This window comes from Dromaius novaehollandiae, chromosome 3 (genome assembly GCF_036370855.1).
Source record: "Dromaius novaehollandiae isolate bDroNov1 chromosome 3, bDroNov1.hap1, whole genome shotgun sequence".
Classification (NCBI taxonomy): Eukaryota; Metazoa; Chordata; class Aves; order Casuariiformes; family Dromaiidae; genus Dromaius; species Dromaius novaehollandiae.
Genome location: NC_088100.1, coordinates 41,758,645 through 42,047,002, shown reverse-complemented (window position 1 = coordinate 42,047,002; position 288,358 = coordinate 41,758,645). Strand labels below are relative to the sequence as shown.

At 39.7% G+C, this 288,358-nt stretch overlaps 1 protein-coding gene and 2 long non-coding RNA genes across 9 annotated transcripts; 1 reads left to right on the top strand and 2 right to left on the bottom strand.

The window, feature by feature from the left end:
• Nucleotides 1-30,609: 30,609 nt before the first annotated feature.
• LOC112979331 (uncharacterized) lies at nt 30,610-108,011 on the bottom strand. Its single transcript, XR_003258147.2, has 7 exons — nt 107,863-108,011; nt 54,337-54,440; nt 37,509-37,563; nt 35,474-35,615; nt 34,996-35,132; nt 34,744-34,887; nt 30,610-32,751 (listed from the first exon to the last, which is right to left on the bottom strand). It is a non-coding gene; the product is annotated as an uncharacterized LOC112979331 (long non-coding RNA).
• A 22,785-nt stretch (nt 108,012-130,796) lies between these two features.
• LOC112979339 (uncharacterized) lies at nt 130,797-206,482 on the bottom strand. The gene is made up of 3 exons (XR_003258149.2): nt 206,054-206,482; nt 138,199-138,430; nt 130,797-131,466 (listed from the first exon to the last, which is right to left on the bottom strand). It is a non-coding gene; the product is annotated as an uncharacterized LOC112979339 (long non-coding RNA).
• On the top strand, nt 205,389-255,608 carry MAP3K7 (mitogen-activated protein kinase kinase kinase 7). 7 transcript variants are annotated; one of them, XM_064508788.1, is made up of 17 exons: nt 205,389-205,961; nt 215,826-215,936; nt 217,891-217,956; nt 218,784-218,829; nt 219,395-219,533; nt 220,646-220,770; nt 224,616-224,744; nt 225,867-225,997; nt 227,053-227,134; nt 228,342-228,493; nt 229,847-230,006; nt 232,567-232,647; nt 240,020-240,084; nt 246,832-246,940; nt 249,728-249,789; nt 250,343-250,458; nt 252,570-255,608. In XM_064508788.1, the coding sequence occupies exons 1-17, from the start codon at nt 205,872-205,874 to the stop codon at nt 252,748-252,750; spliced, it is 1,845 nt and encodes a 614-aa protein (XP_064364858.1). In that variant the 5' UTR covers nt 205,389-205,871; the 3' UTR covers nt 252,751-255,608. The 7 variants fall into 7 exon arrangements, with proteins under 7 accessions (XP_064364858.1, XP_064364857.1, XP_064364860.1 ...); XM_064508787.1 differs by having other exon boundaries at nt 205,390-205,961; nt 240,017-240,084; XM_026093419.2 differs by lacking the exon at nt 205,389-205,961 and adding an exon at nt 213,651-213,673 and having other exon boundaries at nt 240,017-240,084.
• The last annotated feature ends 32,750 nt before the right edge of the window (nt 255,609-288,358 follow it).

Below are 288,358 nucleotides of genomic sequence, written 5' to 3'. Positions count from 1 at the left end.
GGTTGTCATCATCATTCCAGGAAGCCAAGATGAGAATTGAATCTTGCTTGTACTCGGCACTGCAAAGAAAAGGGGAGACCAGAAGGCGCAGCTGGTAGCTTTGCTGAATAGAGCAGATAAGAATCTCAAATGGTTCCAAATCTAAGATGGAAAGTTCATCTTTTTCAGTTGCATAATGGATTTGAATTAATTTCTAATACATTTCATATATACTGCAGCTGGGAGGGGAGCTATTTTTCCACCCAATGTAGGTATGGCCAGAAAAAAAAAAAGGAGGATGTAGCCCATCTCTCTAGGGAACTGGAAGGGTATGCTGTTACCTACTATTAGCAGGATGCTTTCTCTTTCAGGAAGAAAACATTAGAAGAATATTTTTGCAGACTAGCCTTACAAAGTATGAGAGATACAAAGGTTAGATTAGAAAATAGATGCAAGTATTTCTTCTGTGAAGTGATAAATAAAATGCAAGCAAGCGTACCCGGCTGGCGTTCCAAGCCTGGAATAAGAAGTGAAACTGGACTGTCACTTGCTACATACGCAACTCTGTACCCGCACAGAGGCCACCTTAAATAAAAATGCATTGCAGGATATGTAAAGTGACAAAATGGAGCATGGTCTATTTTTCTTTTGTTTTTCCTTGACTGTTAGTATTTAGATAATATATGTACATTTACAAAACCATTATATACAAACATAAAACTTTTTATTTCTCCAATTATGTTAAGCATTACTTATATCATGGATAGAAAAGGATGAAGTTTTTATAAAGACTACAGGAGAATGCAATCCATGCGTTTAGGATTGTTCGTATGTATTTATTTATAATATGCATTATGCTTTACATATAAACTACTGATCTGATTATTCCACAGGGATTTTTGTGTGACACTTTGTTGCTGTTTTTTTACCCATTCCTATATAATCTTGATCACTTTTAGTTTTCAGTTGCTTGAAAAACACAAAGCCAGTCCCTATCTCACAGAGAATATGTATGCTTTGTGACTTCTATTTTGAAAGAATAGTACAATTTCAATGCTTCGCAGGATCAGGGATCAAAGCCAAAATGTCTCTGATTCCATAGCCCCTGTATACATGGACTCATCCATCAAAAAGCAGCATTCACATCCTATGGAAATCTCTTTTTTTTAGTTTTGTTTTTTCCTGAAATAAAATCAAGAGTGAAAATTTATTCATGCCCCAGGGATATACTAGGAGGCAATGAGAGGTCTAAACCACTCAGCTGTAGAAAAAGCCAGTGGCTAGTATACCTGAGTTATAACTTCTCATGAGACACCATGGCAGCTCAGATAAGTAGAGGCTATTATACCCAACTCAAAAATTGACCATTTCATTTCTTTTGAGAAAGATCATGATGCAACAAGTTTTGGAAATGTTATATTTTTCTAGGAATTTTTTTTCAGAAACTTTCACTTTCAAATACTACTGACTTTTTAAGAATGGAATATTCAAGAATTTCTCCAGGAGAGCTATAAACCCCACTGTGTAGAGGATAGAGTAATGAAATTGGAAATAGAAAAGTACATGGAGGAAATAATCACTTCAGAGTTTTCAATACAAAACTCGATCCTATTAAAAGTTTGTCAAGGTAAACAAGCTTTGGTTCACACTATATTGATGCTCATTGCATCACAGCAATTACTTTTGTTTCCTATTCATTTAGAAGATATCGTATCACTTTAATCCTTCACATACAGCAGCTTTTGGGGCCTTCCTTAACCCTAAAGTCTGTCTTGAAGTATGAGATTGGATGGTAATAAGGCAAAGAAGGAGCATTTCTTCCAGGTATAAGCAGAAATCTAAGTTCTACTGGAGTTTTCATCAAGCCTAACACTAGCCCTGCTAACCTTTACACTATTAAAATACATATAAATAAAAGTGGTGCTAAAAATGTAAGTGCCAGAGATTTAGTTATGTTTTTTCAAATCCCCAAAGTAAGACAGACTACAGAAACACTTATCTAAGTGAATTATGGGTCTTTGCTGTAAGTAAAATAGAAATCTGCCACCAGAGAAGGACAACAATGACTGATTCCAGGCAAGTTTTTCTCTAAGATAAAACAAGAGCTATTTAATGCAAATCACTCTCCTTCCCTATTGTGTTCCTCTCTCTAGCTGAGCTACATCACCATTTGAAGGAAAAACAAATAAAGAGAAAGTTTACTTTTTCTCCTGTGGCACTGGTATGATAGACTCACTCTTGGATGGGCACATAGGACCTGCGTGTAACGCTGAACTGGATTCTGAATCTAACCCATGGCCCACCTGCTCCTGTACTCGCTTTTCAGGAGTAGCCATTGCTTCATCCCTGAGCTGGTACCAGTGAATAGCTGCACACAGGGAGCAGCACAGTCTGTTGCATTATACCACTGCATCCAACAGTGCATCCCCTGCCTAGGTTCACGGATTGCAAGTAGCAGCAAAATGATCCTGCTGCAATTTTGATCATGCTAGAGCTCCAGGAAGGGAACGGCTACAGGATGGGGTCAGCAGCAGCAGCCATCCCTGCCCTCTGAGCATTGCTTTTGAGATACCACCATGGAAAGCTAGATTTGCTGCTGCTTTCTGACAGGCAAAGAGTTAATGTGAATAATCCTAGATTGCCACCCTAGCTAAGTCCATTCTTCTCTTCCTCTGCTTCCCACAGTGGGAAAAGTCTTAATCTGACAAGTCCTGGCCTGTCAACCTTTAGTGCCAATATTTGGATTTTATTTACACTATGAAGCTTTGAGCTAACTCTGCTGAAACATGTGGTTTGATCTTCCTTCTTTTTTGTGAGCATTAACCATTGCCTGGAAGCATCCAGTCCCTCTAGAAGCCCTGCTAAATTCCTGGCTCATGGGATCTCTCAGGGCTGTGAGGTTCTCAGTCATATAACAGTGTCAGAAGCATTTTATAAGTATTAAAAATGCTTCATCACTAAATTTGACTCTGATCATTTAGTTGGTCTCAGTCAAGCATTTTGAGCATCAGGAGGTGATAGCAAATATTTTAACCTTACCTGTCTATTTCATATATCACAGCAAACTAACATTAATTGTAACAGGAAGCTTACTCCTGCCTAGCCATAACTCCCATTGAAATCAGTTGGGAATTTTCACTGTTTAAGAAGAAAGGAAGGAAGCATGTTTGAAAGGAAATATATATCCAATGTGTCTAATTGGGCCTACTCTTTGAAATAATACTCCCCAGTGCCTATTACTTTCATTCAAGGGTGTCTTGCTAACTGGCACTGTAACTTATTTCAGTGTTTCTTTCAGCAGAATTTTAAAACATTTATCATGCTGAAATGGTTAGAGCAGCAAAGCCTGTTTGGTATCATTAGATCTCATTAGCAATCAGCATTCAAGATGTATTTTCTCAGGGTTTTTTCCTTAATATAAGTACATACAGTTTTACCATAATTAAGCAGATCTATTAGTTTCGCATGGTGGGTGGGATGAAATTTTAAATAACATTCATCCCTTTCAGAAACAAATAACAGACTGAAATGAAAAAGTGCTCAGTTAACTTGCTGTTGTTACGAAGATGTGGAAAAGGACAGGGTGACAACAATGTGATCTAAATATACAGTGTTATGGGACTGAGAAAGGGGTGGGAGGTTTTCAATCAGTTCAAGTCTCAAGTGAGAATAATCACTTTTATGACAGGGCTGTAAAGTCCTGGCTCCATCTAACAGTGATCTAACCTTTCAAGGAAGTTTTATAGAATTGAGATTTCAGCCAAACCCTGAACTCAGAGCTGCAAGTGTGCTGCTGAAGCTTGAACATCAAGATGACTGAGAAGTTTGGGAATCCTAGGCTGTGCCAGGGCAGGAAATGGAAGGCACCCATATTTCACTTAGCCTGGTTTGTGACACTTCTCAGCACACAGCATGTTCAGCGCCAAGGGAAATGTTCAGGTTTTAGGGTTAAAACACCATCGTTCTATTGATTCATGTAGTTGATTTTGGAGACTGGGGTGGGTTGTGACTTTCCAGATTCGTTCCCATGTGGTTGAGAAATCAGTTGCACAGATCAGCCCTGCACCTATATTTGGGTTTTTTTATTTGCAAAGAGAGGACAGAAATCCAAGTAAGCAGGACTCAGTAAAGCCATTAACAGCAGGCATTTTCCTTCTTCAGAAATTCCCAGTTGCACAAGCCCAGCAACCTCTGTGTTCAGGAAGTCCTGCTCTCTCTCACTCTCTAAGTCACATTTCATCTCTTTCTGTAACTTTTCAGCACAGAGTTCACAGCTTGAAACCAATAAATAAGACCCATCTTTTGTAACCAGGGAAACCCATCAGTTGACATCATCTATGTCTGAAGTCCTTAGACACAATAAATAAACACAAAGTAATAATACTTGCAATAACAGCTATTGTAATGGTAAGAAGAAAAGTCCCCTTATGATTATCTAATGGCACAATTAAGCTTGGGGGACTGTAGATAGCGGAATTTTTAACACACAAGAAAATTAAAACATAAACCCATATTTGGGCTCAGTGCAGAAAACCCTCAAAATCTGTAAGTCATTAAGCTCTTTGATTCGGTACAAACTGATTTATACCAGATTTAAGCTTTATTCACTATTGAGGGATGTCCTATGAAGACAGAGGGAGGGGTTAGCCTTCTGTCGCTTTGGCAGCCCATTTTTGATAAGCCCCCTTATCTACCATCAACATCACAGCTGCATTCATCACTGTCCATACGCTGAACTGTGCAAGTGAACATCTGACTGCAGCTGAACCAAAGCAGTTACTTATTTCTGTAGTATAAAGAGGCCGAGTGAAAAAACAGCAGAGTTTCTAGAACTACAGGATTGGGATGTGCCTGGCTGGAAGTAACGTGGAGATCTGCTGCTCACACTAGAAAATAAAAACCCTGATTCAAATACTATCTAAAATGTTTTATTGCTTTTCAAGGTAGAGCTGCTGTATTTACTTCCTTCCTTAGCACATCCATGTTCCCACCCAGTACCTGCCATTGATTGGCTGGACAGTAGTATTATTTCCTCATTTTTAACTGTTGCCCTCAACTAGCCAGCTTTCATTTCTCTCCCATATTTCATCCTCTTTTCTTGGTATTGTTCCTCGTTTTCTCTCCCTCACTGGCAGCTTGGACCCTGGGACTATTGCAGTTCTCCCCATCAACACCACAGCTGCTGAAATGCCTGCCTCTGTGCCGGACTGGGGAAAGGAAACACCTTTTCAGGTGAAAGAATGACCACATATCTTCCAGACTGGAAAGGATGAAAGTGTAAGGTTTCACTCAGATGAAATCACCGGTGCCTCCTCTCTTGGTCTTCCTCATGTTAAGGAGAGCTCTGGCCTATCTCCAGCCAGCAGAGCAAATCCATGACAGCGGAATCCAGATGGGAGGCAGGCATTTTCATTTCTAGGCAGCCTACCGTGAGAATCCTGGCTTTGCTCTTCTGAAAAGTCTTGTCATCTCCTTAAATGCAGCTGGAATGTCTCACTTCGGAAACAAGTCTGGGCTGCTGATAGCTGAAAACTGCAAAGTGGTGGGATGATTCTGTGTACGGTAAGCCTACACATTTGCTGTGCCAGCTACCCTCCTGCCGCATTAGCTCCAGGTTCGATAAGGTTTGCAGAGGAGTGGTCTGCATCAGTCAACCTGCATCAGGCTCACTATGTGTTAAAGGAGGGGCTGCGACAGGAACTCTGACAACTTTAATCAATCTACTGCTTCTCCAGACTTTCTCCTACACATGCCTCCAGCCCTCCTGCTTCCTCTGTGGCTGTGCCAAGCCTCAGATTTCACAGCACCAGTCTGCAGAGACCATGCTGTTCATCATCTATCATGAACAAGAACTCTTGAGCTTAGTGCCCCTAACTTCTTTACTGTACAGCTTTGAAATGGATTCTGTAGCGAATGACAACTCTCCGTCTATTTCTGATCTGATCTAAAACATATTTTCTCTTTTGCTGTACTTCTACTTTCTATCCCTGCTTTCCTCCTTATTTCTAAACTTTACCATGGAGCTCCATAGGGTGTATTAGATTAAAGCCATTATACAAAGAAAGTGATACATATTGTTGCACTGTTCTCCATCCCACTCCACTGGCCTGCTCTGAGAAGGGGGAGAGTAATCTAGAGAAGGAAAAACTAAGCAAAATCTTCTGCAAACCACAACTCCCTCTCCCTGCAAAGCTGGAAGAAGGGAAGTCTTAGTCATCAGCCATACTGGTTAGAAAGCTCTGTATGGCAGAAACTCCCCAAACCAATTTAGATTGCATACAGAGCACCAAAACATTCCCTACCACAAATAACTTATTTCAATTGGGAAAAATTTGATCCAATATTATCTAAACTCAAGGATATTTCTACAAGGATAAGCTGCAACTTGGCGACACATTTATTACGGAACACTAGGGATAAACTGAGAACAAAGACTCTCAACTTTTGAAATATAGATCATGGAAGTAATTGTATCACCAGCAATATGGGTAGGAGGAAGAAGCTTATAAAATTAAATAAATAGGAAATCTTTCAACTTAATGCTAAAGTCTTAGAAGAGTGATTTCCAGAACAGCTGGCAAGAACTGGAATAGTGTGAAGGTAATCACAATCAATTTTTACAGTACAATAAAAATAGGTATAAGAGAAATATCACACAAACCTGAAATGCAAAAGGACAAAAGGTCATAAATTTCAGCAGAAGCCCCTAGGGAATCTGAGAATGCATAATGGTTGGGGGTTTTAAAAAAAAAAAGTCTAGCTATTGAAGAAAAATATTTTATTAACAAATGGACAAATGAGAACAGAGCTGTCCCTCAGAGTCGCTTCATCAACCACAACCATATGAAGAATCCAATGTACCTTTTTGAAGAGTAGTTGAAATACTGAATCTACTAAAGCACAGAACAAGCCTTTGTTAGCTACTTTTGAAGGTCATCAGTAGCTTTTAGTGTATAGGACATTTTCCAACAATTAGATCAAAACTCAGATTGAAAATATTGGTGGATTTCCTAAATTAGAATGACATCAATAGTTGACTCCTCCAGAGCACTGCCTGGGAATAGGGATTTTATTCTAAAGAATATCTCTTCCACTTAGAACACCACTGGAGCCACACGTTAATTTTATACGGTAACAAATGATTGTTTGTTCATTTTAATTTACAAAGATAGTTCAAGTCTGCAGTAGAGCCACTACACAACTCTCTTATTCTGGTAGCCTTAGGTGTTGAAATTCTGAAACCCCCATTGTTTATGTAATTCTTGAACAATCATGCAGATCCCAATAATCAAAAGAGATGCACATACGGTGTCTCTACATATACACTGTCTCTACTTATGCCATTTGTCAGGCTAAACTTGCACACTTAGGAGATATAAGGCCACTCATAACTGCAAAACTGAGATGAACTTTGACAGGCAGGCCTTCAAAGCAATGCTAGTGCTAAGTCTAATGTCTGAAAAATCTTTCGGTTCATAGGTTCACAAGCTATATGAAATGGCACGACAGATATGAATGTTGTGGACATCAGAAACCTCAGTTGCTTTTTGAGACCATAGCAGTATGCAGCACAAAAAATAAGAGCTTTTAGCAACAAGAAAAATTCCGATTGCCAACAGGCCTGCCAAAATTTATTCCTCTTAATATCATGTGAGCAGGGAGGAATGTAATTATTATTTTTCCCCTTGACATTAATTCTTTTTCTAACTGACATGCTAAACAAAGGGTGCACATGGTTCATGTAGCCAAAAGGCTACTTTTTGTTTAAGAATATAATGGATGATTCATTAATTAAAAAAAAAATCCAGCATCAAAACAAAGAAAAACTTTAAATCAGTGACAGGCTAATGGAAGTATTGTATTGTATATGAACACTACCTCAAACGTTGTTTCCTGTTTGGTTAGGGGGCAAGATTTGTTAATGAGACTGTTCAAGGAAAGCAAATGCCCTACATTTATTTGACATCATATGCCCCTACTGAAAATATTCATGTTACCATCTTGAAATTTCTTGGGTCCCCTCCCACAACATACTTAAATTTTAATCAGCCAGTTAAAAAGCAGAATACACATTACAGATATTGGATAACAAGTTAGATAGAACAGGTTGTTCACAGCCAGCAGAAGAGCTTTGTTGAACATCAGGTATATCAAAACAAATTTCAAATAGAGAAATTATAAAAATCGGAAGCTGTGTGTGGCTCTAAAGAAAATTTAAAAGGGCAGAATTCACATGCAGATATCACTAAGCACCCATGAGTCTGTGAGGCCCTCCTCTGTTTGAAAACCATGCCTAGAAAAACGGATTCAGTTTTCAGCATTATCATCACATTACAATAAAAATAAGAGAGACACTTGGATAAGGAATTAGATGATGGAAGATGTGAATTAAGAGGGAAAAAATGAAAGCTGTGATAAAAGAGAAAGCATAATGATAACCTATAGGCAGCAGTAAAAACCTTAAGTAGTGAAACAAATTACTTAGAGTTGTTTAAGAGATTAAAGCTAGGGGAGATGGTACAAGATTAAGAAAATAAATATACACAATGGTCTTCCAAATGGGGTGACAATAAAAGACATATTCAGCTGCAAAATAATTTCCCCAAATGAAGTGATAAAAGCTCCATTACTTACAACATATAACTATCATGTAGGAAAAGAACTAGTAAATGCACAAAGGAGAATTGTCTGCATTGATAAAGAGAAGGGTGTGGTTCCCAACTATTCTGTTGGGGAACACTTCATATATTTCTAGTTTTAAAAATTCAGTTGAGGATGAGTTCAGCCTTCTTAACCTTGCTGAAAAATATTTATATTTTATATTGCTCAATCCTAGCATATATCTTATTATCCATGCCTATATCTTCACCCAGAGGAACATGCATGCAGTGATACTGCAAATAGTATGACACACTGTAATACAAGGTACAGAAATTATTTTCTTCATGCTTTGGTCCTTTCCTATTACATAACGTTGCCCAGGAGACAGAGCAGTGTATAAAGAACCAGGCTCTCCACTTCTTATTGAGTCTCACTAATAGCAAAAAGAAATACAACTGACCATATTTGAGTAAACTCCCATATACCTATCAAGCTAATTTGCTGAGTTTCTTTTCTCACTGTTATTGATGACAAAGATAGTTATTCTGTTCTTACTTTTGCCCTGAATACTCAAACTCTATTTCTGCCTGAGGACTTACCAACAGATATTGTCTTCTCTGGGTCATAGTGTCTTTTACTTGATGAATGCAATTACTCATGGTGGTAAGTAACATAGGCTACATTCTAATTTTACCATCTGCTCTGCATATGGAATAGTGTAAATCAGGAGAAGAAAATAGAACATGCCAGTCAAAAAGTAGCTATTCTTCTCTTCAGGCTGGGAAGAGGACTTCCGATTCAGATCCTGCCTTGGCTGTCGAAAATATCTTCCTCCAATGGCACAACTATTTTTGCACACATTTTTAAAGGTTCAGTTATTTCTTCCAAGTTTGTAAGAACTGAAGTTAGGCAGGGTCACCAACGCGATCATCTCATTGAAATCCAAAGGTCTGGCAGGACACCTCAAAGCAATCCGACTGAAGATGTGGATATTGTATGATGACATATCTACCCAAAATTTCGCCTCCAACTCTCACCATTTGGCTTCTGGGAATGGCAGCTTGCTCTGGTATTACTCTAAACCATAAGACAAGGTTGAGATTAAGCAACAAGTGCTTTCCCCTCTCTGGTGCCCCTGACTGGAAATATCTGGAAGGGTTTACCTTCCCCAGTAGGGCTGGTAGATCCACCCTGTGGTAGGAGATGCTTACCACAGCTCTCAGCCTCTGGCAGGTGCCAGGGATATGTTGCCAAGAAGCAAAAGCTGGGTTCCTAATAATACCTGCAATCAGTTCTTTTGCCCCTCCTTTACCATGCTCTGTGGATAGGCATGTCACTCCCTCTTCTGGTAGAGCCCAATTTCCTGGAACTCACTACAGGCCGGGATGAGCATCCCTCCTTCTCCTTTTCCCTCCACTCTTTCCCTTGTGGATAATGGACAGGACTTAGTATGTATGTATAATCCTCAGTGATATAAATGTGAGATCACAGAGGAGAAAGCTGTGATTCTGCCAACCAGGTAGCAGTTGCTTGCAGCATTCCCTAGCAGGGAAATATAACCAAAGGCTGGACTATACATCAATGAAAGAAACTTGGCAGAAACAGTAAAACAGTGTTGATTCACTTGCACTGGTACACTTTCAGTGTCACAAAATTACGAGATTTATGAACAAATGTGAAAATCCTTGAGTTTTATCGTAATCTCAGTATCTTTCAGCATTTTGCAGTTCTGTTTTATTATGCTTTCCTCTACCTAACAAGCCTTTTTCCATCTCACTTTTATTGCCTCTTTTCTTCCCATGTTCTTACTAAGACTGTCATTGAGACCGACAAGCTCAGAAGACACTTACAGAGATGCTTACATCCATCCACTAGAGAATGCATGAGCATGTGTTTGTGCTTTAATGTGCCCAGACTTGTATTACCCACCTGATTAAGGCACCCTCTTTACTGACTCGAGGGCCCTATTCCTATCCGTGTTCTAGCTGGCAATGTTCTTTCAACTTTACTCTGCATAAAGGTCCTTGCAAATTTTTCAGGGAAAAAGAGATTCTTACAGCTTATCAGCAAAGCTCGCCCAGATCTTCCTGAGATAATCCCTCAGAAATGACCCTTTCTCAATATCATTTTTAAAAGGTTTAAATTTTCACTAAATAATCTTTCAACATTTTCATATTATGAAGCTCTCATTTTTTTGATTCAAAGTGTCTTTCAGAAGTTAACTAAATCTATTGTCAGATAAATATGTTTCCAATGACAAAAATCACACAAAAGATCTTGAATTTATCTAAAGGAAGTATTTTGACTGACCCAATCTGATATTTTTCCCCTCTGGATTTTAAGTTCACTTTTACAAGATAGCAGTTTTTTAGCTCTAAGTGGAATAGAGGCATTATTCAAAATCTTGGCAATTCTACATCCTCCTCTAACTCAACCTGTCAAGCTAGTATTTTTAAATAAATCAGTTGTTCTCCAATTTCTCTGAATTTATTTCAGGATTATTCTTTGAAATATTCTTTTAGGAACTGCAAAGTACCATGCATTGACAAGTTAAAAACAGTTCAAGAACTTGATACTTCATGCACATCATCTCCTAGAGTAAGCACCAAAGGTCGGGAAACAGTGTGACCACATTAGCACTGCGTCACATCTGAGAAGGCAACCCCTGTCTGGGGGGGGTTATTAGCTGAAGCTCAGTGCCATGTATATGCTGCTTCTAATTTTCAGGTAGACATGGTCAGAGGAAATATGAGACTGTCTTCGTGTCTTCCTTCTGTGTCGTGGCTACCCTTTGGTTGCACTGTGTGGTATTAGCCAAGCGTGGTATTAGCCAAACGTGATGGCTCCTGCTCACTGATGTCCCCTGCAAGCCTGCTCTAATCAAACCTCCTGCCTCAAGCGTTGTTCTGAAAAAAGTCCATTTTCCCTACAAGGCCACTTTGTAGCCCACTTACCCAGCTGGGGCCTTTTGAGATACTAACACCCCTCCCCATCATGAGGAATTAGAAAACAATACAAATTTACAGTACAGTGAGTTGCAGAATACTATTGGTTTTAATTATTTCTTTTAATGATTTTCACAGCAAAATATAGTCACATTAATTCCTATTCAGGGTATTTTAAAGTGGAAATAAGAAGATCTTTAGAAATCCCAATCCCTTTCTTTTTTCTCCCCCTGAAATGGGCACTTGCAGCTCCAGCCTCATCAGGTCACATCATGTCTATTACCTAAGAAGGCTTTCAAATACCTGTGGCTTAGGCTGAAACTTCTTTTGATGGGAAAAATCAATGGGTTGCTTTATTTTTTTTAAGTGTTCTAATTCTGCTGTTCATAGCGTAAAGCATGGCTGTAGGTAAAGAAAAAACCCTGCCTCTCCTCCTTACCTCCCCCAACCCTTCAGTTTCTCCCTTCTGAATGCCATCAGCCTGAGCTGTAGGTACTTCAAAGGCTTCAAAGGCAGCAGATACTGCTACTGGGGCTGACACGGAAAATGCTCATTTCAGCAGAGAGCATAAAGTTTATGGATTGTGGAGTATCTGGTGGCTTCATCTGTTTTAAATGAATTAAAATGAATGTCCAAAACAAACATACAGAAAGAAAAACAGAGAGGGGAAAAAAATCACATAATGAAGGAGGAATTAGTGTGCAGCAACTAAGTCAAATTTTCTACTCTAACCAGCATGTGCTGAGGAGGTAGGACATTACTTATGGCTCTCTCTTTGTCCATCTCAAGCCAGGACGGCAGAGCAGCATCAGCTGGCAGCTATTTCTCAGGTAGCTCTGCCAGAGTGCATTGTATTCCAGCCGGTTCCTAACTCTTGGCCATGTTGCTGCCACGGGCTATGGAGCGATAGCAGAGAAGCCAGCACAGTTTTCCAGCGGGACCGGAGGGACCTACGTTGGAGAAATCTGTGACAAAGCTATCACACATGCAGGAAGCCTTGCTGTGTCATCGGCAGGAGGCCAGAGGGACTTGGGAGGTGGTTGCAAAGTCATAGGCACACGCAGGGATTCACTGGGGAGGCAACCCATTTTACCTCTGGGCTGGATTCATGCCAGACCTTTTGGTAAAATCCCAGAGCTCTCTGCTCCGTTTGTGTCAGCTGAACTGTTCCTTTCTTATTGGTTTCTTGCTGTCTGTGTTGATCTGAGAATGAAGACCACTGCTATCTGACCTTACATCAGCGGCAGAGGTCAGAAACTCGGTTAACCAAACAACCCAGTTTCTACTATGGATTAGGATTTAATGATGGCATTACCAAAATAATGCTAAAACACTACTGTTTTATTTATACAGATACCTGAACATCTAGCAGAACCTCTCAAAAATTTATCAGGTTTGGATACCGTGTGAATTTTATTTCAGGTATTATGCTTTTATGCATAGTATCATAGTTTTTTAACTAGTGCGTATTAGCTGTAATGGGCAGGCAATGTAATTAGTGCATAGGGGCTCCACATCTTTTATTACAGAGGATTCTGGGTTTTCAATTTTGGGATTAAACAATTAAAAAAAACACCTTGAAAGGGTTTGAGTAAGAGCCTTTTGAAATGAAAAATAATTTTCTTAGCTAGTTCTGGATGAACTGCTCTTGTAAAAAGAATATTGTTTAATTTTCATTTTGAATTAAAGACCTGGAAAGCTGAGTAATACAGAGGCTAATGCTGAGCTGAGCTGTGCTGCTGCTCCTCTGAGGGCCATAAAAATGTATTAAAACAGGAATTATTTTGTACACTGTGCTGTACTTCAACATTTAATTCTCAGCAGGCTATAAAATCACTTCCAGGATAATAAAATTACAAAAGAATTTTAATTTCATTTTCAAACCCTTATCGTTACAAATTATTAAGAGAAGATGCTTAGAAGAGATGACTAGTAATATTTCTACTCTGGATCTTCTGACTGGCAATGGCTTTTTGACTGAATTACCCACAAAAGCTTTTGTAGATGAGACATAGTGTAGAAGATCCTAATATATGCAGCTGGCTAGGTCTGTTCATGCATTGTAAAGACAATGCTGTCAGAAAGGGTTCCAATGGGAAACAGCATTAGCAGTCAAAAAAATAATAACAAATATCAGTACAGTGGTAGTTTACCTTAAATGACATATGTAACAAAAGGACAAAACAAAATCATATACTTTTGAGCATCAGATCAATAAAAAAAGGTAAGTCTATGACAACTATGTCTTGGTGCTATTTAAAGGGGAAGCCAGAAAAACATCTCCAACAACAAAGTTTTTTCCTGTGATCTGCAGGGTTGATTTCTTTTTCCCTTGGGCCAAAATTCCAGCCAAATTCTCATTAAGACTAGTGGAGATGTTTTAAGTTCAGGTCCCCTTCTGAAAGTTATATGCTGGCAGAAGCAGGCCTTATAGGGTTGAAGCAAAAATTACTGGCCTGTTACACAGCTGATCATAATGAAATGATCTCCCTCTTGCTTAAATTCCATGACTCTATGCTCTTCTTTCATGAACAAGGAGTGCAGGACTGGACCTGTAAAACATTTTGAATTCCTGCACTTTAAAAATGCTGGCTTGAGCTAAAGTTAAAGGCTAGGCTATCTGACTCTCAGTAAAGCCCCAGCATATGAAGGGAAGCTCCTCAAGGATCGGAGAATGGGAATTCCAAGAAATAGTCTCTCCAGGAGTGGATTTCTGTAGGGGGAGCAATAACAGTACCTAAATTGTGTTAAAGTGCCTATTTCTAGACAAAGTAAAACCCAAAATGCTCTCAAAATTCCCTGGACATCTACCTAATCAAAGCTTCCCATACATGTTTCAGAACACCCTGTCAGAGCACACATAACTCACATAGCCTCAAGTCCAATGCAAAGCACAACACAGCAGGTCAGTTTTGTTCGCAGGGAGCAAAGAAGCGAAGAGTGGAAACCACGAGACTATGTGTAAGGGTCAAAGCCACCCTCTCACTGGGGAGACAGGAGCCCTGAATTTTAGACCAGTTCAGCCTATGTGGTCTAATGCTTCGGTTTGCCAGGAAAGGCCTCTAATTGCCAAGTTCAAGGCAAGGAAGAGACAGGACCACTCTTTACCCTTAGGAAGGCGGGCTCTTTTGCAGATAGGAATGCAGGAGCGTTGAGGTAAGAGGGAGAGCAGGCAGGTGGGAGTGACAGGCTTGTCCTGCCTCTCTCAGCAGCTCTCAGCCTGGCCCAGTGATGGCTGGGCACCTGTGGGGGAGCTTCTGAACCCACCACAAGCTGAAGAACTTCATAGGGAGGTATGATTTGCATTTCCTTTAAGACACTGGATAAATTGTGTCTGTGATTTATGAGCTGCTTCATAAGCAGTTTAGCTACCCCTGCAGCTGTGTTGTAACATGAGAAGGAAAATAACCAGAGGTCTTAACCTCATCTCTTCACTGGATCATCTCAGTACAAAGCAGCCTTACTCATGCTTCACAGTTTTGCAGTCATCCAGTAGTAACGAAGTGAGATTCCTAAGTTTTGATCCCACTGCAGTTTGTGCATCTTATCCAATGACTCATAGGAAGAAATTGTTGAAGGACAGGGACCACGTGAGAACAAAGGCAAAGTGAAAAGTCTGTAGAGCTGGACACTGTCTGAGCTTGCAGCTGAACTTTCCCACAACCCTGGTCAATGCTTCAGGCCCTGCCTCCTTTGGAGAACTAAGAATCTAAAACAGAGGTGCAGAAAGAAGGGAGGCAACAGAAGATATAATGTAAATGTGTTTGGGTTGTTCGCTTCAGAAATACAGCTACACTACTCAGTTTTGCAGTGATTTATACCTGTTTAGCAGATGCCTGTTCTAAGTTCTCATGAGTCATGTGTGCCAACCTCTTCCCAAATAAACCGTGCCGATAAGCCGCAAGAGTGTTCTTCCAGCTGGGGACATAAGCCATATTTCATTTCTAGTGTAATACTACAGTATTCTGTGTTTAATAAATTTCCTTCCTTATTTTATTTAGTTTAGTACAACTTGCTAGCCTAACATAGTTAAATTTATGTGTCACATTTATTTATACCTTTCAAACGGCTCCACTGCATATCTGCAATGAACACTAAAAGAGAAGTGGTTCCAGAAGCTGTTCAGGCGTCTCTTTATTTGTGCCAAGTTCCACATTATATTTATCTCTCAGCTATCACCCAAACACAGGCTCAGTTCATACTAAACACCTTTTCTGCTTCCACAATATTTTGTTATTTCATCAATAAAAATGAACTACAAATTTCCTTTACCTTTCTGTCATCTGTTTTTACCAGCACCTCTTCACTTCCTTTTTCTTTCTTTGCTTTATTCATCCTGATGTTACCAATCTTCACAGGCATAACTCCCTTCTGCCCACCTTTCACTGGGGTTATGTAAGCCAAGTAAGCACAGCACTAATTAAATTAAATGCTAAGCGATGCCACACTCTCTTATGGGAGGGGACCCCATTATTGGTCGTAGCAAGCAATAAGAAGATAAATAAGAAATGGAAGTGATTTTACAAAAAATAGGCCAACAATGAAAAAAATATGATTAACGTCCACAATTAACTTCTGCATTTTGACTCCTCCACTTCCATTCAAAACTGTGACCACTAAGAATATCACTGATATACTCTCGAAGCTGTACTAGCCGTGTTGTTCTCTTACCTAAAAAAGTGAGGTCTTTCATAGGTGAGATTCACCAGCCTATTTGGGTTCATTTGAAAGCAATCAGGCTTCTGAAGGTTCCTTGAAGTATATATGGATGGTGGTTCCACTTGGAAGAGAAAATACACTGGGAGACATAAAAACTGCCAAAGAAAAATGAAGGTGGCTCACAGCTGCATAGTTCACAGCTGATTTCTATTAGCCCAGGAAATGTTGGGGAGCAGGTAGCTTTCTAAAGCTATTATGCATAGGATGGGTTTGCTGATTAAACGGGAAAAGCTTTTTGTCAGTTATTCTCTGGCAATGTCAACTGTTGAAAGACACTTCTGTCAAAGGGTTCTTCATCCCCACATCAGCTCAGTGTAAGCAGGCATCTGGCCTGGCTGTCAAAGATACAGGGACCCAACAGGAAATATGTTACATCCTAGAGTCCAGGTGTCTGGAAAAGCCAGTGTGATTTAGGTATTAGAATAAGGATTTCAGAAAGAGTTTTCTGTAGCAGCCATGCCAAATGCTCAATGCCAAGTGCTGTGCTGTGTCACAAGGTTCTTTATCCCCATTTGCCTAGGGTGGCACATATAACCTTGCCATGTCACTTCTGCCAGTGACAGCTTTTTCTGCCAGTCATTCAAAGTTCTCCAAAAGAAAAAAAAAAGAAAACGGTAAGAAAAAGCCAGAGGCTGAAAAAAGAAGGTGATGATAAACCTGCAAACTGCTGCTCACAAAATTATCACCCTCCTCCCCCAGTCACACCCCTGCAACACTGGAATAAGAAGGAACTGTTTTCTGCCCTCATGGTCAGTGTGGGACCTCACTGCCTGGTGAGCTCTGCTGGGCTTCACAGCCATGCAGCTGCAGCTGCCCCTCACAAGCAGGAGCCCACAGAAAACTGGACCATCATGAGCCTGAGGGAAGGAGGAGAGGAGGCCTCCACCTCCTCAATAAATCTGTGCCCGATCACCCTATAGACACACGTGTTCTATGGGGATCTACTTGAGTCCTGAAGCATGTCTCTCCCTCACTGAGTTTTCGGTGTTTCGTGCACCTGGGCTCTCTCATGGCTGGGTCTTCTAGGCAGAGGCAACACTCATGTTGTTCCCAAGCCTACACTTACATGGAGCTTGAACGATCTGCCACTCAGGCCAGATTTTAAAGATTTATGTGAAAGTTCTCATTTATTATGACTTTGAGAGAGTGAAGGAGTTGACATTTACACAACTATGAAAATCTGAATCAGCACTCTTTAAAATGTGTTGCTTGCATCTCAGACCTGATGTTTCTGGTTTTCTGTGGTCTCAGATAGATCTTTAGAATGCCGAATATTCAGTTTGCATTTTTACATTCTCAGTAAAATCCATAAATTTTAAGTTGGAAAGTAACCATTAAGATTATCTTGTTTCACTTTCAGCAAAACACAGCCACAGAGACCTCTCAGTAATTTCTGGGGAAAAACCCATAATTTCTGTTTGAACTGTGGCATATGTTTCAGAGAGACATTCAATCCCGATACAAAGAGTTCACATAGTGAAGAATCAACCACATTCCTAGGTAAGTTGTTCCAATGTTTAACTACCTTCCATTTAAAAATGTGTTCCATATTTCAAATTAAATTTGTCTTGCTTCAGCTTCCAACTGCTGAATCTCATTATGTTTTTCTTCTGCTAGATTAAAGAGCTAGCTGTGAGAAATCTGTTCCTCAGGTAGGTACTCACAGACTATGATCAGCCATCCCTTAACTTTCTCTTCAACAAACTAAGTAGATGAAGCTTCTTAAGTTTCTCAGTATGAAATATGTTTTCCAAACCTCAAGCCTTTCATTTTTCTTTACTGAACCCCTTACTTATTCAGAATGCTTTTTGAAGAGAGGCATCAGAAATGGTCATGCTTTTTCAGTTATGATCTCTTTAGTAGTATACAAAGAGATAATAGTGCCTCTCTATTCTTAACTGATATTCCCATGCTTGTACAGCCAAGACTCATTTAACCTAACATACTGAAAGCAAAGATTCAGCTGCTTATATTTCATGGCCTGCAGATCTCTTCCACCATCACTGCATTCTTGAATAGTCTCTTGTTCTGGAATACTAATCTACACTCTTGGTTTTCAAATATATGACCACAAATGATTACATTTATAGTTGATTAGGAATTTTTGTTTCAGATGACTAGTAGAAAAAACATCATCTCCCATATAATCTATTTTTTTCCTGAAAAAGTTATTTTTTTATAAGTGTGTTATTTGGTAGGAAATTCTAATCAAACATTTAGAACTAAAATGATATGAACATTCAGTATAATTTACATGGCTCTCCTTACAATGAATTCCCTTCCAGGAATTACTGTTCATGCCCCAATTCTGTCAGCCAAGTTCATGATAGCTTGCACCTTACCATTATGCAGTATCAACCCAAATTGTCTGATAGCACTCAAATGCTGCATTGCTGGGGGAATTCCTTGTTTTCTGCTGTTTTTTGTGACCTCTCAGTTAAAGCCTTTTCAGCCCTTGTATTAATTTTAGGTCTAGTCAGTCCTATTCATGAGAATGCTATGTTAAAGTTAGTCCCTTATGGAAGTCAAATCTGTTACATTACAGGTTTGTTCGACAGGATCTGTTTTCTACAAAACCCACACTAGTTGGCATTAATTATATAACCATTCTTTAACTCCTGACAGATCATGTTCCTTATTATCTTTTCCAAGATTTTGTCAGGAGTGATTTCAGGGGAACAAGATACAGTTTATCAGATCATCCTTTCAAAAGCTCAACACACCTTCTGAGACTTTCATAGTATTACAGGATTTGTTAAAAATCAAGATCAATGGTTATGAGAGTTCCTTGACCAATTTTTTTCTGAATGAGAAAGCCCCACTGATTTAAATTAGCCTTTTTCAAAATAGTTATGTAACACATTGTCATAGGGTCTTTACAATCTTTTAGGAATGCCTCTCGTTTAGTGAGATCTGACATACAGTAGAACAAGACAGGTGCTTAGAGAGGCTAGGATGCTGTTGGATGAGCATAAACACAGAAGATTGATCTCCTCAGTAAGATCATATCCTTCAGGATCTTATTTCAAATCAGTCAATAGTTTTATGGTATTTCCACATTTCCCACTGAATACAAATGGGAGACAAATGTATCTGGAGGAGGTGAATAATTGTGCTGCTAGATATTCTTCCTATTGCTGAACTGCTTCTGCAGATCTACTTTTAGGCATAGACAACATTTTTGAACACGTAAGAGAATCACAGGTAGGAGAACACCTGCTTTGCTTATAAAGTCCAAGGGCAAGCTGTTGGAACAGTGTGTCATCCAAAAAAATAATATTTGTATTTTATCCACACAGCCATCCCCTCTCATTGCTACTGTTCCTGCTAAGGAAGGTGTCAGCTACCAGATCACAAGGAGTGTTTAGACCCTCTCTTCACCCACCTAAGAGACCACTCCCATCTCTGCCTTTTAATTAAGTTATTTCACCCTCACTTAATTTTGCCTACACTTCTGAGAAGCTTGGAAATAGATCTGACCAAAAAAACCAATTTTTGATTAATCTGGGCAGTATCTTTTACCTTTTCACTCTTTTTTTTTACATTGTTAAAAATAGCTCACAAAGAAAAATAAAAAAAAACACCCATTCTTCACATTAAAATAAAACATAGGGTTTTGGGCAATTTTTTCCTTGCCTCCTTTAACCTTTCTGACAGAAATTCTGTTCTCTTTACCATGGAAAAATGTAGGTCATAGTAACTAGGTCCTTATATAAAAGGAAAGGAAAAAGGCACTTTGTGAGCCAAAGATGAAGAAAAAAGGCACTTTTGGCAAAAAGTACCATCTCCCAAAGCAAAAATCCATCTGCTGGGATGTCAAGACTATACACTAGCTTGACTACTGGCATGTATTGATTTTTCAAAAGTATGTGGCTTTTGCCAGCTATTCCCTTCCCTGCTAAACTCAGCTTTACCCTCTTGAATTCACTCCGTGCCACCTTTATTTGCATTTGTCAGTAAGGGGAACAACAATAGACAAAAAGGAAATGTTTGTGTCATCCACACAAGAATTCTGCTCAGGCTCATTTGTGTTACCTCTTGGATATATTGCAGGTACTTGAATTTGAGATGTACCCGTGGAAAAGTCGGTGAGACTCCTCAGCTGAGAGCCTTTCATGAAAAGGGTAGATGCTCTCCTGATCTGTTGTAGTACCCTAGGGTCCAAATCCAACTGCCCCTCTGTTTCTTGCAGGTGAATCTGAAGCAGCATCGAAACAAAAGGCTCAAGGACTATTGCTGGAGTCATGCAGTACCAGCAGAGATATTGCACTTCTGTCAGTGGACACAACAACAAATGCCCATCAATATAAGCATCATTTTTACTGATCCATATCCAGCTCTGATACCCAGATTAGTACATTAATTTCAGAAAGGCTAGAAAACATCTTAAAGGGAAAACAAAGGGGAAGATACTAAGCGGTAAATGTTCAGCACAGTGCGTGGTAATTGACTTAGCCATGCAGTTCCCATTACTGTTAATAGGAATCAGATGGCTAACTCCCAGTGCTAAAAATGTTCTTTTAAATAGATATCTGCATGAGCGCCAAGCTCAAAGCATCAAGGTAGCATAAACTACCAATGAGGAAGAAACAAACACTGAAGGCATTTGCTGAAGGCATCAGGAGAGGTTATGGAAGGACTTACAAAACTGGGGCAAAATTATACTATGAGATCATTTACTGGAAGTAGTTTTCAAATAAATCGGATAAGGTTTTAGAGAACAAAGTGTGCACTGGCTGAGAGGATGTCCCGATCCAATATCGGGAGCGTTTCGTTACGATCCCAAGGACGACATTAAGACGCTATAACCGGTCAAATATCGTACAACCCCTTGACTTTATTTTCCACAAAGCGGGGAGAAAAGGTGGGGGAAAGGTGAAGGGGAGAGGAGAACAAGGGCAAGGGGAAAAGAGAGAAAGCTGGAAAAGGAGAAAAGGAACTAGCTACCGCCACTCCGAGTCCGATGATATTCCGCTGACTCCGTTCGAGATCTTCAGTCGTTGCAAGTCCGCCCCGGCGGCGATGGTGGTGGCGGCCATGGCCCGGCCGCAACAATCACGGAGTTTGGCACAGAGGCAGCCGCTCCGCGGGGCTCCTTCCCCCCTTTATTCACACAGTTTGCAGTTTTTGTAGGTTCTTGCCCCGCCTCTGGGGGGGGAGGTGCTTCCTCACTTCCCATGCAGATTAGCTGTCGTGTGCAGTCCGCCCTCCCGGAACCTTCCAGAAAGGGGCTGGGGGCTTCTGGGATTCTTCTGCTCAGGCGCAGATTGCAAATGTGTACGTGCGGTTCGTGCCAGACGTGCTGTTCCCCTAGAAGCCTTCTTCTGCCCTTTTTGCACCTTTTTTTTCCCCTGCGCAGGCACATGAGGTTGTTTACCTCTAAACTGTGGAGAAGATGGTTTCTTTTGTTCGAGGCAGGATGTTCAATGCCAGGAAATGGCGGTGCAGTGGCAATGTTGAGACAAAACTGCATTTAGTACCGGTTCTCTACAGAGTACAAGTCTTCAAAGGCAGGGGAGTAGCTGCGCTTCTCCAGAAGGTACTAGGAGAATAGTGGTAGGCTACGAGAAGGCCACGCAGGAGCACAAGGCCTTGCTTGATTTGCTGGCAAGGAGACTCCACAAAGACATTTAGAGGCAGGACTGAAAAAGGCACGGCTGTAGTCAGTGATTTGCTAGCCTGGCTCACTAGCCAGAACCTCCCTAGAAGAGCTCCTCCCTATAGAATTTTAGCACAAATATATATTGCAACATATATATTTTTTCAATGAAATTTCAGAATGCAGAAGTGACAGTCAAAGCAAAGAGCAGAAGTTAAAGTTTTTGAAGCTCAAACCAATATTTTGTTACTATTATTTTTTATAAACGTATAAATATATATATATTACACTTACGATTTGGGAATCAGCTTTGCTGAAACCAGGGACAGCAGACCTACAGTCTGGAACTGTATCAATGTTGTACATTAGTTATTACATATATTTGTTAATAAAACTATTTCAATTTTTATAGAATAATTATGCCCAGGCTGTCAAATGTGTTTACATCAGTCATCAGCATCAAACAGCTAAACAAGGTTCAGGGTTTGAAGAATAGGGACCTCAGCTTACTCAGTTGCCATGACACACAAAGTGGGAAATTGATGCCAAAGTCTGGACATATGACTGATCTACACAAAAGAAAAAGAATCATAACAAAATATAGAGTATTCTGAAGCTGAAATAGAGTTTTTACTTGAAGGCAAAAGAATAATCAGTCAGTATCAAAGTCCTTTCAGAGACAGGATTTTGGATACACTTTCTGATTCTGTCAAGTAATCTTTCTTAGTTGGGCTGAAAGAGTTCGTTCTGTTGTTCAGGTATGAGCTGTGAATGATAGTTACTTTCCCTGCTGTTTACAAAACAGACAGACACAGTTATAAAAGGAAAAAAAGATATAAAGGCGGGGGGAATACCGCTTGTATTGATGTTCTCAGGCTCCATGGCAGCTGTCTAGTTACAAATGGGCTTTTCTGGGCTGACAAAGATGATTGTAAAGCTCTTACCCCAAACTTCGTCTTGCTCATACCGTTCAAATAGGCTGACTTGGTTGCTCTCCTTGCTCAGCCTTGTTCAGCCAGGCCCTTTGATCTTGTCCTGGATATGCCATGAAATTACCTGGGGGAAGGGCTATTGACCTACTCAGGCATCTGAATTCTCAGCCTTAGCATGGAAGAGACTGTTCTGGCACTGTCACACACTCACCCTCTCACCACCCTCTCAGCACCCACTCCACAGTCACCCCAGTGTGCCCAGTCAGGAGAGGCCTCAGGTCCAATTACAAGGCTGAGCATGTACCCTGCATGAGCACAAATGCTGCATTCATACTAGTAGATAAAATGGGCTGAAGACAAATAGCACAGCACGGCTCCTGTCCATATTCCTTTTCCCTGCAAAATGAGGTGAGCACATAGCACCTATTAGGACTGTCCCAGGCCTGTGTTATCCCTGCAGCCATGTCCAGAAATTGTCTGGGAGAATGTTAGCTGGCCCTGGCCAAAAACATCCTAACAGCATGATTGCTGCTGATGTGCTAACAACGCTCAAGGCTGTCTCTGGCCTGGTTTAATTTACTTGCATAGACATAACCAAAGAGATTGATCCAGGGATCTAATCTGGAGAACTGCAAATGAAATGCCACATGTTGGCTGCAAAAGAGTGACTAAGAGCTGAGAGCCTGAGGTACGACCTTTTCTGTAAGCATTTGGTCACCATGGCCAGAGATTTTAAACAGAGAATAATTTTGAAACTACACTGGATTCAAAACTGAACTAAGTTGTCTATATAGCTTAGCTGTACCTCTGAGGTCAGATATCTGAATATCTATATGACCAAGATCCACAAAGGACTTCAGGGTAGTAAAACCAAGTCATTTTTCTTGGTGCGGATGTTTCTCTCATTCTTCTCAAGAGCACAGGACTGTGCCCTCCCAGCAGCATGCTCTCAGCACTGGGTCACAGAGTATTTCTTTGTTTACGCCCTTTCTGGTTCCACTATCCTTACATTAGTTTCAGCATTGTGGTTTGGACTCCAGTGCTTCCCACCCTAGCCTGGTCTCTGCTTTGTAGGCTAGGACACTCTCAGGAATGTAAGCAGTACAGTTTTAAGCCCCCAAAACCCCTGTACTCAGAAGTTACACTTCCTAGGCAGGCACTATAACCACTGAACATTATATAAAAGGTGGACAGCCCTTCCTCTGGCTAGGTATCCACAGAGAGAAAACGAGTTAGCAAACTATCTCCACAGGGATGAGTTACTCCCACAGCCCAGGAGCTTGGTTTTGTCTGCAAACCCTAGTTTCACAGAGGTGCCTAATTTTAGGCTGCGGGTAAATCTCTGAGAAAAGAACATTTCTGAACATTTGCTACTGGCTAGTTTTGGCTTTCCCCCAGTCAGTGTCCCACTTTCTCCTTCCATTTCACGGGGCCATGGGTGCCCACTTTGACTCCACAATCTCCACTTCTGAAATAGCATGACTTAGAAGCACTGCAAGGCCCACGTTTCTCTGTGTATTTGGGTCTGCGTGTCCTTGCTTCCAGTTCCCTCTCTACTGAATATCAAAAGCCATTTAACAGGCCAGTGAGCTTGGTCCTTTCAAGTCAGCCGGAAATGAGTTGCCCTCAGAAACCATTTTTCCCTTTTGTCCTCTCATCAGGATTTTGCAGTTATCCTTTTTCATTCCTAACTGTGGCTATTTAGAACTTGAGTCTTTTATACTGATATGTCACTGCCACAGAAGTGGGCAGATTTGATTATCTTTCTGATCCTTGTAAGTAATCTCATTTCAAACTCTAACCTCCCACCGGCACCTGCTCCTTTTGACATCAAAGCCAGCTCTTTATCACGGAAGTAGCTTAGCCTTATGGCAAAATTATCGATTGCAGATGACTTATATGCTCTTCCTGCTGTGTTCTATCAAAAGCTGATCCACTCTTTTGTTGCTTCTTTTGAAAATGAGGTTGAATTTGTTACTGTTCTCAAGCAGCTGGCTCTGTGCTGGCTCGTAACTTCTCAGGAATTGTCTCCATCTCTCTTCTTTTGGTTTTCCCACTTCCCTTCTTTACCCCCTGCACCATTAATGTATGCTGCCTCAAAGGCACGCTGATGCAACACCCAGAGTTCTGTTTTTTTCGTGAGATTTCTGCCCGTTTTAAATCTCTGTCCAAACTGTGTAAGGTCGCTGGGCTCAGTAGATCAGCTTTCAGTGCTATGTTCTAGAAAATAGCCCTCCTGTTGGAGAACAAGCAAGCTCTCCCTCTAAATCTCAGCATACCGCCAGCTTTACTTCCTACCTCAGTCTCTCAGGCATAGGCATTTCAGGGGAGGGAGTATCTCTTACAGTCTGTCTGAGCAGTGACTTGTGGCACAGAGATCCAGTTCTGGTCAATACTCATGGCTAGTGTCCTTATGCTAGGATTGCCATATATGCTATCTCCTAACAGTCTCACCAAGATCTTAAATGACAATTTATCACAATTGACAAGTTCTCAGTTTTTAGACAATAGGTCTAATTCATCTAGCTGTGATCAGTTCCCTTTCCTAGTAGAATTTCTTCTATTTTGGCCAGAATCCAATCATTCTTTTCTGGGACTAATGATGCATTGAATGAATGTATCTGTTTACCAACGCCAACCTCTTCTATCAAATAAAATTACTTTTGCTACTTTTATGTACTCGACAATTTTCTTAGACTTTTCCTAAAAGGGTAATGACAAGTTTGATACTGTAAGCCAAAAAATTAAATAACTACCTTATGTTCTAGCTTCAAGATCTTATTTTAAGTAGTCTATCCTTCTAGCTTTTAGCAATTGCTCCTGACAGCCTTTCCCCTTCGGTGCTTTATTCCATTCAATTTCATTTACAATGTTCTGCCTGCTCCCAATGTATTAGGGAGTAAGTGACCATTGAACATAAGACCCTTCAAATCAAGGTTGAGCTGCAGAGCAAAACAGAGAGAAAAGAAGCTTGGGAACGTTTTCTGATCCCTTATATAAAAGGCCTCAAAAGTGGGGTTTCCCCACAATTAACTCCAACCCATGTCTAAATTAGAATTTGTCTCTAGTTGCAAGATTGGCATAGCTTTGTAGTGTCTGGCTGATGATATTGCACAGGATGAAATGTGAGCTATGGGAATGTTAAGTTTTAGTCTGTACATCTGGCAAATCAGAACTACATTTGGGGGATAAGAGACTTCTGTGTTCTATAGGAAGAACTGCCTGCCTAGTAGGTTTCCCCTGCTGAGAATGATACTGCAAACTACAGCCCTAGACCCCTATGTTCAGGAACGACTACTTAACTTAATGTCTCCATTATCATCTGCCTTTGTTCTCAGAATGTGGAATTATCTCTGTTACTGCTTTGGCTCATTTTTTTGTAAAAATGCTGATGATGCAACATCACGACAATTGGGAATGCTGAAGTTTTAGGACTAAATAAGAATAAAGTCTATCAGAGAATAGGTCTCAAAGGGTTTTATTGTAGTAAAACAACAAATGCTATGCTCAGAAGCATATACCCAAAACAAAATACCTTGCTAACAGTAAATGGAAACCTTCTTACAAATCCTGCATATAGAGGCCCCTGTATAAAATTACTGTGAATCTTAATCTCTAGAGAATTAACAGATATATTGAAGGATCTTTTGGCTAAGAGTGATATCTTTGAAAAATGAAGACACATAAAATAAGTTAACATTTATGTGTATTTATAGAAAGAAAAACAGAATAAGCACATATATGTGCCTATTATACTGAATCTTTTCTCCCTTGCTTTTAACGTGTCAGTTGCCTCCATTGAACAAAAGTTTTTTCAGAGAAGAAACTCCATCTACATATAAATGTGTGTAACACAGAACAGTGTGTCCTCTATTTCATTACTGGGTCTTTAGGTTTCTGGTATACCACAAATGTAGAAAGCGTGATACCACTAACAGGAAACAGTGCTTTCTTATTAGTTACACAGATTCGAAAACCTGGAAAATTTGGAATACTTACGATTTCAGGCTGAATATTGAGCATAGACCTTGCATGTAGATTAAACAGTTTGTGATGCTGTTCCAAACTTAGTTTTTCAGCTCATAGTGTATGATTTTTCTTTTCTTTTATATTATTACTAGCATAAATAATCCAAGCATTAGACACAACCATCCCATTTGTACCAGTTTGCAAGGGTTATACTATAATCAAGTTCAGACATTTAACATGACACACATAATTTGAGACCATTAAAATTCTGGGTTAAATCCAAAACTGATTTGTAGGAGGCAAAAGTTAGGCTCTTTAGATATAATTGCACCCTCAGGAATGAAATAAAGTATAATGAGGTGAAAAGGTATAAGTTAGACTAAAATATATGCTCACCTTTCAAGTTCTTTACAGCTTAAATGCAAAGCCCATTGAAACGAAATTAAATTTTCCTGAATTCAGTGGCATTTGGATTCAACATCAACATAAAATGCTTTATATGTTACTTTAGAGGAATTAAATACATCTAGGGAAAATAAGGGATCCTAAGAACTGGCCTAATGTTGTCACACTGTTAAACCTGACAAAAAGGTGGTATGTCAGATCTTGTCACTTTCTTGCTTGGCTAAGTAGGGGCTGAGTGTGACAATCATCATCAGAATGCTAAGGCTGCTCTCTTGTATAGAGGATCGATCAAGCACTTGATGCTATTTTGCATTTGGGTGCAGATATATCCATTGGTATGCTTCCCCTTCCCCTCTGGAAGATTTTCTCGTGGCTAACTACACCTCAAAAATATCAGCTCACATTTCAGTTTCATTCATGACAAAAAAACAGGCACAAACTGCCAAAGCCTAAATTTCCCACCTTTGGTTGTATCTAATAAAAGATTCCTAGCATTCTTAGCACTGGTATGCATCATTACTCGTCATTAGCAGTACCACCGTTCAAACTGGTGCAGACACAGAAAGCTACTCCATCATACCCAGATCAGACCAGTGGCCTGTTCAGTATATGCTGAGATCAGATCTGTATCCATATATTTCTTGCTGGCCCTGCTGTGTTTCACTAAACCTAGCAGGCACTGCCAGTTTTAGCTGAAAACTGTATATTTCCAGGCTAAGAGCAGCTTTTAATGGTAACTCCATCATGAAGTGCTGGTCTTCCTTGTCCAAAACCACTATTTGGAGACTGGAAAAGTGAGTTTGGCAAAGTAGGTGAAATGAAGGAAACTGTCCTGGCTTGAGCATCCCATTTACCTTGCAGGTTTAACATAAGGCAAAAGTTTGCGATCCCAAATTCTATCCGTGTTTTCAGTGATTAGCCTGCCAAGAACACCAGTGGCAGCAGCAGCAGGAAACAACATAGCTATTCCTTGGGTGCAAATGGAGGGTGAAAGGCAATGCAGAGTATGGGCCTTGATATTGAATGCGCCCTTGCAGTACGCAGTACACAGGAGGTAGGTCAAGGTGTTTGCTAGAGGCACATGGGAATCAGAGAGCTGCTGTGCAACTGCACATTACTACCATTACAGCTCCTAACACTTGATCCAGGAACTATAATGTGCTCTGCGGTACAAATGGAAGAGAAACAGTATGTTAGAAAGAGATTTCTCTGTCTGCCTGAGTGTGAAACACAGCAGGAACCAAGACCTGCATAACATTCACAGATGCCTCTCTCAAGACAAAGCAGTTTTCAGTTCCCAGTCTTGTGGAGTGCCATTTGACATCTGCTCACATCACACTTTTGGATCCTATGCAAGAGATTGCTGATCCTTACCTCTAGGTATTTCTTCACTGCACAGTGAAGATGAAGAAGACAATGAACATGAAGAAGAGCTTGTTACATGCTGCAGAGACACTGAAGCTGAGAGTGATCAGAAAGCCAGAGGCAGGACAGTCCAAGTCGCACAGATCTCAGAAAGTTAATCTACCTGTGCATTCAAGCTACTAGTTCTGCTCTGCGCTGTGTGGTCAATGCTAACTCTACTGCACAAACAGGGACATGTCCTGGACATCTGCTCAGTTGCAGCAATTCGTGAACACAGCTGTCAACAAAATGAAAAAATGTGGGTTTATATTTGATATAGTTCCAGTCAGATAGCAACCATCCCCATCATCCAGCTCAGTGTAAAACAAATTCAGTAAAATGTTCCAGAAGAATCTGAGTATTTAATACGGATGTATGTGTATGTATTATCTATGTTTGTGGGGGTTAAATATATAGATATAATTGAATTGCCATGAGAACCATGTCTAGCCCTTTTATCCTATTCCTTCCGGCTTGATTTTTCTTATGAACGAATTTTGGAGATGGAACAATGGCTGACCCTAGGAAATCCACTCTTTTTTGAACATAACTTCAAAAACTGTAGTTTAAACACTCCCAAAGCTCACAAAGCCAAGTAGCTGATTGGTGGCATTTCCAACACATCTTTGAAAAGTCTAATGAACGTTTGAATAAAAATGGGAGTTATTTTAGTATTTATTTAATCTAAAGTGCCCTGGGAGTGGGAATCAGTGACTCCCATTTTATTGCTCAACCTTTCCCTTAATTCTATTCACATGTTTGTCAGCAGCATTGAGCCTCCTGATATTTGCATGAGATGTTGGCTTTTTACAAAATTATTCCATATTAGAATAGAGTTTCCAAGCTTTTTGTGCCTCTTTAAAATTAATTCTGACCTTTCCCCACTCCTCACACTGAAAACATACTGTTATCCCAAACTAGACATTTTGTGCGAACACTGATGGAAAAGTTATATTAACCACTGTTTGTCTGAAGGCTAGCAGAGCCCTTTGAGATGCAATGTCACCCAGATATTTTTCTTCCCTTCTTTCCAAGTTATTTCATCACAGACTGCCTCCTCTGTTGTGAAATTTACACTGTTACCAGAGAATGACCTGGATGATTCTCTTGGACCACTTGACTTTAATTTCTACTTCTATAACAGTGGATATATTTTGGACCATTGTCCATGTGTGTGTGCATACAAGCATGTTTTCCATTTGGCTGTTTATTTCGGAAGAAGGAAAATGATGCTTAACTAGTTCATTAGATCCCATACCTGGTTCTCAGACTGAACTCTACAAATGAAACCAAATCAGATATGTTTCATGGACAACAAATGAGTACCCAGTTGATTAAGAAGCATTTAAGGATGCTTTTAGGATTCCTTAACCACTTAGGAGTCCATAAACCCATCTCGTGCCACTGACAGGGGCTTACATTTATGTGCATTGGTGGAAATAGCTCAGTATTTCTATACTCTAATATCCTCATCCTCCAGGGCTTCCAGGATCACAGGAATCCCAGGGTCCATTTTTCCTTTATTGTGACCATAAGTTTTTAAGGAAGCTTAATTTTCCAAACACAACCAGTAAACAGATTAGATCATTTTTTTAGATATTGGTTGGGAAATGCATGTGTGTTCAACATACACACACAAACACATCTGCTGGAGCACTGGACCTGTGGGGTTTTTCTTCATTTTAACACTTAATTCTTAGTCTGCAGTGCTTAAGTCCTTAGGAAATGAATTGAAGGGAAGCATTTTTCTGTTATATGTGGCAATCTGCATCCACATTCCTGTAACAAAATCTGTGTCTTTAAGAAATAGGTTATGTAGTTTCCTTTCCCAGAAATATTCTTGCTTACTGTTACTATTATCAGGATTTCCTAAAAGAGCATAAAAGATTTAGGTGCCCAGACCTTAATGAAATTAAGTAAAATGTATGCTCCAAACGCTTGTGGACTGTGTCCTGATCCAATATCGGGAGGGTTTTGTTACGATCCCAAGGACGACATTAAGACGCTATAACCGGTCAAGTATCGTACAACTTTTTAACTTTATTTTCCACAAAGTCGGGAGAAAAGGTGGGGGAAAGGCGAAGAAGAGGCGAAGGGGAGAGAAGAACAAGGGCAAGGGGAAAAGATAGCAAAAGTTGGAAGAGAAGAAAACAAACTAGCTACCGCCACTCCGAGTCCGATGATATTCCGCTGACTCCGAGATCTTCAGTCGTTGCAAGCCCCCCCCCAGCGGCGGTGGCCACGGCCCGGCCGCGACGAGCGTGGAGTTTGGCACAGAGGCAGCCGCTCCGCGGGGCTCCTTCCCCCCTTTATTCACACAGTTTGCAGTTTTTGTAGGTTCCTGCCCCGCCTCTGAGGGGGGAGGTGCTTCCTCACTTCCCATGCAGATTAGCTGTCGTGTGCAGTCCGCCCTCCCGGAACCTTCCAGAAACGGGCTGGGGGCATCTGGGGTTCTTCTGCTCATGCGCAGATTGCAAATGTGTACGTGCGGTTCGTGCCAGACGTGCTGTTCCCCTAGAAGCCTTCTTCTGCCCTTTTTGCACCTTTTTTTTCCCCTGCGCAGGCACATGAGGTTGTTTACCTCTAAACTGTGGAGAAGATGGTTTCTTTTGTTCGAGGCAGGATGTTCAATGCCAGGAAATGGCGGTGCAGTGGCAATGTCGAGACAAAACTGCATTTAGTACCGGTTTTCTACAGACTGTCTTGAAAATTTCAGTTTTCATATATAATAAATGAGGCACTGTTAACTATTGCTGACTAACATCATTAATGTTTGCTTTTCCAGAGGAGCGTGATGACAGAACTGAGTCTAATCTTAGGGTGGCTTTGAGAAAGAAGAGATGGAGTTAGTGACCTTACCTGAGTCTGTGACCTTTGGTACTTAAAAGGCAAAGTAGATAAAAAAAACGTTAAATGAGGAATGGATGGCCTTTTCCTCACAGACTAAAATGCTTTCCCCTTGATGCAAAAGGAAATTGTGATGGAAATCTGGGACATCCTGAAATCTTAATGCAGGAATAGGGCTTCTGAGGCACAGTTCGTAACAACCACCAGAGCTGGCCCGCAGCTTGCTTCTTATTAAAGCATTAATGAAGTGTTGAATTCCAGGGACAGAACTGCCTTACATTTTAGGCATTATTTTTTTCTTTTTGGGCAACCACTGACCCTGAATTCACACTTGTGTACATTTTGGATTTGTTTACTATATGGGACAGCATTGGAGTCTTCCATCTGCTTAATTAGTACATTTTGGTTCAGTGATTTGAATTGTGTGTTACATTGCTTATTTCCTTTGGATGTCTTCAAAGAGCGATTCCCTTTGGGGTCTCTGCGCTCCTTTCAACTGAGCAAGTTGTAACTCTGGTCTCTCTGCGCTCCTTTCAACTGAGCAAGTTGTAACTCTGGTCTCTTATTATAAACCAGCTACAGGTAGAGTGGCACCTCCCAAAGTAAACACACCTACAAATGCCACATTGGCTTTTTCCAAATACCCATTCCTTCCCTTGGCCAACTCTGTTACAAGAGAATGACACTGCAGTATGCTAAGATTTAGATTTGATTTGCATTTCAGAAACTTGGTTCTCACAGAGTGATGCCATTTGGTTTCAGAGGTTTTGTTTTTTGATGTTTTATCCTTTCTGCTCAGCATTGGTTCAGCTACCTAGAAATGGGAAACTAGGGGATGAGATGCTTTTCTTCGATGACTTTGCTGTACAGCATCACCTCCCTATCTTCTCTGCTTCAGTAACTTACTCTTATTGGTATATGACCTTTTGTAGGTTTTCTCTACATAGAGTGGAAAGGCTTGTTAGTTCACTGAGTCCAGCTTCCTAGTTTGAGGCCTAAACTATTACGAGCCATGAAAAAGGGAAAGGGAAAGGGAAAGGGAAAGGGAAAGGGAAAGGGAAAGGGAAGGGAAAGGGAAGGGAAGGGAAGGGAAGGGAAGGGAAGGGAAGGGAAGGGAGGGGAAGGTGGCTTTCGATATCGAAGAAAGCACTTATTGATAGGAAACAGATTAAAAGGGATATTCAAATGATTTAGGCCCTACTCTGGGGGGAAAAAAAGATATAAACCAAGGTTTTAATTTAGAAAACACAAATCTAGAGATTTGTTGAGTAAATAAGTGGAAAATAGAATCCAGCTTCCATAGTCTACCCATCTGTTGCCCTATCTCCAGCTGCAGCCACTTCTGATGTTCCTAAATGTGATGAAAAAGAAAATAAAAAAAATTAAGACATGAGTCCTGAGAATACATCTTCCCAATATAAAATGAAAATAAAGAAATCCTTCCTCTCCACATATCCCCAGAAGCCATGGTAAGCTTTGGTTACAGTGGTTGTCTTAACACAGAGCTGCAGGTGCTATTGGCACTCTGAACGCAATGCATAGCTTATTATCCTTTCCCTGGTCCATGAAAGGATGAAATGAATAAAGGATTCACAGATTTACAAGCATTAATGTTGGAAGGGATCACCACAACTATTCCACCTGAGTCTCTGGAACAACGGGCCACAGAATTTCTCCGGGGGGGGTGGGGGTGGGGATTTAATCATATCTCCTAGAATGATTTTTAATTTTATTTTACAGATTCAAAGCCACATCGAGTTGTGTCCCCCACTCATTTAGGATACTGTTACATAGTTCAATTACCCTCGCTGCTAGAAAGCTATGTCTTATCTCAAGGCTGAATTTGTCTAACTTTCAGCCTCTGATCTAGTTATGTCTTTGTCAACACGCTTGGAAAACCTCCTGCTATCGCTTCTCTTTTCCATGTGTAAGTAGCTAGACACAATGATCAAGCCACCTCTCAGTCTTCTCTCAGATAAACTGAAGAGATTGAACTCAGTAAGCCTCACACAGTATAACTTATTTTCCAGCTGCTGGATCAAACCTCTCAAACCTTTCATCTCTGGCACTGTTATTAAGCTGTGCTGCTGCCCTGGAATGTGGGAGGGTTCTTCAAAGGATTTTGGAGTGACCACCTGATATTCTCACTGAAGTACTGTCTGAGGGGATGTTGGTATTTCTTTTGATTCAAACGTTGGCTTTAAGAACCTAGTGGCTACGGCTGTTTTAGGACTCAGTAATGGCTTTGCCACAAGCCACAAGCAAACAGGAGAGCAGCTCATTGCTATGGAAGGCAGATGTGCCTCCAGGTTTCTTTCTGCTACACAGCACATATTCCTGGTATGATTTTTTTCTCCCTCTGCTCTAGCAAATGAAGCTGTGGACACATGCATGTGATGGACAACATCAAAGCTCTGCTTACACCTCATACAATCCACCCTCTGCACACAGAAGGGAATGCAGCGGCCCCAGGGAGGTTGTTCTCTTCCACAGGTTACAAACTCTAATCTAAAAAACTACCCCAACATATAAAAGCACAAACAGATAAATGTGTGTACACAATTCTTTGCTGGTCCTTTAACATTTCTGATTAATACAAACATTTGTGATTTAAATCAACAATTTTCAAAACACTTTTATATTAATTGTGGGTCTAATGCATTTTTAATGACATTTCAAATCATTTCATTTTGGGGGGAATGCCTTCAAAGTCCACAGATAATCAAATATCTTTCCCTTGACTTCAGTGAGTTCTGATCAGTTCCTTATACTAGAAGGGTTTAATCTTTTAAAGTTATAATTAACATGACATGTTATTTTGTGCTATCCTCTAACATCATTTCTAAAATAGCTCAGTTGCTTATTAACATAATTTTACAGGACCTTCAAGTCCTGTAAGCATTTCCTGTAAGGAAATAACACTGTAATTGAGGAAATAGTTGACCACTTTTCATCACAAGGTTTTATGCACTTTTCAAGGAATGAGTAAACTTGAGGCACAACAAAAATGACTGAGAACAATAAAATGCATTATGCATAGCTTTCTGTATGTTTATAGGTTTGCTGATTGATAAAAATACAAATATAAAAATAATAAAAGACTATAGATAAAATCTTGGATCCCATCTGTGACTTGTTCTCATCCTCATTGTAGAACTCAAACATTGTCACATGGATTGGAGTTTCTTAACAAGGAGATAGAGTAACAGACATTTTAGGCAAGGAAACAAAAAGGAGCATCTTTACACAGATTTGACCAGGCCACATGCTTTGCAGGATTTTACTGCAGCTGTCACACACGCAGACTCACAGTAGCAGCTCAGTACCATGTTTATTTCCTCACCTCATATGTGGAATATGCTCTGCTCAACTTTTCATAGGGTGAAGCACATCCCAAGAGACATTTAAATCCCTTTTCCCTGGGTCCCATGTTTACTTATCTGCACCAGGCTCCATTGCTGTCTAAAGTCACCCCTGCAAAGGTGGACTGAAAATCAATTGATAATAAGCAGCAAGAATTTGTTAATGTCAAGGTGTCACAGTGCAAAATTAGTAGCTGGTTTTCCCAGACATCCCTGAAACCTCAATAACTTACCCAAATATCCTCAGCCACAAAGGAAGAACAGTATGTCACCAGCTCTACAGTCTGCATTTGGTATCTCTCTCTCTTCAGCTTTCTCAATACAGTCCTTTGAAGGTGCTTATTCTGCTTTGTGAAGCAGACTGCTGAATCTGCAGTATCCAAAAAGCATAATGAGAGTGTCAAAACTTAGTACTGATAAGGTAAACACTTTTCTAAATGAACTTGTGCTGCTGACACCAAACCTCATTCTGACACAAAAGAATACGAAACAGAGTAAAGGGAATCATCTGCCCCTTAAAAGTCCAGCAGCAACTCATGAACTCAAAGTCCTGTCTATTGCTATCTTGTGAAAGAGAGGTAAATTTGCCTTCCCCGCTTTGTAGCAGTATGGGAATGGGATGGGATGGGCAGGGCAGAACTGAGGGCTTGCTCAGGGCTAAGCACAAGACACATCTATGCCACCAAAGCAACCAAGAGCAGAGGAACTCACGTGGGTAGCAACATGCAGGATCCTGCAGTCTTTTGGCCATGAATCTTCTTGGACTCCACCCATCACTAGCCATAGCTTTCAGAAGTGGAGTAGCCACGCAGTCCAGTAAACAGCTGGAGGTCTGACATCCCACTCTCTCCTTCTGAGAAACAAAGAGAATTTGGATACCAAATCCATTGCTGATCTCTGCAAGATCTAGTGTAGTTCAGATTCTTCAGCTTCCTAAGTCACACACAGTCCTATCTGCTGCTCCAAGTACCTTATCTTAATTCATATTCAATCAATTCTTACTACTATAAATAGAATAATAATAAACACAGGGTACATTGGTGGGCTCAATAAAGATTGTGCAGTTACCTGGCAAACATAAAGTTTGCTTATTACAACAGCAGCTAGTAACAGCCGCATAACAATTTGTATTCTAGATCCCTGTCCTCATTTCTTATAACCTTCAGGTGTTCAAAAGAGGTGCCTCACACTGAGCTGTTAATTCCATATTTAGGCACCTTGACTTTAAATGTACTGAGTGCCTCTTGGCTCTGATGAATGTCAAACAGCTTTCAGCTTCAGAAAATTGCATGAATTTCTAATTTTTTTTCAAGTCTGTGGATCTGTCCTTGAAGATAAGGCAACTTCCATATATGTTTTTATTCTATTAAATAAGAAGAATATTTCCCATATAAGAATACCAATAATAATTTTAAAAAGAGTAGGGGATGTCATATAAAAAACAGGCAAATGGTCCGGCTAGCTATTCAAAAGTTACTAGAGTTAAGGTTTCACATGAAATGCAAATTTTCCTATAGAAGGAAAGCCAGGATCCTTAACAACTGATTTGTAAGGCAAACATGGAGAAAGATAGGTGTGTTTATGTACTCTTAACACATTTCAAGATTCGTCAGAGATTAATCTCATTAATGTTTACAAATTTAACACTTATTTGGTACTTAACGCTTTTAAACTCTAGTTTGAAATTGCAGACCACAATTATTATGTTCTACAATGCTCTTATTCCTTTGTTATACACAAGAAAACTGGGTCTTCTCAATAAGCTACAGAGTAATGGAGTTCTGGCTTTACAATAATTGTTGAAACAAGAAAAGTTCCATTTTCACATATCAGATGCAGAGGGGGAACCGTGGCGTGTGGCTGATGAGTAGCTTGATATGAGGATGTGGACAAAGATTCTAAAACATTTGGGGGCTTAATGAAACTAATATGTAGCTATTAAGGGAAAATCTTCAAGGGCTTAAACAGAGGGAAAGAAAACAAATTGCTTGCAGTCACCCAGAGAGATGTTACTAAGAACAGTAGATGAAAAAACGGTAGAGCAGGAAACTGGGACAAGTCATAAGAAAAGGGTCTTTTTTCATTGGAAATGTCCTTCACTTGCCCTCTTGCTTGAATCTCTCTGACAAATTAGAGAATTAAGTTATTCAAAGAGAAAGAGAGGAAGAAAGAAAGAGGGGAAGGAAGAGGGGAGGAAGAGAGGAAGAAGGGAGGAATAAAAAAAAGGGAGAGAGGGAGAAAGGAAGAAGGGAAGAAGGGAAGAATGGAATGAAGGCAGGAGGAAGGGAGGGAGGGAAAGAATATAAGAGAAGACCATGTGTCTGAGAAGGACTGATAAGATGACTGGGTAGGTCTTTTCCAACCTCTGTTTCGGTATCATAAGTCTCTCAGAATTCAGAGTGGTCTAGGTGGAAGATGCACCAAAGAATTTCTAGTGCTGGGCTCTAAGTGTTATTTTTCCCTTTGATTTTTCAGAAAAAAATAATGTATTGTTTATTTTTGCTTTATTAATATTTTTCCTATGCCTCAGATCTGTTCTAAAATGCATGCCTCTTGAAATAATAGACTCCATTTCATTGTAGGTTCTACTAGTTCAAAGCCACACTTGTGTGAGTGAGGAGCAAAAACCAACAAGCGCAATTAATATCAGGCTCAAATTCTGATTAAGTGACCTGCAATTCACCCCTCTGCCCTCATATTCATTTTCCATGGATAATTATTAAATAAGCATCCCAATTCAGCTTACCGTCTTTTGTCCCAAATATGATGCAGGGCTTCAGTAACTTTATACTTAAAAGCAACTGAAAAAGAAAACAAAATAAAGAATGATATTTTAATAACATACATTATACCAGCAATGTTTTATAGAATTAAAAATTGTAATTTTTGGAAAAGGGTTAGTTTGAAATATATTGCTTAAGGAACTGGGAGGCCCCAGTCTTTCAGAAGTAGTCCCCTTGGAAGACAGCGCAAGAGTGGACGTCCACCTGCTGAACTTAAGTATATAGCCAAATCCCAGATACTTAGGATTAGCTCAAAGTACTTCAACTGTGTCACAGTAAGTTCAAAACCTTCACAGAGTATCAAGACCCACTCTGAGCAATGATAAATTTGATCAAATGGGAAACTGAGACAAAAAAGACATTGCTCACATGGGAAACTCGTTTCTTGCATCTTGTACTCCTTTTTTTTTTTTTTTTTTTTATCAACAAGAAATGCCGAAGGCTTTCTGAACAACAGAAAATGTGCAATTTCTTTCACAAACATACATCTATGCTTTGTTTTGTTATTGTTGTTGACAGAACCCTTCATTATGCCCTTAAAGAATCATTTTATGTTTATTTGTACTGTCTATACAGATTTGGGGACTTGTTTTATGAATTGCCAGAGGGCAATGTCTTTTTTTAATAAAAGTTTATTACACTTTGATTGATTTCCCTGATATTCATTGTGTGTGTCTGTGTTACAGTTACTCATTTTTGCTCTAAAGCCCAAATTACTCTACCTAATGTACCAGAGGAGCATCGTAACTGTTTGCAGTTGACAATGCAAAATGTTTCTCAGCTTTATTTCTCAGTGCAGATGTTCCCATGGAAAATTCATTGAGGGCTAGTTTTCCAGGGCCCTTATTTATTAATTCATGGTAGTTTGCAAGAGTAAGTCATGAGTGAGAAGCACAAATGTGAGATAGAGCTCAGCCACCTGATCACATTACCACAAATTAACAAATCACTATGTGTTATCTGAAATGTGGTAGGGATGCTAAATGCATCCATATGCACGCATTTACCAACAGCAAATACATATGAAAAAAGAAGAAAAAACAAAAAAGTTGGCTTATCTTAGCATGTAGTGAAAGGCACTTGCACTAAACCAAATAACTTCGTGCTTTCCACAAGCTAAAAACACATAGATATAGTTCCTGTGGCTCAGCTGATATTTGGTAACTTGCTAAACACCAGTAATTGGAACATGATTCTGAAGAACATGCCTGAGTGTCTTTTCTGCTCTTTCTTACTATGAATATCACTATATTATTTGCCATTATTTGCAGTTGTTCTGGATAAGATTAAAATTGCCTGAGTTTCATCACTTGGTGAGTCAATTTTTATCTCCCAACAGAGTTCCTGTCTTTAACTCAAGTAATGTTCTTTAAAAGTGGCAATGGCTTTTTAGTGGGGCAGAATGAAATGAAATGTTTCAATGAAACATGAGGCGCGTGTTATTCCCTCAGTGCTTTTCTGCTTCTCATATCACCTATGGGGATGGTTAGATTAAATAGACATAGTGAGCATACTCTGTAGAGACATTTAGGGGAGAATCATTAAAGCAGCCTGCGCTTGCCTTCCATCACTTCACCTACTCTATTTGCAACCTAATGCATCTCAATCAAGACTACAATGACTGATGCTTTACAGCTAGATATTCATGCTCGTTGAAGGACATAACTGGGCTGGCAGGCTTTGACTTGAAGAGAATGACATTGGCAACACTCATTCAGCAACCTTTGGTGAGCAGTGGTAAGGCAGTATGACTTCAGTTGCTGAATGGACAAAGCTGCCTGCCCCTGCTAGCAAGAGATAGGAATTAAGCCATGAAACTAATGAACAGTAGAGGAGACGGAAGGCAAGGTTATGCTGTCCTTCGCCCATGGTCCTGGATTTTAATTCTCCATCCTGCTTCCCGCACAGCCAATAATGGCCATCACACAAGGTTAAAACAAATTTCTGCAGTTACTCTGAATTTTCTGCCTCTGAATAGATCGAAATCTCTCTTCTCGTGGTCTCCAGCTTTTTTTATACTTATACGCTGTCACCGTCCTGTGCTCTGGGTGGGTCACCCCAGAGTGTCCACTGAGCCTGGGCTGCAACAGTATGAGAAATGGCACCCACTGCAGTAGGTGGCTTCAGAAGAAAATGAACTTTTCAATCCAAACGCAGGTACACAGTGAGCTGCAACATTTATATAAGTGATCTGTTGATTTTGCTATGACCTATATGTAAATATGGGAGGTGTGTATTTTAACAGCACAACTTAGAGAGGCTCAGCAGAAAGGGGGGCTAAGATATGCTGTCCTGGGAGAGCTCCTTCCACCTTAAAATATTGTATGATTCAGTGAATCTGTCCCGGTCATCCCTCTCCAACGTTTGGCACCATGGGATGGAAGTGCTACTGCTGTGCCCTGTGCTGGCTGTTTTGCCATAAAAACTCCCTGACACCAGGAGCGTGGATGGAGAACGGGCTCCCTGTAAATAGAGCTGGCCTCCCGAAACAAGAAGAAACCAGGAAGAACTCCACTGATAGTGGTGAGGCTACAATACTGGAGAAAACACATGAGATCAGACAGCTCAAAATGTTTCCACATAGCTTTGTTTCTATCTTTTTCCTTTTAAAGGGCTTTGTTTCCCTTGCTCTTATACATTATTCCCCTGTCATAAGGGAGATAATATTCAATTATATAGCATGCTGTAGGCAGAAAATACTCTCGCTATCATGTACAGGCAATCCTCTGCTTTCTGAAGCTTCCCAAGCATTCCAGACCCTGTTTTTATCTACCGGCCTGTGTTTGACACAAAATCTGGAAATTACTTTGCTGCCAAAAGTATACAAGGGAGGTGAGAGACAATCTGTGGGCTTCTGCTAGAGCAAACACAAAGAACCATTCTCTCATCTGGTAAAACAATAAGATTAGTCCTTTTATCATTAATTTTTTTGCTCTCCTTCACTGCTTCGTAAACACCGCTTGTATGACTTTGCCTCTTATCGTCTGCAAACTGAATCTGCTTTTGTTGAAGCAGTGTCAATCACAAGGGGTTTTCTGCTCATATACTTAGTGATATGACTGATTGAAAAAGAAGACAGGCTTTCATTTGGGTCTGCAGTATGTGACATACTCACTGTTGGAAACGTAAGGGGGGAATAAAACAAAGGGAACAATTTGGTAAAACATAACCCAAAGTTCACTTGCCTCTGTCAAGCAGATTAAGATAAAACTGAAGGAGGTCAAAGCTATTAACATTTAGACCAGTATATAACAAGTTAGCATCTAGTTAGATATTGCCTTTCTAATTGGAGAGAAGCTTGTTTCTAACTTTTTATGTAAATACTAACAGTAGCAAAAGCCTGGGTGGTCTCAACATTGTAACGCAGTGACATATTTGACCCACAGCTCCCTGCAAAAATGTCCTGTATGACCAACCTCACATTTAAATTGTAAATAAGCCTCTTGATTCCTTTCTACTGACTATGAAAACTTCGCAGTGATACTTCTGGGCTTGCTTTAAATTTGTTTTCCCAAAAGCCAAGTTCTCCTTCACACCATACACTTTGTGACAATCTTATTAATGTTCAGCTCTTTGGATCAAGCAAGAAGATTACTGCAGCCACCAGTAAGGACCACAGACATGACTTTTTTGTTAATTAACTCCCATAGCAAAAGCATTAGCAAGACTGACTTTTATACAAGTCAGATGCTTATTTATGGAATAGTCTTCACATTTCCAAGTCACATTATTCTCTGATTTTACGGTGCTCTCTCCACAGCTCCTTATTCTAAATCCAATGGTGAGTGAAGCAGGATGGGTTACCAAGGGAAAATAAATTAAAGAGCAGACAGAGAGCACTGTTAGCCTTTGGAAGGAGGTTTGGTTAAGCTTTAGTAGCACTGGCTCAAATAAATAGCACAATGGCTATATTTTAGCATATTGCAGGCACACCTAGTTAATCAGTCCCTAAATTGGATTACCTTGTTTGCTGAAGATTAATAAGTTTGGGCTTGGTATATGGCTAGAAAAACCACTCATCTTTTAGTGGGGGCTGAGCGCAGGCAGAGTGGGTTTATGGCTTCATCCCAGTATACTCTGTTGTTATTCCCAGTATGATCCATCTCCAATCCAGAGCTTCGTTTCTGTAACTGCCTACTTTCAACAGAATACACTGGTACATGTGGATACAGAAGCATTCACGGGAATAGGATGCAAAATTTAAATTGGAAATGATTCTTAGAAATTCATTTTGGTTTTTCTCCAAAAATTGGAACCGTAAGTTTCTCTACTGTAAGACTTTGAAAGTTGCAGAGTGTCATGTCCAGTGAGCTGTCCCACAAAAAGACTGATGCAATGAACCATCTTGATCCACTTGCAGTCTCTGTCATTTTTAGCTAACGTGCCCTTCCGCATCATCAGAGGAAGCTCTACCTCTAAAACCTGGCCTTAAAACTAGTACCTTAGAACAGTATATTGTCATGAACAAGTAAAGTTCCTTATTCAAGCAGTTACAGCCCAGGACTTCCTTTAAACCACTTTAAGCCCAGAGGGGATCCTCACAGAGTTAAGCACTTAACAGTGATATCACCTTAGCTTTTAAATCCTATTGCAATCCCTTGATATCAGGAAGGCACTGTGTGTTAAATTCACATGGTCCCTTTGGAGCACAGTGTCACCAAGCACAGCAAGGGTCATCAAAGCTTTTCAGGCCCAATTTTCTAGAAGGTATATGTGGCTGTCTCACGTGAAATCAAAATCTAACCCTCTCTGCCTAATGTGTCCATCTATCACCTGTCCGTCATTCCATTCATACTGACGCAGCAGTAACATTGCCACCATAAGATGCATAGCCAATCTGCCTTTTTTTTTTTTTTTTTTTCTGGATATATTTGGAAGGAGATGAGTGTCACATTAGTCCTCTTTCTGTTAATCTGGTCAGCATTGTTAAAGAGACTGCCGTTAGCTTCTGATAGAAGGGATACAAAATTCCAACTCTCTGATCTTTTTCCTTCAAACAATGAAAAAAAATTTGCAGTAAGAAAAGTTTACTTCAGGCAGATAAATAGCAACCTGTCATTTTGGAAGAATCAGAACAGTTTATATTCAGCTTTTTGAAAGTAACACAAATAAAATGTGGCAAAGACTGACACATATCCATGAAACATTTGGCACTAGTGATTTTGCATTTTTCATCAAAAAGTAATTTCACAAATCTCTATTTTCCAAGTAATGAATTTGCTTGAGCATTTAGGGTCCATAGAAAAAGAATAACATTAGTTAGTATTAATTATAGTGATAGTCCTAAAGCAGAAAGGTCATTTTATGAAAAGCAGAGGGTTTTGATGAGAAAAGCAATATATTTTTGACGATGCAAATTAACTAATTCTGTTGAACATTGATCTAATTCGAAAGATGGAATCATAACTGCAGGAAAAATAATAGGATTTCAATTTAAAAATACAGAAGTGTATCATAAGTGACTAACATCAACACACCAAAGATGAACAGAATCATAAATGAGGTTGCTGCAAAGTGCTCCAAAAAATCTCTAATAGGAAACAAACATAAAGAGGGACATACTCAAAATGAGATCATCTTCTCTAACTCAAGACTGGAAGTTAGCTATCATTTCTAACTTCATCCATTCACAATTACCATACAGAGCCAGATCTAAGATCCACTGAAATTAGCAGTAACTCCCACTCAAGAGCCAATTTTCTGGTTTCTAGGGTACATGTTGTACTGCAGCCTGACTCTCTGATCCACTTTGCCATCTGGCAATCTATCAAGCAAGGCATCAGCAAAGTATAAAAAGCTGAGACATGGCAAAGCACTATGTCCTCCCTAAAATGTCAGCTGTGATAGAACTGTTGAATATATTCCACCTCTAATCCAGCTCTCTTATTTGGGAATTATTCAATGGGAAGTCATTTCTGTCCTTTTAAATTCTGTTATGCCACCAAAATGTTGTAAAAGAACTATAACATAACTGGAAAATAGGTACAAAGACATAAGTAATCCTTAATCTGTAGATAAGTGTATTAATAAAGAGGTACAGAAAGGAATACTATGTTATTTTTATTACTGTTTTCTGCAGGTAATTACCAAAAAACAGGAAAACTGTCTCCTTAAGCAAACATCCATGAAATAAGAAGAAAAATAAGTAATGCAATGTCAGCACTTCAGTCTGAATAGTGTAATTTGGAGTTCTCGTGACACCAAATAAATATATGCCTGGAACTTCTACATGCTATAAATAACAAATTCCTTAACTCATGTGCTGAATCCAACACTTTTGGAATGCTGTATTGCATTATTTTATCTTTATAGATAAAAAGAAAATTATCAAAGAAATAGACTAAAAAAACAGCAGTAGCTTAGATAAAAGTGATCATGCTTTGCCTGTTTGTTATATATAATCACAATTAAGTCCAGGCCAGTAACATGTATGGATGGATTAGAAGAGCCAATTTTGCAAAGCTGAAAACAATTATGAGCTAAATCAGTCGGGAGAAAGAAATTAGACAGGAAATGTGGATAATAATTGGGAAGTGTTTAAAAACATTTTACCAAAGATTTAAAAAAAGAAAGGAAGCTGGGCTAGCCTAAATGTTGACTTGGACAGAAGTGAAAACAGCTATATAAATCAAAATGATTATGCAAAAAAGGCAATTACTAGAATGCATGAGTTTTAAGCAGAAGATAAGAACTATAAAAACAACTGAAAGAGATGGAAGCAAGAAGCAAGTTTTATCCATCAGTTAAGGATAACAAGATTTTTATTTTTTAATTCTAAGAGCAAAAAGCTACCCTAAGAAGTGTTCTGGCCCATTACTACACAAGAGTGTGGTCATGTCAATAATATATGCAAAAAGCAGTATGTTCTGTAAATATCTGATCTCTGTTTGAGAAAAATCAGATAAAATCAGTTCTGTCATAAGATGATAATGCAATGTTGTCTATTCCGGCAATAATTCAGGAGAATGATGAATAACAAATGAAATCAGCCAGTTTGGATAATTTGCAATCAAGAGCTTTAAAGAGCTGGCTGAAGAAATTTCAAAACTACTAATATTACTTTTTAGTAAGTCTGAGAACACTGGAGAAATTCCAAGGGACGGGAAAAAAAGCCAACATTACATCAGTATTCTTTTTTTTTTTTTTAAGATATAAAAGTAGCTCAGGCTGTTACAACCCTTTCAGCCTGGCATAGATCTGCATAAAATAATGTAAAAGCTTATGGAGGATTCATTTAGCAAAGAACTAAAGGCATGTGATACAATTAATGCTAAGCAAAAATGGTTGAAATGAAACTAGAACTTCTCGTGAGCATTCCTAAAAAACTCAGAGTTCTGTCCATAGGTGGCAAAGAAAGGCAAATGTGGCCACGCATGTATGACAAGATGAGACAGACAATCATGCTCCTCCTGTGTCTCTAAAGAGCCTAAAGACAAAAGTAACAAAACCACACTGGCACAAAAATGTTCTGCACTTAGAATAGTCCATACAAATGTGAACACAGCATGCAGAACAGAGCACATTTGAAAAGTGAATCCTACGTCTTTTGCAGCAACACTTGTTCAATCCCATGAAATGGGCAGGGTGTCTTTTTGTGACCCAGTTCTTAATTTCAAATGTCCTTTTTCCATCCTGATATTCAAGCAAGGTTTACGTGATATAGAAGGAGGAGATAAAAGCTTTAGTACTCCTGGTACTCAGGTCACTGAGGAATTTTCAACGCAGAGAGGCTTTCTATACTAACAGAATTTTGAAAGGGTAAACCAACTCCTAACTGGGTAACCCAGCTAATAATTGGGACTACTTGCTAACTGGTTAGGGTTAACTATGTGTAACATTGCCATTGATTTATGACTGTCAGGTTCACAGGTTATTTAGATTGTTCAATTTAGCACTTTTCCCCAGCTTTCAATTGAACATTTTGAACCAGGTGTTCAATGGATTGATCAATACTAGGTACAATAGGTCTCTGTACCTTTACATAAACAAAGTTGATTTTTATAGCCTTGGCGTGTTTTAAAGCTTTAACACTTTAAACCATTCAGCAGCACTCTTGCCATGTAACCATACGCTTTTCTTCACTTTCCTTAATTCGTATCAGATTGTGACTCAGTAACACACAGGGCAGCAAAATCTACTGTTCGCCTGGAGGACTGGACCCTGCAGATCTGTATGCACGACACTGCATGCAGGCAAATACTTCCTTTGATCCCAGTGAGACTATTCACATGCATAGCCTTGTTTAAGTGAATTGGTTGTAAGGGAAGGACAGACATTTTGAATATTGAGTTTTGTGGTCAGTGAGGGTTTCCCTAGGGCTCAGAGGCCATAGGGAGAGTGAGGTCTCATTTGCTCAGTGACTTGCACAATTTTCCCCCTATGAAATTCCCTCCCCCTATAAAAAGCCTAAGCCTACCACCTTGTGTGCATACATCTCAGATGCAGTGGGGTAGAGGACTAGTGAGACCCACCGCTGGCTGAGTCTGCTCGGTTTGGGGAAGGGAAGATGGCCCTCTGGAGAGGAGTAGGATGTGGGTGCAGCCCTTAAGGCTCATCTCACACTATAGAGCCCTATAGATGGCAAACTCTTCCCCTGCACCGTAGTCTTTGAATTAACCCACTAGACATATCATTCTCCATCACGTGATCTGGCCCAGTGTTTTCTTATGAAGACGATGCCTTAAAAGATCTGGAGAATGAAAGCCTTAAATCCATTTTCACGGCTGTACAGAGTACAGATGGCAGAGCAAGCAAAGCCCAGCTTTTCTGTTCTGAAACTCATGCTACCCTAATGCAGGAGCAGAAAAGGAAAGGGGCACCCTCATTTTTCTTCCTCAGCACCATGTTCCTGCGCTCTTGTTCAGACGTGCACACCCATCATGCTGTTCTTGAGCAAGTGGTCCTGGTTGGGCTGACCGTCACTTGGGATTTCTCTAAAATGGGGAGAATCTGTCTGAATAAATACCCCTCAGTCATGTGAAAAGCTGGTAGGAATAACTGATGCAGTCAACACATGGAAGAATTTACTGTCTTGCCCTGAGGTAAGAGGCAGATCTTCCTTAAGCACTTAAATAACTACAAATGTTTTCAACTCAGTGTTGGTATAAAACAATAATAAAAATAACCAGTCCATCTTCCTTCAAAACTAGTGGGAAGGGAAGGGGTAGCTCTTTGAGCTATCACCACAGTCCTGTTTTCATCTCACATATAGAAAGGCATAGAAAATGTGAGGCAGTCACAAATGTCTTAAAGAGCAAGTTAAATGATTACCACAGGCTGGGATCTTTTAATATTTTTTAAGCCGAATGTCACAGACTACACACATTTATGCATTTAACACAGCTTTAAATAGTATACATAAATGCATGTCACTGAATGGTGACAGCAGAATCTGGAAGATATTTTTTCTTTTTAAAAATATCCCACTTCTGTGTTGCTGTTCCATCTTGAAAAAGTGCCATATTCAGCACCCTAGACTCTAGGCCTTGAGCACCCTGCTTTTGTGGCCCTGTGGATCAGTCTCCCTCAGCAAAAGAGAAATTTTTAAAAATAACTCAAGTTGTCTCTGGTCTCAGAGGCTATATTTTGAAGAAGCAGCTTTCTTATGTTCTTATGCAGTCAAAACCTGTAAAAAGGAAATGAATCATGTTTTGATTCCTGCAAGAAATTGGGGATTATGTAGATTATTTCCTGATACATTATAAGGAAAAATGCTTACTTTCATAACGTAGTTATGTAGAACTGTAGCCAAATAAAAGGCTTCCACCTTTTAGCCATCAGATCCAGAAACTGGTATAATTTAACCCACTGAAAACAAACAAGAAATTTCTCCTTATGAAGCTATCCTCTTAAAATAATATCTTTTTATGAGAAGTTTCCCTGAGCCATTAATAGCAGAACTGTGTGTGTCTGTAAGAAGATTTTACCTGAAATGTTATTCAGTAAATGAAAAGAACCATAAAAATATATTACAAGCTATTACTAGAACAATCCTTCCAAGTTATTTTTGTATTACCATTTTCTTCTTTTAGAAACCCACAGCAATTTTTGAGGGAAAGAAGCCAGACAATCAAGAAACAGGTTAGTATCATAAGGGAAGAAAATATTTTTGTGAATGATTTGGAGGCCCAAATAATGGAGACCAAAGACCTGGGTGAGGTCCAGTTTAGGTCTTCACATACTGTAAAACTACATAGCCAGCTCACACCTCTTCAGAACTGCAGATCATGATCAATCTTTGAACGATGACTGTGACGTTAACATTACTCTGTCAGAAAAAGAGAGATTAGTTGATACCACCATAGCCATTTACCCTTCACAGTGTCCCTATCTTAACATTCACTTGCTTGAAGCGCTAGGGTTAGGATACTGCTTCTAGTGCTAAACTTACAGGTGTGCTGTATATGTACAGGGTTTGGCACCATTAGAGATCAAAGAAACTATGATTCTGCTGTTACTGATGATGATGATGATCATGATGTATATGCTAGTTTTTGGTCTGAAATAAAGGTTGCTAGATTGTCACTAAAAAAAGAAGTAATGGAAAAAAGAAACTTCCCTATTCACTGATTTGAATACTCCTCACAGAAAGTTGTCTGTAAGTTCACCATGCTTCTACTAACAAGTTCATAGACAAAGATGTTGTATAATTAAAGCCACTGGCATTTTAGATATTTTTCAACACAGGATTTAGCTGAAAAAAAATCATATCTATGTTTCACTGCAGTGCTTGAACTGAACTTTTAAATCAAAACCTCTGTAAGACAATATTATAAGTGAGACTTTCTTTCAAATTGTTTTACAGACAGCTGCAAATGGAAATTGTTGATAGTCAGTTTGCACAATTTGAAAATCCTGCTCTTGATCAAAATTAGAATAAATTATGATGTGTATGGTTTAAAAAATCCAAAGAATGGGTCCTTTAAAAGTATTTGAACAGAACAACTTCCGACTTTATGTGGTTGCTCATGAAGTTCACAAAGTTAATTTTTCACTGTTAGGTGATCTCTGTTGAAAAAAAACAAAAATATTAACCAAATGCCAGGCCAGCTTGTGTCCAGGTGGTGATTCTGAACTTCTGCGACAGTGCTCTTTTAAAGACTCTTCATTATTAATGTGCCATTGATAAACAATTGCTGTCCTGCAATATCTCAAATCTACTGATGCCTGTTATAAATTTCCCCATTCTGCACTGGAATGAAAGACTCAGAGCTACACTTAAAGGAACTGAATTCCATAGCCAGGCAGCTTAACTTGACAATTCACTTGATCCATAAAACATAGTCTACACACATGGACCATATTATAGGCATTTCAAAGGTGAATGAAGCAGAGTGGTCTTGTGAATAAGAAACGTAGGATGAAGCCATATCCTGCAAAGTTTTTTCTAAACAAGTACTAAGTCTTAAATTTAACCCACCACTGTTCCAAATGCTCTCAGGTAAATACAAAATGACCCCTATTCAGACATAAGAAAGGACAATTCTGATGAAACTTAGTGAAACAGAAAGATATCTGCTCTAACAGAAATGATAGTTTATGAAATGAAATGAAACATTAGCTCTTACACATAGAGGCTTTCATCCTGGGCTGTTTTGTCTATTTTGTTCATAGCAGCTTCATCCAGAAAGCACCAGTCTGAAGCGTCTCAGTTTTAATTAATAACCAGAAAGCTGAAAGATCACAGAAATTTACTTTATAATGGCATTTTCTGGAAAATAAAGAACATTCCCAATGAAAAAATAGCTGAGGAAAAAATTCAAGAAAGTTTTGGTGAGAAAAATCAATAGCAACTCAGGTTCGCCTTAAGATTAAGAAATTTGAAGATACATATTATTGCTTTATGAACAGCATTAAAATGGTTCAAGAAAAGAAGGTATTGCCACAAAGACCACACCTGCTGGTAAACTATTCTGGATCCTCTGCAGAGCACTGAAGATATACCAGAGCCACAAACTTGCTGAACCCAGGTCATCCCTTTATTAAGAGAGTGACTGTCTTGAGAAGTGCATAGCAAATGAACTGACTCAGTATCTGGTAAGAATATCTTGACCGTTATTTCACACGTCTTGCCTTCCACAATGGAAATGTTACCTTTTTGTGTTTGCATTGCAGAGAGCTCAAGAATGTTAATGAATATTATGACCACATTTCACTCAGTGGCAAGATTTCCAAATCTGGACAGGCAACCACATGCACACACGCTAATCAAGTCTCTCTCTTTCCACAGGAGGCTGCTTAGAGAAATGCATGATAGTAGCATTCATACTACATTGCTTAAGGAATAGGGAACAGATGGAGAAAATTGAATTCCCAGGGCCTATGGCTGCTAGGGGATTCCCCCATGCCACTTAAGTCTTTGAAATAAGGCAAGAACGTTTCCTAAAGCACGGAAAGCAAAATTTACTCCCTAGCAACTTTTCCATTTATTTAAAAGACTCTTCCAGCAGAGAAAGTATTTCTTCACAGCAGTTATAATAACTGCCCCAGATCTGTGGAGTAATCTCATGGTGTACTCCATGGTTGTCCTGCCAATTTCCTTTTTAGCTAAACCACAAAATGATGGGATGCCAGCCATGAGAGAGCATAATATTCTGATGTTCAGCACTTACGTGTGGAGAATAACAACTGGTCCCTTAATTGATTAATTGCTCCTTTTTATGCTTGTAGGGAAAGGGTTGGGTTATAGATTCCTCCTGAACGGGGACAGGTAAGCGGAGCCCAGAACTTATAAATCACCCAAACCGCAGAGGTGTTCAGCAGCTGTTTGACTGTATGAATCCGTAGCACAGTAGAAGTTAATTGCATTGTTGTTAGCCACGTAATCAGAACAACACAGAAAGAGCTTCTTTATAGAAAACAAACTTATTTTGACAATGATAAATGCAGTTATTATTCATGACAGTCAATGACTGGATTCAAGTGATTGCCTTGATGCACCCTTGGACACTGGTGGGACATGGTGAGATAGCCTAAGGGTCAGTAGCACCAAGACCTCACTGAAGTGTGGCTATCCTGCGGCTGATGGTTTAAGGTCTACGGATGCAGCAGTCAACTCCGACTAGCCTACTGCCAGGCAGGGGTGCTGCATTTTTCACCGTGAGCAGCTGGAAATGCAAAAGATGAGGATGCAACCAGGAAGGGAGCTGAAGACAAGTTAACAGGTATGAAAATCTTCTCTTTAAAGCCTATCTACTGCCATGGGTCCTGCTTCCCTTCTCTCCTTTGCTCTCTACTTTCCAGTGGATCACTAAGAGAACAAATGAAAATAATGTTTAAACTGTGATTTGAGCCATGGCAGAAAAAAAAGTGACCAAAGTAGTGCTGGGAGCCCCTTGTCTAACAGAGCACTTAGCTGTTCTTTTGTTCACTTAGCTTAAAAGAGTAAAAAATATTTTTATTTATTTTAGAAAAACATCAAAGCAGTGTCCTCCCAATCCTGACTGTGGCCTCTAGGTGCTACAGTGATTACTACAATAACAGCTGCTTTTTGATCTGTCTGAGCCAATAATGCTGAATTTACTCCCTGATACAGGAGTCTAGCTTCTCTGGTCTTTCCTACTCTATCCTACCCAGCCATAGACTTGTGGCAGACAGATGAGTGAACTTTTGCCTTAAACATTTTTTGGTATATAAGGTGCAAGCAAACCGTAACCCCGAACAAGCTATCTGTTCCCGGCGGGAACAGGACTGAACTGCTGCGACCCCCGAAATGGTCTTCCTGCGACCATTCAGGACACACCAAGCCTGCGCTGAACCAGACCACGATCGGGCAGAGACTTTGGGACCTGGACTGTAAATTACTGCTGCTTAGCACAACTTCTATAAAACTTGCTTAGCATGAGTAGCTAAATTTGCTGAAGCCTTAGGTTGCACTCCCTAGTTCAGTGAGAAAGGGCCCCAGAGCTGGTGCAGGCAGGAAAGACAAGGGGGTTACCAGCAGTTTGCATTCCCGTGCTTAACGCTCCGGGAGGAAGGATGTCAAGGCATTGAAGTGAGGCCTGCTTGGGCGCCGGGACCCGGGGGAGCAGGACCTCCTCTCGCTGCTGAAACAATGCTGATTGGGGGGTCTGGGCTATCTCGGGGTCCAGATCATATTCCCTTTGTCTGGACCTTGGGAAATAACACCTACTATTGCTGCTGGGGAAGTAATAATTTGTCAGGGCTTTGAGAGATAAGGGCAGGACCCGAAGAATGAAAACGCATCTGTCAGCAGAAACCACAACAGTAAACAACCTACCTAGGGACCCAGTAAGGAGCAGGAGACCCCAGACCTAGATATTACTATTGGTCCAAACTACTGCATGAAGGGTGGAGAGCTTAGATTGGAAAGTATAATTGCCCAGGGATTTCTTTGTTCAGGGTCCCTCTTTGGAGGCACCCAGCCTGAGCTGTAATTCGAACGGAGTCAGCAGAACATCATCGGACTCGGAGTGGTGGTAGCTAGCTTATTCTCTCCTTTTCCAACTTTATCTTTTCCCCTTACCCTTTTTCCCCTCTTCCCTTCATCTCCCCTTCGCCTTTCCCCACCTTTTCTCCCCACTTCGTGGAAAATAAAGTTAAACGGTTGTACGATATTTGACCAGTTTTAGCATCTTAATGTCGTCCTTGGAATCGTAACGAAACCCCCCCGATATTGGATCGGGACAGACTAAAAGGCAGTCTCATCCCTGAACCTGTAGCTTGCAGTTTAAAGTCACGCAAAGATTCATTTCATTGCAAGTTCCAGGTCTCAGCAGGGAGCTGGAAGGGGGTGGCAGTTGCACTCAGGATTATTTAGTTGTTCCTTCATTTTATGGTATTGCAAATATTGTGCAGGAGGAGGAGAGTGAGGAGAATAAGCCAGCACTGAAATATAAACTCTCCTCTCTCTTCTTACCAGCACCAGTCCATCTGTTTCTGCCCCTAAGAAAGAGGTCAGCCCTGGACCACCTCTGAAGGTGGGCAGAGCAAGCCACGTTGGACCCAGGCCGTGAACTGGAGTTGTGATCCTTCCAAAGCACCTCAGGGACTTCCCTCCATTTTCAGCCAGAAAAATCTCACCCTAAGCCCCGAGCTGGTCTTCACTCCAGCTGGGACACTCAAGCAGGCACCTCCCCTTGCACATACCTAGTTTAGCGATTAAACCAGTGGTAGGTTTTTTACCAAAGCCAGTGCAAGTCTCAGCTTGAGGGTATAATGTCCTCCTGCTGGAGATGGTGAAGGAGCTGATGCACATACTGCGGACGTGAGCAGTACCTGCATGTAGGTCGTTCACGCACCCGCCGTTTTCTGCATCAACACAGTATGCAACAGAGCTGCGCAGCCCCTGGGGCAAACAAACACCCCCCAGGACAAAGCGGGGGGGGGGGGGTGTCAAAGACTGAGAGCCAACGCTCTCCCAGAGAATTTAGGCAAACACAGACAAGCAAACATTTCATGAAAGGAGACATGCAGTTTTTAACCTTATGGCTGTCTCTGCACACAGGGAATATTTATCAGCCCGGCCCTTATCGGGCGCACCCTGGCACAGGTTTCTCCTGGCACTCTGCACCAGCAGGACAACATGGTCCAGGCTCAGGAGAGAGGAGCTGCAGAGGCAGAGGGAGAAGTGACAGATGGCGAGAGGAGTTTGGCTCCATCTCTCACGCACTAACCCAGCACATAGGAAAATTAAAGTGCACTGCAAAAAGGCACATGAAAAAGGAGGAGTTTAAATTACCTCTTGCTTCCGCAAACAAGGAGAGAGAGGAGAGACAAACTGTGCCTCTCTCAAGTCTAATTCCTCCCTTGTATGCTTCCTGGGGCAATGCATTTACGTGCTTGCCTAATAGCTCAGTCTAGCTCCAGGTGAGCAGCCATTAGTTCTTAGGAAACTCTCTAGCAGTGATATGGAAAATGGGTAAAATTATTCAGTCATTAGGATTTTATGTATATATAAATATATTACACACACACACACACACACACACACACACACACACACACATCTATGTATGGAGGGATGCACACTCACATATAGGTGCAGCTTCATAAAAATTCATAGATCTAATGCCACTTTCTGTAGGGGGTGGAATAGAAAGAAAGAAGGGGGGAGTGTACAAATTTAATAAGCTCAGATATAATTGCCATGAGTAAATGCTAATGCATAGGGATGAACTTTTTTTTTTCACTTTATACATATTAATAGGCTCTCTCTTTGAGAAAGAATGACATCAGACATTGATAAATTTGACAGAAGTGAAAGGAAAAAATGGTAGCGCTATTAGGAACACTCCTGAGGTGGTATAGAGCAGTGTCTTTGATACATCAGCCTTCAGTCTCTGAGCTCATTCGTATGAACTCACGTGTATACCCAGAATTCAAATGAGCTTCTTTAGATGCTGACTTTTAGCAGCAGTCCCACCAGACGTGCTGGAATCAAACTCTCAGTTTCAGAGTGTGGTACAGTATAATTTCCTCAGTACAGTTTGTGCCTACTGACTCTCTCAGCAGATTAGAGAAAGAGGCAGTGTATAGCAGATCATTACAGAGCCACACAAGGCTGAAGGGTAAAAAAAAATCTTCAGCTGAACACACTGCTCCAAGTACAGACATCCTCCTATGCGGAGACATCCGTGCAGGGCTGTGTATTTAACAGTGCTAGAAAGAGAGGGAGGACAAATTGCTTGAAATGGATTCACTTAAAGGCAAACGAGGGCTAACCATTGATGTCTGAATACCTCAGTGATGTATGGCTGTTGATGCACTGCCACAACATGGATGTTCTTTATAAACCCCTCAAGAAACCACTGTGCAAACATTTCTACATACCAGCGAGGTGGGTGTTGTGCTGGGGACATCACACCAGTATTGAAACTGCCTGTGAATCTTCCAGTCTCTACCCTGTAGCACAGGACCTAGGATTTGCAGCGAGCCTAGGAATAAATAAAAGGCTGAAGTCATGCATCTTTTCCTCATTAGCCCATTGCTTTTAAGACCTAGACATAGGGGAGGCTGGATTTTTAATATGCAAGTTAATACTACTGACACACATTTCTGAGTAGCTTCAAACCAAAAGAAATAAATAAATAAATAGCAAGAGAAAAAAATTAATGAAAAAGGAATGCATGAAGAGAAGAGAGACGAGTAAATCTGTATGAGATGAAAAGGATATGAAAAGGAAGGAAAGCAAATAGGGAATGGAAAAAAGCAAAGATAATAAATTCTTAAGTAAGTGGTGGCCACAAAGGAATATAGCCTGGATAGATTGGTCTATTCAAAAGAATTCATTTGAAATCTTGTTTTACAAAAATTTGAGTTATTCACTGAGATTTCTTTAATTAAATAATGTCTTTTTTCAACAGAAAACAGAAAAAGCAAAATTCTTTAACAAAAAGTCAAATTTTTCAATAACCTGCTTCCTTCCTTTTTCCCACCAGCATGCAAGCACTCTCTTTACAGCGACAGAGACATAGAAATAGGATATAAATATAAAGCCTGCCAGGCTTCACAGAAGAAAATATATTTGGTTTCTTATTCAATTTTTTGACTGATTTCATAACAAAACCTTTAAAAATGTTTGGGTTTTTTTCTTTTAAAAAAACTGTCAAAATCCTCTTTTAGTAAGCAAATGTAGGGCATCATCTATATTTTTATGTAAATTTTTTTTCAGATGCCAGTCATAAGACTGCTGGCAAATTAATTTGCATGTATAGCCAAGATGATGACTGCTAGGAACAAACATTAGCTCTTATGCGCAAAAAACAAGCATTTCAGCCTGCTAAAGACAAACAGTTTTACCAGATTTACCTTATGTAAATCTCTCAATGACTACTATCACAGCATGCTTTGCAGTTAAAGATAATTAAAGTGATCATACTCCTGTTAACTATGGAGATATTGCACGTACTGTCAGAGTACCTGAAATAACAAAATAAAACTGGCAGAAGGGTTGAACAGAAATCTAAATCTGCAGTCTACTTGTTCCTAGCATTATGAGAAGCCTCATAATGTTATCCTATCATAAATGAAAAAAAAGGCAAGAGTTCTCCCATTTTCCAGAGCAGAGGCCTCAGATTAATAGAGCAACCATTTTCCTAATCTCTCGCTTCTTCTTCATAATTACATGGACCAGTTCCCCTCCTTTTCACCACAGCCTGAAGCAGCCCCCCTCCCAATAACATTTGTCTTTATGGAAACTATTCCAGCTGCTTACTTGTCCTCTAAACTGCTGTTAACTTAACACATTGTTTAGCTCCTCTGACAGCAGCTCACTGTCTGCAAGTGTATCCAAGATGGGATCTGGGTTTTTTCCTCATCCCATGTTTTCAGCCTCATCAGTTTCAACGTTTTCAACAAGCAGCCCTGTCTATAAAGCACAGTCCTTCTGAATGATGGCAGAAGTGCTCAGATACATATAAAAATGCACAGCTCAACAGAGAGGAAATAATGCTTTAAAAGCCCCTATTTCTACAAAACAAGGTGCTTCCCGTAACGGACAGAGGTGTTATATTTTACTGACAGTTACCACTTTTATTCTGAGCAAGCAATAATCTGAAAAAACAAATTATGCCCAAACATTTTACTCCTTCAGTGATCATCATTTTTCTCTTCCTGTGGATATATGTTTTCTGGATGTTTTCAATGGCTAAAAGCCAAGAAACTCATTTTATGCTTGACAATTTGATGCCAATCAGTGCTAATCTGTTTGGGAAAACATCTATAGCCCAAGCACAAAGAAAGTCAGATCAGTTCAGATTCATTGATAGTGACTTTCCATCTCCAAGTGCAACTAAGATATCTGTTACTTAGAATGAGCTCATTAACGAGACCCATGTGGAAGTTAGCTAGCTGGTTGTCAGTGGCTTTGCACCAAGAACTGACACAGCGTTGGTGCTTTTTGAGCCCTGGAAATTTAAAATCATTGCAAGTGGGACACCGTGGAGTTGGCAGACAAATTCTGGTTTTCACTATTTATATCTGTGTGGCGGACTGATAAATGAATTTTTTGCCTTAAACATTTCTTGGTGCATGGGGTGCAGGCAGGCCATAACCCCGAACAAGCCATCTGTCCCTGGCGGAAACAGGACTGGGCTGCTGCGACCCCTGAGATGGTCTCCCTGTGACCACCCAGGACACACCGAGCCTGCACTGAACGAGACCACAATCGGGCAGAGACTTTGGGATCTGGACTGTAAATTATTGTCCGTTTTTAGCACAACTTCTATAAAACCTGCTTGGCATGAGTGGCTAAATTTGCTGAAGCCTTAGGCCGCACTCCCTAGTACAGTGAGAAAGGGCCCAGAGCTGCTGCAGGCGGGAATGATAAGGGAGTTACCAGCAATTTGCATTCCTGTGCACTGCTGAAACAGTGCTAATTGCTGGAGTTATCACCTTCTTTGTCAGGACCTTGAGAGCTAATGGCTGGACCCAAGAATGGAGACACACCTGTCAGCAGAAAGGGTAACAGTAAACGGCCTACCTAGGGACAGTGATGAGACCCAATAAGGAGCAGGAGACCCCAGACCCAAATATTACTATTGGTCTGAACTACCACGTGAGGGGTGGGAAAACTTAATTCAAAAAAAGCTATAATTGCCGAGGGATTTCTTTGTTTGGCCCTCCCCCCCCCCCCCCCGGCCCTCGCTCCTCGCTCCTCGTCCCTCGTCGGAGGCACCCAGCTTGAGCTGTGATTCGAGCGGAGTCAGCGGAACATCATCGGCCTCGGAGTGGTGGTAGCTAGCTTCCTCTCTCCTTTTCCAACTTTTCTCTATCTTTTCCCCTTACCCTTGTTCCCTTTTTCCCTTCGCCTCCCCTTCGCCTCCCCCCCCCCCCACACACACACACGCCTTTTCTCCCCACTTCGTGGAAAATAAAGGTAAAAGGTTGTACGATATTTGACCGGTTTTAGCGTCTTAATCTCGTCCTTGGGATCGTAACGAAACCCTCCCGATATTGGATCGGGACAATCTGTCAGAATAATAGTCACTTATTAGCACAGATTTCCCACTTAGAAGATTGTAGGAGGCCTGCTCTGGGCCTACTAATATTTATTAAAAGTAAATTTTAAAAGCTTTATAAGGGAGGTACACATAGAGTCAGGCTTGCTTTGATTTTATGGCACTTGACTTTCCATTGGGAGGTCACTCCTCACCCCAAAGTTTTATACAGGCAATGATTAGGAGCAAAACCCACGTTCTACCATCCACAGATGTGAGAACCCTGAAAAACATATCTTTCCTTTAAACAGCAGTTGCATCTAGTCGGGGGAGGAACCAAAGCAAATACCCCAAACTCAGGGAAATCAAACTGCACAAGGCTTCCAAATCCTGCAGAGGCACTCTGAGAATGAATATTGATTTTACTTCATGCAAAATAAGGTTTATGCTATTGTTGCAAAATTCCTCCTTCGATATTTTCCTGTAGGCTTCGAGCCATATGTTTCTGTGTAATACAGCAAAGGCGCAATTAAATTCCCCTGTAACACTGTTCTGTTCACTTCAGTTCTCTCCAAGCAGACTCATTTCAGCGAAAAGATCCAAGGCATGGGCAGAGTGCAGGCACTTCTTTATCCAGCTCTTTATCCCAGGGCTTGATTTTGAGTCTGCTAGAGTTTGCTGAGGCATGTCTCAGCTCAGCTTGATAGATCTGTAGGGTGGTTATTCAAATGAGCTGTTGTTCCAGTCTTGTCTGGCTGACAGTATTTTTCTCCACTTTTTTTTTTATTCATTAAAAATAAGACCGCATGAGCCTCAGTGAAACCTGCCTGCAAAATAAAGGTCTGCATTAAAATTAAAGCCAGGTAAGAAAAACTATCTTCCTGACAAGCAGTCATTATTTGGAGGTGCATCTATCTCTCAGGGAACCAGTTACGTGCCAGAAACCAAGAAACAAACAGCAACATTAAGAGACCTTTATGGATGAAATTTAAGCACTAAAAAGACAGAATGCACCTCAGGAAAAGCTAGATTAGCTACCTTATCTCTGCCTGCTAGCACACATGCAATATTACAGCCCTTAATTATACAGACGTGTTTTCTCTCAAACAGAACATATCAGATGGTCTTCTAGATTTTTTGTTTAGCATATATTAACAATTTGTCACTTTAGTGTACGTCCATCATCTTAGTGACATAAAAGCCCTCTAGCCCTCTGTTCACCTGGTCTTTATAGTACGTTCTTTTACCTCAGTTACTTATTTTAATAATTTCATCAGTACGGATGTACAAAACATTCAACAAGACATTTTTCCAATAAAAGACAGATGCCCTTCTTTACCATAATTCATTATTTATTAACTCACAAGCTGTTTTTCATACAAATAAACTCACAATTCTATTAACAGTATTTTTAATGATGTTTCAGTTTCAGATTGCTTTATCATTATAGTTAATCCAAATTTCACTGAACTTTCCCATTAATTTCAAGAATCTGAAGGCTTGGTTCTTCATTTTCCAAGCAGCTGCCCACAAAGAACAATTCAGGAAAATCTGTATATTATTTATGCAATAAGATGTTTTAAAATAAAAAAAGAAAATATTTCTTTAACATCAAAATGCCTCTCTAACAAGCAAAATATCCTGTAGAGGTTTTCACTAATTAGAACACAATAAGTCAAAGAAACCTGCATGGTGAACGATGAATGGGGGCAGGGCATTTTCAGAAATTATTTTGTCGCACAGTACAAATGTGTTTCTTATGCAGATTTCAGCATTCCAAAATCGTAATACCGGGCAATCTGAAATCCCATTTGAAATGATAAGGCTAAGACTTAGAAGCGAGAGTGCTAGAAGAAAATGTTAGAAGAGTAAGCTTGTCTGTGGACTCTCTGGGCTGTGCAACACCTATCCCACACTTCTGAATGCGACGGGATCTTCAAGGAATTCTTGCTTAGGGAAGCTGTCTTTAAAGAAGAGACATAGCCAAGAAAAGCAAAGGCCGTGTAGAGTGACACTTCCTTCATTTCCTTTGGAACCCAGAGTATTTCTGGGTGCGGGAACCTTGGACTTCCATGCAGCAAAGGACTTAAGTCCATGAGGAGCTTCTGAAAATCCTACCCTATTTTAGTAAACCCATGATTCTGTCATAAATTTTTCAACCACAAGTCTCTCCTTTTGCTCCAACCTTATCATTTCTGTTTTGTTTGCATGTTGGGTAAGGATGTTATTTGATTTTAATGGTTTTGGAAAGAGTAAATGGGAGATAAAAAACAAGCATTTTAAGCACTGATTTTAGTTAGTATGTTGTATTAAGTTGGGACTACTGAGTACTAAGCTCATTGTACTGAACTCCATACTGAGAGACAGGCACAGTTACCCTGAGGGCATCACAGGAGGAGGGGTATGTATGCCTATTGAAATATTAAAAATAGTAAAATATTAATTATCTATAATTAATTATCTATTTTTTCTACAGGAGTGACTAACAGTTGACCCTATGGAAATTAGAAATTGAGAAGACTTATTACACAACTGATTTTATTTCCTTGACAGTACAAAGTTGCTCCCTATAGCTTGCTCTCAAACAATTTGTCCAGTAGTTTATCTTAAAAATATAACTTGGCATTCTTTCCTATCCTTTCAAATAAGAATCAAGTGAAAAGCTTCAAGCAAGAGAAAAATGTGAGATACCATATTTGTCTTATCAATATCAGAAACTCATCCTAATAAGCATTGCTCCCACTCCGACTCCACAGCTCTTCCTGCTTCCATAAAACAATTCTCAAGTTGCATATATTTCCATATTTGATCTGCATTTATATTAAAATCCTCCTGATTTTTATGGAAAGATTTACATGTTTTATCATCAGATAAATCCGTTATTATCTTGTACTGAAAGTTCATTCTTTAAAATGCAATAAATATTTAATCTGAACAAAAAAAGCAAAAGCTAACTTGGAAACTGAATTCTCAACTGTATTTGTGGTTTTTACTAAATAAAAATTTCCAATACCAAACAGCAAAAAATAACAAATACCAAATCTCTTTTGTAGCAACCAGAAAAGATACGGGGTTATTATCCTCAAGTATTACATTACTCATGCAGTGCTATATTGGATAGATGAGTAGTAGAAGAGACTGGCTGCTTGAGACAGAGTGCAAGAGTCAGGTGGATGGCAAGATGGGACCAAACAGACAGCAAACTTGCCTGTAACATTGGCAATAAGAAGTGATAAGCGAAATTCAGAATGTTTCCCAGGAGCTGTAAGGTGTTGAGAGGTTTTATTTATTTATGGTAAATCCTTTGGAATTGTAAATCTCGTAAGATATTGCGCAGCTGATCAGAGATTCTTCAAGAACAACATATCTCATATTCCATCAGCATGTCTCATCACATCTGCTTCCCAAGAAGTGGAGTGGTCTGAATGGACAGAGGTGTTAATAAGAGAATAGGGTGAAGAGAGGCGGAAAAAGAAGCTCTTCTCTCAGATATTGTGCAAACATGCAACAATAAAAAAGTGGAAAAGGAGTTTTGATAGATTTAAAGGGTGATAACTTTAGGAGTGGTTGGGTTTGTGTCTGAGGTAAATTTTACTGTGTTCAAGCGTAGCCCAGATCTACACTATTGTATATCCTCTGAAATATATGCTGCTAATGCTTCTAGTCTCACTCCTCCTGATCTTCCCAAGCAGTTTAGTCACACTGTAAAAAAGAAATGTCATCTTTATCTTATTTGGCTATCTCTCTTTTCATCTCTGCTGCATCTTGCAGTCCCCATCTCTGTGCTATCCGTCAGTGAGACAGGTTAGGGAAATACAGGACCACTAGTACTTACAACATTTGAAACTCCTGGATAAATCATTAGAGAACATGCTATAGGGAACAACTTTGCAGTGATAAGGAAATAAAAATCAATTTCATAATAGGTCTTCTCAATTTCTAATTTCCATAGGGTCAATCCTCAGCCATTCCTGTTGAAAACTGTACCCAAGAGGGAGGGAAGGAGAAAAATTGGCTGAGGTTCCCCTCTGAGAACATTTGACTTCTTCCTCCGCAGAAAGGGAATTAGCTCCCTATGCTCCATGGAGAATTGGTGGGGGGGATTAGTCTCCAACTCCATTAAATTTTCCCACAGCCACAGGGAACTATGTAACCTCTAGCTCTTCTCTAAATGATAGTTTCTTTGAAAAGCCTCCTGCTACACTTAAAATATAGGACAGGTGTTGCACAATATCAGCTACAGACCCACTCAGAGAAGCTGGAGACAGAGGTGAGGAGTAGTGCCACAGAGAATGAGAATTCCCTCATAACCAATACAAAGAACGGGTTTATCTCAGACTAAGATTATATGACAAAAATCATTCTTCTAACTGTTAGCATTAACATTTCAGAGAAGAGCTCAGACTGTCCTGTTTATCAACATTAAAAACTTGCACTCTGAATAAATCCATCCATCACACAGTAAAACGCTGAAGTTTAATATGGACATTTTTGTCATATAACACCACATCAAACAATCACCCTTTTATGTCTGCTATCTGTAGAACAAACAAACTTTATCCTGTCACAAGTTATGCCTGCTTCAGGAGTTTGCATTATGTGATACTCTCTTCTTGCTATTCCCATTTCAGAGTAAGCCGCTTTACCTCCTCCCACTCCATTGAAGTGGGGGAGGGGGGCGTAGCTAAAAGTAAGGGGTAGTAGGTGATGTTGTCAAAGTCGATGGACATGTTTGTGCATCACTCCTCATGAGAGTGGCTGCTAGAAATTCTTCCTTTCACAAGCGTCTTTGGCTGAAGTCACTGAACTCTGTGCTGAAGCGCCCAGGAGGAATTTGTTCCTTCATACTTACAAAGAAGGAAATGTTCCTTATTGATATCATTCATCAATTCAGTGATTTCACATAAGTAAAATGGTGGGCCTGAATCTCATTATCAGAGTAGCTTCTTTAAGCCTCTGTGTCAGAATAAAAGGGCATCAAACTATGTATGAATAATCACCATGGTTTCTGAAGTCCCTCTGTTCTCCTAATATAAATGGAGCATCAGTAGAAATGATTATCAGCTCATATAGCTCTAAGGTTCAAAACCTCAGCAGACGTGAATTGGTATCACTCTAGTAAAAATCTCCATTTATGCCAGTTTGAGATCTGTCTTTAAGCTTTAGGAAACATTTATCTTATCATGTTCACCTGAAATCATGAGGAACTTACACTTAAGAATAAAAATTAATTTCAATGTCAAGCACAGGGCTCAGTTTTGTGTGAGCAATTAGATATGACAAAGCGCTTTTTTTTAATGCAGGATTACCTTTGACTTCTTCACAAAATGATACCGAACAAAACTCAGGGCTGACAAAGTCCCAACTAGTTTGTCTTAAAGAATATGCAAATATTTTTATCATTGGAAAAGGATAGTGTCTTGAGATAATATCAAAACTAACACAGTACCACTGCTATCACCATGCAAAGGACTCTATTTACAGTTGGAAAGATGAACTAGGCACATAAGAAAGGTAATCCGCAATCTAAAATTAAATAGGTTGTAGTCTGCAGTTAAATTAAAATCACACTTCAAATGCTAACATCTCTCCAGTTTTCAACTGTTCAGGAGTTATAGCTCTGAAACTCCTCCATGGTACAAAAATATAGCACAGCTTCTTGCAATTTCCTGGGATGCTGCACCTGCAATATATTCATACTAATTGCTCCAAACTCACACATACAGATGACAAAGGAAGCTGAATGGCAATTTGCCTTTTCATGCAAGGGAAGCATAATTGTTTTATAATATACTGTAAGTTTTTAACCTGCAAGTTAAGTATTCATGTAATTATTTAGGGAGAGATTGCACTTCTACTCTTTCCTCTGTACAAGGCGCAACCTGTCACTGTGCCATGCCAGGAGAAGCGTAGAAGAAACTCTCAAACTCAGGAATTCTCCTTCCCCTCATCACATCTCTCCCTTTCCCCTTTCCCAAATGCAATATGGCTTATAATGCACCCCCTCACCTACTTAGTACTATTATTTTCAGAAATGGATTATCTGAGCCAAATATTTTGTTGGGCAAATAAAGGAAGAGAAGGGGAAATACTGAATCCCATGCTTCCTACACAGGCAATTGAATTTCATGCAACTAAATCTCCTAAATCAGACCTTTCTGTAGGTAAGAGATTTTATTTCAGATCCTATCAGCAGAATGGCAGGCAAAGGAATAATTCTACAACAATATCAAAGGTATTTTGAGTTTTTAATGAGAGAACAACTTATCTCTCCAATGGTGGGCCCAGTAGGATCTATCAGTACTAACTTCTGAAAATCTCCTTTGGCTTGAAACACTGAAGCCTCTGTTTTTCAAAATCAAAGAACCAATTAAAAGTCTTACCTCTGGAGGTGTGTGCATGATTGATCCAAGAGTTGTAATTTGTTGTCTGCAGCAGACAGATTCATTAAATTTGTCTAAGGGAATTACATTAAAAATCATCAAATGTTATGAACCATGGCTAAAATTTTCAAAAGACATTAAGTAATTCAGGGGCCTAATTTCCATTTACACTTCTTAGATGGTAATTATGCTTTACCGAATTAAGTAATGCAACCCCTCACTCATACCCCTCATCCTACTTGGTACAATACTCAGATTTTCCATGAATAGGCACCTAAGTAAAGGCCCACAGAAAACTGCTGTGCAGGGTATGGACCAAGTGGCATAAAATAAATTTCAGCAGAAAATGACTGTGTTTACGCATGCCCGGAAAGGCAAAGTGTCTCTGCCTCAGAGCCATTAAATCTTTCTTGGAATTAGGCACCTAAAAAAGCTAGCCACTTGGATGATACGAAAGATTGGTTTTCCGTTTTTAAAGAATAATAGTGGTAAGTCAGAAGACCTGACAGTCTTGGAGTTAAGGCACTCCCTGAGACTTTGGGAGACAAGGTCAGACCATTCCTTCTGCCTGATTCATAGCCAGAGCTTGAGTTCAAACCAGCATCTGAGTTAGCATCCCGACACTTGGCTATTGTGTGCGGCAGGAAAAATCTCTCAGCAACACGACAGCTGCTCCTCTTTGTAGAAATAACCTAATATTTAGAGGGACTGGAGCCAGAGAGACTGACTTTCATCCCAGTGACTAGGAAAACTATCTGAGACATGAGTTCAAGTCCCCTTCTGATAGATATTGCTGCTCCACAGCAAAGGATTTGAACCTGGGTCTTCTACCTCTCTTCCAGCAGCTACTATTTATTTTAAATATGTTCTGACTATGCCAAGAGCATCAGGCTGCATAGGGAAGAGTCTTATTTTGGAGTTTTCAAGGCTTTAGAAAAAGGCAGTCCTTGAGGTAGGTCTCAATATTTAGGCAAGTTTGGACAGCAAAATCTTGAGCATATGCAGAGCTTAACATGCTAAACTAATAGTCAGGAGGTAAGTGACAGCTAAGGAGTAATTATGTCAATGGTACCTGAATGCTGGGACAAGGTGATATCTACATTGTGCAGTGGATTATGGTGAAAAAAGCTCCAAGCTGACTTTCAGAGTACATCCACAGAGTTCAGCACAGCACCATGCAGAGACACTAGCGTGGGGCTCAAAAGCAGGCTAGCCTTTTGGTATGGCAGAACATGCATTATTAAATTCAATCCCTGTTTCTCAGCAGAGCTAATTAGTTCAGGTGCAGCTCAACACTGCTATAATTATATTCCATCTGCTTCTAGAGCTAGCTAGTTTGGGTGCTGAAAGCTGGGAAATTTCTCTACAGTACCCCCTCATGGGAGGGCATGACACCAGTATGTCCCTGGGTGTGAAAGAGATGGATTGACACTTTGGTCCCTTTCATGATCTGAGCCTTAGCAGCCTAAATCCTGCTGACTTAAATCCTCTCAAGGGACAGATTTTTAAAGATATTTAAATGGCTAAAGTCCCAGGAAAGGCCCCAGTGTGATTTTTGAAAAATGCCTCATAAACACTGCGTGCTCATTAGGTGGTAAATGACTCCGTGCAGCAGCACACAAGTTAGAGCCCTGTGTCAGAAACCTGAGCTGATCTATCAGCGATACCAGCCTTCAGGCCTCAGCTGTTACTGGAATGTCGATTTGCTCAGGTTGGTTTTCCTGGCCAGTAATCTAGCATCTAAGTGCTAAGACTCATTTGGCTACGCAGAAAATATCAGCCCCAGTCCATTTCTCAAGAAACTGATAGTGAAGACTCAGATGAATGCTAATTTAGCATGCTGTATTTACTCCTCCTGAAAAGAAGCCTTGATCCAAAGACTATTGCAATGAATGGAGTCTCTCTCCCCGGTGTCAGTTCACATTGGATCAGGCCCTGAATTTCTGGCATGAAGCAATTAGTATGAAATAGATTAGGCAACAACTTCCTTTATTCAATTGTACAAGTTATTTCAAGATGAACTGATTGCACACATTTGTTTTGTACAGGCAGCTGAACCATCAATACTAACAACACTGGCATTAATCAGTGCACAATGATTTCCTCCCTCTTGCAGGTATTTTGCTTCATATCACTGTACAAAGGCTGTCAGGGACTGTCTGCAGCTCAGGAATCACTCCCGGTATAACACAGCAGTTTCACAGCACGTTTTTCCAGACACTGGCATCATCTGTATGCATTTGCCCTCCGAGCTTTCCAGCAGCACGGTAAAACAAGAACATTTTCAGCGACCACACGTTCCTATCCTATCTGCTGTGTTTAATCACATATCACTTTGCTAAATCCCCTTCAGCAGCACATATATATGCGTACGTGTGTGTGTGCACGTGCATGTACAGAGAGCAAGAACAAGAGTGGGAGCCCATACGTTCATCCCTTTGCTTTCCCGCCGGGCTCCGACACACTGTCCAGCCACAAAATGTTTCTGTGTGAAGCATGTGACAAAATGGCTGCAGCTTTTAATATATACGGCATATTTCAGCTCCACAGTCTGCAAATACCAGGACCCCCAGTGTCTTAGAGCCAGTACGCTTCACTTTCATGGGTTTTGTGCAAGTGCGAACGACACCCGAATCTAACGGCACGGTGCCTGCGTGAGCGGGTGTGCCATTGCCATTAATATTTTGACTCGCTGATCTTGCTGTTAGCCCTCGCTCTCTCAGCACTGAAAACAAGCCTCTGCTTGTTTCTGCTTTTCAGAAACACCAGTTAAGACCACTTAAACTGTTAGAGAGATTTCGACTGAAACCCAATCAGCTGTTGTTTAAGCAATATGTGGACACCATTTTATGTAAAGATTTTGGAAAGCAAGGAAGGGAGTTTGCTGCTGCAAGAATGGATGCAGACTGCCATCAAGAAAATGAGGCTTTCTGAAGGGCAGTAATTAACTATGTAGAGGTGGTGTGGACCAGGCAGAAGCGAGCATTTTGCCCATTTCAGTGCTGGGTTAGCAAAGCATCTCCTGCAGTGGCGTAGGCTGTTGTGCTTGCTTGTCCTTGTACTGGAGGGAGCAGGGAGGACTCGCAGCAGAGAGGCGTTTTGAGCCGCTATCACCACTCAGCTCCGTTATCTAAGGCGAGGAAGTTTGCACGAGTGACTCTACCCTTTCCAGTGCACACTCAAGTAAGTAAGTTAAAACCGCTGGCAATGAAAAATAACCTCCCTGGTTTCACAGAGGGATGATAGAAGAGACGTCACACAAGTCCTGAGGCTCAGCTAAGAGGCAGCAGCTAGCAGCTGAAAGACAGGACACGACTATGCATTAATTTGGACACAGACCTGTACATTAACACGGACACAGAACCAGTGGGTCAGGGAGCTCTCATGGCTAAAGCCCAGAGCTCAGGTGTGGGCTAAAAGACCCTCCTAGACCAAGTCATAGCCCATTCAGGAAGTCTCTGGTGAGTCTCACCGACCACAGTGGCCATGAATCACTGAAGCACCACAGGTAAATGAAGCTGATGCAAAAGAAATTTTCCAGAATTTGTCATTCTATTTTTCCTTGCCTTTTTCTCCTGGTTCGTTTTTCCTTTCTTTATCATTTTGTAACTTCTTATCTGTGCAAACAGAAAGTTTGCAATACCAACATATGCTATAAGTCCTAATTTCCAATTTTAACTGAACTTTTGTTTTCCATTCTCGTTAATAAGTTACAGATGACAATTTTTAATATTAATTGTCATCTTTTCTACTTCATAATTTATTTTTCTTGGAAATAATTTTTTTGACCTGCTCCAATCTTCTTTAATGCTTAGCCAAATATCTTAAGGCAGTGAGGGAAAAAACAAACAGCTGAACATCTGCTGAATAGGTTGCAAGGGTGAATAAGCTCTAATAGCTTCTAATGAGCTTCTAGAAATATATTGCATAAGGAGCAATGAATAAATCCCAATCCTTAAGCCCTTACTTATAAGACTATCTTGGTCAGTTATTTAATTCAGTTACAGATGGGAGTAAATTCAGATGCAGGATATGTTATGAGCTACATTTAAAATGTTCTACACTGACATGCCTCTCTTTACCTCAAGCAACCATTAATTGAGCTCAACACACATCTTGCTTTTATGCACTATTGGTGTAACTCACACCTGTAGCAGATAAGGGTGGAACAAGTCCTTCCCTGTGGCCATCAGTTTGGTGCACCACATGGCTATCAGCTAACACCGCATGGGTGAACTGAGCAGGCACACGTGGGAGCTCACCTGCAACCTGCACCCAAAGGCTGGGGGAATGCAGCTTAGCCCTGCCTCTGGATGTGGCCATTATAAGGGCAGGCTCCACAGTGAAGAAAACGTTGAGAAGCTGCATGGGTGCAGAAAGAAGTGTCACTACCATTCCTCAACCTACAGGCTGAAGTAGCAGCAAAGAAATTGAGGCAGTTTTGACCATGGACTTCAATTTCGCCTCTTCGGGTTGCTCTTGCTTTAGCCAAATATATCTATCTGCCATGCTCAGGCCTGCTATAAGTAAATGCAATGCCAGGTAAGTCAATAGAGTTTCATTCACTTACAGTAGAAGTGAATTTAGCCATAAATCAATAATGAAAAGCTAAATGTTCCCTGTATGCCCATTCTTGTAGCCATCCTTCATCTGAAGAGTTCAACCCCACTTAGAGAATCAATGTATTGATAGAAAGTAAACTGTGTTTTCAATAAAACTGAAGATGTGAGCAAATTCAGCATTGTATGATTATTAATTTCCAAAGTTAGCCACAAGCTTTTAGCAATTTCCATTAAATCTCCAAAGGAAATTGAAGAACTTGGGTAATTATCAAAAATGTTGTATTAAAATACTCCCCTCCATCCCTCTGCATGTGCAGAAGCAACATGGCATGTTAGCAGGACAAGCAAGGATATGCTGTTGACTGAAAATGATGATGCTTCACTGCCTCTTATTTCTGGGATAGCCCTAAGCTCATTCTGCCACCTTGTGTGATCAACATATATTACAGCACAATCTCATTTTCAGGTGCTTATTGCTCATTCCATTCCAGTACATCTCACCTATTATGCAGTGCTACTAGAAACCTGCAGTCTGTTAAATAATGTGGAGACAACAACTCATCTCCGATATTCTAATATGGATTGTCAGGATAAACCAAATTCAGTATTTCATTCACACTCCCCCCAAGAAAAGCCACTTAGCTTTAATAATTAAAGCAGTGAATTATTCTTGCCAGTTATATGAAAGAATGCACATTTCTATTACCTTATTGTTAGACTGTGATTCACCTGAATGTATAACTTACTTGAAATGATTTGCTAAATAATTCCTGGGAATACTTTTACCACACACCATCCATTCAGAGCAATTTGTTGGAGGAAAAAAAAAATCAGTTTTTCAAAACTTGAGCTGTGTGACTAGCCATTTGTGATCTTATGGCCTATTTCCCCTTTATAGAAATCATTTCTTCATGCTTTAGTCATGCTTATCCTGACTGGAAAACTGTGACTGTTATAAGAACATTTGGGCTTCAATGTAAAACGCCTATAGAAAGCAATTTCAAAGTTAAGTCTTTGAGAAAATTTCTCTACTGTTTTCTTAACATTCCCTATTCCTACAAGGCTTCCTGCTGCTATGTTCAGTCATGATAATGTGAAAAAAATCAAGAGAAGTGAAAACAGAATAAAAACCTTCAACAAAAACCCTGGTTAAAGCACTTTAGATAAAAACGTCTGATGTTTTCATTAACTGAATAAATTCAACTACATTGTTCTGGAGGATAGTATCCCTGAAGTTCCCCTACAAAAGCCTCGTGAATCTTTAGGCCAGCATATCGTGAGAGGCTCAGCAAGGGGTTCACACACCCGGGAAAGAATCCTGGTGCAATGCAGGAATCAATAACGCTACATGAAGTTGTCACCTACGGATGCCACATCCATTCACAATACCAGCCCCTGCCCACAATACCCTACAGGTATGCAAAACACACAACTGAGACACCAGCTGTGTACAGACAGGTTCCCCAAACAGTGGGGCATTTCACCCTGTTTACACAGAGGAGCTCAGCAGGTCCAGGTTTTATATGCTTCCGAGCCTGTGTGCACTGCTTTGCTGGTTAAGTTAAGGTGACAGAATGTAGGAAGCAAAGAAAACAATTATCAAAAGCTCCTTCTAAATCTTACAGACTCAGATCCTGACATCTATTATTCTCTTATGTTCTACAGATATGGAACTACATCTCTTATCTAAGACTTGAACTGCAGCCCAAACTTAATTAACCAGAACTGCAGTGCCCATAAGATCTATGCTAAAAATGTAGCATACGCAATCAAAGCAAAATTCATTCCTGTGTTGTAGTTTAAATGTCTTTCACACAGGGAAATAACTATACCCTAAAAGCTGATATTTTCACTTTATACTTATGGGATACAATTAATCTCAAAATATCTCATCATCACCTTAAATTGTGGTTGTGGTCAGAAAACTGTTTATGTTAACAGAGCACCTTTTTACTCAACATACATTCTGCAAGTAATCAAAACACAGGGCTGATCCCCAGTCCTTCCATGAGAAGAAGTAATTGAGGCAGAAAGATTAACACTGATTTTTATAAGCACCAGGTAAAATAGAACCAGCATGTATAAACGCACAAAAATACACAGTTTGGGAGTCAGAGAAGGCATTAATAAACTTGGAAGTTGGCAAATAATTTCAGTCCTCCCTCCTCCCCCCCCAAATTAACAACATTAATCTCAGAAAAATCTATTTCATTTCCCAACTTAGTTAAATATTTTGAGCTTTGTTTTAGAGGTTGGTCTGTTTACAAAGAATAAAAATAATTAAATAATTAAAAACTAAACAATATTTTTCCTCCAACTATATGTTTCAGCTTTACCCAAGGATGAAAATTATTCTAAAGTACTTTTTCCAATCACCTACTGATTAAAAAATACAACCATCAAAACATTATCAAAACACAGTTCTTATTTCAAAGGACTTTGGTTCAAGTTCCAAAAGCACAAAGCAGCCCTAAAAATGTGCATAATTAGCCTGGTATAACGGAGCATATGGTAAAGGGACCTGGAAAGTTTGAATCCCTCTACAGGCTCTTGCAGAGCCTTTGGCAAGTCACTTCATTTCCTTATATCTCTATTTCCCTATCTATTAAGTCAGGGCAATAATACCTACCTTCCCTGAAGAGGTGACAGTAATTAAGTCAATGTTTTGCATAGCACTTTCAAGATGCAAATCTCTACATTAAAGTTTTAAGTACTATTATTATTATCATCATTATCACTGATTATCATTAAGCTAAAGCTATTCTTTAACACGTATGTTCTCTTCTTGTTCTGAGAAATATATTCAACTGCCATTGTAAGCTAATTATACCATCTATTCTTAAGTATAGGAGTACAAAAGCATACCTTCTGCTGCCTTTGCAGTCTGCTCTCTCTTTCAAACACTCTTTGTGTAAAGGAAAGTATATTCTTAACTAATGCCTTAAGGAAGTTTGCACAATATTGCCAAATTAGCTAGGTGCAATTAGTATCTCAAGTTTCTCTGTAATCCCAGGGAAAATAGCAGTAGCCATGAAAGCAGTTAATAACGATGACTTTGTAAAATAAAACTGGAGGCTAATACTGAAAGGGCTGTCAAAGAGCAAAAGGCTGCTTTTCAAATAACCTTTAAATCCTCTGCGACTCCTGTGGAGGATGAGAGGGAACATGAGTGACAAAAAGGCTTTTCCAGTTCACCACATTTTGCCAGGTCAAAGAAACATTTGTAATGAATAAATAAATAGATAATTCATCCCACAGCTGTTTTGGCATCTTTTTCTGAAATGAACACAGGTATGAAGCAGGTCTGTGAAACTGGACGGATTTCAGGGACATGTAAAACGGTAGGAGAACTGAGCCTGGAGAGCCTGAGCTGCTCAGTAGGCAGGGCAGAAAGGAGCAGAAACCTGCCCTCTGAGCTTCAAATGCAACGTGCACCCATGGACCATATGGCTTTAAAATGATGATGTCAAAACTAGTGTTTCCTAAAATCAGCCTGACTCCGTTTCTTCTGGTATTGCTCACAAGAATGTTTGTCCGCGGGATGCTCTTCTGCCACCCTGTCTGCCCACCGATGCAGTCAGCTGGGAAGCTTGACGTGTACGCGGTTCCAGCTGTCTGCACACAAAAATGACCAACACTCAGTGCATTTCAAAGTGTACCTGTGACAGAAATAGACACACACACACACACACACACACACACACACACACAGAGAGAGAATAAAGAGATGGTATGCCACATTTGGGCATGCAGCCATGGAGAAAACTAATCCTTTGCCTGTGTGTGTTTGTGTGTTATGGCAATGCATTAGCTTAAATAAAAATAGTAATTTTTTAATAGGCATTGAAATTTGACAGCTGTCAGCCTCCAAATAACCTCTTCAAGATTAAATGTTTTGTAACAACACAGTATATTGCATTTACGTAATCTTTCTGTCTAAGGATCTCAACACAGAAATGTTTCTAGAATGTAAATATTATTTTGTTTTGAAGGAAACTGAAACTAGGAGGCTCAATCTGCAACTAGTCTTACTTGGTGGGATGGGTCACACAACAGCCAAGGGTTTCGGTCCTGGCATTTTACAGATACAATTGTTGGAAGAGCTCTGCAGCTCCATCCTCCTCCACATGCCAGGTAGTTTTGTGCTATAGGCAAGGCTATCTGCTGTGGCCCAGGGCTCATCTGTACCAGATGTGAGACAGATGTGGCTGCAAGGCTCACATCAACCCAGGAAGGCACTTCCAAGTTGGTAATCTAGACACAGCCGAAGTGGCTTGCTGTTGGTAACACAAGGAGGACAGTAAGGAAGGACTAGTCCTGAAAACACCTTTCTCTTAATTAATGTAACCCCCTGCTTTCCCCGTGGGGGAGGACATTCAATTGATGTTTACTTAACTTTACTGGAAAAAAAGGTTAATGACATTTATCTGAAGGAAGAGCAGGGGCAAAACACTTGCCTAATTTAAGAAGGGGTTGAAAAATGAATGGATTAAATGACATTACTACCTGAGATAATGGGGGGAAAGTCATAAAATACACACATATACATACGCAGTTGTTCATCCTCTCTTTGCCTTTCTTTAGATTCTGCAGGAAAGGGACAGCTATCCTGAGGTGCGGTGGAAGAGACTGTTGATATGTATAACTTTTTATAATAACAACAACAGCCAGAAAAAGAAACAGCGGACTGCAAGAAGGGAATACTCTATAAATGGCACCTGCACAGCCATTCAGTGCCAGTGGGTTTACTAGTAAGTCAGTATGGCTGCTTTTTTGACTTCTACACGAGGCTTTTTTTCCTCTCGTTATAACATAGCTTTCCGGAAGCAGCCTAATTCTTCCTACATAAGAAGTCCAAAGAAATGCTTAGAAACACTATTTCTATGTTTCAGAAGGCTTTAAACTACCTTTTCTTCTTTGTCTAGTATATTTAATGTGTATTTAAGCATAACTACACAATTTAAAAGGATAACAAAAGGGTTAGACTACTTAATAACCTCTTAGATGGTATCCTTTCTTTAAAACTGAGACCACCAAATTTTGCTAGCTAGAAAGTTGTATACTTGTGGCTATCAATTCAATCAATCTACTGGCAAGCTGTAAAATATAATTTATTTTATAATATCAATGAATGCCTTATCATATAACATTAAAATATCTATCACAGCACTTAAATACCATGTATTTCCAGTTCCAGTTTTCAGACAAAACATGATTTTAATTTCTTATTTTATTTCTTCATTGTTTTTCTTTTAAGTATTGTTTTAATAAGCTAAGAAATGGCTGAAATTTCAAGTCTAACCTCTGCCAAATCTGCAAAACCCCTGGACATTCCTATCTCACTCATTTTGCTCCTCAAAGCTTCAGACTGATAGTTCTGGAAATTAAATTGACCCATTTATTCATCACTGTAGTAGGACTTAAACCTCAGCAGTGTGATTGCCATCATGTCAGTACTGCCAATGACCTAAGTCTTGAGTTTCAGAGATTGCCCCAGCAACACTCGATAATAAGTGGCAAAACATTATTACTTCCTTTGGTACTCATTATAAAAACATTAATTGGGGTGAAAGGTAATCCACTTCATATGCTAAGTCATGGATCTTCTCTAAGGGTGGACAAGGGGGACTGCAAGAATAAGTATGTCATGGTGATTTGTTGCCACAAAATTTCCTCAAAGTTTGAGTGAATGGACTATTAAGGGTGGCACAACAAAGAAAATGTTCTTCTGATTTAAAGCATCTAGATTTGGTCTAAAAGTTCACCATCAAAATGAGAACACAGCATAGAAAAGAAATGAAATCAGAAAGAATGTCAGTATAATGTATGTGAACCATTTTTTCCCCACTGTCCCGTTTTGAATAGTTTTATTTTATTTATTTTGGGGGGGTCACTCCATGAATTGTACGCAGAGGCCATTTAAAATTCAGTTCTTTTACCACCACGTTCTTATTGTCTCTCCTTTTCGAACACTGTTTTCATACAAAAAAAAAAGGAAAAAAAAGCTTCAGTTTGATTCTTCTGGCGGAAAACCATAAAACTCATAGCCAGACAGCTGCTTCTCCCCCTCAAGAGTTGTCACCCTGTCTCTTTAAGCTCTTGTTTTATCAGTTACATAAAAGTTTTTTTCTCCATTTCAAGGAGCACATTAAACTCTCATTAACAGTAAAGGGAATTTGCATGCACAGTGAGGAAAAAAGAAATCCTGCACTAAGTAAAGAAACAGGATTCCCCTGACAAATGTGCACTCACAAAGAAATATCACTGCAGGTAACAAATAGGCTCCCTTGGCTAAGTCAGATATGATTTCCAAAGTTTTCTCAAAGCAGGCGCTGTCTTGGAGACATTTCAGTAGGAAAATGGATTCTGCTCAACCTGAGTTTATCTTGAAATTCTGGACTTTCATCTTTATGGAACAATAGTGTTTGAAAAACCAAAATTTAAATTAAATCCCCAGCCTCATAAGGAGGCATCTCGGGGCCCAGCTACTGGCAGAGCTGGAGAGAGTTCTGCCGCCAAATGGAAAATGTGAGCTGGCAAGTGGACCTGAAATCTTATATTTTGAACTTGGCAGATCTGGAAAGTCTTGGCGTTTGGTTACAGATCCTGGAACGCAAAGCTTGCAAACAAGTTTTTTTCCCACAAGAGTATAAAAAGCACCTTTCATATGTATAAAGCAGACTTCCCTCTGCCTTGCTTATAAGCAGCACTGGTGTGGTGTACACAGTATGAAGTAGCCTTTAGAAATGTGTTGATTTTGCCTCTAAATCCTGTCTTCATCTGTCTTGCTTTACGTCTCATGTGGGCCCCTGTGACTTTTTGACCCTCCAATAAATTTTAGCATCATTCAAAAAGGTCAAACAGTCAGGGAAGCCAAAAATGGATTAAAAAATGAAGTGCTCTGGTGGAGGGAGAATTATCATCTAAAGGTTTATTAGCCATTTCAAATGTTGCAGATTTTGATAGCAGTACACTTGTAAAACTCCAGCCTCTGCCTTTACTGGTATAAGGGCATTTTTTCAGTTTTCCCTCTGATCTTTAATATCACTAGCCAAAACAGCTACAGGAGTCTTTCTGCAAAGTTACATGAACTATTGAAACATATTTTAAATTATTTATTTTTAAAATATTATAAAAACAGCTTCTTAGTGTTTCCAGTTCCCCTGATGGCAGGGAAAATGCGCAATGTTACTGCATTTCCCTGGTCACTTGGCCAGAATCCAATTCTCCTTTTTGAGGAGAAACAGTACAGGCAAATCACAGTTTTGAAAGTAAATCAAGGGGTGGTTGCAGTCTCTTAAATAGTAACATATTTTCCTTATTAATATTGTGGCCATCATATTTACTGGCATTTTCTCTGTAGTTTACTTAAACTACAGAAGAGAGATGATTGCTTTTATAAGACACCTCTCTCCTGTAATTTGCATATGCACGGTGAGCAGTATATTCCATTAATATCTTATACACTTATTGAGAAGTCAGAGTTTGAAACCACTGCAAAAAACCCTGAGGCATAAGGTGCAGAGAAATACTGAAAATTGTTCTGTAGCCAAGCCAACCCCCTTGCACCCTGCATGCGAGCTGCAGGCTGACTGCCTTGCGCAGAAAGTCTCTAGCCCATGAGTCATGTATGTACTATGTTGTGGTCCACTGCGCAAGCTGCAGGGGAACGCATGCCAAACATTGAACTCCAAAGCCTCAGACAGCTTAGTTGGTATAAATTATCTCTCAGGATGAATTAATCTGTCTTGATTTGAGAATTTGACGCACTCTCCATTTTAACTTGTTTCCTTCATCCTTTGCATGCATTAGCACAGTACTGGGATATATTTAAAATCACAAGAGATCCATTCCCATTAGTTTGGAAGGTTATTTCTTGTAAGTATTTCCTTGTTTCTTAATGTTCCTTTACACAGATTTTTTTTTCTCATATATTCTGAAAAGGAAAAGAAAATGGCATAAAAGCCGTATAGTCTTTCCGTCTTTCTTTCTCTGTCTTATCTTTGTAAGATAATAATATTAACATCCATTCTTCTTCTGATTTATTTTAAGCTACATTATTTAAAACTTCTGTCTCTATTTCCTAGATAAAACATGTGTGCATTCCAAACAAAATTGCTTACTGTGGGTGCATTTTTGAAGTGAAAACCCGAGGTATTTATTTTTTTAACAAGACAAAAACTAAAGTAAACTAGATGTCAGATCCTCAGTTCAGCCCTGTTCTGGCTCATGGCCTACGTGTGCTGCCGAAAGCAGACTGAGAGCTTTAGCTCTGCTGACTCCTGCAAGGTTGCTTCACTGGTGCACAGAGGGCACAGCAAGCCTTCTCACCTGGGGTATCCCAAGGATTCAAAGGTGATTTAGGATTCAAACCCATCTCTTCATCTCTCTCCTGAGGATTTCCCTTTCATGAGAGAAATCCCCTGTTGGTGCAGAACTACTGTAGTGGAACTCGCACCGTTCCCCTCCTGGCAAGGGGGTTGAGGGGGTACTCTCCGAAATGATAAGCTGATGGCTCCAAGGAGACGCTTTCACTCGCTGGTTCACAGGCACTAATTTAAAGAAGTGCTTAGCTACAGTATGATTTATCAGTAAAGACTACTGAGAAAATAATGGGCTTTTAAAAGATGACATATTCCAGAAATTATCTGTATAGCATCAGCTTCAATATCCCATTGGATTTAACAGTCAGGCTGCAGATAATTGCAAACCAGAACAGAACCATTAGTCTTTTTGTTCTGTTAAAGTTCTGAGTGCATTTCCATGAGAAAAATTTTGTTCTGTTTTCATGTATTTATCAAGCAATGCTTTGCCACCACAAAACCAAAAGGAAGCACAATTTCCACAGCCGGTGAATGTCAGAAATAAATGGCCTCCCTGTTTAAACACTAGTCTCCGATGTTCTTTAGCTAACCTTGGCCCCTAAAAAAAGCTATACTCTCCTGAACTTCACTGAAAGCCAGCATTGTGACAAAGGGGACAGCAAAGTGAGAATATAAATAGCTGGAAAGGTCCATGTTAACTTACCCATTAAAGTAAGACAGGTTGAAGACAACATGACTTTTTAGACAAAAGGTAGAAATGTCACAAGACAACTTCTGATACAAAAAAATAGCTAAAGCTATTGCAAGATGGTAACCAGGCATTATCCCATTTCATTCTTTAAAATATCTATTGTTAAATTTACCCTGAAGTCAACATTTGGAAACAAAAGAGCTTGACAAAAAATTTAGGTGCTCTCTGCTTCAGAATATAGAGGGTTTTGTACATGGCCAACATGAAAGTCAACTGAAGCAGCAGACCTTTGATGCTCTATGTGCCCTCAAGTGCACACACACCTGTACAAAAAGGCAATTGCACTTGACAGACAGTCATTCTGGACTTGCATGCATAAGTTCAGTTGCAGAAGCCATAAAACATTGTAAACCACACTTTACAAGTTCAAACAACATAAGATTCTCAGCACATTTGGCCATTGTTTAAGGCTCTCTGAAAACAGATGGAAACATGATGTCTTCTCACAAGTTTCATTCTCACATAACTGCAGCAGATAATGCTCTCACCTCTTTCAAGAGCAGACTGTTTTTATTACAGAAGCAATAACAAGATACAAAATATTTCTCATTATTGGTGACATAACTCATCTCAAGTAATTACTGATCATCTCCATTGCCATCTTCTACCAATTTTTGTTCTCTTCCACCCCCCACAAAATATATTTTATTTCTCCATTTAAACCTCCTCCATTTAAACCAAGAACAGCAGCAGACAGGGTCCAAAACACGGAAAATTAAGTTTTGTGCCCTAAGTAACCAGAACACATTGAAAAATCACATCAGTGCCTTAATTATATTTTCTTCTCAAAAAGTCCATATGCTCATACTGCAGTGACATTTGTAGAGTCACTCAGTAATTTGGTTCATTTAAAATGAAGGAAGAAACATTATTTCAGATGGTTTGGTAAGACACTGTACTGTTTCTTGTGGGAGTACTTCATCTTGGGTTTCTCTCCGCTAAGAATAAGTAACTGGATAATCATATTTCAGTCTCCTGAGGGCTCATTTCCCAAATGGATGTAAACAATAAATCAAGCACCAGAAGTAGACAACTTGCTTCTCGTAACAGGCTTCTGCATTTCAGCATCTAGAATGTTATACAATGTTTGTGCTGCTGTTATTGTACTTTTTCACCTCCTTAACAGTGGCTTCAGTGTTATTTTCAGCTCATAAATATTGTAAGAGAAATCAGCTCCTGTTTACACAAAAAAAGAATCTGAGAAGAATCAAAAGGAAAAAATCTGCTTTCTACTCACCATTTACACCCACCATCTATTAATTTGCTAAGGAAATATGTGCTTATGGAAGCTCCAAAAATTGAACTGCCTTATTAGTACAATAAACAAATAAATTAATTAGAATTCATGCAATCACTCAGTTGCAGCTGTTGATCACCATCTGGAAAACTTGAAGTCCAGTCCAGCGAAAGACCTTTGGCCCCCAGGTAAAGTGCCGGCTATTAGTTATCATCCATGCTTTCCACACCCAATTGCTTCTGCAACATGCTGGCTGGATTTGTACTGCAGAGTGCTTTGCCTTGGTCTCCTCTCAGCCCTCCCGTGAGCTCCAGGTGGTGCTCCTGTGGCACTCATATGTCTTTGTTTTGGCATTTAGTTTTACACGTCCAAATATCTGAAATGGTGAGTTGAAATGATGGTTTGCCAGAACAGAGTTTTTCCAGTTTGATATACATGCTGTGTGCCCCAACATGTGTCAGGAGGGAGATCAGAGACATCTGAGCATGAAAGACCTGTTGGGGTGGTGCAGGAGGTCTTCACAGAGTGCAGAAAGCCAAAGCTTTTTCAGTTGTTTTCATGCTGCTTGCAAAGCAAACTATTCTCAAATGCACACCTGAGTGTCATCGCAAATGGAAGCTTTGGATTCACTGCAGAAAGTAACATTCGTGCAAGCACTTGATCAGGAAAGCTCAGCCCCAGAGCTGGGGAATTAAGTTATTTTTTAGACCCCTGGGGAACTTGGGAATTAAATGGGGTGGTGTCCCGATCCAATATCGGGAGGGTTTCGTTACGATCCCAAGGACGAGATTAAGACGCTAAAACCGGTCAAATATCGTACAACCTTTTACCTTTATTTTCCACGAAGTGGGGAGAAAAGGCGTGTGTGTGGGGGGGAAGGCGAAGGGGAGGCGAAGGGAAAAAGGGAACAAGGGTAAGGGGAAAAGATAAAGAAAAATTGGAAAAGGAGAGAGGAAGCTAGCTACCACCACTCCGAGGCCGATGATGTTCCGCTGACTCCGCTCGAATCACAGCTCAAGCTGGGTGCCTCCGACGAGGGACGAGGAGCGAGGGCCGAGAGAGGGAGTGAGAAGGAGATGGGGGGGGGGGGGGGAACAAAGAAATCCCTCGGCAATTATAGCTTTTTCAAATTAAGTTTTCCCACCCCTCACGTGGTAGTTCAGACCAATAGTAATATTTGGGTCTGGGGTCTCCTGCTCCTTATTGGGTCTCATCACTGTCCCTAGGTAGGCCGTTTACTGTTACCCTTTCTGCTGACAGGTGTGTCTCCATTCTTGGGTCCAGCCATTAGCTCTCAAGGTCCTGACAAAGAAGGTGATAACTTCAGCAATTAGCACTGTTTCAGCAGTGCACAGGAATGCAAATTGCTGGTAACGCCCTTATCATTCCCGCCTGCAGCAGCTCTGGGCCCTTTCTCACTGTACTAGGGAGTGCGGCCTAAGGCTTCAGCAAATTTAGCCACTCATGCCAAGCAGGTTTTATAGAAGTTGTTCTAAAAACGGACAATAATTTACAGTCCAGATCCCAAAGTCTCTGCCCGATTGCGGTCTCGTTCAGTGCAGGCTCGGTGTGTCCCGGGTGGTCGCAGGGAGACCTTTTCAGGGGTCGCAGCAGCTCAGTCGTTGTGGCCTGCCTGCACCCCATGCACCAAGAAATGTTTAAGGCAAAAAATTCATTCATCAGTCCGCCACACCACCCCGTGACTTAAACATTGATTGGTATGTCTCCTTCCTGAAGTCTTCATAGCCTTTGTTCACAGTGGTGATATGAGATAGAGATCAGAAGGAAGTATAGAAAGTGTAGAACACGTCGCGGGAAGAGTAAAAGGAAGGATATAGGTTCGGGTAAAAGGTGCTTAACAGTGATTAAACAGAGGTGTTGCCCAATGCAAGTTCATGCTTTAACAATTTTAGCAACATTTAACTTCACAGAATAGACATCAAAATTGAGTTAACGAAGGTAAGTGATTGTTACAACAGGTATAACAGCTGACAAATGCGGTATGGATGTCAATATGCAATTTCCTCCTTCAGGGTGTGGTAGGAACAAATTGCATATTTGACACAACATGTCGGATTAATTGAACAAAGCAAGGAATTATACAAGGTAAAAAACATTAAAGCGGCAATTGCACCTAACAAATACAATATGAACTGTTTCACCCATGGTGCCTCTGGTAACCAGGACCACAAATTGCCACTCCAGCCGTTCCAGGTTTGGATGGGGACATGGGCTATTTTTCTAATATCTTTGGTTAACTGGAGAACTACCTTGCCTACATCATCTATTTCTAAACAACAGTTGGAAATATTTAATTTCCCACACACCCCTCCCTCTTCAGCTAACAGATAGTCTAAAACCATGCGGTGCTGAAGGATTGCCGTGCGCATCTGTTGGGACTGGAGAGTTAAAAGATCTATTGCATCAGCGGTTTTGTTAGTAATAATTTCTAGCGCCACTTTTAGGTTGTAAATTGGTTCTCTCACCCCCGATATTAGTTCATTAGGATTCCAGGTTGCAGGCCCATAATGTTGAATTATTTGTTCAGGAGGCCACTCATTTCCCCATTTTTACATCCCACCCAAATCTACCTTAATGGATCGCGTCTTACGGGCAACCCTTCTGTCCCCGAGGTTATCATATACCTTTATGCCTAACCGAGGTCCGCCTGTTTCTGGTAAAAGGAAAAACAATGGTCTGATAATCCCTATGTAACAAATTCCCGACCACCCCGCGGGTAAAAATTTATATGCTGTGTGTCCACAGATCCAATAATGCCCCTTCTTAGCTCCGATGCCCTGAGCAAATGGCCCGTTTATCCCTGGTGGGAATTGAAAGTAAGTTGTGTCTCTGTCACCCAGAGGGCTGAAAAATGTGGTTGCCCCATCACCTATTCGGCCGGTACAATACCAAGCCCCAGAAGTGTCTTTCCATTCGCAGGTTCGCTTGTAAGGGGGATAATTGGGTCGTTGGTGAGTTACAGTTTCATTTTTGTTTGACCAGTATCCCTCAAGTCCCCAATTGTGCCCCGTTTCATCGAGCCACATCCATAGCTGGAGATTCCTGTCTTTATCGAGTAGCTTACAAGTGAGTGTCCATTGACTTTCCCCCACTTCAATCCCTCCCTCCTGGGTACAATTTAAACAATATTGTCCCATGGCTGGGAACTGAATTGGCCAGGTCCCACCGTCGTTCCACGTGTCATCCGCGGTTTCGCTGTAATTGCTTACGATCTGGTCTGGGGTGAGGGATGTGGACATCCACGGCCAGCTTGATAACCCTATCGGTCCTCTGCAAACCCAGCAGTGGCTTAAATTGAAAGTTTGGCTTACTGCTTTTGCCAGCAACACGAACTCGTTGTTCTCGAAGGGATTAAATGGGTGGGGGGAAGGTAGGGGGAGTGGTCGTTCGTCACTCTCGTGGATGCATCCTTGAATCAGGATGGTCCAGGGCAGTAGGTGCATCTTGGTCAGACCGCCGCCCTTGAAAACAGGAATAAGAACAAACTCGCTCCTCGGGTCAGGAGGAGGGAATAATCCATTTTGTGTGAATCTTGTAGGTTTTCCCACTAGCATCTTTTGCTCTCCGAATATATTTATTATTCTATTAACCTCCCAGGCATTTTGCTCCCAAAAAGGAAGCCATTTCAGGCAGCCTTTGAACACCATATGTGAGTCCGTGTAGATGTGTACAGGGGAAGTAGCCTGGCTTTTGCATTGGGATACGCTCCACACTGCAGCCAGCTCTCCCACCTGCGCACTGCCCTTTCCCTCTGTAATGATCTGCTCCTTAGTCCCCACTTGGAGCGCCACAGCCCGGTATCTCCAGGTTTTCCCTTCCCACTTTGAGGAAGCATCTGTGAACCATGCATTTAGGATCTGATCGGAAAATGTGGGAGCTACTTGAATTACAGAGGGAAGTTGGGGGGTTTCTTTATTCAAGTCTGCCTCATCTTGTATATTTAATACTTTAGTGGCTCCCTCTGTTACAGAGAAGATTTTACAATAATGCTTTATTTGTGCATACCATTTTCGTACAGAGGCTCTCTGAGCCACCCTGTCAGGGGGCGAGGTCCCTGCCAGGACTGCTTTGGTCACCTTAAATGGCCCTCGGAGAACTAGGGGTTGTTTTCGAATAGTTCGTTCAGCCTCCCTTAGAGCAAGGCTGACTACAAACAGCCCCTTCTCCCATGTAGTATACCGCTTTTCAGCGTCTTTGAAGCTACGTGAATAAAACCCGATGGGCCGTGTAGGCCCCTCTGGTCCCTTCTGCCACAGGTGGATAGAGAGTCCGGTCCGGGCAAACCCCCATTCAATCTGGATAGGGTCGGTGGGGTGGATTGGCCCCAAGGCCTGGTAAGCATTTGCCTCAAAGACCAGCAGCTGCAATGCCTCATCGTGGACCGAGGTCCACTCCCAGTGAGCCCTTTTCCATAGTAAGTCATATAATGGCCTAGCAATAATTGAAAAATCGGGAATGTGCTTCCTCCAAAACACAAGCAGCCCTAAAGCATGTTGCAAGTCCTTCTTGGACTCCGGCATTTTAATTGAGTCCAATGAGGATAGGGTATCCGGGGGAATGCAGGTCATCCCTCCCCTCCACCAAATTCCCAGAAATTTTACCTCGCTGGAGGGAGTTTGAATCTTTTCGGGCGGAATTGTCAGCCCTATCCGCTCTAGGTGGGCAATAATGTCGCACTGCGTTTTCTCAACGTCCTCTACCCGGCTCCCTCCCACGAGCACATCATCTATGTATTGATAAATTTTGACTCCTGCCTGTATGGGGACAGTTTCAAGCTCTTGTGCTAGCGCATGATGGGCTAGCGTAGGGGAGTGCTTGTACCCCTGAGGTAGTCGGGTGAACGTGTATTGCTGTCCCTCCCACGTGAAGGCAAAACGCTCTTGGTCCTCAGGCTGCAAAGGGACCATAAAAAACATGTCTTTGACATCAGTTGTTGCCATCACAGGGTGGGACTGCTCCTGGATAGTCACTATTAATTCAGCAATGTTTGGCACAGCTGCCATCAATGGGCCTGTATTGTTATTTAATTGCCAATAGTCTACAGTTAGTCTCCACTTATTTGGTTTTCGAACTGGCCATACAGGGGAATTGAAGGGGGACTGTGCTGGGATCACAACTCCCTGTTTTTTCAGGTCCTCCAATGCTGGGCTAATTCCCTCTCTCGTTCCCAAAGGTAACGGATAGGGTTTTACATTAGTCAGCCGGGAAGGGGGGAGGGGAGGCGTCGCTTGCAGCGAGCGCACTGCCACACCGAAATCTCCGGTCAGTCTTCTGACCTGAGGAACGCCGAAAGACCACGAATTCCCCTGGGAATCCCGCCACTGTTTCCCCTTCAGGACGTCTATGCCTAAGAGGTTCATTTGAAAAGGCCCCACAGCCACCATAGTGTCCACAGGACTCTCTTCCCCTGGGAACCACAATGTTACCGGGGTCATGGGCACAGTCTGGGTCTTCCCCAGAGCACTTAAAACTATTAGGTGTTTGGAGGGGACCGAGATGCCACACCGTTCCGCCTCACTCCGTGTTAACGCTGTAATTTGGGCCCCTGTGTCAATTAAAAAAGTTACAGGCCTTCTCTTCGGCCCCACCGCTAGGGTGATTAACAAGTCTCCTTTGTTATTACAGGTGAGCTGTCTTATAAACATCCACCCTCCGCCTCCCCCCACACCCTGAGGGGGCGGAGGAGCCAGTTTTCCCGCCACCCTTTTGTCCTCCTCGAACTCCTCCCCCACGTTTAACGCCGGTGCGGGGGGTTGTTTCGGTCTGGGCGGGGGTCCCTGTCCGGACCACCTTCGCACCAGAAGCTCTAGTTTTTTGATCGGGAGCCCGTCCATCAAGTCTCGGGGCACGCCTTTTTGCAGCCCCAATTGCCATAGTCCCTGCCGGGTCAGGGATCTTTCTCTTCTGGCTAAGTCTGGGCTCCTCCCAGAAAATGCCAGCGGCTTGTTTGCTGGCTCTGCCGCCTGCACGGCCCTAGTTTCTACCCTTTGGTAAATCCAGCTGACTGGCCCGTATTTTCTCTCATAATTAATCAATTCCTGGGCTATCTCCCCCCAGGTCCACACCTTTTTCCCTAGCCGACCATGCTCGGGGGTTACCATCCCCTCCAGGGCAGCCGCGATTCTCTCCTCGCGGGGCACATTTTGGATTCTCCCCTGCAATTGAATCCCAATAGGTTTCAGGGAATCAGGAAGTCCCCATATTAGGGGAGTCATCCGCTCGGGATCTACTGGCAATAACATCGGAGAGCTCAAGTTCGGCTTGAGTTCCCGATCGTACATCATTTGCAGACAAGCTGCCTTTTGTACACTTTCCAGCAACTGATCGACGGAACCTGTTATAGCTAGGGGATCCCCCCTTTCCAAAGGGTTCAGCCCCCCTGCCCAATATGCGGCCCTCTGAGTCAGGGACCACGGGGCTTGGCGATCGCCAGTTGTGAGGAACACGCCCGGGCCCCAATATCCCTCTGCCTCCTTTTCAGATAGCAGGATCCCGTCCCCCCCCGACAGGGATACCCTCCACACGTATTCGGTTTCGGATTCCCTAGCCGTTTTGGCAAAATCCTTTCGCAGCTTGGCCAGTTCGGTAGCTGTGAAAGGGATTTCTTTGGTAACAACCTGGGGGCGGTTGTCGCTGTCATCCTCGTATACATATTCCGTTTTGACTAGTGGGCACATATGGGGTGGGCCGTCTACGGCCTCCTTTAATCTTTTTAGGTCCCTTTGGGGGTAAAATTGGTGTACCCCTTTTCCCTCGAGCAGCACCTCAGTTTTGGTGAGGGTGTCTGCCTCCCTCAGGAGCTGGTTTCTTAGCTCCTCTTTCAGTATCAGATTTTGGTGCTTCTCTTCCTCCAGTGCCCGCTTGGTTTCCCGTAATTGTTCTTGCAGCGGCGTTAGCGCCGCTTGCAGCGCGGCAACCACGGCCTCTGCCTGACAAGGTGCCCGCTGCCTGTCCTCCACCGCAGCTGCCAGGCACGCTCCTAGCACAGCGCAAACAATAGCTTTCCCTTTTCCTCTCTTAACTTTAGCTTCTTTTTGCAAGACCGCTATTCGGTCCACTACACTTTGCAATTGGAACCAATGGTCCCGTGCCCAGTCTCGTCCCGGGGGCGAGGGACGAGAACGGTGTACTTCCAAAAGGTCATATAATTTCTCGATTTCCTCACAAAAATCGCCTGCCTTCTGGGCAGCCATATCCTACAAAGGGGATTTCGTCCCGGGAGGGCCAGACCTTAAAGGAGTCCAAGTTTCCCCTATACGCTCCCGGGAGGCCAAACCGTAAGCTACTACAAAAAATGTCCTACAAAGGGGATATCATCCTGAGGGGGTCACACCTTAAAATCCAAGTTTCCCCTATACACCCTCAGGAGGCCAAACCGTATACTAGTACAAAAAATGTCCTACAAAGGGGATATCGTCCTGAGGGGGTCACACCTTAAAATCCAGTTTTCCCCTATACGCCCTCAGGAAGCCAAACCACAAACCAGTATACTAAAAATCTCACCATTCACTCCTTCCTTACGCTTCGTTCGTCTCCGGCCGCTTCCCTCGCGGGAGAGCGGAACCGCGGATCGGAACTCCGCACTCGCTTCGTACTTGTTCGTACGTCTCGTTCACACACACTCGCTCAGCACACCATAAGGTTGTACGACACTCTCGTCTCAAGGGATCCTGTCCGTGACGCCAATTAGATGTCCCGATCCAATATCGGGAGGGTTTCGTTACGATCCCAAGGACGAGATTAAGACGCTAAAACCGGTCAAATATCGTACAACCTTTTACCTTTATTTTCCACGAAGTGGGGAGAAAAGGCGTGTGTGTGGGGGGGAAGGCGAAGGGGAGGCGAAGGGAAAAAGGGAACAAGGGTAAGGGGAAAAGATAAAGAAAAATTGGAAAAGGAGAGAGGAAGCTAGCTACCACCACTCCGAGGCCGATGATGTTCCGCTGACTCCGCTCGAATCACAGCTCAAGCTGGGTGCCTCCGACGAGGGACGAGGAGCGAGGGCCGAGAGAGGGAGTGAGAAGGAGATTGGGGGGGGGGGGGGGGGACAAAGAAATCCCTCGGCAATTATAGCTTTTTCAAATTAAGTTTTCCCACCCCTCACGTGGTAGTTCAGACCAATAGTAATATTTGGGTCTGGGGTCTCCTGCTCCTTATTGGGTCTCATCACTGTCCCTAGGTAGGCCGTTTACTGTTGCCGTTTCTGCTGACAGGTGTGTCTCCATTCTTAGGTCCAGCCATTAGCTCTCAAGGTCCTGACAAAGAAGGTGATAACTTCAGCAATTAGCACTGTTTCAGCAGTGCACAGGAATGCAAATTGCTGGTAACGCCCTTATCATTCCCGCCTGCAGCAGCTCTGGGCCCTTTCTCACTGTACTAGGGAGTGCGGCCTAAGGCTTCAGCAAATTTAGCCACTCATGCCAAGCAGGTTTTATAGAAGTTGTTCTAAAAACGGACAATAATTTACAGTCCAGATCCCAAAGTCTCTGCCCGATTGCGGTCTCGTTCAGTGCAGGCTCGGTGTGTCCCGGGTGGTCGCAGGGAGACCTTTTCAGGGGTCGCAGCAGCTCAGTCGTTGTGGCCTGCCTGCACCCCATGCACCAAGAAATGTTTAAGGCAAAAAATTCATTCATCAGTCCGCCACAGGTGGGAGGAGGAATATCAAAAGGTTCGACTTGTTCTAAGCTCGTAACACATGGAAGTTTCATTACTGGCAAAATTTATGTTAGCATCCTCAAGAAAGATGTTATTCACTTGGAATTATATGGGTGTATCGCCTTTGCTAAATTATACTCTAGAGAGAATGAAGTAAAGAATTAAAATAATCTGGAACTGTACAAACTTCTATTGCCTGACCAGTTGGATGTTTAATTATATAATTTCATTTAGTTTCTTGAAAGTCTTTCTACCATGCCTCTTCCAATTCTTAAAGAGGAATATTTTGCTTAGATTTCTCCATAGAAATATTCTTTTGTTGTATTTTGTAGCTGATGCTAACTTTCTTTAGGGCCTGATCAAACTACTGTTGAAGTTAAATTAAAGCATCTCAGTACATTAAAATAGATGAATTGAGAGCATGTAAGAGTTAAGGATAAAATTTAACTCCCAGATAAAACAGTAACTCCTCTCAAAGTCATATACTTCACAAGCATATACTTGTGAAGACAGAATTTTCTCCAAACTTCTAAAAACCAAAGACTTACACCCAATAGTCTAATAATATAATTAAAATGATACACTAAAATTGACTCTATTGTTGTTAGATTTGTAGTTAATTCAATAGAAATATTGAATTGCTGTATTGATGAATTGCTTTGTACTTCAGACCAAAGATCAATGGAAAAGTCTGATTGTATTGTACTCAAAATTAAAAGAAGCATATCTGCTTCAACAGGTTCCCTCCTCACCCTCACACAGAAATCTTAAAGGGTTTTGTGCAGAAAGTTTGGCCGGAAAGTCTGGAAACTTCTGCCATTCCCACCTGTGCTAGCATGCAGGTCTGAGGCGACAGAAGCTACAGACAAATCTCTTGGGGACAGAGAGCCCTCAGGCAGCTGAGGACTTTCTTAAACTAAAGGGCAGTCTTGAGCTTCATTCAGAAATATGTCCTTTGCGCTGACAGAGAGACTAGAGATATATTCAGGAAGCTAGAAAAGAAAGGATTTCTGACCGAATTAAACATGCTACTTGCTGTTTTAACAGTTTGATCATAAAGAAATCGGAGGAGGGCAGAATTAGGATTTGTCTAGATCTTAGAAATTTTAACGGAGGGAATCAGAGAAAGCATTCTTCAATCCTAGAGCTTCAGACATTCATCATTAACTAGTTGTTAAAAGCATATTTACCCTTCTGGATAAAAGAGCCAGGTTTTGGAGAGTCAGGTTACGTGGCCAACCGTACACTTTCACTTTGTTTTGGATCTCATTCTGGCCATAGTATCTGTCTAGTATCATGCACTACTGTAACCAAAACCAAATAGCATCAGTCTTCATTTGGAAAAGCTAGTTAAGTGTGTGCTTAACATTTGATTTGGAGAAAGAGACAGTGAGAGAGAGAGAGAGAAAGAAAACTGGAAACCTTTCTCAACCAGATGAACTCACCAGTCTTCTAGACACTTCTGGTAGGAGACAATTGCTGTATTAAATAGGTTACAATCCATTTATCACATCTTACTGTATGTCATCTTCATAGCATAAAGTAAAAAGTTCTGTTATCCTTGTTTATAAATGAAAAACAGAAGCACAGAGGGACTAAGTGGCCTCAATTTACACCAAAAATCTGTGCAATGTCTAGAAATTGAATGTATCTAGTCCCAGTCTGATGTTTAACCGTGAGATGCTCTTTCTGCTGCTGGTAGCATGATTATCAAATGCAGTTAATACCCATTGACTATGTCTACATCAGCAAATGAAATGAGAGATAGACTGCTCTTTGGCCCTGAGGCCAGCCGAAACAGCACGGTTCCAATCTGCCTAGCCAAATTCTCTTACCCAAAATAGGGATTTCGCATTCAAGCTGTTTGCCAAGAGCATTAACTCCCAATCTACATACACTGCAACACTGCTTAGGAGAGTGCTGCTTAACACCGGCCAAAATTCCGACAAAACTGTGCTAACAATGTAACAGCATGTATGACTGCAAACCAGAGTCTGAGCCTACCCCCAACCCTCTCAAGTCTACTAGTACAGATGTAGCCTCATTTTCCAAATATCAATTGTTTGAAAGCTTTGTCTTCTGAGAACACATACCATCTGAGAAGGCCCTGCCAAAAACGCTGGGACTGCAAGCATTTCTCATGCTCTCCGAATCTTTGTATAACTGTGGCTCGTCAGTATTACTTTGGTCTGTATGAAACCTTGATCCAGCAGCAATGCTGGGAAAATGAGAGGCATTTTGAAGTTTCATGCCCAAGCACAACTTCAGGAGTATAAGATATTATACTACAACTCAATTCGGATCTTTTCTGCCTGCAGCTGGAAAGTTCGGAGCCACAAAAATCAATGTCCTATTGTTCAGTGATTTCTTTTTGCGTGTTTCTTTGTGCGCTGGAGGGAGAATATTCATTTGTTCTCTTGTTTGAAATGCATTATTTAGTTATTATTCACTTACTAGCCCAAGACAAAGATATTGTATGACATTAGTGTTCTGAAGTGCTATCGATTTCCAGTACAAAATGAAAATATATAATTGATGAAAACATCAGGATTCTATGGGGACTTACAGTTCCAAAGGTTAAAAAGGAAATGCTGATTTCTTGAAACAAATTGATCTACATGCAGCCAAGCTGAGCTGAGTCTCTAAGCAAGCTGGGAGAGACAAGACAGAGCAGCTTGTTTGTTTTTCATCTGTAGTAAAAATACAACTGCTGTAATTTGAAAAGAGCAAGTGTCACATTTGTGTAAAGTCTACTGTTTGTTCCTCAGTTCATTGCTACTGATACAGCTCTCTGTTTTGCAAATAAACTGTTTCATCTCAGTGCCTCACTCCCAGGACTGTAGGAGCTATGGCAAGTCTGGAAGCTGTACTCTGGTCCTGCTGGGAGGAAAGTGCTATGTTTTGCTGCTGGGTATGCCCTTTTACCTCATGGTAAGTAGTGTTAATAAACAGAGAGCTGCATGTCTTTCTGTTCACCTAGAATAATGGCTTGCTACAGATGAGGCTTCTCTCAGGAAAATTCTTGGGGAAAATCAGAAAATAGCTTCCTCACTTTTAAGGAGATAGACAACTGGTAGCTAGTTGGTGGTTCTGCTCATCGCCAGGGGAAATCCACACTCAAATTGTGGCCCACCTTTTCCCGAAAGCCCAGAGTCTGGCTCAAGAGCAAAGGATACTTCAAAGGGCTTGCCTCTAGACTCTCTTCCATCCTTTTGCTACTGAGTGTCACCAAGAAAAGTAACTTCCCCTTTTACTCCTATGTTTGGGGTCAGCTGAGACTGCGATACTAGCTGCATCAGGGAGGAAAAACAGGGATGCTTTGCTGATCTCTCACAGTTTTACCCACAACGGAGAGCCACAGATGTACTGTCCCTGCTTTCTTTTGTTAACCAGAAATTCCTGGGCAAGAGTGGCAGAAGAATGGAAGAAGTCACATGAAAGGACCAATCCGCTCCCCATCTAGAGCAAAGATGGCATGAGGCAGAAGGCTGTCACTGCTGGTTCTCTGACTCCCAAGATGATGTCACTGTGTTCAACCTTCACTAATACCAGACTGTGGAAGTAAAATCTAGACTAGACTGCAGGCAGGCTTTCAGCCAATACTGGAAAATGTGTTCTTCAGAGGGAATCCCATTGTCTCTCTCTTTCCAAGAAAGACGAAATGTGAATGAAAAAATATCTTTTTATCATTTTCCCTCAGCTTTTTTAGCAAAGGCCACACGACCTACCATCTGTTATTGAATTGATGAAACGCTCACCATGCAGTCTGAGCCTATGGGATTTCTTGAACTCAAGGTCATTTATTTGTGTTCTATAATTTAGAGTGGATTCTTCATCCAGAAATTTTTCTAATATGTTTTTTTTTTAAATCTAAATTTTGGCATCCACAATACCCTTGGCAAAGAATCCCACAGTTTAATTGTATGTTGGGTAAAAAAAGTAATTCCTCTGTCTGATTTAAGTCCACTTCCAATAATTTGAGATGATGGTTTCCAGTGCTTGCATGCTGAGGAACCTTCAGTAACTGTTCCCTATTCACAGCTGCATAGTTTGCTATCATATCCATGTTCAGTCATCTCTCATTCAAGCTGAAGAGTGCTGTCTATTTAGCTCTCCAGGCACAGAAGCCATTACATATCTGTGGTCATTCTTTTGCCTTTCTCTGGTTTTGCTATAGGCTTTTCGAGATGGGTTGATCAGAGCCAAATACACTATTAGAAAAGCGCTCACCGTGGATTCACAGAGAGGCATACTCATACAAAGTATTCTGATGCTTCCTAAAAGGAAACTATCAGCCCCCCAAGAGCTCAGGAGGTTTATTTATGTTCCCAACACAACCCTAAGCTAATGGAGCAACATCATCCCCATTTTGCAGAGCAGAAGTGGAAACCTAGGGAACAAATGAATTACTTTCTATTCATTTAATTGTCAATGTATTTACTTAAATAGAGGCAGTTATGTACCTAAACACATTTGTAAATTTAAGCCTGAGAGACAAACTTGCTCCAGGTCAGAGAGGCGGCCTGTGGCAGATGAGGGAATTGAAAGCAGGTCTCCCAAATCCCACATTAGCACCACAATCACTTGCTTCCTCCCATTCTGTGCACTCACTACTGATGTTTAACATGCTTCATCCATGATATTTATCTGTCAGCTCTGGAGTCTCAATGCATTTCTAGGTGGCATATAACAAAATCTTCACTTTTTTGAAGAAGGGAAGGTTATGTAATAGAGAATATTTAAATGTTCCTAAACTGAGATTTGTTTGGGGGTAATATACAAAGTATGAATTGGCTGTATTTTCATTTCAGTGCATTTCTTACTCCCATGGAAAAGGGAAATAAAATACATTATGTTTACTAGCTTTAACACTAGCTACTCTTGCCACCTGAAAGCATTTAAAATCTTCTTACAGCTGCCTCTGCTGCAAAATTTTGAGACAAAGAAATCTGAAATAAGATGAAAGAACAAATAGCACAAAGGCTACTAAGTTGCCATTTTTAAGTTTAGCTCTGTATTTAAAAGTTGTAAGGTTTGAAAATGTGCCATTAACTTATACCACAGGCATCTACTCAAGCAGAGTTCAGCTTGCACAAAGACTCCTTTCCATTGACATCAACGATCCAGAGTCAGGTTTCTTCAATCAGGTTAGGAATTCACTGTTCAATTTATCAGGTTTGTTTTTGGCCTGAAAGAAGGCATATAATTAAAAGCATACCCCAATAAGACACAACCTTTGATGTCTAATAGGGGTTCTGTGAATTCATTATTTTAATATTTTAGATTTATAATCAGAAGGCTAGCCACTTGTCTCCAGTCTACGTAATACATTTTTCACGGTCCCTTTCCCAGCTCCCTCTGACAAATGTTTTCCTCAGATTACATTCATTAATAAAGGGGATGCTTTGCAAGCCCTAGGGCGCTGGAATCAGGAATGATTTGAAACATCAGCTTTTCTAGATATTAAAAATATAGTTCAAAAGAAGTTGAGGAGACCTTAGCATATTTATCTTTAATAATGCGTCAGCATAAGTCTGCTGAAAAATGACTTTGAAGGGTGGAGAAACATCTACCAATGCACAAGAAAAAAAAAATGCTAACAAAAGGGAAGGAACTAGTTTAAGAGAGACTTTCTACAGGACATTCAAGAGTGGACTTTTCTGAAAGAAGCTGCTGTCACTCTTCACAAATGGTTCGCCCTCTGCTATCTCCTGGCGCACCAGAGCAGTGAAACTCCACACCACTCCCTCCTGGGCAAAGCAATGAAAAAACCCACAGAAATTCTGTAATCCTAAAGTGTTTATCCTCTTTCTGATTAGCCAGCCTATTAGTACATAGGTAGTGCCTACAAATCAACATGGCCTGGCTGCTTTCCCATTCCCATGACACGAAGCAGTCAGAAATCTAGTTTAGCTGGGCAGTCAGGCTAAGTTTACAATTGCTTTGCATTGCTAGAGCAATACAAATCAGTGGGACAGCACCTACAATTCAAAACCCACCTATCAGATATGCCAGTCTTAAACCATAGCTAGTACAAGTCAGGAAATTTCACATTAGCTCTTTGATATCAAATCCGTCACACTCTCAGTTGTACCTAGGCCAGCAGTTACAGGACAGTCATCTTTTCAATGGCACTGCAGCACCTAGGGAGGATGCTCTGCCTTAGAATCAGAGTTGCACAATCAGTCTTCAGTTCTCTCTTTACTGGACTGTTTGTTTCATGACTACTTTTTTACTCCCCCCTCCCCCCCCCCCCCCCCTTTAGAGAAAACCCAGCATGCAGAAAATTTGCTTCTGGTATTTGCACTCAATGGTAGTTGTTTAATGAATGAAAGCCTATGGCATTATACAGTGTCCTAATTCTTCTTCACTTATATTACTGCGTACAGAAGTAATCCTCTTCTCTCCAAAACACAAGCATATTTAGATTTGCAATGTACCATTTAGAGTCATCCTTTTAGATAGGCAGAATTTTCAGACCAGATGTTATTTATTATTTCTTATGCTTGTTATCCCTTCTGTCATCCATAATTTAGGGGAAAAAGAAATGGTAAAACAGGTCTAACTGAGACAATTCATTGGCGTATTTAGAAAGTTAAACTCTTCCACAAAGACCATTCGCTGAAGAACCCATCTTACAATAGAATCATTTTCCAGTGGATCCAGTGCCTTCATGATATTCTGACCAGGACAGCCCAACTCATTACATGTAATTGATGTCTGGACTATATGTGTCTCAGTTTTCTCAGGTCCTGCCATATGTACTCATATTTGGTCATTTTATGTATTCTGCATTTTCACTTGAACAGTGCTCATCAAGTGAAAAAAAATTAAAACTAAAGTAATTTTTATGAAATTAACTGGCTTTTTCAAGACTGCAATCCTATGCCTTTCTTGTTGGTGTTATTAAAAGTAATAATAGTAATCATATCACAATGACTGAAAGCCCTAGCTGTAGCATAGGACCCTACTGTGGCATAGCAATATACAACCAGATACATAAAATATGGTCTCTACTCCAAGAGGTGGTAGTACAACTATCTGGTTAACCACTGACAATTTTTTTTTTATTTTTTAGGAACAAAGTTATTTAAGGAGAAAGTATTTAGAATTGTAGGTACTTAGGGGGAGCTATGCAATTAAAGACACCCTTATCCTCTGCTGCTCATTTGTAACTCTTGAAAATGAATCCCTGAAGACTGGCAGCATGGGCCAGTTAGAAGGGAATGGATAAGGATATATATATAGGGATATAAAAGGATATATAAATATCTTTAAAAAAATCAAAAATAGACTAGACAGTCAGGCAAAATGATGCTCAGCATTTAAGAGGCATATTCAAGGAAGGTAATGCCACTATAGAAAATTTACTTTCATTAACATCTTCAGAAGCTGAAATCTGGGAGGAGTTTAGGAGCCAGGAGGACTAAATTAAGGAGCAAGGTTAAGTACCAATAAAAGTTTCAGAGCGTACTAAGAAAAAGGACAGATCCAGCAGCAAGAGCCAGGCAATACCCACCAAGAGTTCTAAAGAAACTCAGTTGCGAAAACTGAAAACCAACAACAATATATAACCTACTGCTTAATGCAAGTTCTACTATTTTCCAGCAGAGTGAAAAAGCACAAGTATCAGACCAAGTTTTGTAAGGGGCCACAGAGGCAATCTGGAAATTACAGACTAATGAGTCTGATTAACATACTAGAAAATTTATGTGCCAGCTGATTAGCATAAAATATAATAAAATCTAAAACTAGTTGGTAAATAAATAACTATAACATATTGGGGCAGATTCAACATGCTTTTTATAATTCCATGAAAGTATTTGACATGTAAAGGATGCAGGAGCAAACAGTGTTTCAGCGAGTGTACTGCAATGTGCTTTCCCAAAACACCTTTAAATAAGATCCTTCAGCAACAGTTCTTAAGAAGAATTAGGGTGGCACAAGATAAGAGGGAAGGTCCTGCCAGGGATTAATAATAGTTTAGAAGATAGGAAACAACAGAGTGGAACAAATGATCCACACATTACAAGGTGGGGAATTTACCAGCAGAAGTACCTCAAAATCAACCAGTGTTGTTCAATATACTTGTGAATGATCTGGAAAAGTAAATGAATAGTGAGGTCTGACCAAGTATGACATTTGTCTAGTTAGCTCTCCATAGTAAATTAGAGACAACTAAAATGAGGATAGAATGTATAGGACCTTGAAACAGATGGCAAGTACTTTATAAGTGATGGAAACAGAGAAACTAGGGAGAGAGGTAAAGAGAGAAATAACAGTGAACATTTGAAGGAGGCTGTCCAGTCCATCCCTGCCTCAGGCTGGGTGAGCTCTAAGATCTTTATATCATGCTTGGCATAAGTTTTTGTGAAAGACTCCAGTGATACAGCTTCTACGACTTTAGAAAGGTACCTTGTTCAAGCAATTTAGTCTCCCTATTGTTAGGAACTTTTCTTTAATACCAAACCTTAACCTTTCTTGCTGCATTTTATGCCCATTACCTACACTATGAATACAGAGAACAAATTATTCCCTTCTTCTTTTGCAGAGGGCTTTCACATCTTCAAAACCTGTTACTCTACTCTACGTCTGCCTTTTCATTCTTCTTATTTTTAGGCAAGGCACCTTCATCTCTTTCAGCATGTCAGCTTATTTCTTTGGTCATGTTTTGTAGATTGTTCTCATTACTCTGCTTCGGAAGAACCTCTCCCATGATCCACATCTATCTTGAAATGAGATACCTGAGACCAGTCATAGTACTCCAGAGCATCCTTACCAATGCTGAGTGGAGCAAAAAGATAATGTGTGTCATATGTCTTGCAAACTTTCTTTGTTTATACTTCTTACTATAAAGTTTGTCCTTGTGTAACATCAAGACATTGTTGACTCATGTTCAGGTTGTTATCACTATAGTCACAGACTCTTTCCTGAAGAACTGTTACTTAATCAGTTGTTTCCCATCCTATATTTGTGTAGTTGATTATCCCTGTCTAAGTGGATATCCCTATTGATTTCTCAATTTTTTATTAGAAACTGTTTCATTAGTTCACTGAGATCATTTTCAACTCTAACGCAAAATGACTTTTTGATGGCTTGGAAGAGATGACTTTTGATACATTTCCTATTATTCTTTGGCATTGCTGGTTTTTTATGCTAGTATCATTTTTACCGTCTGTTTGGATACACCTCTCTGCATTTAAGTTTACCTTTCAAAACTATGCCTTCTTGCTGTTCTCCCTACTTCCCTTCCTAAGCAGAAACTACTATTTTCATTGCGACTCTCACCCAAGCCACCTTCTACTTTCAAATTATCAAACAGTTATTCCATAGCAGTTTGTTACTCCTCTAGTTGCTTTTTCCATTCTCTGAATTAAAAGTTTGTCACGAGTGCAAAAAATTGTGGATGGGACACACATCATCTGCCTTTAGACATAATGGGTTGAAACTATAGTAAAGAGTGAAATCAGGTGGCACATGGGCAAATACAACAGGATGGTCTGTGTGATTTCTACAAAAGTCATGCCTCAGAAATGCATTGGCATTCACTGACAGAGTCAAAAAGCACAAGGAGAAGGGTAAGGCGCAGGATATTATATGTTAATTTCTTTTTTTTCTTTATAACGTTCACCTTCTGCCGCTCAAATTAAGCTGTCTTGGGATAAAACCTAAGGGCCTCTCAAGGATCTCAAGGATTAACTACTATTTAATGGTTACAAAATTAATAGCAGGAATAAATAGTCAGTTTTCACACTTCAAGGGGGTTACCAGCAAAGGTCTTCTGTACTGAAGCCTCTGCTGCTCAATACATTCATAAATTAGGTAACTAAGTTTTCTGATTATTTGAAATTACAACACTTCACTTGAAAGCTAACTGTGAAGAGCTGCAAGAGATATCGTGTTACTAAGTGAACAGGTAATAACATGCCAAATGAAATCCAGTGTTGATAAATACAAAGCAAAGAATGGAGAGAGAAATAACCACACGATATAGACACAACGATGCATTCTAAATTAGCTATTGTCCTGTACCAAGAGATCTTGCAGTCATCCTGAAAACATCATCTCCATGCTCAGCAACAGATAAAAAAAGCAAATGGGACACTGGGGACTAATAGGAAAGGAAAAATGAACAAAACAAAAAGCATCATTACATAATCCTGTTATTCATCATAGATCTCGAATACTGTGTACAGTTCACTTCACCTCATCTCAGAAAAGTGTGGTAGAAACAGAAGAGGTACAGGCAAAGAGCAAAAAAAGCAGAGTCTGGAATATCTGAGGAAAGATTAAATAGATTCTTCAGATTAAGTTAAAAAATGATTTAAGTATAGAAAAATTAAGGATAACAACAATTATTCACCATTTCTCAAACCCAGTAACTATATCTAATTGTCAGGAAGCAGATTTAAAGAAACTGAAAAGAAGGGTCTCTTTACCTAATCCATAATTAAATTATAGAACAAACTCCACAATTCATAAAAGAAGGCTTCAAAGATAATTAGATGCAGTGATGCACAGACAACCTACAGCTTAAGAAGTTTTTAAAACATCGAGTGCCGTGTGAAGAATCTTTGCACTTCACTATTCTAATATTCTTCCCCTTGGTATCCACCATTGGACACTCTCAGGGACAGAACAGTAGGCTAGATGGATGTTGGGCTAATGCAACTGGAAATATATGCCATTAACCCATTCCTAATTTCAGTAATGTAGATTGTACAGTACATTTTACTTCACAGACAAAATATGATATGCTCATGATTTTTTAATTACCAATGCACCACGTGATTGAGCTCTATATAAAAATGATGTTCTTGTTCCAGAAAAAGAAAAAAAAAGGAGAGGCAAAAAGGGGGTGATTATGAAATCAGTAATTTGGGCATGAAAGAACAGGTGGAAATGGAAAAGAGTGAGAAAGCCAAGACTTTGGTGAATGTCACAAAAGGGGAGAAGAAGAGAGAAAGTTAAGGCTGTCACATCCACATTTGTCCTAAACTGATGCAGTGAAAAAATTAAGCTAGTGGGGTAAGCGTGGCAGAACAGCAGACGGAACCTGCAAGATGAGGACAGAAGGCAGAAGAGGAAGAACTGTGGTGGATGCATGTAGCTCACTACATCAGAAGACAAGTCATAGCTGAGTAGCAGGGGAGCCATTACTGCTAGTACTGCACACACATAATAAGATAAATCTATTGCTAGCTTACCAGGTTTATACAAATTTTCTAGAAACATTAGGTTCCCACTGGATGGAAAAGTGTTACATTGCCATCTAGAGCAGGAAAAAGGAAAACATCAGAAACTCTTATGTGAACATGCTCCTCTATTTTTATTCTAAAGCAGTCATTTAGAAACTCTCCAACCAGGAAATCCTGAAGAGCAGTAAGGATGCTTTTTATCAAATACTCACATGAACGGAAACCCCAAGTCAGTTCAACGTAGGACCAGAATTTTGGCAGCATGTGGCCTGCAGATGAGCTTCAAACTATTAGAGAGATAAATAGCTACAGGAAGAAAACACTGGAGCTGACAAGACTAATCTGACTAGTAGTCTTGTCTGGTATCCTGTTTCTAAAAGGGCCAGATGCCTCAAAGGAAGGTCCAAGAAACTTGGCAATGAAAAAAAAACCCTCAATGGACAGTTTTTTTGTTTTGGTTTGTTTTTTTTACTAACCCTCATATATCAATGTTTGGTTCTCATACAAGAGCATAGAAGTTTATTCAATTTCTAAGTGTATTTTCCTGTGTCTGACATAACTGTGTGTCTTTTCTCTGTAGCAATATAAATACGAGTCAGTAAATGTTCATTATTTAAAAAAAAAAAAGACAAGTATACTTTCTCTCTAAAACAGTTATAAGACAAGATCTTAAAAAACTGGATAAAACTTTTCAAAGTATTCTTCACAAACTCAATATTTTTGAAATTAAAATGAGCTTCACAACTTGTAAATTTAAAAGGTTGTATAAAATTCAAGCTGGAACAGCATGCCGACTACTCAAACAGCCACATAGTCCCCTGAAAAGCACTACTACTGGCTAATACTTTATAATTGTGGTAGAAATGCAATTGTTAGAATGAAAAATTTTATTCAGCTTTACCCTCAGGACCAGAGTAGACCTCAAACTAGCAAAGCACATGCTTAACAACAAGCTCAGAAGCAATGCAGTGGCAAGGGAGAGAGCAAAGCCACCCCATGACCCAGGAGCTGCTCTGCTGCGGATGCTGTAGGGAAGTGGTGCTGTTCCTCTAGAGCCCTTTTCCTGGCACCCTCCCCATCACACACAGTGGGAGAAGGAGAAGAGCACCTCTGTCCTGTGCCAACTCCACCTCTGTCTCCCTGCCAGGACCAAAATTGCCCTTGCCACCATCATATATATTCACACCACCACCATGCCCAGCCTCGTGGACTGCGACTGCTTCCATCAACTGCAGCTGGCACCAGGGCTCCCTGGGTCCCAGCTGCACCCAGTTCTTCCCATTGAAGAACTGCTGCTCCGTTATACATGCAAGTCTGGTGGGGCAGGGACCTGTCTCCTTTGAGCTATGAAGCACAGAAATACCTACTGTTTTTTAAAGTGACAGTATTAGTGAGTTTCCATACAATAATCAGTTTAAAGTCTGACAGAGCAACCGGTAGCTTCTGACTGTACACTATCTTCACTGCACAACCTTCATAAATCTTGTAAGTCACAACAGCCAGAACTGTTTGCTTAGGACTGAGCAAGAACAAAATTGAATTACCTCTTGTTATTAGAGAAATTTGTCCCAAAGGTGTTGAAACCACTGAAGCAAAAAAAGCGCGAGAGCATTTTATGGCTCACTGCATTATGAATGGCCTATGAATACACAGACAAAGTAGTCTCCAAAGCTACCAGCTCCATGTTTGATTAAAAGATTATAAATGGTCGGACAGATACTCCTGTTTTGCTCTCCTTTCAGTTTATGACTCCTTTCCATTTTACGGTACTCAGTGGCAAAACTTGCCTAGTTCAGGCATGCATTGAGACTCTAATTGTTTACCTTGGTTGATTCAAACTGACACGTTTGAAAATGATTATATCTGTTTGTTCTGCTAGATATTTGGTCTCCCTTGCTTATACTTCTTAATTTCACTCTTCTCCTATTATTGGTCTTATGACTAAAGCCTTTAATTTATTCACCATACAGTGCTTTTACACACATTTTCTGTCATTCATTACACATTGTCTCCATTGTCTCCCAGTACCTCTAGAGTGAAGTAAGAATAATTGAGAATATAAAAAGTTACTCTATATATTACTTCATATGTCTGCCTTACACTTTAGCTATTGAACTTTTATACACTTTAATAGAGCAGGCTTTTCCCTACTGAAATTATTTAATTATGAAAGTTTAATAGTAGGTGTGAGCCCACATAGTATCAAAGTGCAAAAACAGGAATGTTGGCAGACTTGGTAAAATTGTAACCAACACACATTTTAGTATCTCAATAAATTTGGGGAGAAAATATCAGTGGTGTCAGAATAAGCAAGACAATCACTGCCTTCTTTTTATATCCTTCCTCTAAGTTTGATTTTTGTTTATACTTTCATACCTGGCTGTGGTTTGTGAATGCTATCCTCACAGAAATGTACCTCAGTTTTAGGAGAGAAATTATGTCCAAATCAAGACATCACTTAATAATTGACAGCTCACACTGACACTTCCTCACTTCCGGAGATACAGGAAAAACATCCATTTTGTGTACAAGAAAAGACAATGAAAAATTCTCTGACTGAAAATTCTCAGCTTTCTCATCAGGCATTTTTATGCCTTTTGTCTGTTCCAATTACTCTTAAATAACATTTCCTGCAGCTGCTTAAATCATTAAATATTCACATGCCTTCTTAAAAACTCTCTCTAGTGGATTTTGCTACCATGACTAGAGGAGTCAAAGCATGGCCTTTCCCACCAAAGCCTTGCATACCTGCCTTTGAAAAGAAAGCCCAGAGGGAGATCCTGCTATTCCAATTTCATATCACCAGAAGATTCCTCTACAGCAGCAGGGGAATAACTGGCAGGTATCCTCTGCAGACAGCTCCTAACAGAATGACTTAAAGGGGGCTTAGCTTGTTGAGATTCAATATTTAATGAACTGAGATAAAGGGAACACACAAAAATCTTACCAAACTTGAAAGAATTACTGTAGTACTATAGGAGCAACAGGTAAACGCAAACTCTGAAACTCTGAAAGGGAATCCTCTGATTGCTTTTTTTCTGTGACAAGTGCTGATAAAAATGCTTCTTTAGATCAGTCTTGCCCTAACAGACATCTCCTGGTCTGTGAAGGACACCTGCAGCTCTCAGCCACCTCTTAAAATTTAACAATAATATCAGAAAGCAAGTGTTTTGAGAAGGATTTTGAAAGCAATGGAAGGACAATTAAACCAGCTTACTCTCTGAAGCTATGATTAAAATACAAGCTTTTCGGTACTCTTAAGGACAAGTTAGTAACAAGGGCATCAAACAAAAACCTGCATAAATGCACTACAGTCATAAAAAATTGCAAGCAGTATAAAAAAAAATCAAATCAAAGGTCTGCTGATGATGAGAAATTACACACAATAGACTTAGTGCCTTGCTGACCTCTTCCCAAGTGGTGGTGTTATGAACTGCTAAGAGCTTTTGGAAACAGCCAAAAGTCTGACATCTGAGAGTAATTCCTCTTGATCCCCTTCCCAAGCTCTAGCACCAGAGAACAACTGCATTAGAAAAAGAGCTTACCTCTTTCAAAATGTAAATATGCTTTCCTGCCTAAAAGACTACCTAGTTGTTGCAGTCATTACTTCTGGATAACCTGCAAGTGTTAAGCTTTTGGAGACTAAATAGAAAGCATCAGTAACCACAACTGTCATGATGAGGCACACCCACCATCACTTTCTTATTATCTCGGCCAGCACTCAGCTTCAGAAGTCATCCTTTCAGATAAACATAACAAAAAACCCTCAGTCTATATTCATATTGCTAAATCTATATGAATGCACTCTAAAACCGTAGTGTTCATTACCACCATTTTATTCAGCCTGAGCATTTTCTACAGAGAGCTTTGAATTAATATCTTCTTTCCACGATAATTCTTTTGCACATTTTGTTACTGCCTTCTGTAGAATTTGTTTAGGCTTTTATTTTCCAAAAGTGGAAGGGACTATAGCTCATCAGAAACTAAAATTGCCAGGTTAAGCACCACCTTATATTTTTATGAGAATGAGATTTATGTCCCTAACCTTGAAATATTCTGAACCAATTATTTACTTAATATTTATGTTAAATTATCTGATTGCAGCATTGACTATGAAAGTGACCAGAAAAAAATCTGCAGGTGGCCTGTAAAGCTAATTTTGAAGTTAGCTCTACTAAGCTCATGCAGTGGTCTTAGAGAATATTAATATAGTGTTATAAAATACAGTACCCTCAGGGTGTTCACCTGCCATGGAATTTAATTTATTTCATATCTCATCTTATAGACTGAATCTCATCTATTAGGTAAATATAATGTGAATACGTTTCCTTGTTTCTCTAAGGAGTTTATTGGTAAAACCTGGAGAGGCATTCCTGCAGAATCTTCTACTGCTGTAATTAGCTTGAAATTGAGCTTATGTGCCCTTTTCCTTATTAAGAAATACAGAATATCCAGTCTAGGTACATAATAGCACCACACTCAGTGTCAGCACAGCAGCTGCATTGCTTGTGCAACTCATTTGTGTTTATTCTTTATATTGCAAGGAAGTAAAACTACAGCAACACCTGGGGATTTTAGCCAGAGGCCGTGACTCCACTGGGCTGAACGCTATGCTGACCTAGAGCAGCCCTTCCCAGAGGCAGTGCTATGTTCTTGCCTTGGTAGCATAAGCAGCACATTCCTCTGTCTAAGCAAGTAAACCTCAGTTTCGAAGCATTATGTGAATGTTTAAGTTGGCTGAAAACAAATGTAGTATTGCCTACAGCCAGAATCTTGGCACGACTTCAACACTAGGAGTGGGAAAAGGGCTTAATCTGTTTTGTCTCTGTGTGCATCTGCTCTCTTGCAATACCTACACCTCGCCGTGGCAGCGCAGTGCACGTGGCATTTGTTCCTGGTATATCCAAAGCATACTGAAATAGCAGCTTACTGCATGGGGTCATAGGCAGCACACAATAAAGGCATTTTCTAGTGAAACTGGGGAGGCAAGGAGAGAACATGCTTTCTGATTAGCTCTACTCATACGAAAAGGTGTCTTGGTAGGAAGAAGGCCATATCAGTTTTCTCTTCCTGGTTTGTTTTTATGTGGACAGTTCTGAGCATGACCTATTATTGCATGGTATTGTACGTATTTGGTTTATTCTTCACAGTCTGTGTTCGTGACAGTTATGGTTGTTTAACACGAAAGCTTCTCCTGTAAGCCAGCTCCTTTGTGCTGCTCTGTCCATTGGGATGGACAGATTCATACATCTACTTACCTTTTCAAAAACACTGGAGAACATAGCTTTACAGATAGCCCAGAACAAACCCAGATAACCACAGCTTGTGCTTTTGTAAATGAAGTGTAGTTGACATAACATCCAGGAATAGATCCTCCAGAAAAGCTAGCAGTGACATGAAATTTAGGCATCTGACACTATAAGTGTTTTCATTCTGAGTATACCATTTATGATTCAACTTAGTCGTTATGTCAAACAGAGGAAAAAGACATGCAGAATGGATAAAAACAGAAAAATGCATCACAAATACAGCATCAGAGAAAGAGAACGAGAAAAAGATAGAACCCATGGGCAACTTAAAAAATAAAAAGTAGATGTTATAGTTCACTGAATCAGATATGACATTATAGTGCAGAGGAAATTGAATTCATCTGTACTCGATAAGGGTGGCTTCATTATTCACTTGTGTCTTTGCTTAGTTGTGACACTCATGACTGATGAGACCATCCCCATCTCATGAAGATAAATTCAATATCCGTAGTATCATTCTAATATATTCTCTATATATAAAGAATGCATTTAATGGATAGTGGTGGGAAAGTATTTTTATCTTCACTGGTTCATGGAAGGAAGGAGCACAATTTACCAGAGGTGACACTTTGAGTGAGTTTATATAGACCCCTTTCACAACTGATATGTCAAGGTTGAAAATGTCAGTATAGGGACATGGGAGAGGGTAGCACAGAGGTTGATTTCACTGACTTATCACCAAAGATCTGAATCTAGGATTGGATCAAAAAGGAGAATGGATTTGGCCATTGTATCGTAACCCCAATTAAATATTTGTACAAGTACAACAACACCATGATATACTCAATAAGAACAAGTGCCAATGAAATGTGCTGCCATTCATCTCATGTCGTTCAGAGCTGTAACTTTCCTTTTCTTCTTCTGTTCGTGTTTAGTTTTCCCAGCCAGTGAACATCTTCACCTTGATGACGTCTCTGACTCACCTCTCTTTCCTCCTCCAGTAGGCGTAATATATGCATGCACACTTCTAGCAGACTGGTTTAAAAATGTGTGAAATTGTGGAAGCTATTCAACAGAAGTGATCCCAGCAGAGATGTAATTAATAAGTAAAACAGATAGGAAGAGGTCAAAGGTAACTATCATAATTTTAATTTACTGTGCACCTATAATTTATCACAACTCTGTACAGAGTATTCACATGCCTTTTCAAGAGAAGAAGATTTTTCCTGGTAATCCAGAGAGGGTCCACAGGAACACAAGCCAGCACAGCTTTTTAAAGTGCTCCCTCTGCACGTGCTACTGCTGCAGCAAACACACATCCACCCGTACACACCAGTTCAAAGGACTGATACAACTGGCCATAATAGAGATTTCCATCGGGATCACAGTCGATATCCTTTAATTCAATATTATGACTCTCACAAGAAGACAAGTGACACATATTACTGGCAGGTAAAAGAAACACTGAAGAGGAAAATTCTGGAATAAACTGCACATACGGAACTTTATTCTAAAGCCCATCACTTGGCAGCTGCTTTACACCCAGTGCATGAGGAGTCCTATAATTTCTTGTGTGTAACTTTTGCAGTGTCACTGGGCAACACTGATATTGCTTAGTTTGTCAGTGTCTTCATTACAGCCACTTTGAGAGTTTTATAATGCAACCATTAAAATCCGCTTCAGGCAGAAATTTGGCACACAAATGCATGAGGAAGCCAAAGCGAGAAATAGTTACTTTAATTTCTAGAAAATTATTACCTTCTGCCTCTGTTCTGGAGTGGTGAATATATGATAACTTGCTTTGATTATCATATGCATAAATTGTTAATGGAATTTTCTTCTTGTTTGGTCTAAAACTGTAATTATATAAAGCAGACACTTTCTGTCATCGTCTACATAATGGAGGATTATTATTTTAGGCATAAAGCATTATTCCTCGATTCAGACACTCAGTAGAAAATAGGTGCTATGCAAATAAATATCAGTTGCATAACCAATAGAAATGTAAATTTTACACTAGAGCTAAGATGTTCAAAAGACAACAAGGACACTGAATGGGGGGGAAGTCACAAAACAAAACTAACCCTTTGCATTTTTTTGTATTTCATACTTTTGACAAAAGTGCAATCACAGTCTCACCATTTGTTTTTATGTACAAAGAGCCTTACAGCAATAAAATGTGGTTAGGAGGATTGTGTACATCCTGATTCACAGAAATAAGTCTGTATATTGTTCACAGATTCTCGGAGGAATGTAGAAAAGCGTTTTTATAACTTACCATAGAATTATGTACAAGAAGTATACGTATGCATGAAGAGTTATGCATAGATTCACTGGAAGACTGAACTTAAGGAGCAGGGTCCTTTATGAGTTAGGTGGAGCCAGGCCAATTTACAGCAGTTAAATAACTGCCCCAGCAATTCACTGAAACATTTCTAGTTGGCTTTAACAACATTTTACATGGGTATTTTTTTCTTCCTATTTTCAATATAGAATTTAATTGATATAAGATCTGAAATATTATCAGGCAAACTCATTTAGAATGGAAGTATCACTTTCCAAGTGATCAAATTGCCCATCTAGTTTACTCTCAAAAAGCCTCTATTCAGACAGGTTTAATATTGATGTTATACTTTTTATTAAAGATTTTCAAGACACCGTGGAATTGTGAAACCTTATATACAAAATTTTTGACAGCCTATTGAAATAAATAGCAGGAAACAAAATGAAAGTTCTTTCTTTTTGCCCATTCAATGCATTAGAGATTTTCCCTACGGTACAGAATAGACTTGCTACTACTGCTGAGATAATACAAACGCCCAGTCTAAAACCTGAATAAATTCTGATCATAAAAGAAAAAGATATGGTTAATAAATATTAAACCTAACCAAAAATTTTCTCTCATTCGTGGCATTTTTATCAAAGTCTTTTCTATTTTCTCATCTGAAAAAGTGCCCACTCAATAGCATGGGAAATATTACCCTCACTTCCCCACAGAGTGCAATTCAAGCTCAGTAGCACTCCACACACGTTCATTCCCCGAATGCTCCACTGGTAACACAATTGCGGTAATTATGGCATGAGCATGTTCTATGAAATGGATACTAGTTCATTAATTAGAAGATGAACGTAATTGATTATTTCAACAACAAGGCTAAACACAAGGGTAATCCCACAGAAAGATCTGTAGGGGGAGATCTGTGCAAGATGTGCCCTTGACTTAGTTGTTTGTCCCAGAGGGTCTCTTTAAAGGAGCATGGCCTAACAAGATACTAATTACAGAGCTTTATTAGTAATAGATAAGTCATTCATGACCTGCTCCCCTCTCACAATTTGTTCCAGAACGGATGTGCATTTCAGGGACTATATTTGCTATCTATAACCATCAGACAAACACTTTAGATGGACAATTCACACGTGTAGGCTCTTGGACATCTCCTGGGATTATATTCTGTTCAGATAATGTTCAGATTCAATCTCATCTTTGTTGTTAATATCTCAGAGTGGCTCAATGAGTGCATGCTATCATTTCTGCCCCTGGTTTGGCAACAAAAATCCTTTGAACAAAGGAAGACTGAACAGTAGGAGTCAAATATCCTTGTTCATGCCACCTTCACTGTCTTTGTCGTTGAGCATAGGGGTGATCAAGAAGACATTTTGTGGATGAAAATCCCCTCATACAACTTGTTCACTCAAATACAAAAATCAAACATGCCCCACGTTTGACTATTCAGACTCATTCCCAAACACCATTCTGTGTTAGCTGACCAACCCTAATTATGATCACCAAAGGCCTAATCACAGCAATAACTTAAATCTATCTTTTTTTTTTTTTTTAATGCAATACTTATAGTGGAACCATTCAAGCCTCTACTGCCAAACCTGAGTAACCATGTCCTTCTTTCTCTTTCACCTTGTCACAGGCTGATTTAAGGGTTATTGCATCTGGCTTGATTCAAACATTGTACGCAGTCCAGCTCGTGGTTGACCACATATGGGTGTACTAGAGGAGGGGGGAAACCAAGAAGCTTTTCCTTACCTCACTGCATTCCTAGTAATCATTTACCCTTGGCAGTCATCAGCTCTTGGCAGCCCTCCTTGTTCCCTGAGCACAGAAACAGGTCCAGTCTTGTGCTGGCAGCAGAGGTACCAACACCAGAAGAAGAGGAGGGGAAGGGCAATGACAGTCTCTTGCCACCTCTCAGCTGGCAGAAAAAGCACCCTACGCTGGTAGGGTATGGGAAAGAGCATATACCACACCTTTTCAAATGACGGTGCTCCCTTTCATGATTCTTGAATATTGAATCAGCCGGAGTTCATCCAGGAACACTTGGAGAGGGATGGGGTCTAAAGTTACCAAGTAAAACCCTGGACTGATGTAAATCAGTATGAGGGCACTGATCTCCCTAAAGATATGCTGATGGACATGTACTGAGGATACTCTCTGTAACCTTGCCTGGAATGATTAAATCAATCCAGATTCTCTGATATGGACACTGCAGACAATAACAATATTAGTCTCAATAAAATGATACTGAGAGTAGAAGTCCTTTTCAGTTTCTTTATTTGATTAAAGCTATTCTGGCTCAGTGTCCCCTGCATATTATCCCATGATGTAATTGAATAAGGAGATTGAAACAGAAAGCTGCTTCTAAGTAAGGGAATACTTCACTGGGGCTTTTGTTCTTATTTAGTACAGTTTAACAATTCATTCCATTCATTGATCATGGATGCCTGAGAAACTCGAATATACATGCCTTGCCTTGATATGGCTGTATTCCATGGCCCATCATGTTTAGAAGCACTCACATTCGTAATGGATAAGAATCCAAATTCGGAAAAGTAACCATTTAGGCCCAATTTTTCTCTCCTCAAATACAAAAATTAATTCCAGGATATTTGTTAGTGCCAGTGAAAAAAAATTTAGTTTTTAATTGTGTCCAAAAGTCAAAGAAAAATGCCCGACAGCTTCAGTGCTGCTCACTGCCAAACTCTTTAAATTCATTGTTGTTGTTTTTCTTTTTCCAAATCAATTTCTGGTTTTTTAGGACCATTTATGATAGCAGTAGGAAAAACAGAACTTTCCAAGTTTTAAACTTCATCCTGCTGAATTAGATTTATATTAAATGTTTATTAAACAAACTGACAGCTTAGAGAAGCATTAAGAATTGAAAATTAAACAGTATGAATTAAATCCCTGCTGCAGTTGAAGCCAGTAAGAATAGGGTCAGGTCAAATATACCTAAGGGAAGCAGCGATTTGATCTTCTGATCAAATGGATGCAGATGTTTAAGGTTATGGTCTTCATTAAGCTTCTCCTTTAGTCCACAATGAAATATAACTTAGAAAGCAGATGAGGCTAGAGAGATAGGTCTCCTCCTTTTAAGAAAGCTTTAAGTTGTAGCACAAAGAAAAAGAGCAACTTAGAATTACTGCCTTTTTTTCTTTAACTAGTACTTATGCATTTCCAGTTTTCCAGTCTTGCAAATCCACCAAACAAAGCTGGCTACAACATTTGTAATATGCTTTGGGTAATAGATATAATCCTATAATTTCAAATACAATAATAAGAGGTTTGATTTTCCATTTCTTCCCACTGTGATGGTGCCTGCCTTTGAATTCTCATTTATGTCTGCGTGAGTACACAAACCTAATCTGCATCGCTGTGAAGTCAATACCTGCTCCTGCTTCTTTTTCATTGTTAAAAGGCAAAGAAAAGCCTGACCTGTAATTTAAAGACAAAAAAAAGTTTATCCCATTAGACATCTCTCTATTCTCTACTTTAAATATGGTCTGGTATGAGGACCTGTAGAAGGAGCTGTTAAGAGTCCTACCAGTTCTGAAAAGGCAGCCTTCCTTTCTCCTTCAGGACTTCCCATGAAAGGTTAACAACCATTTTAAATTCTGTAAGCAAATACATTCCAATAACATGCTTTTTTTTTTCCTGAGAAACAGAGAATTCCTATAAAAATCTGAGGTTTGAAAACCTATGACTAATTCTCAAGTGACTTAACACGGAGAGAAGTTAGAGCAGTTTTTCCCCACAACGAGTGGCTGCCAAGACATGAGACCTGGGTGATTTTCACCATCAAGGGGAAAAGGGGGAGAAGAAGGCAAAGTGCTGGAAAAACAGTCTTTATTCTTCTTACCCAGAAAAGATAGTATGAAGGGTTACTATTCTCTTGTCTCAGTGTGGAGCCTTTTCATCTCCCAGCTACCCAGAGAGAAAGCTTTTCTTTTTCCCTCACCTCTTTCTTAGTTAAAAAGGGGACGAAGGTTTGGGAAGAGCTGAGAACAGACAGCAACAGCATATTGTTCAAGTGTTTCCTGTCCAGAATGAGCTGAAAACCTCACAAGTTAAATGCAAAACACATTTACCCATCTCTCTTTTTATGGTGCTGAGAAATGGTTATTAGTGTTTTATAACACAGAGTAAAATGCAACAGCTTATCTTTAATGCTTGCAACCTCTGAGTGCTTCAGCCAAGTGCGGCTGTTTATATCTGTATATGTGTGTGCATGGATACAGCTGCAAAACAGTGTGTTAGACTGGCAGAAAGAATAGAATAATTTTTTAATGGAAAGTTGTTGCATGTATGGGAAGGAGGGCTCTCAACATATTTCTTTCCAATAGTAACATCTTATTTCTACAAAGAATTTTGATGTCTTTGGGGTAAAAAAAAAAAAAACTTAAAAACCTGAAATCAAATTAAAAAAGAAATCTAGTATAGCCAAAAAACTGAAACTTTTTGCAGGGAAATATGAACATACGCCATTCAACTGAAGCAAAACATCTCAGCAGTCCTAAAAACAAATGCTTCATTTCTGTTCAGTTCAACATTCAATCTAATCCTTGCAAGCTGTCACAAGGCTTCGGAAGAACTGTATTTTAGGAGCCAAACACCCCCATTCTGCCAAAGCAACCTGCTTCCTCCGTATTGCATTCTAGTAACAGTTCCCATTTTGCACACTACAGGCAGGGCAGTCTGACCCATTGAGATATGGGTTATTTGAGCTTCAACGGATGAGAAAAATACCCTGGTGAACTAGTAAACTGCTGTAAAAAGAAAAAAAATAAAAGCGTTAAACTACACTTTTTTAGTGCTCCCATTGGAGCAACTCTAAATAAATATTTTGCTTTCTGTTTTCAGTCAAACATTTTTATGTGTTTAAAGAAAAAAAACAGAACTTTCCAAGAAAAGTAGAAACATATTTTGACAAGCTCTAATACTTATGTTGTGGGTCTGAATCCCTCCCCTGCCATTTACTCCGGTTCAGATCAGGATTAACCCCAGCACATAACTGTGAAATCAAATTTGGGGACCATTCAAATGACACCTTATACTAATACCATGTAAAGGCCACCCCTGGGTTCGGTCATGTGGCCCAACCTGCTGCTGAGGGATGCTGGAGGAGCTCCAGGGCCCCAAGGCTCATGTTTTCTCCTCGCTGCCCCAGTCGTCCTCCCACGCGGTGCGACGCACAGGCTGGCATTTCACATGAGGGCACTGGGGTGCTCTGGGCCTCCTCCACCTCCTGCTGCCACCCCAGACAACACCGAAAAGACCTCTCACTTCAAAATCTTCCATGTGCCCTTGCTCATATTAACTTGCCAACATTTTCAGGGAGCAGTTTATCTGGGGAAGGGTTTTTTGGAAGTCTAGAAAATTTTGACCTGTAGTTGAGAAAAAACAAATGCCCCTTTTTACATACACATGCATGTCAACTGCAATAATAAAAAACAAAGACTGCTGTTCCACTTCTCGGTTTCCCAGATCTATATAAGCATTTTCCGAGTAAGTTTTACTGCCCATTACTCCAAGGTAGAAGAGTAAATACATTTACAGCAGTTCAGAGATGAGATTTCTTCTGATTTGTTAAAGCCACGGAAGCCACAAAGCGAATTTTTGAATTCTTGTGTTCCTTTCAATTAAAGTTCGAATGGCTCTTCAAATCCTATAGCTCTTCCTGAGGTACTTGTGGTATGCTTGGGTAAAACTAAGCACGACTAAAGTAAAGCACAGTTTTTCTGAGCAGTAATAGATACTTATTTATTCTGGAACAGCCTCACACATTATTAAAACCATACTACTATCATAATTAGGTTTTAAAAAAGGCACAAGCCCACGATTGTAACTATGTTTATCTTTAAGTAATATTTTCTTATCAGTACAACCTGCTGCCCTAACACAAAGTAGCAACTGTGCCTGGCCCCTGAAAATTTAACCACAGGCACTAGTGCGGAGAGGTATGCATGGACAAAGTTACTTCAAGTCATACTCCACCTCCTACCCCACTCTGAGCCTTTCATCATTTCTGTAGCACTTTGTTTGCTATTAGGATCACCAGATTTATTTGTTCAGATTGGGAAGTCTCTTCTTGACGGGTCGCTGTGTTCTGTAAACAGCCTCCAACAACAAACAAGGATTTAAATAATCACTGTGTAATCAGTAGGCACCAGCACATTGGATCGCAGCTCTTTAAATCCGGGCAGCTGTCTGTCAAATCTTCATGTTTATCAGCCTAAAAGTTAGATGTTTTAGCCACATCAGAATCACCCAGCCCACTTTGTAAGGAGTTTTGGTGAATTTAGCAGAAAAGGGAACAGACTTGCTGGTTTTGCATGGGTTTTATTGCAAGACGTCAGGTTACCATCAGCTTCGGCTTGAACTTGGTGTGAAACCGAGGTAAATCTGGAACAGAGCTAGCAGCAACCAGGGCAGAATACAGACCAGCATTGACTTGTGCCTTGGAGGAAATATTACACTAATCAAGTAACAACCCAGTGACTGTTCAGCCCCAGTTAAACACCTTTCCTACAGCTGCAGCTAGTACCATTTGGGTCTGGCAGGCACGTGCGCACTTGATATAAATGTCTGTGTATAAAATAGCTTGTCCTAATTAAGCTTTTAAAGGAGGTATACTAACAGCTTCAAAACTAGGCAAAATAGTCGTATTAGGAAGATAATTCAGACATTTAAAATAATCCACTTTTAATTCTATTAAATCAGCTTTCAATTTTATTTTTAGAGGCTCACTTATTTTCCGCTGCCTAACACATTCTCTTAAAAACTTAAATTTTTCAACACTTAACACACAACCAGCAACCTACATTTGAGTCTAGGCAAATACTGATTAACATTATTAAAAGACAGGAAAGTTTACGTGGGTCTGAACGTTGTGTTACAGCTTCGTTGCCACTGTGTCCTCTGGCTCTACAGGCACAGAAACTCTCAAGGAGCTCAAATGATAATGAAATTAAGCTCGGAGAGAATCTATGAGTGAAACACTGATCTACAAGGTGTTGTATGAGTGTGTCAGTGAGCAAATCCAAACAGTAGCACACACACAGACTCCTTGTGTACGAGGCCAATACATGCTACTTGCCAAGTTCTTTAATATGAAAAGATTCTTGGTGTTAAATCAATAAAGGGGAGGTGAAGAACAGGTAGAAGGAAAACATGTTAGATGAGATAAAGAAAAGCTTGATTACTGATAAAGAAAAAATGGGCACTTAGAGTGATCACTCCAGAGTATAGAAAGCGATTTTTAAATTACTTATCTGATTAGTGCGAGCTAATGTGTCAAGCAGAAACAAATACACATAAATATTCTGTAAATTAAATATTCTCTTGTCAGTGAAGCTGCTTTCAGTTATTGTTGGTTGCTGTTTTTGAGGGGGGGGGGGGTTTGTTTGTTTATTTCTTTCCCCTGGGAAGGAGACAGCTTATTACATCGATTTTGGTCTCCAAAATGCATTCAGTAATTATGCAGTTCCAATTGTCTGGCATTTTTCTTTTTATCCATTTCAAAGCCAACTATTGACATGAGTTAGAGAGAAAATCTGATCTCAAATCCAAAAAGAATCAAATATCAAATATGATTCAGTTCAGCAATGTACTAAAATACAAGTTGAAGCATGTGCTTAAGTCCATCCATACTCAGTAAAGCATGTATCCTATGTTTAATCTTACCTCTGATGGGACTTAAACAAGTGTGCTGTGGCATGAGGACCTACATCTTTGCTATTGCAGCATTTGTAGGTGTATATTGTGCTTTGCAGATACATGCAAGAAGAAAGAGTCAGGGATCTCAGCTTATTAACGTTTCAAGAATTTATTGCTCAGCTGCTGTTTGTTTTCTCTGACAACCAAATGTTATGCAGGGCACTTTTGCCAGCTGCAATCTGATTAGGTATCACCTTTTCCATAACACTGCAGGCCAGTCAAACTGTGGCATACAGAGAGTTTAACCTTTTGTAGATCTCATAATAAACAAATCCAAGTTTCAGGAGAAAATCCGCGATAGAGAGAGCCTGACTACAGCTTGTAAATCAAAGCACTCAGATAAGATGTGAGAGCCAGACTTCTCAGAGTTGATCACGCTGACAGTTGAGCTTTAAATTCTTGCTTTATAAATCACTTCCTTATGAACCAGCTGCAAAATCAGGATTTGTGAGCCAAAGAAAAAAAAAGACAAGATTTTATTCAGGATTTATTGGTATGATTTGTAAATCTGTTGTAGGACTTACAGATCTGATTTAAGATTTGTTGATCCCTTTTAGGATATGGAAATTTTTTCTCTGACTTACCATATACTGAAATGCTTCAGTCAAAAACAAACTAAAAATCACTGTTTAAAATGATGGTGCATAAATCAAAGGTTTGCAGTTAAGATTTGCTGGCAGGTTCTATAAATTGCACAGTACGTTTATAACTCAACCTCTTACAAGGGCAGATTTATAAATCCAACTTGCAAATTGTCAGACAACTATTATGGGCTCAATTCTAATCTGAGAAACAACAGATGTGCTTCACTGTGCACTTGAAAGCGCTGCCCTTTTTTTCTTTATTGTCCTAGCAGAGATGGCACTTGTATAAAGTGGGAGTGAAGCACCATCACCAGTGGGAAAGGAGTGGAGAGCCCTGGCTTACTGGGGTATCACGCTCACCCTGCAAACAGATAGCCAAAGAGGGGAGGAAAAGATGTTGGGAAGGAAAAAGAGGAGGTGAAGTGTCAGTTACAGCAGCAGGAGCTAAAGGCTCCCTCCTGGCAATGTTAGCTGGTGCCTGGGGTGGGGTGAAGAAAGCAGGGAGCCTTGACTAATTCCCAGGTTGCCAGGCCTCGGGCACAGCAAAAAATTAAACTCCACCCTCAAGGCAGTGGAAAACGGGGCTCAGCAGGAACAAACTAGTGCGAGTGGAGGAATTTTTTTTTTTTTTTTTTTTTTTTTTTTTTTTTTTACATACCCAGTGATGTCTGCTTGCCTATCTCAGATTACAATGAAGATCTTCTGGGAGAAATCCTGGCCCTGCCAGCGTCGGTGGTGACCATCCCGTTGATTTCACAGGGTAGGATTTCACCCTATAAAAAGGGTATTGGCCAGATTCACTGGAATGCTCCGGCTGCCCGGCGCTGCCCTGGCCACACAAAGCAGCTGTAAACGCGCCCCTCTCCCACCCGCTTCAGCAGCCGCCTTTCCCCCCGCGGAGGAGCGCAGGGGGCCAAAAAGCCAGGCTGTCACAGCCTCCTGCAGCTCTGGGTCGCAGCCAGCGGTGGGGGCCGCTCTCCTCCTCGCTCTTCCCATGAAGCAAGCACCGAAAGCAGCATCTCTCAGTAATTATAAGAAAACTTACACACGTGCTGGGAGTTAATATGCTTCCTTTCAGGCAGTTTTATACTAACCATCAAGGTTTATCCAGAAGCTGAGGGTCATAACGGTGAAATAATAGCACTATGTTCCTGCTAGAATTATTGGACCTTATCCAAAGTGAAAACTCTATATGATAAAAAATGGCTAGTCCTAGACCCTGTGCAGGAGATACTTAAAGCATTAATGCCTTCTGAATTTTTCTGACGTGTCAGGCTTCTTTGACTTTATGGCTTTTGGAGGAAAAGGAAAAGAGGATCTAAAATATTTTATCTCTTATCATATTTAAAACTTGGTTGAAAACTTTCATAAGTGACTCTCTGTTCTCTATTATTGCAATGCTCTTTTCCCTTGAACTATCTGCTGCCCTGGATTTCCTATGAGATAAAATAACTATAAGGATGTTAGCAAATAGAAATATATAATCCCTTCTTTCGTCCTTGCTGGCACTTTAGAGTCTAGGATCTGATTGTTGTAAAATCCAGAAAATATTCATATACTGTGCTATCTTTTCAAGGAATTTATGTTAAATATGCAGGATAAACTGCATGTTCAACTGAATCTAAATACTATTATAAGAGTAACTGAAGCAGGCAGTGCCATTAGAACCAAGACAATTTGCTTCCATAGCTTTGCATGCAACTGAATACTCGATTTTATGTGCAAAATTTATTCAGAATCGGAGGACAGGGGTGAGAGAAAATGGTTAATATTCTATAACATGGTAAATCATCCCTTTACAGACTACCCATTTAAAATGCATGAAAATCAATTATCCTGAAAACAAATGATTTTTTTCTTTTTCATTACATGTTCCAAAGGACATTGCATCACTGTCCTCCTGTGCATATGCGTCTGACAGAGACACATAGACCTACAAAAGTTTGGTCTTTTCCTTGTGTTTAGCCTAAATGGAAAGAAGAAAGAAGAGTACGTTTACAAGCAGAAAGAGCATGTGGAAGGCAGCTGAAAGTCAGTCTTCATATCTGCGGTGAGGAATTGTAGCTGCAGTTGGAGAAACACTATAAATAATTGCTTTAACAAAGAGACACTTTGATTTAGTAGAAATAGAGTCTTTTCACATTATTATCCAGCAGGTGATGAATGAAACAGACCTCTACTGCAGTAGCCCAACTGACCTGTTGCAATGCTGGAACTCATTGCTATTTCTCTCATTCCTTCTCTGCTCTACTTTGGGGAATACAGGAACAGCTGAACTGCCTCAATAATATCCAAATTTGGTCTTAACCCAAAGAGGTTGTTTCTAGATCAAAGGCAAAAGGCACTTCACAATTGTGCCCTACAGTCCTGATCTTCTGATTGTCCAGCTCAGGAGCCTTGATGGAGCACAAGCCATGCCTGGTTTCTTGGGTTTCTTTGAATGAAGAAACACAGAGTGATGGTGATATCCCCTGAAGCAGCATGAGTATTTGGGGCACATCTGGGCTTGGGAACTGTGAAACCCTCCTGGATTACAGACAATGCAATGACAGGGCCAGGGAGAACAACACAGACAAACCGCTGAAACTAGTGGTGTTCTTATGGGACGGAAAGGATCAAACACAAAGATCTCTGAAAAATCAAGATAATAAAAAGGGATTTCTACAGCTGCAGTACAAAGAGTATATTGCAAGATCATAAAATCCGTAGGATAAGGAGAGGAGTAAGAAGCACCTTATTGTGGCTGTAGTTGTACAGCTTTATGGAGCCATGAGTTTAAGCTCTACAGAGGACCAAAGACCTAAAGTGAACATCTTTTATTTAAAATATAAGTTAAATATTTCAATCTAAAGCTAAAATGGACATCTAAAATTCTAAGTGTCAAGGGGTGGAGGAGGGGCATAGAAGAGGAAACAGAAAGAAAACCTTTAGGTTGCCTGTGGAGAAAGGACATATATCTACTGGACAACAGCAGGGCAATAGACTACAAGCCTATTGTCTTCCTACTCCTGCCCTAAAAATACTATGCCTGGGAGGGAAAACAACTCTCTAATAAGTTGAACAACATGTACAAACTGTCTAAGCTTTCACATCTTATCAGTCCATTAATTTCTCGTTTCAGTATAACGAAACTAACACATTCACTACAAATTTTGTCAAAACCTCAGGTCATTCAGGAACACTAACTACACAAAACAATATTCTTTTGGTTTGGACCAGTCTCCACAAATACTGAGGAAAACACTGTAAAATTCACTTTTTTATATACCTTCATCAGCAGTGGCAGTAATAAACATCTTTTTATTTAAGGTTTCAAAGACAATTAAAAGAGGTATAAAGTTACAACAGTTTTAAGCAGAAATTTCTCTTTCACTGGGAAATTTCAGAGCCCACAGTTACAGTCTGTCATTTAACCTGTTGCATTTTTCCAAAGGTTAATTCAACAGACATGATCGGACCCTACAGCTTTTCAGAGGCAAGGGAAAGTAGAAGGATTAGCTTCAGCATTTGTCTCACTGATGAAATTCTGAATCTGCTGCTGGAACTGCAACAACTACATTTCATATGTGTTGTTTGCTGTCTTGAGAGCAAACTCTTCAGGTTAATCATTTGATCTACTTGTTTACAATCCTCTTCCCTTGTAACGGCCTGGATAAATAAAACAAGTCTCATGAAAGAGTTTAAACTTCAGATATAAACTGTAATTAAGGCCTTCTTTTGGCAAGGCTTATGGCAAAAGGCTCATTGCCAACCAGCCAGCTGATATTCACCTTTCTTTTCAAAGCAACACTTACGCTGCAGCAGAGGAACCCAACACAGGCAGACCACTATCTTGCAGACCCTGAAGTCACAGGGGAAAGGCTCTCCTCCTAGCCACACATGGGGCTGACCCTGGATATCACACCTAAAGGCAGCGTGCAGGAGCTGAGCTCTCTTCTGGAGTGCCTCAACTTTACCCACATTTCTTTTGAGTCAAGAAGGTGAGGATATGTGTACATACTACAAAAGGAAAAGCAGGGTTTGGGTTTAGAGGGAGGATCTGGTGCACTGAATCTAGCCAGGGAAATGTGAGCTGTACTTGTGGGTGTTTGCTCCCTTAATCAGGATTAAGGGAATTGCAGTATGCAGTGTCCTTGAGCAGGCCGCAGGCCCAGCTTTGCCTTGCATTGCCCCTCAGCCCCCCTCCAGGAGCCCTGCTTCGCCATCCTTTCTCAGTCACCTTCCTGAGACACAGTGATGAGATCAGGATCCAGGCATCAGACCATGTCAGGACTAGCATGAACCATGGCCAGGCCACCAGTTTGGAGACCAGGCTCCCATCTCTTCTGTGACTTACTGATTATATGAAGCATCTCTTGAATTACATTCTTCAGAAGGAAACTGAAGAGGAAAAATGGAGATGGAGATTAAAAATAGATCCAGTTGTGGCCTTGGTTTATGGGTGTTTTAGAATAAGAGCATGGAGTGTCTGCTGCACTGTGTACCCATACCTAGGGGATGAACAGCACCACTCAGACAAGTTAGGCACAGGACAAGGAAGGAAGCATCTTATGGCAATAAAGTGCTGGGACCAGCCTAGTTCCTCAAGGCACAGGTTTGGGGGGTTCATTGAATTGGATTTGTTTACTTATTTATTTTGCTTTGGATTTCCTGTTGGACTTCTCTCCAGGAAAATTTTACTAACCAAGGAGGACCACAGTCTTTTCTTCAGCTTAAGACACTTTGGTTGTTCTATCCTCTATCATCTCTTAAAAGAAATGTCCTGTCTCAAACAAAAGCAAGACTGTGTTATCTAATTCAACAGCTACTTGTATCCTCACAATGCTATTGCTATCCTATTGCTACTACCTAAAAGGACCTTCAAAGCAAGGTGGGGGAATGCATGTGTAGCTCCACATTTAAATCATATGGGCATGGGATATGCCAAGGAACTAAACGCAGCTTGCCCACTCCTCTTTCCATGACACCAGAGAAGAGTACTGAAACTGTAGCACTTAAAGAAACATGACCAAATTTCAATGGCTTCACAGGTCATCCTGTCAACTGAGTCAAGCTAGTCAATGATGTGCGTGCTTTCGGTGTAGTCCGGTCATGACTGTTAACTTACTACTGTGTGAAAAAGTCTGAATTTTAAGAAGTTTAATGTTTAACCTTAAACTTTTAACATTTTACCTTGCACTGAGGTGGGCAACAAGGGTAGTTGTGGCAGACTAACTTCTCAAGTCATCATAGTTCAATTGCAACTACTTGAATCCCAATCCATGACATGGCCTTTCCCTTAGACTTAAAACTTTGAAAAGATTTTAAAGGTTCTTCTTTGTTAAAAAAAAAGAGGGGGGGACTTTAACCATTACGAAGAATGAAATGATAAATGGATCAATCTTTACTAGCAAACAGTAGTAATTAGGTCATACCTCATTTCTTTATTAGAGAAAGGCTTTGGTGTTTAATCATCATCATACAATCATTTAGTCTTCTCCAATCTTTATCTTTATCGTCATTGCAGACTTGGGCCCTGAACCTTCAAATGGTTTTATGCAGGAGGAACCCCACGATCAGCTCTTTGGGTCAGCTACAGGATTCTGCCTTTGTACTACATTTACACTATACGGTCTGTGTTCATATGGTAACACAGATAAAGTAATGCAGATAAAATTTCCTAAAGTACGCTAAGGAGAAAGGAAGAAAATGAAACATCATTAAATGAAGATACTGCTACAAAAATGAGAGCATTTGAAATCTCTATTAAGATGTCAGACAAAGCATGGCATATAGCATATTACCATCTTGGAGAATGTCCAAATGCCCACCATTGTGTGAAGTCAGATGTACTAGCTACCAGACGTACCGTGTGTTTGCTTTAAGCATAAAATCAGTGTTCAACTGTACATCTTTTGAAATAAGCCTCTGAAATCCAAATGAATGGGAAAGATAATGAATGAATTCTAAAAGAAATAAGCAATATCAAGTCCTTTGAGCCAATGATTTCATTACATGACAGACTTATTTTCTTAAGCCCATTTTCACTTAAAGGAGCTAATAATCCTATTGGCTGATAAAAAGTCAATCAGAAACAAAATAGGATGTCAGCAGTGATAAGAACTCCTGCAATAAAACAATAAAATCAGTAAGGCTTACTCTAATGAGAAGTTTTCACTCCCAAAACCTCAACAATCATTTTGTGTCACAAGGGTCACTACATGGAGGAAAACAGAGACGTTGACTGTATCAAAATTTCCTTGGTGAGGCAAGATTAGTTTACATTTTCATAACGCAATGGCTAACAGCTATCTATCAACTAGAGGTTCATCTCTCTTCAGGGGTGCCGTATCCTGCTACTTTTCATAAGGAAAAAAGAAAAACAAGTAGGAAGTATTAAATGTTTCCAAACGTTGAAAGACATTTTGATGAGAATAAAAGCAGCTTCATGGGGAATGGGGGGAGGGGAACAACTCCTTAGACATCTTACTGCATGTAAAACAAGTTTCCTTCCTAAAAATGGAAATCAAGATCTAAGGCCAGCTCAAGGGTCTAGTGCCAGCACAAAACTATATTTACAAGTGGAAACGCTTTACCTACGCTCTTTTCTAACCTCTGAAGATATCCATTAATGAATCAGAAAAATAGGCAAAGCAAACTATGTGGCACTGATTTCGTGAGAATATAAATGTAACTTGCAAAACATCTGTCTCCTCCTTCTTCTCCACATTCACTTTTTGTGGTAAGCCTGAAGCAAAATGTTAGGTTCAACCTCTAAGTGACCTCCTCCTGCTCACACAGCTAAAGCCCTAAGGCCACCTGAACACCTCCACCTCAAGTCCTGTAAGCCTCCAGTTTCTCTTGTATCAGCAGAGAGGGACAAGCCGTACCTCAGAACTATATACAGTAAAACATACCTGCCTGGGCCAATTATGCTTCTAATAACTTCATCACCCCTAGCTCTTCGTAGGCCTTTTTTTGCATTTCTTCAGATTCCTGGCTATAGTCATCATATTTATCCTCAGGTAAAGCATCTGAGCAGCATGCTGCTGCCAAAGGGAGTGGTTCCCCCTCCTCGTTTCTGCAGACATGTCCCCTCAGCACATGCAGTCCTGCCTCCTCCATTTCAGCAGCCATGGTGCCCTATGACCTCTTTCCCTTTTCTTTCTTTTTTTTTTTAATCTTCTTCTTTTGCTAAGTTAGCTTTGCCCATTTAGTGGGCTGAATGAAGTGAAAACTGAGAGATGGGATGGCGCAGGGAAAGCAAGAGCAGAGCTGCCCCACAGTTGTCTTGTCAAATAGCATCCTTGGATGACACTGTCTTTCAATTTCACCAGTCCTCAGGTCCCATTTCACAAGGTGTCAGATGACTGGTAGTTAAAAAATAAAATGAAAAAATCCCACAAGCTCTTTAGAAAAGAAATACTAGAAAAGACTGACAATGCTAACTGGGAAGCTGTCAGCAGTCACTGAAAGAATAACGTAATATAATGGAATGAAATGCCAAAATTCCTCCTTCCACAGGATGATTTTTCACAAAATAACTGGTTTTCTGTTCCCATCACCATTGGCCCCATGAAAACAAACCTTTTGAATTCATTCTGTGAGCTGAGCAATCAAGAGAAGGGGAGGATGCAAATTGAGCCTTCATAACAGAGCACTGACAGCATTTATCACACACTGCTTTATCACTATCCATGGAAGGCTTGCTACATGCCAACACTATCCAGGTACAGAGGATATGCCTTATAATGCCATTTCTGACAGAATATGCCCATACCAGCAGAATCCCTTTCTCATGCACAGAATGAAAACAAAAACAAAACAAAACAAAACAAAAAAACACAGGACTCAATGGAGAGAATCAGGTATTCCTATGGCCCAAAATATGTCGTCTTAAAGCACATGTCGGAAACCGATCTTGTCTTAAAACAGCCTTCTGTCCATTAGGATAAAGTGATATTGAAGTGACTAGCTCAGGTGTAGCAGTTTAAACTACAAATATCTGAAGTAAAATAAATCTCACCCCATGATTCAGCTAAGGTGTAATGATAGTCCAGGTCTGTGAGGTTGCTCTACGGTAAACACGTCGAGACTGGATCTCTTTGAGACAACACCCAGACCTTCTCACTCCATTTCTCAGCCCTAGATTTTGCAGTTTTTCTTACTCACATCTCTCAAATATCTCCTTCATCACAGCTCCTTCTACCACATACACCCTTGTTTCCTATTCCTCTCCCAGTGGTGCCAGAGTCTCCTTCTCCATTAGCCTTTTACTATTGGCTTTCAATGTATTCAAGGAAGATTTCTGTGGTCCAGAGCACAAGAAAGTCTGTGAGACAACTCTGCTACACATCCTTTTGAACAGTAACCTGTGATTTCAGGGAACCAGACCCCGTGACCCAGGCAGTCTCTTCAGTATAAAATTCTCCATTTCTTACAAAGAATAGATTTTTTGCATGCTAGTTTTCAGCTTTCTTTAGTGCAGGGCTAATGTATCCTATTAAGGCACTGCAGCATTACCAAAATCAACAAAGATACACTCCTACCTTATGCCCTCTAATTTCCTTGTAAACTGCAAAAATAACAAATGTTATTTAACTTGACATAATGGCTGAATTTTGAACATTCAAGATTGAGATGCAAATACAGTTTTCTTCTGATAGCTTATTCATCTGTTGCTGTCCTTGCCTCAGCACTATTACCCCAACGATAATATTCTATTTCATAAAATAAGCAGTTATCATAACTTACTCAATATAGGCATTAGCCTGTACTCTTTAAATGCAGTCTATATAAAACCAGTGAAAGAAACAGGGAGGAAATTACATTTGTTTTTGTATTTAATAGAGTGATTTTCTTTATAACGGTTCTCTGGAGCCCATTCGCTTTATCGTTGCTTTAATTTATGTCAGGAGATAGTCAGAAACTATGCTGTTCCCAAAGGAGACCTATGCCAGCATCTTCTGCCATATTGCACTGGCATACAATCCATTTTAAAGTGCATCACGGGAGTGCAGACACCACTTCTCTGCTTTGTGAGAGCATGTTCTAATGACCAAGCTTAAAAAACATTTGACATACAACTCTGTGCCTAAGAGTATGTGAATATATTAAATGCTGTTTATAAAAAGCAAAGCTGTGCTAAAATGCCTATTTGCCCCCCGCTGCTTAGCAATATTAAAGATTAGAGCCAATTGTTTTGTATACTGAAGAGCCTATAATGGCTTCTAGGGAAGAACATGTCAGCAAACTAGATAAGGTTCCTATTAAATTTTTGTTGCCGTGGACCACTGACTTGGGTCATTATACACTTAAATTGAGTTATTGTCATTGTTATATAATGAAATAGAGAGCCTTTTGCCTCCAGTAATGTAGCATACCTTTTGAAGAATGGACTCTCCTGACTGATTTATAAAATAATTCTGATTGCATTATAGTACTGGGCTGTTGGGCGTTTCAAAGTGATGATTTAGATGAACTGTCCTAAGAGTTCTTGTGTATTTCAAAAGACAAATATCAGAGTCTTGTGTGAACCTGCTTTCAATAATCTTTGAAATTTATTGAGTGACAATGAAAGACATAGTAGAATTATGGGCCTCTTCTCTTCCATAATCTAGGACCGTTTCATTCCAAAGAAAGTGTGTTTAAGCACTTGTATTTTTCTGATTCCTGTTAAATATTTGTTCAGATAAAAAAACAGGACTTGTCCTGATTTCTTCATTCCAAGAATATTAGTCTTTTATAATCTTGGCTTTATATTATTTAAAAACCAACTAACACTTCTAAATCTGAACAGAGAATGTGAACAATGGAGAGATCAGATGACAGTAACAATGAACTACTTCTCTCCAAGCTACTTTTTTCAAACAAGTTAACCTGCTGGAGGGAAATTAGGACCGTTCAATTTCACCATTGTCTTCACTGGAGCCAGGAGTTCACTCCACACACATTCCACAGGTTTTCTCCCTTGAATGCATCTAATGGCTGTTCAAGAAAAGATGGAAGTGTCTAGGCATATGCTATTTTACTTAAATGCTTTTAATTCCCCATGCCTAGTCTCTGAATAATTGCTGCATTTTAGCATCATTTTAAGAGAAATTCCATGGTGAGTAGTAAAAAACCTGGTATCAGCATATGCAGGAATATCAGACTGGAAGAGTATCATTCCCAGCAGTCTCAGAAAACCACATGTTCAAGTGATGCAGGCCTATGCTAAATACTTTCTCAGTGTTCAATTTGCTGGGCTATAAAAAGACAAGCTCTTTTTGTTTGCTCTCCACTCCCCCCAGCCATCTTGCTAGCCTTTCTCTGCACCTTTTCTGGCTTTAGTTATCTTTCTCAAACACAGGTCACCAGTGTTGTATAACAATACTGAAGAAGTTCTCAACCAGTCACATCCACGCTTCCTTCTCTCTGTTAGTAGTGCTTCATCTGACACATCTTAGGATTTCAATGTCATATCATTTGGGTTACTTGTATCATTCTTTGATCAAGGAAAAAACCCTCTTCTTTTGTCTTTTCTAATGGTGAGATCCTAACTCATAGCAGAAAACCTTTATATTAGACCCTTTTGCTTTATATTTCAAAACCCATCCCATTTCTACGATCATAGTTCTCAAGGTCATCCAATTTTGCCAGTGTCATAGATCCTCTTCTGCATTAATGATGCCTCCCAGATATATACCATCATGAAAATTCATTGGTGTTCTAAACATTGAGTGCACAGATCATTAGCAAAAAGACTGTAAGAGATTTATTCCAATACTTTCTCCAGAAGAAGCCTAACAGTAACCGCCCTCTAGCCTATATCACACATATGACTATAGTCTTTTTAACCAGTTCCTCTCCTGACAGTTCTTTTACCAACTTCATTCTCCAGTTTAACAAGTTGGAAATTCATATAATATTTTATTGCAATTCTGATTGATTAGGTGTACTGTATTTCCTTTCTCTAGAAAATAATTTATTTTACTAAAGAAGGTGCCAGATTAGGCTTGAAAAATTCTATCTTTGATAATATTTTGTGACATTTTATCCAGTTTCCATTTGATTTGATGTCCCTAATTATTCTTTCTTTCAAAATGTGTCCTAAACTTTATATAGTATTCAACTAACAGGCGTAGGTTGCTCAGGTTACTTTTTTCCCCATAAACACACCCTATGTTCACTATTCTCCAAGCATATAGAACCACTTCAAGATAAAGGAAACCATTAAAAAAACTCGATACTGAATCTGTGATTCCAAAGCTTGATCCTTTCACAATTCTGCGATAATACTCATCTGTTGCCCTGAAATTACCAATTTCTTTCACTTTGGAAGTAGAAAAACATATCTTAGTCATCCAGCTCTGCAGTTGCCGTGATTCTATTTTTCTTGTATTTTTCTTTATACACGGTTAAATTAAAAGCTTCCAGGTATTTGTTCTAATATGCTTTGTAAGATTTACTGCAGCTTAACTTCTGGAAATTCATGCTTCATCCCTATGTTTTCCAGCCTCCGAGGTCTCTTTCTTTCTTGCCTATTTCTTTTTAGTCATCTGGAGCACTTGATGTATGAGAAGAGACAGAGAAAACGGGTTTTTTAGCCTTAAGAAGAGAAGGCTAAGGGGAGGGATCTTATTGCTGTCTTCGACTACTAAATGGGAGGGGGCAGAGTAGACAGAGCCAGTATCTTCTCAGAGCAGCACGGACAGAGTAACAGGCAGAGTAACATGACAAGAGGGGATGGACACAAGATGTAACATGGGAAATTCCAACCAAATATAAGGGGTTTTAACCATGCCAGTAGTCAGACACTGGAGCAGATTGCCCAGAGAGGTTGTGGGATCTCTGTCCCTAGAGTTATTCAAAACTTCACTGCACAAGGTCCCGAGGAACCGGTTCTAGTTGAACCTGTCTCGAGCAAAGGGTTGGGCTAGCTGACCTCTAGAAGTCTCTTCTAATCTGCACGGTGCTATGACTCTATGATTCCTTCCTGGCCATTTGACACTCCTAGGACACCCCTAACCTTGGTGATTAACACATTTGGGTTTCCAACATTTTTCCCTTTTTCATGGGATTGAAATTCTAAACTCATTTTGCATGTTGGACTTCAAAATTTTGAGTTTCTTCCACAGATAGATCTATGAATGCTGCTCTCCCCTTCACTGAAAAACCTTTTCTCCCATTGAAACTGAGAACTCTGCAGACTTTCCTTTGTTTATCCTTTCATTCAGACTGAAACACAGCATGGCTTTTCAATTCAAAGTTATTTTCTATTATATTCTTTTCTCTAACATCTTCACTTCTTAACAAAAGCAAGCTTAAAATAGCATCAGCATCTGTTCATTCAGTGCCTATTTGGTAAAAAATTATAGACCACTCTTTACAGAAGCGAGTGGGTGCTGGTCTTGTTCACAGCTTTTGTTCTCCAATTTATCTTGGACAACTAAAGATTTAATTAAATAAATACCTTTCTGAAGGTATTTATTTTTCTAAAAGCAATACTGAATCCACAGCTACCACCAAATCCAGCCCTGATGGTCTGTCACCTGTATCATATCTTTTATCCTCTTTCTCCAAAATAATTTTGACTTAGAGTTTTTTTATCCACTGTCTTTGGGTTTTTTTCTCTTTAGAGTTTATGGCATGGATAGATATTGAGTAATATGGGGGGGGGGGGGGGAATGGGGTGGAGTCCAACTTTTCTGACCATTTAGGCCTTTCATATCTTTCATTGTTCGAGTCATGGCCACTACTCTTCTCTCTGTGATGTCCAGTTTCATTCTGTACATTAGTAGTTCTAATGCCTTCAATTTCTTTGCCCACACTCATATAGTTATTTCAGATATTCCTTAGTGACCATCCTCCACTTCAATGCCTAAGTACCAACAGTTCCTTCTCTCCTTGCTTTATTTTCCCACTTCCTAATATCCATTTATCCATATAATGAACTTTGTGATAGAGATTATACAAGTTTCTCACAGTCATCTTCCGTCATTTTGCAGTTTCAAAAATTTTCTGTCACTTTTGCATATCAGAAGTTAAGTACCTTGGCTGCTCAGGTGAAATCCATCTACACAGAAAAGTCTTTTTCTGTGAAAGTCTCCTTGAGGCTGAGCTTAAAAAAACCTTCTTAAAAAACCATCTTTTATCCACAATTTGATCCTTGTTACCTTGTCATTCTTTGAGTCCTTTTCAGGGAAATGAAACATTTCATTGAAGGTCACTCAAGTCTCTGCTTCTTTATTGTTTTGATCCATTCCAGCCTGAATTTGGATATATCGTTTGTTCTAAGATGATAAACAGTTAGTCGATTCTGCCCTAGTTCTATGTGGAGCCTTTTCAGCATTTTATGTGGAGCTTAAGCCAGATTTTCTGAAGATCTTGAAATCTGAGCACTGAGTGTCTTTAAAAATTGTCTACAAGGGGCATTGAATGTAGTTTCTAAACTCTGGGTCTTCCTTGTGTGCCTAGATAGGATCTGGTTTATTTTGAAAATCTATTTTTTATGGTGATTGCTGAACATTGTAGAACTTGAAAATCCTGACATAATCACTAGCATTCCTCTAAAGTGACAAAAATAAACCTCTCCAACATGTTCTCTGTGGTTTTATATCTTTGCAGCAAGCATACTCTTCAGTAAGTCTTTATTCAGCATTGCAGATTCAGAGGCACTCCCATGCTGTTTTTGTGATTAGCAGATCTAGTAAGTGGATACATATGTAATTTTAATGAAAACTTCTGGAGTTCCATGAATATTTTTAAAGCGCAAATGGTATAATCTTTTGAAAAAATCAGCAAATTATAGTCATTTTTACATTTATAAAAATACATATAAGAACTAGAAGGATATGCACTAAGACTTATTAATCAACTCCAGTCTGTCAACATTCATTGCAAATGGCAGGTCCACCAAGAGACTCACTTTAATTAAACAAATCTTCAGTCATTTCCAAATCTTTCTTCTGGCAAATAATTCTGTGGAACCATCAGCCTTAGCAACCAGCATATTTATGTTTCATCAGACCAGAGGCAGAGCGAATATGACATGAGAGTTCTTCACCGAGGATGTGTTTTTCACAAGAGTGCTGAGCTGGTCTAATAGCTTCGTACCACCAAAAAAATATTGTTCAGCTTTCTCCTTTTTCCCCCTCCCAGCTGTGTATACTTACCACTGTCTTTGCACTAGTTCCAACAACTTGATGGGTCAATTCAGCTCACTCAGCAAGCAAAAAAGGGAGATAATAATCTGCCTGTTGAATAAGTCTAATTAATTGTCTCATCAAGGGGTCAGGTGAGCTTCAGAACCAGCAGAAGAAATGAGACAGGATCACACAGCCTGAGTGGAAATGGAAAGAAGACACAGGATCTATCTGTGCTGACAGAATAGCACAACCATTTTTTGAAACTCATATTTATTGTCATCCACATCGTGACACTAAAAATGGGACTAATAATGTGAGTATCTTCAAATATGTTCCAGGCACTTCACTCTCAAGACATTGCCCTGCTAAGCTCAGACAAACACCTCAAGGGTTTGATTATCTGAACTCAACTGAAGCTCTTTTGTTTAATAAGTAAAAGAGGTACTCATAATTCTTACATCTCCCTCTTTTTTAATAATTTTATTTTAGCTTAAAGCCACATTGTTGGCTGATGGTTTATGCAGAATTTGACCAATCTCATCACATGAGGTCTTCCCTCTCAGCTGCAAAAATCAGCATTAAAAGTACACAAAATGTGTGCCTGATATTGTCTTTCCCATGTAAGCACTGCCTTCAGCTGTCACAAAGAAGATACAGGATCACAGCTAGCAGTGGAGAAATTCATAAATTAGCATCTGCTTTGAAATGTGTTCCCCACATGAAAAAGTCACAGTCTTGCTTTAGCAAACAATTCGAAGAAACTGTATTACATACCCTTCAATCCTTATTGCAGCATCTGCTACACAGAATGTTTCCTGTTTTATCCCTTGCTCCCTATTTTATCCGTTTGACCACAGCTTACTGGCTATTGTATTTAAGGCTCTGTTTATTAAGAAGCTGGACAGAAGAGGGGAAGGCTGTCGGTGTGATTTGTCCACGATGGTACACATTGAGTCAAATAAAACCCTCTGGTGGGAGTGGGGGACTGCCCCGAGCACATTTAGTTGGGAAAACCTCCTGGATCCTGGGCCAGGGAAAACATAGATCCTGAGAACCAGGCCTAAAGGTGGCAGACCAATAAACAGACTTTTCATATCGTGTTTGTTATAACCTAGGAAGCCACTAAAACTGAGAGCTGGAGGAAAGGACCTGTCCTTCAAGGATCAGCAGTTAAGGGAAAAAGGTCTTTACTAGGCTTCTTATTTTTATTCTTATGTAGCAGAACTGTATTATCTCAGTTTCAAAAATTATTGTCTTCTAAGTTGTGTTCCAGTAACCTGAAACTTTTAAATATTCAAAATCATATTGTGCTCACTGGAGGAAGAAGGTGCAGGCAGCTCCACCTCAGAGCTCTGGCTCACTGTGCGTCCTGTCATACTCAGAACAAATCAGCAGACTATTCCCATTCCTAAACACTCGTGTTATTTTCATATTTAATCCTGACATCCAGTCCTTCCATTTGTATACAGTTCCTTCTGTGCCTTACCGTGACTGCATATGGTCAGCTTCCTCCAGTAAAGGACCTGCTCACCAAGAAGGACTTTGCAGGATTGGCACTCAGCCTCTGAAAGCAGCTCCAGCTTTGCCCTGCCTTCTGCAGGCAAAATGCCAGCCTCTCTGCATCAGATTACCTGGTATTTCACTGCAGTCTGGGAACTAGACACAGCATTCATCTCTGCATTAAATGTAACAGCTATTTTTTTTTAAATGAAGAAGACTAAAATATTGATTCACTTCAAACAAGACTGCAACGTGTACATTCTGAAACTAATTAGAAATATTATTAGAAGAGTAAAAACTTTTTCATGAATAAGCTTTATGTGCACTTGAGAGCAAAATATGACATACTAAAGGGGAAGTAATATTAATCTTTGAGGAATACAAATTTCCTAGTCAGCAAAAATCTTCTGGAGTTGTGTACTTTTTACAAAGAATTAATTCATTGAGCTACTGTAGAATCCTTTAGAGCTAATAATTAAAATTCTAAAATCTTTTTTTTTCAGTCTGTAATAAATATGGCTAACAATCAAGATAGATGAGACAAAACTAGAAAGGTTTGTTGGATGATTTAAGTTGGAGAAGTTGCTACATCAATATATTGTACTCTAAAAAGGGCATGCATCATTAAAAAAGAAGACTCTATAATTAATATGTTTTCATACAACCTACCTTATTTCCCCTGAGATCACTAACCAAACCCCTTTAAAAATCAATTAGTTCAAGCACTTAGCTTACCACCACGTTAGATAGGAGCAATACAGATATTAGCTGAAGTTAAAATTACAGCAACTTTATTTTTAATTGCTGCCCAAAATCCCAGATTTACATATTATTAAATACATTTCAGTGGCAGAACTGACCACTAAGAGCCAGAAAAATTAATTATACTCTTTATAAAAAAATCACTTAGCATTCAGAACATCTGCATTGTTGTCAGCAATAATAAATGTGATTAAGCTTGTATAAATTTCACTTTATTAACCAGTACAATAACTCAATAGTTTTGCAGAACTGAGCTGATACTATACTTCACAACACTGAAATACCAAAGTACAATGTAGGAGGGTTCTAGAAAAATATGTCAAGTCTGGAAGGAAGAACTTTGTCCTTTCAAGGACAATTTCACCTTCTTAAAGTGTCAGAACAAGGGAAATTTCTGGAACTGAGGATTTTAACAGAAAAGGTTCAATCGCATCTGTTAAGCATTAGCAATACAGTTGTCCTACTAAAGTTAATGTGTAGTTTTGAGGGTTTGGCTGTGTTCTTTAAGGATAAAGAACAAAATTACTTTAGGGGAATATGCTTTATGTCTTGAGGCATCACAGTTGGCTGAACCTGGAACAATTGTGTATTATCCCTGTGCCATCCTACAGAAGGCTGACGAAGCAGGAATGTTGTTTGGCCCATACAATGAAGACGTATTGCTGATATTTGGCACCTGCATCCTGAAACAAAAAATAAAATATAAGCAGTAATATTTCCAAGTAAAAGATACTTTCCTCTTAATGAGGTGAAGCTCCAAGCTCCCAGAGCACTGCCTAACTCAGACAGTGTAGACCACTGTTACTGCCCCATAACACAGGTTTAGGTGACAATAAAATATCCTAAACATCTCTGAGGAACCTGGTACAAGCTTCTGCCACCCATGACACAGGAGGAACCGGTCCTGTCAGAGATCCCCATCTTTTTGCTCCACTACAGTCAGTGGAGATTTGCTCAGTGTAGGCAAAGGAGATGGCATAAGCCTGAATAGGACATGTCTTATAAGTTAGGCTGCGTAATTTAGGCATCACAGTTCCCCTAGATGCAGCAGAAGGACTATAGGCACCTATAGAGGTCAATTTGTACTAATTTTCTTAGACTTGTCATTTATGATAGAATGAGTCACCCTCTGCGGTGCCTGTTTTTCTTCCTACTGATTAGAGACAAAGCTTAGAAGACAAGAACCAATGAACTGACCCTATTTTAGATAACATTAAAGGAATTTCACCCTGGTGTCAGTTTTGCATTATTCCGTCAGACTACAAAAAAAAACAGCATGAGTCCTATAGAACCACACCCAAACTCTACACCTTAAAAATAAAGCCCTCAGTAATTACAGGAAGCTGCTTGAGAAGCCTTCCTACAAGGAGATCGTACTGCCCAAGTCCAACACAGACCATGTGCAAACAGTTGGTAAGAATGCAGATATGCAGTCTGGACAGTTGGCCCAGCCAACATGGATGGACAATATACATATTTATGATCCGCACACATTCAGTAGTGAGAAAAGGAGTCAAAACTGAGTAGAGATCAAGAAGCAGGCATACTTAATAAAATGAGAAGATGTCTTGTCAAGCTCAGCATCTCCCACTAATCACAAATAGATAACATTGTCTCTTGGAAAGTCTCCAATGTCATGAAGGGGTGAAAGTGTCCAGGGACCTTGAGTCAGCTGATGCAAAGAAGAATAAATTCTTGAAGGAGGGTTGCACATAGAAGAGCATAAGCAATGATGTCACAGAATTCAGAGGATGAGACAAAGGAAATGAGGAAATATTTACAGAGATAAAAGAATATTTTGAAAGCTTCTTATCTTTTTTGGTTTTTAAATATCCATCTCAATTTGTACAATACCCCTTTGAAGTGCCACAACAAAGAATATTTTGTGGTGAGGCAGCTCCCTTCTGCTGGGGTGGTGTGGAGAAGTGTTGGATGGTTTCTTGACTTAAATTATGGCCATGAGGAGGAAAGATCAAAAATGTTTTCATCCACAGGCAGCAGCTCCTATGTGAAGTTGTAATGCAGACGTACTTAATAAAAAATAAAATAAATTTCAGAGGCAAAACTTTCAAACTGCCTTGCAAGACATGACAGTGTTGTATGGCAATTCAGGGTATGACATGCACTATGTACTAATTGAAATTGCAGGGATAACTTAAGCTAAGCTATAGTGAATGAGTAAGAAAAGGAGAGCTGTACTCGTCTATCAGTCTGCCAAACTGAGGATGCTCCATTATGTTTTGTCTGAAAGATGATGACATAAGTTGTGCCCACCAGTGTAATAGCCAAGTGCTTTTTGTACATCTAGTGCTTGAATACAATGTTGAGAGAAGCAAAACACTGAATAGTAAGTACTGTTTCCTGCAGCATTTGGGCTCTGTTGATCACTAGATCTTTACTTTGTCCTGTAGCCAGGGCAAGGAAGGTCCAGGATTGATCTCTAGATAAATCCAGAGACTGTGGCCCCAATTCAGAACTTGTTGCATTTGCTGGAAGCTGGTTTGACTGATATTATAGCATCTGGAAGAAATGCACGCTGACAGCAGAAAGGAGGCTCAGGAAAACAAACTCTGGGACTTTTGAGGGGCGAGCCTTAGAGACAAGCAGCAGTTTCAGCACACAGAAGGACTTTCTGTACGATCCTGAACATCGAGGCTGGAGATAATATATGACCCAAGCTTTTTGTCCCAAATGAAAGCATTTCTTATGCTCCATTTATCACCAGTGCTATCTCTGTGGGTACTGACAATCTCATAAAGAAATCCCAGCTCTTTTGCATGCCATCTCCTCCTGAGACCAAAAAACCCTCTTTGTTCATCTTGTACTTTCCTGGCTCTGGGGGAAAAGAAAGCTAGGGAGATAAAATCTGCATCTGAGTGGCAAAGAGAGGAAGAGGCAGAAAGAGAATGGAGGCTCAGGATACTGCCCCATCCCTTCCACTCACGTGAACAATGGGATATCACCCTCTGGTGCCTTCCAGGCCTGGGAAGAATTCAAGACACTGTAAGTTGACCCCTTCTCAAGGAGTGAATACCATGAGGATCAGAGAAGTAACAATTATTGCAGGGGTCTGAAGGTAAGGGAAGAGATAGGAATGAGAATAGGGACCAGTATTGGTTTATCCTAAACACATGCAGAACTGATAGTACTAATTACAGTATGCATACACACACACACACACACACACACACACACACACACACACACACACACACACGTGCACTGTGGCAAGGGGCAGAGGAAGTCCAAAAATTAAAAATAAGACCAAAACATGATACATTGTTCCTGAAACCAAGTATTTAAATTTGGGGGCTAGTCTCAAATTATGGGGGCCTGACTCGTGATTTTTGAACCTTTGGTACTGGCAGCACAGCTTTCTGCTGTAAAGTAATTATAGCACTCTTAATTAGGTTGGGAGATTGCTCCAAGATTCCTGAGACACCCTCTGTAACAAATATAGACACCCTCAGGGCAGTCATATACATTTATGGAAACAGCAATCTAAATAACAGCTATAAACAGATCAAGGGGGTCTGGTGACATCACTATTATAAAAATGATTTTTGACAGCACCTGATAAAAAAATTATTTTAAAGAAGAGTCTCTTTTCTCTTTATTACGTCAAAATACACTGATGTCATTTAAAATTGCAATTGAGAAAAACAAATACTCCTCCTTATCAACTATGGCATGCATTCTGAATAAAAGGTGATTAAGAAGTTGTACTACACCAGGAATAGTTCTACACACCCTTGCTGCATCAGAAGGAAGCTATTTCATGCAAATCTGACATTGTAGTTTTTGCTTCACTTGATGTATGCATCAAGTTAGCAGTGCTCATGGTGGGATTGTGAGCACATTGGTATTTGCACTTGATGGTTTCCACTTCCTTCCTAGTACTTTCTTCACTAACCAAAATTTGGTTTGGTTTTTAAAGATATGAGACAAAGATTGTGTTGCTGTGCCAAATTCCATTCTACCAAATTGCTGAATTAGAGAAGGCACTCCCTATTTCAGTAGACCTTGGTTGTTTTGCTTGACCTCCAGCAGATGTCCAATTAAGTCTGAACAATTTATATGATATTACCTTTCCATTGATAGTTCTGGAATTAAACTGATGAGATCTCTAGAGAAAGATCATCAGTGTTACACCTTTCCTCTTTAATTACAGTGGTTGAAGATGAATGAATGTAGCAGAAGGATCCCAGCTGGGAAGTAGCAAACTTATTAGATAGCTGATAATCCAATATCCACTCTGAATTCTGATTATTTCCTTCAAACATCTGAAGATCTTTCAACATATCTTATGACAAAATCTCAGTAAATATTCAGCTGGGCATTGACTGTATTCTTTTCTTTTCTTTAATTCTACACAGATACAGCCAAAGAACTGTGATTGGCATTAAGGAACAAAGACTTTCAGACAAGGTGAGTGAAAATGTCCTGGGTAATGTATTCAATCTGTTGTTTCTGACAAATGCATAAAGATCATCTAAGACAGTATGTGCAGGAGCAGAGCAGAAGACTCATAGACAACTCTCCCAGACTCTCACCATGGAGGATTCTCACTCAGTCTGCTCTAGCACTGTAGCTCCAGCATCTCCTCATGTGTTTTACTTCTGAGAACGTATCAGTGGAAATGAAACTCTAAATGAGTTCAAATTCAGAGTGAGTCATAATCAAAGGGACTTGTTAGGTATAGCCCATAATGTAGACACCTAACATTAGGTTTCCATAATTAGAGGTCTGCATGCAAGCTACTTGTCTAGGCTCTTTGTAGTCTACTGAGAGAAACAGGCATGGACATAACTCATTTTATCTTCAGGAAGATGTCTAAAAGACATCAGATGATACTGTGTAAGTAACATCTTCAGGGGTCAGCATGGAGGTTGCTGAATTATTTTAGTGTTGCACATTTTAAAAACATTCAGGCCTTGCCCAAAGCCAACTGTAATTAAGTAACAATACTGGATTAACTTCAGAGATGTCAAGCTAAAATAGGAATACACTGACCTGTTTTATTCAAGTAAATTCATTGACATATGAAGGGTGCCTTTTTTCAGTCCTTTGGGACTTTACCCTATGTCATGACTTAGTGCCTCAGTTCCTTCCTTGTAGGCTCCAGTGCAGCCAGACTGAGCCCCTGGAGAAAGCATATCCTGTGCACCAAAAACTAAAACTCAGATCTTCTATTTACACATTTATTTCATAGGTAGACACAGCTCAAAATAGAGATGCCTTGAGAGGATTGTGTGGTAAACTTGACTAATTTTTCCACTGTGCATATTTTTAGGCTCTATTGTTACGTTTTTATTGATTTACTGTTTCTCAGTTGTGCAGTAATGAGCTGAGTGATTCACAAAAACACACCAAATCTAGCCCTGCTCAAAGATTATGTACACTGAATTGGCATAGCACAGGAAAGGAACTCAAACATAGGCATTGAAAATTGAAAAGAAAGTCATAGGTAACAGCAGGAAGATCTCGCAAATTTTTTGATTGGTTGCATACTTCTGTAGACAGCAGATCCATGCACAATATTATTTTACTTCCATTGTCCAGGGCAGAGGTGATCTCCCTTTGCACCAAGCTGGAACATTGTATACTAGTTAAAAAAATGGACCAAGGAATAAGAAAATAAAAATTCTTCTTTCTGCCTCTGGAAATCATAGAGGAACATTTTAGAGGAATGTTGCTTGGAAATATGCTTACTTCATTTCAGTTGTGAGGAACTTGTAGAGCCTATGCTTCAGACCAGGTAGTCATTGTCCAGCGTCACATCCAGTAATCAGTGATAATACTCATAATTACTTTGAGGAGCATGAAATAAGATTCTGTACAGGCGCAGAGCAAGTTTTACAGAGACACGCACACACCATAGCTACAAGTGCCTTACACTCTTATTTGATTCAGTAAAGAATCCATTCTCTTATTCCAGCCTCACTCTATTATCAATTATAAATGCTTTACAGCTCAAGCACAGGATCAGTCAACCGAAGGCTTAGTAAATGTTTTATTTATACAGTTATTTGTTAAAATGAGTTTCATTGCATTACCGAATGTTAAGACAAATTGTTGTGGGCTTTAGATTCATTATAGATGACAAAATATTAAATTAATCTTAAATAAGTATTCACCTTTCATCACACAGAAACCTAAATGGTTAGATCTTATCAACAGGAGAGTCTTTTTAATCTTCTTCATTAACCACACAACAAAAATGATTGTTTTTTTTCTGCCTTTCTCTTTAAAAAATCTTATAATGCTTGTTCGAGGGGATAAAACCAGACCTCCCTTCAAATAAGCAACAAAAACCAGTCTTTAGTGAAGGAAAGCCTAACTAGCTTTACTGACTCTGGGCTGCCAGGTACTATCTCACAGTGAGACATTAGTTGAGTGTCAAAGGCAAGATGACTTTTTATTAGGGTACTTTATTGTACACAAGCAAGGAGTGCGTTATCTTATCATCTGGTCTTGTAACTTCCTGCTTCATTGTGCTGCTGCAGATAAAAAAAAGATTTGGGACATAAATGTCATCTTCTGTGTCATTAACCCAAAATCTATTAGAATTTTATTAGAAAATAAGTACTAAGACAGTACAGCTACATTTCCTCCCTTACGCTGTGCTAAATTGCTTGTGAAAGTGATATATTATGATTCTTTCACTGCAGCCATTGCAAAATATGGAAGACAAGCCCACATACTGTGTACATTAAATGATAATGTTAAATTGGCAATGAAGCAATGAACATCTCCCTAAATCTCCAAGCAGGTTGTACAAATTTCCCTTTTGTAGGGTACTGATAAATAAATTGTTTCCATCTAGGACTGAGAAAATGGTACTAGCAAATTTCCTTGTTGATATATCCAGATCACAAGCTATTACCCTTTTTTAGAGACCAGTTTTTAACTAATAACCACCAAAAAAGAAAGTGCTGCTGTATTTTCCTGCTTGGGGCAGGCAGTTCCTTCATTATTAAAAGTCAGAAAAGTCTTCTGAAAGAAAATACATTTCTGAGCCAAGAATTTAGAGGCTATGAACTGTTATTAAGGTTTCTGCAAAAGAGAAAAGGTCTCAGCTCATTAGGGTTTTTAAAAAACTCATATTGGAAAGCAGAAGGCAGGAAGGACTGAATTTCTTCCTGCATAACTGGTCAGTACACGGTTAAATAAAGAGATGTTATGCATGGACTAAGGGCTACCTCCTTAGGTCAGTTTTACCCAGAATGCAGCACATGAGGACTCTGTGAAGGGCACATCCAAAAAAGCCAAAAAAAGTGAGTTGGCAAGTACCAGGTTTAGGCCTCTTTGGGGAGATATTTGCACACAGATACACTTGGCAATGTTGAATTTTCTGAATTAGTGAAGTGAACACCTCTGTTCTTTGTAAGATGAAATCAAAACGAAGGCCTGACCTTCAGTACGAAGCCACAAGTCTCGGCTTCACCTCCGCAGTGACCCATAGAGGACACAAGTGGGGGCTAAGGCAAGGAGCAGTTCCCAGGCACAGCTAGTAGGCTTCTCTCCTCCACCTCGAAGTTGCTCTGGTCTCCCAGCAGGACACAGGTAGCCTCCGTAAAGAGCTTGTTTCTAATTCTCCTGCTCCCACAGCTGCTGATGGCGATGATAGTCCATGAAGCTTTCAATCTGCACAAAAGAGCACCAGGAGAAATTAAAGCTCTTCAGGCTGGAACTGCTGTTGCAGAATATAATCGAACCATCAAACACTGGCAGCTGTTTTCCAGCCTTTGGAGATTTGAACATGTATAGCAGGACCTGGATTCCAGAAATGAAAACAGCCTGCAGGGGGGGGAGCTGAACCAGCACATTTTCCACCCAGTCCTCGTTCAGTTTCAGCTGGGACTGAAGTCATTCTCATTTGGGTCCCAGTTTGGGCCAATAACCATTTACGACCAAGTCCAGCAACCCCTTGAAGCATTTAACATTGAAAAATACAGCTTGTAAAAATAGGAATGGTCAAGTGACCTTAGAGTGCGGTTTAGCTGGAGGGAAAATCCCTGCTCCCCCATGGGAGCAGTCATCTTTGTGTTCACAGCACCACAGGGTCCTTGTATCCCTCACAGCCAGCTTGAGAAGGTGGAGGGAAAGTGCAGCTCCTATACACACACCCCAGCCATACAGAAACTCATACACATCTATACAGCAATGTGCCCTACAGGACTGCAAAGTTTCAAAAACATAGAAATGACCTGCTGTAAAAACAGTGCATTTCTGTCTATTGTGGGAGAGTAGAGACCAAAGATACAGCAAGGTTTGCTATGGCTCAACACAAAGGTTACCTGCGTTGACCTGGACTCACTAGCATCTGCCAAGCAGCACACCATGGTGCAGGAATGAGGGCTTTCTTATCCCTCTAGGGTGAATCAAAGAAGAGGAGGAGCAGGAAAGGTGCTACGTGGCCTTGTATACCCTTTGAGGTACAAACTATCCCCATGCTGAATAGTTCCTCAGCAGAGATGTCACTTCACAGTCAACTCATTATTCTGAAGTAGTAACTGGAAATATTTGTTGGTTCAAACTCGGCACAATAATAATTTCAAAGTGATGATTTGGTATCAGTTCCCATCCCAGGAATAAATAAGTCATGGAATCAGTTACCTGCTCAGGATTAAGACTAGGTTTAGCTGGCCGATTTTGAGGAAATGGGGGGATAAAATACACCCATGTACGAAACACAAAATCCATTTTTGCTGCATACTTGCAATCAGTACCTGGCTCTCTTTGTCCAGAGACAAAAAAGTAAGTAGAGCTTTAAAGGTACTCCTGTTCCTGTCACTGTCAGAGAGGCTGTTTGTGAGCCTGCTTAATCAGAGTCGCTCTTCAAAGGACAATTCATCTTTGCATACACATTCTTTATATTCTGCTGCCAAAGCAATGTCAGGTTGGGTCAGGTGCCTTCAAGGCAACTTTAACTTAGGCACCTTTCTTCAAAAGACATTAAAAATGATTTACATTTTCCTCCCTAAATCAGCATTTTTCCTATCATTTATGTAAGTGCCAAGTTCGCCTCATTCTTCACCTCTATTTTGGCCTGCCCTTCCCCTCCCCTGTGCACTCCTGAATACCACTTGTGTGCCAAGAAACCTGTACTGATGAATGCAAAGTTTGTTCAGTTTAGAAGAGGAAACTATATTGCACAGCCTTCTATGTAACCCACACTAAAAATCTATCCAGCAGTGGCTTAAATCTTTCATGAACAGGAATCATTTTCCTGAATACAATACTTTCTCTACAAATGGCACATACCCCAGACTTGGAATTCAGCCATTTTTTTCTCATTACATTTCTTAGCTCATATTATGCAGTATATGCCAGGATGACACAAAGTGACACACTCTGACCTCTATACTGCCATGAGAAGGCATATTTTTGGATTTGGGACAAGTACTCAAATGTTGCGGTGATTAGTTCACATTAATTTTTGTTCTTTATTGCTGATACTTTTTTCCCTGATGGGTTAACATTTTCCCATCCATGTGCCCCTGCCATCAAGGAAAACTACAAAAACAATTTTGTTAGTTTATTTGGGGGTTGTTGGTTTGAGGCTTTTTTTTTTTTTTTTTTTTTTTTCCTTTTTCAGAAATATGTTTAATTTACCATGCATTAAAGTATGCAGCAGAAACCACAGTACAAATTTGGGAGAAATTATGCAGGGAACAGGCAAGAACTGCACATTATTCCTGTCTCAAAGAACTTGATAATGTTATTGTGTCTTACTCTCAGAGGGTCAAACTGAGCTATGAGAAGTGATTGCTTAGATATTCCCGTGCTTGTGCGGGCACAATGATGTGATTGTTTTCAATATGGCTCAGGATACTGTCTTCACTTACATTTAATGCCAATGTCAAGCACAGGACATGAGGGCACTAAAGTCCTTTCAGATGTTAATGACTCACACTCTTTAAATGTGCCACATGCCTGGACAAATCCACCTTCCCATAGAAGGCACCAAATGCCATTAGATGAGGCAGATGTTCCTAGCCAACCTGATTGTGAACTCAAGTGACCCTCATCTATTTTGGATTTATCAAACACTAAAGGCTCGTGCCCCTGCCAGCGAGACTTGGGCCAGGCAATTCAAACAGGTCATTATACAACGACCAGCTACCTAAGCCAACCAAAGAAAATCCTGTCTCCCCAAGGGAAGACAAGCCCACGGAAGCCGAGGTGACCATACCACAGGCAGCGCCCTCACTGACCAGGGTGCAGTCCCACTGCATCTGAGCACAGCAGCCTTGAACCATGACAGCCATCAGCCATCCACTGGCTGTCAGACAAGGTGAACAAGTCAGGTGCAGGGTCCATATAGGAAGACATTTTGGAAACAGCAGGAGACAGGACTGGGGACTGGACTGGGAGCATAGATCTGGGATCCATCCAGAAAGTCCATCAGCAAGCCAGAACGGAACTAGATAGAGCTACGACAGCTTATCTCAGATGGGCCTGAGGGCTTATTCTCAAATGAGGCCCCTGGCCCATGGGCAGAGGGTGCATGGACAACTGGGGCCCAGTGGTGCCCTCAGGGCCCTGACACTGTCCTGCCTCAAAGGGCAATAAATGTCAAAGTTAGCCAGCCTCCTTCCAGGATGCTTTCTCAGTGTACACATGCTGGATTTTGAACATGGGTAGTCACAAACATCTGGAGGGTAGGACCTTCCATTTCAAAAGATCCATTTCCAGTTCTCCGTTATGAACCACAACTTCACAAACAGAAAGATATTCCCCCGACAAAGCGCTGGAACCCCAAAACTTAGCAATACAGCATTTTAACAAATACTACCCATAACTCACTAAGAAAAGATGCCAGTGCTGCAGTCCTTAAGTACTAGTAATGTCAAAATGATAGCATGGAATATAAATGAGGTTGTGCTCCCAGATATTTACTTGGTAACCCACCAGGAGATTTACATATGAATTATGTTGTGAAACAAGAGATTAATAAAGAGTAAAACTAGCCAATAAAGAAGTATTGTATCAGTTCATTAGAAACATGGACTGTATCAAGCCCCTTACTGTAAACATGAATTGAATAATTTCTGCAGCTATGACAGAGCAATCTGAACAGATCATTGCACAGAAAAAAGCCCTCTTTATGGAGTACTGAAGCGCTAAGAACCATTCAGCCAACAGCACTTTTCTACTTGCGTGCCATCACCGAGTGCTTTACACTGCCAAAGACTTCCACATTCACAGCCTAAAGATAAGATGATGGTGTCTGTTTCACACCAGGTAAGGGCCTAAATGTAGCTTTCAATCCCTATATTCAGACATACTTTTTTTCAAATTGTATTCCTCATCTACTTTACCAAATATTCAACACAAACAGCTCCATGTTACCAATAGGGGGAAAAATGCTTTGGTGTCTCCCATATCCTGTTGTCTTGGCAGTTTTATAGCACCAGGGTACCTTACTAGCTGTGTTGTAAACAGGGACAGCTTCAGCCCAAAGTAAAATGGGCAATTGTCTTGGGCAACACACCTCCAAAAAGTGCAAATTCCCAATGGCTTCCCTGCCATTTTTGCTTACACCAAAGCTACAAAGAGCCCAGCCAAGGAGTGATGCTGTTGCCATAGGGGAAGGACTGGGCTGCCGGGGTAGGTGATTCCTGAGACAGGGCTCCTGCAGCAGCAATTGCTCCCACACCTGTGCCTCAGAGGTCAGTCTCTGCCTGCTCCCTTACTCTCCGTCCCCAGTTCCTTCAGCGAAACAGTCTTTCCTCTATGGGGGCAAATCCTGCTTTTGCCTGCACTGCCAAGGTGACCTGAGTGGGGTCTAGGAGGGGAAGACAAGACCTGCGGGACAGTACTCGGGGGACGTTTGCTCAGGCAAAAGCAGTCTTCAGTGATACCACCCTGCGTGCAGCCGTAGCCCCAGTAATGACTGACTGGGCACATTTCTTTTCCAGGCAATCTAGCTCAAAAATGGCAAACAGACTCTCTTTCTGTATTGTTTACCTGTTAGGGAGCAGGGAATAAATGAACCATACACATGTATGTGTACAACTTTTGTATATTGGGAAAATTACCTGTCCTTCACTTTCTCATTTATTAAACTCTCATTTTGACAGGTTCTTGCACACATGCTTGGACAATTTTTAGAAGTGTCATCAATCTAAAACTGTGGTTGAGTTGCTCTCTCACCCCCCTGTTCAGGCTGTGACTGAACAGTTTCTTTTAATAAATGAGTGATATGGCTGGGTGTTATCAACCTACTGTAACATTTAATAGATATTCATAACATATATTAATCATGAGCAAGTTTACACAGGATTCAGTCCTGCAAGGTGTGGAGAACACTCAACTCTCCTTGAAGTCAGTGAAGACAGAAAGGTTGTGATTTTTGTTCTCCCTAGTACAGTGCTGCAAATGCCAGCTCCTCTTCCTAGACACTAAAAAAATGAGCACAGCTTTCTGAAGAAGTGCATGCTGCATATGGTTGGTTTGTTTTACCAGTACCTGTTCACCCAAGATTTATTTTTGTTTTAAAAATTAAACTACAAATAGAAGCTTTCCACCAAATTTATCCCAGAAATAAGAAATCTGCCTTTAAAGAGAACTTTCTGCATTTTCTCTGGCTGCATTGAATCAGAGAGATTCTGCTTGGCATATAAATACCCATATAGAAAATAAAAATGTTGGCATTCCTTTCCAGATGCAGAAGTCAGAAAAACTTTGTGAATTAAAAATTAACCAAGTATACAAGAACAATAACACAGCTTCCTAAAATTTACTAACCTAATAAAGTGAAATATGGAATTGCAATTAAGATTAATGGGAACCAAATGGAATGAATTTCAATCAGTTTTATTTTGAAAGCATGTGGGCTTCTTTCATCGTTTATGTGAAATTATCAACTCTAATCTCATTATTGTTGTTTCTTCCCTATCGCGTCAAATATAAAGCATGCACACAGACAAAATCACGTTCCCACGAGCACAATGCAGCCTTTTTGACTCCTTCCCACAACACACAAATACTCAAATATTTGAATAGAAAGTACCACAAAACATAACAAGTAAATTAGTCTCAATTATGTTATTAAAATCATCAGACCTGTTCTTTAACATGAGCTTTTAGAAATAATGTGTAAATTCCTAACATATAACAAACAGGGAAATAAAGAATGTTTAATCCTAAGAAAATATTGCATTTATTTCTGTTTGCACACCAACAAGAAGGTGGCAAAATTGAGATACACATAACTGTGTTCACTAAATATACACCAATTTGTCAGGTCTGTTTGTACACGTATTCATGCTCTGCCTGGTTTTTGGTCATTTCTCAACAACAGGCAATACCATTAGATGCTTCTTGAAACATTAAAAAAAAGCTATCTAAATCCTATATATGACAAGAGATGATGTTTCTTCTACTCCATCAGTGTCTCAGTTCTGCAGTTCATTTTGATCTAAAGAAAGTAATTTTCAGAGCAGCTTGGAGCCTTGCAGTTTGGGTCAGGTAATCTCCAGGAAGTTGCTTCTTCACTTTTACACTAAAGAGATTACAGGCAAGGTCTCAGGTCTCCATAGGTTATATTGAACAACAAGCCTTTTATTTATTTATTTTTTTCTGTAGAGGGGAGTCTTGATGGGCTACTACTGAGAAGCTTTCTCAATAGCAATACTGCAGTTCGTGGGCCTGAATGTCAGAAAATCTAAGCATTTTTCCAGTCACTTCATACTCCTGAACATTTCTGCAAGAATTTAAACATCCTAAAAAGTACATATTTTCTCTTATATCACCAGAATTAGTGAGAAAACTTTGGAAACAACCGCAACTAATTTTCTTCTAGAAAGTCAATATTGAACTTGCAACCAAGTACAGGGCTATGAATAGGGTACTCAGGTGGCTGAAGGTTACGCAGTGGTACCTGACCAGTTTGAAGGGTAATAATCAAAACTTTCTTCCTGTTTGCTTCTTTTGCTATAATTGTTTTGCCTTTGTAGCCCATGACAAAATGTCATTTTAGATGATACTGTAAACTTACAGAATATTTAACAGCCATGAAGAAGTTAGTCTTCACCCTCTTCTGTCTTCTATATGCTAATGTACCCTCCTACATAATCTAGGTTATTTTAGGGGTTCTTTACCTCTGCACATGCTTTCAAATCTCATCATGCAAATCTAGGATATGACATACAGGCTAAAGGAATATAGTTAAATTATTAAATGAAAAATCTGAATTCTTTTCAAAGAGGAGTTAGATATGCAGTAATAAAAATTAGAACTGCTAGCTGATAATCAGTTTTCCAGCTGTCAGTTTAACAAACAATAATGAAAGTTTTTAATAAACTCTGTTGGCTATTTGAGGTTTCCTTCAGTGAGAGGCATTCTTTGTATGATGGGATCTTGGGAGAGGTGGTAAAGGCCCTACACAAGGAGAGAATGCATGTCATAGGAGACACCCTCCTCACAGCAGCTTTCTGTAAGATCCCAGCTCTGCTGCCCTGCCAGGGGAGTCAAGCAGCAAGTGGAAGAGGTGTCTGCTGCTCCTAAGTGAGAAGAGGAAATGGAAGCAGAATAGTTGCAGTGAAGAGAAAAAAAGCAGATGGTGCCAGTAGGCTGTACAATTGTTGATTTTGGTTTGTAATTACAACTGGCAATCATTTTGAGCTCCTTTTATTAATTATTCAGTTTTGATTGCAATTACAAGCCAAAATCAACAATCCTAATAACAGAGCTCAGACTCTTCTGATGAAACAGAAAAACTCCCAAGTGTTTGGAACCTGACCTTACAACCCTGAAATTTAACAGGAAAACTCATTAACAAAAAAACCTTTGGGATCATAGGTTGTGTGCCAATATATTTATAGACTACAGCTATAAGAGTAGGAAGGTTACAGGGAGGACGGTAGAAGTTTTCTTTTGGAAGCCGAACTACAGTGAGTAAAGCCAGAATTTTCCACAGTGGCCACCAATTTCATGCACCATTCTACTCTAGAGCCCAGCTTAAGATGATCAGATACCTCAAGATGAACCAAAGACTAAGCCGTTCTACAATGCTGAGCAGTTTGAACATCTAACTCGTTCAGAACTGTCTCATATATGCAGTAAAACTCTTCAGTCACGTTATGCATTTAGAAGTACGGCACAAGTATTTTGAAATTACCTGTTTTCTCTTGTTCTATCCATAGAGCATGAGGGGAACAATTACCCCCTCCTTTAAGCTGTGCAAAGCCCATTATGCTTCCCCCCTAGTATTCTCCTTTCTGAATTTAACAGTCCCAGTTCTTTAAGATTTTCCTCAGAAGTTGCTTTTCTAGCCCTACAAATATTCCTCATATCTCTCTTCAGCTATCTTTTCAACTGATCCAAACCTTTCATGAAAGGGAGTACCTAAAACTAGATGCAATATTCCAAACAAGGCTTTACCAAAACTTAATAAAGCCAAGGACTATTTCACATGCCCAACAGATAACACTCCTGTGTAAGTATCCTATTAACTCACAGCAAAATTACCTTCCCTAATCTTGTTCAGTTTGTGATCTACTGTGACCCCAGATGCAGCCTAACCTCTTATTGTTCAGTGTGTGTTAACATAAGAAGATTATTCCTGTCCAAGCTTAATATTTTCAAATTCTTGTTGAACAGCATTCTACTGCTTTAGACTTTAACTTGCCAAACTATCTGAAACCTAATCTTCTCCGCCAGCCTGCTTCTAAAATTTTGGCATCATCTGAAAATTCATTAAAATATTGAAAAGTATCACACATGACAGACTGATAGTGAGCTTTTGATAACTACTTTCTTATACAGTTTTCCAAATAATTTCATGCCAGTCTTATGATAATTAAATCTATACAGTGCTTCCTTAGCTAGTTTATAAAATAACATAAGAGATAGCATCAGAAATTATCAGAAGCAAGCAGCATATCATCACCTGTTTCCTACATATCCATAAGGGTGGGTATTATGTAGCTATAGAAGGAAATTAGATGATTTGACATAATCTGCTGTTGGCAAATCCATGATGGCTGTTAACTCATTTCCTTATTATCCTCTGGGTGTTTACAAACACTTTCATTATTTGTTCCAGTATCTTTTGAGAAATTGAAGCTAAACAGTCTATAATACTCAGTTCCTCATTTCACCCCTCTCCAAAGGTAAATACGAACCTTTCTCTTTTCCAGTCTTCTGGAAGCCTACCCATCCTCCAAGAATTATCAAAGATAATTACTGGATTGCTTCTTCCAGGCTTCACATCACAGAGACTCAGACTTTCTGTAAACATCCAACATCTAAATACTTTGTAATCAGCCTTTCTTACTCCTGCTCCTTTCTTGCTACCTGCTCCTGAGGTCAGCTTTATTACATTTATGACCACAGGTGACTGTTTTAGTGAGGGCTGACACAAAAAAAAGCCACTAAACACTTCGACCTTCTCAGCCTCATTTTTGGTAGTTTATTTTATTATTCCGTTGAAAAGTGAATCCAATTTTTTCCTTGGTCTTTCTCTTGCCTCTAGTACCCTCATGGAATGTTTTCTTTCTACCCTTTGTGCCCCTTGCTACTTAATGGTGACTGCTGAAAATGTGATTGCTAAAGCATTAATTCTAATAGCTAGCATGAAAAGTACATGGGTACGTTGTGGTACCTTCAAGTGCAATTGCAGTCAGCCAGAGTGATTTTCTAATCAGTCTGCCCTGCAAAAACCACTGGCATTCAGTGGTGCATTGTGGATGGCAGTAAGTCGATGGCTGTAAACGCTCACAAGTGGAATGAGAACGGACGTCATGTCATGGGCCAAGAGGAGGCATGGGTAGATAGATCAGAAGAGCACTCTAATGTACTCCATGGCTTCGTTTCTTCCTTCTCCACTTGTCAGATGTGCCAGAGGTCAAACATCAAACTGAAAAGCACAGTAGTTATTCATTCAGTGGGCTGAATGCACTTTGTGAAACTTCCCACCCGGTGTCCCCACCTGACCAAGCAAGCAATCTAGACCAAGCAGCAGTCCTGGTGCGCCCGGTTTTGAATGCAGCCACTGCCAGCCCGCTTCTGCCCTAAGCCGCAGGCAGACTGAGAGGTGGATTGACTGGCTCCATTTCTCTCAGTTTTCTTGTCAGCTCCTCTGTCTGTAAATAATGGAAAATCTCTCTCCACCATGCCTTCCCTTTCCTCTGAGCAACACAATCTGAGCTGCATTAGGGCAGCTAGTTCTTTCTTTGCTCTGATTGCACAATAACGGAAGGATGGGAAACAAAGATTAGCAACTTCTGAGATTAATCCCCCTTCTGTTCTCATCTGTCAGGGTTTTTTGTTTTGGGTTTTTTTTTTCCCCCTTTTTTAACTAAATCAGGTCATTGTGCTACAAATCTTTATTCTAAACGAAAGATTAAAACACAGGTATTTTATTTTCATCAGGGCAAAATATTCAGCACAGAATAATTGGTTATAGTTTCACCTGGATATTTGTATGGGGCCCCCTATCACATTCTACTAAATCCTTACTGACCCTTTCCATTTTGCTGAATTGCTTAGGATCTTCCTGCAGTAGAGTCCAGGCAAACAGAATTTTGCACTTAATTATAACTGTCATCTCCACATCTGAGATGTCATGTTTTCCTGAAGCCTCTTTAAAGAATCAAAAGAACTAAAAGGTCTTCAGGATTGCTTTGTAATAAAAATAGTAATAGAAAAGAAAAAATCCATAATCTAAGCATTTGTCCTTGACATAATCAGTATTTTTTTTTTACAATGAAGAAAGAAAAAGAGGAAGGAAAAAAAAAAGAAGCAGGAAATAAGAAAAGGCTTTCAGACTTCATTTAATTGCTTTAAAGCCAACAATAAAAGTACTGCAGTTAAACCAGAAGACCAAAAAGGCATAAGGTCATCAAACCCAAGGCTCATAGAGGCAGTGTATTTGGATAGATGTCATTTCCACTTTGTCTGTACAAAGAGTGCTATATTGTACACAGAGAGCAGAGCTCATGCTGCCATAAAATTAAAAACAAAAAATATCCATAATGCATTGTGGCACTGGTTTAAGACCAGGCTGGTTTCTTTAACATGAATAGCCTTTCTGGTACAATTCTCCCATTGAATACGTCTTGATGTTTTTTACTTTAATAGGATAGATCACAGCTTAAAAAATTTTTAAAAACACTATCGGAGGGGGAACATATTTTCTCAACCAAGAAAAACTGTCTCTATGTTGCTTCTGCTCTTCCCCTGCCAGAAATCGACCCTGCATAGCTTTGGGACTAAATTTAAGCAGAGAGAGACAAAGCATGACAAAAGCATGGAGCATAGCAACCCAATATGGACCTTTGCTAAAGCCTCAGGTCTTTGCTGTTGCAATAAATCAGAATATTCCCAGTCCCACTGTTGCTGTTCTTAGTTTGTTTTGTTTTCTCTTCAAAAATATTATCAATTTAGAAATAAAAAATTATTATAAAATTCTCTTTTAGAAGATAATAAAAGTTAAGGCTGATATTTGGAGAGCTTGAAAAGTTATGCCTCTTATATTAAAGACTAAAAATGTTTATGAAACATTTTGGATTATTATCAGAATTACAAGACTTCCACCACACACATGCCATGGAAAGGAGTTCATATCAGCCCAGGTCCTGCCTAGACTATTTTATTGAACCCTTTGCTCTCTCTGAGTAGCATTTCAGTCAATCTAATATATTTTAACATTTTTGATATACACAATGCAAGCATGGGCTCACTCCTTGTTGTTTTGATAATGTCCATGTGTGGTGTTAAACACAAGTTATTTACAATTTCCAGATAAGAAGAGTTTACACTGCAATCTCCTTTCTCTCCACTCCTTTCCAGCACAGGCAGGAATGAAGTAGCTGGCTCCATTTCCACCTCCTGAAGGGAATATTTAGGCCATCTGAAGACAAGCAGTCATCCAAAGGGGCTACCATATACCTTTCCCTTTCTGGAAAGAGAGTTCCTAGAGAAATCTTGCAGGCAGCCGAAAGTTCTGTAAATCATCACCTGTCAGGATGTTTTGTTGGGAATAACAAATGCTGCGGACAGAAGAATACAATATTCACCAGCCCAAGGAAGTAGGAGAATCTACTCATAGGTACCTTTCCTTGAGTTTCCCTATCAGAAACTATGACCATCTTGACCTCCTCCCACTACCTGCCAACAAAAGCTTGTTCTACACAACACCTTTAAGGACTACGTGCCTTCCTCTCAGCTACGATTTAACTATTTCATAGCCTAATAAATATTTCATTTTATTAATATTGATAGTCTGTAGCCCTCACACCCAGTTTACTTTTTTACTCTTAGTTTCAGATTTTTTTCTCCTTAGAATAACCCTGGGAATGCCATAAGATTAAGATTTGAAGATAGCTGTTGATCACGCTGGTGCATTTGATTCCCTCTCTCACACTTCCAGATCCCTTTTTCTCCCTGCTAGCCCTGAAGGTCTCAACACCCTTTTCTGGCAAACTGAACTCAGCAGCTCTGAGTTACCAACAACTCAGCACAATGAGTGTATGCTATATCCAGATATACGGTGATAGTTGCCAATTCTACAGTGTCACTGTAATAAGGAATGTGAGAGAAAAGACAAAATGCAAATGAAAATATACATAGTATTCAATATTTATTAAGTAACATATTTCAACAGATACGTATATGAAATAAAGGTGATTTTCAGGGACATGTCAATCTGGTTTGAAAATACAAATATTTTCATTACGTTTTACCAAAAGGAGGAAATTAGTTTGGGGGGTGGGGGAGGCAGAAATGAATTTTCTTATCTGCTTAGGAGTAATTTGTGCAAATGCATCCATGTAACGTCCTGAAAACAGCATCAAAATTTCCAGCGCAGGATTTTCAGACTGTGGTGACTGTCCCATTGTGTTTAATATTGTATAGGGAAAAAAAAATCACAGAAGATAATTATAATAATAGCAAATGTAGCAAGAGTATAAATAGACATTCTCTTTTCCATTGATCCCATGACCAAGTAGTTGTAACAGCGTGGACAGTGCTAAGTGCTGCATAATATAGACAGGTCATTGACTTTGGGCAGGTGAGCCCTAATGAGAAATGCCAGAAATACTGCTTGATCACCAGCTGCGCTAAGAAGTTGGAAAAGCACAAGGCAAGCAACATCCTCTGAATGTGGAAATCTACAGCTTGCTGCTTCTTCAGGTTACTCGTGTCTTCTTTGATTGATATCACTGAGATTTTTTTCAATTCCCTTCTTTGGTTGAGCTGTGAGTTTTGCTTCTTTGTGCTGCAGCTGGGAAACAAAACACTCCATCATGAGGAATACACAAAGAAAGAGGAAGCTGAAGAAGCACCACGTCCCAGTGACAGGAATGCCAAAGCGCTGGTCAAAGCACTCTGCCAGGCAGGGATGAGAGATCTGCCCATGGCACTGAAAGTCACTGTTCAGGTAGGACCAGGAAAGGCATTTCACATAGACCACCAGCATGTGCCATCCTGAAACACCAAACAACACTTTACGTGTAACGTAATAACTGGCTTTATCACCAGCAAGGGACTGAAGCACAGGAATAATCCCACCAATCACTACTACAGCCATCTTTGGAACTGTGACTTGGAAAGAGAGACGATTCTCAACACATTTTCCTAGATAAATTAGCATTTTCATTACTTTCCAAAGCTAAATTTTGTTTGTTTGGAAGTCTGCCAGAAAAATCCCTTGGTAAGGAAATCAGGTAAAAATACATGCAAATATGACTGAGAAATGACTTGGTCATCTAGAAAGTTTGAATTTCAGCCCTTTGTATCTACTTGCTAAAGAGATATGAGAGGCAGGTCTCTCCTCCTATATAGCACCAGGGATAATGAATACTCTGTTCTGAGCAGAGGAAGAGAAAAATGGTGGAGAGGTCTTGCTGACTGGAGGGCAATTCTGCTGGAGTATGGGGAGAAATAAAAGAGATTTGTTACCATCTTTCAGTGAACAGGTGGAAGGAAAAAATCCCTATCTAGGAAGATTTCCCTAGAGATTTATTTTTTCACCCCAGATCCTTACAAGGATATTTTAATATCACAGGCACAAAACAAGATTTACACCAGGTAAATGACTCTTCAGCATATCACCATAACCATGGTTTAACTCAGCTTCCTTGGCCACTCGCAGCAGCAGGACTAGTAAATTGAAGGCCTGTCTCACCTCACTCTGACCTGAAAGCATCTCTGCCACCTAGGACTTCTACTGCAGGCAATGGGAGGGTGCTGGACATATACTGGGTCTGTTGTGCGTGTTGGCTTATCAGGTGTTACTATGTGGCATAAAATGTATGCAAAATTGAGTGCAGATGATACCCAAGCAAACCTGTCTGTATCGTTTGGTCCAGCACCATGAAAATTAACTTGAGCCCCAGAGATCCTTATTCACTATGGAAAACTGCACTGAACTCCCTTATCACTCCCTGCCCTAAAGCCAAAAGATGCTCACAGAAAGCAATTGGTTCTCAGCTTTTTCACTAGCAAGTACAAGAAAGAGGTTTCAGACAAAAGAAAAAGGTAAAGTAAGAGGAAAAATGGATTTATAGTTAATGTTTATCCTTCTACTAAGCATGGTTCCCTCCCTTCCTTCCACTTAATCTTCCAACTTTAATCTGAAGGCAAGAAAGGGATAATAAATTTGATCTCAAATATCTAGCAAGGAGAACTTATTCCCTGGCATTGGCCAATAGGCTCCTGCAAGTGAAATTGGGTACATCTCAGCATAAGAGTTTCACTGGCATTCAGGGCCCCCAGTCCTATGGAACTCAAAACACTACTAAAATACCTTTAACAATTTTGCCACTAAGCCTCAGTTTATCACCTGTAAAATTAAGACTACAGCAGTTTCTTACCTCACGGGGACCTTGCAGTGAGTAATAGTTTAACATTTGGAGTTGCACATGTTAGACATTGAGGAGGACTTGTGTATTTATCCAGAAACACTGCATGTCTAAGTGGGTGAAGGTAGCTAGATGTAAATTTATGCTGCCTAATACTCTGAGCTGGCTGAACCTGAGCTAGTAATCTTTGTCTGGAGCAAAAGCAGGTCGGTCTGCTTTCATCCTGCATACATTCCTAGGGATAGTCCTGACAGTTTTCAACAGAAGCAAAGTTTCAAATGTACCCTGGAGAGCAGTGGATTGCGGTGAAGTGTTCCAAACACACCATCAGGCTTCCAAAACCCTTCAGGGGCTTGTGGGTTTTGTGAACCTAGTGGACTTGGGTGCCTCTGAACATCTCAGACAGGCAAACACTAAGCTACCATCAAAAATGCAGAATCAAATCACAACACCACTGCAAACTTCATGAAGCTCAGTGGGGAAATCCTTTTCCTTCTGCTTGTTGTTGATGTCTGAGAAATAACATTTATTTACAGTGCCCAGGGGACTTATTCAATAGGATATAGTGACACTGATGAGGAGGATTTTTTATTGTTTGTACAGTTGTTTAAGGATGTAAGACACTGCATAAATACTCTGGAAAGCATGATTTCATGAAAAGGCTCTCAATTATGCATCAAAATCCTTCCTGCATAAAGTCCTTCTGGACTTATTCTTTGTGTCACAAGCTCTCTTTGCAATGCTCAGAAGGCCTGACGGTATCCATTATTTCACAGTATCTGAGATGCAGTGAACATAAGAACATCACAGTTGCTACCTGTTATTCATACAGCACCAATAATCTGCAAGGCATATTGATAATGGTCTTCACATGCCTGATAAAAGGACTAAGGAAACTGTGTCTTTATTTAACAGAATTTCCTACACAAACTACATTAATGGACCATGGAGATTGCATTCAATAGTGACAAAATGGTATGGTAAGGACTGCATGAGCAACTATAACCTGGTCATTCTGTGTAAGCGTTAAAATATAGCATGTAATTACTAGGCTCTGTGTGAGCTCAGAAATTTCCTAATAGGAGACACATTTGTGTCCACAACCTCAGAAACACACATAAAAGAAACTTTATGTATCTTAAAGGCAGCTTAGCCACCATAGAACAGACCACCAAACATTTGGTGATAGTCTTCAGCTCTTCTGCTCTTCCATTACTGTCACTGTCACAACAGCCAAATGTAACCGTATTGACTGGGGGACAGTTTCTGCCACTTTCTGCTCTTGTGGAATAGCTCAGCAATATTGATTTAGTGACGAATTACACACATGAATTAGTCATATGTCCTATAACAGGACAATTCACACAAGTGACCATTCATACCAGAAGGAGCCCACAATCTGCCTCAGTAGTCCTTTCAGGTTGCGTTCTGTGCATTATGCTTCTATGAAAACACTGGCTTTTTCCATTATTTACGTCCACTGAATATATTTTATATATTTGAAGTCTGTTGTACCAAATGCGACCAAAATCATTTCCCATCATGCTACTTTGTTGTATAACTGTAGTTACCAACTCCATCTCTTAGGGTCTAATTTTTCCCAGGGTAAATGTGTAGTCTAAGGTAATCTACAATGAATCAATAACCTCTAATCAATAAAGCAGGAAAGATATCTCTAGAGGTTGATTTTAAACACCTACCACAGGGTGAAATAAATCTTTCTCAGGAGTCATCAATCCCTGTGTCAACTACAGAGCCAGCTGCTCAGACCAGGCACTTAACTCCTGGTGACTAACATCAGGCAAGCTGAGTGCCACCACCATTGGGCTTGAACTAAGCCACAGCAGAGTTGTACTTAGCCCATATCCTACTAAAATGACACTTTTTTCACAAACTAAAAGTTTGGGAAGCTGAGATGTTGCCTTCCAGAAGCCAATAAATCTGAAATTTTTAAAAAATTGGGGAAGAGGGGAGAGAAAGAAAGAATATCTTCATCTTGTGGGACACACACAAGCAGAACAAAGGGTCCTTTTTTACTGTATACTCATACAATACTCAGTGATTTAACTCCACAAAAAGATTTTCTGTACCCAAAAAGATTTTCTGTAAAACTCTTCTGGGCAATTTTATCTGGATTGTATTAAGACAAATCCAGTTATGCTGATCTATTACTTCTATCTGAGCACTTAGTTTTCTTCAATTTAATAACAACATAAGGGAGTAGGAAAATGTTTAAGAGTGACATACTATACCATGCTGTAGTGTTGATTAATGTGTATCCTGGGTGCATGGGGAGTAAGACAAGTGTCTACACCATACGCAGTGAGTGCATTAATCAATATTAACGTGTATTAACAGGTAATGAGAGAGGATACTGGAGAAGAGCTTTTTTTGGAGTCCAATCCTGCTCCGATGGCAACAGGGGACTGAATCTTGTTGACATCCTGACCTCTGAGGCTGTGACCTTAGCAAAGCTCACATATTTGATGAACTCCATGCCACAGGATGTTGCAGAAGCTAAAAGCTCACATAGATTCAAAGAGAGGCTGGAACAATTTCACAAACCAGAAATAATTTCAGACTAAAAATTCAAAGAAAACATCTGCCAGGCAGGAAGACTTTGAGCCACAAATGACTGGAAGCCAGGAGAGTATCCAGAGAAGTATTATGCACCCTGCTCTTATACTCTTTCCTATATATCTGCTTTTGGCCACCATCAGGGACAGGACAGGGAGCTAGAGAGCCATGTGGTATGACCAGTTCAGCACTCTTACAATCTGTGTTTTTACATCCTAACTTTACAACCTCTGAATAGTCCCTGTAAAGTCCATACAAGATGTTCACCTTTGATTCAGAACTCAGACTGGAACATTATGCAACTGTATACATACCTCCTTTAAAAAAAATGAAAAGCCCCATGACTTTTTCTCACTATGAACACCAGCAGGAATTTGAAAGATCTTCCACCACAGAGACAAGGTAGCACCAATCACCTGCTCCTGGGGACACAGTAGCTTTCATTTCAAAGTTTTGGTGAGGTTTGAGAGCTAATCACCTAAAGGCAAGAAACCAGTCAAGAGATGTAAATCAGTGCAATACAAGGCACTTCAGTAGTTCAGCAGTACCATTTCTCCAGACAGCTGAGGAGTGGTATTTTCCTTGGTATAAGGCAGCAGCTCCCACTCTCTGCTGAGTTCAGAAACATACCCCTGTTTTCTCCTCTGCAGGGCGGAGACCTTATAAAGCAACTGCCATGCTAGGGAAACCTAAGAAATAACAATAACACATTGCCTACTGGAGCATGTTAATTTACCCCGCAGCAGTCTCTCTGTGATTGTTAAACATTTACCCAAGCTACCGAAATAAGTGTCTTTTTTTATTCATGGCCTCCCCTCCAGCCTCTGTTACTTCCAGCCCCTCCTACTAGCACAGCAACCAGAGCAGTTCAATAGTCCAACAGCCAAATGGTGCTTTCAAATGCCTACTTTTGAATAAAATTAAGATTCCCTAATGCTTCTAGTTTAAAGTACTAACACAAACAATAAAAGCTAAGCTTTGAGATTGGCTTTTTTCTAATTCATTCCTTCCTATGCTTAAAAACCTTTTTTTCAAGGGTTGAAGTGGCTTTTAAAATTAGATTTTTCAAATGATAGATAAACAAATAAATAGATTTGAATACTAATCATTTTTCAGCTCCATGGGGTTTTTTCATTCCTAATTAAAGGAAAGGAATATTTAAAAGGTGACCAGGTAGAGGGGAAGAACTCTGAAAACCGGGCATGTCACTAAAGCATCTTGGATATGTCTCGTCCTTTATCTCCCACATGAGCGAGCATTTGTAACTAAAGTCATGGATATTAGGATCTGTCCCTGTGCAAATCACTATAGACCGCATGACTTTACTCCGCACTCCAGACCAGAGCTTTAACTACTCACAAGACAGCCTGTAATTTGAGCAAGGAATGAGAGTGCCTGCAGGTGTTGAATTAATGCACCATGAAAGTAGAACTGTGCTGCATTGTGATGGAACTAAAATCAGGCTTCTCTAGTAGTGTTGACAGTATTCAGCTCCCAGTGTATTTCTGACTTTGGGTACATAGACTACCTGGTAATTTTGTCGCATCTTGAAAATAGAGCAGGAGAAAAATCCATTTAGACTATTACAGACATAGGTTCATATTTACCATCCTCTAACAGACTGTCATATTGTGAATGGAACCTGATTCTTCAGTCCAACAACAGAGAAAGTTTCTCTTGCATCACTATCAGAAAGTAAATGAATAATAAATGAATAAAGTCACTGATTTCTAAAAAAAGTAATCTAAATTGTGGTGTGAACTAAAAAGTTAATCAATAAAAGTCAAACTTTGGGAAAAAATATTTTTAAAAGAAAAAGTACTTTTAAAATCAGAGATGAAATGATGCACTCAGTAATTTCAACTTTACCGATCCCATTGATTTTGGATGAGAAAGCTGATGCAGACAGCAAAGAGAAGCCATAACTCAGGCAGCTGTTTTTTAAGAAGACACCCACTCAGGTCTGCATCTGTGGGTATTATCTGTAAGTCAGCCCTAATTGCCATTCCATGTGTGCAACATTTCTGAGGCCATCTTGTAGCTTTATCTCCCAATATACTAGTAAAGCTGTGAAGATTTAGGTTTCTGACCAAGGCCATGAAGACAGCTGTCTCTGCTCCTAACCTACACCACTAGGTCACCCCACCGAGAGGTACAGGCAGGCCTTCAATAGGTGGAGGTGAAGGTGTCTGCTCAGTATTTTGAGTACAGCTGCTCTGTTCCCTGGAGCAAGTTTGTAAGACCTGGTCATAGTTATCAAGGTGAGGCAATGTAGGCAACTGCCTAGGGCAGAAGACTGCCAGGGCGGAAATCAGCCATTGCTGTCAATGCAACTGGAAAGATCAGTATGTGCAGGGCAGTGACTACTTCTGGGCAGGAGAATGAGGGGCCTCATTCAAGAAGCAACTACCACTCCTACTCTTCCTCTCAGCAACAGCAAGTCAGGCTCTCCGAGGCTCTACCTCTGTTTTTTCAGGCTTGGTTTTACCCCTCTCCCTGCTAAGGAACCTTAGATGAAAAGAGGCAGACTCTCCCCAGATAACTGCCAATGTCAGATAACTGACTTTGGGTGTCACAGTGAGTGATATAGCTTAAGCTACCTATGATCCTTTGCGAAATCAGGCCAGGCCAAATTCAGATTAATAAAACTACTCATCACATAATTCCCCTAATACACGTGTGGTTTCACTTTGCAGAGTCATACGGTCGTAACAGTGTGGTTGGAAGGGATCTCTGAAGGTCACCTTGTCCAAGCTCCAGATCAGCTCAAGCAGTGGCTTTGCCCAGTCAAATCTTCAAAATATCCAACAGAGATTACACAGTTTTTCTGAGTAACCTGCTCCTGTGCTTCACTACTCTTACAGTGAAAAATTTTTCCTAATGACCAACTTGAACCTCGCAAGCTGCAGTGTCTGGCTGTTGTCACTTGTTACATTATCTGCCATTTCTGTGAAGAATTGCAGTTCTGTCAGCTTTGTAACTGGCCTTCAAATTGTTGTAGGATGCTGCCTGGACCCTCTCCAGTTTCTCCACAACCCTTTTGAACAGGAGAAACAAATATTGGACACAGTATCCTAGGTAAAACCTCACCAGTGCTGACTGGGGAAGAATAACTTCCCTCAGCCCTCTGGCCATGCTCCTCCTAATGTACACCAATATGCAGTTTGCCTTGCTTGCAATGAGAGCACATTGTTGGCATCCACCATAACGATAGTGTCCTTTTCAGCAGAGCTGCCCCTCAGCCAGTAAGTTACCAGGTTTATTTTAAGCAGAGGACCAGACTCTACTCCGGAGGAAAGGAGGAAAAACAAAGCACTGTACATCTACAGAAATTCAAAAATAATCTGTTCAGCTCCCATCATCACTTTAGCTCCCCCTTCTGTATTCACACCGCCCGCACTAGACACTAACCTGTATTATTATTAAATTTTGCTGTTGGAATTGCCTGTGAAAGAGCATCCACGGATACTTCTATAAATAGGCTTAAAGCCATGACTTCCCTAAATGTGATTAGGACAATTGCTATTGGCTTGATCAATATTTATGAATAATCATATAGCAAGTATGTGTTTGGGTGAGAACATATGTGTGGGGCAGGAGAAAGAGTCTCCAGTGTGTTTCACCTGCTAAGTCTGCATTAGCAAGCAGCGCAGCCCTATAAAAGTGGATTTGTTGAGTGAAATAGTTGGTGCTGAGGACTCAACATCCACTTTATGAGAATTTCAGTGCATATTACTTAAGCCTAGCTTCAGTCTGTTCCAATGGACTTGAATGGCCATGGAGTGTATATTAGGTGCACTCTTGGACCACATCTTCCAGTTTAGTTTTATGCACTACAAGACCTCTCTACAATTTGAACCAAAGTAGAGTAAACAGGAAAGACGAATATTTGTGCCTCGAGGTATACTCTTGATCTGAATTAAAATAAGAATGCAGAAATACCTGTAGAGTTCTTCTCTGTGTCCCTCCTCACCCTACTTCTTTTTTCTCTATAGCATACAACATGCTTTATTCCGAGAGACCCTGAGTACTAACATAGCCTTGTGATTACAAGGGAGTTTCAGTTGCTCAGTACTATTCTTCTTTACTTCAGATCTTCAGTTCAAGAATCACTACTGTTTCTTTCTGTGCCTTATGTGTCTCATTGCCTCTTTTTATCACATGTACTAGTGCCATTCTTCCTGAAGCATTTGAAGGTTGCTCAGTTTATTTACATCCAGTAGCACATTAATACTTTCCACATTGCAAAGTGTGCTCTTAGCTATTCCTTAGACACTAATTTAGTCGAATGTGATAGTCAGAACTCTCTGACATTGTTAAAGTTAATGACCTGATGCTTTACAAGACAAAAGACATTTCAAGTCAAATTGATCGTATTAATAGTTTTACTGAGCAACGTTAACAGAAGTGTATTGCTCCACAATGTCCTCAAGCAAAGCCTTTATTAGCACTTTAATGGTGACAGTGTCCAAATCCATTAAGTAAGAGACACTTTCTATTTCTACAATGTACAATTACAGTTAGCCTATAATTGTAGATTAGAAACCAATAACCATACAGCTCTGCTAGGAAGCCCTGTCTTCTATCAAAATGCATGGATTTGCTGTATGCAAATCACTCCAGTCTAGCAACAGTCTCTGTGTTTCCAGCTGCCTACGCTAAGGAAGAGAAAGACCCAGTGGAAACAGAATGAATAAACTTGCTCCTGAAACATGGAGGTACCTGAGAGTATGGGATGGTACTCAGTATCTTGGAAAATTAGACTTTTTCTAAGCAGTAAGCTCTTATGGCATTTCAGGTCTATGTGATGGATGTCTGGCAAGGAAGGCAAGAGGGAAAAGAGCTGGGAAGAGGGGAGTAGGGCTTCTCTCAGATATATTATACCTGAGTAAGTCAAAATAGGCCAGATTCACAGGTATAATTTAAAGCTGCTGAGAAAGCATATTGTACTTACCATTACAGTTTACTTGACCTGAGGGCTTTTCCAAGCCAAAGATTTTCTCAGTCAGTGCAAGGTCACACAGTACTTCATACACACACTCAAAGAAACAGTTTTCTGTACTGTACAGATCACAGGCCCAATTCAACAAACCTTTCCTCATGTGATGGCAGTCATTTATGCCTAGCCAAATACCAAGTATCATCACAATACTGCAGACCTTCCAGCAGTTTCTGGACTTTCTGCATGACAGATTGCCAAGTGATGTTCCTAACATGAACACAGAGATGCCCTCTTTAAGGCAGAATAACTAAATAAACATCTATGATCAGTCAACTAATGGTATGTACCTTGCACCCAGGATGACAGGATTATCTAACACCCTTTTTGGTGTTTTGATGAAGAGAGTGTCTTCTGCTACAGCAATTCTAGCATCAAAAGAATGGAAAACTGCAGAAAGTACAGTGCAATAAGATGTTCCATCTCTATCCCTCCTTCCTATCAAGTGTATTTGCCTAACATCTCACATCCACAGAAGAAAACTATGTTACCCTTAATAAAAGGGATCATATATGGTATAATGTAATAATGAGCTGGGCCTGTGAAGTGCTGTGTTCAGACTACCAGAGAGCTTGGGTTGTTTCTCTCTACTGAGGGCATTAGGTTGTAAGCAACCTGAATTACACACCAGTCCCTCTGTGTCAGAGGCCATGGTAATTACAAGGCTTACATTAGCCAAATATGCTACATCGTCTGAGTACTACGGATATTTTGGATAGGTTTTGTAGCTTGTTCCTTGTAGCAGTAGCCAAAACTGTGGCTAAGGGTAACACAGGCAGTTTGCTGCCTGTGTTCCTTTATAACGTTTTCAACCAAAAGCGAAAGGCGATCTGCGAGAAGCGGTGAAACGCAACGGTAATCCATCAACTCAAAAGGCTTGGGAGCCATTGCCTTACAAAAGTAAGATCTTAGCAAATTGTCTAAGCAGCTCTTAGTCAAACAAAGCTTGGGCACCCTGCTATACCAACAAATAGAAAAGGCAAAACGTAGCCGTCCCGACTAATAGGGTAAAGAAGTCCATGTGGCAAATTCTTCTGCCATTTATTCTATCCTTTGCTGCTTTGTCCCCAGGTACAAATGAACTTCCCTACCTACAGTTTTCAAGAGATAGCCTTTGAAACTTGGTATGATGCAACAGAGTTAACTACAATACAGCAAGGTCTCTAGCTGAAAAAGGAGACAGTAGTAATTTCAGGGAAGAACTGCAGACAATTGTTGCAAAGACTCAGTGGCTGAATTGTAAGCCTGAGCTCATGAACTAAAAATCTATCTCAGATAATTGACATTTATTTGATTGAAACAGCAGGGTGCCCTCCATCAGAATGGGAGGAGACCATATGGAGTAACAGTATGAGTGGAGATAATGTTTGTCTGCTGAGTGTGTCAATGTGTTTAGAGATTATTCATAGGGCTCTAGAGATTCCACTATGGTAATGTTTCAGCTAAATTAGAATCAGATTAATTGTTGTAATCTAATGGAAAGACAATGTTTATCAAATTATTGCTCCTTCACCACATGATAGTGCAGTGTCATTACTCTTTGAGTTTAAAAAAAAAATCAAAAGGCTCTCTTGTATCACATCTGCTCAAGAGCTCCATAACAGTGCTGATTTCTGCACAGGAGAGCTAATGCAGTTTATAACTCTTTGAAGTAACTAATGAATTAGAGTGAAAGCTTTGCAGAAGATATATCCATGGTATTTGTGGGTAGGTCTTCATAATGGATAGTCACCCTATATTAACTGGAATTAATTTGACTTGGATTTTTTTTTTTCTTGAGGGAACACTTTTTGTTGTTCAAATTTTGATTACTTTTTGCTTTTTTGCATTTTATTTCAGTGGAATGAGTTCTTCTGCATAGTAAGAAGCACCAAAACTGAATTATATAACAACAAATTAACATTTCCTTCACCTGCTTTCACTTTCTTTAATTTTTCCTTCTACCTGAAAAAAGCTGAATACACAGAAAGAACTCCTAAAACCTTTTGGGTATTCCTTATATCATGTAACTGTTAGGGTCATTTTAGATCACCTTTCAAATGCCAAGTCTGAGGAGATGCTGAGTTCCTTTGGCTCCTTAAAAATGCAGTGGCTTGCACAGTTCAAGAATGTGCTCCAAGGAGGTCTTTTAAGAGCTGATCCAAGGTTTTTTCCCCTCAGTATTTTCGAACATTGTCACTACATGCTATAAATGCTAAAACACAACATTGAAATATTAGCCTTTTTAAAACAGCATGAAGTAAACATGAGCTGTACTTTAAAAGGAGGAGAAACATGACCTTTTCTCAAAAGAACTAATAAACCAACAAGAAACACTCCTCCAACCTGATTTTCCACTGTGTTACATTAATATGATGCTATTGCAAAGCCATGGACTTCATGGGACTTTGTGTATCAAACTGGAACAATAGAAGACAGTCAAGCATTTCATCTCTGCTTAATTTATAATGGTGACACTATGTTTGTGAGGCATTCAGGCTGCATACTTAAGAGAGCACTGAATAAATATTTTCTAGGCTTCTATAGTAACTAATAGTTGCTCCTGCCTTAACAGGGTCATATATCCTTTCAAGACATATTTCACTGAAAATCTGTTTAAGAAAAGTAAATACCTTTGTTAGTGCAATCTCCATGATGTATATTAAAATACACAGTTTGCAAAAGTGGGCCAAACATAACCATGCAAATGATTCAACACTGGATGTAAAACAGTGGTTACACATCCTGTCCCCCATTAGCTTTCTTTCCCAGGTACAACCAGACACAACGATGCCAGGTTTTTAGGGCACAATCATGTGGTGGTTGGGGATTTGATATGCTAGCATTTTAAGAGTGGTTGTTTACATAACCCTTTCCCCCATGCATTTTCCTCAGACACACACAGCAGTTTTCTGTCCTGTAGGCAAAGATTAATCTTCATTCAAGTTGTTTTCGCTTGTGAAAAATTAGAAGTTCATAGCACTTCTTCCACCCAAGGCTTTGAGTTTTAAGGCTTACTTTATAAAATGTAGATCAAAGTTAGAGTGGCAAAAGCAATTCAAATAGGACTGCATAAACCACATGCCCTCTGAAGCCATGATTACAAAGCCCCAGCCACTTGATCTTCTGCGAGTTGCATTACAAAGCTGCTTGTTAAACTCTTTCGGCTACCCAGCTTTTTAGCCTTTCAGCTACCTAGCTATTTATACATCTGTTTGAAACTAACAGGAACATCTGCCCTCTTTCCTGGAGTTTTCCCACTACTTTTGAAGTGAGTAAGGCTCCAGAAAGAGGCACGGTCTATGGCGGGGAGACACTTACTCTACCATCAGTCCGTGCTTGGATCTAACTTCGTCCCTTTTGTTCTGAGAGCTACAGCAATAGCTTCCCTGGTGTTTTCTGTGCCGTAGGAGCTGTGAACCGCCAGCCCAGTCGCTCCCCGCTGCACTCCTGCAGTCTACACAGCACAAAGATGTACAGCCACGCAGCGCCGGGCGTGGAAAGAAACTTAGCACTGATACATAATTGAAGGGTGTTCTGGCTTTCTGAGCAATACTGTGACTCACGCCATAACCCACATCAGGAAAATACTATTCAGGAGAAATATTCTGGTTAAGTAAGGATCTATAAACTTTGAAATATAGATAGCTAATCTAAATGCTTAATTTAAATAAACCTCATTCATGGGCTTTAAACTATCCGCCACCGTTATTTGGAAATGATTTAAAGTAACTGTAGTCCAACACGGGAGAGATGGTAACATGCTGTCGGGAAACCTTTCTTGGTAAAATATACGGCTTTATCTATTTAGAAGCAAAAAAACCCATTGTGCACATAGGAGACTCCATGTGGCAATGAATTAGCAGATTTGCAAACTAGCAGCAGGGGATAGTGTATCTGAAGGAAAGTCCTTTACTAGAATCTGCAGGGTACTTCAAAAATGCTATTATTACTATCTATTAAAAATCATAGTGTTAAAAATGCATAGAATGCTTTTAAAAAGATTAATTTTATGATTTATTCCTTGCTCCAAAGAATTTAAAACATGGTTCTGCCTCCAGAGATGTTGTTGCCATGCTCACATAACCTTGAAAGACCCAACAAAGTCAACAAAAGTTACAACCATGTGATGAAGAGCACAGCTGGGCCCTGATTTTGTATAGGCAAAGCAAGTGAAGAAATGACAATATTCAGGCCTGAGTATTTTGACCCCAATTCTTCTTACAGTCTGCTTTAACTTCACTGCATAAAATCCTGGTCTCATTGGCAGTGAATGGAAGTTTTATCATGTATTTAAATGGGATTTCAATTGACTTTAAGGAAGTTCCCGCAGTCCACTTTTACATGATACTGGAATCTGGTTATGTTGCTGATCAGCAAAATTTATGCCTGTACACAGCTGAATATATTTCACTGCAGAATGTATTTTAGTATTTTTCAGATTATTTAACAAGGCAATATAGATCTAAACGATGTTTTCATTACTTTTGTGAGTGTGTATATGTATGCTTGTATATTGTGTACATATACATATAATCGAAAGAAAGCACATAAGTAAATTTTGGAAAAAAATTGTTTGCTTTTTAGTTTTGGCAGTACAGTTTTCTGGCACCCAATCATTATCGAAACTTCTATGCATTTAGAAATGAAACAAAAGGACTTCTACTTCTTTGATACATACATCCAAGTGATGGGATAGCAGAAGGATTCCCAGAACAATTAATTCTAACTACAGTTTCTTTCCAAGTCCTCATTCACACATGTATACGAAAGTCATAAAAATATGCAGTATCCGCTATAGAAAGTACTTATTTTGCTATTCAGAATAAATACTGTTACTTCACAGTTTTCTGTTCCTTTCTATGGCTTTGTCTGTGCTAATAATAACATGCTGCCAGGACCATTTTCTGTCAATTGAGTCAGTTGTGGAGCAGGGGCAGATCCGGGTAAAAGATGTCATTAGCATTACAAGTCATAAAATGCCAACAGAAACAAAATACTAATATTTGTGGATGTCACACAGGGAGGCCATGTCTCATGCAATGAAATGCAAATTTGCCCAGCGCAAGTCCATCTACATTTCTGGATTCCAGGAGACACACCAAAGCAAGGCTGTCCTGTGACCATGCCCTTCCTCTAGTCTCGGTGCATGCACACACCACAGTTTGAAGGACCTTCTCGTGTGGGGAAGGAAGTGCTGGAGGGAGCTTTAGATCCCGCAGCAGCTAAGGCAAGAGGAGAACAAGGACTGGACATGAAAGTATCCTGCGGTATCCCTTTGTCTTACTCCTCCAGTGTCTCTTGCAGTTTTATATATTTCCTCCAGCTGGAGGGTGGGAAAGGGCAAGAGGCCGGCTATTTATTGACCTGGCAGGATAGTGACACTTAGTCGTAGAGAAAAGACTCTGCGAGGAAAATTTTCAGTCTCAGTCGCCTTGCTGGAGCCAAGGCTAGACTGAGGGAGTGTTACTCCAGTGCTTCTTGCCTGTCCTTGCTGTTAGGTCACATGTCACCCGGCTTATTTTACTATAGTATTTCTTCATTCTTTTGGCACTGTACCAGTAGAGCAGAAGTTTGTCCTGCTATGACATGGTAAAGATGTCGCAACATCAATACTCACTCATGACATCTGCAGGGCTATCCAAAATTGTGGCATCAATATGTATATTCAATCATATTAATTATATTTTTAACTACCTAGAACCTTTCTGATCTCTAACATAAATATGCAATGTGTGGAGGGCATGTGTTATACACATGAAATACAGAAAGCAGAATAAAGTTTCAGCACAATGGCAACTTTCCCAAGTTCAATAACTCAATTTTTATCTAATTACCACAAATTATGACATAATTTCTGAGCCAACATCATTGCTGTAACTGATTTTCTGCTTGAGCTGTACAAACACTAAAAACCGCTTGAAACTGGCAAGCTAAGTGCATATAATTGAAAAAAACAGTTTGTGGTAAACAAAATGCACCAAGACTTTTCACCTGGAGCAAATTATTACAGCTGTTAATAAAACCTTTTTAAATAGATTTCATAATATGTGAGAAACTGCTCAAATACCTCTGTATGTGGCTCTTTAGCTTTATCTCACGGGAGTAGCCTAGCGGTCCTAGTAGAACTAAACTGACTGCAGAATTTAGTATTGCAGGACTGGCTCCGGTGATAGAATAAACACGTTGCTGTTCTTCACAGTTGCAGGGTTTGAGAGACACCCATGTACTCTGCATCTGTGTCTCAAAAAAAGGTGGGGGGGGGGAAGAGCCCACAACACTTCTAGAATTGATTTGCCTTTTGTCACTGTCACAGATATGTTTTCCCTGTTTTGACAGGTAGTTGTAATTCTATTAGCAGCCCATCGACTTCCCTGTGAAATCGATCTGTGTTGGGCTAGCTGGGTCTTCTTAAACTAGCTGATTTATTGCTCCTGCCTGTTAAAAAAAAAAGAAAGAAAGAAAGAAGAAGAAGAAAAAGAAGGTCTTCTGCCTCCACAGCAAACAAAGTACCTAAACAACGCCTGAAAATGAATAATTTTTAGCCTCGCTGCTGGTTGTCTCAGCGGCAGATGAGCTGTGACCTTTCGCCGGCAGTTTTGCTGAGCCGCCTGCTGATGCCAGCGTGTATAAATGATGGTCAATTTCCCTTATTAATTTACCTGCCTGTCTCCTGTAGAAACAAGAAGATCTCATTCACCCTAAATGTCCTCAGCATCAATCTACCGTGTTTACCTAATTCTGCGGTTTTGCACTGGGCTGCCTAACGGCTTGAAACTGGAGGACTGCTGGAAACACAGTCAACATCTATTCACTTCTGCAGATGGAAAATGGGGGCACGCAGGTGAATTTACAGTTGGTGGCATTCTAGCTTAGGTCACAGAAAGAGGTTATCATCATACTCTTCTTATTCAGTGACATCAGAAGAAATTTAATGAATCACCAGGGTCTAAAATGATGTCCTGGAATTTTAACTGGTAGCTGTCTTGGTTGCATTCATTCTTTTTTTCCCCCAGGTCAGAAAAATAAATTACTTTCCTACTGGGCAAAAAGCAAGCTTATATTGTTGCAGGTTGTTGTGTGGAGCTTTTCTATTATCTGTAAATATGATTTTTTGGCTTTGGGTACAAAGAGATAAAGTATATTTTTGTGTCCTTGGTTATTTTAACCAAAAGTCAGTTTCTAACAGCCTTTTCTAATAGGCTCTAGAATCTAAGTAGAGAGTTAAGGAGGAATAACTACTACGTGCAGAGGCAAGATGTAGTATCCCTCCTTTTTTACATAATGGTGGGATCAAATTAATTTTTTTCATTAAGCACATGCAATTGGTTAACTGATCTCATTGATCCATTCTTATTGTGCACTGACAGGATTATTGGTTGTGTTGAATGTAGGACATTGCAAGTCATCTTTATAGTTTCTGATGTACCTCTCTGGCCTGGCAAAGAAAGAGTTTTGTGTTAAGCTCTGGCTGGTTATGAAAAATACAGATCTAAGGATTTCTTATGATTTTTCAAGGTGCATAAAATTCTAGTTCACAGAAGCAGGAATATTCCCTGTTATGGGAAATGCTAAAAAATCAAGTCGGTCAAATGCAATCAGGATCTCTGCTTTCCATGGATAAAATGGCTTTTAAGGCAGACAACACAGAACTGAGAAGGCCTGGTTATGTATGAGAGCCTCACTGGTAACATTAGAGAAATCCAAGGGGAGAAAATGCTTTTCAAATGGTTTTCTAAGAACTTTTCTAAAAGGAAACCTTAATGCAAGATTACAGTGTGTGCACTCGTCATGCTCACGGGCTGTTCTTCACCTCACTGAAATTTAGCTTGCAGCACAGTGTTTAAGGGAAGCAAAGCCTGAACTGTGTGCTGCAGGCACTGTTTAGATAGCTGGGTCGACAGCGTCTCACCAAGGGTCAGATCCAGCACAAAGGCATTCAGGCTCCCCCTTTCATGAGGTTTCAACCAGAATTCTTCAGGATACAGATAAATGTCATTTTCCAAACCTGGCTGTGACAATGGAAAAAGGATATAGTCTCCAGTGTTTCCCCATCCATGTCTGCCAGCAGGGCAGTTTGAATAAAAGTCTCCCTAATTCACTTCAGGCAAAATCAGGCAGCTTTAGCTTAAACTGGTTAAATGGTTATTTGAGCTAATAGTTAGTTTGGCACTGATTCAGATGTTTCCATGGCATCAGATGACCAGGCTGCTAAGTTGCCCCAAGCCTTCTTTTCTGACAATAATTCTTAAAGCCCAAGTCCTATATGGAGCAGAAAGGCATTATAATCAATCTACTTAAAGCTGGTTTTATTTAACATTGGACAAATAATTTCTAAATGCACCAATTACACCAGCTGATCTTTAGGGAAGCTGTATTATAGGTGGTCAACCCAAAGTTAACTAACTGACCTACCCAAAATGTTATAGTGAGTTATTTCCCTTCTAGTTTCCTCTCCTTCCTATTTAATGCAAATATAGATCTTAAAGATAACCTTAATGCTAAGTCCAAAGGTCAAAGGGAGAAAAGGAAAAAACCCAGCAGTCATTTGAGGAGGAAGTTGCATAGAAGAAAGTACACAAGTATACACTGTAGGAAAAGGAAGAAAAATCAATAATACCCTGTTAAAAGAAAAGAGTTAAATAGTACTTTTGGAGGTGGATGTTAAGATTGATACACTAAGTTCAGTGAAGAGAAATAGTATCAATTCAAAGCAAGACTGATTCTAGTAGTGAATGAAGGAGTTATCTTGCAATACCTACAAGAGTAAAAACATCCAGCAGCTCTGCTGGACCTTTCAGGAAAATATGTCAGGCTTCAGCCAAAGCCAACATCTAGTAGGAAGAGACTGGTGGCAAGAATTAGAATGAAACTGGGAGAAATTTCTCAGGTTAGATTCAAGCAAAACACTTCAAACCACAGACTGCCGGAGGTACGTGTAAATATATAAAAGCAGGGTCAATTCCCTACATTATCAGTGAGAAAGCCAGTAAGAAAGCATAGCCTGAAATAGGCAGTTTGGTAAAGAAGCAATGGTTTCAGAGCAGCTTTTCAAAAGGCCACACCACCAGGCTGAGTTTGACAGAGGGCTGTACTTTGTGTTTCCTGTTGGCAAGACACCTCCAAAGACCTCAAGCCAGCTGATAAAATATCGCCAGAGACAGAGACATTAGTGGGATTTAGATCAGATGACCTCCCTCTTTTTTGGCCTATCTACTTCCATCACTGTTTTTTTCTCTGTGGCTGTGGTATAGGCTAAAATTTTGACAAAACAGAGAAAGCTATGTAAAGATTAGCAGCAGCAGAACTTCATGTAAGCAAGAAACCCCTTTGTTTTCAGCAGATAAGAAGTAGTAGTGTGTTCAGGCCCAGTATGGACAAATGGAGGAAGATCCTGGGTCATTTAGTGGCACAGCACATAAATATCTTCTAACCCCATTAAACAAAGCTAACTGTTATGATACTCAAGGTCTGTTAAATTATTATCTCAGGCATCTCCAAACTAAGATAGGCTTTCTAGAGCCTTTGTGTTAACTCCTGAAAGAGCGGAATGTTTTTCAGGACTCTGAAAAGAAAAAGGAGTCTTCAAAGCCCTGGTTATTTTAAGACAAAATGCTCATCTTCCCACTACATTTCTTTGTCATTAGGTGTAAGAGCAGTTTTGTTCCACAACATGATGACTGCCAGAGAACAGCCAGCTGGATGTTCTGGATAAAACTGAATTGGGTTACTCATTGCAATATGAGGAGCTGACACTTTGAGAATTTAAGAAATCCAGCACTACCTGCAGAAGCACCTTTTCGTCATTCTGATAAATCACAACCATACATGGGACTCTCCAAAGAAAACAAGGATTTGCCAGCCTCAGTGGTTGCCCAGCTACAGCTTTTGACACTGACTTCAGCAGAGTATAAATATAGAATAGTCCATAATGGACATTGGTTTCTAACAGTATGGAGACTTTGAGTTGAATTCAGTTCTAGAAAAAACAGGTTCTCCAGCCCTTCTAGGGGAGACTGTGTTACTGCTGGAATACCTCCACTAGATCCAGTAAAAGCTTTCTACAAGTTGTGTACATTTAGGGCCAAGATAACAACAGAGCACAGGAAGCAGTTACAATATAGGTCGCAAGAAATTGTTCTCACTTCCCTCTCATTCCTCAAAATATGGGACCATAAAGCAAATCTTGGAATATCTTGCATGAGCTATTTGTCTTGGAGATGTGTATTAGGATGTGAGACTGGAGAAATGTAGTGAAGAAAACCTGAATGCCAAGCATAGCAGCAGGGTTCATGAATTCTAGGGATGGAAGGAAACCATAATGCATCAACTTTACAGATTTCAAAAAGGTAGTGATATCAAAATGAGCAATGATGAGTATGCGACAACAGCAGGAAGCTCCACCAATTCCTGAGACACATCCTTGCCACACATGAGGTACTTATGATATATCCCTAAACAAAAGCTACATCTTATAATGATGAAGTTTAAAGGCCAGGTCTACCTGACTTTCACCTAAATTTTAGGCATGAAGAGTGGCATTCATCTCACATTTAGGTCTCTACAGTGTTGTTGTGTACATCTGAGTTTATCAATGGAGTCTAAAAAGCAACTTTTCTGGCCTACACAACTTTTCTGCTGTTTGGGCAACAGCAACAGGAAACTAGACATATACTCAGATGTGGATATCCACGTCTAAAATCAAGCAAAATGAATGAAACAGTCTTCTTTAAGTAAGTGCCCTACCTCTTTCTGCAATGGAGGGGCATCATTCTGAGGGACCTAGAGAAGAAATTTGTTAGGACTGGTTAGGAAATGAAGCAGAAAGTGATTAATGGGGAACTATAATCACAGTGCGCTTGATTTGTTTTGCAGCACAGAACAAATCCTCAAATTAGGACTGCGGTAAACCTCATCCAGCTTTTGAAGTGAGGAATACAGTCTTTTTGTCTTCACTGAACTGAATCCTCAACCTGCAATAGCTAATTAAAACTCCAAAAGTCTCTAAATACTTTGATGAATATTGATATATCAGCCAGAGACACTTACTTGACTAGTTGGCTAAGTCTTGTTTCATTTACTTCTGTGATACAGAGAATGATAGTGGTGATTTCATCATCTTCAGCTCCTAATAAAACAGCTAGCCCAAGAGAAAAGATATATAAAGAGGATCTTTCTGTTATATAAACCAAAGAAATTCCTTCTGATAAAAGAAGGAAAATGGAATGTCTCACTGTACATACCTACAGTTGTAAGGTATCTGGGAAGAATCCCTCCTAAAGTCCTTTTTATTAAAATGAACAATAACACAGAGGACCAAATTTGGAGGTGACTTACAGCAGGTATATAATATGAAGAATGTGACTCTGTTAGATTTATACCATTTTCACATGCTTTTCAGTCTGGTTTAAATACTTAAAAGGTGGTCAGTTGGATGCTTAGGTCTCATTCCTCACATTATCACGTGAGATTTACAGGCTGAGGAATATATTTTCTATCCATTTTCCTAATACAAAATGCCACTGGCAGCAAATATCTAGATATCAGTCATTTTTGAAATTACAACTAGAGTCCAACTCTGATATCAGTTTTTATTGTTTTGCTGTCTGCCTGATGTTAAACCTACCCAAAGGTTATAAACATAACATAAGCTACCAAGCAAAGGTACATAATTAAGATGCATACAAAATACCCTGTGCAGCAAGTAAATATTTTTTTAATTATATTATTACCTGTCTTTATGTTACTAAATTGCTACACAATTTCATATACAATTGATTTTCCAAGAAAAGTATTACCAATGTGGTTCTGTAGTTCAAAACAGCATGAACTTAATAATATGCAAACAATTTTTATCTCACAGCCTATAGTGCTGCATGAGATTTAGTATGCTGGAAAAAAAATATTCCTTCATATTGGCAGTAATTTTGAGTGTAACATAAAAACTCAATGATTTTTTTTCTCTGTGTTTGCTAAGAATACCAACCATGCCTCCTGTGAGGATATATTCTGTAGGTTCTTTTGCAGATTATGAAAATAGTTGTGAGGAAATATTTGGATAAAGGAAGACAAAGCTCCAGGTAGCAATAGGTTTCACACTGAGTTGATAAATGCAATTATGGATCAGAAGGATGAACAATTACTTTGAGGGAGTTTTTTGCAGAATGCAATACCAGATGATTAGAAAACTGGAAATATATCATCTTTTTTCTATTGCAGAAGCATCCAGCAGCCTCAGCCCAAGTGAGGAAACCATCATGCTAGGGCAATGAAGATTGCATGCCCTGAAGTGTTCACAGGCTCAGTATGAAAAAAGATCACCTGCCCTTCTTGAGAACACCTGCCCTGTCTTGAGAATAAAGCTACATTACCCCAGCACAAACGTAAGGAGTTATCATGAAGAGTTAAAATCAAGGAGAACTCACAGAGATCCTTCTTGGCCAAGAGGGCTTGAGGTGTATGGGAAGCATTCCTTCCTAGGAGGAGCATGGAGCCACGCAGAACCTACGCTATGGTTCTGATAAAGAGGTAGAAGCATTTCACAGCCACTTTTTATAAAAGGACCATGCATTTACCAATGTTAATATCTTGCCAAACCAGTTATGACAATATCATAGGCTCTGTGTTACTAATTGCCAGAATTTCTCATGTAATTGATTCTCAAAGAATGATGCTGCCAGAAGAGTTGCACTGCTTTTGTTAGATGTTGATCATCTCAGTGAACTACTGACTGCACTGAACTCCTACTGACCGCAGAGGATATGCAGCATTCCCCAGACTGAGAGACACAGGATGGTTCTTCACAATCCTTTAGAGAAGAAGCTTTCTTGAAGAAAAATCAAACTGAATCTTGTAACTTAACCTCTGATTTGCTCTCAGAACCTGGAGGAAAAAGTAATGGGATAATAAAACATGTGCTGATTAGCTGAGCAATTCTAACTCAGTTATTGTTTCCATTATGCAGCTAATAGCCTCTTCTGGACAGACTTGATTTTTTTATCTGTTTGCATTAGAGTCAATTTGTGGTATGAGACTGGTATTATTTATTGAATGCTACACCCAGCTGCAAAGTTAAAAGTATGACAAGCCTGTATGAATTTAATTATACAACTGTGAGACACAGGCTTGTATAGATGCCATAAATTCAGTTTAGCAAATATCACTAGTGTGGTGAATGGTCAAATGGAGGTTACCAGCTCCATGAAGCTGCTTTTAGATTGTTTGGCCCAAGTTCCGCAGGCATTTGGGACTTGCTTATTTTGTACAAGTAAACGTTCAAAATAAAGTCAACTTTATCTAAATGTGTAAAGCTAACATGAGCATGTTCAAACTTGGGACCTAGTTAAGATTTGGTGTCACTGAGAAATTTGAGTGTGCCCTGGTGATTCCTTTATATATTCAGAAGCTACAGATTTTTTTTCCTGTTACTAAATACTTAGTATTCTGAAAGGCAGAATAAATTTGATACAAATAAACATTACCATTTTTTCTATTTTGTCAAAATCCTTCTGCCCTAAGCACTACAAACAGTTTCTCTCTTTTCTTGCTCCAATATGCAATTGACAACTCAGCCCACTGTTCTCTTCTACCTTTTGATTTTTCCCTCAGCTGCTAATAGCATACACCATTTTATACAGCTTCAGTCTATTAAGCAAGTGCCTGACCTTGTGGGATGCTGAACACCTGCTGGAATACACTCAGTGCCCGTAATTTTCATTGATTTCATTAGGAAGAGAAAGAACTTGCTCTCTCCCATGTCATTTGGGCTGATGAACAAAAACCTCACTAGTAGAGACAGAGCTCTCGGTGGACCCTAGCGGTTCCAGAAAGTGCCAGTGTGGCTGACCGACATCAGGGATAACTGATCCCATGGTGCCCAGCCTTGGACTGGCTCCAGATAATATTACCTACATAGTCAAAAAATATAAATTAGGAGCATAGCTATTCTTCGTTTCCTATGCAGTCAGTAGCGAGAGACATGAGACATGCTCCACTGGGTCTCACCAGTGATCCATCTAGCCCAATATTTTGCCTCTGACTTGAACAATAAGAGATGCTATTAAGGGAAAGCACAGGAGCCAGGCCACTTTCTGCTATCTGTTCATCTTGCACTCCCCCAAAATCCACAACTGCAGCATTAGGGATGTTAGAAGCTAAATTTCTGCCTCTAATAGTGTGCTCCACACAGTTCCAGCAGTGCAGGATTTGGTGAACAAAGGTTCTGCATTTATCTTGTCTATCACCTTTGTGACTTTGTAAAGCTTGGTCATATCCTTCGTCAGCCTTCTCCTCTCCAGGTGAAGAGTCCCAGATCTGCTAGCCCCTCCTTGCCGAGCAGCTGTTCCATCCCATTAATTACTCTGCTTGCACTTCTCTGTATCTCCTCTAGCTCCCCTTCCAACATGAGGCCAGAACTGCTCACAATGGTTGAAGATGGGGCACATCACAGTTAAAACAGCAAAATGGTGCTTTCTGCCTTGTTCTGAATGAGGGCTAATCTGAGCTGCAGAGTTCTCTGTTTGTACATCAGTGAGTATGTGACTCATCTCACCCAGCTAGGTACCTGCAGCAGCCATGTGCATCCAAGCCAGTCTCCCTAACCGCCTTCCAGGGAGAGGCCCCTTTCAGACATGAGTCATCTGATTTACTTTTTCATCTACTTTAGGATCAAATGAATTGCATCATCTGTATGCCTCTTTCCTCCCATTGACTGTAAAGCTAGACTAGATAGCTAGCTCAGACAGTGATATCTGAGCTGCAGTTGTGTACAGCTGTCCAGAAGAATCTTGTCCTGAGTATCCTTAATTTCCACACCTGCTCCCTCCCTCCTTTAGCTGGGATTTGAGGGAAAGGTATCTAAGAAGAGGGAGTTCAGAAGTGTCATGCAGTTAATTAATAATTGTTTTGAGCTATGCAGAGGCAGAAGCAAGGGAGGTGTTCCCAGTGTACCCAGTTCATCTGGGTTGCAGGTTTTCTGAGCTGGTGTGGTTGGGGTTAGACGTGTTCAAAAAGAAGGGTTTTTAGGAAAAAAGGAAACATTTTGAGCATTAGTGAGGTGAATGGAGAAAACTTGTGAATAAGAATATAAACTAATTCGTGATAAAGGAATACTGACTGGGATATGCTATAGTGAAGACTGGGATGAAGAACAGTGAGGGGGTGACAGACAGCTACATATTACCTTTTTTCACTTTTTCATTTCCTGGAAAGTATCAGTTTTTCATTCCAGGAATATGACTAGTATATAATCAACTGTGGGAAGTGACAGAGATAGGGAAAAGAATAGACTGACTCTGCTAACTGCTATCCCACCAATTATTTTGTGCCCCAGTCACCACTGCAAGAGGGTTTCATTCTCTCAGTTTGTATAATTTTTCACTATTCAAAAAAAGGGAAAAGGGTGAGAATATGAAGAGATGAAACACTACTGCCATATTTCAGTTCAGCCTTGAGTATCCTCAGAACTTCCCAATGAATTAAACTCCAGCAAGGCATTTCATGTGTGATTTATTAGGCATCTTGCTTTGGTTTTAGTGAATGTTCCTGTGAGGGAGCATGTTATAATCGACTTTGAAACACAGAGCTAGTCACAAACTCTAACTATGGAGAGACAACTGTCTCTCCATAATATTTACTTACTGGTTTATTTATTTGCAGTTCTCTGGGTATTAAACTAATAATAAGCTCCCGGTAAGTCATTGAAAGTGATAATGTACTTTCACTGACTCACTAAAACATATCATCATCAACTGTAAAAGTTTAAAAATCTGGAAACTGGAAAGATCAAAGGTGAAAGCTAAGAAGTATATATTAGAAATAACAACAGATGGCCCCAGAATGAAAACAAATGAACTCATTCCTAGAACTTTGCTGCCATTCGTAAACCAATTCGTAAACCAGTTCATAGTTTACAACTTAACAAGGCCTTTCCAGAGAAATAAAATCTTATATTCACTAAGGAGCCATTGCTTGTCCTTTACATAATATGTATCAAATTGTAAAGGTAATAAATATTTGCAAATATGTCTCTTTATTGAAATTCAAGATGTATTTAACAGAAGACATTTACACTCATATTGTGCTTATTAACTACACATATGCAGAACAGCATTTACCTCATGGTAGAATAACACATATACTAACATTCCAATACAAATGCAGTACTGCGATTTATGGGCTCCTTTGCTGTGCAATACGCCTGATTATCAGTTCCAGACAAGCCTTCCCAAGAGAAATGAAAAAGCAATAAAAAATGGAGAACAGAATGTCTTACACCAACTGGTATCCATTATGCTCCTTTGTCTTTCTTTTTCATTTTGTAATTGAGAAAGTAAAATCAGAAGCCAACGTAAGTAGCACAGCTGTCCACATGCACTGTTTACTTTGCTTCTCTGCTTCTCCTTTGGTGTGTTTTCTTCCTTCTTCTTCTTTTTTTTTTTTTTTTTTTTTTTTGTCTTAGCTTTAGAGAGGGTTAATTTGGAACATCAGGCCATTTGAGAGTTAGCATGTAAAGAACTGCATGAAAATGTACGTTGCTATAAAAGCCTCTAGCATTTACAATGTGCATTTTTTATTTCTTTTCAATTCCTTATGTTCTCTTTCAGATTGTTTAGCTAGAGCTATGGACCTTCTCATCAGAAAGATCCCAGTCTGTAGGTGAATGAGGACCAGCAGCACAAATAGGTGTCAATGGAGAACTCAGACCTGGAATATTTAGAGGGCTGAGGTGTATTGGCTTGGTCCTACCACCTTTGTGAAGGCTGCTCCCTAACTTCCACTCCTGGAGCTATCAGAGTATGGAAAGTGTTTAATACCTTGCAGATGTAAACAGTGCCTCACAGCAATGGTGTGACAATAGCATTTATAAAACATCCAGGAAAGCCTTTCTAAGCAGAGTATAACACACTTGGTCACTCCTGCAGGCCAAGCCCATGGGGCACACATGACGCTCCTTGTTTCCTCCTTTCTCTACCTTCCCCAGGGGTCCTGTATGCTCTTCTCCCAGCCATCTTTATTTAAATGGCTTTCTGCAAACTTCTTCCATGACAGGGGTCTGTGTTCTTTCTGTTTCACCTTCCTTGTGTCAAGGCTGCCTCATTTTCCACCTTTCCTGCACTTGTATTCGACACCTATTCTCCTTCTTCCTTCTCCCATGTAGCCCCCTGACCCACTTCATGCTCCCTTTCCACCACACTGAGGGTTTACAGCACCTCCACATTGCTGCCACAACTTCCACACCACTGTCACTGTTTTTTCTTTTCTCTTTGACTGAAGAATAAATATTTCAGGGAGTCAACTCTTCAGACTGTGTTGGGAGGATAAGCACAGCTGACATGGATGATGTAATTATTTTGGAAGAAGTGACTGCTATCAACCTGTCCTTCAGTCTATAAACAATTACAGAAGTGAGTGAAGCTGCTGAATCTGCTAATCAAATACCAAGTATTTTTATATGCTTCACATTTTCTCTTCTGGTTTTCTAATTTTTACCTGGTATCAACAGGGTTTTTCCACCAGTATCTAGAACATTCCCTGAAGTGCTCTGAATTGCTACGTAGAAGTTTCTTTTTATACTCAGAGGAAGGAGAGAAATGCCAAGCTGAGTCAAGAGGCTTATTTTCTTCAGACAAGAAACAAAGTGTACTTTTTCCTCCCTTAACCAAAGCATTTTCAAGAGCAAGATAGAGGATGCTTAAATCAATAACCATTAAGAAGTACAAAGCTACTAAAAGAATACATCTTTGGAGCAAGAAATTTTCAGGCTTGATGTAGAAATTACTGGGTGAATTTCTGTTTATGCAGGAGGGGTCCAGATTAGGCGATCCTAGTAGGCCTTTTTGGCACTGCAGTCTGAGAAACTATGAAACGTGCAAACAAATAAAATAAACATTGCTTATCCTTATCACAGCTTTTAAAAAATGCTTCTCCAGTAATATAAAACTTCACTCATTCCTTTATTGCATCGAATGTATTTTCATTCTATATGTAGTTTATTAGCTGAATGTTTTCACATTGTCAAAAACATTTCTGATTGCTTTAATTTGAAGACCTTGCCTTCTTTCCAGAGGGAAATATAGAAGCCATGAAACATAACAGCCTGGCTAACTGGTAGCATTGTCAAGAGCTTGAGACCAAGTGAGTGGTCACGGAGGCAGAAACAGTAAGTCAAGCTCTCAGGGTAGGGGAGGCTCAACTAGAGTAACCACTAGAGCCTGGAAACTGCCTCACAGCCAGGTAAGAGCCACATTTGACTGAGAAAACCCAAAGAGTAAGTGGTCATAACCTGACTCTGTGGATGCCCATGAGAGTTTGGCCATTCACTGAGATGAGCTTCATACGATCAAATACTGAATATCTACCTTGATACCCACAGGAGAAGCATTACAGAAATGGGACTGGATCCTGCTTAGCTCAGAAATAGAGGATATTTATATGGGCAAGGCAATACACAATCTCAAAGTCCCATTTTCCAGTCACTGAAGACTGTATTCGTAAGATCTTAAGAAGTCCTATTCTCTGCAGAAGATGGAGGGACCATCCCCTACTATCCCTTACTTGGCTATGTAATGCTCCCTTTCCTGCTTGGCTGGTTTGCTCTAGAGCTGCTTCAAGAAAAATAGCCATGACCTCCTACAGCTTGGGCTACAGAAGGTAACACATAAATGGTCAGCATGATGGCTGTGCCTTTTATTTCCCTGTTTCCACCCTAACATGTTACTGTGTACTTGCTCACAGAGCAAAGCAAATACCGGCACGCCAGCACCAGAAAGGCCATTTTACTTCCTGCAGACAATCCTCAGAGGGTGCACAAACACGCTGTGCTGCTGCTGTAACATTTCAGTTGATTAATGTTTTCCAGAGAACCCACTCTTTGCTGTGCTTTTGCATAGCTGACCAAATGTCAGAAGATTTATATAAAATGTACAAAGCTATTGGTCTGGCTTCTCTAGGTGCCTGTGCATCTTAGGATTAAGATCAGTATGACATATGCCTTGCGCTTCTTGTTAAATTCCACAAAGGATCTCTAAATATGTGTAATCCCTTTGTAATGTGATGACACAGAAGATATCATTGTGCTTAGGGTGTAAAAATATATTGCTTCTCTTCACTGGTCACATTTCAAAGCCTTTAGAATTAGGAATACTTCCACTTTTTTCCTTTTTTGCCTTTTTAATATAAGCAGTGGCTTACTAGCAAGTCAAAAATCATGAATTAGCCATTTGGACAGGAAGGGTGTAAAGTTCTGGACTGCAGCATTTTTATACAATAAATTGCATTCCACAGCAATATGAAACTGAGATTTCCTCACAAATAACAGCATTGTGATGTGAATGCATTTATCACAGATGGGGCTTGGTTCAAGAACGTGAAAACATAATTTTTAGTGTAAAATTGACTATTGGAATTTCATTAAGCTTTAAATTAACACAACTTATTTCAAAACAGCATTAATCATAATTACTAGAATTCAGCCTCTGATTACTCTGGGAGTATACATTCATCACACATTTCCAGCCTAAATAGAAAGTTGTCATACCCACCACTGTTTGTTGCCAATTGACAAAGATATTACTGAAACAAAATAAAAATTAAGTTGCAGCTTGCAGCGATAAAAACAATATTATAGTCAATATTTCACCCATGGTTGAAAACCCTGCTGATTACATAAAGGTATCTTACCAGAGTGGAAAGTAGGGGCATCAAGAGACAAACAGCACCTAGTCCCTCTGTGGAGTAACTTCAATAAACTTTGCCAGAGTTATACCACTGCCAAAATAAGCCCACTAACTTTGAACTAAAGTATGAACCATGCTCTGACAACATGATTGTAATTTTGTAATGATTTTAATTCTTTATGGGAGGAAGAAATTGTGCAGACTCCAGGGGCAGAAGAAGAAATTGTTACACTTATGATTCTCCAATTACAGCTTATGGTGACTGCTTCTCAGCCATCTCTTCACTCCTGTGAAAGTTTTATAACAAGGCTGTTGGATGAAACAAGTGTTTTCAACAGTGTCAGCAACATAATGACATACTGTAGCAAAGCAGGCATTTTCACTTCACTTTGATTCATGTCTGAAGTTAGGGAGAATCAGCCTGCTACTTGTTTGGATTGTTTAATCCTCATTTATGTTCTGGTTTAAGTGGATCTGAAGAAAACACTCTCCTAAGATTGATCTTTTATACTTCCACTTTCCCATTGTAACATTGTTTGAAAGGGGACATTCTTTAAAATAAACATTAAATAGAGAAGAAAAGCAAATTCTCTTGTTTATTCTGCTCAGGCTGAACTACTCTCACTGTCGTCCAGATGGAGCTTAAATGTCTTCTTTACATCTCTGTGTATCTTGCGGCAGTGGACCCTAAACCCAGCTGGTGCAACTTGTCTTATGCTAGCTGACCAAGACCACTTGGCCAGGCTGCAGTAAGAGATTACTGAGTGTTGCAAGATACATTTCCTTTACAGTTGATTTCACTGTTTCAGAAAAGGAGAAATATTAACAGTTTACATATTTGCCCCCAAAATATTGCTCTCTCCCCCTAATTTTATAGATTATTTTGCACAAAGCTTCAAGAATCAAAATGTACAGCTGGCCAAGATGACATAATTGATTCATAAATTACAAGGCTAGGTGATACGATATGATATGATATAATATGATTTGATACAGTTAGTCTGACCTTTACTTTCCCCATAAAACTTCAACAAATGACTCCTGCATCAAGTCCATAACTTCTCAATGAACTATAGCCTATCTCTGAGAAAATTTCCACTATTGATTTGAAGACATCAGGTAATTGAAAAGCCATCATATTCCAAGGTAAATTGTTTTGTGGATTAATCACCTTAAATACTAAAAATACACATCTTTTTTGTCCAGCTTATTTTCCAACTTTTGGATCCCATTATGGCTTTTCCACTACATTAAAGAGCTGTTCATAAATCTCTTCCTTATGTAAGTGTAAATCATAATCAGTTCACCACTTAATCTCCTCTTGGAGAAGCTAAAATATATCAAGCTTCTCACGTCTTTAAATTCATAGTATATTTATATGCTTGAAACTAACTTTGCTAAATCTCTGTGAAAGATTTGTAAAGGGGGCAGTAACATTTCCCTGTTTTTCAGTATCCTTCTTGAGGCTATCCAAGCCTCACATATTATTATTGCAGTAAATATCTCCCCAGCACTGAACAATGTATAATACTGGTTTCCCATTCATACTCGATATTCCTGCTTACACACGTGTTTGTCCTCTGTCCGTAGGACTTCACAGGTAGTTTCACATTCAATGGCTAGTATATTATGAACCCTAACCCTTTCCATTCACACTGCATTTTAGGATACAATGCCCTGATTGGCCCAATTTTGCCAGTTTTACTCATAAAAAGTTGCACAGAGCTGCATGAATGGCTCTGATTAAATCAGTGGAACTGTATTGTCTAAAAAGGCACAATTCAAGGAGCCAGGTCCCAACCTGCATAAATGAGCACAGTTCCACCTACCAACCATAGCATTACACTGGCTGACACTCCCTGAGAGTTTGGCTTAATGTATCTAACATAAGCTCAGCAAAGTATTTTACAGCCATTCTTTCAGCCATTTCTCCCTGAATCTTTCACAGACCGAAGGGCAAGAGTTCAAGAGTTTCTTCCAAACACATCTGGCAAGTAGGTAGAGCACCCACTTGTTACCACCTATCAGACCTGACTTGCCAACTTCAAGGCTCAGCCAGGTGCTACGTAGCAGGACACTGCACAGAGGAGATGCCCTTCAGCAGAGTAGAGGTAAAATGCTTCATCCCATCATAGCAGAAAAAATACTAAGAAAGAATCAGCTAATTTGCAACATACTTACCTGTATTTTTATGCAGCCCACTGCAACACAGTAGGCTTTTCTTTCTTCATCCTGATGCTTGCTTTGAACTCTGACAATGACACATTTTTGTATCACGCACCTTTCTAACCTGATAATCTTTTCAGCTCTAGAAATCCTTCTGGTTAATAATGGTTATCAGTAGGGACTAAGGAGGGACAAAGAGGGAATTTAATGTGAAATCAGAGACACCACTTGAGAAGTCTGCCAATGTTCATGCCATAGAAATTAACAGACCTGCATTTAAAAATTATGGTTATATTAAAGCATGAAGATATTGCAGTAAAGGTGTTAAAATAACCAATTAAACATACAGTTTTACTCCTGCAAAAATACAGAGCATTTCTGTGGAAAAAATACCACTGACAAGAATGCACCGCAACTGCTAGAAATCAAAATAAATAAATAGCTTTAATTGGAAAAGGAATACTTTAGACCACAGTGCGCAGTTTTGTGGGCAAAGCAAATCTGCTAGCCAGTCTTTAATAAGCCCACATTGTACTGGATTCAATTTAGCTTTTCTGAGAACATGGGCATAATCTGTTAATAATTTAACACACCTCTGGCAAAGCAGGAATGCCGTAAATAAAATGTAAACAAAGAAAACAAAAACAGTGCTTTGTTTGTGCAACTAGATGGCAAATTAATGGAAAAGATTCTTATCATAATCCAAAATCTGAAAATGTTAAACACACAGAAATCAAGAGATCCAAAAAAATAAGATTCCCAGAGAGATATGAACTTTACTATAGTGCATCATACATATGACATGTTTTATTTTGGAATGCTCTTTATGTTAAATATGTGATCTCAGCCTTGCTTAGCCACATTGCTGTGGGAACTTCACATTATGAAATTCTTCACTATTGCTGATCTACATTTATTCTATTCTATAAACAATAGGCAGAAACAATGCACATGTGATATACTTTCTGAACACACGATTAATGAACATGCATGCTTGATCAAACTAGACCTTTCATACATGCATTTAATAAGCCCATTAATTGCATATTAGCGAAAAGAAACTAATGTATTGATTTAATGAGCATTTAGCAATAGCTCATAGTTGCTATCAGAGGTATAAAAGCCCTTTCCATTGTTTTACTTGCTGATTATTCCAAGCTTTGCACTAAGTGAAGGTGATGGAGTCCATAGTGTCATATAGGCCTGAACAGCCAGCAGTCTAAGTCACTCCTGAAGTGTCACTCCTAAGTCTCCTAAATTTAATTGTCCGAGTAGATTCCTAAGGCTTTCCCAGTTCACGAGCTGGCAATCTGAATATGGCCCAAAGCAACTAAGAGGTCTAAGCTTTGGATATTAAACACCCAAATACCTCTAAAGGTCTGTCCCTACACCGCTAGAGGTCTGCTCCTACAGATGTATCTGTGTGGCACAGTGCTGTGCTGTAGAGCGATGATATGCTAGCTCTGCATAAATTTGCTACGTTAGCAAGAGCAGAATGGCCACATTAGCCACTTAGAAAAGGACAAGCACCATAAACAGTGTGCCATTGTGGAAGACCCCTCTTCCTGTTCCCATGCTCCTGGAATATCACTCCATTTTCTAAATTTTAAGTGGAATGAGCCCCTACTCTGCACCTCTTTGGCTACATCTCCTTGCCTAAGTTTCCCTCTAGCTGACTGTAGGCAGCTCTGTGCACCTTCCCTTGCAGAGGCTCCTGGGGTCCCTATGTGGGGAGAGGCTCGGGCTTCACCCAGGGACTCCACGCTACTTCTTGGGGCAGCTCTGAACCACTCTCCCCTGACCATTTAGGCACACTCAGCCCCAGGCACCTGAATCAGGCTACTGAGCCCAGCTCCTGCTGCTCGCTGACTCCTTCCGTTATGGTTCATAGTGTCCCTGGACTCTTTTTGCATATAGATCCGGCATTCAGAGCACATTCAGCTCAAACACCTTTATCTTAAGATCCCTTGATATTATTTCCCTTGCCCCTCCATCCCACTCTTCTAAGGCTAGAAACATTATAGACCCAGGGAGGTCTCAGCTACTAACAGATTTCTGTTTCCTTTTGTCACACTCTCACAGCATTGAGGGTTTGCAGATCCCTTTTGAACCACCCTGGAGGCAAGCACTGCTCCAGCTCTGATGAAGGCAGTCTGAGGAACATAGGGATCCTCCATGGGATAATTCTCCCATCTGTCAAGCTCTCATTACCTTCCTTCCATAAATCTTTCCAGTTTGCTTTCCACACAGATGTGACAAATGCACAAATGCTCCATGTTGAGAGTGCTGCTCCCTGCCTCAGCCATTAAACTTCCACTGAAGGTAAAACATCAAGTTTACTTACATTCCTTCATGTTACACCACTTGCAGAAACGCACAGCTTTGATTACTATATAGAGCCCCATAATCTGCAACCATGTAATTGTATGTTATGCCAGTGACTTCTCTGACAACTGAACTCCTTTATGTCTGCTAGTTGCCATCCGGCAGAGTCTGACAGAGGCGTCCGGCTGACACAGAGACACCGGCTCCTGCTGGGAAAAGGGAAAGGAAGGAACAGCGAGGAGGGGAGGGGAAGGGAGGCGAGCGGAGCTGCGCTGAGCTGGGAAGTATGTGAGTCCTGTAAAAGCAGTAATGGAGAGCTGCTGAGAAAGAGGATGGGTGGAGACAGACAAGTGAAGAAGGCTTTGTGGCAGTGCTGTGATGGGAATCCTGGCAGAGCCTGCTGGAGTAGATGACTAGTGTTAAGGCACCCAGATAAATCACAGTAGGGAAATACAAGAACTGGAGCACTGATTTGGAAGTTTGTTCCCTTGAAAATGGGAATACTAGGAAGTCGAAAAAGTCAGTCAAGTCATGTGCTTTTTGTGGGTTACACATCCTTAGCAGATGTGGAAGTTTCAGATGACCAGCAGTGCATAGGCACAGGGTAAGAGAAAGGCATATAAACCCTTTGCTGATGAACTAGATTAGAGACAGAAAGCAGCTAGAGAATTGCTGCATCCTAACTTGTCTAGTCTTGGAGCACCCTTGCACATATGTGTGTGTACATGTAATGTGTTACCTTGAGAGGGCTGTGATGGGATCATTTATGCTAGAATGGAGATGCTGTGGGCTGGATGTGACAACCACGCAGGAAAGACAAGGTTTGGTTGTAAAGTTGTGAGCCGTTGCCAGACATTTGGATGGGCTGAGCTTTGTTTAGGGTCAAAGATTTGTGCTCCTTATATGCTGATAAGCTCACACAAATAGGAGTGAAGGCACTGGAATATGTCTGCTCTTCTTATTTCCTTTATACTACATGTCCCTTCCCATTGGATATGAGAGGATACCATTTCCAGCTTAGGATGCATGAGTGAAAACAAGGACAGAAAGATAAGAGAACTGTGCAAAGCCTCCTCTCTCTGTTTTTTATTACCCTTGTCATCTACCAACAGACTGACTGCTTCTCTTGCTTTTGTCTTTTTTTTCCTCTAGCATATTTGTAAATGTTATTTACTTATTGTCACTAGCTCCTTTGGGCTGTCTACTTTAATTTCACATCACAAATTGTGACTGGCAGCATTTTGTTGCTGCTGCTTTCTTTATTAATTTGTATCTTACTGCTTCAACAATAATAAACAGTTTAACCCCTCCATAATTTGTGCTCCATTTTGGATCAAAATCTCATGAGAATATTTATAGGACTCCAGCCCCAGCAGGGCTGAGAAGGAACAGCGGACGTTTGCTGTGGTGTACCCACGCTTCGGATGCACAACCTGGTACCTTTCTCATAGAGTGAAAACATACAAATGAATACCATACCAGCACTTCCACATTTCTGTTTGCATCACTAAGCGTCACCAGGAGCACATTACTAAAAGCTACTTACATTTTGCTCATACTTAGAGTCCCTGTAACTCAGTATGTTATATATACCCAAAAATAATGCTTCAACCTTAAAGCACACCAGACCCAAACTTTCTGAGTCTTGGGCAGTTCAGAAATTCTTTCTTGAGCCAATTTTACACACAGAACATCTGCCATCAAAATTAATATTCTAGTCATGTGAATGGACTCACCAAGTTTCTCCAGAGTCAACATGTCAGCTGCTTTATGTGCCATTGAACTTGCTACTTTTTATCTGTGAATATTGTAATAGAATTAGAGGCTTGACTCTTTCCCTGACTCTTTAATACTCTCTTTCTGACAGTTTTCGTTCTCAATTCTCTTAATTTGGACCATCACACTTTCTCCAACCTGATTGTAAGCCTGAATTTGATGGTCTGATTACTAAAGATTATTGAAATCATCTTCTCTTTCCACACGTAATCTTCTTTAAATAGCCATGTCTCACCATAAATAAAAGTTGTAAAAACAGATCATACCCCAGTCTTTGTACAATAATGCTAATAAAAGCAATAAAAACTTTTTTTCATGCCAAATATGTCTGTGTTTGCTGAGTAGGTATTTAACTGTGTTAAGGACATTTAATCATGTCCCAGGGATGATGAAGAAGCTATATCCTACAAAGGGAATTTCTCCAGACAAATCTGGCTATGGGGATTCCCAGAAGGCCCATGATATTGCAGTGCAGCAGTTCTGGACTTTTATTCTCCTTCACCAGCATGAACTAGAACTACTGCCTCTATCTTACAATATATTACATTAAAATGTAAAACAGATATAACTGAGGGGAATAAGAGGAAGGAAGAGAAGCCAGAAATCTGTGGTATTAACCAGGATGAATTAACTTGTTTTTAAATGTGTTTAATTCCAGCAGGCTTAAGTTAACATGTTTTAAAGCACCACTCATTTTTTTAGAAGGTATTAATTGGGATACAGGACCTGAGAGCTAAAAATAAGACTGGATAAATGTGTCTGCAAGTCAGATCAACATCTGTTAAGTAAAAATCTGCCTGTCATTGTGTCTGCTTTGTATGCCATCACTGTTGATCCCTGAGTGCAAGGACTCATGGCATTATCACAGCTTCTTTCTGTAGACCTAAGTGCTGCCCTTAACACCATTTGGTTTTTTATTATTATATAGTAGGAAAATTGAATGACTCACACTGCCCACACACACTGACTTATTCATTTGTACACAGCAGTCAGAGCCAAGGGTTGTCTAAATGATCCATATACTGTTGCTTTGAAAAAAGGCATGTTCAAATGAGATTCCCCCTGTCATTTCGAAATTACTGTTCTTGCTACTTACAAATGCATATGAGCCATCTACTCTAAGAAATAAGGTCCCTGTTTATACCGGGGCTGGTATTTCTAGTGAGGACTTTTTTTCCCATCGCATCAATTTAAAGACAAATGTATCCCTCTCTATAGAATTTGTTGCTCTAGAAATATAGAGTGAAAACATCATAAAAAGGCTATTAATGACTGTTGTTTAATTCTTAGGGGTTTTAGAGTAATTTCTTTAAAATGTTATTACATTTTTATTGAACTTGTTCAGGATTTTTAATAGATTTTAAGGCTAGAAGGGACTACTGAATCATCAAATCTGACCTCCTATATTGATCAGGGTACAAAATAGCATCCAGTTAGTCCTGTATTGAGCCCATTCCGTTTGTCTGAGTAACACATACCTTTCAGTCTCACCTCAGTCATTATAAGGAATCCCTAAGTAGAACGGCCTTTTAAAAGATATGGATAAAAATCACATTTGAGTTAGAAAGAAAAGAATCAAGGCTCTCCTCTCCCAAAAAGAAAAAAAAAAAGACAAAACTGATGACTTAAGTAAAATTCCTGTAAAGTACTTCAACACAGAGGAATATTGATTACAGAAATTCCTCTTAATAATAAATAAAGCTATAAATAGTCATCAGTTCTCTGCTAAGCGCACTGAACAGAATTAGGTCACTAAACTTTAGTACTGACAAAATCAGCTGCATGGAAGCCATAATGCTTAGGAAAAGAAATGTGAAGGGGGATTCTGTCCTGTTCTCCTGCAGCCTCCTGAGAAAGAGTCGATTAAATATTTGAGACCTTCAACACCGTGCCAGTAAGAAAGCAAGTGCAGAAGCCCACTTAATACTCACGACCAGCCTTCCATGCAATAATACAAATATTCATGTGTTCACGGCAATATGGAATTCCTCTCACCTAAATTTAGGTGTTGACTGTGTAGATGCACACATCTGAGTTAATCACCTGGGAGTCCATTTACACTCAGTGCACAGAAGTAGATACATTTTAGGTTCCCATACATTGTGGATGTTTGAGGCATCTACTATAGTATACGACAAATTGTATCCCAGAAGTGCCTAGTTTCCTTCGTTTACTTATAAAGAAAAGTGATTAGGTCAGCTATAGACATCTGCATTTGGTCAGGTAAATCTCATTCACATTGACTTAATATGAAGTGTTTCTCCAATTCACACAAAACTCTTCAATATAGTGACCATGTGATCTCCATCACGCCCTGAGATCTTGGGATAAGATGCAAACATAGCCTGGTTTTGTGCCTGACAGGTACTGCCGTCCTGCTTAGAAGAGAAAGTCATCATAAGAAATAGGCTAAAATAGTTGGTCTTTCATGGTTAGGAGCACATATCAAGTAGTAAAGAGAAAAAATGTCTGTCCATCAATAGACTTCTTTAAAGGAGAGTCCTGCAAGAAACAATTCTCTCTCCAGGCCTTGTCAGCATCTATGTGCAGCCATGAAATCATGAGGTCAGGCGATGTGGACTAAAATGCCAACCATCTAGAGACGACACACAGCACTGCTTAGCCTTTGTTATCCCCCACATTTGCTCAAATAATATCTGCATATGAGAGATAGCTGAACCCAGTGACTGAATCCTCAAACTGGCAATAAACCACACATTACTGTAAAGTATAATAGATGCAATAAGTGGCCACAACTTTGCATTTTTAAGGAAAAAGCTGGGAAGAGAGAAGGGCAAATATGCAGGAATCACTGCATATTTAAGATGGCCTAACAGTTCACCAAAATAGCTCATATTTGAAAAATAGCTGGGCAATTTGGAACCTGAGAAACACAGGGGTTATGCTGGAGGTTGTGGAACATACTTCACAAAGTTTATATTCACTGTGCAATATCCTTTCTTTGACATTACATACCCACAGTATGTAATTTAGGTTTGGATTTCTCATTCACACCAAGATCCCATGGAGTTGCATCCATCAATAATGCTTTCATCTCTGATTGGTTAAAAGCCTCCATCCTAAGCAAGTCCATCTTAGTTATATACGCTTTCATTAACTCCCATCTGGATTGTAAAAGTGTATTTTATCCGAACATAAAACAATCAGACCTTTAGAGACACCTACTACCTGATTACAGTGAACAAATCATATTACTTTCTCCACTGACTCTGCAAAATATTGAATTAAGCTCAAGATTGCAGTGTTTATTTCCAAAATACTCCATGGACTTCAGAAAGTTCTGTCACAATGAAACCTTGCACAGTAAGAAAAGAAGTTATCTGCATGAGAGAGAACTTTTCTGTGATCTAGTCTGTGGCTTCTGAATCCCACACATCATCTCACCTTCTCCTGAAAAGTGCATTGTATACCTACATAAAAATTAAAAGATTCTACCAAAAAAAAAAAGTGCATATGATTACACACATCCCTCTCTCCTGGAGATGAACTGGGAGAATAAACCCCAAACGACAAATGTTACTCATGGCGCTAAATACACAGAACTCAAATATTATGGTTTTGATGGCAGTATAAGGAATAAAACAACTGCTACAGTAGACACATTATGGATGTTGCCATCTGATAAAAATTAGCATGTTCAGATAGATTAATAATCCTGGAAATTAGAAAAATCCTTCTGTCTTTGCTACATATTATTCATCTTTTCCTGGCCTCAATTGCAGTTCTAGCTATTGGACAGACTAAAGAAAGTTTATGTGAAGTAGTTCCTTCTTCCCATAATGGAATAAAAAGGCAATAAAGACTGTGACTAACTTTCTTCTATCAGAAGCTGTAATTCTTCAGGGAGACATAAGAAGGACAGCTTTCACGCAGTTTACCTCTGCTCAGGAAGGACTCAATTCTCCACTTTGTAAGCCAGACCATTCCTGAGGTTTTATTACTAACTGAAAGATTATATCTGTAATAATATTATTTTTCTACAAGGTAGTGCCTACCAGGAATAACAGATTAAACAGTGTTCTAGCTTAGACAACTGTTAACATACACCACATGAAGTCTGTCCTGCCAGTTTCAATGATTCTGTCTGAGTGTTCCCATAGCATGTTTCACAAGCGTGCTTACCTCCTTTGCAAGCATTTTACATATAGGGAATCAAGGCCAAAAAAATAAAAGAGAGAAAACAAATAGTTTTCCCCATGTGAGACAGAAGGATGCGATTGACTAAAGATGTAAAAAATTTACTGTCTGTGGGGGACTGGTACTAGTTGTGAATTTTGGAGAGATATTAGAGATTTGTAATAATGCTGTCCCCCAAAATAGATTCTGTGTGCTCCTCTTGCTTTTTGACCACCATTAGAACAGTCTTGGCTCAGAAGTCTGGATTTCAAATTGGTTAGAGGCACTGGTCAAGTCAGAGTTCTCCGAGCGAATCTCTTATAGGGAGAAGGGTGAGCGGAGGACCTGACACCACTTAGAGCATAGCATCCCTTAACTGTGCTGCACAAGGAGACATGTCAGGGGAACAGCGACTATCACTGCTGAAACGGAATACATTGATGTCAGCATTGTCCTTGCTAGCTCGGATGCATTGCTTTCAGCTGGCATATTTATTATTAATTATTATTAAATTTATTTATTTAAGTGTGCTTTGCATAGATAGACACATTGCCAGTCACCAAGGACTTAATATCTAAATTAGCTAGGATAAACAAACGCAAGATGAAACAACACTGTAGCAGAGAGAGTGTGAGGGGATTATTAATGAAGAGAGAAAGAGAGAAGTAATTTATTCAAGTGGTGGGTTATTTAAGTGAGCCGTTAAAGAATAATTCATGGATTTTAAAAACAGACAATATGATCATTACAATTGTGGAGACCAGCCACTTTAGACTATGCAAAAAGCAGGCTTCAATTTCAAAATGGACATTTACCAAAATATCTCAAGCTAAGACTTGAAACCATCTCACACTGTTTCAAGTCTAACCTCCTATTTCCTTGACTTTTTGCTGTCTGATGAATGGAAGAAAATTCAGAGAATGAAGACAAAGAGGGTTTTCCTGACACAGCAAAACAAGGGATGGAGACAGGGAGAAGGCAGGGAAACAAACCGAGCAAGGAGGGGATGGCCCAGGCGGGCTGTTCAGAGGGAATTAGAGTACGTGCACTAGGGTGAGAACCATGTAGGTTGTTCCTAGTGAGCACAGTATTAAAGAATTTTAGTGAGCTTAGTATTATCAGGGCTGGAGGTAGGAAGTCAGTTGTGGAATTAATAATACATGTTTAGAGCAGCCGAAAAGGATAATAACTGTATCAGCAAAGCACCACTAGATAAAGATAGAAGGAATGAGTAGGGCATGAAGGCCAAATGAGATCTTAAATGTCTTTGGCTCTTTAATAAAGAAAGGTTTTTATCTGAGGTCTTTTTCATTTCTTTAGTCCAGATAGAACAGACCAGCAATTTATATCGTTTATTAGATAAACCAGCATCCATTCTTCAGTTGGTTACTAGAATTTATGTTTGAATTCTTCTAAAAAATGATCAAGCAGTAGAATTGGAAAGTACACAGGCTCCCAGGCTTTGAGGGTGAACTATTTCATTCAGAAACATCATGTAGACATACATGGCAAAAACAACTGACAAGGAAATTACATGGGTATAAGAGAATTTCCAGTGGTTGTTTTCTCTTATCTATTACCCCTTAAGTGCATTCTTGAAAGATTTCATATAATCTTGATCCTGCACTCCTCTTTGGTATCTCAAATAGAAGGCCCTTAAATTTCTTCTCATAATACCAAAACGATGCTTTAGTAGAGGTTCTCTGAAGGCCAAAATTGCTCATAAAAAATGGGAGTTTCTCATCACTTTACATCAGTGCCTGCAGATGTGTCAGTGTAGGTTAGGTAAGTCTGGCCTGTGAAGAGATGAGTCCAACCTGACCATTTTCTTAGGCTTCAGAGAAGCAATATTTAGGAACAGAAACCAAAGCTGGAATCACAAGGCAAATATTTTCACTGTCTGTTGCTCTTTTATGTGTGATATTTCTCTGCTTTCAGAAGTATGATCCCTAAAATCTTCTTGTATGACTTCAATTCAATCTCTGAAGTGTGTTTTTGTAACAAAGAAATACTGTTACCAGAATCCAGTGCCACGGGAAAAAAGTTTCCCAGTTTTTAAAGGCATGCACACACTTCCCTTTCCCTCTTGTGGTTACGTAGCTCACCTTTCTCCCTGCAAAGACAACTTGTGGCAACAAAAGCATATTCTAACATGGAAAAATGAGGTCAGAGAAACATTTGATCTCTTTTCAGCAGCTGTTTAAGAGCTATAAGTCCTGGAAACAGAAGGAGAACCATACCCATGTTACCAAACAACCCTACCAGGAATCCTTTCTATGGCAAACCACTTTAGTGTGATTCTTTTAAGCAACTACCTTCCATCCTGCTGCCTCAGAAGCCTGGCTAAGACATGTGCTTATTCTTCTTTGTTAGACTCATTCAAACACATCTGAGACACTGCTTCTCAGGCCAAAACACTTCCCCAGGGATTATATATGTATTTTATCTCAAGATTAATTAATATTCTTAATTATCTCTATCAAAAAAATGGAAGTCCAAAAAAAAAAAGCTACAGAAAGTGTCATTTTAAGTATGCACTTTTGTATGAAAACCCCAAGATTAAAGAGATTCATTTGTAATTGTGAAAAATAGTAGGAAGAAAGAAACCGTTATCAACGGCAATTGATGCAGATTGCCCACGAATAGAGCTGAAGGTTGAAGATGCATGGCTTTATTATGCCGATTCCCAGGTAGGGTGTACAGGCCCTGAGGATGAGACAATTTAACAGGCCATAGCTTTATGTTTTGAGGAAGTATAATCATAAACAAATTCTCTGCCTGGGATCTGATGCACAAAGAAAGGTATCTGTAGAGTATACAGAATGCCTGAATAGAAATACCTTCTGTAGCACTTCCTACTCCTTTCCCATGTTATCTCTATCATGGAGGCATAATCACAGACCCCACTGATATGAGAGACGTATCCCACAGCTGTACATCTACTTTGCAGGCATGAATTTACAAGGGGACGAGTGGCCCTTTATTTTATCCCCTCTCTGCTGTTCCTCCTTCACCTCAGTGTTGGGAAGTCACATGTTCCTAAAACCAGGAGTGTCCTGTGTTCCTTCTTCACCCCAGCTGAACCAGCACAACCAGCTCTATCCTCAGACCTAGAGGCCACGAAAGGGAGGCTGTGACCTTGGCAAACAAGGCCAGTTAGACCACTCGTGGACTCAAGGCATTGTCCCCGCCTCAATAAACTGTCGCATAGATGCACCACTTTAATTCAGGACTTGCTTGGGGTCTCTATCACTTACCTGAGGCATGCTAGAGTCCCTGGCCTGCCATGAAGCACATGAATTTGAAGGGAGACACTATTTGAAAGAAAGCTTTGAAAGATGATAGCCACGTTAGGCTCTTAAATGTTTCTTCCACCCATGGGGAACATACAGTTGGAATTTCCATACTATGGAAAACTAAATAGTTTCTTCCTAAAAAAACCCTATTAAATATCATTAAATAAGGCATAGAACACTTTTCTAATATATTTTAAAATAACAGTTGAATTTGAACCTTCAAATGTATTAAAAAGCTAATTTTATATAACTGGAGCCCATTTTGATGCCACATCCATTTTTATTATGGATTGTGCATGATGCTTCACATCTTGCAAGACCAAAATCTCCAGAATAACTGCTTTTACAAACTTTTTTTAACGTATCCATGTACATTGAGTCAATAAAAACCGACCACACCATGAAAAATCATGAATGTAAAAGACTAGTTCATGGAAAATAAGTTTGCTCTTCTAAAACTGAGCAGTCCCGAACATAGTTAAGGACATGCTTAACTTTGAGCACCAGCATCATTGGTTGGTCCTACTGCTGCAACATCGTTACTGGTAAATAAAATGGACCAGGGCCAGTCCTCTGCTCTTGAAGCCATAGGTGATATCAGCATCGCTTAACTCTCTTCCCCTTAAAGCAAAAGCTACGCTCAAACTCACGTAATCTCTGAACTGCCCATACACTGTCTTGGGGAGTAGTTAGTGACATGTGCCAAAGATGTGCCAAGGACTATGCTGACAATTTGACATCATGCGAACCCACAGACTAGCGTTCAGGCGTATACCTTAGCCTTATTCAATTTTCTAATAGGAGCTGTGTAGTAATATAGACGTGACCACTGAAATTATGTGAATTCTTGACCACTGTGCTGGGTGCACAAACACACAGAGCTGATCCTGATAGAACACACAGGCTTGATCCAAGACCTCCACAAGCAAGTGGAGGAACCCCCTAGACTGCCACAGAGTCTGATTTAAGCAATTAACTGATTATGTTACATTTCTGGTTTTGGTACTGGCCAGGTCTGTTTCAAGACCTCTTGAATATTTAGTGATTTTAATTTATTCTTTCATTTCTGCAAAGGAAGGTACCTGTTTTACTGATATGTAACAAAAGAAAAAAAAATTAAGTGAATTTCTGAAAAAACATATAGGAGCCATTGTTTTCTTTTAAAACATAAGGGAGTCTGAGATGGCTTGATTAGATTTTTTAAAATCCAGTAAAAGGTTAAAAAGTGAAAACAACAATAATGGGTTTTTTTCTGACAAACTTAGCTTGCAATAAAATCTATTTTTATAGAGACAAAAAGTTAGGAAAAGAAAGCACACCAAAAAGAACCTTAAGACCATTCTGCTACAAAAGTTGATTGTAAAACTGAAACTGTCTTCTTTGCAGACAAAAATATGTCTTTCAAACATTTGCAGAAGGGTTAGAGAAATAAATTAAATATAGCCAAAACAAGAGTTCCATAGTAAGTACCACAGTACCACCTTGTGGGGGAAAGACAACAGCTTCACTCTCAGTATGGATTTCCTCCACTGAACAGTTTGTTGCAGGAAATACTTATAATATAAACATAAAATTCCAGCTGAGAAAAATGAAATAGATTCAGGAACCAGAAACATATTTTATGCACGATTTCTTCCAGTGTCAAATTACTTCTTTTGAAGAATTCATGTTCCTATCAAAAATTTTTAAGAGGGCTAATACAAAAACTTAAATGTCTCCTTTTAAATTTGTGTGCATTTCTTTCTTGGCTTCCATTTTGCTGCAGATGTATTTCTCCAGTTACGTTGAATCAAGAGAACAATCATATCAGGCATGTCAAGTTCAGCCCCCACAAAAGTTTCCATAAAGTTAAAGGTTATGACATAAAGGTACTAATCCGAGGATCTTTGAGATGATATTTCTTATTGCTTTTCTGCAACTGATGTAGAGATTAGAGACAGTAATATTCCTGAGTATCTTTGAAGAAATAAGGATATTTATCAAATACTCAGATGCCCAAAGGAAACTATCACCTGCTTTTGTTCATTTCTTTTACACAGTGGAAGGAATTTGAATGATTAAGTCATTGCTGACTGCCAGAAGAAACTGTCACCCACCCATTATATTTTAAGAGCTCTATTAAACAAAATTTTCATGCTTCTAAATATAACTTCTTAAGGGCTTCTGTGAATGTAATGCCCCTAATAAGAACAGCAACTAGCCCTTCCTTTCCTAAGTGGTTTGTGTTGGCCAAACATTGTGATGGCTTCCCTCCTGCATTGCACCAATGGGCAGCACTCTCATCATTAACTGTGCCTGACATCGCATTTGGGGTATTCTTAAGGGAGGAGTGACTATTGTGATAAACTGTGCCAAAGCAGGTTTAATTTTCTTTAACTTAATGTTGTCTTCAGAGGGTATTTGTTTCGAGTATTTTGGGGGGGCATTTTTGTTTGTTTTGGGTTTTTTACTATACAAAAGAAGACTTAAACATGATTTCATTCAAGCTGTGAAAAACCTCCCATTGATGGAAAGAGTGCAGGATCAAACCCATAAGAAACAGAATGAAATTGTTTTCAGATATACTTTTCACATGTCTAAAGTTCAGGGGGCTGATGCAGCTGCAGCTATAGTCTACCAAGAGGCTGACAGTGGCATTAGCTGGGACTGGGCTCAGATCCCTAGGGTGGGCTTCCTCTCACCTCACTTTAGGTAACGAGAAGTTAGAGGCTTAATCCAGTTGCCCACATACCTATGTAGTGTCTTTTCAGATGCTCCAGGATACCCTGCCTGGGCCTTCAGATGATGCCCCAGAAGGAGCATCCCATCAGTCCTATGTCACATTTGCCAGCCCCATGTAGATGTCTCAGACATCTTTGGGGGCCTCCAATGTCATTAGATGGCTGTGGGTGGGAAGCTGAACCCAACCATAGCTGTCTGCTCAAACTTTGTCATACAGGCTCCCTCTACAGTCAGTAGAGAAAGAGACACCTCCAAATGGTAATTCATCACACCCTGAGATACACATCTATCACAGGTGGGAATAAATGCCCTTGAAGATGCCTATCTCTCCTTACAGACCAAAGAAGGGACTTGGAAACCACAAGTCTAACTTTCAGGTGACCACATTGAGCTGAGATGATAAATCCCAAACTTAATGTATAATTGAGTATAGACTTTCTCCCTGTTTTTGCATCCTGCTAAAACACTACAGGCTGCTCATTGTACATATGATTGTGATAATGTGACCTGAACTGTACTTTATACATTGTGCCATAAGCCACAGAGAAAGCATATCAGACAGTTAGCTCAGGTCCCCTCAATAGCAATGGCAGTGAATCCTGCCTTAATCAGCAGTAGCAACAACTGTGATCTGATTGCCAGGTTCATGTGCAGGAGCAATGCTTCTATACCCCTCCACCCTTTTGGGATCCCATGCTCCATGGACTTACTGTCCCTCTGCACTCTCTTCCCAACCCAGGACTGCAACTCCAGTCCACAGAACCTCTCTCCTCCGAACATGTTTTTCAGCTGACACAAAACCGATGCCTGCTGTGTGCCTCCTACCCCCACACGCTCCACCTCCACAAATCAATGCCTCAAAATCATGGGCTCTCCTGAATGCCCCAGGTTCAGTCCCCACACTCCAGCCTCAGTCAGGCTGGATAGGTCTCAGATCTTGGGAGAGCATACTTATGGCTGCTGCCGTCACCTGGCACATTTCTTTCAAGTGACTGTTGTGCCAGTAACACTATATGTCCTATAGTCTAGGAGATCAAGAGACTTTCTAGGATAAAAATTAGGCAAGTCTCAAAGTAACCATTTCAGGCTGGCTGTGAATCTACACATCAGCTATGTTCTGAGTTTTCCATCACAACCATGAGGTCTCCATACCTCCATGTTTTATAATTAATACAGACTTAGCTTCTCAGGGTCACATCGAGGAAGATGAATTGGATAACGAAATACCTGACCCCAGAAAGAAGTGATTTGGGCAGTGGTATTGGTTTGCATTTGAACGCAGGCTCTTCCTAGCTGTAACAAGAGAATAGTTGCAGAGTGCCATGCAGCCACAGTAGTGGTGAAGAGGCTGTGCAACCATGCCACCCCTCCTCCGTGACATGACACTAGGCAGTACTAGCATCTCAGCTTGACAAATGAGCCACTGAACTGAAACACTTGCCTGCTCTATTTTTCTTAGCTTTCCTTTTTTTTTAATTGCTTATCTTTAATATTCTGGTTTGGTCTAGGGCTTTTGCAAGAAAATCAAACTAAAATCTGTGCTGGGTTGACCAACAGGAGACAGAAGAAGCTGGTATCATTGTGAGCCCTTCCTATCTAATAGTTCAGTCTTTGTGCAATAGACCAGCATTCAAATTCTTTTTCTATCCGAGAGGATTCAAACATTCATCTCCCAAAGATGCCATTAAGCACCACTTTTAGGGTATTTTGAATTAAGTGTCCTTCCTCCTCTTGTTCCACTTTGCATAAAATACTTAAAAATTAATTGAGTCAGGGAGAACCATGCATTCTTTGGAATCCTTCCCTTGCTCCAATAAATTGCTGACCACAAAGAGTGGAAGAGCATCACGAGGAATGATTGAGAGTATCTCCCATGCAGAACATTCAGTATCTTTGTGGCTAGACTTTTCTGCTAAAAAGTGGAATCTACAGGTTAAAATTCCCTTAAATCTTAGAGAAATTGAGCCTTGTTAGAGGGAGTAAATTTATAGACTAGTAGTTATAGAGAACAATAATTTTACATTTAGCAGTTTCGTCTATGTTGAGAGGGAGTTCTCTTAAGTGTCACTGATATCTAACCCACTGGTCTGGTACCAAGGAAAAGATATATTTGTGCTCACTGAAAATGTATATGCTTAGATGCTAGAACTTGTTGAGGTTTTGCCAGAAATTAGGTCTCAGTAAGTTCATTGGCTCAGCACTTCGATTACATTGATCTGGCTGTTAACGTAATGCCTATAATGATGGGTTGAAGAACCATTGTGTTCATGAAGTACTCACTTACTGATCATGGTCAAGTACGATCTGACTAGAAGTTTTTAGGAGTGAAGTTAAATTTCAGAAAATCTTTTGCCAGTTCCGGTCATATGGTGAGTATGTGATCTCATTAAATTGGGAGCATCATGTGTCTTGTGTTCCTAGAAAACTGGAAGACAATGTCCATACTGCATTATCAACAGGTGATACAACAGCATGAGCAGCTTATTTCCTTCTTCTATGATTGTTTGCTTTATTCTACCACCACCGGTAGAGAACATGGTATGTTTTTAACCCACCAGCATATTTGACTGAGGTACTTTAGCTCTGCATGCTCCTTGTTTCTGTCAATTCTAGTTGGTACAAAATCAGAAACTAAGCACAGAGGGACTCTACTCCTATTTCTCATTTAAATAGCAGAGTAGATCTTCTAGGAGAACAGAAATATTTTGAAGACAAGTTCCTCATTTAGAAAAGGCTTTCTTAAGCAGGCACTCAGGCTACGTTAGACCTTATCCTTCTCATGTGATCAAAGTCATGAGCACTTTCTCCTCCTACTTTTAGTCCACCATTCCAGCATTTTGTGGTACTCCACCAATTTGTGTGCGTCTTGCATAAAACATTTAAGTCTGTCATCTTCCTCTTCTAATATTGGTTACAAATCATACTTCCCTCCTCTTGTTCTGATTCATTCATTTCTGAAGTTCATGCCACAAAGGTGAAAAAGAGATTGATATTCCTTCTCCAGGAATCTCAGAAAAAAAAAAAATCCCCTCTCCTTCCAAACTACCTTGTGTATCAAAACAAGGTCTTACTCAGATACTTCTGTCAGTATTATTTTTACTTCATCTTAAGAACATAGCAGTTCTTTCCAACACATACTCCGCTATAAAAAAGACCATGGTAAGAATTAGTTTTATTATTTACACTTTTAATGGCACTTGTTAGGCCAAAATATGATTGGAAGAGACTTGCTTATGCAATGAATCCAGTACTCCACTCTCCCAGGTACTTATGTCAAATAAACAATTTCACTGATCAGGCACCATCCAGCTAAGATACTGTTTGCCATCTTGGTTAGAAACCTTCTTCAAGTTTCCAATTTACATTTATTAACAGTATCCTAGTGCGAACCTTTCCTTTTGCTTGAACATCATTTTTCCACCACTGTTGTTTGTCTTCCCTATATCATTATCTTTCCAATCTTTTTAAATAGGCTACATATATCCTCTCTGCCTTTGTTTTGCTAGGTTAAGCGTTGTTTTATTTCCCTGCTGTGGTAAGTCCTATCTTATGTAGACCATCTTTAGTAGCTTTTTTCAAAAACTAGTTCAGTCTCAATTGATTTTTCTTAGGACACAGATAACCAGCACTGTGGAGTCTTTCAGATGAGGTCTCAAGAGGATGTTGTACAGCTTCATTGGATATACATATGGGATATCCAAACTTGAACCTTTTTCTAGGCACATCATCTTGAAGATCCATAGTCCTCCTAAAACCAGTTAAAACATGCAAGTTGTATTCTTCTTCATCTGCTCCCCATAAGTCTGTTGTAGGATAACATGATGTTATGTGTCCTTAAATTACTTCATGAGCTTGCACTCTAAAATTTTAAATTTTGCCCACTTCTCTTTCTCTTGTCCTTGGAGTCACCTAATTTTTCCCAGACGATGTTCCTGTCCTCTTCTCCATTAACCATGCTGTCTCAATTTGTGTCACCAGAAAGTATCACTGTCACTCTCCTATTCTTTTGTCAACTTCATTAATGGAATTATTAAGATTAACAAGATTGATCTCAAAACTGAATCTTGAGAAAATCTATTAGTAACTTCTCTCCATTCCCGTACTTCCCTTTTGACAGTCCCCATTGTCTTCTGACTACTCCCATAGCCATTTCCTTACCTACTTTCAGTTCTTTTAATGATTCTTATCATGTCCAGCTTAATTAATAATTTCCCACAAGGTAATATATCAAATGCAAACCAGATAGAATAGTTCTATTCCATTTCCTTTGCCTAAAAATATCACAGAATTTATCAAAAATGATCTTGTGTAAATCTGAGATAATCTACCTTTGATTAAAAAGATGAGACATTTTATTCCATTTGCTTCCATATTATTATTCTCTCCTTCAAATTTTGTTTTAAAGCCTTATTTTAAAGCCTACCGAGCGCAGACCAACATGTATGCAGATGCCTGGACCACTTTGCACCTTTCTTAAATACCTTTGCTCTTTTACAGTTACCCAACAACATTTCTGCCTTTCCTTAAAATATTTCCTACTGCAATTTCCATGTATCATGTCTTTCAGAACTCTGTAGTGAAGATGAGCCAGTCTACTGTTGTCCGTCTCTCCTTCCTGTCTGACTGTATTAAATGCTTTAATCTTGAACATATCTTTTTCCCATTAGTCACTCAGCCAGTCAGCCCATTCCAGTTGCTGCCTGTTGCCAGGTGCAACTTGGAAAAAAATCTGAATTCAGTTTTGGAACCACATCTAGATCATCTTTCACCTTTACTTTGCCCTTACTGCACAATGGCTGTGCTCTCTTGGGGGTTTAGGCTGCTGGAAAACTTTCAGAGATATAACATGCCTCAGAGTAAGAGGCAAAGCAAGGTTCAGAAAAACTTGAGACCATCTGAGTTCCAGTAATTTTCACACAAGGGAGCTTCCTCTTTCCTTGTTCCCAAGTGCATATACTTCCTTGCATATTGTTGTATTCGGTATTTAGCAAAGCAAGCCACACATTTAGTTTGCAAGGCTTTGGCTTTTTTCCCAATACATATGTTTTAGTGTAAATAATAAAGAATACCTCAATTGAAGGAATTTGAATAAACTCATACCTTTTTAGAAGATTTTACTCAGTGCGGGGAATTCTCTGCTGAAAGGAAAAGAAGTAGTAAGAAAACACAAAGCACATTGTGGCTGCTCTCTTCATGGTCTCAGCAGAAAATACCTCTGTGCTGCTTTGCAACAGTTTCACTAATGCAGGGCAGAATCGGTGATATGATTGAGATTCATAGTGAAATTTGACATAGACAAAATGTTGCAACCTGCTGTTGGGAAATCCTAACATAAGAGCGAAGAAGCTACATGAGAAGAGTGGATTAGGTAAGAACTCCACCATGCTGAACAGCAGAAAAACTTTCAATATCATTGGGGTGATCTGTCCTCATGAGATATTTACACTGCACCCAGACTGGAACGTGAAGTGGGGTTCTTTCAGGTCTCTCCCCGTTGGTTTTGTATGGCACGCATGCTTTATGGTGTGCCTCATATTACTCATCACCAGACATGCTGTGGCATCATACTTGCAAGGCAATGCACAACAGAGTTCATCCACAAGTCCTTGTCACTCAGTCCTCCAGACTAGTTCCCCTCCTGTTAACTCCTGCAGACTTTCTTTGTACAGTGTGCATCCTGATACTTTCCAACACACAGATGAGACAAGGCTAATAACTCACAACCACATCTATGGCTGTTGTAAAGGTCTTTAATCACACAGGATTCCCATGAACTGAAATGACATAGCTTCCACATTCCAGTTTCATTTATTTCTAACATTTACATGGCAATATTGGACAAAAGAAAATAAAGTCAGTCTTGTCAGGAACTTGAACTATTCCTGTGCTTGAAGTTAAAAACGTTCTGGAACCTTTCTTATCATAGGTATGCCAGTTGTTGAGACCACCCAACACCTTTCGCTATTGCTTTCCAGTGTCATTCTTCTGCTGCCTAAACTTAGATGTTTTAACCAATTGAACAAAAATTGTGTAAACTAAATATCTGACACAAGGTGAAATCTTTTGAAAGCAGAAACTACTTAGCTGTTTTTCTAAATTAGGTTAGCATAAAACATGGCGGTTTGCTCTTCTTAAAAAAAACCTACAATAGTTACCTGAGGAAATTTTAAGAGAGCTGGAACCTGAAATTTGACAGAGGGTGGCCATGAAAACACAGATGTGTCTCTCTTCATGAAAATGTGCCCAAATTGTAAGATTCTGTAAATTGTGTTTAAATTTTAGGTAAGATACTCAGATGTTAGGGCTAAGTCTCAGGCCCATTAAGCTGGCCATGTAGACTTACTTATATTTTATAAGACCTACTGCATATCTTCTGAAAAATACAGTTCTTAAACCTGGTCCACAATGGCAGGATAGCTATAAAAATCTCAGTTTGGGGCATTTATTTCTGCTCTGACCATGGTATCCTGAGACTTCACACAATCTTTAAGACCTTAACTTCCTTCTAATGTAATTTCTTTTCACTGTTAGTGATAGGCAATTGGGAAACAGAATCCAGGCTTCCTAAATTCCAGGTTTTTCTTCCAAACACAAGAGCAGCTTTTCTCCCAGATAAACACAGGCTGTAATGGATGCAGTTGGAGTGCTTTTGTTTTCTGTTACCTTTCAAATGTGTTTTTGAATACATATTTAAAATGTTCTATTTTGGGAGTGTTCAAGTTATACCTAGTCCTCAAACCCAACACACAGCTAATTAAGATTGTGTCAGTCAGAAAAGAAAAAGTAGTAACCATAAAAACTGCAACATCCTCAAAACCCTATCTGATCTTCGCAACGGTGACATTTTGATAATGATGATGATATTGCTTTTGCAAGAGTGAGAACTCATTATTTTTGAGATACATATTTCTACATCAATTTCTGAAAGGAAATGAACCTTACAAACAGCTCTAATTGGAATGCTCTCCTCTGTGCTCTTAATTCTCATCGAAAAAAAAAAAGGCTAACAGCACCACTGTTAATAGCACCACTAAAATATAAAAGACAGCAACTGCCACTTGCTTGATATATATCTTCAAGAGGCCTGTGAAACATAAAGCCAAATATTCTGTTAATTTTACCAGAGATCACCACCTGCCACCAAAAGTACACCACCATCAGCCATCTATCCAAAAAACACTAATGTATTTCCCCTTCCCCAGTACATAGTACACATGCCCAAATCCAAAAAAATGTTTTAAGTTCAGAATCCCAGCCTAACACCAGACTCAAGTTTGCAGTTCCATCTGAAAACCAGGAGTGATGGATTTCCACACATTCTTTTCTTCGTTCTTTTCCTTGACATTCGTTGACTTCATGCATTGGCTGCTGTGAATGCCTTCTTTAAGAGTTTAGGGGACTGAAGCAATTTGTTCGGCACTGAATTTCTGAAAGGTGTCTAAATATTAGGAGTCTGTTTTCAATCTGGCCTGCAATTTCCCAGTACCTCAGAAATCTATACTCTCGATCCTCTGAAAACAAATATATTGCATCCTCAGCACCTGAAATAGTAGTAGCAGCTTATACAACAGTGATATGCTTTTCCTTTAAGAAGGAAATTCCTTCAAGTCCTAAGGTCTACGTACAAACCAGGCCACTCTGCGACTCCATGTCATGGTATGATCAAGATGTGCACTAATGGTGGCTTTCACGGCCATGAAATTCAAACATACACCTGGGGATAAGCTGCTGCTAGATCTGAATCATCCAGAGACAACATATCTGGAGAGCACCAGGGCCAACAGCAATATCTAGATTTAAATGCAACCTCTGAGAAACTAGGGCCCCTGATTAATCCCATTGCTGGATCAAGCATGTATTAACCAGATTTGGGGTTATGTGGAACCTTCTCAATTCTAACAGAAGCCTCTCTAATCATTCTACACTGAGCAACATATGAAAATCAAAAAGCAACAGGAATTCAGTGTGTTCAGTACACAAGTCTGCCCCCCATGCACACACAGATCAGTTGCACAACATAATCACGCCGGTCCAACCTGTTCTGGAGACTAGTCTCAGCTTGCACACAACATAGAGTCAACTGGTATAGGCACCATGACTGCTGGTCTGGGATTTCCAGATTGCTATACATTTGGAAATCCTGGTCAAATTACTTTGGGTGAAAGAAAAAGGCAAGAAGGTAGCAGATAACCCAAAGGGACAAGCTATCACAAAAAGCAGCAGCTCTGACAGAAGCGCTTTTAGTTTAGCTTTCCTAGCAACATCTGAACCATCGCTGCCCTTACTCCTCCTTGATCTTTTTCCCAGTTAATTGCCTGCGCAGCTTCTTCAGGTCAGCTCCGTAAATTAGCTCTCTCTCATTTACATGATTTACTGAGAGGTATAAACATTCATTAGCATTTTTAGCGCAGGAAGATTTAGGAAAGCTTACGAGATCGACTAAAATTACATACTATTGATAGTATTTTATAATAACCCAACATTGTGTATATAGTACTGAGGCTAAACATACCGAAAGGAAGTCTGTTGCACAGCTGTTTCGGTGAAACACAGTAGTAGAAACACATCCACTTCACCCCAGCATTGTTCCTAAGGACTCAACCGAGGCGGTTTAGCACCAGGACACGGATGTGTCGCCCAAGCCAAGAGCGTCCGTGGCCACGAGCTGCTAGTGACAGTGGGCTTGGGTTTCCATTAGATGTGGGCCGGGGAAAGGAGGAGGGGGGGGTTAAGGTGACATTCCCGAGTCCTGCCCCTGTATTGCCGTGCGTTTACACCCTTGACTACCCCCTGCTCCGCCACCACCCTCCTCCACACGTTTCCCTCTGAGGAAAAACCGCTGCGGAGCGAAAGCGCCCTCACTTCGTGCCGCGCTTCCCCCTGGGCCGCTTCGCCCCGTCCCTGTTTCCCTCCAAGCCGCGCGTCCCCCGTGCGTCCACCTCAGCCCAAGGGGACGGGAAGGAAACGGGAAAGGGCACGTCCAAAGCGGGGCACGTCCAAAGCGCCCCCGCCCGCCGCGGGCACCTTCTCTGCCGCCCCCGCGGCGACCCCGGCAGCGCCCCCGCGGCCAGCGCACGAAGAGCAAGCGGCGGCAGCGGGCCGCGGCCGGCGGCGGCTCGCCCTGGCGGGGCGGGCGGTGGGCGGCGCAGAGGCGGGCGCCACGGCCCCGCGGCGGCAGCCTGAGGAGCAGCGGCTGCCGGAGCGGCCCCTGCTCGGCCCGGCCCGGCCCGGCCCCGCCCCGCCGGCAGCAGGAAGCGGCGCTGATGTCGGCCGCGGTGCGGCGCTGAGCGGTTCCGCCACCCCCGCCCGCTGCTGCCGCCGCCGCCGGGGGCGGCCCCCGCGGCGCCCCCTTCCCGCCGCCGCCGGGGACGCGCCGCCTGGCGCCTCGCAGGCTCCGCGGAGGCCGCGGCCTAGGGCAGCCGGCGCGGGCAGGCGCGGGATGCGGAGCGGGGCCGCCGGCGGGGCCGCCGCCCTCCGCCGCTGAGGCCCGCGGCCGCCGCGGATGCGGCCTCGCCCCGCGCGGCGGCCCAGGAGGCGCCTCGGCGCGGCCCTCGGCCCGCAGCGCCGGCGCGTAGCCCCGCCGCGCGGCCCGGCCCGGCCCCGGCGCCGCGAGGAGGGATGTCTGCTGCCGCCTCCGCGGACATGATCGAGACCCCCCCCGTCCTCAACTTCGAGGAGATCGACTACAAGGAGATCGAGGTGGAGGAGGTGAGTGAGGCCCGGCGGAGGGGCCGCCCCGGCCCGGCGCCCGCGGGGCCCGGCCGCGCTGCCCCGCGCCGCGGCGGGGCCTCCGCACTTACCTGCCGCCTGTTTTTCTCTCTGCTCCGGATGCTCCGCCGGGCTGGCACAGGCGCCGGGGTGCCGCGGAGCCCGGTTAGCCCAGCCCTGACCCGGGAGTTGGGTGGTGTAACGCGGCTTTTGGCTTCTTCAGGACGTTTTAACCTGGTGGCGAGCACCGTTGTTGCCAGAGGGGAGCGTTAATTCTGATTTTTTTTCCTTTTGAGTCTCTGTTTCTGTCCGCCCCTGCTTTTTCTTCTGCCATCCACCTCAATGATTACACATCTAAAATTGGCACGCTGCTGTTAATTATTTTCCTGCGTTTAAGGCTATGTTAGGTGAAAGGGCATATACCTCTTCATTTGCTTATTTATTTATTTATTTTAGTGCAGGCTGTTGGTGTGGCAGTCATGGGTCCATAACGTTTCAATTTGCGACCTGCACATACTGCACAGGAAGTGATGTTCGGTTTAGTTCAGACATTCAGCATAGTTTGAAGAAAGTATTTCTTCCTCGTGTGTGGAAAGTTTCATGGTAAAATTGATGCTTGAAATTCTTTGAGGCCAGAACTGGATGGGTAAAGTACAGAATTTCTAACATCTTGTCTGTCTAAATTTCTTGTAAAAGCAGGATGGATGTGAATAGAGCATATCTTGTAGCTTTACTAAAGGGCTCAGTACATACATAGTGCGGGGTTTGTTAAGTCTCCCTACCTCACAAGATATTCTTATCAGGTGAGAAAAATTCAACAACAAGGTTTCCACTGGAATAAAGTTGTTTCACACAGCCCCATGCTATGTATTTGGTGAGGTCAACTTGTAGAGCCTTGACATAATGGACATCCAAGACTGCTCAAACAGGCTTTGTGCTTTTATTCTTAGATTAACATCTTCCTCAGTAATAATTAATCTCTTTTTCTTAAAACATTTCTGTGGAAGTGAATTTAGTTTTGTGTAGTAGCTTTTATATGTTTAACAACCACATTCTTGAAGTGGTTTGTTGCATATTATGTTTGTAATTATTGTACTGTGCTCACATGATCTTGGAGAGTTCACAGAATGTAAAGTTTGTAGTATTTCTGTGGAACACTAGAGTACTTTCTTTTTTTTTCTTTCCTTTCTTTCCTTTCTTTCCTTTCTTTCCTTTCTTTCCTTTCTTTCCTTTCTTTCCTTTCTTTCCTTTCTTTCCTTTCTTTCCTTTCTTTCCTTTCTTTCCTTTCTTTCCTTTCTTTCCTTTCTTTCCTTTCTTTCCTTTCTTTCCTTTCTTTCCAATAGCGTCATGGCAACTTCAATTTTTCACCATAGCAGACAGTGGAAATCAGCAGAAGATAAACTGCCTTGCAAAGGAGTACCTTTTCCCCTTTGCGTAGATATGGCAATCATGATCATTCTTTATTCTGTAGGTCTGATTATTCCTCTTCCCATTATGCATGTAACTGTTTTGAAGCGAGAGAATTTTATGGTGCTCAGGAACTGAAAGTATTTTTGCATTTGATGTATACTGACATTTGTGTAATACTTAACAAAACACAGGGATCACATCACATACTTTTGGAGAAATGGCTTGCTTTACCCGAAGAAGAAAATAAAGTTCATAGGAATTTAGAGATCATAAAAAGGTACCCAGGGATGTCTCATAAAAGTGAGTAGCACATATAATATGTTACACATAGCACTTTGAACAAATAAAACATTATACAAATTTTTAATCCTCATAGCACTCTTGGGAAGGCTGTTAGCAAGGATTATATTGGCATTTTACTTGTAGGAAACGGAGCCGCGTAATGTGTAGTTGGTGTAACTGAAGTTTATCCTTCTAAGGTTTAATGTTCAGAACTTGGCCATGTCCTGCACGGTCACCTAGCACCTGCAGAGACAGGAATATATGCACAAAAACATACGTATAGATGATGCTCAAGCCATAATTTATGGTTTATTTAACTATATTGTTGCGTTATCATCAAAATAGCTTCTCTGTTAGAGATGACCAATCTCATGTAACGCAAGCAGGAGAGCTGTTGACGAAAGTGTTACTTCATGAGAAAATTTGGCAATTGTTGCAGCATTTTGCTCTTTGTACCTGTCCTACCAGAAATTCTTACTAGGCAATTGGGATGCTGTAGTGCTGTGCATAGTCGAAATGTCATTGCACAGAGGAGGAAATAAGATCTATTTTGCAATAAAACAGGTGAACTAGAAACCATGTTACTCCTTGCTTTTCTTGACTGTGGGTGTTAACCTCTTAATGTCATGCATTTTCAGAGCACATAATCAACTTTGCAGGCATAACATACATTGTAAGTGAGGATTTGCTATGCTGTTCCTGCGAACTCAGAAATTTTCAAGGATTTTTGAATGGCTATAAGGACTCAAAATGGCCAAATTTTAAAGTATTTTATGACATTTAGATCAGATGTTTCAAAACAGAGTGTCAACAGATCTATACTGGAAACTCAAATGAATGCTTGTATAATCACAGCTTTGCTGTTGTATTATCAAGGCTGTCTTGTCAGCAGATAGCAGTTCCACTCTGCCACTGGTTTATTAATAGATATTGAAGTTCTGGAATACTTGTAGGCCCTGAGTCCTTGCTAATAAATTTACAATCTATAAGTGCACTTTCATTTTGGTTTGGCTGAGCTCTACTGGGTAATATCATGAATATACCGTATTTTGTTTTCGCTATCATGTGCGTGACTATAATACGGAAGTAGCACTGTAGGATAGTTATAAGTCAAGTATGTCTCCTACTTCAGGCTGCCTTTTCGTTATTTAAGGGTTGAAATAAAATGTAGAGATAATTATTACTAGTGAGTCAGAATCAAATCAAAATTACGTGACACAGTGGGAGCATGTTCAAAACTAGAAGGGGAAAAACAACTCAAAACTTGAGTTCAACAGAAATATTCCCTACTTTAACATGCCAATTTTTGGTTGTGTGAATGTCTTCTGTTAAGTTTTCATGTATTACACAGTCAAACATTAGAAACTGAGGGAATAAACTACAGAATTTATCTGCGAACTTAATATAACTGAAATTAATTTAACAATAAAAAGCCCTGTAGCTCTATTTTGGATAGATTAAATGAAAGATTCTAAAGTACTGCTGTCCTGTTCCCACAAGACCTTTCACACCCAAGCTGCGAGCAGGCTTTGGTTGTGAATTGTCCTGGCAGCCTGCTCCCTGCCACTCTTTCCTGAAAATCCCACAGCCATCATGTAACTTGATAACAGTCCCATACACGACCAAAATGCAGACCCCTTCATCACATGATGTGTGTTGGCCTTAGGCTGCACGGCCAAAAGATGCAGGTCTGGTCATGTACACTGTGGCCCTGCCCCGTCACTGCCTGATGTAGACCAGCTGAAAACCATTGCCATGTTTGCACAGTTGCAAGTTACTCTTGAACTATCTGGAAGCATAAATTATTTGAAAGCTGTTGTTTAACGTTGTCCTGATACACTGTGATATACGTTGATGTTTATTTCCCACAATCTATTTGAACAGCCATAGTTAATTGTAAGGGGATTTGGGGAAGCGTTTTTTTAAGATTCACAGGTAAGAGCTCTAAGTATTTATTTTAGAAAATCTACTTAAGATGCCAGCAACTAAGGATGGGCTAATTATGGTATGTTCCCCTACATTAAACATTTTTGACCTATGAATTTCATTGACTAAGAAGTGTGCTGAGAATTGTATGCATTCCTTGCAATGACGGAGCAGTTCAGAGATGAGAGAATGGTGTAATAGAGCAAGACAACTGATTTTTGTTCCGCTTTATAAATAGTTTAAAAAGTTGACGAGATGCAGTGACCAATTACGTCCACTGTTGTACAAAGTAAAGGTGGTTCATATAAACTGCTGCTGAACATGGAACTGATAGTACCTTCTTATTTAACTTGGTTTATAAAACCAAAAATCCCTGAAGGACTGTGTCTAGTTGTAGAATATCCATTCTAAAAATAATCTGCAAAATTGGAAGAAGTTTAGAAGAGGACTGAAGGAGTGATTTGAGATCTGAACAATATTTTTTTGACTTGAGTACGTGAGGTTTGGTTTTAAAGAACCAAATGTGTTAATCAGAATTGAATCTGACATAAGTAGCATCTGCAACTTCTCAGCCATTTTCAGAAAGGAAGCCATAAAGGTGCTAAGTTGGGCATCTGGAAGCAAAGATGAAAAAATGAGTAGATGGTCAAAACCTGAGCCTTAATTTCTGTAATTTAGTTTAGATAACTTTCTGATTTTATTCAAATCAGTGTTTAAATTTTGTTTAGCTATAGCAGCAGCAGATGTTCCTTATTCATCTACATAAGAAAATAGCTGTAATGTAAACTAGAGTTTGCATATAAAGCATAAGTTACACAACACCAATTGCATGTGGGTGATTTTAGCATGCAGTAAGTGTTAGTAAACCATTAATAATCTAAACTTTATGTAAAATTTTATTTATTTGTACACATGCAAATTGGTTGAATGAATCAGATTGCTTTCTGTAAAACATACTGATATTTCAGTCATAAAGAATGCTTGGGAAAGAAACCTGACAGTAACAGGGCTTTTGTATCCCAGCGATGAAAACAGGACATGTATCTATTAGATAGCAATAAATTGCCATGTCTAGCAGCAGCTAAGGTCACAACTGAATGACAATGTAACTGTTATCAGAAATAAAGGGCTTTCCCTAGGGAAAAAACCTAAAACAACAGTACAATCCTTCTGTGTCCTGTATTTATCCCACCCAGCAGATTCTAGCAATACTTTACTGACTGCTGAATGATTATTTATTTCTCAAAGACCAGTAATTTTAGACTGTGACAGACCAGCAAGCCAAATTTTCATACTGGAGTCTTTCACCCCGAGTGCTTAATCACCCCATACTTTGTGTTTAAAATGAGAATTTCCTGTCTAGGCTGCTGTAACAGAAAAAATTGGTCCATAATAGAACATGAGACAAGTGCTTTGTTAATATTTTTAAATTACTGGTCATTAAAATGAATTTAATTCTTGAGACAGATATGTAAAAGGCTGTTCAGTGTATAACAAGCTGGGATTAAAGTATAACCTGATAAACTCTTATCTGTGCTCGAGGCACACACATCTCTTAGAATGAGTGAGCTATCTAAATGTTAATAATATCTTTAGAAAGAGTTATGTGTTTACAGCAAAAAAGAGTTTGTGGAATCACCCATAGTTTCAGGAAGATGCGTGATGATACTTTGGTGCTCCATAAGCATTTTCTAAAGAAGTTGAAAAGAGAATGATTTTTAAGACAGAACTAAGTCATGTAGTGGGATCACTGAACAGCAGCAGTGCAGTGTTGTACAGCTCTATTAGATGATGTCCTAAACAAGAACTATATCAGTTTGTGGCAATCATAAGTTATGTCTGTTTATTAAGAATCTAAGTTGCTTTTTAATGAATGGATTTTAATTTAGACATCTGTTTTCTTACAAAGTTTTGCATAGGTCTTTTACCTTTTGGCAAACTTTTCTAGTTGCCAAATTTAAAGTTTATTTCACTTAAAATTAGTGGGATTGCTGACTGGTTGGGGTTTTTTGTTGCTTTGAGGTTGGGGTTTTTTGGATTGTTCTACAAATCCCAGAAAGGGAAAGTGGTGCTTAGAACTGAGTTGAATTTTGAGAATATTTGAGTATAAATAAATGTAACTAGTCAGAGAAGCTAGCTGTAAAGAACTGGCAAATCTGAGCCCCTTCCTAAAGCTGCTGCAAGCATATTGGCTGCAGTCATTTGTGGTGTGAGGCCTATTTGCCTCAACTTGCCTAATAAAGTGCAGCAAACACCGAGGAATCAAACCTGGAATTTGACTGGTTGAATGAATAAAGAGGATGATGGACATAAATTTTAGGGGCTCTAAACTGTTGTTCATGGGTTCTTTAGGTACTTCAGTATTTTTTTTTTTTTAATCTATATACTTTCCATGTGTAGTAAGGGCAGATGTGTGAAAACCTGAAAATAATAGTATGCTCTATTGGTACTGCTGGAACCAGTATATACAAAAAATAGAAGATGCTAAAATTAAAAATGTGTTTCAGTTTTCACACAGTATTGATGAGTATATATTTTTCTCAGTCTTGCATTGTGTCTGAGGCTTAGAGAGATCCAAAAGTTCAGTTTGCATGAACCTTTCATTCTCAAATATGCCAATAACTAAAGGGACAGATAGATATTAAAGATAATTTAGAGATTGCTTCCTGTTGGGAAGCACAGGTTTTACTGATTTTGGAGGAGGGCTGGTTTGGGGGGGGTGGTTTTGGTTTTTTGTTTTGTTTTGTTTTTGGAACTTGCTCTCTTGCTCCCCCAAATCATTTTATTGCTGTATTATATGTTCAGCAAGGTCTTTTTAAATGAAAAGCACTAAGTACCCAGCATACAGAGCTAAATAACATGGAATTTTAATGGTTAGGGATAGAAACTGTTTCAGTTTCTTTATATTTGAATAGGAAAAAGTGTGCGGCTAATACAAAATTTAAATTAATTCCCTGCAAAGCTTTGACATTTGATAGAGGAGTAGGGTGCATCTGAATAAGCATAGATGCATTTTCTTGTTTTACTCTGGGGGAAAAAAAAAATCATCATTGACATCCCCTAAGATAAAATGCATCCTTAACATACCTGCAGTCTCTATATCCTGCATGATTTCTAGTCTGCATACTTACCGATCAGTATCATATATCTTTATATACAGCATTTGATACTAATGGTACACGGAGGCAGAGGTAATGTTTGTTCTATGGATCTTATATAGTTTATAGTCTTTAAATAAGACTCATTACATTTGTTTGGAAAACAGGCAAATGCCACTTTTTTGCCATGCCATTTTGTCATGCAGTAAAATATAACTTTTTGCTGTTGCAAATTTTATAGGAAGAAGAATAAATGTGTATATACTTTTCCATCTGTAACCAACTGATTCTTGACAAACTTACTTTGTGGAGAAGGAGAAGCATTGGTGTTATATTTCTAAACTTGTCATCTGCCCTATATTTTCTTTTTTTCTCTTATGAGACATCTAGAGGGCAAAAATCTTTTACCAAAAGGATGTGTTTATTTTTAGATCATTTTCCAGACGTACAGTGCCACAGATCAACTGCTGTTTATTGATTTGTTGTGTCAATAATTCCATTAACTGTGCCTCATATAATTCAGAATATGCACTACTGCCCAAACATACGGTGTGGCACCAGCAGCAGGGGACAAGCAGGAATGAGTGTGAAGAAACTAAAGTTCAGACAGCTTTTACCTCCTGTGCTATTAAGTTACTTGGTTCTAGCACACGGTGCTGAAGGAGACTTTACTTACAGTATTTGAATTGTTCTGACAGTTTCTAAGGCTTCCTCCTTTAAAGACTAAATCAGGTGAAAACTTGAAGGGAGAAAATGAAACGTAAGTGGAAGCTGCCACAAGTTCCATTCCCGCCTCTTACACAGGATGTTTTTGCAATGAATACTTTTTCCAGATTAACTAGGAAAGACAGGCTGGGATATCACATATAGTAAACCTGGAGGTTGTATCGGATCCATCATTGCTCCTGACAGTTTGCAGTGGCTTTCACACGGTGTTCCAGAGGCTGAGCCTGCCTCGTGTGGGATCTGCTCTTCTCTGTTTTCCCTGTATCCTAGGTAAATACTCAGAGCGTTCATGTCCTCTCCTCAAGTTCAAGCCTCTGCACAAGCAGACACAGACAGTCACTGATAAATTGTTATGAAACCTTGGCTGTTATGCAACCTTTAATTCTATTGCATGTCTATGTTTTAATCTTTGAATACTCCTTTTTTTCCAAAGCCTGCCCCTCCCTCTCCCTCCCTCTCCCTCCCTCTCCCTCCCTCTCCCTCCCTCTCCCTCCCTCTCCCTCCCTCTCCCTCCCTCTCCCTCCCTCTCCCTCCCTCTCCCTCCCTCTCCCTCCCTCTCCCTCCCTCTCCCTCCCTCTCCCTCCCTCTCCCTCCCTCTCCCTCCCTCTCCCTCCCTCTCCCTCCCTCTCCCTCCCTCTCCCTCCCTCTCCCTCCCTCTCCCTCCCTCTCCCTCCCTCTCCCTCCCTCTCCCTCCCTCTCCCTCCCTCTCCCTCCCTCTCCCTCCCTCTCCCTCCCTCTCCCTCCCTCTCCCTCCCTCTCCCTCCTTTTTTTTTGGCGGGGGGTGGAAAGTCAAACAATTATGACTTTCTGGTGAAGAACTTTGAATGTAATTAGGGGAGTTTTTTCACGGTGCTTTTCCATCCAAAGTAATATTTGCCTGTGGGCTTTAGCTGTTTTAAGGAAGACAGTAAAATTAAATTCTGCCATAATAAACTGCTATGATAATTGGCATCTGTAGAGGCCTCCATTCCACCATTACTGTTTTCTCTTTCCACTCCCCTTCCCTTCTCTTCCCCCTCCCTCCCAAAAAAAAGTTTGTTGGACAAAAAGTATCTGTTTTGTTCCCCGTGATGCATACTTGAAATTTAGGACTTAAAACATGAGCACAGCATGCTGTTAAAACCAAGAGGAAGGGCTGTTGGGGCCAAATACTGAACTTCAGTCCCACCCAGCAAGCCCATACGCCCTTTCTCCTTTCCCTGTCCTTCTCATCTGGCCCCCTCGCACTGTTTGGGAGTTGGAAGAGCTCCCATCCTTTAGCTTCTTTTATACCATGGTGCGCCTTCCATCTCTCCCTCTTCTTGTCTCTACCTTTTTCTTATCAGGTGTATGTGTAACAGCTTGTTTGTCTGGGCCCTCCTCTAGCAGCTAGTCTTGTGAGCGTCTGCTTTCAGCTTTCAACTGCAAAATGCATGTTCTGCTGCTGTTTCTGTGTGTTGCCATTTTTCCCCTGAAGAATGAAATTAAAAGCAGTAAAATTTCAGTTTGTCATGGTTTATAGCTGATTCATAACTGGAAGTAACCTCATAAAATACACAAGATGTTTCTCTATTCTGCTTTCATTCTCTGCTAGGTTTCAAAGAATGTTTCCAAATAATGGTGGTGTTAGAGCTACTTCTCAACACATTCTTCACATTTTTAAAAGAAGTTTGAACAATATAGCCTATAGGAGCTATTACTACTGCTTCTGCGAAGTTACAGTGAAGAGTTATGACTCCCATCTGGTTTTTTTTCATGTGTGTGTGTATATATATATATGTATATGTATATATATATATATATATGTAGCCACTGTTAATTTCACATAAACTAGAAAGCATATGTCAACCAAAGGGGAGGAGGCATGGTTATGCAGACACTGTGCTCATTTGGTGGACACTCGGGAGAATTTACTGTTCTCATACTATTGAGGCACCTGTGAGAAAACTGAAGGATAATTTTGACCAGATTGAACCCTCCACCATACCTCAGCATAGTCCTGTACAGTTATTTGCATATGCATCTAAGTTTCAGAAGTGCGAATTCCCATCACTAGCAAGCAGAAATGAATACAGCAGATAAAGATATAATTTCACTGGCCAAATTTAGAAAAATAAATGTGCCATCATTTCCCTTGTTGTCATCTGAGCAGATCTCATTTGAAATAATTAAGATCTGTTTTTTCTGAAATGCTGGTAATTCATACAGAATAATAAAATGTTTTATATTAGTGTTTTCCTATTTCTGCTGTGAATGATCTCTAAAGGAAGCTTGGGTAAGCGCCAGTTATGCTTTAACTGAGTAATATTAAATTGCTGTTGTAGAATTCTTCGTATATCTTCAGTTTTCTAAGTTAAATTGCTTTTCTATTTGTGAAGTTCTGTTCAGAAAACTAAACTTTTCTTAGATTTTAACTTCAATATTTCATGTTATGTTGTTCTAGGTTGTTGGAAGAGGAGCCTTTGGCGTGGTCTGCAAGGCAAAATGGCGAGCTAAAGATGTAGCCATTAAACAAATAGAAAGTGAATCTGAAAGAAAAGCCTTCATTGTAGAGGTACAATAAGCTTGCTGGAAAACCTTAAGTTTTTTTCTGAGAGCTTGTCTTCTTTTCTTCCTAAGTTCATGGGTGAATTTAGTGTATTAAAAGCTGTGTCTGCATTACAAGGCAGGTGCAGTCTCCAGTGCCTCCCACAGTCCTGGACCCCCCATCATACAGACCAGGAGACCTGCTGGAGCACATTGTACCTCCCTTAATTCACTTCCAGTAGAAATGGTGGAGGGAAAGGATGGAGAGGGGGGCACACAGGTGGGGAAAAGTGAGCTCCTGGATTCTGTCTCCATTTGGAGTCAGGATGCAGCTGAACTACACACAGCGGTCTGAGAAATACTTCCAGGTGCTGCAGTATAAACAGATCCAGAGTAGTGTCATACCTGCTCTGAATTCAGGTTTCTCATTTTTCAGTAAAAGATAAAGGCATTTATATTTAGGTAAGTCAGAGGGTTAGATTTTTTTTTTTAAACTGTGAATATAATCTGAAAATACAATCAGGTTTTTCTTGTTCTTTTACAGCATTGTGAAGATTAATATTCTTTTACCTTTAGTGGAGTGTGATGATTTTAAATATGAACAGTTACAGTTCACTGTAGAAGTAGTACAGTGTTAATCATCTAGAGCATTTGTAGCTACATCTGTGTTAGCTGCTTTACACACAAGTCCTACAATTTTGAGTCTAATATCAGTTATTCAGGATATTGTGGATTTGCTTTCTAATCTTGAGTTCAAATCTAATAATGATATAAAATTTCTAAAATGTTTTATGTAGCTTGTCTCTTAATGTGGGATATCTGCAGTTCCTGAGGAACCCTGAAATTAGTTTAGGCCCCATTAGATAATTTAAATGAGGTGTTATATGTCATGCTTGTTAGTATTCAGTCATTAAGAATCTAAGATGTTTAATATATACAAAATGGATTAAGAATAAATCTCTTAATCTTAGAACTAAAAATGCAACATACTTTAATATTAAGGCTTAAAGGAACTGTATTTGTAGTAGGCCTCTCTGTGTAAATATGTATATGTTGTTTATTACCATGGTAAGTTTGTGATGTTGTTAATTTTAGTCTGGTTGAATAGGGACTAGATCTGATCAGTTTCTTAGCATTTTTGTGTTGGATATCTAAGAATAGAATCCCAGAAATATTATAAGAGTTACTGGGATTCAGGAAACCCACACAATGCAAGCAACAGATGTAATAATCCATTCTGTTCTGTTAGAACTTCCGAAGTGTGCAGAAAAAAATACCATCAGCTCCCTAGACTGGATGAAGAACAGCATATGATAGCACATATGATGCAGATGAAGAACAGCATGTGATAGCACAAACCCGCCTCAGAAATCTGCACAAAAGGAAAAAATTACTTTTTGCTATGCTCTTCTATCTACTTGCAAAAGAGAAGTTCAGTACAAAACGGTGTCATCTCTGTAGTCGTGATGCTTCTAAACACTCAATATCAATCAGTACAAGCAGCAGCAGCTCCTTGCAATTGTATGACATTAAATCCCATGGTTTATCTTACAGTTGTTTTTCTTTTTTTAAAGAATAGTAGTTTTCTATATTGTAAAAGATGGTCAGGAAGTGAGACAACCCTGATTCCAACATAGGAGGCTCCAAAAGAGCACAAAACTTCAGAAAGCCATAGTTGCACAGTTTTTATTATTTAAGTGATTTTACTACACAATGAAATAAGTTTATTTTCTTAAAAGAAATCTTACAGAAATTAATTTTAAAATTCAGTTCCAGGTGGAGAAAAATCTAATTACATAAATAAAAATGTAAACCGGGGCATCAGTCTCGTAATTCCTAAAATCTCTGTTATGCAGGGTATCATGGTTATGCAGGCACATAAAACTGTAATTACTTTTGTTACATATAAACTATAAATGTGAAAACAAAGCTTTAGCATTTTTTTTCCTGTGGTGTGAAATGAGGTGTGATTTGTATTGCAGCTTCGACAACTGTCGCGAGTAAACCATCCCAATATTGTCAAGCTATATGGAGCCTGTCTAAACCCAGTAAGTTATAGCTAGTCATCTTATGTCATATTGATAAAGATTACCATAAGCAAGCATCAACCCACAAAAGGTATATTTTATATATATTTTGTATGTTTTAGCCACAGTAAGGATATATATAGAGAGATTGAGATTGGTTGGTGTTTTTAGTTTAATTTTTCTGTGGAAAAGATAAATTATTTCAAGAAAACCCCAAACACTATTTCTAGACACTATTAAATTTCAATTTATCTTGTTATTGTACAGAATGACATGTAGTGTACTACATATGTAATTTCATTTGTATCTATAGTCTATATTAGCAATATGTGATTCACAGCTTGTATATCAGTTCCAATTCCCATCTATGCCATCTTCAAGAGTCACTATTTCTGCCACAGCTGCAAATAACCCTGCAAATTCTCAGAACAGAAAAGCAAGTACTGTGACAGGACAGATACATCCTTAGCTAATTCTAATATGGGATATTTAATTGGTTAAAATAATGCTCCATCACTGTTTTTAGCTAAATTATTTTGTCATGATATTTAAAATTCTAAAAAAAACCTCTAAAAAATAGCAAAGGCAAATGAATTGCAATTTGAAGACAGCATTTGTTTTTCAAGAATGGGGGGGCCATGTCATTTTCTTCTCTCCTAACTTACAGTGAGAACTAAGTATGAAACTAATTTATATTTCTTATACCTAAATATGTACCATTCAAACTGATTCTTTACCTCATAGATAAATTTTCTGTTCCTCTGAAAGCACTTGCCTTTCAGGTTACAAAATCTCTTGCCTGCCTCTACATTTAAAACATCCCTATTTTTTGTCCCATCCCCGCAAAGGTGTGTCTTGTTATGGAGTATGCTGAAGGAGGTTCTCTATACAATGGTGAGTATCATTTCAACATACTGTCTTCCTGGAGCTGAAGTGCTAGTGTTAGGGAAATCATAATCTGAAATGTAAAATTGTTCTTATATGTATTTTTTTAAAAGAATTCTAAATAGAAAACAGTATGCTTTAAAAGTCATTTTTTAGCCCACTAGTCTGTTTCTTGATACCAGATTTTTATATTTTGCATAAGTCATTTAAGGTTTTCCGGTGGGAAAACTTCAGCTGACAAGACTGTCCCTTACTTGTAAATTCCCTGCGCACTAGTTTAATATAGACTTCACTAGGTATAGCTGAAAATAGGCATCATTTTTCATATTACTAGTTATTGTATAGCAGAATTCTAATGAAAAAATATTATGAAAAAGATTAAAAACTGGAAATTATTATTTTGACGATTTCCATTATTTTTACATTTGGAAAAAGATTTTCAGTGGTAGCGATGAGGTACTGATAAATAATTAGCTAAATTACACAGATCTTTCTAACAGGTATGTTGTTCACTCCATTGTTTCTGTTGTAATATGCAATAAAGTTCTTTTTAGTTTGTGCCTTTGTTTTGCAGTGCTACATGGTGCTGAACCTCTGCCTCATTATACTGCTGCACATGCAATGAGTTGGTGTTTACAGTGTTCCCAAGGAGTGGCGTATCTCCACAGTATGAAACCAAAGGCTCTAATTCACAGAGACCTGAAACCACCCAAGTAGGTTTATTGCTAATATTTAACTTGTTACAATTTGAATTTGAGGTCATTTGTAATATATTTGTTTTATTGTTTTTGGAAGAAATACCTTTAATTGGTACCAACTTTATTTGATATAGTGTATTCTAAACAAAAGCTGTGCATTTGAGACTTTGGTTATAGAATAATGATGAATGGTACAGGAAACAAACTGTACTCAGTTATCTTCTGTTAAATAGGGGAAAAACATCCTGTTCCTGCCCTCCATCCTGGAAGAGGGTTTTAATAGGGACATGGTTCCTAAGCAGAGGCGTTTAAAATGCCTCAGTTTTACTACCAATTTTGTTTTGTTTTGTTTTTCTACATCACACTTAATCTAGTGTATTTGAGCTCTTTTCCAACATGATCATCCTTCTGTATGCCCTCCTCCTTTCTGTTCCACATGCTCAGCCAGAATCTCTCACCACTTTTCATCAAAGCAAAAATAAATAGTATTCTCTCCAGTTTGTTAATCTGACTTATCTTGCAGGGACACAATCTTCAGGCCTGACTCCAAGGATAAGGAGGAAACAGGTTTGGGGATCAGCAGCATCATCGCCTTTCGGTGGTGGCCTGCAGTTATACCAGATAAAGTTATAATGTGAAACCACACCATGAGTCTCTAATTCTTTCTCGTTTCCCCGGTTATGATTTAGACAGCTATTAACGTGTAACTTTGAGTTCCTTGATTTAAAGAAATAATTACATTGACTGACATTAATGGGAGTCTTGATCATTACATCACCACGATTGTTAGGTTTTGATCTCTGGCATATGAAAGACTATCGCAATATGTGCTTGGTGGATTACTATGCCTACATGTATTTATTTAAAATCTATCACATACAAATGTTAATTATAATATGTATTTGCTGGGTTGTTTGTTTGTTTTTACACTATTTTGTATGCTCAGATTAGGCACCAGTGACCTTTACTTATTTTTCCAAATTATAAAACTAAATATTGAGAAGCAAACCTTCTAGAATTTCAACTATGTTAAAGTGATACTTGTTGGAATAAAATTGCAGTGGTTTATTACCAGACTATTTCATCCCACAATTTCGATTTCTTTGTTTGTTTTCTTTTCTTGGCAGTTTGCTCTTGGTAGCTGGGGGGACAGTTCTAAAAATCTGTGATTTTGGTACAGCCTGTGATATTCAAACACACATGACCAACAATAAGGGAAGTGCTGCTTGGATGGCACCAGAAGTTTTTGAAGGTAACGGAGTAATTTACAGTGTCGAAATTGTGTGTTCTTTCTAGGAATGTAACTTTGAAAAAAAATCTGATAAAAGGAAAAAGAGCATCGTTTACATGCACTTTATGTTAATCGACTTATTAAAGCTTGAAGTAAGAGGTGAGAGAAAGTCTTGGCAGGAGTCTATTTTTTATTTAAAAATCGGTAACAATGGCTTCTGTATGACCATAAATTGGCAAATAATTATGGAGAATTTCAAAGAGGAGCACTGGACAGACTGTATCATGTTAACATAAAACAGCTAATTACCTGAAGATCTGGAACTATTACTTGTTGGTTTTGAGGTTTACATAAGTCGTACCTTTAGACTGCTGCTGTTTCTTATTTTACAACCATATGCAACTAAAACACAGCTGGAGGGCTGCTTCTCCAGGATTGTTCTGTTTCTGAGATTACTTAAGAATCTCAAACTCTTCTGATATTGAAATATGCTGCCATTACTTTCACTCCATATTCTGATCAGCTTTTATCTTTAGAATATCGCTGTTAGTGTCTCTAAATTGAACATAATTGCCTTCATTTTCAGTCCCCCACTTTCTTATAACTCTGTCCAAAGTCCGTTCTTTTTTTCTTGTCTCCTTCATAGTTTCTCCTTGTCTCTAGAGGTTTGATGTACTTCCTCTTTTTCACATACTAAGGAACTCATTATTAACAATTAATTTAGTTAAGTAGGAAAACAAGCTATTTGTCAGAGTATAGCTGGGGAAGACTGATGACATTTAGTAATTAGGTAAAATTGCTGCATGATTATTTGGGAAATAATCCAGTCCTCATTAGACTGCAAATTAGACACATTTTAACCAGTCAGGACCTTAGATTTAAGTTTATCATTGTGAATAGCAGGGGGTTTGGAGAAGTCATCTCCCTGCTTTAGGAAACAGGAGTCCCATTGTTGTTACATTTTGCAAGTGCCTAACTTCAGCAGTGGTTTCCCAGATTCTGGATCCAAGTAGCCTCTTTTCTTTTTCTGTTCTTATTCAGAGAGGAGCAGCAAATTACATGTCAGTACTTAACTTTCTGGGGAGGAGTTTCTTCCCAAACACTGGCTTTGGAGCCTTTGTTTTGAATGTACCCAATTCTCACACATACTGCTTAGAGGACCCCGAAGGCTGGTTCTGTTGCACTCTGGTGCCTAAAAGTTTGTCATTATGGCGTTTGATGTTGTGGCACCTACATTTCTTCTGACACTTGTTGACAATTAAATGAACTTGTATAATTTAGGACTGTTTTTCTTTTAGAGGTAATTAGTCTGTGTTGAAGCAAGATTTTTTTCGAGAGTGAGAAATCCCTTCCTAAAACAGATTATGAAATAAATGCAGAGCATATTGTAACAGGGATTTACAGCACATACCATAATTTCTCTCATATATAAATTCAACAAGGCAGAAGAATGTAAATCTTGTATTGCAAATTTATTTTTGGTTGACAGCAAAAGCCTTGGGTTTAAAGTTGTTTTGTATTTTGTTTCTAAAAATATTTACTGATGATGATGCAAATCTTTATATAAGGATCAAATACAAAGGCATCTAGTAATTTCTATGACACAGCGTATCAAATTAATCTTGAAATAGTCCTTAATCACTTAACAATTTAGACATTTGACTTTAGAATTCTAAGAACTTGTTTGCATATACTACCGCATCAGAAATCAACAATGGAATAAATGTTAATATTTTAATTCTGTTTTAGTACTAACTAAGATTTTTAGACAAGAACAATGAAGGGGCAAGAACTGTCTCTGCTGTAGATGGCAGACTTAGAGTGCTTATTGAAATATAATTGCTCTAATATAAAGATTTTTATGTGGTTTTAAATATTAGGGCACCTAAAGTCTTTTACAGATCAAGTGATCTAAATCAAAATAATGTCATTTAGATCAAGATTAACTGAAGGAGCAAGTACTCTAATCTCAGAACTCCTGTTAGAAAAAAACTATTTAAAATTGCTTTGGGATAATTGGATAAATTAAGGAATGATTGTGTGCATCTGCTGCTTATCCTACCTTGATCATTACATAATGAAACAACATAGAGTATTGTTTTTTATGTTAGATACTTCTTTAGCATTGTCAGTTTCCACAGCTAGTCCAAGACTTCTTAGCCACAAAGATAAAACTGAATTTCCTTGCCCAAGCAGGAGAATTACATTGCTTCGCTATCATAGGCTGTGTGTCTGTCTCCCGCTTTGTACCACATGGGACCTTCATTCCTTCAATGAGACCAAGCAATTGTTTGCTGCTGCAGAAGGCTTTGTCCTCTGGAAGGTGATCTCAGCAGATCTTTGAATGCCAGTTGTTGGCAGAGAGGAGGAATCTAAAAGCTGTTGCTTTTTTGTTGCCACTGTAGCATTTTGACTTAAGGGAGGGAGAGTGAACTCTTCAGTGCTTTGCTCCACACAATTGAATGGCAATGTTAAAGCTCTTCCTGGGCCCCTGTTTGCCATTACTGGGGAGGAGGATGGCTGGTAGAAGTGAAGTGCCTTAAGAAGGGATGAAAATGTAGCCAGAAGGGCTATGGCTGCATAGGAGGAGGAACTGTTTTGCTTTCCTTAGCAATCTGCTATTGTTGACCACTACCTTTTTCTCCAGCATCTTTGAAAAAAGCTGCTTGACAAGGCTGGCTTTGTCATTCCCCTTCAGTAACTTTTCAACTCATTAGGCCATGTTCAGCAAGTTTGAGAAGTGCAAAGGGTCTTGGAGATGCTACGTTCGTAAGAGTTTTGTAAAATCAGCAGCTGGGAGAAGTCCAGATTAGTGCCTCCACTGAGAGAGGGCTTCTGATTCACACTGTAGCCTGTCTGTTCTGTTTGGCTTGCAGGCTGGCCAGCTTGCAAGAGCTGGTCTGAGAGCATGCTTCAGGGTTTGGCAGAGGTATAGGGGCAAAAGATGATGGCTCGTAGTGAGAGTGGAGGCTCTTGCAATGGGTTGCTATACAGTCGATATCCACATGAAACTAGGCTTCATTAATTCCACTACTTATGAAATGAGTTATCTCAGCGATGCTTTCTGATTGCATATTACCAAAAAAATCTATTGGTCATTTTATGCCATTTTTGTTTCATGCCTGAAGACGGATGAACAAATCCATAGCATTTATATTCATGGACTTTATTGTCATGTCATTGGTCATTCACATTTCTTTTCAGTATTTGCATGGGTTATGATTACAGAGCACAAATTCTTCTTTTGCAGTCTCTGAACATTTTTATTCTTTATTTTATTACTGCCTAAATGTCTTCTGCAACTTCCACAGGAGACTTAGAAGTACTTTACCTATTCCAAGTTCTTTCATCATAAATTATGACGTGACAAAAAGAGTAAGGATAATAAGCAAGGAGGAAATAAGGTGGTGAAGAGTTGGGAAATCTATTGATTTGTTCACCTGGTAACTTACTGGTCCTGCTAAAGCTTGTAATTAATAAACAGCGATGCATATGATTAAGATGTTATTGGCTGACATATTTGTGACTAGCATGGAAGAAGTGAGTTCAAGGAGAATATTGAGAGGAAACAAACCTCATCAGTAAGTGCTGAATGCAGGAGACTTTTGAAACTTAATAGATCGTGCTTGGGAAGACTCCAAGTGGGAAGGGTGGTTTCCAGAGAGAGAGATTCTTGATGGTCATGCTGTCAAACGATTTCAGACTTAAGTTGGCATGGATCAAGCTGCTTTAGAAAACTTTTTCTCTCAACAAAACTAGTATGAGGTGAAAGGAAGCATATGGAACTATTTATCAACAGAAACTCTAGTTCTTTTTTAATGTGTTATATAGAAAAGAAACAATTTACAGTGATGACTTTTTTCCAGGTAGCAATTACAGTGAAAAATGTGATGTTTTCAGTTGGGGTATTATTCTCTGGGAGGTAATCACCCGTAGGAAACCTTTTGATGAGATTGGTGGTCCAGCTTTCCGCATAATGTGGGCGGTTCACAATGGTGAGTTGAAAATATTTTACTGCATTTAAAGTTGTGTATTTGACCCATAAATTTGCTAAACACTAACTGTGTAACTTAAATAGTTTTTCAGTTTTATACCTCAGTAAATGTGCACGTTTGTCATAAAGACTTAACAGTTACACACAGCCACTTTTGTGCCAGTATGAGGTTTTTGTATTATTTGGTTGCTACAGTGCTTGCATTTCCTGCTACATGTAGTTGTGGTGCATGAACAAATGGGGGAGAAGAGCCAATTTTGTTTTTAAAAAATTCTCTTTTTTACTTCTCCAGATTTTTATCATGCTTCATCTTACTTGAAACCTGTGTGGTACTTTTACTTGATGTCTTACTTTTTATAGCCAGCATGTTTTAAATGCTTGCTGCTTTCTATACACAATGTCACTGCATCTCTTGTGTTAAACACAACTGAATGTTTATAAATTGTATTCGTTGTTGAAATAGTAAAAAGAATAGAAACTTGAACAAAGAAAAAGTTCAATAGTTTATAATATATTTGAAGTAAGATATGTAATTGAAAATATGTCTATATAAATTCTGTCTTAGGCCATGAAAAAATGGCCCAAAATTGATCCTTCCAGTACTTAGTACTATTTCAGGAAGTTCTTAAGAGCAAAAGCTGCCTCAAAAATACCTTTTTTTTTTTTTTTTTTTCCCCTATGAGTACAGTATTAGGAGCCAAAGACTGACTACTGCCTCCTTCCTAGCTTTGACTAGGGCTTTGCTTTTTAGAAAGTGGTAACTTTTTAATTAGCCATTGCAATTAGCATTGCAATACATCTTGTCATTTAATTTATTCAAACCACTACTGAAAGAAACGTTTCACTTATTTCTGCATGCTTGTATGTAATTGTAACTTGTACGTAGTGTAAGCAAAGGAATTTTTTTTTTTGTTCAGTGTGGGTGTTTTGGGGTGGGGTGGGGTTTTCTTTTTTTTTTTTTTTTTTTTGTTTTTTGAGATGCCGTTAAGTACAGACCAGTTCCTTCAGACTGTGATTACTATGTTTTCCTGTATTTAGCAAAATATCAGAAAGAGGTCAGTCACTATCAGCCTTCTTATGGTCCGCTGAGCGAATTAAGGAGTTTTTCTAACTTCAATTGTAGGTACTCGGCCACCACTGATCAAAAACTTACCTAAACCGATTGAGAGTTTAATGACCCGTTGTTGGTCGAAGGATCCTTCACAACGACCATCCATGGAGGAAATTGTCAAAATAATGACACATTTGATGCGGGTATAAAATTTGTTTTAGTATCCTAATCATTTTTTTTAAACAATTATTTTGGGAAATTACATTATGAAAGCTATGCCTTTTTTCAGTGTTTTATCCACACTTTTCTCTTCAGATGCAGATTATCAAAGCAGATTTTGTAGGCAAGACCTTAAAAAGATATGAAACATAGTGGCAGAGAAGAGGATTAATTCAATTTCTCTGCTTACAGGAGAGATCAAACCAATGCTAGTTGGACCAACAAAATTTTGGCTATAACAGAGCTATGCTGTCTAGTTTCTTTTTCTGTTTTTCTAACATGGAAGTATGAGCAAGCCACTTAGCCATTTCCTGGATTTTGACTGCTCCCCTGAAGACCAGAATGTGCATAATTCTGTTCTTGAAGACTGCAAAGTGAACAAATGTTGTTTAAGGCTGTAATATTTTTGTCAACAGCAGTATTGTTTCATATTTCAGTTATTTCAACAACCTTTTTTTGGGTGGGGGGCAGAATTTTTTATTTTGTTAAATAATCGAAAAGTAGAAAATGATACTGAATAAACACCACACTTCATGAGTATAGCATGTGTATTATTTGCATCTTTTTCTAATCCAGAAAGCTTTCCACAGAATACCAGCAAGTTGGATTCCTTATTAAGGTTTTTCATTTGCAGTAATGTCCTTCAATATCTTATCAACCCAACAAGTTTTCATATTTCATATTATGGAATATTCATTGTTCTGTCCTTATGCCATGTTATACTGAGTATTGGATAGATGGCATCATGGAAGTGATTTCATTATGATTATCAGCAGTGCAGGATTCCTTGGGGATATTCTTATAGAACCAGACTGAAAAAGAGCTATCAGTGACAGTCTGCTACATCGTTTCATTTGCAACAAATATGGAGAAATTAATAAAAGGTCATACATGTTTTGTAAAATATTTCTTAAAATAATTGCATTTACTTCTCTTTTAGATAAGTAAATTATAAATTATTTTTATAAACTACTATTTAAAGAAATCAAAAACAAATTTTAATTATTTTTTAGTTAACACATGACTTTTTTTTCCACAGTACTTTCCCGGAGCTGATGAACCTCTGCAGTATCCTTGCCAGTATTCAGATGAAGGCCAAAGCAACTCTGCCACTAGTACAGGTACACCTGTATAAATGAGAGAAAAGAACAGGAACATGGAATGATCAGGTGGATTATAAAGCCCAGTCTCACCTTTGAACTTCAATTGGGAAAGCTCACCTTTCCAAAATCTTAAACATTGGCAAGAGTTCAGTATTTTGTTAATATCTTACACCACATTATGTTCAGTGTTTTCATCCAAATAGTTTTGCTGAAGTGGACCATGAATGAGAATGAACACATAGATAAAGGCTATCTCAGAATGTCCAGATTTAAGGTCTCCCTTTTTTGATGACATATTTTTCATTCATGTGTAATGTTTAGAAGCTGGCGTTTTTAAATTTTTTACTGTTCTAGAAACTGCAGCTGCTCTCAGTTATGGTCTCCACAATTTAAACTTGCAGTTGTTTTATGTTAAGCTGCCATAAGTATACTAATATAAAACAAGTACAAAAATTCCTTTTATTAGTGGAAAGGTGAATGGAACAAAACCTGGGCTAGGTTTTCAGATAGTCTTGCCCCTAGAAAAAAATTCTTTTTATAATAGGAAACAAAGATCACTCAGTCCTCTCATTTTGTAGAGTAGTTTTCATCCTTTATCAGTTTTTAGCTGAAGTGTCTTCACCTTCCACTGCTCTTCTTTGTGGGTTTTTTTTTTTTCCTTCTCCAAACAAATTCCTGTTGTTCTGGATAAAGTTTCCTTGACTGGTTTGCAACTTAAAGTGACTTGCAAATTACATTACAGAGTCTTTTCAGTGGCAGCATTATACTGAGTTCACTAGCTGTTCTCCACTCTTCAGCACATGATTTTTAAGATGTGATTTATCTTTTTAAGTTATTAATATATACTGACTGTTACTTTCAGGTATTTGTTTCTCTGTTGTTGTTCTAAAGCATGGTTAATGAAGAACCTTGTTATTAATTGTGAATGAAGTTGCTGATTGTATTGTTAATGTAACATCTACTGCAACAATTTCAGACAGAGCTAAACCTTGAGTTCAAAATGTTATCCTAGCACTTAGTAGAATATTGTGGCTTTTTTTCCCCTTTTACATGTTTATATTAATGGATCTATGGAAATCTTGCATCGTGGCTTTCATTAAAAGTTTTCAAAAAAGTGCTTTAAAGCAAAGTTAGGCTTCTGAGTAGACCCCAGTAAAGAATACACTTTGGTATTTTTAGTGGAAAGGTAGTTTCTTAAATATTTTTCCATGTTGCTGATTTCTAGGTTCATTCATGGACATCACTTCCACAAACACAAGTAACAAGAGTGATGCTAACATAGAACCAAGTGACTTTCAAGGAACTTCTACCAATGACACTATTAAACGTTTAGAATCAAAATTGGCACAGCAAATGAAAAATACAGCTAAGCAGCCGGTAAGCAAATGCATGGAATTTTGAACCATAATAATGAAATAGGTTTTAGCTGAACAAATGTTGTAATTGCTAGATATCTATTTTAGTTTTTTTTTCAATTTACTGAAATTCAGTGGTCTTTAAATGTATGGTCTCTAAATGTAGTGAGTGTTTTTTTGCATATCCTGGTGGTCCATAGAGACATATGATTTGGCTTGCTCACTCACAGTCCTTTTTTACAAAGGGTTGTAGCAAGGAGGATGTTTTACTTGTAAACATAGACAGAAATAGAGAGTAAACTAGTTTCTTCTTTGCCTTGTACTCTTGCTTCCTGTAACAAAAAGTAGTAACAGTTCCTTTGTTAGCAGTAGTAACCAGAAGTTGCTTCCAGGCCATAGCTGCAGTTACAGCAGTGAGCTGGCTTGTCCATAGTGAAATGAGGACAGAGTGAAACAACACATGCAAATCAGAGAAATACAAAGAATATGAGTCTGTAAGGAGCTCAAAGCAACAAGACTGTCCTGTACACTTCTGCTTTTTTAATTCAAAAGTTGCACATTAGGCAGTTGCAAATCTAAAAGAAAAATTATTTTCCAAATAACCATTTGCTCTAGCTGCATCAGGAATATTTTGCAGATAGTCTTGGACCCTGACTGGGAAATATGTAGGTGGTTCTCAGACTAAGTTAGTTCACTAACTTAAGTTAGTGGTAGGTTGAGTTGGTCGCTAACGTAAGTTAGTGATCCTCCCTCAAATAATGCTTTGAAGATATTGAACTTAACGAAACATTAGTGTCTTTCCTTTCAAAAGTAGTACAAAGTTAGAGTCAGTTAGTTATAGTAAAGAACATAAAAAGGCAAGAAAAGTACTGAATGATTCTGAAAAGATAAATTGGGAAGCTCTAATAAGATATCTCTGAAATCTGAAAAGAATCCTTTTAAATTAAAAGGATTTCTTAGTTTAGGAGGATTCCTTAGTTTAGAAAAGTAACATTATATTTGAAACTCATTTCTTTAAATTAACACCAACATAATAGCGTGACATGAAAGGATTAAGCATTTATATGAACTGTGAAAATACTAAGTTTTATTTCATCTGGGATGGAAAACTGGAAGGATTCTCTTGTGCCAACATTGGCATAATTCTACTCAATTTCAGTCTGGGTGAAGTTAGGTTCTTTTGAAAGTTACAAGATATTTGGTTCTGTGCGCTGATACTAGCTAAAATATTTTCATTTTATAAATTACACAAATTTAAATATTGTCTTTTTTAATGTAAATTATAGAAATATATTTTAAGCTATATACTGAGCATATTATGGAGGGGCTCCTGCAGATTTTTTTCCTCTTTCTAAAAATGTGGTTGTTGAAATAGGGTGATCCTGGCCGTTTGAGTTTACCCCCATCTCGCGGGAGCAGTGTGGAGAGCTTGTCAGATGTTCGTGGGCGACCACAGTCAGCCCTTGTTTCAGGAGAAGCCAAAAGGATGAGTGCTGACATGTCTGAAATAGAAGCAAGAATAGCTTCCACCACAGGTAAAAATAAAGGGTGTTTGGGGGATAGAATGAAGAACTGGAAGGAAGGAAGGAAGATGCAAAACATAGTGGTCTTACAGAAGGTTAATAAGATTAGCCGTATGAAAATATTTAAACCCTGCATGTACTCTTTATTATCATTTAAGTATGGAGGAAAAAATGGCTTCTTTAACAGTTGTGCACTCAACTGTCAAAAAGGTTGAGTTTTTTAATTGGGTGCTTCTGAGGTTACAGAGGGATTACATTTGTTGAATTAGACTTTTACCTTTCTAAAATAATTCTGAGCTTTTTTTTAAATATCAGTCCTATTCCAAGTGCACAAGTTTTCACCTTTGCATCCAAATTAATGTTATTCCATCTCTGCTATCATAATTATTACTGGGATAACATTTCCTTCAAGGTTATTCTAATATATTGGAATGAAAAGGTGGGTTTAAAGTTTGGCATGTTCCCTGAGAAGTTTTAAAATGCACTTTGACAGAAGTGGATTTCAGAATGAGAAACAAGAAGGTTATTTATCAGAATAACAAAGTGCTTATATCTTTTTGGTTTTTGTTTTAAAAAAAAAAAACACATAGCTACAGGTGTGTTGCTGGGTTTGCTTCAGGTAGCTATAAACTATTCCGTCTAAATATTGAATCTGTGAGTGAATTGGAGTTTATGTGTAAGTATAAATACGTAATCTAATGGTGAAAACAATCTTTATTTTTCCCAGAAAAGCAAATTAATAAAAATCTGTATACCTGACAAACATTTTCTTGTCTCTTCTCTTTATCAAAGATACTGTTTATTAATCTGTGCAAACTTCAGGTTTAAGTTTCATATGTAAAACTCTTCCTTATGGCACATAACCATAGATTTAAATAATGAGACAAAATTACCTTGGTTAGTCCAGGTTTATTTAGTTCATCTAGTATCTCTCCACCAATCTTAGAATTAGGGTAACTGAGTAACCATAATTAATAAGGAAATATGCATTCTTTTTTGGCTATCTTCTGCATCATAACAATTTGATTTTTGTTCTTTATTGTATTATAATTACTCCAGGATCCTGTTTTACTAAATACTGAAGATACTCTTGAGATAATACTATCTTGCCCTGAACAGTTTTTACATTAATGTTTTTATTTTAAGGCCTTACTCTATGTTTTGTTTTCTGTACTGTCAATATTTGACTGGATGACTGTGTATCACTTCTCACCCTGAATACCTCTGAAGGTTTCCTAACACAGAAGGCAGCTGTGTACTTACCTGATGATAATAACATGTTGTTTTTATTTTTAAATTTGTCAGGACTCACTTTGGTCTCTGACACTATAAAGTCACTGCAGGTTTTTGACATTAGTGAAGATAACTCTGACCCTACATTGTGTGAGGTTTTTAATTTTCCTGGTTTGTCTTTCATAAGTAGATTGTTTTGAATAGTAATTATTATTTCAGAATATTTTAAGATTTTTGTTATTACTGCAGGGTTTCTTTTTCTTGCAACAAATAGATATATTTGATATACTGGTTATCAAAAAAAAAATACTTTGGGCAGTAGTGGTCTACTGGAGATGAGACCAAACCCATCTGACCTTTTTTTAAAAAAAGCTGAAACAGCACTGGTTTAGTTTTTTGCCTTTAATCTGTGTGACAGAGATGATATGCTGTGAACCTGAAAAAAAATTGTGGCTGGGGTGAGATCGGGCTGTTGTTAAGAGTAAATAAGTCGAGTTAAGAATTATTTATCTTCTTGTTTCATCTATTTTTAGATTAAGCTTAAGAACAAATCTTAATATTAGATAGCAAGTTTGAGGTGGACATGCTTCAACACTACATTAGGGAGATATATTTATAATTTTCTCCAAATAGTGTTTTAAAAAAAAAAGAAAAAAAAAAGATTATATAGTTCCTAACAGTTAGATTTTATTCCAAAGTATATAATGTTTCTTGAATGTCATTCAAAAATGGAAAGGTTGGTGGTGATATCCTGTTTTCAAAACAAAAAATAATCAGTAGTAGAACAAAAGAATAGAAGGCAGGAATGATTATCAAATCTGATAGAACACTAAGCATAATTTAGAGACAGATTAGTTTTTGCTTAACAGGAAATGATGATTCAAGGAAACAAAAGATCCAACTAGCAGTCTTGTTTGTAAATAGTGTGTGCCTGACACTAAAGAGGAAGTATAATACAAGTTTAAGGAATCAAGAATATTTATCTATTCTGAATATACAGGTGACCTGAAATAATTTAATTTATTCCCTGTTTGGATAACTACATTTGGTTTTTCCCTTCTTTGTTGCCATGCTGCTTTCTGTGTTTGACTTTTGTGTTGCTAACTATAACTAATTACACGTTGTTGTATTGATGGCTAGTTCTGCATTTTTGCTTTTTAACAGTTGCTTTACTATTTGTAAGCATGAGTGGAAGGCAACGCAGTTTATTCTGCATGACATTTTCTGCATGAACAATAGTTTAACAAAATTTATGAAAAATGCAATATTAGGAATTCAGTAATTTTGCTATTGCCATTTTAGTGTTTTGCATGTGTATTGTATATGTGTATTTTTTCAGCCTTTTCCAAGCCTAAACGAGGCCACCGTAAAACTGCTTCATTTGGCAACATTCTGGATGTCCCTGAGATCATCATACCAGGTATCGCAGACCAGGTGAACGGGTCTATTGGTTAAGATGCTGGAATAATGATCAGACTGCTAAAAATACTTTTTGCTCCAGCTGCTCTAGGGCAGAGCTAGAGATATCCTGATAAAACTTTTCATGATGTCTCTCTCTGTAAGGAGAAGCATGATCTCTTGGTGCTTTTTATCAGTAAAGGTTTTTTTTCTCTATGATTCTGATGTTAGATTCTTACTATGCAGCGAAAGTATATATGCAGTATTTTATTATAAAACCTTATCTTTAGTGAAAATGGACTTAAATTGAAAAATTCCTGCCCAGATAATTATCTTGCCCTGATCTCTTTAGGGTTTGAGCAACCATTTTTTTAGTATTTTAGTAGAACAAAAGACTTAAGTCTTTCTGTACATTATGTACAGAACTTCAAATCCATGTGATACTTGAGATTAAACAAGATTGGAGCTTAATCTCTGTAATTTTTATATTCAGCTACAATCTTCTAGAGCTAAAGTTTGTTTGCCTGAAGTATTCCCACTCTGTTTAAGTTAATGCAAACTAAAATTATTAGGATAGGCTTCTGACAGGAAGAAAATCAGGATAATCAGCACCATAGCCAGTAATTTCAATTGGAACTCTAATGAATAACTCTCATCTATCCCAAGTCTCAATTTAATTAGAAATATATCTTTTCCTTTCCTGCTTCTTTTTTGCAATCAAAATGGATTTATCTCTTTCATTTCATACTTCTCAAAGCCTAAAAATAAGTATAATCAGTCCCAAACTGTGAGAGGTGCACCATTAGTGGTATGCAAGTCACTTCAAAACGATTTGTCAGAGTCAGGAGCTGCCGGTAACAGTATCTGTTGCTAACCAGGAGATCATTAAAAACTATGGACCCGTACTCTAAATGTGTCATCTGATGAAGCTTCCGTGTAAATCTTGAGATCATATGTGAATCTTAGTAAATTTCTTTGTATGCTATTACCCAGTGATAAAAATATCAGGTATTAAAACTGAAACAGGTTTTTTTGTATTTCAAAGTTGAATGCAAAAGATACAGCATTGCACAAGAAGTTTTTTTCTAATAACTTTATTGAAGATCATATATAAGAACGCAGAATGGCAAAAAGTAGCAACCAAAGAAGTACAGCACTCTCAGTGAAAACAAAACCTCTTCTGCATTGAGACTAATGAAGCAGCAAGAAATTGTACCGGTATAGCTTTCTACTGTATTTTCAAACAGTCCTGGCCTTCCATGACATGTAGGAAATCTTGAGAGAGCGAGAAAAGAGAAAGCGAAGCCACATTCTGAAGAGATCAGTCAAGCTTGGCCTTGTCAGTAAGTGATGGGAGCATGGCAAATACACCCTAGAGGTTACTTGGGCACCTGTTACTCTGTTTGTCTGCCTATAACAGTACACGAGGCTTTAAAAAAACCTAGAGACTTTTAGAGAAGAAAAATTAAACATAAAAAGGTCAATGAAACTTAATACCACCTAGTTTTCTCAAAATAGATTGTGCCAAACATATCTGATACCTTTTTTGAGGTCTGTCTTATTTAGGCAAAGGAACTCAAGCAGATACCCTTCATCTGGACAGTTTCAATTATTAATTGAACTTAAAATAAGAATTTGAAGGTGAATTTGGGATAGATAAACAAGAAATATCAACCTGTAGAATTAGAAGAGTGTATAGAATTGGAGCAAGCACATGCACTGATTTTCTCACAGGTTACTCTTAAGGAATTTAAGCCTTAAATGAGTGCCAATGAAGTTTGCTGTTAATGCTTTATCAGGAGCTGCTGTTAATAAAGAAGAGGGGGTATCACATAGGATGAATTGTATTGTGACTGAAAAACAATAGAAGTAGTGTATGACCCTGAATTTTACCCTGAAAGACTAGTAGCAACAATCCCCTTAAGATGAGAGTTTGTTAGTGGAAATGATTGCAAAGGACAATAGTATATGCATGCAAACGAATCCAAGGTAGAATAAATCACTCATTCGATGTCATTGTAGAAAAAGAAGGTATGTGAAATCTTAGGATTCATTGCCAGCGGTCTCTTTCCGGGAGAGATTTTTTTAAAAAAACAAAACAAATAAACAATTAATGCTGTTGTATAAGCCCTTGGTGGTCTGATCTGGAATGCTATAAACTATTCTGGTCAGCCATATAAAAGAAACATAATTGCACTCCGACATAATAGCAAGAAGAGCTGCTAGGATGGTATGGAGAATATGAGGAAGAAACTAAGAGTGTGTCTTTTTTAAGCCCACAAAATGAAAGCTGAGAAATGAATAATTATTTTCTATAAATGAATCTGCAGGTAAAGACTAGGAAGAGAACTACTTAAGCTAAAAGACAGTATTGGCACTAAGGAAAAAAGATGTAAATTGTCTGCATTTAAGTCTGGGTTGTAAACTAAAAGATTTCTAGCTGTCAGAGCAGCTTTCCAGGACAAATCACAGGGCCAGAAAAAAAGAACATTTCATATTCTTAAAGTAGAGCTTAATCATTATATGAAAGGTATGTGATTATCTGCACAGCAAAGTAACTATATCTATGTATCTATATACTTAAAGCAGTGTTTCTCAAAAACTTCTTGCTCTTAAGACAATATAATGTACCTATTTGCCACCTCATTCTTTTCCCTACTGTCTTAGCATATAGCCTTCAATTCTGGCCTCTTTAAACACTTTCCCCTTTCTAATTACACTTTCAACATCCCCAAACCAGGACCCGGCCTAGCTCCTGCCCCATTACCCGCTTTTCTGCCCTGTACCCGGCTCCTCGGCACCTTGCTCCCCGCGTTGTTGCCACGGCCCCTGGAGCAGCGTGAACACTGGCAGCGGCCGCTGCCGCTGCGTGCAGTTCTGCAGAGCACATGGCAAAGCAGCTGCTTGTGTGAGGGCGCAGGGCAGCACGCAGGCATGTTCCCATGAGTCAGCTGCTTTGGGGTAGGGCTATTTTCGAAGTCTGAGTGCTACATCTGCTATCATTGTTCTCCGTAATACGCTACCCTGGCTGCTTTTCATCTGTGCGCTGATTATGCTACTTAGGGTGTAAAAAGTAAATTTTTATTAGTTCAAGGTAATATGTTTTCAGGAGTAGAAATTCTCAATATATATTTGCTGTTCTTTCTAAATACTTTCTTTAAATAAGTATGAATTGAACTTTCTTTTATTTATGATGCTATGTTTTGAGACTAGTATACAAAACTTAAACACTAAAGAATGGATCAGCCAATTCCTTTTTAGTCTAACAGTTTGGTAGATGACCTTTCAGTGGTTATAATGTGCAACCAGATAGCCAAGTGAGGTATCCCTTTCTTCTATAGCATAGATAATACAGACCAACATTTTATTTTATATATAAATACATGTTAAAAAAAAAAGAAAAAAAAATACCTAGGAACCACCGAAGGCTTAAATCGCTACATGTTTAAAGAAAAAAATGTAAATACAGTTTGTAATATGATCACAAAAGATACACAGAATGCTTTTTGGATGCAAACCAGTCAAGCAACATCTAGCAAGGATATCTGAAAGTAGTCTTTTTTTCACTAGCAACATTACATTTCACGCATGTAGCATGTATGCATTTGTCTCTGTAATCTTGTCATCTAAAACTTTGTACCACACAGAGTTGTAGGATTTTTATAGCATTGACACTGCAAAAATGATTACTCAAGATAGAGCCATTTTGCTGAGTATCTTTAGAAAGTGTTTAAGAATTATATATGCTTCAGTCTGTAATTTTTCTATACACTTTTAAAACCAGTATAAGCCAGAAATCCCACCCTTGTCTCCCCGGATCACTTCATTCTTCTGGAATCAAGATCAATGTCTTCATTTCTTTAAAATGTCATCCTTTTTGTCTTCTGACACTACTACATTCACTGACCATGCTACAGCCTAAGTGAGGTTTATTCTTACAATCTTCTTGGTGGCTAAGGAGAAGGGACTTAAGAACGCTGTGTATGAGTAAGAAAGGGAGAACATGATCAAGGAGGAACCAAGAGGAAGATTCTCAAGCACAAAATCAAAAAAGAGGGGAGTAAGAGGGAATCTGAATGAGAGAACAGAAGAGCTAGAAGAGGGAGCGTGAGTTTGTACTTTGGCTGAAGGGATGCAAACAATATATTATTATTTTAGTGAGAGGAGAACAAGCAGTGACTGTATTTGTGAAAGCAGTTTGTTTTTGAGGCCAGGAGGTATGTTTGTGATGTTTATGGGGAAAGATTAATGTGAGAATCTTGAAGCAGCTAAGAGGGAGTAAGCTGGGGGAAGACAGGGAGTGAAATGAGAGTAATGCAAGAAGGAAGAGAATATATTGTGAGAAAAGGAAGAAAGAGCTGGAGGATGAAAAAAAGGAAAATGCGGAAAGGAAAAGTAAAATAGAACAAAGGAAATGAGTGGAAGAGAACATATACCTTAGCAGTTCAAATATTTTCATATCAATACATTTGAAGTTACCATCTACAGGTAATGCTTTGCAGCATCAAACTCATATAAGACCCTAATGAGTGCCTTATTGTTTCTCTTGATTTTCAACTCCTAGACATTTCAAGGAGTAATGCTTTCCTCTGTGTCTCGCCTCTTCCTTTCTACTCTCCTCCCTACCTGTCCTTAGCTTTTTTTTTCTGTTGCTCCACTTTCACTGTACCCTTCCAGTGTCATTAAGCAGAACATAGCTTGGACATTCCAGTAATTGTACCTCTCGCCCGCAAGATAGGTATGTTGAGAAAAGCTGAAAGCATGAGTCTGCAGATACTCTCAGTCTTTTGAACTTCCTGAAGTAGGTTACAGTAAGCATTTGAACCATAAATGGCATATGATTTTGCAGAGTATATTTCTATTTCAATATGTTTTCCTTAGCTCATTTTAGCCTTTTTTTAGAACTGCATTGGAAAAAAAAAGTTTTTCCTTGACTTCAGATGGTGATCAGGCATTCAGTACTCTTTTTATTAAAGCTGTCATTTCAAAACAAATGTGTAATTGGATGCCTGTTGATTTGTAATCTTAAATTCTAAAAACTGTTGAAATCCTGACATGGTGCATCTGTATATTACATATGGCTACTGTTCTGGGGTTTTTTTTGTTTTTTGGGGTTGTTTTTTTTTTTTGCATTTAAAAATATTATAAATATTATAGTTCTTACAAAGAGGAAAAATAAAGTTTTAAATGGATATAGAGGTAAGAACAAGATCAAAACCACACAGGGAAAGCGTAGAGAAGTAGAAATAATAATTTCAAATAAAGATTTCATGTTGTATATGATATTTTTCAATTGAAATTAATCTTGAATCTGGAGCAATAAGTATTTGTTGATTTGTAGTCTGTTTCTGCTTTGTCTAAACTATTTGCCAGATGTCTGCAGTAGTTACACTAATTCAAATGGCATTGCCTAGTAGAGCTTGCTCTTCCCTCATGCTACGAACTTGAAGATTTTTCATTTAAGGTGTTCATTTATTACAACGCAATAGTTTTGGCCCCTCTTTTTTCCCCAAAAGCATTTTCTTTTCCTTCTTGCACCCCACCCTGATTATTTTAACTTTTTGGCAACCATGATCTAATACTTCAGCAACACATGTGCCGGGTTCTTTAAATTCACAAATGTTGCTAATCTGAAATGAGAATTTCAGATATTTTTGCAAGCTTATTTCAGCTGGGCTAATTTTAGAACGGTGTTCTTGAATGAAATGTGCACGTAATTGTTGTGTCAGTCATGGGTGGATCGTCCATATCTTGAGTATTGAGATGAACTATGGCAGTCAGCTGAAGTCCCTATAGTACATAATTGTATTAAATGCATATTCTTGTTTTTAAAGGGTCAGGTAGTTATTTTAAAATGAACAAATTCAAAAATTTTGACATACCTTTGTCATTTATATGATCTCTCATATCTTCATGAAGAAGTATTAAACACAGTATAATCATTGTGACTTAGGTAAGTACCTACATTCTCTGAATTTCAGAAGCAAAACATCAAGGCTGCAGAAAAGCTGCAGTTCAGATTCACTTATAGTCAGAGCAAAGAATATATTCCCAGTCTAGGATCTTTCTCAGTTTTCTGTTATGCTTGTTTCTCGTAGTAATTTGTAGAGATTTTAGAATATCAAATGTCATGACAGACTGGTAAAGTGACACAATTTTGTATTGCTGCTTTGTGATAACGTGTTTCTATGTGCAATAGTAACTGATATTTAGGATTTTAAGTTATGTTTCTTTTAAAAAGTATGGATTAATGTTAGGTAAATAGTTTTACATTTTAGTAGTAGTTGCTGTGAATCAAAACATCTATCAAGAAAGGCTGTGCAGTAATATCAAAATGATACTGAAAAAGAAATATCTAAGAAGTTAAATTAGATGCCTGTTACAAGACATAGCCGAGTGAGTTGTGCTGATTGTTGAGTACTGTGGGGGCTAGGGGCTACAACTGCTGTAGTACGTGTTTCGAATGCTACCCGCTAGTAGAAAAGTTACGTAATGCAGATCTAAGATCAAGAATTTTGAGCACTGTCAGCTGTTACTCAGGGTGTTTTGGTGTTTCCTTTTGGACAGCTGACCTGCTCTCAAGAGACAATATAAACAATCACAGCAATAAAAATCAAAGTGGCTAGGGAGATTCTGTTGCATAATCTGCTTTATTTTTAAGGAGACTTGGTTTCCTGGAAATGCCATTGAGTGTCAGTGTTACAATTTAAACTGTTTTCTATAGCTGTCACTAGTGGATAATTGCTAACAGGTGGAAGGAGAAGAGGAAAAGATTACAGCATTGTGCTCAGTAGGTCGATAGCAAGATGCGATTTAGCTGAACAGTCTCCTTTTCACGCTTTTTAGAGCATGGGCATAGGACGTAGTTTAGGGCACATTTGTGTTCATGTGAAGAAGAGAAAGAGCTTTCACTTTGACCAGAAGAAAGTGCTTTCACTTCTTAATTAATTTTAGTGAGGGGAGCTTAACACAGGCAGAAGTCCTTGCTATGTTTCTTAAGCATACCGAAGAGTAACAGGTTAGAGCTGGCAGCGTGTTATCTTAGCAGTCTAGCTTTTAGAAATCCCCATAACGTAACGCACTTGAAATAGATGTCGTCATCAGCTCCTGCCCCGAGTACTAAGCCTGGTCAAATACATGTGACAGAAGATGGTGGAGTAGAGTGCAGAAGCTGTTCATGTGGTAGGAGTGGTTATTGTATTAGGGTATACTTTTTCTTGACAGGCCAGCATGTTTTGAGTTAAAATTCTGCAGCTGTCTCTCTCTCTCCCCCTCTCTCACTTTCTCTCTGTGGATTTGTACAAATTCCAAGCTCCTCTCCTACAGTAGCACCCTTCTTATTTTGCGCTGAGTAGATTTCACTCGTTTGTTTTGTTTTGTTTTTTTCCCAGCAGGAAACGGACAGCAGAGGCGCAGATCCATTCAAGATCTCAGTGTTGCTGGAACAGAATCCAGTCAGGTAAAAGCTTTCTGTCGTCTTTATCTTTCAATAAAGCCCACAGTGAGTCCGTACAGGGAAGCTGCTCTGTGAATCTTCACCTTTGATACTTATGTAGAAATGATGTGGATGACCTGGGATCTGTTAGCTTGACAGAATGGAGCGTCGTTTGTATTGCATTTAAATTAGGGTCCATGGGGTAGTCTATGAATGAGATTCTAGATGAGAAGCATTACCTGTGTAGCTCACATGCAGCATATATCCCTTTTGTATACAAGTAGTTTGTATATAGCCACTCAGTATGGCTTAAGGCAGATGTAATGCAGGAAAGGCTTTTCCACCTCTCTGTATGTAGAAAACAGTTGTAATTACTACTTATTGGCTGAAGCATTTATGCATAAGTGCATTCACTTTTTGCATAAAAACAAAAAGCATGTCCATAAATAATGAATTTATAATATTGATCTCTGAACCCTGAAAAGTGACTTCTAGTAGTATCAATTCAGTTTCTTCAAAAAGGTGTACAGGAGGGTGCTATCATTCAGTACAAAAAATCACTCTCAATAAGATATTTTATAATAACATAGCTTTGTATCTGGTATCTTAAGTGCCATGGTAACAGACACAGCAGTATACTGTGTAAAATTTAAATTAACTACAGACATCTTAAAGGTGAAAAGTACAGCTAATGTTTCATTTGATTGTGTTTATTTTGTCGTTCAATCGCTACCTTGACTGTTTCAGTAACTCATAGAGGATATTTGGTCATTAGTGTGAATTAGCAATTTTGAGATCCCTGTTATTATTTGGATGTGGAAAAATGCTTAGCGTATTCATCAGGTTAATCAGGTTTCCATATTAAACATCCTACTGTAATAAACTAAAATAGGTGGTAATTTTAGGGGCGTGTAGTTATCAGGGAGATTAACATTTGATCCTCCTTTAATTTCGTGGAGCGTGGTAGCCACAGAAACCTCATCAAACCCCAGATATTATTAGTCCAGCTTACTATGTACATCTATCAGAAAATAATGGAATGATTCTTAAATACATTATCATATCTTTAAAGAAGGCAGGTTTTTAGAAAGAAATGAGTGCAAAATTTAATAAAGAACTAGATTAGCCTATTCATTTAACTGTAGAACAAAAATTAGGCAAGCTTGGAAAAAAAATTGACAGCCTATCAGTTATACCAAATTCCACTGTTTACTCTATAAATATATTTAAGTGTAGCTTTTTTAACAAAATTTTCAATTCTGTTCATTTTAATGAATGATTAATATTTGAAAATATTATATAATTTCAGCATTTACTTTAAATCTTAATAACTCTTACAGAACCTTTCTTTGAAAGCTGCTCTGCTACTTGTATAGATCTTCTAGCTAAATTATGCTTGTCACCAGGAGGACACAGAAAACTTCTGTTTACCTTACCATTTTCTGATGATGCTCTTTAGTGTTATAAGTATCATATTTTACTTCCCTGCTTATGATATCCTACATATTGGAAATCTACAGTTTCCTTCTTTTGCCTTATACAGTTTTGGAAACACCGTGATAATATCTGGGAAACAACATATTTTAACAGGCATGAAAAATGTACTTTGGAGGACATTCATGCACGACCTGTATAAATAAATAACGAATTTTCACACTTTGCTTTTTGTTGTAAGAAGAGGTAGAAAAGTGCTGAAACAGCTTTTAACTAGTGATACATATATTTTAAAAAATCAGAAAACAATTTAAAAAAAGCAATCACAATGTATTATGGCAAAAGACCTGGTTTCTAAGGTTCAGAGTTCCTTTTTATAAGTTTCTGTAGTTCTGGACCTCCTTCCCCTGAATTTTTATTAAAAATCTTGAGCTGCTATCCATATAATCAGAGGCCAAGCCGAAAAATTTCATCTGTAACTAGCTTAGCTCTGGTCAGTTTATCATATCTCCCCATATGTACCATACCATATATAGGTTATCCTTTCTAATGTGAAAATCTCCTGCCCCCTCCCTCTCTTCATTGCAAACATCCTTCATCTCTGCATTCCAGTCTCTCTTACACCCACTCTTCCGCATAGCCTTCTTCACTGATCTGCCATAGCACTGTGTGCTTCCCTTTTTGCACGTTGTCCTTTTAAGCCGCTATCCAGCTCAAAATTTAATGATTGCTGAGGGGTTTTTTTGTTGGTTTTTTTACACCATTTCACTGAAATGCCGGTTACTAAAGGTGATCAGAAATATTTTTATTAAATGTGTTTTTCTGGAAGTTGCCAATGTGTCAGTATAAAATTATTCTGTTACAGCTGGCATTATCGAGAGGGTTTTTCCAATTCAGAATGGAATTTTTGTTCAGGTGGAGAGAAACACTGGACTTCATGACCAGTACACCAGTGGTTGGGTGCTTACCTGGGAAAAGATTATTCTTATCTGTATACTATTACAAGAGTTAGCAGCCCCATTTGTGACTTGCCAAATGTTATTTGTATAAGGTAAAATGGCTCCAAGAGAAGTTAGAGACACACAAAAGAAGTAGTAATCTCATTTCTAGCCACCATAGGTGGGGAGTGGCTAAAAATAAAGAACTGTATTTTGTACATGGACTTCTTTGGTTGGTTTGTGACTACTATTTTTATTGTGTTCTGAGACCTGAGGCATCTTCTATTTTCCAGGATTCTTACTGAAATTATCAACAGACAGTGACAGTGCTTTGCAGATGATTGTACTACTCAGCTTTTACTTTTACATCAAGAACTTAGATAGAAAAATGTACTAGGCCAGTTGGTTTTCAACCATTGGATCGGCCGTCCTGGAGAAGCTCAGTGTTTAAAATATGTATATGCATTAAGTCCAGTTTTTTACAGATTTCTGTAGTGCTTGGTGACCTTAGACGGAACCTTATTCCAAGTGACCCAAGTAGCGCTGAAACTACCCTTTCTCTACCATCAAGTACTGGTTCCATCTGTTTCCATCTGTATATTGTGATACTCATTTTTCCATGTAAAACGTTATTTTCCACTGAAGTGATTCATCTACCTTCTCACTTGCCTGTACATGTTCTAAAACGTCACAGAACTGTCCTCTATCTCTCTGGTTACACTACTTCTCTCGCCTACACACTTCGGTAACACAGAAGTAAATGTGCAGGCTCCAAACTGCAGCCATGAAAACTTCCAGTGACTTGATGAACACAGCTATCCTGCTGTTTAAACTGGATAGAATCAACTTCCCAGAATCTGATATTTCATATAAATAGATTGAAAACATACTTGGCATAATCCTGAAAGAATTGTAGGTTGCAGTCAGATGGTTAGTAAGATATCCATGTCCTTGCCTATGTATTTTTTTATTGGGGATTTTTTGGTATGTCATCCTTCACAGGACTATCTTGATATCAAAACCATCTCTCTTAAATTGATGAATTTTTTTTAACAACTGGTGCTGGACCTTAATAACTCTTACAGTTTATTTTGAGGTGGAACAATATATAGTATATTAAAGAAAACCATGTACTGTATTGAACAGTGGAGAAGCAAGGTCTTTATGTACGTGCCCACATGCATGCAAGTTAAGTGAGATAATTTGTGGAATCTGATATTATATAGATGAATCATTCTGTCAGTGAGATTATGCAATTGGTCACAGATGCACTTTTTTTCTTCTCCTCTTTCATAGGAAAATAAAATCCACAGAAGATGTGAAGGCAGGGCTAGTAGCAATGGGGTTGGATTTTTTCATTTTTAATTTGGTTACCTATTTAAATTATACATGGAAAAATAGTACTTTTCTTAGGCAGAGGGGGGAATTATTTGCTAGAGCAAGCCAGGTTCTCAGGACTGTATGTCTTTGAGAGATGGAAACTAAGAAGCCGACATCGTAACATGGGTTTGGTGACCTGGCAAAAATGATCAGTGAGTACCCTGACAAAGGAAATAAAGCAAAAGGGTTTTAATCAGTAATTTCTGAGACAGTGGGAAGGTGACGGAAGACTTCATGCTTCCAGAAGCAAGACTACATGTAGAAGGGGGAGTTGGGAAATCCTGGAGTTCCTAAGAGGACTCTGTCTTACGCCTAAAGGATATTCACAAAGGATGAGAAAATGGAGAAAGGGAAGTATGTTTATTTTGCCTAGCCCATTCTCTCGTCTCTCAAAACCTTTTTATGTTAGCTGCACTAGAGGTTAACTTGAGTTTTATAACCTACATAAAACTTGTGTTTTGACTATTACTGGAAGCTAAAGAAATGAAGTGTTAACACATAGTGCTTGCCAGGTGAGTGTTCTGCAAAGGGTCTGTTGAGGATATGGAGATATCTGGAGGAAGCAAGGATGAAAAGATATCCATGAAAGGATAAAAGAAACTGTTTGCTGAGGAATAGCCGGGGCTTGGCTGTCAGAGGGGCTGACGTCAGGGGAGATGACTGCAGCCTGGTGGGACTCCAGGAGGCCTAAAGCATCTGGCTCAACACACAAACTCAAACATGATAACCAAACAGCTGGTTGGTTTGGGCAACTTCCCTTAGGTTTTGTGATGTTACATAAATGTGCTTCACATAAGAATCCTTTGGTATTTTTATCTAAATAATATGATCAAGGAAATGGTCTTATTCTGTGAATGGAACAAAATGATGTAGTTCAGCAAACAGTCTAGTACAACATGTTTTTGCTAAGTTACTTCAGCTAGAGTACTTTTCAGGTCCCCTTTGCTATCAGCTATAGATATTCAACTAATTTTTTTTCTCTTAAAGGAAACAATTGATATCCATTACTGTGCACTGTTAAATATGCTTGCTCAATCTTATGATCTTTCACATCAACTAAGTGTCTTTATCATTCACATCTGATCACGCTGGCAGTAAACAGTTAACAGATCTTCCTCATGTCAGCAAAGACTTTGCAACAAAAGCTTCTTCAAAATAACTAATGCAGTTGTCCTGATAGTTAATATCATCCCATCTGGAAATTTCTATGGAATACTGATAGGATATTGCCCTGTTTCTGACTTCTAAAATAAAACATTAAATGGTTAATAAAAATGAAATTACTTCTCTTGATACTGTTTGCAGTGGCTCTGTCAAAGAAAGAATACAAGGCTAATGGATACATTGCTGTCCCAGTTTGGCAATTCCTTTGTTCTCATGGAGTTTCTTGTTATTTACTGTCTATATTTATGAATACGCGTATTTCCCTTGACAGCATAGAATGCACTCACATGTATGAGTTTCCTTAACAACTGAAGACTGAACTCATTTGAGAGGATTAAATCGCTGAAACAAGTATATAAGTAAATTCTATTTATTAACATCATTTCTCTTTTATAATTAAGAATTATATGTGCTGAAGTGGAACACCTTATGTTTGCAAACATTTTGTCATTGCATAAGTAAGCAAGACTAAAATGTTCAACATTGGCATGGGAATAGTGTTAACTGCTGCAAAATAAGGTTTGCTTTTTAAACAGTTTTGAAAGCTCTGAAAAGGGAATAATTGAGCCATGTTTCTGTCTTCTCTGTTTTACCCAGTAGATTTAAATTATTATTCTTATAAAGATGTTTTATTTTAGAAAGTATGGTCATTTACTGTTATAGGTCTCGTGTGCAGTTGAATTGTGTGTTTTCCTAGCCTCTTAAACTGAAGCAATTATAGGAGAAACATATTCTAATGTAGTTGAAAAAAATGGATATTTTGGTGTGTAGAGTCTTGTTACTCTTTGGATTGTTACTTGACTGACTGAAGTCTTTGCTTCTAAAAATCAAAGTTAAGATATTTGGAAACTGGAGCCACAAAGAAATCCAGCTTCCAGATAATGTTTATTTGAGTACTTCACTTAATAATAATAATAATAAATCATTTCATGGTAAACACACCATTCTCAAAATAGTTGTGTTTTAACAGCATCTCTTCTCTTGACTACAGTTTTTCCTGAAAAACTTGAGGGGCAAGGTCTTTAATCAAAGTCTTCTGCCATGTTAATTTTATGTCAGTGAGAGGTGTACAAAATATAAGAATATCTATTGTGAATAAGAATTCTGAAAGAGAAGCTAGGTAAAATAACAAAGTCTAGTGTATTAGAGTCTGTGCTTGGGGAAACAAAAGGATTTGAGAAGTCAGGTTGTGTGTGGAAGAAGTTCCTACAGAATTTTGTTTTAGTTTTTAATTAAAGGGAGAATTTTTCCTCATTTTCTAATTTTCTTGCTTTGATTCATTGTTCCTTTTTGGTTAAGCATTTTTTCTTGTTTTCCGAAGATGAATCATACAACATCTGAGTCAACACAGGAATCATAACAAAACCTGTAGTTTTAATACATTGCATTCTAGTACAGAATTACAAAACTTTACTGCCTTTAGTTGAATGCAGTGCCATTTATTGATTAGCATTGGAAATGAACTTTATTCCTTCCTTATGTTACAGAACTGATAGGTTTTACTGAACAGTTGTGAAAATGATTAGATGTAATGTCATTGTTCAACATTGCTTTTCCTTATGCTGAATAGAAAAGTCATATCCGTTTCTTTTTATGTGGTAAAGATTGAGTAGAAATGAGGGTGAAATTATCCCTGTAATGCATGTAAAGTTTATCAAGCTATTTGAAAAGCTTTCAGAGTAAAAGGCTTTTAGGTTTTTACACCTACCCCTCCCCCCGCCACTACATTGTGGGGAATGTAGGTTCAGGTTTCTTCATGTTTGTCGTTTTAGTGCTGTTATGTAAAATGAACACTTTAAAATGACAGTGACAGTCAAAAGAAGATTGTTCAGTTTGTCGTCTTTTATCATTTCAGGAGAGTAGAAACAGCAGTAGGTCATCTAGTCCTAGTGTGAGAATGATCACTACCTCGGGACCAACCTCTGAAAAGCCAGCTCGTAACCCATGGACGCCTGATGATGCAGGTAATACTTTGTTTGTTAGTTCACTTTTAGTCTGTAAAAAGTAAGAAATATTTCTTTGATTTTGCTGTGTACACAGACACTAATAAAAGTAAGCAGTGAAAGTGCCAGTCTGTTTTAGTACTGCTTAAATTAAATTATAAAATTATGGCTTTGTTTTGCACACTGAATATAAGAATTTTTAATGTAGGTTATATTAAGTTACATAAACGCTTCAATATTTTGCCTATAACAAATTATTGTTCATATATAGTGATGCTACTATTTAGTGCAGATCTTTGACAATCGGTTTTTGGCTACAGTGTGTTGTTGGGAGTGAGGGGAATAGACATCTTGCAGCATTTTAGTCTTGTGCGTTTGTATTGTGAATGCACAGTTAAAGCTTTCATTGCTCTGACTTCTGGAATGAAGTGCTACTTAGGTGAGTATGAGCTAGAATACGTTAATTTTGTTTTTGTGTGTTGTAATTTTGCTTATGCAAAATATGTGCACACAAATAATTGTTTTGAAATGAATTAATATAAGTAGTGTGTTTACAAAATTGTTGTAAATACAAATGCTTTTCCGTCACTGTTTTGTCATGAAATTTGCATCACTGTTATGTTATGAAATATGCTTAAGAGCAAATGTAATTTAATAGTTGAATTCAATTTTAAAAGTCATAATGCACATCATTATGAAAAGGATTGATACTAGACTGCATTAAAGCAATGATCCCTACAAATTCCTTTTTAGAGTATAAATAAGAATTACGTTTTTGCTATGAAAATGTGTATGTTAGTCTCTAGCTGATACTTTGCAGTGCCTTAAATTCTGAAATCTTTCGCTGATGATCTGTTTCATCTTTGGGCTGATGAGACTCCGTCATTCTTTTCCTGTAAACCAACTGCAAAATGACAATTCCCATATCAACCGATTTTGCCCCAGCATATATTAAGCAAATATAAGGTGATCCTGTATGTAAGATATGTGCTTTTTTTTTCCCCTGTTTCAGTGGGAGGAGAACATCCTCTTGTATTTTTCTTCCACACTTCCTTCTTTCTGTCCATTTTCACTTTTCGTAATCACACTCTCTGCCTTGTAACACGTAATTCCCAAACCCCTTGCCCTCTGCCGCAGCCCACCCTGAGCCCTTATTTGTGCAGCTTAGGTTCTGAGCCCCTTTAGGCAGTGCGCACTTACAAGAATTGCTGCCTCACACGGAGGCAAGCTCTTACGCGTGAGTTGAATCAGTAGTTCATTGGGAACTGAGAGCTGCCGATACTGTGCCACTGCAAAGGCAGCGTGTCCCAAATCTTTGGCCTTAAATGCAGCACAGAACTAGATTAAAAGTCAGATCTGCTACTCTGGCAACTTTCTTCCACACAAAAATGCCTCACCTATACCTAGATAAATGCAGAACATGCCATGCATGTGTTTTTTCAAATTAGGTTTATGCAGTCCATAAACAAAGGATTGTTTTTCATTTCTGAACAGAGAAATAATTTCTGTTTTTTGTAAAAGGGAGAACACTATTAAATTAATGAAACAAAATGATAAAAGGAGGACAAGGTCAAATCTGGACAATCACAGGAGAAGTTACAGTTCTGTGATACAGACCTGAAATGCTCAAAAATGTAATCTGAAGTATTTTGCATGTCTTGATGTATTTGAAACATTGCAGTAATTCCTTTTCTGTAGCAGTATGCCATATATGGCAATTGTCTAATGTAGGCAAGGACTTTTATGTTGTTCTGATTTAAGACATTGTGGTGATTAAGTCTCTGGTTTTAGGTTTTTTCTCTACCACCTTCCAGTTTCCTTACAAACATACACTTAACCACTGTTTCTCCATTCCCACCCTCTTATTTCTGTTTCCTTTTGAAGCTGCTCTTGGAGATAGCGTAGTCTTTGAGGGCAACACCTTAGTTTCTCTACCACGACTACTGTGTGGCAGGTGCTTTTGGGGTATGGGTAAGCAGCCCCTTTTTTTTCCCCACCTCCTCCATATGATCCCCTGGTAGAAGTAATGCAGCTATGAAATCAGTAGTTTCTTAATGTATCTTTACTCCTGTGTTTCTTTAAGCTTAACAGTAACCTTGTGCTCCCCAGATTCTGGGTTACCAAAAGATAAGATCTGTAATTCAGAAACATGTTATATCTGGAATGAAAGAGCTAGAGAAACCCGGTGGAACTGCAGTGTAAGAAGAGAGCAGCCAGGCCCAGGAGATGGATTGGTTATTGGGTTCCTTGCAACCCACAAAATATCTCTACGGAGCAAAGAAGATGCCCTAGAGCATGTTGTGAGGATGATATTTACAATCCTCACAGGGAGTAGGTCTCAAAACTGAGCAGGGGTTTGTGCTTATTTTATTTTGGCAGAGCTGGTTTGCATAGCTTCTAATTTTAAAATCATTAGATGCACGGGCTGGCTGGCTGATCCTTCATAAACAAGAATGGAATGGCAATTTTTTTTTTGTTTTTATAAACAGAGAACAAGATTGCAAACTGTACAGAAATAGTATTTTTCTTAAATCAGTGTGCTGTTACATGGCTTCTAGAAACGTAGAATTAACATTAATCTTTATTTCTTCTTGGTGTGATAGACCATACATTTGAGGTTCTCATTTAACATTATCAGAAAAACTAATGAAGTCATCTGCCTTGGATTTGGAACACTGATATTTCCATTTGCCTTTCCACATTCAGATTGTATATATTTGTGAAATGTTTCAGTATTTTTTTGTGTCCTTTAAAAATCAGATTAATTCATTTTGAAGCTATATTAAAATTTTCTTGATATTGTTACAGAGACCAATGGGTCAGATAACTCCATCCCAATGGCATATCTTACATTAGATCATCAGTTACAGGTAATAGATATATGCTTTATTAGATACTTTTTTTGTATTACATTTTAATGCATGAATTGTGAGCTGCAATATAGAATGGCACATGTTTACCTGTGTTTATATCCTGTCTAATCTTTTACCAAAGCTAAAAAAAAAATATTACGTAATCTGAGATTGGTTGACTCAGATTTGATCAAGCTGTTAAAAACAAGCCCTGGGAAATACGATCCCTAAAACCAAATGAAATCTGAGTTTGACTGTCAAAATAAGACATTGTTTACTTGGGTGTTACTAGGTCATACTTCGGTATTCACTTTATTTTTTCTGTGTGTGATCAAACACTACTCTTATTATTATTCCTTGTAACAAAGATTTAGATTAATAACTGCAGGTTTGAGGTGTGAGTCAACTTTGACATCAGTGCTGTAAAATTTTCCAGGGCATGGTTTAACACTTATTTTTAAAAGCTTACAAGTTTCTAAAAGTTGATACAAATATATTACAGACACATTCTAACACACTATGTATTAGGATATCAGTTGATTAGTTTTTAACATGTCTGATTTATTTTCAGCCTCTAGCACCATGCCCAAACTCCAAAGAATCTATGGCTGTGTTTGAACAGCACTGTAAAATGGCACAAGAGTATATGAAAGTTCAGACAGAAATTGCATTGCTGTTGCAGAGGAAGTAAGTGAAATGTTTTGAACCTTTTCTGTTCTTCTGTATGTTTCTTCTACCCTAAATTATTTATCTGAGAGCATTCTTTCTGGCTTTCTGATGTAACATTTTGTATAGCATAATTGTTTTGTAGACTTAATCTTGGAAATACTGAGCTCCTCACCATGGATGATATATTCAGAGCAGGTAATTGAAAGTTCTGATCGCCATCAGGATTTTCCTTTTGGATGAGTCCTGCTTTAAAGCATGCGTCACATTTGTGTATGTAACATACCAGTAGTGTTTACATCATCTCAAGTAAAAGAGCTCTTCCGTTAAAGAACCTTGTAATTTTATTTCACACACTGTCCAGTAAAAGATTACCATTATAATTTGTAGATAATCATTTAGATAATACATTATAGAATTGCGGCTAATATCTCAGTGTCATTTATTCGGCAGTTAATCTTTACCTTATATCTGGCTTTTGTCGATCACATGCAAATGCAAAACAGTAATATCAACGTGTGTCCTGTGTTTTTCTACCAAGGGTTTAGACCTTAGTATTTAAAAGCCATTACATACCTTCTTACCCCTGTGGACTAGAAATCATCTTTTTAATCTTAGTAGGACTGTATACATATATATGTTAGGCAAGTGCTTGCATGTATTGTTGGATAGGGGCCAAAGCTATTGCTGAATCAGAAGATCAGTAAGTTAAGTAAAAATGAGTGTATTTTTCAGTACTGTAACTTCTCTAACTTCAGGTTCCTCCTTTTTCTTTCCAGAAAGTCTGAGCGCACATTTCTCCCAAGTGGTTTTTCTTAGTCAGAATGTAGTTGCCCTTATGTGTTAAACAAAAAAGTAGTATTATCTGAAGTGATAACTAGTGTATTTAATGCTGTTTGAGATAGTTAATTACTCTGTAAAGGTTGAATTAGTAAGTTTTCCTTAACTGTAATACAAACCATATGGCAACAATTAATTAACATGATTAATTTTCTTCTCTACTATTTTGTTACTAAAATGTTGTTGGCAGCTTGTTGTCTTGTCACCTCATAAACAAATGGTAAAACAAACTTCGTTCTGTTTGCTACAACAGTTTTGTAGGATAATTTTTAGCAAGTTTATCAGTGTGTTTGTTCCCCTAGAATAGTTACTAAAAACATACTGAATGCTTACTGCATAAATTAACTGGAACGACTATTTTGGAAATAATCTGCCTCATTCTCCTTTTGACTTTTTTAAAAAGCTCCAAATACAAAACAATGTTTCAGTGAAAAGTTACCAAAGTTTCTGCAGTGCTCTTTCCACAAGTCAAACAACTTCTGCTCTAGCAGAACTTAGGAACTTAGGCTGTGAGAATATGTTCGGCACAGAATCATTTTACTGCAGCTTTGAACATTCACATAATGAAATCATAACAAAATTTTTGAGATAGCTGCAAGTATGAAAGCATTCTTTAAATGTTCTGTCAAATGTTGCTGGTAAAGAGCAATTTATGAAGAAACAGAACTGCAACATCATCGCTTTATTGAAATTAAAAGATATAGAAGTAGACAATTTGTTTCCCTAAAAATAGCTACTAAAAACATACTCAATATTTGTTGCATAAATTAGCTGAAATGATAGTTGTAAAAATAATCTGCCTGATACTGCTTTCCACTGAACTTTAAAAAGTTCAGCTCCAAATAAAAAAGTGTTTCACTGAAAAGTTAACAGAATTATTGTAGTTCTGCCTTTTAAGTTGGAGTTTTAAGTTTTTAAATATACATGTGGTTAAGCAAAATTAAAGTTGAGTGTATTTATGAATTTCTACTTGGATCCTTAGGTGCTATAATGTAACCTGTAGAATTGCATCTGAAAGCCATTATAAAAAGGATAATTTTAGAGACTGAGGCTGTGGTTTGCAGCTATTTTAAAGCTTATATGTGGATTTTATTTGAAAGAGCACTTTTCTTCAGACTACAAGCAAAGAATAAGATTTTTTTTCTAATTTCTTTGCACAAAATATCACCAGCCCATGAATTAACTGATAATCAAGTAATGATTTAAACATGTGAAGTTGTCTGCACGCAAGTGTGAATAGAATATATATGACAAAGCCTTTTTTTATGTTTTGTTTTGTTTTTTAACTATAGACAAGAACTAATAGCAGAACTGGACCAGGATGAAAAAGACCAGCAAAATACATCCCGTCTGGTACAAGAACATAAAAAGCTGTTAGATGAAAACAAAAGTCTCTCAACTTACTATCAGCAATGCAAAAAACAATTAGAGGTCATCAGAAATCAGCAACAGAAACGGCCAGGCACATCATGATTCCCTGGGACCTTTTGAATGAAAAATATGCACAGAAAAGACTGACTTTTTTTTTTATTATCCCTTATTATGAGAACTCATGAGTGTTAGCTTCTTGGTGTGGTCTGTATTTGTCTGCTACACTTATAACATCATTTAATTTTCCTTTTCCTATGGTGGACATTCAGTTCAACAGGTTAATCAATTAAGGTGAGAAAACAGTGACAGTGACTTGAATCAACAGCCTGCAACTTAAAGCAAGTACAGTAAACAGTGGCTGTATGCATGCTCCTTGTGTGAAGGCTAGCCTAACAAGTGTTAAAGTGGCTGCTAAATTGTAAGATCTTGTACTTAGTTTTTGGTGTTACCTCGATAAGAGCAAAACAAAAACTTTCCTGTTTAAGAATGGTTTTGTTCTAGTGTTTCATCTCAAACAGATTTACAATAGCAGTTATTTTCAGGATTTAAACATGCACCAAGCTGCAGAGATGATGTTGGCTGACCAGAGTAATTCATGATGCATTAGTGATGCCTTTTACCTGTAGACGTAGTGTATTTTTTTCCACATGCAAAATGGTAGTCAAACTGATGCCAGCATCCTTGGTTCAGTGCTTGATAGCCCTGCATTTTGACTAATATGTTTCCTGTAATCTTGCATTCATAAAATATTTGAAGTAAAAGGCTGTATTTTCTTTACTTTCTTGGGGGGAATAGTATGTAGTTTCATCTGGTTACTGGGCAGAAGTTGTGGAGGTGATTCACTGGGCAAAGTTGGTCTCTTGGATAAATGAGAGAAAGAATCAGAAATATGCGAAAGTGTGTTTTAAACCTTTGAAGCTTTTGTCTTTTTAGTGTCTTTGGAAGGAAGTTGAGAAAGGCAAGTTTTTATAAACTGATTGCCTTAATATCATTTATTGGATTTTTCTTACAACTTATTTGCTGAAAAATATTTACAATAAATGTAAATAAGTTTGTTTTGGATAGGGAGAGAAGGGTGTGGGGAGGTGCATTTATTTTAAATAATGAATTATGAAACGGACTTGAGTATGCAAATAGCGGAAACTATTAAGAAAATGAGGGAAATGGCTTAGATCTCCATCAGGAATCTCAGTTATTCCACTCATTTGAACATAGTTCAAAGCAAGCCCATCACAGAATGCCTGCTGCCTTTGTGACTGAAGAATTGCACTTAATGAACTGAAGCAGAATATGTAATGATTGGTATTGTTATTTACCATTATAACGTGGGAGAAAATAACTACTTGTTTACATTGCAGATTGATTATTTGGATTATGAATTAACTTTTAGCTGGTACAAAAATGAGGCACTTATAAATATAATGAGAAATTATTCCTTGCATAAGCTCTTGGCATACTTATTTGTGGATGGGGTTTTAATAACACTATTTTGCAAAAGGAAAATAGAAAATTGAAATTTAGCTGCTGAGTCCTCAAAATAGGGATAATCTAAATTTTGATTTATGCTTATATAAAATGAATGATTGTTCATAGGAGCCCATGAGCAGAGCTTGGTAAAATATTAATGGTAAAGATCTCACAGTATTTTCTCTTCCCCTTCCTGCCTACTTGAAAGTAAACATTAATAATATTGTGCTTATGTGTGAACAACAAAGATGAAGCACAGTTTACTGAATAGTGTCATTCTGTCTTGAAAATAAATCTATTGTTGGCAAAGCTTTGGAAGTTTAAAACCCTTCCCTCATTTTATTTAAATAAAGGAAGGGTTATCATTCCCAAAACCTTAGCAGATAATTTGATTAGTTAGCCGAAACTGATATCGGGATCAACTTAAGGGCACACATATTTATAGCAAAATGTAATTGGCAGAGAAAATAACTCTAGTATTAGGAATAGCACAAGTTATCCAAAGCATTGCTGTTTGCATACATCTGTCCATCTACCAAAATGGACACAGCCAGTGTTCAGCAGCTTGCTTAACATATGTTTAAGCTTGAAGTAGAGCAACGTAAGTACTAATGCTTGACTTCAGATGCATGGTTGATAATTACATACACAAAATCATTTCCCAGGACAGTTTTTTGTGGTTTGCTTTCTCATAAAACAGATATGCTTAAAGTGAATCAGTATTATGTGTGAAAGGTCACTTAATGGCAAATTTGAATAATGGAAGTGAATGCAATGCTAACTTTATGGTACATAATACAAAAGTCATTTCTAACAGTCGCTTATGACTTTTCAAAGTTTACATTAAAAAGGGTCTCAGATTGTAAAATAAGTACTGTACTACTATACCCTGTTGAACTCGGCCCCATTCAACAGTTAGGTTGTATTGCTGTTCTTACGGTGTACAAAGGGAATTTGGAGTTTCACCTTTTGCCTTCAAATTATCCCTTTCTTAATTCCACCAAAAATTAAATAATTTGCCCTGATTTTTCAGTGGGGTGTTCTGTGTGGGCAAAATTGTATATCATAAAAAGCTACAAAGGTAGAATATAGCAATTTGTGCTAAGCAGAGTTTAGCAGCTTATCTTTCTAGTGACTTCTGTCATTTTCATAAGGCTCTTGTTTTAAAGTTGTTTACAAATGTACTTTTATTTTTCTGTTAAACTATTTTGGAGCGTGCAGGAAATTTTTCATGTCCTCTTATGTCTAGTTAAAGCCATTGCTCTGATCATGGAGGTGAAACACCTAGTTTTGTCTAGGCACTGCCTTCTCAAAAAGGTAACAGGCTCTGCTTTTTGTTAAAGTATGTGTTGTGTAAGATAATGTGTAATTGAAAGTATGCTTCTGTATACTGTGCAGTTCTACCAAAAACGCTTTTTTTAGGCTTTCTTTGATGAGAAGTTGAAGATTGTAATTCAAAACTTGTACATAAAGTGGTGAATGATTTCATATGATTCAGGAATGAGCAGTGTGGCTTTCTGCTACAGGGTTTTATTACATTTATCAGGAATCTAATTAATAAAAGCTGAGAGATTTCAACAAGCATGTAATGCCCTAGCATGTGCCAGGGCATCCTTGATTGGTGATGGAATCCCACGTTGGGTGGTGGCTCATCATCATGCAGTTGTTCCCGCCATCGAAAGAAAATTCTTCTCTGATTAGCTCTTCCCTTCCTGTGTGCCCGAGTAGAGCACTGGGTGCATAGTCCTGGTCATAACTGGATATCAAGACATTTTAAGAATGCCACATCGTTAGTATTGATGGTCTGCCAAAAAATAAGTTCTCTTCTTTCATTGTTCAGTTTGGACAAATTCCATTCCCCGTAACTTCTCTGTTTTATTCCTTATATACTCCGTTGTTTGAGAGTTTCCATTGACGTACTCCCAGCAGTTATACCCTGTTAATTATCTCCCTGCCTATGAAGAATGCAAAATTTACTTCAAATCTGTTCTGAGTGCCTTTGACCAACTCAGGCACTTCAGGTGCCCTGCTCAAACTTGCAGGCAAATTTAAAAGAATAAGGGCACAGAAGGGTGCAGCACACTTGACTCTTCAGAATGGAAGTTCCCCCATACCGAACTGGTTGAAGAAGAGAATCTTATGAAAATAAGCATATGTGTATGTATACACACACTGTTGTGTGTGCATTTGTATAGGTATAGCCAAATGCCTATATAAAATGAGAGTTTATAAAAAAATTTTATTTCCAAATTCTGCTGAGCTGAGGCAAGTAAGCTTTCTGAAGTTAGCTTTATTTACTTTACAGACGTCACTAGATGAAGTAGTGGTTTAACACTGTGAGGATGAAGTTCCAGAAAGAAAGATAAATACGGATGTGCGTTTGCAAGAGTGCATTGATTATTTCCCGTGAGTGTTTAACCCTTTTCAGCTTCTTACAGAGACAATTTAGGTTTCCCGCTGTGCTTTCATAGACCTGCTCCCAGTGTTCTGACTTTAAACCTATGCCTTCACTCTGGTCATGGAGGGGTATTTAATGAAAAAGCAAAATAGAACTTAGACCAGCTACTTTCATATAATTTATAACAATAATGAAATATTGTCTTAAAATACTTCAGAAACAAAGTTAAGCATAAAGCTTTAACCTAAACATTAATGAAAAAAAGTTTTGTTTTGTTTTGTTCTTTTTATTCACAGCTGTGTGCTTTATGCTAAGTAGCTAAAAACTTGAGATAAGCCTATTTTATCCTTTGGAGTGTGTTCCCATAATTACATATGTTCTGTCACTGCTCCCTTTCTAACTTGGTTAGCAGTGGTAGTTAAAGGCAGCCCAGCTACTCTTACACTCGGTAATTGTTGCCTTTTACAGATGGGAAGGAGAGGAGCAGATCATTGAATTGAGACATTAAAAACATAAGCCGTATTATCAAGCAAGGCCCTGGAAAGGCTGAAATAGAAGTCGGTGGTGGGTAGCCTGCAGCTCAGAGTTGCGCCTTCCAGCCGACCGCTGCCTGCCCTTTAGCTGCTGCTGTTCTCTGCATAAATCCAAATTTGCTAACACAAGTGTGCAAGCTGGTGTAAATTCGAGGACCTTCCCTTTCCCTAGCTAGTCTTTTCCTTCCCGATAGCGTTGAAGGGAAGAGTGTAGCAGCTGTGTGGAGGCTGCTGTCCTGTGGTATTTAGGGAGAGGATCAAGGAGCGACTTGTATTCATATTATCTATGGGCTAAGTACACAGGATAGGACACAATCTTAATTTATAGCAGAATATTAGAAAAAATAAATCCCTAGCATTATATGGGGGATTGAAGATCATGGTGCGATATGGTAGAGATGCCTAGAGCACCTCTAACTCGGTGCATTCCTCCCCTTTCTTGTGCGGAGTGACAACGTGTATTTTATGTGTTGTGCCACCTTTGAGCAGAACTGCAGAGCTGCCACTATGGTCTTGGCAGCGTCTGGGGTGTAAAAGGGGGGTAGACAACATGCTGCTGAAGGAAAGGAAGAGAGCTGTTTGCAGTAAGCCTTTTACCCAGCATAACTGATGTCAATACAATACACATTTAAGACTACTCGGCTTCCCTTCAGAAAGCAGGCAAAGCTAGAGACCTCAGGCTTACGGAGGGAGTGAATTGTCCCACAATCTGAGAATATCTGTATTTACCAAACCACCACTGCAGAGTCGGTGCTCTGGCCGTCTTTGCTCTCGCAATGCCATGGTTGAGTCTGTGTTTGCCAGTCACCAGAGGACTCCTTGAGCAGCTGTCTCCAAAAAGTTAAACCCGGCATGTGCAGATCAGACACTTATTAAAGTTTCTTACATCATCAGTAGCAACGGGGAGAGGACATGGCTGAGAATTGTTCGTGAGGCAGGAGGTGAAGCTAATTTAGCTTGCTCCCAGAGGTCTGCTTGGGCACTGCAGGGCTGCCAGTCAGAGAGAGGGCCGAAGACAGAGGGAGCACGAGGAGCCAGTTTGATTAGTGCAGCTGTACTTTAAATAAGAGCATAGTGCAATAACCAAATGTTGATAGGCCTGCTGGTAAGGGTTGTGGTGGTGTTTTCATTAGAGACAAGTCCTTAGCTACCACTCCAAGGTATCCTTGAATGCTGGGAGCATTCAAGCTCCCAGTTTTAAGCTGTATTGAAAGCTCAAGGTTTAGGGCAGTCTTTTCAGCCTCATCAAAAACACTGTGCTCCAAGAGATGGCTGAGGAGGGTGTGGTTTTTTTTAATTTAAAAAACATAACAAAAAAAAAAGGCTGAGATCATGGGGTGTACTCCATGTATCACACCTCTGGAGATCAGGGAAACGCATTGGCAGCAATGCACGTTGCCTGCTCTGACTGTGCTACCAAAGGAGCAACATGGTGAGATGTGAAGTAGCACGGTGGAGGTTCTACATTTGTTTTGTGCTTGCTTTCCTGAGTGCTCTGGCTTCACAGATATAGAAGGAAAAAGATCAGAAGCCTTACAAACATATAGCTGGGGATCAGAGTTTAGCTGGCTTATTCTTTACTTCGCCTGTCATGGTGTGCCAAAAAAACAGCACTGCAGGCCAAACTGAGTTTCCAGTGTCAGCTGCTTTAATTCTGTTGTTTTAGGACTGTATTTCCTGCAACACCTGGGCAAGTCCTCAGCCTTTGCCAGCTTTGAGCAGGTAGAGCAAGAGAGGCTGTTTCCCAGGCTGGAAGGAGCCAGTGGGCTCCTGTGAGAGCTACCAGCAGCACCAACTTTGTCCCCAAGTCAGCAACCTAAGCAAGGTGGTGGGGTAGATATGTTCACCAGCATAACCTTTTATCTAACTACTTTTGGAGCAGAACAGCAGGTTAAGAAATTAATTTCTTTAGAATATAATCCTACTGCGACAAATAATGAAAGACGCATAAAAGGATGAACCTTAAGAACCTAATTTTTTTAATTATGTAAGGGCTCAATTATTTTTTCTTCCCCAGAGCCCAGTTTCAAAGCAAGGAAAAGAGCTAGTTCATATTAACCAATTGTGCACCTCTAGCTTTTCTGTATTCTTTTCAACTCCTACAAATTTAGTCAATGCTAGTAAGACTCTGTACAGAGATTCTTTAGACAGTTAGTAAAGAAAGCAATAAAATCAGATTACAAAGAGGATGGCTCTAGAAAAGAAGTTTAGCCTTTACTTGGTTTTTTGTTTGTTTTGGGGTTTTTTTTTGTAACAGTGAAGTGACTTATTTTCAGAATACCAGCAGTAGGGAGAACATCAGTGTCTAATGGTGGGTGTTTAAGCTACAAGTTTTTAAGCAACATTTGCCTAAGTGGTTGATTTGGAAGTCCCTTTCTAAAATTGAAATGCTGAAATATCAGAAACCTGCAAGAAAGAGGGGAAAATACTAGTGAGAAAAATGAACTGAATTTGTAATTAATTTGGCATGTTAATTCAGATTTCTAAAACTGTCTGAGCAGGGAAGCAAATGGTGTATTATCCTCGTACCTGCAGAAGGGGGATGATAAAGGGAAACTCCAAAAGTTTGTTTTGTTCCAACTCTTATCAGTTGGTCTGCGAAAGGTAATTCCCTTCCAGTAAACGTCGCCTGGTTCAGAACCTTTCACTGTCACAACCGCACCCTTGCGACTACCTGCTCTTTGCAAGGCACTAACAAATCCCAGGCTCCAGTGATGGTGCAACCCATGATCCATAACAGAGCATGAAGGGATCGGGAGAAGACTCCATTCTTCTGTCTAATGCGTTTCCCATTTCTCTGTGCTTACAGGAAAGCCTGATTAATCTTGCAACAACAACTGCAATGAGAGAGTTTGCTACAGTGACATGTAACTTGCATCTTAAGGTTTCTTGGTTTGAATTAGTGTCTTGCACCAAGACTGTATTTTTCGTAATCACTTATTACACACACACAAAAATAACACATACATGTTTATATTAGAATCAGTTAAAAATAATATGTAAATGAATTTTTAAGAAATCTGAGGCTTAGATCACTCATTAAGCAAATCAAAAGAGCCCTGCATGTCGGCAGTGTAATATAAAAATTATTCAGAGTATCCTGCTGACAGCCAGTCTTGCCAGGTCCCAAGAGCTTACAGGATGACTCAGTAGGAGTTGGATGTTTTTAAAAGTGCTAAAGAGAAGTTTAAAAATCCTGAGTGATTACATTCTGGTTTAATGTCCCTCCTGCTGTGGAATGGCCAAGTGTGCAGTAGCTCTAAAATATACATAAAGTACGGGAAGTGTTTGGGCAGGACACTTATACATCTGGGTTCAAGCCTCCACCACAACAGCATTCTCCATTGGGAAGATATTTGCAAGATCATCACAACAGATTCGCGAGGATCATTGTCACAAGCCACACTGTTTGCCCTGCTGCCCATCCTGATTGTGTTAAGCTGGGAAGGGAAGAGAAGCAAAGCAGCTGCACCCAGAAGAAAGTCAAAAATTGAATGCAGCGTCAGTGTTGCTGTGGTTAGTTGCATGAAAAGATAGCTGTACAGTATGGCAAACGAATTGCTGGCTATGCTGTTCACTTACTAAGTTGGCAGAAATACAAATCCCTTAAGAATCAGATGATGAACACTATGCACTTTGAGCTCTCTTGAACCTTTATGATCCAGTGTCTGGTATTTACTTGAGCTAATGTTCCCAATGGTATCTGCTCAGACCTAATCGTTGCTGTGTGAGTGATGATAATGCACTAATGCTGGCTCCACTTTCTTTGAGGCACAGCAAAGTTCAGAAATTTTCAACACTATTAAAAATAAGCCACAACTCTGAAGATCTTTTTTGTTTTGCTCTGAAGAGACAAGGAAAATAAATTACAGCTTTCTTTGTATTTTCTGGAGTTGTGTGTACTTGTCAGGGTTGGAAAGCCTACCCAAGCGTATCAAGGACAGTAGTGAATGAAAGTCCCTTTCCTATAGGCTTTAAGATATGCAGCCTTCTCCATAACATGGATCAGGGTTATAGAGGTGTGATGTTGTTTCTGCTCAGTATGTGGCTTGTCTTCCCATATTGGCCATGCATCTCTCTCCCTTGGGAGTCAGCGTCCCCGTAGAGGATAGATGGATCTGGGAGAGATTATCTTCAAATGCCTTCAAATCCCCATTTGTCAGCATCTGTGAATGCGAAAAAAACAGAGATGATGCGTGTACCTATTTGACCTGGGTCTGCTGTGTGTATGATGTTGAATATGTTCAGGACCTTAAAATTGCTTAATAGCTACGTATATAAGTGACACACAGTTTACACAATAAGAGTGCATAGCATGGTAACTTGCCCTGTTATTAGCAACAAGGCTAAAGTTTTGAGATACAATAGCCAGGTTTTTCTAATTATCCTAGAATTAATTGCATAAAGAGCAGCACAGACTGTGTCTGCCCCTGCTGTGTCTCCAGGCAGGCTGCAGGAGGAACCGCAACAAAAAGTCTTGTAGTCACCACAAGTCTTCCTCTCAAAGAGCAGCAGGGGTATTAAGTTGTGGCAGTGGTTTTGCAAAGTGGATGTCTATAATCTAGACTAACGTCGCCAATTTGCTCTGTGTTTGCCACCCAGCAGACAAATTAATGGTATGAGTCATTACCAACGCATGTTAAATAAACTAGTGGCCTAGAGATGAAAGGCTGTCTATCCAAATTGTTTTCATCAATTGCACTGTGGGGCAAGGACAGATTTAATTTCAAGGACAGGAATATTAACCTCAATTCCCTTCCATAATTGAGTGTGGAGAAACAAGAGGCATAAGCAAGGGAAGCAGGGAACAAGGCCATGGGTCACTGTCGTCTGGTCTCAAAGGCAGCAGTGTCTTGTAAAAATGTCATTGCAGCAACCAGAAGGCAAAAGCTTACTTGGCAATGTATAGAGCACAGGTAATAAGATTTATAGTAGGGACTGGATTTTCACCAGTATTGAGGTGCCTGAGTCTCAGCCAAGGTTTATAATGATAAGCCCTTAACTGGAGCCCATCTTGCTACAAATTCATAGGGTAAACACAACAGCAAAATGCCGAACAACAGTCTCCATGGGTAATGCTGGCCCTATGGGAACTCCTTAAAGGAAAAAGCTACAAATGGGGTCATTAGTCCTCCTTTTTTTACTGATAATATAGCACTTGCATAGTATTTCTCACCTGAAGGTTTCAAATCACTGTACAAAAGTCAGTAAGCATTATTACAGGGAAACAGAGGCCCTAGGGAGTATGGTTGTCCTTCCAAAAGGTCAATACCTGATTTGGGAATAAGATTCAAGTGTCCTGACTGTTCATCCAGTAATTTCTCCAGTGGGCTCCAGTGATTCTGCTCCTGAAAAAAGATCAGCTGAGCAGCACAGTTCAAGATAGGTTCCCTGTATCAGGCTTGGCTGGAAAGAAGGTCCTTTCAGTCAGCAAGCGTTAGGTGCTTTTCTTTTTTTTTTTCTTTTTACTGCTGTTTGTGGCTGAGTTGATTAGACTGATACAAATGGAAGTTAATCAACCAAATCAAACAGGTCATCTGTTGTTCTGAAAGCAGGACAGCAATGAATGAATGAATGCTTCTTTTGGACACACAAAACTGGGTGATCTTTTTTGTGTGTGACTTGGATTTATTACATTAAAATGTTGCACACTGTTATGAAAGAAAGTGCCTAAAGCTGTATCTCCACATGTAGTATACGTGAGAAGACAGAATTTCGCACCAAGTTCAAGTTCTTTCTTTTCTTCTGTTTAAACCTCAATAAATGCAAGTCATCTTCCTTTTATGAAATCCAGCAGTGGTTGCAAAGCCTTTAAATAAAATAAATTATTTTCTTATGGCACCATTGAAAGAGCTAACAAAAATTAAATAAATGTATGTTTCATTAGGTCCCTAGAAAAAATTTTCAAATCTCTACAAAATAGTAAATTTTGCTAATCTCTTGATTTAACTTCCTTTCCCTTGGCTCCCAGAGGACCCATCATCTTGAGAGAAATATGACCTGCTTGCCTTGGGAAACCAGGCCAAACTCTTTTTATTTAAAAAACGAAAAGTCAATGGCAGAGTTTCTTGCAGTGATGTAGAAAATATGGCTAAATGCAAGAGGGCAAAAAAGAAAGACAGCAAAATGCAGACTAGCATATTGATGTGTTTTCTATCAGTGTGATAGTGTTATTTTAATGCAGATCTGATTTGTCTTTTGCAAGGCGAGACACCTTACTGAGCCTTGCAGAAAAATCTGCACATGCTGCGCTCTGGATGCTGCTACCCCGTGGAGCTCGCATGTACCCACATCAGGGAGCAAACTGCAGCCGGCCAGGCAAGGCAAGGCAGCCTGTTGAGCTCAGCTTGCACAGTGTCTGGTGCCCTGGTTATCTAAATGATGCTCTACTTAAATGGGCAGCCTTTTTTTTTTTTTTTTCTCCAGATCAATGGCCTCTTCATCCCTGGCTGAGGTTTCTTTTTCCCACATTCCTCATAACAGAAGCTTAGGCAAATGCAGGGGTCTTATGTAGCTCTTCTCTGCTTGTAATCTCCATTGCAAGATTGGACACACACTCAGACACTTTTCTATTTATCTAATTATTGACCTCGTTTGCTAATTTTGCTAAATATATGGGGTTTATAGATAGATAGATATTGCTGTAAAAATAGATCAATGCTAGGCACAAACTAGACACTAAATTCAAGTGATATGAAAATGAAAAAATTGCTATTCCAGTCCTTATTTTACACCCTAGTGGACAAAAGCAAAATACTTGCACTGTGTGAGTGGTAATACATACATGCAGCTTTTCTGCAAAAATTCTCAGTGTCAGCTTTTCAGTAGCCAAGACATAGCGTTTATGCTGGCAAAAATAACGCTGGATTTGCAAAAAGCCACAATAAATTTGAAAAAGGTAATTAAACAATACCCAGACTGCCAGCAGGGACAAAATCACGTCATGCTATAACCTTCATTCCAGGTATAAATAGACTGTGTGTGTCACCTGAGAGCTTGGAGACAGAATGTTACTGTTCTGCTACTGCGCAAAGAAAAAGATCTCATTTTTAAATATTTTTTTCACAGTTTCCTTTTTGCATTTTCAAACATTAGAAATTACTTCTTAGATAAATGGTTATGCCTGGATGTTCCTCCTTTTCAGCAGAGGGAGAGCAAGAGCTAGGCAATTGAGGCCTGAGGGTTAAAGTTTTTAACAAAAAAACAACCACTGCAACATTTAGAGGAGAGGAATAGATACTGCGAAGGTTGGGAGGAGAGAAGGACTATCAAGTACCCAAGTGGCTTGGCACTCACAGAGCTAGTGTTTTTATATCAAGACTATAACTTTGATCTTGTCAGTGTGATTCTATGATCGTATGGCAAATAGTTCTTTCGTCCTTTAGTGCTTTTCCACACGCATTTCTTCTCTGTTGTTCTTTTTATCTGTATTGTGAACCTCAAGCAGGCAAGCAAGAATAAACAGATTATGAAAATATTGAGATTATGTTAACAGGTATGAGGTCTGGTGATTCTGTTTTTACAACTGGCAGGTCTCTTTTGTTTGTACTCTGGTTTCTCTATCTGCAGTGAGCACTCAAGTTTTCAAGCTTTTCTCCACATCCCCCTGTAATAGAAACCCCTTTTTTTAAATGCAACCTGAATTTTTTCACATACGCACCTCACTCCAGGAGCTAGAGCTTAGTAAGAAACTATAAGGCAAGCTAAAGCTGTAGAAAACAGTTGCATGTATTCTGTACGTGAACAGTGAGTGGGCTATATCTGGATATAGCTGTTGTATTGCTCCTTCTCTTCAAGTACAAGGTTCCTAGAGACTATAGTGGGTGTGTAGATGTAAATGCAGAAATGTGGGCTGAGGGCTTAATATGTTGAAATTAAACCTTTAAAATGGAGAAAAGAGGGAAAATGGATGGAGAAAATGGATGCTTAGAAAAATCAATTTAATTAATGCTCTAAACAGAAGAAAGAGACAGAGCTTCTAAAGTAATCTCTGGGAGGAAAGAGGCAGCTGCCTCTTTAGAGCGGAAGGAGGCAGCCCTCTGAAAGCCAGCTCTGCAAAGAGCACAGGCAACACGAGAAACTGAATTACTGTGGTTACCGCCGTGCCATGACTACACGTGTGGGGCCAAGCATGGCTTGCTCCATGACTGGCACCCCGTGCATGCCCGCACCTTGGGGTGGGAGCCTCAAGCGCGGTTGCCCCCTGGTCCCACTTCACCTTGCACAGCCGGGGGCTGGCTTTTCCAGGGCAGACTCCGGCTGGTTTGGGTACACGGTCATGGCATTGTGTCCTGCACTGGGGAGCACTTCTGAAAGGCGGCACGGATGCAGCCGATGAGCTGGGTGGAAGGAGACGGACACCAGTTTGTAGTTCACAGGTTGGGAGAGAAAGGTACATGATTTGCCAGGACTCACCGTGAGTTCTGCTGACAGAGGGCTGAGCAGCAGCAGAAAGCCTTGTTTGAGCCACACTGCTCAGGAGCCCTTCAAATCTAGGTGCTTTGCTTTGCAACCGCAATGAGAATCTGAACAAAAAGGCTCGGCAATGGAGAAATAATGCCAAATAGCCCCTGTTCTTTTTTTTGTGCAAGGCAATTTTTCCACTGCATTAACATGTCAGAGTGCTGAGGACTTCATACTTACTAAGACTTTCTGTCTTATAATTTCACACAGAGTGGTGAATTTGGTACTACTGAAAGCTGTGATTATGCAAAAATATGGCTTTTTCTTTCTCTTGCCCCTGGAGGAATATCACCGCTTTAGAAGAAGAATCTCTGCTCTGCAGAGAGCACTCCAGGCCTGGCAACTTAAAAATGTGCTTGTCAATGACTCCACCTCATGCGCACATTTCATTATGGCACAATGGCCTGGGAACGCTCTTAAGCTAATTAAAATGCACTAAGTAGTCAGATGTTGGTGCTGAGAGCTGTTTTACAGCTTGGCGCGGGGAATTGCGGCGACTGCCTCCTTTTCCTGTGGTGGTGTCGTGAGGGAACGTCACATGGGAGGCCATTCGAGGCACAAAGCCTCTCTAATGGGTGCAAAATGGCTTTGCGTCTCAAATTAGAAATTATTAATATTTTAAGAGTAAGCAAAATGTGCGCTTGGGTGGCGGCTGGTGTTTTTCAGCTACTGCAAGGAGCCTGCTTAAAACTCAGGCTGACTTTGGTGATGGACAAACAGGTTTGGGCACAGAAGAGAAGTTGGATTAAGGCTGTTAACAGCAAATAATTTTAGAAGTATCTGCAATCAACCTTCATTTATTGTAAATAAACACCTTGGATGTTATTCTTGCTTCAGGATTTTCCATATTTTGAAAAAAAATCAATACCTAACTTGGCCAGTTTAACTACTAGACTATTCTTTGGCATTACTCACGTGGCCAAGAGATGTCTGCAGGATTCACAGCTGCCTCCGAACAGCATGGGAAGGGCGAGTGCCGACGATGGGGCCGTGGGTGGGGGGTGCAGCGGTAACCCCCGGTGTAGCACGCAGCCCATGGGGAGCCAACAACGGAGCATCCCTCCCTGGGTTTTTGCAGGCCTTCAGCTGCCTGCGCTCACCTTAACACCATGGCCACGTACCCGTGTTGCCTTCTTATCTTTTACCCTGAAAGGACTCGAAAAGTGCTTGGTGGAACCCAGCTTTTGTTTCAGCAGCAGGCAGTGGTCTTTTTCTACGCAGAAGTGTGGCTTTTTTACTATTCTGGTCCTCCTACATGGCATAAAAGATGCAGACAAATCAGTCAGAGATGATGAAACTCCAAGTTTGACTACTTGCTCCCCTCCAACTATTTTTTTGCAGCAGTGCAACCTTTCTGATTCTGTCAGTGATTTACCTGAGCATAGCAGAAAGCAAAATGAGGTGTGTTTTTGCCTTTCCTCCCACCAAATGAGCATGTAATCTCACAGTCACCTACAGAAACTGGAGGGGTGTAAAGTGAATTTTCCTCTTTGCATTGAAGTTTGAAGAAAGTATATGGAAACTATTTTGTTTGATTTGCAGTCTGCATCTTATTTAAAATTAAAATTGTCCAGTGACTAGATTTCCACTTACTCTAGCAGAGCTCTGGTGATTTACATCAGTTAAGAATCAGCTCATCATTTCCTTTAAAGCTGCTGAAATCATTCTGTGGTTATGAGCACTCTACAGAGCATCTAAGCTGCATCTTTAAGAAAAGAAACCCTCAACAAGCTTTCTGATGCAAATACAACTTTGAAGTGATATTTTGCAGTGATAACATGGTTAATTTTCCTCTTCCAGAGATTTTAGAGAGCTTCAGAGCTATTTTCGATATAATAATCTGTTTAATAAAAAAGGAATGGTTCATACTATTGGTGTCCATGTCAATATTTGTTTCATATTATGTTTTATGAAAAATCATTATCACAAGCTATTTTATGTAAACTCAGCATGTTAAACATGGCTATCCTGAAGCTCTGATGTGCTATCAATTATTTAATAAGCATGAAGCTTACAACTTAGCTAAAGGTTATCATCTATAATACACACATCTCCTTGTGTTTTCCTGAAAGCAATGTATTTTGACCTTTTTTCTATACAAAGGAGTAAACTGTTTCTTTGTCTGTACAAACTGCAATGAGACTGTGGTTTTCCTCTCTATTTTGTACTGCTTGGACTACATGATCTTCAGTAAAACAAAATGCTAAGTTGCAGGGGTTTTATATGGGAAAAGAAATACAAGCACTTCTGTACTGTCATGAATAGTGTCATCATAATATGGTGTAAAACATTGCATTAAAAACAATTTGGGGTCCTGTCACACTGGAATGCAGCATGTGTACCTGAGAATAATGCTCCTTTCAGGGTCATTTCATTTTATCTTCCAAACAAGGACATTTCTCCTGAGAAAACATTTTTTTCAAAAGAGCCAAATATCGTAGGAATCTGAGTTCCATGTTCAGAAGTGAGTTAGGTGCTCAGAAACCTATAATGTTTCCATTGATATTAATGGGACTCTGCTCCTAAAAGCCTGAAAATAGGCCTTACTGAAACAAATCATTTTTCTCTGGCATCACAGTCCTTTAAAAATCTGCTTTTTATGTATGTATGTGCAGGGCCCAGGCCACCTTTTTTAGAATACTCCTTTAGTTACTGGAACACCCGAAAATGAAGCAGTTGGCCTCATGGCAAGATAGACTGCAAAAATTCAGCACCTAAACTTCACAACAAATCACACAGATGCAAAAGTGAGCATCTCTGAAGAGCGGTCCTTAGGCCAGGGGTGCTGGGCCAGCACCATGTCAATAGGGAAGCTACTCAGTAGGGAATGAGTCCGAGTCACCAGCAATGGCCAAGGGGAGTCGTCTTCCAAGGGCAAGCATTCTTTTCTTTTTAAATGAGACTTAGGCTTCCAAATCATTGGCTATATTTAAAATTTTTAGCCCAGTCCTACTGAAATTACGCTTTCAAAAAAACCTTGAAGACTTTTGTGTTTGTAGTGAAACACCAAAGCTGCTGGGTTCTATACGGCTTGGGAGTATTTTTGCTCCACATTATTTATGAGATGAGTAACCTCTTCATTGGGAAGGAAATTTTCTGGAATGCTTCTCAGTGCTGTAGTGCCTTAGAGTTAGGTTTTGGGTAGTGTGAGGTGAGACGTTTCTCACTTTACTCCTAGAGGAAAACATAACTGAAAGTTTGTGAGAGAACTTTCTTTGCTATTTCCATGAACCTATATTAAAGCAGGTAGGAAACATTAAACAATATGTTATTTTAACAGAGAGATTGTTTAAACCAGACTTCCTGAAAGCACCTTAACTCTGGACAACTGGAAATCATTTTATAAAACCTCTTTTTCAGTGAGAGTCATTTAATTCTTTGAAATGTAGGCCATTTTCAAGTCATTTTGTACAACAAATGGGACCAACTCAATCAGTTCTTCACATTTTAGTAATTTAAAAGGATATAACTGAATTTTATTTTAATGGTAATTGCAAACTCATGCAGAAAATGTAAATGCACACTTCCCAATTAGCTTGCAGCATAAACCATGGCTTCTATTAATGTATTCCAATTTGTAATTCTTTGCACAGTATGAGATTTGAAAGCTGTGATTAAAATTAATTAGGTTAAGTAAAGTTTATCCCCCGTGAGCACTGCTATTTGAAGAAAGAAATAGTAAAACACTAGCTACATCTGGCACTGCAGGAGGCTAAAGCATCACAAGGAGTAGCAGCATTGCTTTTTCAGAGGAGTTGCATGCTGCCTTTTTGGCATACCTTAAGCACCATGTATTCTTTCCTAGAAGCTAATTGGGAGCCATTAAGTTACTCTTTGCCTCTTGTAAATGCTCTGGAGCTACAACATCCATACAAGCATCTAACTGATCGATCTTTGTAATGCAGTGGATCACACACATTTACTGGTGGCATCATCTCTGCCTACCTAGGTGTTATACCATTGCCTCACCACGGCGGCAATTGAGAGTCTGCTGGGGTGAAAAGGCAACAGAAACACCATCCTGAGGACCTCCTGGAGTGTTCAACCCTTTCTTCTGGTGCTGTAAAACTCATGATACTTTCACTTGCTTGTTTGTCTGGATGTTTTGGGCTGGTATTTGGCTACCAACCAGGTATTTAAATTATTTTTTTTTCGTAAGAGGGAGCATTTGGATAAGAAGGGGTATAAATGTTGGGGACATTGCACTTGCTGGGATAGGAAGATCTTTTTGAAAGAGAAGACACATTCAGGGTTCACCCACTTTGATCTAGAGTCCCAGCCCACTAGCAGGAATCACTGTGATTTCTGTCACTCCTGAGGAGGCAGCTAGTATAAAAAAGATCTGCTCTTTAGCCTTTCTCTCTTACTTCAGAAAAAGCAATTGAGTAATCAAAGAAAATTCTTTGTCAGGTGAAGCCTTTTACTATTGGCATCTGTCACAGCCAGACTGAGGTACTAAATACACTTGACCCAATAAACACATCAGCCACTAGAAGAAAGAGGAAGAGCTCCTAAGAGAGCAGGAAGTAAGAAGGTATTTTTGGAGACTGATGCTCTTTGGTGATTCAAGATCACAGAATCACAGAATGGTTGAGGTTGGAAGGGACCTCTGGAGATCATCTAGTCCAACCCCCCTGCTCAAGCAGGGTCACCTAGAGCACGTTGCCCAGAATTGTGTCCAGACAGCTTTTGAATATCTCCAGGGAAGGAGAGTCCACAACCTCTCTGGGCAACCTGTTCCAGTGCTCTGTCACCCTCACAGGAAAGAATTTTTTTCCTCATGTTCAGACAGAACTTCCCATGTTTCAGTTTGTGCCTGTTGCCTCTTGTCCTGTCGCTGGGCACCACTGAAAAGAGTCTGGCCTCATCCTCTCTACACCCTCCCTTCAGATACTTATATACATTGATAAGATCCCCCCTCAGTCTTCTCTTCTCCAGGCTGAACAGGCCTGGCTCTCTCAGCCTTTCCTCATAGGAGAAATGCTCCAGTCCCTTAATCATCTTAATAGCCCTTAGCTACTCTAGTAGCTCCATGTCTCTCTTGTATTGGGGAGCCCAGAACTGGACACAGTACTCCAGATGGGGCCTCACCAGGGCTGAGTAGAGGGGGAGGATCACCTCCCTCAACCTGCTGGCAGTGCTCTTCCTAATGCACCCCAGCATACCATTGGCCTTCTTGGCCACAAGGGCACATTGCTGGCTCATGGTTAACTTGTTGTCCACCAGGACTCCCAGGTCCTTCTCTGCAGAGCTGCTTTGCAGCAGGTCAGCCCCCAGCCTGTACTGGTGCATGGGGTTATTCCTCCCGAGGTGAAGGACCCTGCACTTCCCTTTATGGAACTCCATGAGGTTCCTCTCTGCCCATTTCTCCAGCCTGTCCAGGTCCCTCTGAATGGCAGCACAGCCCTCTGGTGTATCAGCTACTCCTCCCAGTTTTCTATCATCAGCAGCAAACTTGCTGAGAGTGCACTCTGTCCCTCCATCCAGGTCATTGATGAATAAGTTGAACAAGATTGGACCCAGTATGGACCCCGGGCGACACCGCTAACTGCAGGCCTCCAACTAGACTTTGCACCGCTGAGCATAACGTTCTGAGCTCTGCCATTCAGCCAGTTCTCACTCCACCCCACTGTCCACTCATCTAGCCCACACTTCCTGAGCTTGCCTATGAGGATGTTATGAGAGACAGTGTCAAAAGCCTTGCTGAAGTCAGGGTAGACAACATTCACTGCTCTCCCCTCATCTACCCAGCTAGTCATCCCATCGTAGAAGGCTATCAGATTGGTTAAGCATGATTTCCCCTTGGTGAATCCATGCTGACTACTCCTTCACATACTTAGAGATGTTATCCAGGATGAGCTGTTCCATCACCTTTCCAGGGATCAAGGTGAGGCTGACTGGCCTGTAGTTCCCTGGGTCGTTCTTCTTGCCCTTTTTGAAGACTGAAGTGACATTAGCCTTCCTCCAGTCCTCAGGCACCTCTCCTGTTCTCCATGACCTTAGATGAAACTTTCATGCTTCTTTGTTGGAGGCAGGCTATGCACTTCAGTGGCAGGCCAGGGCAGCATGTCGGCCAGCTCTTGAAAATGTTTGTCCTGCTGGTGGGTGCTCCCTTTGCCCTCTCTTCTCACCTGAGCTTGTCATGGGCCAGCTGTGCTTCACCAAGGTACAGATGTTTTCAGTGCAGCACTCTGGTGGTGCTGCAGATGACACCAGGAGAAGAGAGGCAAGCAGCTGGGCATTCACAGTGCCCCATGGCACCACCAACTCATTGGCTGCTGTGTAAAAGCCAACATAGGCATCAGGCAAGCTGAGCACTGAAACTGTAGGAGCAGCCATCTTCTGGTAGCACTAGAGATGTTTTTATTCAGCATCGTTGCTTGAAGTCTAATTGTCTGGCCATCCAGAACACTGGGTAGTCCAATGTGTTATCAGAGTCTGGAAATACCTCTTGTGTCTATTATTTTTTCTAACTACATTATTATGTCTATCTCTATGGTGTGATCAGGAATTCTACACTAAAGCTATTTTTTTTAAATCTGACATTTGGGAAATTCCAGTATTTTGACATGAATGTTGTCTGAATCAGGACAAAATGTTGAAACATAAATTCTTTCTATGTGATACGGGAAGCTTATGAAAAATTACATTTTGGAATTAGTTTGTTGTAATCTTTTTTTTTTTCCTGAGCAACTACAGAGCCTTGTGGGAACTGTAGTCTGAGAATTCAATGTCCTTTTTGCATTCAGTGACCCAGGTCCCATGCCCAGAGCTCATCTCCGTGCTTATGTGGTTATCCTGATGCACCTTAGAAATTCAATCAGATGAGAGAGTGGTAAATGATGGAAGGTATAGTCCAGACAGGGAGACTGTCTCACAGAGAACGAAGCATGATGCGCTTAGCCTACAGCATTCATGGAGCGTCCCAATAGACAGCACAGAGGCATATTAATATAGAAATGGGGCCCAAGTTAAGCCAATTCAGAATAAAGTATTTGGATGACGTTTTTACAGTAGAGGAATTAAAACATCTAAAGTGGATCTCTAAAACACGCTCCAGGTCAGCAGTGGCGTTTGAAAGGGGGTTTTCACATAGCTGCATCTCTGATACCGCCACGGAATCTGATTAGGAAAGAAAGAGAAATGGGTTTTCTTACTACCAATATCAACATATACAGCAATACATGAGCTTGGGTGCCTCTCACACTCAAACAGCCTAATTCTCTCACCTCATTGCTAGAAGTCGGGAGCAGCACAAAACACACAATCCCTGTGGAAGTGTGAGGCTGAGTTACAGTGCATGGCACAAGAAATGACCACAGGCTATGACCCTAGGCAGCATAGCTTGTTCCTATTTCTTCAGTATATGAGTTGAAAAAGAATAATAGGAAATCCCATTAAAATTAAAATGCTTTGCACTTTCTCCCTGACAGGAAGTTCTGGTCAAGAATTACTTGCTGCCTATGGTATTTCTGGATTAGAAGGCAAGATCAGAAAATATATAGACATATGATGCTTCAGATATGCAACTGCACAAGCCAGTAAAAACACTGCCATTAGGGTGATAAACAAAAACAGACTGAAAAAAGAAGACTTTGTAGTACTGTGCAAAGCCCCAGGCTTAGCAAGACAATTCAGTTTCTGAAGCTCAGGAGGAAGCTTTACAATCCCTAGGTCCATCATCCTTTTAACTCAGGCCAGGGAGTTACACCCAGTAATTTCTGTTGCAGGCCTGTAATTTATCTGAGCTACAGCCATGTGCTTTAGCAAAATGACAGGAAGAACTGAGAAAATATCGTTAGACTTGACACAGTAGGAAAGCCTACTGAGAAAACAGCAAAAGGGTATGAAGCCCAAGGGATGTGGTGCCTCCAGCCTACCTCCAACAGGGGCTTGTAAGGAAGCAGCAAGAAGACGGCCCACAAGAGGGCCCTGCAATACCCAGCCTGAGGATTTCTCTCTCACTGGGCTTTGAAGGTCTCCTTACACCCTCCTGTCTTCATGTCTGCCCTAGGAGCACCAGAGCAGGTCTGAGTCTTGCATCCAGTGACTGGGAAGAAAGGGACCCTACGTAGGTAACAGGGAGTGGGAACTGCAATGCAATGACATGTAATGATGGGTAAAGGAGAAGCAGCACATTTACACAGGGCTTCGGCAGCTATGAAACCTTCATAGAAGTGCAATAAGTGAAGGCCAGCATGGGAATTTGGTAACATAGAAGACAGATGATCACTCCCCAGTACTCATTCACATCCTTCTTTCAGGGAGACTAAGAATGGCTGGAGTGATTCAGTATAAAGGCCTTTGAGCCCAGTATCCTCTCTCTGATCGTTGCTTAGAGAAACAGGGCATAAATGCAGAGGTTTTTTTCTGGCAAAGTCTCCTTGGTTTGGGGTGAGCAGCAGTTTAGGTTTTCCTTGAGCTAGAAGTTGCAACATAAGCTATCATGTTTCATGAGGCTTTGTAGCTGCTCAAGTACCAAATGAAACCAACTGAAAATGATCTTGAAAACTCAGATCTTCCTGGATAACATTTACCCTAGAGGGCTCCCTTTTGCCATGTAACTAAGGAAGATGGTATGTCATCAAGAAGACTGAGGGAGAAAGGACTTCTGAAATTAACTTACCTATCCCTTCATGATTTAATATTGTTTCTATCAATATATCTCTTCAGAGATTTGCCCAACCTACTTCAAATAAGCTTCCTCTCCTTCCTTACAGAGAAGATAACAATCTAGCGGACCTCTCTGCAATCAGTATTTATTTAGAAATCGTTAGGGCAAGTTCAGCCATGTGCTCTCTGACTTTTTAGGAGAACCAGCTCATTCTCCTGTGGTAGCTCATGCAAGGAGAACTAGATACAAGCCTACATGAACTGCCCTGGCTCATGGAAAGTGATTTTGCTGCACACCAATGTGGAAAACAGGCACTGGTGGAACTGGTGTGGAATTACCAGCCAAGCTACACAAAAAGGGCCAAAGAAGCTCTGCCTCATAGTTTCTGGTAGATCATTGTCGTAAGAGAGGGGTTTCTACCTACAAGAGCCCATTCATGCATTCACAATGCAGACTCAGCCTTCCAGAGCTAGTTCACTAGTCGCTGAGATGAATGGTAACCTGTTGCCTTGTCCATTGCTCTTACATTCATTTTTACTACAAGAACCTTAAAATGACTCTTATTTTAGTTTTGCTTTATGCTAAAGTGCCCTATTTTGAGAGGAGAAAAGATTCTCCAAATAATAGATCTGAAGAAGAGACATGAGCAGCTGCCATACTGCAGCAATACAAGCTTTCATAAAGCTGCATGGTGGCATGGTCTCAAAGTGCTAGATTAGTGAGGTTACTCTGCACGTGGGACTTTGCATAAGGAGAGGCTAACATATTTCTGCTGGCCTGGCAAAAATTCATAACAAATCTGCCATGCTGCTTCAAAGAGTACCATAAACAATTCAGTGCTCTTGTTAGTGCCTACACCCTGCAAATGTTTAAACCACAAGAAACCACAAACCACAAGAAACCTGCGAACTGGATAAACAGCTGCTGCTCCTAACTCAAAATCAAATTTACAAGATTCTGCTAATAGACAGGCATTTGCATTGCAAAAGCAGATTTCATATTACCAATATCTATGTCACAATGAAAATATAGCTAAGCTTTTAGGTGTTTAAATGAATTCATGATAACATACTCAAGAAAATTATCATTTCCACAAAAAAAAGTCTTAAAGTGTCAAAAGACAAAGTGGTACAGGATGTGGATGTATTAACATCTCAGGTAAATGGGACTCATTAGCTACAATATTTCATACATTGCAATATAAGGTATGCACATAAGAAAAGACTCCCTTGGGTTTTTTTAGAGCATGTGCTCTGTAGGTCTTCGCCAGTGCTGCTGGCTGAATTGTTCTAATACAGCTATCCAGTACACAAATCCAGCTGCCCCCACATTAAAGAAAACACTTGGAACTCCGGCCCTTGAACTTGCTTTTGTTAGTGTGTACAAGGTAAGCAAAGAGTAACAACCATCCCGGCTCACACCATGGGCACATCCAACCAGTCTCCGGGAGCAGCCTGTGGGAGATGCTAAAGGAACAGCCTAAGAAGCAGAGCAAGTACGAAGTGTCCATTGTCCCAGGAGCTCCTCTCACCACTTTAGAGGCTTAGGGATTTCTGAAGAGAGCACAAAGGGTCTGAAGTCCTTTGGTGGGTCTTCCCTCCCTGAATTTATCTGACTGACTCCTGAACTCAGTTACACCTTTCAAACAAGCTAAGGAAAAGGAGGTCTTGTAGGAAACATGGTGCAGGTACAGCTGCAGGGACCAAGCCCTGCCTTTCTGAGAGGTGAGGACCAGAGCTCTGTGCTGTTCTGTGAGGAATGGTGTCACCACCTGCCCGATGAGTCACTGCTGGTGACAGTTTTGGTCATGCTGTTTACAGCTACCCTAGTAAATAAAATGGGCCTGGAACTGTTTTTTAGGTCTAACACCCATCTGCGTGGTTTGGCTTACACCATACAGCTAACCCCTTCCAACTGCTGCTGTGCAGGGTATCCAACATCTGCAAGGAGACATTCCCTACTACGTCTCAGCATTGACAGGAGACAGCTAATGTGCCAGGACTGTACTAACCAATTAACAGTATGGACAATCACACACCACTGCTCAGGCCCATTCCCTTGCCCTGTCAAGTTTTGTAGCAGAAACATAGCTGTCATGTTTGAATTTCACGGAAGGAAAAGCCACAGTCCTCAGAATAATGTTGTTAGTCAAAGCTGTGCTTGTGACTAAAGGAAAGAGTGGCTCAAATGGAAGAGATGACAGCTTAAGGCAGAGCTCACTATTTTTCTTAGCAAAACCTGCTAGGTTCTGCAGAAAGGAAGGCAGGGAATGTGGTGGAGAAAGAGCTAGGCACAGGCCAAACTGAGCAAAAAGGAGTTGAAATTCTGGGTGAAGGACTCAACAAAGGCAGAGAGAAAGCTGTCTGGCTAACATGGTGGCAGATCAAAAAGAGAAGTCTGCACCGGGAAAAAACAGCATCATCCTGGGACTTCCATCAGTGTTGTGCACAGCATGGGAAGGAGCAAGGCAAGGCTGGGGAGCTGGTTTAGCAAGGAGCACATGCACAGAGATGCAGGGAGTTGGTGGTGATGAGAAACTGGGCTGGAAGAGCTCACCCCCACGTCAGGCGGTGAGGTGGCCAGCAGCAGAGGGGAGTGCCTGGGTGTGGATGGAGGGCAAGTCTTCGGGAGACTGGGGTGATTGGAGCAGGAGGCAATATTCAGGGAATTGGGAGTCACTGGTCAAATCATGAGAGACAGAAGAAGAAGGGGAAGCTTAATAGCTAAGAGGAGCAATGGGAGTGTTTCACCTTATTTTGAGGTAAATATAGGTGAAGGAGACAAAGCAAGAAGCAGGCAATTAGATTGCAGTTTCTCTGGAATGACCTCACAGCTGCCACCAGCACTGATTTCCCCCTTTTTTCCTAGGAACTTTGTGTTGCCACTGTCTTGTGGAAAAGGAGCTCTTCTGTCAATTCAGTCTCTTGAGTGGAAGAGCACGTGTTGGGTCACTTTATCAGCAATCTTATCATCCTCATCTCCTTTTAGGATGCTTCCTAACAGAGAAGTCATCTTTCAGTAAATGCCCTGACTTTGCTGCATCACATATGCATGGTGCACCAGCCAGCACCAAGGGAGATATAGTTACAGCCCAGTTCACTTGCCCTTTGGTAAATCTGTTCATATGTGCTTCCCATTTGCTAATCCCAAATTGTTAAAAGTTCAGACAAAAATGAGACTTGGGTCTGAGCTACCTCTAGCTTTTGTCAATCTGAATCACCCTGAATTGTTGCCTTTTCTAATTCATTTTCTATAATTCTGAAACAAAATGAAGACATCAGTCCAGAATTTAACCTATTTAAAAGGTGCTCTAACCCAACATTCACCCTAAAGTATGGGACTTCTCTGAGTTCAGTTATGATCTTTGGGTTCATCCATTAGAAAGTGCTTTAAGAAAAAAGTACATACAAGAAAAATGCCACTGGAAGTCAATCTTGGACAAAGAGGCAAACAGTGGATGTATACTTTATTAAATTACACAGCTCTTCTCATCCTAAGGTCAGGGCAGTGCTGAGGAGGAGTGCTCAGTGAACTTTGTAGCCACTAGATGCCAGTATAAGCATGGCCTTATGGTTAAAAATAAGTTTCCAAAAAGCAAAGTGAACAGACAAGTTTTGTTAATTTTAAAACAGTCCCTTCAGTCGTAGCAAGCTTTCTTGTGCACTCCAGTCTAGCTTTAGAGTAGTATTTTCCTGGGCAAACTCTCTGTTATATATTTCCATGCACGGTCACCATCTTCACATTAGACTCGTGGAAACATGAGTATTTGTGCACGTCTTTGGGTTTTGCCTTTTGGGACCATCCTTCTCAGGAGTTGAAAACCAAGAAAATACCATTGGAGTTCTCTCATATGTCTCTCAAAAGCATTTCTTTCACCTCCATTAAGGAAACATTCATGTTTCACCTTGTGCAGAGAAATATATTGCAATATCAGCAACATATCCTGCTGTGTAGCATCATCAGCCACATGCTCCTGTGAGTACTGGCCCCATTTCCTATGCTGCAGGGAAGGTCTGTGACTTTATCTGTTTGCCCCCTATAGCCAGAAGCAGCTCTGCCCATTGCAAAATTGAGACTGGCCCTGGCTCTTTCAGGTTAAGGAGACTTTGACACCACGAAGAGTTGCTCAGTGGCATGGAGAGTGGGAGGCGAGGTGGGATGGGGCACAGAGTGGGTAGCACATAGTCACTGCACCAAGACCAGGCCATGTCCCAGCTGTTCCCCAGTGTCCCCAGCTCTCCGCAGCAGCGAGCAGCTCTCTGCTGTGGTGGAGGAGAGAAGCAGTCCCGTCCCAGGCCTCAGCTGTCCCTTCCGCCTCAGGAAGGGCTATCTGCACCTCAGGCGTTCCATGCTGTCACCAAGGACCATCCACTTGCCTTCTCCAGGCTTCAGCTGCTTCTCGCCCATCACAAAGGCAGGATGCCTGCCCTCCACCCTAGCGTGCTGAGAAATCCACGTGATGCCACCACAAGCAGGACACACACACACACACACACACACACACACACACACAGAGAGAGAGAGAGTTTCATTAACCGCCTTCCTCCCCCAGGCAGTCAATGAAAATGACACTGATCTGGAAGGAGAAAGCCTTCCTCCCACCCACACATGACTCAACCCCAAACCCTCTAAGCTTGCAGCGGTGGTCAGTGTGCTAATCTTCAGCATCATGCAGCCAGCTCAGGACATATGTGGGTCATGATTGTAGTAAGCCAAGCTACCCTAAAACTGACCGTGAAGAAAGTAAGTTTGTCTTGCTAGCTGCCAGTGTTGCAAACTGGGATCTGAGAATTAAGTAATGATTCCTCAGCCTCTGCCTTCTCCTGGTTCATAATGATGCTAAAACCAAAAATTAGCAGGATTGCTCACAGGAGGAAAAGAGATCTCCATCTGTACTCTTCTACTGCAACTGTATGGGCTCTATCATGTCCACTAACTGTTGTTAAATCAGTGTAGAAAGCGCTGTCTATGCATACACATCAGAAGTATGGATATACAATTTTGAGCTCACCAGCTAAAGCACTTCTCTAGACAATGTAGAGAAAAATAGATAGTTCTTTCACCTCTTTTAGATATCTATGTTAAGATGAGATGAATCTCATCATAGATTTGGAAGTCTCCCCTATAAATACCCACACTTGGATAGATGAATCTTGGTCTTGAACAAAATGTTTCAGTTTTGAAATTTCGACAGTTTCAGATGTTGACTATTTACAACTGAAAAGCTAAATGAAAACTGCTGATACTCACTAACAAGCCACATCATATTTCTAAAATGATTTTAAAAAGTAAAAAGTATCTGCATTATTTGGTCAAGGATTGATTATAAATATAAGAGATTTTGGTGGGTTTTACATCCAGTAACGAACCTCCAGTTCATTGCCATGTCGAAGTTAACATAAAGAGCATGCTTTTTTCCTCATCACCTTTCAGTTATTTTTTAAAATGGAATGCATATTCATAAAAAAGAGACACTTTTAAAAGTTTTCTCTTCTATTTTTACCTGCACAGTTGAACACTCTAAATGCAGAGCTCTTTCCCAAAGGACGTTAATAAAAACTGGTATGTTCACAAATGGATGGGGAGAACATTGGAGCTAAGTGTTCCTTGGGCTGCCATCTAGAGAAAACAAACATGAAAGGATCAGTTCTGAGGTGGGTTTTCTCCCCTGGGGCAGTGCAGACACAGACAAGCTTCATCTCATTTGCAGTGGGGTTGGTTGCCTGCTTGGTCCTCTGGAGATGTGCTAGCAAGAAGATGTGAACCTTCCCAAACTATTTGTGAATGCTTCTAAGTGGAGCAGCTATCTTTAATAAAGTCATGAAAACTAAGTCTCTTTCCCATGCACTCTTGGGATACTCTCTATTTTGGCCCATGTTCAGGAAGGCAATTAAATATGTGCTAACTCTGTGCTCATGAATAGCCACATAGAAATTTAAGGAATTACACATGCTTAAGTGCTTTCTTGAATGAAGCCCAAAGTTTGTATCCCAAAGAGAGCTAGAAACACCGTGGCTGAAAGCCACACACCACATCGAAGGGCCTGTCAAGGGAGCTACGACACAGCAGAAGCTCCCAAGAGGATATTGGGGGATGAGAGACAGGAGACCAGATTTACGCATGTTGCAAAGGAAACACCACTATTTTCCACTTGCAGCCACAACCCTACCCCTCTGGTGAAAAGGATATAGTGTTTCCTTTCATTCCCTCTTTCCCCTCTCCAAAGCTTGTAGCACTTAAAAAAATGCCTGGCACAAAGTATTCTGCAGAGCTCGCTCAGGGGATCCTACCCATGCCCAGCTGGATGGCAATGTGCTGTGGAGTCTGAGCTGGGAGGGCACAAAGAGATCCAGGAGCTCTCTGCAAACAAGGGCACAGAAGTCCAGCAGCAGTGCTGTCTCCATGGCCTTTGCAAAGCCAGGTAAATCTTTGCTTTTGTCAAGTCTAAGTCATCTACCATGCCAAGTGCCAATCTTGCAAATCCTGATGTTGTCTGACAGTTTGTGTGTACCTGGTTTAGGCTGAACTAGTCAATATTCTGAGAGTAATGGGGTCAGTTAGCTCTCAAATGTAGCTTGATAGTATCATTACGTGAATTCCAGTGGCTTTGCTGTTTGCCAGATGTTCTCATACCCCCTGCATTGTGTAAAATATAGCAGATTGTCTCTTAGCATAAAAGATAATTTTTTCTTTGCTGAGTCATCTGTGGACACACTGTACCAGGTAAGGTTTTCACTGTGCAGAGAGAGGGTCAGGGACTGAGGTCTGATGCGAACAGCTCCCCTGTTTTGTAGGCTGTGTCCTACAGAGCCTGAGCTAACACTGCCAGAACCCAGGAACCTCTTGCTTCTCCTTCCAGGGACCTGATATGGAGCACAAAGAATGTCAGTAATACTGGGGGGAGGATTGTCTCACCTCGGTTCAACCTCTGAAAGTTGGGTAACCAGTAACTAAGCTAGTCAACCAAGGCTCTTTTTATATTCAGAGGGGAGAAGCAGGCAGCTCCACAGGGCAGTTCCTGTCACGTCTTACTTCTCCTAGGAGGTGATGAGTGATGATGTCACTGAAGGGATATTTGGGTGACAGTTAATAATCCACATATTTTTCCCTTGGCAGCTGCTTGGGGAAGCGGTGCTGAAGTCAGCAGGCACCCATCACGGGCAGCTGCAGCTGGTTCACCTGTCTGCCACAGATTTCTTGTATGGCTTTGGACAACACACCTAATCCTCCAGCATCTCATGAGCTCTGCCTTTTCTCTAGTCCCTGTCCTTTCTGACCTTGCCACCCACACCCGCCATTACATCTTGTACGTATGGACAAGGCCCAGTGTAATCAGGCCCTGCTCTCAGGTGAAGACCAGCTGAGTCGCCTAGTAGAAGAGGTCACACGGTAAAGTAAGAGACTAGACTTTCATACACACTCTTCTCTTCAGCTCTAGCACTTTCTGACCTTCTTGATTTGTCAGTTTGATAACTGTGACTTTCAGGGCAAGCTGCAAAGTCACAGGAAAAGAGGAAACCATCTTAACTCTTGAGATTAGTTTGAAGCATCATATATTGCAGTAACAATTTTTTTTCTGTTGGGTATTTACCCTTTTTAAATGCAAATGCTTTTGGTTTCTGTTATGCAGAAAAATGTTTTGTGTAGTGACTTTTGGTTTCAGTTTAGCTAATGGGTGTGAAGAGAATACTTTCTTCATTTGGACTCGTTCATTCACAGTTGAGAAATCGGTCGGGAGTGGAAGAAGCAGCAAAGCTCATTTCCTCTTCCAGTCTGTGAATAGAAACAGGTGGGCAAGGTCAAGATACACTCATTTTAGAAACATGAAGGATGTGAGGTGAGATTTTCCAAACTGCTCAAGCAGGTAGAGTTCCCACCTCACACAACTGTCACTGATTTCTGTAGGAGTTAGCGTTAGATGCTTTGGGAAATGCCACAGAGCACTCATCTGTATTTTTAAGAAGTCATTTATCTTTGAATATCTGGTTTACAGTGACCAGAAACAGCCTGTCAGTTCATTAACTACAGTTACTACTTCCTTTATTTAATATGTCCGTTAGCTGTAGGTACAAAACTTGTTGCGATGCATCTTCTGTCCAACCTTCCCCACAGAACAGCAAGTACATTTGAAGCTGTTTCTTTTTTTTTAATTAATAGTAAACAATGGTAAAAGAGATGATTAGTGAACTTTTAATTGCCTTCCTACTTACACCCAAAAGCACCTATTAACACCCAAAAGCACTTACACCAAAAATCATGGAAAAATGAGTTCTCACATGGTGAATAATTTATCATCTGCTGATGCAGCACCCTCCACTGGTCCTGTTGACAGCCTGTCAACTTTCTCTCTGCAGAAGCAAAGTCGAGAAGGCCTGGAGGAGAAAGCAGTGAGATGGAGAGACACTGAGAGTCTTGGAGGAATCTATCCTCCGAGGACTATTTCTATACTTCACACAGGAATTGCTTAGTGTGAAAAACAGAAACATGCTTGGCATCACGACCTGGAACCAAGGAGTCTCGCATCCTGATATTCCCAGCACTAAGCTGCAGAGACATGTTCTGCCCCCTCATACCTGTGCAGGCCCAGAAATCCCAGGGTGATTTACAGATACGTCTCTTCCCATCACCCTCTTTTCTAGCCAAGGCTTGCCTATGTTAAGGGCCGATGTACCTCCTGCTAAGCGGTGGGAGAAGGGAGGGCTGCACAGCCACCACCACTACCACTGGCACTTCTGTTAAATCCCTGCCTCTGTATTTGCATAAGTAAAAGCTATGAGCAGATTTCTGTCTGGTTCTTTCCCATCTCAGGCAAAACAAACTTAGTGGATGAAATGTATGGTTAAGTGGATTGGCTTGAAGCTTTGGGGTTTTGACACTAGCATTGATTCATGTTTGTGTGCACGTGTGCGTGTACATAGAGTTTTGTTTGTGATCAGAGAGGTCAGATTTCTCCCCGGCTCGGTTAGGTCAGGTCCCGTGCCTGAGCACTGGAAAGGAGCTTGTGGTTATGTTATCCTCTGCAGCAAGCAGGTCTTCATCCCCTTTACAACCTGCCTCTCCAGCGTGAATCACCCAGCTTCCAAAATTGCTTCGCATGGACACCAGCAAGAATAAAACTCAGTGCCTGGACCCCTCAGCAAAAACAGACCCCAGGTAGGGTTTTGCTACCAAATCAAAAGCATTGCTGCAATTTTTTTCTGAAGGTTTTGCTGAGCTCTGATTTGTCCTTTGCTGAAGTTGCCAGGCTATAACCTGACCTGTAGCCTAAAACCGGTTCCTGTGAGAAATATTTTCTGTTTGTTTGCTCAAGAGAGGTCAGAAGATAGTGGTCTGAAATAAATGTTCTGAACATGTTGCAACCTCAGTTTTTATATATAGCAAGCACTCCTGTGAAATTGATTGATTACAGTTGGCTGATGAGCGTTATTTTGACCAGACAATGAGATCATCTTGCTAGCGTGGAGGCTGTTTTGGAGCAGGCTGCTGTTTTAAGCTTGCTTGAGGTGTGCCCACAAGTCTGTTTATTCTCATGTATCTTATGTGGTCAGGGTGGTGGTGCTGGAGTTTTTCATTGCTGAGCAATTTCTTCTAGTTTATTAAATGAATTTAGTTTCAAATGGAGTACTGGGTTTTCGTTTGTGGTGCTGCTTTTCCTGTTACTGTTGTTGTGGTTTACCGTCCACATTGGGGTGTTCAAAAACTGCTCTTCAAAATTCAGTGAGCTTGTTTGTGATTTGTGTTTTTACAGTTCTGTGCAATTCTTAGTGTCGGAGTACTGAGCGTGGGCTGGGATTTTCTCCAAAAGGAATTACTGTACATACAGCTTTTGAGCGGCACTGGAGCCTTCTGATTTCACCCAGAAACATTTCAAGTTCCCATCGGGCCATGAACCCTGAGGGGAAGCAGGGATGATCCAGGCAGAGCTTGCAATAGCCGTAAGGCCTTCTATAATATACAGATACTGTTAAGGAATTGTATTTCCAGATTGACTTACTACCTATATCTAGCAATGTGTTTTAATGGTTAGAGCAACTTGCTGGGAAAAAAAGAAAAAGAAAAGAAGAAAAAAAAAAGAAGAAAAAAAAAAAGAACATACTCTTTTCCAGGCTCAGGCAATGATTTAGAGGATGACACTGAACAAGTTTTGGTACTAATTTCCCTATTTGTAAGATAGAGATACTGAGTTTAATCATAGAGGGTTAGCCTCTCAAGGGTGTCACAAAGGTTAACTCCTATTAGAGTAGTCTGAGCTAACCAAAGAAAAGGTGCCAGTGGGAGGCCTGGCATTTCTCTACCCAGCTAATGTGACAGTGTTTGAGATCATGATTCTCTTTCCCAAACATGAGCAATAAAGGATTTCAGATGGGGCGGTGTTAGGGCCAAGCAGCTCAGGGGAACCAAGGGCACCGTCTGTGCAACCCCTTGACAGCTCGCAGGGCAGAGCGCCCCTTTTTCACTGACCTCCTTTGTTTTCACTTGTATATTTATTTCACTGTACATTTCCTTAGACTTCAGACAGGTACGGGGCAGCATCCCGCCCAGCCAGCCTCTCACAGCCCCTCATCCCCCAGTGCTTGCACCCCTTGGCTTTAGCATCTCCACGTAACTGTTTTAAGCCTCGGTCCTCTCTCCTTCCAGCCCTGTGGGAATTCCAGTAACCATGCAACCGCCCATGAGAGCCCTTAGTTCCCCTTCATCTCCAGTCATCCCCAAACTCAGTTATTTCTTGCTTACTTTAAGACTGATTCATTGCAGCTGTCTGCAATGACTACTCTTGTACAGCCTACCCTGCCGTATCAGCTCCTGTGTGCCCCAATAACATCCCAGCCACTTTACCAGTATCCTCCCACTCTTAAAGATTTTCATGAAAGGTGGCTAGCTACCAAGCTAATTTTTCAGTTGTTTTTAATGTAGCCCGTGCATTCCCTGTGTGATGTCTGTCATGTATGTCATCATCATTGCTATTATTTTAAGTGCGTACAAGCCTTTAAAGCTCTTTGTTTAAAGACAAAACAATTTTACCGTTTAACAATCAAGAGACAGAACATTGTCAGTTTTCTCAGTTGAGGTTTGCTACAAAATAAAGATTGGAAACCACTGGCCTAACCAATTCTTAATCCTAATAATCTGCAATATGTTCCAGTGCTCAGTTGTCTTTATCATTAGAAAATGTTCCTGATGGCTAACATAAATCTTTGTTGCTGCAATTTAAGCTCATTACTTCTTGTCCTATCGCCAGCAGATATGGGCAACACTTTATTGCAGCCTCTGTTGCAGCTACCTTTTACATATTTGAAGGCTGTTGTCTTCTCTTTTCCAGAATAGACACGTTCCCATCTTTGTTTTTTCCCCAAATTTCATGATTTCTAGACCTCTGATCACTCTTGTTGCTTCTGTCTGAGCTTTCTCCAGCACTGTAATAGGGCAGCTAAATATATTGCTGTTCTTTGCGATTCACATTGGTGAATCTGCATTCACTACAACATTATCCCAAGAGCTCATATAGGCTAGGTTATCAGCCTATACACTTAAATCCCTTGCTAAATCACTGCTTTCTACAATAAAGCCCCTCTTACTATAAGTAAGCTACCTTTATTTGTTCCTAGCTTTATGGTCTTTCATTTGGCTGTCAAAATGCATGCTGTTTAAATGACTTTCCTTTAACAAGTGATCCAGATCAATTTTTCAAGCTGATCTATCCCTGATTCCTCTTCGCCAATTTTTTGTCATCTCCTGATCTTCCACTGGGACCAGAAAGGAACCCTGTGGGACCCTGTGAGAAACATCCCTCGGGTGACAATTTTTTTTTTTTATTTTCAGACAACATTTAATCTCTTTACTATGAGCTCTTTTGGCTTTGCAGTTCTCATCTATTAATGCACTGTCATGCATGGTAAAGCCACATGCCTTACAAAAGCCTAAACGTGTTGTGTCATCACATTTACTCTTAGCAAACCTGAGAGCTGATCAGGAAGCAATATCAAGTTTGCTATATGTAAGGAACCTCCAACTTTCTCAGGGAGTGACAAAGAGTTCAAGAAACTGAAGGTGGTGTGCTGCTTGGAAAATAAAGAAAAAACACAGGCAGGAAATCTGTTAGACATAAGAGGAGTAAATCTGTACTCATTTCATAAAGATACATATTAAGGACTGGAACTGGCTATTACTCTAAATTGATTGTATCTGGTAAGCATTAACTGAGTACACATTTCTGAACTGTTTGCTGTTTTCTTGATCCCACTGGGTAGTCAGCTTCTGATATTTCCAGTGAACCATGTTTAATCATGTTTAGCAATATTTTCGTGATAAGAGCTGGTGGTATTATAGCTCCACTTCCAGTCTTTGATGCATATGATTATATTACCTTCTTCTTCAATGAATGCAAAAATTCTCTGGTAACTTGCACTGTTGACGTCTGAGAAAGTCAGGGCTGTTATTGTTTCAGTGTTCAGCATGCTGCCACTTCATTGCTTTGATCCATGGCCTTACGTGGCTTTTTAAAGCGGAGGAGGGTGGAGGGAGAAGGGTTACTGGGCTTGTAAACATTTCTATTACATCAGATTAGTTTCTCTGCCATGTACAATCTGCTGGTGTGACTCAGACTTTCACATTATATAAAGTCAGCTATGTCTACCGGGACTACAACCATTCTGAGAAATTCTAGATAAATGTGAATTCGTTTTATTCTTATCTTATTGCACAATGTACAATTGAAGAAAAATGCCCTTTTGTTGACTTTTGGTGCAGATGTGCAACCACTGGCAGATAATGAGAACAATGTGTTCCCACCCCTAACTCTTTTATTCTTTGGCTGTTAGCCTTAATACAGGTTTAGGACTAACGTAACACGTTCTCATTCTTAGTTTTCTCGACTGCTCCCTACCCACCCCTCGATTCTGTTATTGTGGCTGTACCACAGTGATCTGAGATGGCTGCCACTAAATAGTCGGAATCATGTTTCTTATAATGGACCATTTGGCCACTTTTTACTCCAGGGAATACGGCATGCTTTCTCATGGTTATAAAAGCTGAGCAAGACAGTTCATTGTTGCCCTTGTTTTGGTTTAGGGCTGTGTCAGTAGCACAGGAAAAGCAATAGTCATTACCAGCAGAAATATGAAGGTCTCAGAATAATCTGGGGCACCACACTGGGTAACATTTTCCGTTAAGAACTTTCTGGGTAGGATTTTCAAACACTTCACTTTGTGGCAGCCAAAGGTTGCAATTGCTTTGTTGTCTCTCATGTGTTTTCTTGCCAAAAGTTTCCACAGTTGTCTGCTATTCAAATAATGTCTTACTAATGCAGTGGTCATTTTGAATATGCTAAGAAACAAGCAGGGTTCACAGGCCGTTTGCAGAGATCCTGGGTGATAACTGTACATTCTTCAGCATTGGTACCCACCAAAGACTACTTCTGAGATATGTATAAGCCCTGTACTGTCCTCATTCCTAGAGCTTTTTGCCTCAGATCCCCTGTCTCACGTCATCCTTTCTTATATTCCTTGCAACAGTAAATAGGACCCACTCACTCGCACAAGCCAGAGGAAGTGATTGTGCCAGATTCTTGCAGTAAACACGACGGCGATTCTGCGGGAGGCCCCAAATACTTCTACAGGGCCCTGCACTGCATCAGCCATGCTCTGCAGTATGAATTCAGAACCAAAGTAAATATTTTTGGAAAGTGCAGGGTAGGACTCACAGAAGAATAAAGGCAGAGAGAAAAAAATATCCAGGAGACCTTGAACAATCCTTACTAGCCCTCACGTTGTGGACTGGACCTCCTTATATACTTACTAGTCCAACTACTAAAATCTGTACACAGTAATAAACTGCTCAGAACTTTCACTAGATCAGTCCTCGCAGTGGGCTGGAGCCTAGTGATTTCCAGTAGGGTCATGCACGAAAAGCCATTCCCACACACAGGGCTGAAGCTGAGCTAGCGTGGGGATGAGATAGGGGACTAACATAAATCAAACAAGAACACCGCATGGCTCAAGGCCAGCTAGGATCTATTTTTCTTTTATTGCCTAACCTTCCTTGCTGAGTTTAGTTCTCTCTTTCTGCACATGTATTTAATCATGCATGTGGGGGTCTAGTCTTAAACGTGGAAGCCTCTTGCAGCGCAGCTCGGTCCGAGGCCCCCTTTTCTTCAGGTGGCAGAGGACACTGGCTGTCAGTCTGAGATGAGTCAAGTATTGCTGGTCCTTTAACCAGCGGAGTCCTTTAATCAGGGTG

Bases quoted from the DNA above. Each gene is read 5' to 3' on its own strand.
- MAP3K7 (XM_064508787.1), top strand. From the start codon at position 205,872: ATGTCTGCTGCCGCCTCCGCGGACATGATCGAGACCCCCCCCGTCCTC. The intron at 219,534-220,645 runs GTAGGTTTATTG...TTTTCTTGGCAG, and splicing joins AGAGACCTGAAACCACCCAA to TTTGCTCTTGGTAGCTGGGG. The intron at 232,648-240,016 runs GTATCGCAGACC...TTTTTTTCCCAG, and splicing joins CCCTGAGATCATCATACCAG to CAGGAAACGGACAGCAGAGG.